Source organism: Argopecten irradians, chromosome 9 (genome assembly GCF_041381155.1).
Source record: "Argopecten irradians isolate NY chromosome 9, Ai_NY, whole genome shotgun sequence".
In the NCBI taxonomy this organism is placed as follows: domain Eukaryota; kingdom Metazoa; phylum Mollusca; class Bivalvia; order Pectinida; family Pectinidae; genus Argopecten; species Argopecten irradians.
In genome coordinates this window covers 15,899,756-16,176,275 of record NC_091142.1, presented here as the reverse complement: position 1 = coordinate 16,176,275, position 276,520 = coordinate 15,899,756, and the positions used below count along the sequence as shown (strand labels likewise).

Here is a 276,520-nt window from a genome sequence, read left to right as displayed (position 1 = left end):
TTGTGTGTTGCTAACCGAATAAATCGAGATACATTTATTACAATACCGTAAAACGTTTCAACATGTGGTAGAAAGAATTTACTTTCGATATTATAAAAGATCTAAATATTGAGATATTAAGCAAAACAAACTATTTTTTCAGACCGTGCGGTCGCTTTCAATTTTTAATCGATATACTAGTAGATACACCGACATTATAGATATATAATTAGCCATGCCTTTGGTTTGATGGTTATGTAATACCTTGACCAGGATGTTATTTACCTGTACACAACGCCATTCATCGAACTCACCTGTAATTACCTGGCCGCGGGCAATTTGCTATTCGGTGGACTATATCGGGTATTTGCTATTGTCTTACTGTCAATCAGGTTAGGACATCCGTTAATTGGATTGTGATTTGAATTATGGAAACCCCGTACATCTATGCTCTAGGTTTTTTTATTGTCACCTCCATTTTTAGAATGAAGATGTAAAAGCAAATGGAAATAAAATATACCTGATCATACCTAGGAATACATATTACATACACATATATATATATATGTCGTACGCAGGTAAAACAAAAATGGAAGGTGACTTATTCAGAAACAAAAATGGTTCTAAGAACTAGTTCAACTAAAGGTTTAACCTTAAAAATTATTCCAGTCTAGACTGTAATTACGGAATCGTGGCATATAGCAATCTCCAGTAATTTCTAAGGTATTAGTAAAAATTCTAAGCATGTATTTTCACCGTTTCGAATCTTAATGTACATGTATAGTCATACAAGAAGGGTTACAACATTATCACACTAAATATACTTATTTAAATATCACTTAGTATATTTTTAAAAAGGTACAAGATATTATATCTATTTTTAATGCCTGTATACGAATAATTTCAATTTTCATTTGAACACTGTATGTGGTTACTTTTTGGATTATACGATAAATGTTCATATATCATACTATTAAATCTCGGTATGATATACAAAACGGTCGACAATGAATATACTATTAAGGATTTAGTATAATTTTGAAATAATGAATTTAAATCTACACTTAAACTGTAATATAGGAACATATATCAGAAATACCATTGATGTATTTCTGCTTTTTAGTAAACGTTATGGATAAAGTATAAGTTCGGTACTGTAACTCCAATATCACATAACTGATAACCGTCCACATTTTATTTTTACTCAAAAACGGTGCCGTGTTTGCATCATATCGTTATAGCAGAAGTTTGAATGAAATAAAAACACGGATTCTAGATATATTCATGCTAAATTTTGGGATTTTACTCGTAAAAAGATAGTGTTACATTATACTTTTTTTTTATTACACTGAAATTTACATCATATGCTATCTAAATCTCAGTCCAGACTGATCCGAACATCATTTTGATATCGCTATCAAATTGGACTGATTATCTAATCTAAAGTTAAATATATGCTTGTTTGAATTTTTGAAGTGGTGTAAATGGAATGTTTTGAAACTGAAAATATCTACATCATAAAGCTAGAATAACCATTTACTCGAAAAACTCAAATTGTAGATCTAACGTATACGTATATATGCTGTATACATGTATAGTACTAGGCTTACCTTGCGTCACGGCTCGGCGCGCCCGCTCGATGTAAGCGACGAAATGTGTTAATATAAACGCAGAAACATTGAATATAAACGGAGAAACATTGAATATAAACGCAGAAATAAATAAATACTGGAATCACATGCAACAAAGTACATCAAATATTACCAGAATATGATATCAGTCGTTTTATGTATATCAAATCAATTCAGCAAACCTGAAAAGCAGATCATTATGTATAACACTTAATCAGCATTTTACAATTAAAGGCAACAGCAAAATATCTTTCAAAACGTCTGTAAATAACAAATATTTATTTATTTTATGGAAAACGATCTTATTTTAATATCGTCAACAATTCAAATTTGTGAGAAGAATATACATACATGTAATTGCACATAATCAAACACATAATTTGTTTGTCATAGTTAATCCCCGTGTATATACACATATTTTACACATAACCTAGACAGTTATTCAGTTACCGCTCGTATCGGAACTCTTCCGAAAAAAAGGTGCAAAATGCATAGCTCAAATGACGAGACGCGGGAAAGAAAACAACAAAAGATAGGAGAATAGGATAATGAGGATATATGTATTTTTAAAGGGGAAAAGAGAATTGTAAACATAATTATTTTACAGGTACAATCGGCTGGCGGCTGTACGTACTGTAAGTCTCGTTTCACAAGGTAAAGTTTACCTGTGTAAGCCGTGTGCTCGGCCGTCACGGCTCGGCGCGCCCGCTCGATGTAAGCGACGAAATGTGTTAATATTAGCGCAGAAACATTGAATATAAACGCAGAAACACTGAATATAAACGCAGAAACTCTTAATTCTATCGCCGAATCTGTTAATTTCACCGTCGCATCGGAAAAGTTTGGCGATTCCCAACCTCCGACAATGTAGCAATAAATAGCCGTGCACGTAACGAAGTTGGGTAATTGTGACTGATACCCTCTGTTATTCGGCCGTCAGCCGTCACGACCCACGGCGGACAGAAAAATACTTAATTTTACGGCAGAAATACTTAATTTTATTAATCGAATTGGAATTCTGAGGAAAAGTCTTAATATAAAGGGTTAATACTGAATAAAAAAGCACATATGCTAATCCTGCCGAAACTTGTTAAAAATTAAGTATTCTGCCGTTATTCTAACAAGTTTCGGCAAGATTAACACATTTTGGGTTACTAGTGTAGCGATTTATAGGATTTACCTCTATTTCCCCTATTGGGCCCCATCCCTCTTGCCCCCAGAGGATCAGAGCCAAAATATATACAATTTTCTGTTCCCCTTCCCCCAAGGATGTTTCTGGTCAAATTTGGTTACAATCCATGCAGAACTCTAGGATAAGTAGCGATTTATAAGATTACCTCTATTTCCCCTATTGGGCCCCGCCCCTCCTGCCCCCGGGGGAGTCAGAGCCAAAATTTATACAAGTTCTGTTCCCCTTCCCCCAAGGATGTTTGTGGCCAAATTTGGTTACAATCCATGCAGAACTCTAGGACAAGTAGCGATTTATAGGATTTACCTCTATTTCCCCTATTGGGCCCCGCCCCTCCTGCCCCCAGGGGGTCAGAGCCAAAATTTATACCAGTTCTGTTCCCCTTCCCCCAAGGATGTTTGTGGCCAAATTTGGTTACAATCCATGCAGAACTCTAGGACAAGTTGCGATTTATAGGATTTACCTCTATTTCCCCTATTGGGGCCCCGCCCCTCCTGCCCCCAGGGGGTCAGAGCAAAAATTTATATACAAGTTCTGTTCCCCTTCCCCCAAGGATGTTTGTGGCCAAATTTGGTTAAAATCCCTGCAGAACTCTAGGTCAAGTAGCGATTCATAGGATTTACCTCTATTTCCCCTATTGGGCCCCGCCCCTCCTGCCCCCAGGGGGTCAGAACCAAAATTTATACAAGTTCTGTTCCCCTTCCCCTAAGGATGTTTGTGGCCATATTTGGTTACAATCCATGCAGAACTGTAGGACAAGTAGCGATTCATAGGATTTACCTCTATTTCCCCTATTGGGCCCCGCCCCTCTTGCCCCCAGGGGGTCAGAGCCTAAATTTACACAAGTTCTGTTCCCCTTCCGCCAAGGATGTTTGTGGCCAAATATGGTTACAATCCATGCAGAACTCAAGGACAAGTAGCGATTTATAGGATTTACCTCTATTTCCCCTATTGGGCCCCGCCCCTCCTGCCCCCGGGGGGTCAGAGCCAAAATTTATACAAGTTCTGTTCCCCTTCCCCCAAGGATGTTTGAGGCCAAATGTGGTTACAATTCATGCAGAACTCTAGGACAAGTAGCGTTTTATAGGATTTACCTTTATTTTCCCTATTGGGCCCCGCCCCTCCTGCCCCCCCCCGGGGAGTCAGAGCCAAAATTTATACAAGTTCTGTTCCCCTTCCCCCAAGGATGTTTGTGGCAAAATTTGGTTACAATCTATGCAGAACTCTATGACTAGTAGCGATTTAAAGGAAATGTTGACGGACGGACGGACGGACGGATGACGGACGCTGCGCCACGACATAAGCTCACCGGCCCTTCGGGCCAGGTGAGCTAAAAACGAAAATAAAGCAGTTCACCAGCTGATCACAGAATGCAACAATTCACATAAAAAGAAAAATGTAAAGGCCAACTACCTTTCCGAAACAAAAATTAAAAGTTTCTTTAAAGCAAAAATAGCATAAGAAAGTGTATATCGAGGGTCAAAATGAGGTACAGTAACAACATCAAAGAAATACAAGATTCCCTGCCTAATCTATATTACATGTACAATGAAGATTTTATTTCGCTGTTTTGCCGTCTGGCGCAGTGATAGGCAACTAACGTGCGGTAATTAGGACGACGGCGGAAAATAAATATTTTATGTATTCTAGTTAAATTGTTCAAAAGGTGAGGATAAGTATTGTATTAACGGTAAGTTATAACTCTTGTGACTCTACAAAATTATCAATCTCGTTTAAATTCTCATTTAAAAAAATAAAATCCGTTTCGGAAAGATAGATGGCCTTTAATAATCCTCCATTCTGATTGTGTGTACAGTAACAATATATTACAGGGTATACCAACTGTAGTAAAGCGTACAAATGTTGGCAACATTGAATAAAAATATATCTCTCAGCATTAAAAAAAGAAGTGATGTCACCAGGTACACAGACAAACCTGCAGGAAAATATATCACCGTAATACAAAAACATAAATTTACTTTGAAAACTTCATGTAAACCTTTTTTCTGCTAAAAATCTTGCTGAAGATTATTAACCTTACTAAATAGCATTAAAATACTAAACTTATGAGTGTACATCAAATTCATTTTTATTTTTAAAATTGTAATGTACTGTACAGATTAATACTGTACAACACGAATTATTTCTGGGTAGTTTGTTTCCTGGTTTACAGTTTTCAAATCATTTCATAGACACAAATACTCGTGGTTAGCCGATGGAACAACGATAATAACGATGTACATAATATTCGTTGTCTTGATATAACCATGGTTCTGTTGCAACCACGACACCAACGGAAATCTACGACAACAACGTTGCGAAAATTCAGCAAATGTCGCCATTTTGTTATACATTTAACGTTTACTGACATCGAGTCATAAGGCATCCACTGAAAATCACACCATTTTTCCATATTACATTAGTACTAGTTATATTAACTATACAAAAACAAGAAATTCACTGGATCATGTTTGATAAGTATAGGTGCCCAATTGAAGCTAAATGTGAAATAATTTTAAGTCTCCAAATTCATAAATCGACCTTTAAAAATATATGTACACACGTAAGAGCATAAGACACTTGCTAATGTTATATAAACCAATGTCCAGTTCCTACATAAGTCGGAAAAGGTTTCATTACTAGTGAATGTTGTATGTCTTACTATAGAATTTCAACAATACAAAATAAATCTGTAACAAAAATAAACAAGTCTCATAGTATATACATGTAGTATAGCAATATTGATGCCCAGGTAATCCAATGTTGGTGTATGTAATATGTATTATGAGATAATTAATATGAAATGATAAATGCAGAAAAACACACGCACTTTCCCCCTTTGATCAGGGCTTAAGACTGTTGTTAGGAAAATGAAATATCAAGTAATCTGGAATGGTATTAAGCATTTAGTTATGACTGTACTTTTTGATAACTCTTTTCATGTTTTACATAGAAGCTTGATAAGTGTGTTTCATTCTAAATGTGATAATCGAAGCAGTATCAAGGATGTACATGTACATGTAGTCCTCATCTACGATCCTTGCATATAAAGCAAACCTCACTATCACAAACTCTCACACAAGTAGGCTAAACCGAATCTGATTAAAAATTCAGATCCTTATCAATCCCATTAAAGGGGTCACATTCTGGTGACCTTTAGAAATGGTCCATCAAAGTGTTGCTTCCAGAATCCAAGAAGTGAATTCCAGGGGACGAAATAGTACGAAAGATCTGTCAGAATTATGTTCGTATATTGAAGCTTGTTACCGCTACTTCTCTGAAAGTACTGAAGAGATTTGTCTCAAATTTCATGGACAGGTTCAATTCCCTATTACATGTATGTAGTCATCTCTCCCAAAAAGCACCGCAAAGCTTAATGTATTATGTAGATGTATGGTGGGGCGAAATGAGGTTTTCAATTGATGTACATGTAGCTAGGTGTAGAAAATTCATGTAATATAAAGGTGACCACAACGTGAGGACTACATACACAATGTATATTGATATTGGTATTTGTTTTTTGAATACTCTAATGTAGCCTAAATTTTCTTAAATACAAACCCGTTAAACTGTCCATATTTAATATTTGTACCGTTTAGTCCTTTTTCGTTTGGGATGAACGTGATGGTCATACCCTCGTGCTGTTTTTGGATCACCCCTCCATCTCCATAGTAACTAACAGGGCCTTCCATCACCATTAAAACAGTAAAGCAGGTTTCTCTCTCCATTTGTAATGGCGGTTCAATCTCGATCGGATATGTCTTGGTGAAGCCATCTGTTTCAAGTTCAATGTTTTTCTCATACACTGGGTGTTCACCATCTTTCAAAATCTTAATCTTGATTCTATAGGAGGCGTTATATTGGCAGCTCCCATACACCAGCACTGCATGCATCATGACATTTTTCGATAACATGAAAGAAATGGCGTCAGCATTTCCGCGGTGATAACCTTTCCCACTCTTCACCCCAGAAAAATCTTTGAAAGACAACCCTCCTATCCCTTGGTGGGTCTGGATGGTCTGCTTTGCTTGTGGTTAAGAATTTAAAATGCTCCACTAGTTCTGATTCTGTCAAAATACCCATGTGAGAGACTTTTTCTGAGAAATAGGATAATTCCATTCTTGCAAATCGAATATATGGCAACACATTACCAATGAAATCCCGAATGGAAGTAGTTGGTAGCAATGCAGTTCTGCATCTGTGCCTACCCCACTTCACCACAGCTTCAAATATGTCTTTTTCCTCCATATTGACACGGTCGTGTTTCACGACTTCGATCAAGGTAGGCAAATTTAAATCTAGGAATCCTTTTGTCCCAAACACGGCAGAACTATGGAGGATGATATACTGAAGGCAGAGTTGTTTGATTTCCTCCTGCATCCACGTACAAGCGTGCATCAGCACCCAGCATACTTTGCTAGTCGATATCGCGGTCTTAATTCGCTGGGTACACTTTTCAGCAAGGCCTTTCAAGTTGTATTTCTGAGCTGCATACAGGACAGGAAAACTGTCGGAAATATCTACTCTGTCATCATCACAGTAAATATACCTGTAAAGAAGGAAAATCATAGTGAATACAACTAAGTATCCATAATTGGAACTAAATATTAGACTTCAACTTAGGAGACAATCAATTCTAAGCATCAGTTGAAAATGTCGTTTATACCAGAAATTAACTGGGCAGCATGATATGTCCACTCTGGTCAGTTTGTGCCACGCTTACATTAGCTTACACTGCATCCCCTTTAAACATCCAATCCACACCAGTCAATCGCAAGTACTTTTAGGATTTTTCTCGCACCTCGGACAGGGAAATCTCACATGATACCCAGTGCTAGATTTTTCTATCTCGTCCGATCTGTCTGGTACCTTTACGCGATTTTTGGCGCAATTTTACGCCATTCATGAAACAGTCCACACATATGACGTTATACTCTCGAATCGATGACGTTACCCGCTTCAGACATTCAGCATTTACCATGCATTGTTTGGTTGTTGTTTTTAATTAATAAAACAGTATGTACCGATTGATCAGTGTTTTTCTTTGATATAACCGAACTAGAGTTTTACGCAGGGATGACTAAATTCGAAGCGCAGATGAAATGGTCAATCGGCTATGAACCAAGAGGCCAAGGCGGGATACTTTAACTCTGAACGCGTTTATAGATGGTTTTATTATATCTTAGAGGCGCGAGAAAAAAATCTATTACCTGTAAGTGATCGAGATCGGGTTATCTCAGTCTCGGGCTAAGATTTTGTAACATATCAGCCTCGGCTAACGCCTCGGTTGGGATTAGGTTAGAATATTTTAACCCTCGACTGAGATAACCCGATCTCGATCACTTACAGGTAACATTATTAGTTTAGAACTACATGCATGGTCCTGTCTGAGGCCTTACAAAGTTCTGTAAACAATAAATAATAATTAACTCCTAAATGGCTATTTGATGCATTGGTGGACTTTAATGTCAGTTATTCCAAATAATTTGAAAACCTTAATCAATTAATAGTTGTTGTCTAAAACCAACTGATAATCACTTTAAATAATCACATCAGAATTCCTCTTTATTATTTCTGCTTTACATAGATCATTATGGTCAATTGTCAGTATAACGTGCTTCTTGTGAACATGCAATTAGCTATGTCTTCTATGGTAAGAAATGTATTGTATGAGTTTTGTGGAAAGTACGCTGAAGAGATTGGATCCGAAGGTACAACAATAAAAGAAGCATAAAAATAATTAGTATTATAGCCCCAAACCCGCAACAAAGTTAGGATGGGTTATAAACTGCAGTCAACTTGTTTGACTAGGAGACACTAGGATCCTTGAAACGAAATTTACAGATAAACTCACAACATATAAAAGAACATGCTCACAAATTCATAACCAGAACCAAACTGGAGTACCTCTTCTCCGTATGGGACCCTCACCAGGCAAATCAAATCATGCAAATCGGAAAAAAATACAACGCAGAGCAGCACGCTACACAACAAGCAGATACCAATACACAAGTTCAGTACAAGACATGATGGAAAACCTCAACTGGACCACTACAAACACGCAGAACAAGAACACGTTTAATATTATTTTACAAAATCACACACCATCATGTGGCAATAGACTATAGTCAAATTCTTTATCTGACAGACTACAGGACCAGACAATCACACCCATTCACATATAGACATATAGTGGCACCAAGGACATATTCAAATGTTCATTTTTCCACACACAATTAAACAATAGAACATCTACCCGTGGCTACAGTACAAAGCACTACACGAGAGGTCTTCAAGTAACATATCCTAAAAACAGAACTTGAAGACCCCACTCCCTAAAATTCTATCATATTTTTATCTTATAACTATACACTAAAAAAAGAAAGAAAAAGAAATAACCTGCCCCTTCACAATCACTGTAAATAACTTCAATCTTTTTTTTTCACAATCACATCCCTGCCAGTCCACACAATGTAATCATCGACATCGATGGAATTGTGTCTACTATAAGAAGACTGTTCTTCCGTCTGTTCGTCTATAGTAAAATGTTTGGAAGCAATGTTTTTGTTTTCCTCTAATTTATTGTTGAGAAAGTCACCATGAAGTTCGCTACACAGATTTTTGAAGACAAATGTCCTCAACTACTGGATCAATTTCAACTTGGATTTTGATAATTGAAGTTTGTTGGCAGCAACATTTGGTACCATGTAATTGTCATGGAAACCACATTAAGAATATTTGTAATAGATTGCTGAGATTGGCTTGAATCACAAATCATTGATCACAAATCGATCATCTGCTTTAATATGAGTATATTATTTACTTGGTAGTGTATACATGTACTTAATCATACAACCATTAGATTAGAAATGTCAATATAACCAATCTAAATAGTCCTACATTCCAAGGATTTATTATATTTTATTTATTATATGGGATGTGAGCAATAGTTTTATATATTTTGCTTTGTAGCTATGTAGTCAAATCAGCTCACCTACTGAATTGAATTACAATATATAGTTATGGTTTAACTTGAATAGATTTTTTTATGTTATGGAGATATACATGTAACACCAAAAATCTGAGTGTACTCTAAATAAACCGCTTTTATGATGAGTTCAATATTCAATATTCATTTTGGGACTCTTTAGTCTATGAAATCATTACAACGTCATCTCAGCCAATCAGAAGCAACGTTACAAACGGCGACGCCATTTTTTCCTTTATGGACTGATAAAGTATCATATTCCGACCTATCAGACTCATTGTTATACTTCCGTCATTTCACTCAGAAATTTAATCACGGGGAAATAACTCTAATAGATCAGAATGATTTATCACTACTATCAAGTCTACCCTACTATATATTGTCACAGTAAATAAATCTAATAAGGGCGCAGCCCTTCCTGCCCGAAGTGCAAGAAGTGCGAAGAACTTCTAAGGTAACAGATACACAAAAATTAAAGAAAAAAAACACAATCTTCAAAATTCAATCCTACACACTGACAGCTTCAGTTTGTGGCCTCCATTTTTTCATACATATGGGGAGGTTGTGCATTGCTCCGGTACTGCTCTCCACAGTAAATAGATATTTAACTAATGCAAATGTATAACAGGAGTAATTAAACATTTTTCATTATTTTGAAATAATAATAACACTTTGAAAATTAAAAGCTATAGAATGCAGTCAAAATATCCACCAAGGCAAAGATGTGCACATTCAGTCATATTATATGGAAGTATCATGGTATATAATATTATTTAAAAGGTTTTTATTACTTATAAGAGGGAAATGATACATAAGTTACCCTCACACAGGAGGGGGTCCATTCAACTAGCAACTTTCATACTTTCATATTTCAATTTAAAAGGCACGTTGTAAATTGCAAGGTACAAGCAGAAGAAAAATAACTAAATACAAGAAAACTTGAAACTTCATAAATCTGCATTTGTAATCCCAGACCTATTTTTAAATTGAGGCATTTTAAGCTGTAAAGTTTCAGATGGTCTGAGATAAAATTCAGTGTAAACAAATGTTAACTTTTGGAGTATTATGGAACTGACTATCATTCAAAAAGGTTTGTATAAATATAAAATGTCCTTAAAGTGAATAGTCCGGCAAAGAATACCAGTCTAAATGCGTTCATTGGCCTTCCAAAAGTTCTCATATATTAATACGACGGTCAAGTTCTGCTTACGTTTCCCAGTTCTGACCATTAAAAGAAAGAAAAGTTGAAAGCATTGAAAGCGAGGCTGCGTGGAAATGTAACCACGGACATAGTCAGGCCGGGAGGACGTTTTAGGATTCCTATACTTTAAATTAATTTCTTCGTACGCTGATAGATTCTGACGAGAGATTTTATTTTTCTATTTCATAAGAAATTATACTGGATACATTCACACCATTTTTACCGACTTTAGCCATCCTTGCCCCGTCTGACTGTTCACTTTAATTTAATTGGCTTTTCTTGACTGCTTGAACCCAGTTGTTTTAAGAACCATATGAATACTGGTATGTTTGTTTGTACAGTACAGTTGTGTAGAATATTAATATGACAAATACATGGACACACAATTTTACCTCTCAACCACAGTTAGATTCCAGACAATGTATATATCGGCTGACGAGAGTGCCTCACCTAACCTATTGCTTTCCACTTCCTGTAGTGAGAGGTAATTATATATAATTTATAAAACAAAATCATCATTTCTTACTCCTTTAATTACATTTCTTTGGGTGAATATTAGAGTATAGAGAGATAAGAGAGAGAGAAAAAAAGAAGGTGAGATTGAGGGGTAAGTCTAGGAGGAGTAGGAAGGAGGAAAGAGGATGGTACTATCAATATTAATATATAATTTAATGATATATGAATAAAACTTCTGCTTATTCATAAAAGATGGATCAGCAACAGTGTGGTAGCATTGGAGAGTGGTTTTAGGAAAGACGAATATCTACTATAGTTTAGAAAATTTTCCCCATGTTTCCCATTCTTTTTCAATTTTTTCCTTTTCCAAATCACCTTTACCATTTGCAATATATTTTTGCAAATCGTAAAAATTGTTTCAAAACACAAATCAGCCCATTTATGGTAAGTGACTTGTGAAAACACCGCATCTTATAGATATAATCTTTTATAATGAGGAGAATTTCATTTTCAGCTTTACACCTGAATATTGTTGAATTTCCAAATGCCTTTACCTGTTTTAAACTCTGTTAGTTGAAGTGAAATGGAGGGGAATGAATGGTCTGATCTGTATCCTGCCTCTATACTTGATGGAACTATTATAGTAAATTTTCTGACACAAGGAAACCAGAGTCCCAGAAAGCCTGTATCGCTCATCTGGTCTGTAATGACAAGTAATGTTCTGAATACAGGTTCATTGTTTCTTTTCTGAAGGAATTTGAATATTTATCACTAATTCCCCTATTGGGCCTCACCCCTCCTACTCCCAGGGGGTCAGAGCCAAGATCTAGACAAGTTCTGTTCCCCTTCCCCCAAGGATATTTGTGGCCAAATTTGGTCACAATCCATGCAGAAAATCTAGGACAAGTAGCGATTTATAGGATTTTTTACATCTATTTCCCCTATTGGGCCCCGCCCCTCCTGCCCCCGTAGGATCAGAGCCAAAATTGATACAAGTTCTGTTCCCCCCTTCCCCAAGGATGTTTTTGGCCAAATTTGGTTACAATCCATGTAGAACTCAAGGATAAGTAGCGATTTATAGGATTTACCTCTAATTCCCCTATTGGGCCCCGCCCCTCTTGCCCCGGGGAGGGGGGGGGGGTGTCAAATTTATACAAGTTCTGTTCCCCTTCCTCCAAGGATGTTTGTGGCCAAATATGGTTACAATCCATGTAGAACTCAAGGATAAGTAGCGATTTATAGGATTTATCCTCTAATTCCCCTATTATGTCCCGCCCCTCTTGCCCCGGGGAGGGGGGGTGGTGTCATATTTATACAAGTTCTGTTCCCCCTTCCCCCAGGATGTTTGTGGCCAAATTTGGTTACAATCCACCATGCTGAAACTCTAGGACAAGAAGCGATTTATAGGACTAAATCACAGGATACACACACATGCACGTACATACACATTATATTTGAGATTTCCAACAGTCATTCATAAAAAAACTCTATGAGTTAGTGAAGTACTGATAGAAAGTTTTCTCTTTTTCCGTTCACTCATATGGCATATACAATGTAGTTTCCCATCAATGCTAAAAGAGTTTTTAACACAGGGGTACAGTGTATATAATAATTATTGAATCAAGTAGAGATGCGAAAAGAAAGACATGAAAGTTTTAATGAAAGAATGGAAATTAGGCTTTAAATAAAATACTGATTGTTAGCTTACACTCAACTGACCCAGTTGAAAACCCCTGACTTTAAATTATTTAACAGAATTTTTATTCTTTGTTTTTCATTTATTGGCATATTTTTAAATTTCATAAACAATTCTAGATCTCCAATTTCATTGATGTCAGATTCTCATGTTTTGCTAGTATTTCATTGGTACAATAATCCTGATCTTTATACTTTGGTTTTATTAGCTTATATTATGTCCTATTATCAGCCAGGGTCATGGAAGGTTTATTTGATGGAGGAAAGCAGGAGTACTCAGAGAAAAAATACTGATCCCCAACATCCAAGAGGTAGAGGGCTTCTGGTAATGCGCTGCCCCACTGTCTTAGTACTTGTCCTTGACATTAATTGATTGACAAAATAATAGGCTGTCACATGTTCATGCTTTATATCATTTATTAAATACTAAATGTCAAATATAGGTTTACCTATATATACAAAAAAATATATAATAAATTCTAAAAGCTTCAAATTTGTATCTCACATATAAAACATTGAAAATTTATTATTATAGTTATGTATGCTGTAGCCAGTTATTTTCACAGGTTAAATGTTTACTAATATTTACTTCAAACTGTTAAATTTGAATTTTTTCAAAATTTTTAATTTCGTAATTTATGTCAGTGATACAAGTAGATATACTATGTCCTATTGTTTTATGGATCTAATTTACTATTAATTAGGAGATCTCCTCAAATTTCAAAAATGTCCTCACGAAAATAAAATGCTTATATGTGGTAACAACAAAACAACTGACTTAAAATACTTACAACAACATCAACTTAAACGACAATGGATCAATGTCAGGGATGGTTATCACACTGCCCAGCTCAGCCATAGTTCCCTCGAACATAGCAAAGAAAACATTACTTCTAGTCATTAATATTGTTTTATGAGCTCCAATGCGTCTTCGGTTTTCTGCCTGACCAAGGATAAAGTGAACATCACAGGCAACTTCCTGTTCGAGGATGTAGCGGTTACACTGGACCAGAGTTTTACCCTCCCTCCAGTCCTCAGGCACAGCCCCTCCAGCGGCCATCCTTGGTGAGGGTCTTGTAATAGAAAAAACAAACAATATTTAATTAAAGCATTGATGGTACATGTACATGTTATCTTTATATTATATGAATAATATCTATACAACAGAAGAATATGAAGGTAATTAACACCTGATGTAAATAAAATAGAAGAGGCCTATTCAGGTTTTAATGTATGCCAGTGGTATGTGATTATAGAAATAATCTAAATGAGTGTTCATTTCATATGACATTTTATGAAACGAGAAGTTTCGGGATGAGTTTGATAAAATGTCATACATGTATGAAATAAACACAAATTAAAGATACTTTTTATCACAATTAACTACAAAAGCCTACATAACAAAGAATTTCACATCAAAAAGTATCCAAACAAGAGGCCCATAGGCCTTAACGGTCATCTGACTATTGGCACAATACAACGTAGTCATTAAAAGATTTGGCATTTTGGTTCTTGAGAAGAAATCGTTTAAAGATTTTTGCCAATTTGACCTCTAGATCTGTGTTTGTTTGTTTGATTAATTAACGTCCTATTAACAGCTATGGTCATGTAAGGACGGCCTCGAGCTCCCATGTATGCGGTGTAACCTTAAATGAAAATCAAGGTCATTCATTTGAACAAACTTGGTAGCCCTTCATTCCAGCATGTCACAGGCCCAATATCAGGTCTCTAGGCCTCCTAGTTATTCTCAAGAAGTCGTTGAAAGATTTTAGCCTATTTGACTCCTGTGACCTTGAATGAAGGTCAAGGTCATTCATTTGAACAAACTTGGTAGCCCTTCATCCCAGCATGCTGCAAGTCCAATATGAGTATCCTGCGCCTTTTGGTTCTTGAGAAGAAGTCATTTAAAGATTTAAGCCTACATTTATTTGACCCCTGTGACCTTGAATGAAGATCAAGGTCATTCATTTGAACAAACTTGATAGCCCTTCATCCAAGCATATCACAGGCCCAATATCAGGTCTCTAGGCCTCTTAGATATTCACAAGAAGTTGTTTAAAGGATTTTTAGCCTATTTGACTCCTGTGACCTTGAATGAAAGTCAAGGTTATTCATTTGAACAAACTTACTAGCCCTTCATCCCAGCATGCTGCAAGTCCAATATGAGTATCTTGCGCCTTTCGATTCTTGAGAGGAAGTCGTTTAAAGATTTTAGCCTATTTGACCCCTGTGAACTTCAATGAAGATCAAGGTCATTTATTTGAACAAACTTGGTAGCTCTTCATCCCAGCATACTACATGCCCAATATCAGTACCCTGGGCCTTCTGGTTCTTGAGAAGAAGTTGTTTAAAGAGTTTAGCCTTTTTGACCCCTGTGACCTTGAATGAAGATCAAGGTCATTCATTTGAACAAACTTGAAAGCCCTTCATCCTAGCATGTTACGGGTCCAATATCAGGTCTCTAGGCCTTAGTTATTCACAAGAAGTTGTTTAAAGGATTTTTAGCCTATTTGACCCATGTGACCTTAAAATGAAGGTCAAGTCATTCCCTTGAACAAACTTACTAGCCCTTCATCCCAGCATGCTACAGGCCAAAAGTATAAAGTACTCTCAGTACCCTGGGCCTTCTGGGTCTTGAGAAGAAGTCGTTCAAAGATTTAAGCCTTTTTGACCACTGTGACCTTGAATGAAGGTCAAGGTCATTCATTTGAAAAAAAACTTGGTAGCCCTTCATCTCAGCATGATACAGGTCAGTACTCTGGGCCTTTCGGTTATTGAGAAGAAGTCCTTTGAATGAAAAGTTTACGCACGGCGCACAACGGACGGACGGTGCATGATGACAATAGGTCGGGTCAGATGACCTAAAAGTCCAGGGGAGGCCATCACTTTTTCCTGGCATCATTTTTATTATTTCTAAATGACGTTACAATGAATTTTTAATCAATGAAAGTAGATCCAAGTCATGATACACTAGTGACATATATGCAAAAATATTACACTGGCAAAATAACTTGATATCAGGTGGATTATGTGGCAAATATGAACATTTCCAAAATTAGGTGTAGTATATCCTAGAAAACAAATTAATATACTATTTCTCATTATAGCTCTTGTTTGTAACAGTGCAGGTTAATTTACCCTCAGATGTAATATTTCCCTTGTGCAAGTCTTCGGGAAATATCAACCTTCAGATAAATAAACCTTCATATCACACTGCCACCAGGAGGGCTATGAATGTATTATATGAATTTCTGAACTCAGTTGTCAATTTTCACTGTTTAATGACATTCTTGTTTAAATACAGGTCAGATATCGACTAAATGTGTTATTTCTCAATATCATATCTTGAAAAGGTGGCCTTAGAGGTCTCCAGCTCATATCGAAGATGCCCAGTTTTATATTTAGATGACTTTTTTTATGACCTGGTGGCAATGTAATATGAAGGTTTATTTACCCGAAGGTGTACAAGCCTTCAAGAAATATTGCATATGAAGATAAATAAATCTTCATATCACAAAAAAAAAAAAACACAATTTGCTTCTCTAGGGCTATATTACTTAAATTTGTGATGAGTGAAAATTGTTGTTTTACGCTTTTTGTTCATCATCGTTATACAATACATTGCCTTGATTGAGCTCCTTGAAATTCTCAAAATACAGTATTTTCTTTCTTAAAATGATTGTTTGTGATTCATAACCATTACAACATTTATTATCCTATATCAATACAGAAACCAATGATAGTTGTGACAGATAACAGTATTTGAATGCTTGCAACATAACCTCGTCATTTTGACTCATTGCACCACATAGAATTTTCAAAATACAGCATTTTCTTCCTTAAAATGATTGTTCATATACTTCATCACAGCACTTATAATCTGATAAAATGTAGAAGTCATTGTCAGTTGTGACAGATAATTATAAACATTAACACCAAAATCTAAACCTGGTCATTTCCAAAACTGACACTGACGCCACTGTGATACCATGAGTCCCCTCTCTTCAATAGGTGAGCTAAAAAGCATGTCACAGTGACCTACTGACCTCATTTTCAAAATTCATGGTTGACTTGCATTACTTACATGTATCTTCATGTAGATCTATGTTGGGAATATATGTAGGTCAGAGAAATCACATTTAATTTAACTCAAAAACTTATTCACTATATATATTCGATCCCATAGGCCTAGTAGTTAACTGTAAAGGAGACATGCTTCAGAAAATTTGACAGCTACATACAGTCAGTATATACACAAGGGATTTTTTTTACTTTGTATTCTTAGTAATTTTACATTTATATAAAAAGTTCTCTACAGAAATCAATTGTAAAAATAACAAGAGGCCCATAGGCCTGAACAGTCACTTGAGTTCGGATACAGAATGCAACAAAGACATATAAACACTATATATTGGCCCATTTAAGGCCCTTGAAGTCAGTCAGTGATTTTATAAATTTTACTTTTTAATCTATTATTTGGTTCCATCAAATCTGTGAATTCAGAAGATTTTTGAAATTTTAGCCATTTTGACCTATTTTGGCCCTGCCCCTCTGGCTCCTAAAGGTCAGCTAGGACCAATATTGATAAGATGTTAAAATGCTATCTCAGGGTAATAATGCTAACCCAGTTTGACTAATTTCCTATGAAAACTAAGCAAATAAAGTTCATAAATGTGTTTTTCCTATATAAATCATAGTAAACTTAACGCCCTCTCCGGGGAGAAACTTGAGACCTCATGGTCATATAATTCACATTTTTTGGACCTGGCTTAAAGGGACAATTCAGTCAAAGAGAACATTAAAATTTCTATATATATCGGAAAAATACCAGTTCTAATTGAAATTAGAACAGTCGGTTTTACTGTGATATGCCAGAAAAGCCCATGATGGTGAAATGCGTGTGAAATGTTCAATCTTGCTCGCTGGCCGCCATTACACATTGTGGTCTAACATCTTGTATGCCGAACCCTGTCCCTTGCTCGTAGAGTAATGCTACTTTTGTCTGGAACTGCTCAAATCGCTCTGACAGTAGTGTGTTTACCATATTACAAATTGTACTTGCTTAATCGTATTGATCAACGATTTGTAATAACAACAGTATCAATTAAAATATTAAACAATGACGTGGAATTTGTTGATATTTTATGTCATATATTCCATAAGAAATGTAGAACATTACATTTATGCCTTATTTTGCATCTTGGTTATGTAAAAGAATTAGCCTGAGCTAATTGTCCCTTTAAGACTTTTCCATCTGTGAAGAGTATTTGATTCTATCAGTTCCAGGTTTCAGAAGAAGAATTTTAAAGTTTTAGCCTATTTGACCCCTTTTGGTCCCGCCCCTAAGGCCCCTGGGGGTTAGTCATCGAAAATTTGTTGATAGGATTCAATGGCCATTTCATACAGATAATTCTGATAACATTTGACTTATAATTTCCTATTACAAATGACCAAATAATGCTTAAAAATGTTTTTTCCTATATTAACTAATATAGTAAGTGTAGCCCCTTCCCTAGGAGGAAACCTGAGACCCCAGGGCCATTAAAATCACAATTCTTGTAAAGAGCCTTTATTTAAGTTAAAACCTTTTAATCTACATTGGCAAACAGGGTTGATGACTTAGTATCTGGTTCCATCAAATCTGTGAAGTCAGAAGGCGATTAGATTAGGTCAGCATGAGACTTTGTCCTTGCGCTTGTTTTTAAATAATGAAAATGCTCTTCGGAGTTAATAAAAACATAGAAATAAGTATCATATCAAGCAATGTTATAGGACCGTTCAAAACAGCTACACAAGCATGACAAAGTGTTTTTATCATATAAGTGGCCCGTTCAGCATTTCATACACATAGCAACATCACAAATATTGTCTTTGGGGAATAAAAAACGGCAAACACTATACAAAGTCTTTTTAATAGTATTGGTGTCAAACAGTTTATATCAGACATGGTTTCGCAAACTGTATTTTTGTAGGTGTTATACCTTAGACTATAGCGTTTAATGCAATAACCACACTATTCTTCTGAATCTTACTTTTTCGAAGTAACTGCAAAATGATGCTATTGTGTTATTTTGATAAAAAAACATACTCATTTTTTATTCATATCTGTTAGAGATATAATTGAGAAAACGAGGTTTAGGTATTTAATCAATATTTGCACAATCGTATGCCTTTATAAAAATATAAAAGGTTGGTAGTATTTCCTTACTTTTGCCTTCAGCGTAAAACCTCAGAAATCCTTCCCATGATCCATGGAAATCAGTCTTTGTTAACTTCTGTAGGAATAAGAACAAAGAAACGGCTACATCCTTAGGATTCCTGGAAACAACAAACGCCTTTCCTTTCCCTTCCCTGACCTGGCGAGGAAGTCTGTCAAAGGTCATGTGAGAGGCAAAAAGTCTGGGAGATGGTAGCTTGTCTAACATATCAATGTCGTTGTATTCCAAGAAATGTGGCGATCCAATGTAGGTAGATTTTCCAGAACGTAACATACTGGCAATCGTGAACACCCAATGTGTTCCTGTAAATAACAGGATACATTGTTGGCAGATAATTAGGTCAATAAACATTTCTATTACATATTTTCAGTTTACACTGACATGGACTCAATAACCATGCTATCTAGTATTATCATTATCAGTGCATAATGTTAGCACAACACGCGCGGCGATTCTATTGCTACGTGAATAGTCGATGGCGTAGAAAGGTAGGGTCATTGCCCTACTTTTGGCGGGAACATATGAATGACTCGAGGTTCAGTCGAATTCGTTGACGATGACGGGAGAGAAAAAACTATGGGTATTTTAATAAAACATATGCAACTGCCGCGGGAAAAAACAATATTCATTTACTTGAAAAACTGTAAATATAAGGAATATATGTTTATTTTATTGAGGTTATGATGGTATAATGATAATGGAGCCCATGTAAATTTCATGTAACCCGGCGAATTTACACGTGCTTCATTATCATTATACCCTCATAACCTCAACAAAATAAACATCTATTTCTTAAATAATTCACTATATCAGCCCAAGGAAAAATGGCGTCGCCGTTTGTGACTTTGCTTCTAATTGGCTGAAATGACGGCGTAATGATTTCATAAACAAAAGAGTCCCAAAATGAATTTGGAGTATTGAAGAGATTATCTTTAGTAAATTGAATTATAAGGATTAATTTGAATATTTTTTATGTTATGGAGATATAACACAAAAATCTGAGTGCACTCTCATCATAAATCGCGAAACAAACCGCGAATGAATAATTTTTTATGTTATGGAGATATAACACAAAAATCTGAGTGTACTCTCATTATTAAGAGAATACTCATATTTTTGTGCTATATCTCTATAACATAAAAAATTATACAAATTAATCCTTAAAGATCCTAAAATATTTCACATTTTCAAATAAATTTCTGTTTCTTTTATAATTACAATGTACATGTATATGATATAAATAGGATGATCGGATCAACCACAAAACCACCCTAAAATCTTGATACAAATATAGAGTATCCATACCTGACTTTGGGTAGGACATTATAAAGGTGTCATCGTCCCGGACCTCCATGGCTTCCACCTTTTCCAAGTGATCCTTGATATTTCCAGGGATGAGACTAACATAAAGTTTGCCTTCATATTTCTTTGTTTTCAGATGTGTACCGTCCGGATCTGTTTCTTCTACCCACTCACACATCGTAAAGGTTTTGATATATCTCGTATGTATTGCTACTGAATGTCTTCTAAATAGTGACTACATCAACATATAACTGTGTGACCTCTTATCTAATCTATAAAGTGTCAGAGTTTGAGGGTACATGACCTCACATGTCGTACGGTAAAAAATGTATATGTGTATCATCAGGTCATTGTCGGAGGACAAATTGGGTCATCAACACCTAAAGGCAATACTATGTCGTTGTAGATAACCTGGCCGCAATGTATATACAGACTATAATCCAACTCACTGACTGAACGCGATATGCTGAAATCACTCTTTGTAGTTTGTCTCTATGTAATTTCCTTACCTGGAACTGAAGTTGGAGAGTAACAAACGACATTTTTTTATCATTTAAGTTATGTTCAAGTACTTGTAACTTAAGATGTGAAACATACGATGGCCGATAGCAGCTTGACACAAAATGTATAGTAAAGGTAAATGTGTCACGCTTGTTGAACAGCAATTTAGATGACACAATATAATCTCAAGTTAAGGTAATGTGTTACCGATAATTTGTACAGTAAACCAAGCATGACACAAAATATCTCTAGTAAAGTTTTATGTGTGACGATAATTTGTTTACAGTAAACAGCATTGACGACAAAAATCTCTAGTTAAATGTAAATGGTATTGTACCGGTCTTAACTTGTACAGTAAACCAGTCAATGACATAAAAATTGCTCTAGTAAAGTAATTGTGTACCGATAATTTGTACAGTAAACAGCAAATCTGGCGACACAAAAATCTCTCAGTAAACTGTCCCTTATGTGTACCGATAATTTGTACAGTAAACAGGCATTGACACAAAAACTCTCTAGTTAAAGTAAATGTCGTACCGTTAACTTGTACAGTATTACAGCATGACACAAAAAATCTCTAGTAAAGTTCAATGTGTACCGATAACTTGTACAGTATAAACAGCATGACATACAAAAAAAATCTCTAGTAAAAGTAAATGGTGGTCACGATAATTCTGTACAGTAAACAGCAATGACACATAATTCTATAGTAAAAGCTAAATGTGTACTGTACGATTTATTTGTTCAGTAAACAGCCATGTTACAACAAATCTCTTAGTAAGTAAAATGTGCTGTACCGATAATTTTGCCCACAGTAAACAGCAAGACACAAAATCTCTAGTAAAGTAAAATGTGTTATGTACCGGATAAATTGTACAGTAAACAGCAAGACACAAAACTCTCTCTAAGTGGGGGAGTAAATGTGTACCGATAATTTGATACAGTAAACACATGACACAAAAATCTCTAGTAAAGTAAATGTGTACCGATAATTTGTACCATAAACAGCATGACACAAAAATCTCTAGTAAAGTAAATGTGTACCGATAATTTGTACAGTAAACAGCATGACACAAAAATCTCTAGTAAAGTAAATGTGTACCGATAAATTGTACAGTAAACAGCAAAACACAAAAATCTCTAGTAAAGTAAATGTGTACAGATAATTTGTACAGTAAACAGCATGACACAAAAATCTCTAGTAAAGTAAATGCGTACCGATAAATTTGTACAGTAAAAGCAAAACACAAAAATCTCTAGTAAAGTAAATGTGTACCGATAAATGGATACAGTAAACAGCAAAACACAAAAATCTCTAGTAAAGTAAATTGTGTACCGATAATTTGTACAGTAAACAGCATGACACAAAAATCTCTAGTAAAGTAAATGTGTACCGATAAATTGTACAGTAAACAGCAAGACACAAAAATCTCTAGTAAATTGAATATGTACCGGATAATTTGCCACAGTAAAAACAGCATGACACATAAAAATCTCTAGTAAAGTTAATGTGTACCGATTAATTTGTACAGTAAACACAAGCATGACACAAAAATCTCTAGTAAAGTAAATGTGTACCGATAAATTGTACAGTAAAAAATCAGCAGCAAAACACAAAAATCTCTAGTAAAGTAAATGAATATTGTACCGATAATTTGTTACAGTAAACAGCATGACACAAAAATCTCTAGTAATGTAAATGTGTACCGATAATTGTACAGTAAACAGCATGACACAAAAATCTCTAGTAAAGTAAAGTGTGTACCGATATATTTGTACAGTAAACAGCATGACACAAAAATCAGTAAAGTAAATGTGTCACGACATAACATAATGACACAAAAAAGTAAATGTGTACTCTAAACAGTAAAGTAAATGTGTACCGATGTGTACCGATAATTTTAGTACAGTAAACAGTTCATGCATGACACAAAAATCTCTAGTAAAGTGTAAAATGTGTACCGATAACATTGTACAGTAAACAGCAAAATTGTACAAAAGCAATCTCTAGTAAAGTAAATGTGTACAGATAATTTGTACAGTAAACAGCATGACACAAAAATCTCTAGTAAAGTAAATGCGTACCGATAATTTGTACAGTAAAACAGCAAAACACAAAAATCTCTAGTAAAGTAAATGTGTACGATAAATTGTACAGTAAACAGCAAAACACAAAAATCTCTAGTAAAGTAAAAATGTGTACCGATAATTTGTACAGTAAACAGCATGACACAAAAATCTCTAGTAAAGTAAATGTGTACCGATAAATTGTACAGTAAACAGCAAGACACAAAAATCTCTAGTAAATTGAATATGTACCGATAATTTGTACAGTAAACAGCATGACACAAAAATCTCTAGTAAAGTAAATGTGTACCGATAATTTGTACAGTAAACAGCATGACACAAAAATCTCTAGTAAAGTAAATGTGTACCGATAAATTGTACAGTAAACAGCAAAACACAAAAATCTCTAGTAAATTGAATATGTACCGATAATTTGTACAGTAAACAGCATGACACAAAAATCTCTAGTAAAGTAAATGTGTACCGATAATTGTACAGTAAACAGCATGACACAAAAATCTCTAGTAAAGTAAATGTGTACACGATATTTTGTACAGTAAACAGCATGACACAAAAATCTCTAGTAAAGTAAATGTGTCACGATATTTTGTACATAAACATAATGACACAAAAATCTCTAGTAAAGTAAATGTGTACCGATAATTGTACAGTAAACAGCATGACACAAAAATCTCTAGTAAAGTAAATGTGTCACGATATTTTGTACAGTAAACAGCATGACACAAAAATCTCTAGTAAAGTAAATGTGTCACGATATTTTGTACATAACATAATGACACAAAAAATCTCTCCAAATGAAAATATGTCACGCTGTTCTCTCGTGTAATAGGAGATAGGTAATCAAGAATGTCATTTTGGGGAAAAGTGTCTGGTAGATCTGGTATTCCAGAATGGCAGACAAATAATGGGATGTTCTGCTGACTGAAGCTACAACACAACGATAGCAGTTTTTGTGTTCTAATAAAGCTGAAGGGATTCTACATACTTTTTGATAGGTCATTATAAATGCACACTTTCAAAATAGTTAAAAACAGCATTCCTAACTTTCACATCCTATCCTATCTATTATGATATTGAACATTAAGATATATGCTATAACATGTTTGATTAAAACAATCACGCATTGACAGATTTGATTACATAATTTATTTATGAATATGCTCAAGCTTAATACATTATGGTATTTCCTGACAATTTGTGGACAGTTTATATGGATCCATAAAAATCAGACATAACTTTTTTTCCAGACAAGTTAATATGCAAGTAATATTGCGTTTTAGTAGAAAATACCAAGTAAATTTAATAACTACTTATTTTTTCTAATGGCGTTAAACAGAAGAACCTGACATTAAAAATGCTCTTTTCTATATGGAATTCATTCACCGTCAAAAATAGCAGGATGATTTACACTGTATTTGGTCTATTTCATTTATCTCTTTTATGTTTCGATGTTTTTTGATACAATACATTCGCTATTGGTATAAGACTCAAACAATCATTGGAAGTCGGTCCAAAATAGGGCCACTTCCGTCAGTACCAATAGCATATTTCATTGTCACGTCAATATGTATACCTGTTAATTGAAAAATCATTTAATGTATGGTCCCTTCAGCTTATGATAGAACACAAAAACGTCCTATCGTCGTGGTGTTGCGTCAGTACAGCTGTAGTATCCAAATATTTTTCGACCAGTCAGGAATACCTGACCTAATTCCGATGAAAAGACACTTCGTCCCAAAATGACATGTTTGATTACCTACACATTCCGGTCTCCTATTACATGAGAGATTTTTGTGTCATGCGCTGTAGCGTAAAATAAATTTGTATCAGGCAAGGATCGGGCGAGGCGAAGCCGAGCCTGATACATAAATATTTTAGACCCAATATTTTTTCCATATTCCATATAGATAAATAACAAACTGTGTAACGAATTTCAATGAAGTAACTGCAAAATGCATTATGTACTGAGTATGGAGACCAAAACGACTCAAAACGTATAACAATTTTCACCTCATTGACGACTCGAATGCGTTGACATGATCCATTTCTGTTAAATAATCCTAAATAAGTGTTGCCGATTTCGGTTTGCTTTGAAAGTGGTCTTCAGTGCTATCATTCAAACATTTTGTCTCCATCTCTTTTGAGTGCCGTCGTCGCGAAGCGAAACTTGACCCGCCCATCTTGTTGTGCTAATGAAGTTATGGTGCAAAGAACGATAACTCTATCGTCCAAACCCAATACGAGTTCTACTAGACCTGATACGAACTCTATATATTGGATATCACGTGACGTCATTTTAACCAATAGGAATACCAAGATTCATGTCTGAGGCAGGATAAAAACTAAGATATCTCACGGCATACACTTATACAGATTCCCTAACATATCCTTCGTATATATGCAGATATTCTATGTCATACGTAACAATGTATATGGCAGATAAATGAGTAAATGACCATTAAGTTAATTTGTTAGGTCTACAAATTCCATTTCCTTATATTTTGAACAATGTCGAATTTTCGAATTTTACCCTATTTTTTATATAGACCCCTAAATGAATATACATACATGTTAATGGATAAACTAAATGTTATACCAACCGTATACTAATGGGTGTATCTCTGAACGCCAACATTTTGGATTTACCTGTAGGGCAGTTTGTTGTGACAGTGGTTATAGTCTTTTTCCTAAAAGCAGACCCAATGCCAACAGGTAAATTTACCTGTAAAAGTTACCAGTGTTGATATCTAAATGTATATTGATTAATTTTTATTTCAACAAGTGTTCATATTTAATATCAGATACATATATACATAATATATGTTTCTGTTAATAGCTATGAAAATATAAAAAGTAGAATCTATGAATGAAATTAAATTAAATTCACAATGATTTTATTTCAAGAATTTTAAAGATTTCCTTGATATATCTAAAATCTCTGGTATAAATCTTGTTAGATTTTCAATAGATTGATACTTAAATCAAGCAAAATTCTTTGAAACTTATTTCACATGGAAGTAACTTTCCCATTCAGTAATATCAAAGAAAAAAATCCAATAAAGAATTATCCTATTTCAACTTAGTGTATCACTAATTTGGTTAAAAGTTTGAAATAATACAAGCCTTTTGCCTGTTGAAACGTGATATATTTCAACAAGGTCTTCCATATATGTCTGTTAAGTGACCTTATATACATATATAGTACATTTACATGTAACATCTGCGTTAATTACCTACAAAAGAGTAAGTGAATTTATGTCAAAAATGATTTCCAAATTTTAAAAATGTATTACTTGTACTTGACTGACCTTTTGAAGTTAACAGAACATACAATATATTTTGAAAGTTGCATTAGGATGCATCATTTATCATAACTATATAATTTTCCTGCTTTCTTATCCTAAGATGATATTTCTAGATCAGCGTGATGTTACATTATAATGTAAATGTATATCATTATAGCAAAAGAGCACCCATAATTAAACTGTTGTCCGTTAACAGCGCAGTAAAATGATATATTTTTGTGCATGTTAGAAATAACATATAAATTTCTTTCCTATGGTTGATTTTCGGCAAACATTATTACTACATTGTAGATACAAATTGGTATACATGTATGTACTATAATAGTAATCTTTAAACAGAAAAAATTAGAAAACTGTTAATTTGGTATTCTGAGCACTAAAAGTTTGCAACATTTTGAGAATTACAAGACCTACAACATTTCGACTTGAAATAATTTTGCCAGTATTGCAACATTAACATCTATAATATGTATTAAAATGAATATGGTTAAGACCCTAAGTAACAGTCTCCAATCTCATTTCATTTAGTATTTTTATATTATTAAGTGACTTCTAAAAATATTTTGTATCTAAAAAACATATAGAGCATTAAAAACCAATGATATATTATTACCAATGTTTATATAAACATCATATATGTGTGTTTGTGTCGGCTTCAATAGATTACCAACTTAAACTATAATCAACAGGTCAAAATTTCCGACAATATTAATTTAAACTTTTATGATATTGTTTTTCTCCACTCCACTTTCTAACCAAATACTTCAAGGTGTACGTCTATGCGATAAAAGAAATCATGCGCAACTATGCACGGTCACAAGAAATGAAAGTTGGCTAAGAATGTAGCCCTACGAGAACTCCTATGTCAATACAGAATACTGTTACAGAATATACACTGATCAAGAAACCTGTTTTTCTGATAAAATTGAGATATGATTTGTAAAAACATATTTCACCTGGAACTCAAAATGCATCGTTCTTAATAATCCACATGTAGCTCCATATTAATTCTTAGCATTTGCAATATTTATGATTTTATGTATATTAAAGGACAGATTATCTTTAATTAATAATTTACATTGTAATTGTATGGAATACATTGAAGGAATTATTTTCCAAAACCCACCAATGTTACCTATGATACTGATTGAAATACAGGTAAATCTGTGGTGACTTTACAGGTGAAATTAAAGACAGCTTATATGAAACAGTATATAATTGCCTTCCTATTGTTTCCTAAACAACACCTACCTATTGTTGATAAATATGTTGGCGTTCAGAGAACACCCCATACTAATGACTATACCAAACCGGAGTGTTGTGCGTACCAAACACGTACACTATAGTCATTACATGCTCACCAAACACCATCGATTATGGCTCAAAGGATGTATTTACGATAAATTTGAAGTGGTAGATCATTTTTGTTTTATCCTAATTCTTTATTCAACATCTTATCTTAATGACATACATCCGATATCTTGAGATATGTTCACACATATTTCTCAGTTTTGTACGGAAATAAAATCCAGGTTACATGTTTGGATCCAAAAACGGGAGACTTTATTCTCATTTCCACATACTATTGTGGGACAAATAAAATTTTTTCGCTTTCACTGTTCTTATTATTGATAATTTCGATAAACAAATGAAATGATATTGAGTTTTTGAAGCGGTTTACCATGTACCCCTATCATTTTTTGGGTACGATTTACCAAACAACCTATGCCGGATCCCGTTACAATACAGTTGTTTGATTGAAAGCAGGCGATCCGTCAGATAAAAAATATCTGTTATCCACACATATACTTTATATGCATGTAAGGTCAAACCATTAAATTAATAAACGAAATAAAAGAGAAAACAGAAAATAAAAGCCTTCGCATGTATCAATCAAAACTGGTCAGAGAGTAGTTTAAAAGCTGACCAACCAGTTTTCTCCGCATGAATGAATAGGCCAAGGGTCATTTAACTTGCAATTGGATGACAACTACATAATATATGTATTTCATTCATCGCCTACCGCACATATTTTCAACAACAGGAGGTCAAGCGAGCAGACAGCCTACATATCGGGGACAACTCTACTGTGTTATTATACGTTACTGTAAACACATATTCTAGATTATAGTAAATGTCACTTATAATATAACGCTGTGCCCAGACAACGCTGAGACCAGACAAACGTTAGCATTGATTTCACGAGGAAAGCCAGGACAGGAACTTCGACATGTGCGAGTGGGTTGAAGAATCGGATCCGGACGGTAGTACACTGAAAACTAAGAAGTATGACGGTAAACTGTACACCAGTATCATCCCAGGTAACATCAAGGACCATCTGGAAAGGCTGGACACCATGGAGGTCCGGGACGATGACATTTTTATAATGTCCTACCCGAAGTCAGGTACGTTAACTTGAACTATACCTCTGTACGTGTATGTTCGTTGTCAGGATGAAACTGGACCATGTATGCCAAAAACGCTGTTGGAAACTCATAATGGTATATTTATGAAGAAAAGATGTAATTATTAATTAACTAACATTTCATCACAGTGAATAGGAACACGTTTATATGGTCATTGAAATAAAATAAATATCATTAGATTATACTGCACGGTGCATTGTACATGTATGTCTCACAATATTATATACACATGTATAAGGCCAAAACATTTCTGTTTAGTACGATGGCCCATTCGAGCTCGAGCCTGTCAAATTACACTTATCCGATTAGATAAGTTGTACATTTATAAATTGACAAAGTGTACATGACCATTTACTCTGAAGTAGTTGTACATTTATAAATTGACAAAGTGTGCATGACCATTTACTTAGTAGTTGAATGACCATTTACGGTATTTAACCTATTGAGAAGTTTTTTGAAGATTTTTACTTAATTATATGACTGACGTTACCTTAAAGGTATGTCAGCTATATATATATTCAGATTCATCCTAGAAAGCAACAGGCCCGATATGAGGTATCTTGACTTAATTATTGACTATTACATGTATTAAAAAGTCGTTGTATATAGATAATTTAACCTATTTGACCTCTGTGACCTGAATGAAGGTCAAGGTCATACAACAGGTGACAACAACATGCAACATGCCCAATATCAGGTCTACGTCTATTGTCTAGATGTATTTTAATAATGTTAACCTATTTAACCCCAATGACTTTGAATGAAGGTCAAGGTCATTCATTTAAACAGGCTGGGTAATTAAACCTTCCTCTCAGCATGCGTGCTATAGACTCAATAGCAGACTTTAAGCGTCTTATTTATTGCTAAGAAGTCGTTTAAATTATTGAGCCTATTTTACCTCCTTGACATTGAATGAAGGTCAAAGTATTTATTGAATAAATGTGGTATCCTTTTATCACAACATGGTACAGGCGCAATATTAGCTCTCCAAGTCTCATTGTTACTGACAGCTTTTAACCTATTTGATTTATGTCACGTGCCTTTTCCGACTGTGAGATACAGGTAACAGCATGATCCGAGCTGTTACTGTAACAGTTACAAAATAACCCAAACATCCGAAATTGTTCCTGAATTGTTGCTTGGTAATTGAAAGAAAATCTTCATAAAAACACCGTAAAATAACATTGAAATACTGCGAGCACCTTATACAATGTATTGTGATTATGTAACGGTATCAAAAAAGCACGTGTTGCATTATTGTTTTCCAGGAACACATTGGGTGTTCACGATTGCCAGTATGTTACGTTCTGGAAAATCCACCTACATTGGATCTCCACATTTCTTGGACTACAACGACGTAGATGTCCTAGACAAATTACCATCACCAAGACTTTTTGCCTCTCACATGACCTTTGACCGACTTCCTCGCCAGGCCCGGGAAGGGAAGGGAAAAGTGTTTGTTGTCTCCAGGAATCCTAAGGATGTAGCTGTTTCCCTCTACATATTTTTCACGAAAATTAAATGCGCCAGATTTCACGGGAACGTGGGAAGGCTTTCTCAGGTTTTATACAAAGGGCACGAGTAAGTAGTGTTTGCTTGAATCAGACTAATCAGTAGATGCTATTTTGTGTTTCGACCAAGTGTTCCTGCATTTACAGTGCAATAAGTTTTTTTGTGGGTCGAAACATTCGCGATTTGGGCCATCGTCGGACACCCACGAGTCTAAGAATAACCGACGATGGATTCAGCGGTTATTGACATTCCGTGTTCAAGTTCAAGTGTTCATTTATAGCGAATATGTTTACACTATATCAATGTACAGCCACAATCGCAAAAATATCGTCCCCACGAAAATAACCGACATAACGGTATATCGCAATCAGTTAATTGTTTGTATTGATAAAACAGTTGAAAATAGCATTATATTAACAATATAATTGTTTTCTTTACAGTGTTGTACGGCTCCTGGTTCGATACCTTGTTTGACTGGGAAAAGATTAAGGCTTCCAACAGTCAAGATAATATCATGTACTTGGTTTACGAGGATATGAAAGAGGTAATATTTTACTTCACTGACTATGAACGTATTTATTTTAACGCAATAAAATTTATGGAAACTTTTGAATAAGTTAACGCAGTGATGAATTCGTAATAATAGCAATGATAACGTATGTAGAATATTTAAGTGTAGAATGTCAAGCACGAAAAGTGCTAAAATATGACTACCGCTTTTATATACCGCTAAATTTACAATATGTTAACAATTCAACACTCTAGTGTTTACAATATGTTAACAATTCAACACTATAGTGTTTACAATATGTTAACAATTCAACACTATAGTGTTTACAATATGTTAACAATTATACGCTCTAGTGTTTACAATATGTTAACAATTCAACGCTCTAGTGTTTACAATATGTTAACAATTCAACGCTCTAGTGTTTACAATATGTTAACAATTCCACGCTCTAGACTAAGTGTTTACAATATGTTAACAATTCCACGCTCTAGTGTTTACAATATGTTAACATTTCAACGCTCTAGTGTTTACAATATGTTAACAATTCCACGCTCTAGTGTTTACAATATGTTAACAAGTCCACGCTCTAGTGTTTACAATATGTTAACAATTCCACGCTCTAGTGTTTACAATATGTTAACAATTCAACGCTCTAGTGTTTACAATATGTTAACAATACAACGCTCTAGTGTTTACAATATGTTAACAATTCACGCTCTAGTGTTTACAATATGTTAACAATTAAACGCTCTAGTGTTTACAATATGTTAACAATTCAAACGCTCTAGTGTTTACAATATGTTAACAATTCAACGCTCTAGTGTTTACAATATGTTAACAATACAACGCTGTAGTGTTGACAATATGTTAACAAATTCAACACTCTAGTGTTTACAATATGTTAACAATTCAACGCTCTAGTGTTTACAATATGTTAACAATTAAACGCTCTAGTGTTTACAATATGTTAACAAATCAACGCTCTAGTTTTTGACTGTTGTATTACATATGTTTACATAGTTATTTGTCATTGATTAAATGAGCTCATATTTTATATGTGATTTGCGTAAATTGATATCTAAAGAATTCTTTTAACTTGATCGTACATTTACTTTGCTGATATACCACTATTTGACATTTATTTTTGTTTTTGTACTATTGGACTATCTATATTCAATTCTCACGTAACTAATCCAAATACAAAATGTAATAAGCTACATGTTAGCCACAGCGAATTACATGCAGTCGAATCCATAACGCACAATATATATACATGTATATATATACTGACTATGTAATTTCTCAAAACATGTACAGCAACATTGTAACAGTAAAAGTATTCTGTAGGGCAGTATAGATGAAAATAAATGATTTGTAAGAAACCTAATCAAATCAACACGCAACTGCATTTTTTTTGTGATTGCATAACTATTTGGTCCTATGGTCGCCATCTACTACCTGTTGGTACAAATGTACATCTGTATGACATTATGGACAACATTGACATCACAAAGCATTGATTTACCCATTTCTTAGGTAATCTGATATATATGTGAAATATTTTCTAGGACCTTCTTTCAAATGTCACAAAGATGGCGTCTTTCCTTGAAGTTTCGTATGATAAAGCCTTCCTGGAAGAAGTCACAGACAAGGTTGTACCTTCAAAATAATGGTGAAAACAATAATGGATGAAATAAAACCACAAGACCAGGAATATATACACAAAATGTCTGACGAAAAGAAATTGCCAATCTACAGGAAAGGTATGTGAAAAAATAATGAACTGTACCAAGACAGAACTGCATCACATGGGCTAAGTCCAACAAACATTAAAACAAAATCTTGTTTGCGATTGGACTGCACGAAGTTGGCATTTCTGTATATATTATTTTAATTTGTTCATAAATAACTTTACTTTGTGTACAGTTTAGATGATAAATATATTTCATTAATTGCACTATTATGTGAACTTACAAAAAGTTGAAATTACAACGTCTCTCTAGTAGACTTAAACATCCTTGCATGTATATAGAACCTTTAATTAGTGCTTTTGATGACATTCTCAAGTTAAACGGTTTGACAGCATTTGTATCTGCTTCGAAATAAAAAGGAATAGCAGTCCATACTCGCAGTGTATCAATATGAATGCTAGATCCGCTTGATCATAATTTTAATGCAATTCTTAACCCATCAGATTACCGATTGGCATCAACCCCAAACATGGAATGTACCTTGTTATTCAACCTTTTTAAATATAGAAATTAATCCATGATTGCTTTTCCTCTGTTTTTAATTGGACTGAGAAAATTTGTCTAGAATTGCTTTCGTACACTCAAACGCAAAATGTTCCCAATTAATTAAAATAGGTTTAATGTTATTGGGCTATTAGACGTTTTTCTGAATTGCCGTTTTCATTTCAGGTGAAGTTGGAGATTGGAAGAACCATTTTACTGTAGCACAAAGTGAAGACTTTCGACAAGATATACCGAGGAACAAATTGAGAAAACGCAAAATGTAAATTCAGATTCGTGTAGCATGTCTAATATGTCAGTCAAAATGTTGGAAATATATTAATTGGAATGCGATTATTTCGTCTCGTGTCCTTTTATCAGAGAAGATGCCTAATTAAAAACATATCTTACAAAGTAAAGTGGGGTCTTACAGCGGTTATTTTGTTTTTATAAGCGGATTAAAATCTAAATGTAAAACACGGTTATAAAAAACCAACAGGAATACTTTGTTTGTCTTTGTTACAAAAAGAGTACATCATACAGATATTGCGTTTCTAAATAGGAACATTGATGGAGGGTTAAAGCTACTAAGTCATAAAAAAACTTCAAAAAAAAACTTTTAAAAAAAATCCCATATCATCATGCATTACTGAGCATATTCGACCCAATACGCGCCCATGGCGCTTACAAAATTGATAAAATGTGGGAGCTTATACATTGTACATATGTTGAACCAAGGGTATTATTGTTGTAGAAAGTATGTCACAAATCAATCTGCAAAAGAAATCAAATTAAAGCAACGATTGGGTTTCATATTAATCAGTCTGCACTTAATTCTACATCGGTAAAAATGAGGAATACGGTTGTACAATTACACACATCGACAAATATGTTTATGAAGATAAGCCGAAAAACTGTATAATATGTTGGAGAAAGAACTGTATCGAGGCCCGTCAGAGCCGAGATCTGTTTCTCTCTCCTACATATTGTACAGTTTGAGGCTTATCTCTAACTTAAAACATCGTTGTGATGTCATCTATTGTTGTTTTTGTGCTTTAACTCCACGATTATGGGACCATTACCTGTAACTGTCCTATATGTTACCTTTTACTGTCTTGTATGTGACTCTAATGTAAGACAGTCACTTATAAGATAGTAAAAGGTAGCATATGGGATAGTTACACAATGAGGGTGAGTATATATGTCTCCGGTCGTAATCCCATAATTATGTTAACACACAACACACAAAACTGCCGGAATATTCCATATCTTTTAAATCCAAAGTACGAATAAAATCCCAAACAATGAATATGAAGAGAATTTAATCCTCTATTAATGCAGAATTAAAACTACACATCCACAGAATTTCTGTATATATCCCACATCAAGTTTTTCTCCCTTATTATGAATTCACCGTTTAAAAGCACTTATCTACAGCATTAACTCCAATATCCGCTTTCTGAAAACCTGTTTTTGTACACCACTTTTGATTTTAAATTTCCAAAACATCTACACTGTAGTTTTACACTTATTTTGATTTTGTTTTCAACAATATTTCAGAATTTCACCTAAATCCCATTGGCTTGTTGAATGAAATTGCACATGGTATAAATAAATCCAAAATTGTCCCTAGAAAGGTCGAAATTTTAAATCCTCTGAATTCAATGTAAGTTCTGGGGGCACCGACTGTTTTGAACTAGCCTGGAAAATCACTATTATATGCGATCATTTTAGCAAGACGCTTTCAAACAAACGCCTAAATTGCAAGGTCTAGTTTCATATGTCATTTCTTGACCCCATCAGACATTGGACAGAAATGTCCTTTTAGCAATAAAAGTCACTAAAGTCACCTTATTATATCGCTTAAATTAATGTAAGAAAGTAATATCCCTCGATCACTGTCGGTGGACATGGTTAAAGTGAATTTACAGATAGTTGTCCAACCCAAAAGCATGCTTCATGCATTCCATTCATGAATGCTATTCATCAACGTTATCTATATGTATGTAATAATGAAACTGTTGTAGCATAACGAGAAATTTATATACCGAGATATTACTTTACTAATCACAATTCTCGCAAAATGAAAGGAATGTTTACTATATATAATACAGCTCTATTAAGTAAAGTAAGTAGTTTTATTCAGAGAGTAATTAAGCTTCTTTAAACTACATGTATATAAGGAAATATATAGAATTTTTAGTTTCAATGTATCTAAATTTGTCTATTGATGACTGCGTCCATCTATGATTTCATTCAGGATGGAAATCCCTATTGTTTTTGTTCTGTTTTTTTCTTATTATTATTAGGGATTTCCATTCAGGATTATTGTGTAAGCCCAGTTTTATTTTGTGTGTAGGGATGTTGTGTATGTAGTTGTATGAATGTGATGAGATTACATTATGGGGCCAAAGGGGAGATCATTTTAACTCTAATTGCACGAATTATTTCCTTTGTCTTCATATAAGAAAAAGAGAATGAACGTGGACTTGGAACCAAATAGATGTGTGTTTTTAGTATTGTTATGATTAAAGAAATGTAGACTGAGTTCCCCTACCCAACCTCACGTCCATGACGCAGCTGTAGTTTCGTAAAAGATTCGGAATACATTTGAGGCGGAGGCAAAGAGTCAAATTAAAATTCAGATTTATATGTAAAAAATCTTCTCAAGATCCAGATAGAGCCAGAAACGTATATACATTTACTGAAACATTTACCTCACTATGAAATCTTATGCCCTAAAAAGGAGATTTCCACAATCTATTTTTTGGTTTTACTCTGTGTGATCTTTTTATCGTCCACAAGTACATGTGTATAGAAGTAAATTCCAAGGTTTGAAATATTGGAATATGACAATATGAAAATATCAATTACACATTTCCAAAACTTTTCAATTCAAATCCCATTAAAATTGGGAATTTGTTTTTCTCACCAGACTCCCGCTGATTGACTCATTCAATTGAACAGCACTGTTCGTTCGTCCTTGTGTGCAAATTGAAATCGTATATCGTGCGTGTCTGCCTGTCCATCCCTCCATTCATCATTCAGTCCGTCTGTCTGTCCATTCGTTTGTTCGTGTGTTTGTTTTGTTTGTCTATCTATCTGACTTAATGAAATATATCTCAAAGTATGTGCGTGCTGTACGCAGTTTGTGTCCTGTCATTTCGTACGAGCAGACAGATTATATATATAGACTGTCTATTGAGACGAAACAAAATGCCAACCACTTAGATCATACACGACATGTTGTCAAGCATTCAAATTAAACACGGCGGCGGTACCGCAACCGCATGTACATGTAGCTCACAACAGGCCTACACATTAAAAATAAAACCGGAAGCGATGGTGATTTGCTGCCGTTTACTCAACTAAATGTGTAGTCGGCGGCCATTACAAATGTGTGAAATAGAAGGGTCTCAGAAGTATTTCATTGTGCAGAGTTGTTTAATTTCACAAATGAGATATACCATGGGGGCAGCGGGGTATGGACGATGTATTAGAAATATGCCGCTGACGTAGCGTAGGCCAAATCTTTCCTACGATTTCACGTTTTAAGAGGTATCGCGAGCTAACTATTAGGCAAATACACATTTTAAAAGCCTTAATTAATAATATAGGCAGGTTTAGCGAACTGACACGCGCAGTGTTGCGTGTTAGTAATAACATAAAAATGGTTGTTAAAATGTGGCGGCTTCATTTCACATACATCACACAAAATGAGATTTCATTTAAAAATATAGTATATATTTTTAATATCCCATCATAGGCAGTGATCCGTTCAATAACACATGTATGTTTCATACGACAGGCAGCGATCCATTCAGTTGATTTTATTGTATCAGTCCCATAAAATTGTAATTTGAAACAAAATTTCAAAACTTAAAACCTTTTTAAGTGATAACATCAACTAAACCACAACTAGGTGCACTGTCTAGACAGTTTATGCGTCGAAGTCTAGATGAAGAGCTTTTTCAGGTAGTCCCTTCGACTACTTGAGATTTTACTGTGTATCTTTACAGCAGGCAAAAATACATTTCATGTATGTGTTATTTATGTGTATATTTATTTCATCGTAATGCGTTCAAACTTTCAACTTCTTCAGCGCTGTTTGTTCGTCCATGTGTGCAAATTGTGATCACCGTATCGTGTGTGTCCTTCCATCTGTCTGTCCATTAATTCATGTGTTCGTGTGTTTGTTTGTCTGAGTTAATAAAATCCTATCTGGAAGTATGTTCGTAGCATATGCAGTGTGTCCTGTCTGTAACCGGACGTGTGCACAGTCCGATAAAAAGACGGATGGAATGAAGGACTTTGATCACCGTGTTCAACCAGATACATTGTGTATGTAATCATTATATTCGTTCTTTCTCTCTTTTTTGTTCGTTTTTTATTTTCGTTCGATAGTTATTGTTTTCTTTCTTTCACTTCGGGCGTGCGTTTGTTCGTTCTTTCGACCGTTTATTGTTCGCTCATTAACAGATAAGTTTGATTTTATGCAAAGAGAAAATTATCATAAACGATCATCTGATCGATAACATGAATTATTTGCTGGATGGAAATCCCGTGTTTTGAATTATAGAATTATAGAATCTGTTTCATTTCTCTATTTTTTTCCCCGTAATTTGTGAGTTCGTAGGCTTTTATCATTTAATGTAGGTGTTGATTATAGATTATATGATTTGTGAATATAGACATTTGTCATATTAACTGTACAGGGTTTTAAATATTCAAATGTCGTCAATTTGAAAATGGCGAAAATATAGCCCTCCAAATATGGTCATTTCGTTCAATTTTTATCGTAAATTTTTACCGTTTGTATGAGATTTCCAATAAAATCTTTAGAAGATTGGATGTGAAAGACTAATTTCAAGGTCATACGATTCAAAATGGCGGAGATATAAACACTTCAATTGTCCTTTCGGCGATTTTATTTTGTACGTTTGGATGTTTTGTGTATGATGTAGTTGCACGAATGTGATGAGATTACATTATGTGCCAAAGGGAGATAACCGTCACTCTAATTGTACGAGTTTTTTCCCCACTGGTCGAATAGATCTTCATAAGAAAGGAGAATGAACGTGGAGTTGAAATCAAACACATCCCGTGTTTATGTCTTGTTGTAGAAGAATCAAGACATGTAGAGCGAGTTCCCCAACCCAACCTCACGTCCATGACACAACTGTAGTTTGGTAAAAGGCTTCAAGTACTACAAGTTTATTCAGAATATCTTTGTAAAGAAAATCAAAAGGTGCCTTAGAGGCGGGCCGTAGAGTCAAATTAAAATTCAGATTAAAAAAATATTAAAAAGATCTTATCATTACTTATTTCAATACATAGGTGGAAATCCCGTGTTCTGATCGCGATCAAAATCTAGTTATTATTCTTTTTGTTCCGTTTGACCTCTTGTTGCATAAGTACATATGTCATGAGTGAATAAAAAAATCTTGAAATCATATAACACAGGCAAAGGTAATTATATGTTGCCATTGTCTATATTGGATTTGTAATGGTTGATAAGAAATAAAAGTGTACTTTATTTACACAAAGACTTGCTATGTTTTAATCTCAGTTATCTGGTTTTGATTCAGAAAAGAAAGCAAGAGGCCCAGTGGGCCTGTATCGCTCATCTGGTTTGTAATGCCAAGTAATGTTCTGAATACAGGTTCATTGTTTCTATTCTGAAGGAATTTGAATATTTACCTCTAATTCCCCTATTGGACCCGCCCCTCCTGCCCCCAAGAGGTCAGAGCCAACGATTTATACAAGGTTCTGTCCCCTTCCCCCAAAGGATGTTTGTTGCCAAATTTGGTCAGATTCTAAGCAGAACTCTAGGTCACGTAGCGATTTAGAAGGATTTACCTCTATTTTCCCTATTGGGGCCCCGCCTCTTCCTGCCCCCTCAGGGTCAGAGCCAAAATTTATACAAGTTCTGTTCAACTTTCGCCAAGGATGTTTTGTGGCCAAATTTGGTTACAATCCATAGAGAACTCTAGGACAAGTAGCGATTTTATAGGATATGCCCTCTATTTCACATATTGGGCCCCCGCCCCTCCAGCCCCCGAGGGACCAGAGCCCAAAATTTATTCCAAGTCAGTCTGTTCCCGTTCCCCCAAGGATGTGTTGTGGCCAAATTTGGTTACAATTCCATGCAGAACACTAAGACCAGTACATGTAGCGATTGATAAGATTTACCTCTATTTTCCCCTATTGGGCCCGCACTCTCCTCCTCCCCCTGGGGGTCAGATCCAAACATATTACCAAGTTCTGTTTTCTCCCGTATACCCCTTCCTACACGCCTTCTGGTGGGTGTGGTGGGTGGGGTGGTTAGAGCCAAAATTTATACAACACTATCTCTTCCCCAAGGACAATTTCGTGGTAGCAATTTTACAATAGAATCTCTTACGAAAACTAATTCCTAACGACTATAGCGATTTAAAGCCCCTTTCCTGTCTCCCCCCTGTAGGACCAGCAACCTGCTTACTCGCCTACGTCAGAGCCAAAGTTATACAAACTCAGTTCTTATTCTCCCAAGGATATTTCTTCTCTCTGATCTTGGCCAAATTTGTTCTACATTGCCATGCAGAACTCTTTATTATCCTAGATAGCGAATTAATAAGGATTTATCCTCTATTATCTCCGCTATTGGATGCCTCGCACTCTCCTGCCAGCCCCCCGGGGTATCTCGAGTTCCTCAAAAGTTTATTCAAGATCTATCTGTTTCTTCCCTCTTCACCCACTATACTCGTTGTTTTCTTTTGAGGCCAAATTTGGTTACATTCCATGATCATATATTTTAACAACGCTAGTCTAGCGTTTTAAATGGTATACATCTCTACATTTCCCCTATTCGGGCTCCCCCGAGCCTCTCTCTCATGCCCCCTAGGGTGTATCAGAGCCAAAATTTATACAAGTTCTATTTCTCCTCTATTCTCCCCCAACAGATCATGTTATGGTCCTAAATTTGGTTACATTCCATGTAGATAACTCTATGACACTAGTCAGCGATTTAAAAGGAGTTTTACCTCTATTTACCCATATTTGGCTGGGGGCCCCGCCCCACATCCTGCCCCCTAGAGGGGGGTCATAGCTCAAAAATTATACAAGTTCTGAGTTCCACCTTCCCCCAAGGAATGATTTGTTGGCAAAATTTTAGTTACAATCCATTTCTAGAACTCTATGACTTACGGTAGTCGATTTATAAGGATTTACCTCTATTTCCCTATTTGGCCTCCACGCCCTTCCTAGCCCCCGGGGGGTCAGAGCCCTCAAAATTTATTAATACAAACTCTATTCCCCTTCTCCCAAGGAATGTTTCTGGCCAAAATTTGGTTACATTCCATGCAGAACGTCTATGACTAGTAGCAATTTAAAAGGATTTACCTCTATTTCCCCTATTTGGCCCCGCCCTTCCTAAAACCCCCGGCGGTCAGAGCCAAAATTTATCTAGGACTAGTAGCAATTTAAAGGATTTATCTCTATTTCCCCTATTGGGCCCTAACCTCCTGCCCCGGTGATGAGAGCCAAAATTCATACAAACTCTATTCCCAAGGATGTTTCTGGCCAAATTTGGTTACATTCCATGCAGAACTCTATGACTAGTAGCCATTTAAAGGAAATGTTGACTGACAGACAGACGGACGGACGACGGGCGACGCGCCATGACACAAACTAACTGGCCCTTCGGGCCAGGTGAGCTTAAAATCTAAAAATTCTACTGTCGATAAATATGCATATAAACGTTCCTGGGGAAGCAAAATACTTCTTCTCGTACATTTATTCCGATTTCATTATGTGTTCACACAATAAAGCACAGTCAATTACTTCGCAGCATGTGAATTACATGTACATGTAATTCCTAGGCATACATAATTCACGCTTAACAAAAAGGACTGCTATGATGCACAATGATACTTTGAAAGATAAGGAAGACCGTCGTTGTCTACGAATTCACTCCAAACTTTGTGGACATGCGTCTTGTATATCTACTCTTACTAGTTCTAGTGTACATGTATGTCATTGTAAAAGCGGTTTTGATTAATTATACTTCAAATCTATGCCCTACAAATTTAACTACACAATTTTGTTCCTGTATCTATCACAATAAACTATTTATAAACCCTGGTGCTACATTGCCGACAAATGATAATTTTTAGCTTTTAAAATCAGGAGCAGACGAATTAGTATATTTCCCCTCAGTAGCAAAAGTTACTTAATTTACACTTTAACCATTATTGAAAAATTTGAGCTTATTGAAGTATTTAAAATAATTAATTGCATCCTGAAAACAATCATGGCATTATGCCCTATATGGAATTATGAACCGATTGTACAGACAACAAAAGCAAAACAAATTATCTTACACATTGTGTGTATTGTTTAGACATATATACATAATATGATGTGTGTACAATAAGGCATCAATTATAGTCCAAATGATTAAATATTGTTTATAATACGTCGGCGGCGAGGCATAAATCTTTAAAAATTTTAGATATTAATACAAAATATATATTTTGATCATTATAAGTCATTTCTCAAGACTGAATTTATAGCACACAATTATTAAATAATATCAATATTAAAATATGAATATCACTCATTTGAAATCTTAAACCCAAATTCACTGGTCATCAAAAGTCTAATTAGACAACTACACAAACATGTATTACTAACTAGTATCGCACATGCCATACTCCTTAAACAAGAGGCCCAGAGGGCCTGTCATCGCTCACCTGGTTTGTAATGCCTAGGGAATGTTCTGATTACAAGTTCATTGTTTCTTTTCTGAAAGGATTTGAATATTTACCTCTAATTCCCCTATTGGGCCCCACTCTTTACTGCCTCAGGGTGTCAAAGCAAAATTTATACAAATTCTGTTAACCCCAAGGATATTTTCTGGCCAAATTTGGTTACAATCCAAGCAGAACTTTATGGCTATAGCGATTTATCGGATTTACCCTCTTATTTCTCCCTATTGGGCCCACGCCCTCCTGCCCCCAGGGGGTCAGAGCCAATAATTTATACAAACTGTATGTCCCTGTGTATCCCCCAGAATCGCGAATGTTTGTGGACCTCAAATTTGTGTCTAGCGATTACATGCAGACAAGATCGCTCATATGACCCAAGTACAGCGATTTAAAGGATTTCCTTCTGAAGTTTCCCTTGGTTGGAACTCGGGGCCTACACCATCCTAGTACGGGAAGGGAGTCAGAAGCCCAAAATTTTTAACCAAGTTCTATTCCCCTTTGTCCCCAAGGATGATTTCTGGTGCCAAACTTTTGGTTACATTCTCATGCAGAACGCTCTTACGGACTAAGTAGCGAATTAAAAGGATTTACCTTTATTTCCCCCTATTTTGGCCACGCCACACGTCCCTGCCCCCGGGGGTACGGTTCAGAGCCATGTAAAGTTATGACAAGTTCTGTTCCCCTTCCCCCAAGGATGTTTCTATCGCGCGCGCTGGCCAAATCTTGGTTACATTCCATGCAGAACTCTTTATGACTAGTAGCGTTTAAAAGGATTTAACCTCTATTTTCCCCTATTGGGCCCCGCACTTCCTGCCCCCGGGGATCGAGAGCCCAAAAAGTTATTCAAACTATATTCCACTCTGCTACAAGTGATGTTTCTGGGCCCCAGTAAATTATGGTCACATTTCCACTGTGAGAGATAGCTCTGATGTGACTAACGTCAGCTATTTGAAAAAGGATTCATCTGTATTTCACCTATAGAGTGCTGCGCTCGCACCCCATCTCTGACTGCGAATGATGTTTAGTGACCAAAAAATTATATAACAACTCTATTCCCCTTCCACAAGGATGTTTCTGGCACATAGTTTGGGTTACATTTGCCATGCATAAATGACTCGATGGTATCTGTGAAGCGTGTGTTTTAAAGGGACTTCAGTCCTGTTTTAATTTCCCTTAGATAAGGCTACCGCACCTCCTGACCCGGGAAGTTGATTGCCAGAAATTGATTATAAAAACTCTATTCCCATTCCTATCCAAGATGTATTCTGGCCAAATCTGTGAGGTTACCATTCTCGGTTAGAACGTCTAATGGACTGAGAGTACATGTGGTGTTATCTTAAAGGATTTAAATCACTTATTTCCCCTAGCGAGGCCACCGATACCTTCCTACACCGGCTGAACAGGTTTATGAGAGCCAAAAATTATAATATCTGAACGTCATGGTTCCGCGCACTGTCCTACCCAAGGGATGTTTTCTGGCGCCAGATGAAATTTCGGTTAGACAGTTACCATGCAGAAACTCTATGATAGATATCGCCGATTAAAAATGTTCATATCTCAGATAGAGTATCCCTAAGATTGAGGCTACCGCACTTCCTAACCATCCGAATGGGGTCAGAGGCCCGTGAAAATATTAATATACCGAAACTCTATTTTTCCTTTCCCCAAGGATAGTTTGGTGGGCCTAAGTTTGATTACATGCCATGCAGAAAAACTCTATCGAAACGCGTATCTATTTGAACGGTGTTAGTGCCTGTAGATGTATACCCCTATTAGGGTCACTACTACCTCTGAGACCGCAAAGGGTATTGTTGTAAGAGACACATGTTTATGTTCTAGTGAGTGCTTCTCTTCGAGTTCCCACAGGAGGATGAGAGTTGTGTGTGGTCAAAAAAAAGTTTGGTTACATTCATAATTAGTGCAGAACTCTATGACTAGTAGCAAATTTAAAAAGGGTAATTATCTCTATTTAACCACAATAATTTGGGGGATCCAGAAACCTCCTGATCACAATACCGGGTGAATGAGAGCAAAAATGCATTATCAAAAACTCTATAGTGACCCTATGCACCCAGAGGATGTTGTCTGGCCAAATTAGGTATACGAATCTCACATGACAGAAGACTCAGAATGACTAAGGTAGATCCGAAAGAGTTAAAGGAAATGTTTGACTGAAGACAGACAGATATGGGAGGACCCAGAACGACGGGCGACGGCGCCAAACGGATGACAAAACTTCCTAAGGCCCTTCGGAGCCAGGAGTGAGCTTAAAATTTAAAAAATTCATACTGTGAATATTAAACTAAGGATAAATAATAAACGAGTACATGGGAAGCAAAATACTTCTTCCTCGTTACATATTATTACGATGTCATATATGGAGTTCACACAATAAACAAATCAAATTAAATTATATTAGCAGCAATATGTGATTTACTTGATGAACATGGTAAAATTCCTAGGGCATAAATAATTTGCGTAGAACAATATAGGACTGACTATGATGACACAATGAGAAGAATTTAAACAGATAAGAAAGATTCGATCGTTAGATGTCGTACGGAAATTCACTCCAGAAACTTAAGTGGGACTATGCGTTCTTATGTATATCTTACTCTTACTAGTTCTTAGTGTACATGTTTGTCATTGTTAAAGATGCAGGGGTTTGATACAAAAGAGATTTAATAGATTAAAATCATAATGGCCGCTTCAATGATTTAACTACACAAAGTTTTTGATCCTTGATATCATATTCTACAATAAAAGACTATTTATAAAGCCTGGGTGGCTAAATTGCCGACAAAAATGAGTAATTTTTAAGCTTATTAAAAAATATACAGGAGCCAGGACGAATTGATATTGAATGATCCCCTCTGATAGAGCACAGTTACTTAATTTACACTTTAAACCATTATTTAAAAATTTGAGCTTATTGAAGTATTTTAAAATAGAGTTAATTGCATCCTGAAAACAACATCATGGCAACTTATGCCTTATATGGAAGAATTATGAACCGATTGTAATAAGATACAGACAAATATCAAAAGCAAAAAGAATTATCTACTCCACATTGTGTGTATTGTTTAGAACATATATACATAATTATGATGTGATGTACAATAAGGCCATCAAATTATAGTTCCAAATGATTAAATATTGTTTTATAATACGTCGGCGGCGAGGCATAAATCTTTAAAATTTTTAGATATTAATACAAAATATATATTTTGTATCATTATAAGTCAATTTCTCAAGACTGAAGATTTATAGCACACAAATTATTAAATAATATTCAAATATTAAAATATGAATATCACTCATTTGAAATCTTAAACCCAAATTCACTGGTCATCATCAGAAAGTCTAGATTATTAGACATCTACACAAACAATGTATTACTAACTAGTATCGCCATGCCATACTCCTTAAACTGAAGAAGGCCCAGTGGGGCCTGTATCGCTCACTCTGGTTTGTAATTCCTAGGAATGTTACTTGAATACAAGATATCAGTTGTTTCTTTTCTGGAAGAAATCTTGGAATATTTTACCTCTAATACTCCCCTATTGGGCCCGGCCTCTCGTCTTTGTGCTTCTCAAGGGTGTCAAAGCCAAGAATTTATAAGATAAAATTCTCTGATTTACCCCAAGGATGTTTCTGGGAACAATTTTGTTATACAAAATCCAAGCAGAAATATAATGGGCTAGTAGCGATTTAGCGGATTTAACCTGACTACTTCCACTAATGGGCCTCGCCATCCTCCTGCACCTCAGGGGTCCAGAGCCAAAAAAATTTAAACAATTTTTTGTTTTCCTTGTCCCAAGGATGATAAATTTCTGAAGCAGAATTTTGGTTACAAATCTCTTGCAAGAAAACTCTAGGACATAGTAGCGATTTTATAGGGATTTTATCCACTATTTCCCCTATTGCGGGCACCATCCATCTTGCCCCCAGAGAATCAGAGCCAAAATTTATATACAAATTTCTGTTCCCCTTCCCCAAGATGTCACTGGTCAAATTTGGATACAATTCCTGCAGAACTCTAGATAAGAAGCGATTTACATGATCTTACTTCTATTGCCCCTATTGAACCCCGCCCCTCCTGCCTCTTCCGGGGGAGTCCAGAGCCAAATTTATACGAGTGCTATTCCTCCTTCCCCCAAGGATATTTGTGGCTATATTTGGTTACAATCCATGCTAACTGTATAGGCCCAGTAGCGATTTTATAGATTTACCTCTATTTCCCCTATTGGGCCCCGCCCCTCCTGCCCCAGTGTGAAAGAATATAATATAGACACAGAGTTGCATGAATTCCCTTCCCTCGAAAGGATGAGTATTAGTGGCCAAGAAATTGTTATGGTTTACAAATCCCATGCACAGAGAAACTCTAGGTACAAAGTAGAGCGAATTATATGAGAATTTTACCTCTATTAGTTCCCCTAATTGGTCCCCGCCCCTGACCTGCCCCAGAGGGGGGTCAGCAGCAAAAATGTATATTAGACAAGAATCTGTTCACCCTTCCCCCAAGGATGTGATAGGCGCCAGAAATTGGTTAAAAAGAGTACCTGACAGAAATAGCTAATGTCAAGTTAGCGAATTCATATAAGAGAAAGATATACATCATCTATTCTTTCCCAAGAATATTGGGAGCCTCTAGCACTCTACCTGGCACCACCAGGGGTTCAGAAAGAAAAGACAAAAACAACCAAAATTTACAAACAAGTTAATCTGTTCCCTTTCCACTTAAGGATAGTTTTGTTGGTCAAAAATTTTGGTTACAATCCATGCAGAAATGTGGGGGACAAGTAGACGAATTCATAGGGATTTACCTCTATTTCCGCCTATTGGGAGACTACCGCCCCTCTTGCCCCCAGGAGGTCAGAGGCCTAAAATTACTATACAAGAAGATTCTGTTCCTGCCTATCTGCCAAGGTTGTTTGTGGCCAAACTTTGGATACAATCCATTCAAGAACTCATAGGGACAATAGTAGCGATTATATAGGATTTACCTCTATTTTTCCCCCCTATTGGGCCCCCGCCCCGCCCCTCCCTGGCCCCCCGGGGGTCAGAGCCAAAAATTTTATACTAAGTTCTTGTTCGCCCTTCCGCCCCCAAGGAATTGTTTTTTTTGGGTTGGCCAATTTTTTTATTTGAGGTTAACAATCCATGGCCAGAAAACTCCAAAGTAGCGGATTTGCAGTCACTCAGAGCCAAGTAGGCGATTTATAGGATATACCTCTATTTCCCCAATTGGGCCCAGCCCTCTCCTGCCACTCCCGGGGGTTCCAGAGGCCAATTTATAGCAAGTTTCTTTCAGCCCCCTTCCCCAAGGATGTTTTAGGCCAATGTGATAGTTTACAATTCATGCAGAACTTCCCCCCTAGGACATAGTAGCTGATTTAATAGGAGATTTACCTTTATTATCCTATTGGGCCCCGCCACTCTCCTGATACCTCGGGGAGTACAAGAGCCAATACTTCTTATAACAGAGGTGTCGGGTTTTACCCCTCTCCCACCATGAGATGAATGATGACTAAGAAGAGTGGTATTACTAATGATCTATGCCAGAAACTCTATGACTAGTAGCGTTTTACACAGGAAATGTTGACGGACGGACTACGGCAAACGTGTCGATCGGAAGCCGACGCCAATGACTCATAAGCTTCACACGGCGCCTTCGGGCCAGTCTGAGCTTAAAAAACGAAAATAAAGCAGTTCACCAGCTGATCACAGAATGCAACAATTCACATAAAAAGAAAAATGTAAAGGCTCACTACCTTTCCGAAACAAAAATTAAAAGTTTCTTTAAAGCAAAAATAGCATAAGAAAGTGTATATCGAGGGTCAAAATGAGGTACAGTAACAACATCAAAGAAATACAAGATTCCCTGCCTAATCTATATTACATGTACAATGAAGATTTTATTTCGCTGTTTTGCCGTCTGGCGCAGTGATAGGCAACTAACGTGCGGTAATTAGGACGACGGCGGAAAATAAATATTTTATGTATTCTAGTTAAATTGTTCAAAAGGTGAGGATAAGTATTGTATTAACGGTAAGTTATAACTCTTGTGACTCTACAAAATTATCAATCTCGTTTAAATTCTCATTTAAAAAAAATAAAATCCGTTTCGGAAAGATAGATGGCCTTTAATAATCCTCCATTCTGATTGTGTGTACAGTAACAATATATTACAGGGTATACCAACTGTAGTAAAGCGTACAAATGTTGACATGACATTGTATGAAAATATATTTCTCATCATTAAAAAGTAAGTGATGTCATCAGGTACACGGACATACCTGCAGGAAAATATATCACCATAATACAAAAACGTAAATTTACTTTGAAAACTTCATATAAACCTTTTTTTTCTGCTAAAAATCTTGCTGAAGATTATTAACCTTACTAAATAGCATTAAAATACTAAATTTATGTGTACATCAAATTCATTTTTATTTTTAAAATTGTAACATGTACTGTACTGATTAATACTGTACAACACGAATTATTTCTGGGTAGTTTGTTTCCAGGTTTACAGTTTTCAAATCATTTCATAGACACAAATACTCGTGGTTAGCCGATGGAACAACGATAATAACGATGTACATAATATTCGTTGTCTTGATATAACCATGGTTCTGTTGCAACCACGACACCAACGGAAATCTACGACAACAACGTTGCAAAAATCCAGCAAATGTCGCCATTTTGTTACACATTTAACGTTTACTGACATCGAGTCATAAGGCATCCACTGAAAATCACACCATTTTTCCATATTACATTAGTACTAGTTATATTAACGTATACAAAAATAAGAAATTCACTGGATCATGTGATAAGTATAGGTGCCCAATTGAAGCTAAATGTGAAATAATTTTATGTCTCAAAATTCATTAATCGCCCTTTAAAAATATATGTACACACGTAAGAGCGTAAGACACTTGCTAATGTTATATAAACCAATGTCCAGTTCCTACATAAGTCGGAAAAAGTTTCATTACTAGTGAATGTTGTATGTCTTACTATAGAATTTCAACAATACAAAATAAATCTGTAACAAAAATAAACAAGTCTCATAGTATATAGTATAGCAATATTGATGCCCAGGTAATCCAATGTTGGAGTATGTAATATGTATTATGAGATAATTAATATGAAATGATAAATGCAGAAAAACACACGCACTTTCCCCCTTTGATCAGGGCTTAAGACTGTTGTTTAAGGAAAATGAAATATCAAGTAATCTGGAATGGTATTAAGCATTTAGTTATGACTGTACTTTTTGATAACTCTTTTCGTGTTTCACATAGAAGCTTGATAAGTGTGTTTCATTCTAAATGTGATAATCGAAGCAGTATCAAGGATGTACATGTACATGTAGTCCTCATCTACGATCCTTGCATATAAAGCAAACCTCACTATCACAAACTCTCACACAAGTAGGCTAAACCGAATCTGATTAAAAATTCAGATCCTTATCAATCCCATTAAAGGGGTCACATTCTGGTGACCTTTAGAAATGGTCCATCAAAGTTTTGCTTCCAGAATCCAGGAAGTGAATTCACATAGCTTACTTTAGCTTTCGCACTTGATCTAGCCTGTCTCTCATTTCTCTATAACTCACTCCCTTTACCGGATATACTCACTCCCTTTACCGGATATACTCACTCCCTTTACCGGATATTCTATTTTTCTCTAAGCTTTCTCGCTCATCTACATTAGTTCTACTTGCCACGCGCCCACGACTGTCTCGCCTGCCTCCACATCCTCTCTATTCTCAAACTCCCCCTTCCTGTCTTTTCCCCCTGCTTTTTTTTCTGCTCACTCTCGCTGTCTTTTTTCTCTTTCCCTCTCTCGTTCTGTTTTTTTTTCCTCCCCTTCCCCTATCGCTTTATGTATTTTCTCTCTCTCACCTTCTCTCTGTATTTCTCTCTATCTTTCTGTATTTTCTCTCCACGTTGCTCCTTACTCTCACTACCCTCCTCTCTATCTCGATTCTCCTCTCTTTCTCTCTATCTCCGTCAGAAACAATTACTGTTAGAAACAATGAGACTTGTTATTGTGAAAGATAAGAAAAAAAAATATATATATATATACATATGCTATATACCATTGTCGCATTGGGACCATATATGCATAGAGAATGACCTTATAGTCCTGAGTGCTAAAAAAAAAAAAAAAAAAAAAAGGAAGTGAATTCCAGGGGACAAAATAGTACGAAAGATCTGTCATAATTATGTTCGTATATTGAAGCTTGTTACCGCTACTTCTCTGAAAGCACTGAAGAGATTTGTCTCAAATTTCATGGACAGGTTCCCTATTACATGTACGTAGTCATCTCTCCAAAAAAAGCAACCGCAAAGCTTAATGTATATGTAGATGTATGGTGGGGCGAAATGAGGTTATTCAATTGATGTACATGTAGCTAGGTGTAGAAAATTCATGTAATATAAAGGTGACCACAACGTGAGGACTACATACACAATGTATATTGATATTGGTATTTGTTTTTTGAATACTCTAATGTAGCCTAAATTTTCTTAAATACAAACCCGTTAAACTGTCCATATTTAATATTTGTACCGTTTAGTCCTTTTTCGTTTGGGATGAACGTGATGGTCATACCCTCGTGCTGTTTTTGGATCACCCCTCCATCTCCATAGTAACTAACAGGGCCTTCCATCACCATTAAAACAGTAAAGCAGGTTTCTCTCTCCATTTGTAATGGCGGTTCAATCTCGATCGGATATGTCTTGGTGAAGCCATCTGTTTCAAGTTCAATGTTTTTCTCATACACTGGGTGTTCACCATCTTTCAAAATCTTAATCTTGATTCTATAGGAGGCGTTATATTGGCAGCTCCCATACACCAGCACTGCATGCATCATGACATTTTTCGATAACATGAAAGAAATGGCGTCAGCATTTCCGCGGTGATAACCTTTCCCACTCTTCACCCCAGAAAATCTTTGGAAGACAACCCTCCTATCCCTAGGTGGGTCTGGATGGTCTGCTTTGCTTGTGGTTAAGAATTTAAAATGCTCCACTAGTTCTGATTCTGTCAAAATACCCATGTGAGAGACTTTTTCTGAGAAATAGGATAATTCCATTCTTGCAAATCGAATATATGGCAACACATTAACCAATAAAATCCCGAATGGAAGTAGTTGGTAGCAATGCAGTTCTGCATCTGTGCCTACCCCACTTCACCACAGCTTCAAATATGTCTTTTTCCTCCATATTGACACGGTCGTGTTTCACGACTTCGATCAAGGTAGGCAAATTTAAATCTAGGAATCCTTTTGTCCCAAACACGGCAAAACTATGGAGGATGATATACTGAAGGCAGAGTTGTTTGATTTCCTCCTGCATCCACGTACAAGCGTGCATCAGCACCCAGCATACTTTGCTAGTCGATATCGCGGTCTTAATTCGCTGGGTACACTTTTCAGCAAGGCCTTTCAAGTTGTATTTCTGAGCTGCATACAGGACAGGAAAACTGTCGGAAATATCTACTCTGTCATCATCACAGTAAATATACCTGTAAAGAAGGAAAATCATAGTGAATACAACTTAGTATCCATAATTGGAACTAAATATTAGACTTCAACTTGGAGACAATCACTTCTAAGCATCAGTTGAAAATGTCCGTTTATACCAGAAATTAACTGGTCAGCATGATATGTCCACTCTGGTCAGTTTGTGCCACGCTTACATTAGCTTACACTGCATCCCCTTTAAACATCCAATCCACACCAGTCAATCGCAAGTACTTTTAGGATTTTTCTCGCACCTCGGACAGGGAAATCTCACATGATACCCATGCAGTGCTAGATTTTTCTATCTCGTCCGATCTGTCTGGTACCTTTACGCGATTTTTGGCGCCATTTTACGCCATTCATGAAACAGTCCACACATATGACGTTATACTCTCGAATCGATGACGTTACCCGCTTCAGACATTCAGCATTTACCATGCATTGTTTGGTTGTTGTTTTTAATTAATAAAACAGTATGTACCGATTGATCAGTGTTTTTCTTTGATATAACCGAACTAGAGTTTTACGCAGGATGACTAAATTCGAAGCGCAGATGAAATGGTCAATCGGCTATGAACCAAGAGGCCAAGGCGGGATACTTTAACTCTGACCGCGTTTATAGATGGTTTTATTATATCTTAGAGGCGCGAGAAAAAAATCTATTACCTGTAAGTGATCGAGATCGGGTTATCTCAGTCTTGGGCTAAGATTTTGTAACATATCAGCCTCGGCTAACGCCTCGGTTGGGATTAGGTTAGAATATTTTAACCCTCGACTGAGATAACCCGATCTCGATCACTTACAGGTAACAGATTTTATTAGTTTAGAACTACATGCATGGTCCTGTCTGAGGCCTTACAAAGTTCTGTAAACAATAAATAATAATTAACTCCTAAATGGCTATTTGATGCATTGGTGGACTTAAATGTCAGTTATTCCAAATAATTTGAAAACTTAAATTAATTAATAGTTGTTGTCTAAAACCAACTGATAATCAATTTACATCATCACATCAGAATCCCTCTTTATTATTTCTGCTTTACATAGATCATTATAGTCAATTGTCAGTATAACGTGCTTCTTGTGAACATGCAATTAGCTATGTCTTCCATGGTAAGAAGTGTATTGTATGAGTTTTGTGGAAAGTACGCTGACCGAAGTTACAACAATAAAAGAAGCATAAAAATAATTAGTATTATAGCCCAAAACCCACAACAAAGTTAGGATGGGTTATAAACTGCAGTCAACTTGTTTGACTAGGAGACACTAGGATCCTTGAAACGAAATTTACAGATAAACTCACAACATATAAAAGAACATGCTCACAAATTCATAGCCAGAACCAAACTGGAGTACCTCTTCTCTGTATGGGACCCTCACCAGGCAAATCAAATCATGCAAATCGGAAAAAATACAACGCAGAGCAGCACGCTACACAACAAGCAGATACCAATACACAAGTTCAGTACAAGACATGATGGAAAACCTCAACTGGACCACTACAAACACGCAGAACAAGAACACGATTAATATTATTTTACAAAATCACACACCATCATGTGGCAATAGACTATAGTCAAATTCTTCATCTGACAGACTACAGGACCAGACAATCACACCCATTCACATATAGACAAATAGTGGCACCAAGGACATATTCAAACGTTTTTCCACACACAATTAAACAATGGAACATCGTACCCGTGGCTACAGTACAAAGCACTACACGAGAGGTCTTCAAGTAACATATCCTAAAAACAGAACTTGAAGACCCCACTCCCTAAAATTCTATCATATTTTTATCTTATAACTAAAAAAGAAAGAAAAAGAAATAACCTGCCCCTTCACAATCACTGTAAATAACTTCAATCTTTTTTTTTCACAATCACATCCCTGCCAGTCCACATAATGTAATCATCGACATCGATGGAATTGTGTCTACTAAAAGAAGAAGACTGTTCTTCCGTCTGTTCGTCTATAGTAAAATGTTTGGAGGCAGTGTTTTTGTTTTCCTCTAATTTATTGTTGAGAAAGTAACAATGAAGTTCGCTACACAGATTTTTGAAGACAAATGTCCTCAACTACTGGATCAATTTCAACTTGGATTTTGATAACTGAAGTTTGTTGGCAGCAACATTTGGTACCATGTAATTGTCATGGAAACCACATCATGATATTTGTAATAGATTGCTGAGATTGGCTTGAATCACAAATCATTGATCACAAATCGATCATCTGCTTTAATATGAGTATATTATTTACTTGGTAGTGTTATCATGTACTTAATCAGTGATAAATACTACGTACGCATACTCACAGAATTTTAAAAGGACCATGAAATTTCTGGAATGGGTATCATGTACCCATTGTTTATACAAAAACCATTGAAAAGGACCCACAAAAAATAATCGTATTGAACATTGGACTTAATCATTTAGATTAGAAATGTCAATATAACCAATCTAAATAGTCCTACATTCCAAGGATTTATTATATTTTATTTATTATATGGGATGTGAGCAATAGTTTTATATATTTTGCTTTGTAGCTATGTAGTCAAATCAGCTCACCTACTGAATTGAATTACAATATATAGTTATGGTTTAACTTGAATAGATTTTTTTTATGTTATGAAGATATACATGTAACACCAAAAATCTGAGTGTACTCTAAATAAACTGCTTTTATGATGAGTTCAATATTCAATATTCATTTTGGGACTCTTTAGTCTATGAAATCATAACAACCTCATCTCAGCCAATCAGAAGCAACGTTACAAACGGCGACGTCCCATTTTTTCCTTTATGGACTGATAAAGTATCATATTCCGACCTATCAGACTCATTGTTATACTTCCGTCATTTCACTCAGAATTTAATCACGGGGAAATAACTCTAATAGATCAGAATGATTTATCACTACTATCAAGTCTACCCTACTATATATTGTCACAGTAAATAAATCTAATAAGGGCGCAGCCCTTCCTGCCCGAAGTGCAAGAAGTGCGAAGAACTTCTAAGGTAACAGATACACCAAAATTAAAGAAAAAACACAATCTTCAAAATTCAATCCTACACACTGACAGCTTCAGTTTGTGGCCTCCATTTTTTTCATACATATGGGGAGGTTGTGCATTGCTCCGGTACTGCTCTCCACAGTAAATAGATATTTAACTAATGCAAATGCATAACAGGAGTAATTAAACTTTTTTCATTATTTTGAAAATAATAATAACACTTTGAAAATTAAAAGCTATAGAATGCAGTCAAAATATCCACCAAGGCAAAGATGTGCACATTCAGTCATATTATATGGAAGTATCATGGTATATAATATTTTTTTAAAGGTTTTTATTACTTATAAGAGGGAAATGATACATACCGTAAGTTACCCTCACACAGGAGGGGGTCCATTCAACTAGCAACTTTCATACTTTCATATTTTAATTTAAAAGGCACATTGTAAATTGCAGGGTTCAAGCAGAAGAAAAATAACTAAAATACAAGAAAACTTGAAACTTCATAAATCTGCATTTGTAATCCCAGACCTATTTTTAAATTGAGGCATTTTAAGCTGTAAAGTTTCAGATGGTCTGAGATAAAATTCAGTGTAAACAAATGTTAACTTTTGGAGTATTATGGAACTGACTATCATTCAAAAAGGTTTGTATAAATATAAAATGTCCTTAAAGTGAATAGTCGGGCAAAGAATACCAGTCTAAATGCGTTCATTGGCCTTCCAAAAGTTCTCATATATTAATACGACGGTCAAGTTCTGCTTACGTTTCCCAGTTCTGACCATTAAAAGAAAGAAAAAAGTTGAAAGCATTGAAAGCGAGGCTGCGTGGAAATGTAACCACCGGACATAGTCAGCCGGGAGGACGTTTTAGGATTCCTATACTTTAAATTAATTTCTTCGTACGCAGATAGATTCTGACGAGAGATTTTATTTTTTTTATCTATTTCATAAGAAATTATACTGGATACATTCACACCATTTTTACTGACTTTAGCCATCCTTGCCCAACTGTTCACTTTAATTTAATTGCCTTTTCTTGACTGCTTGAACCCTGTTTTAAGAACCACATGAATACTGGTATGTTTGTTTGTACAGTACAGTTGTGTAGAATATTAATATGGCAAATACATGGACACACAATTTTACCTCTCAACCACAGTTAGATTCCCAGACAATGTATATATTGGCTGACGAGAGTGCCTCACCTAACCTATTGCTTTCCACTTCCTGTAGTGAGAGGTAATTATATATAGTTTTATAAAATAAAATCATCATTTCTTACTCCTTTAATTACATTTCTTTGGGTGAATATTAGAGTATAGAGAGATAAGAGTGAGGGGTAAGTCTAGGAGGAGTAGGAAGGAGGAAAGAGGATGGTACTATCAATATTAATATATATAATTTAATTATATATATGAATAAAAACTTCTGCTTATTCATAAAAGATGGATCAGCAACAGTGTGGTAGCATTGGAGAGTGGTTTTAGGAAAGACGAATATCTACTATAGTTTAGAAAATTTTCCCCATGTTTCCCATTCTTTTTCAATTTTTTCCTTTTCTAAATCACCTTTACCATTTGCAATATATTTTTGCAAATCACAAAAATTGTTTCAAAACACAAATCAGCCCATTTATGGTAAGTGACTTGTGAAAACACCGCATCTTATAGATATAATCTTTTATAATGAGGAGAATTTCATTTTCAGCTTTACACCTGAATATTGTTGAATTTCCAAATGCCTTTACCTGTTTTAAACTCTGTTAGTTGAAGTGAAATGGAGGGGAATGAATGGTCTGATCTGTATCCTGCCTCTATATACTTGATGGAACTATTATAGTAAATTTTCTGACACAAGGAGTCCCAGAAAGCCTGTATCGCTCATCTGGTTTGTAATGACAAGTAATGTTCTGAATACAGGTTCATTGTTTCTTTTCTGAAGGAATTTGAATATTTATCACTAATTCCCCTATTGGGCCTCACCCCTCCTACTCCCAGGGGGTCAGAGCCAAGATCTAGACAAGTTCTGTTCCCCTTCCCCCAAGGATATTTGTGGCCAAATTTGGTCACAATCCATGCAGAAAACTAGGACAAGTAGCGATTTATAGGATTTTTACATCTATTTCCCCTATGGGCCCCGCCCCCCTCCTGCCCCCGTAGGATCAGAGCCAAAATTGATACAAGTTCTAGATCTGTTCCCCTTCCCCACGGATGTTATTGGCCAAATTTGGTTACAATCCATGTAGAACTCAAAGATAAATAGCGATTTATAGGATTTACCTCTAATTCCCCTATTGGGCCCCCGCCTCTCTTGCCCCGGGGAGGGGGTGTGTTGTCAAATTTATACAAGTTCTGTTCCCCTTCCCCCAAGGATGTTTGTGGCCAAATTTGATTACAATCTACCATGCTGAACTCTAGGACAAGAAGCGATTTATAGGACTAAATCACAGGATACACACATATGCACGTACATACACATTATATTTGAGATTTCCAACAGTCATTCATAAAAAAACTCTATGAGTTAGTGAAGTACTGATAGAAAGTTTTCTCTTTTTCCGTTCACTCATATGGCATATACAATGTAGTTTCCCATCAATGCTAAAAGAGTTTTTAACACAGGGGTACAGTGTATATAAATAATTATTGAATCAAGTAGAGATGCCAAAAGAAAGACATGAAAGATTTAATGAAAGAATGGAAATTAGGCTTTAAATAAAATACTGATTGTTAGCTTACACTCAACTGACCCAGTTGAAAACCCCTGACTTTAAATTATTTAACAGAATTTTCATTCTTTGTTTTTCATTTATTGGCATATTTTTAAATTTCATAAACAATTCTAGATCTCCAATTTCATTGATGTCAGATTCTCATGTTTTGCTAGTATTTCATTGGTACAATAATCCTGATCTTTATACTTTGGTTTTATTAGCTTATATTATGTCCTATTATCAGCCAGGGTCATGGAAGGTTTATTTGATGGAGGAAAGCAGGAGTACTCAGAGAAAAAACACTGATCCCCAACATCCAAGAGGTAGAGGGCTTCTGGTAATGCGCTGCCCCACTGTCTTAGTATCTTTTCCTTGACATTAATTGATTGACAAAATAATAGGCTGTCACATGTTCATGCTTTATATCATTTATTAAATACTAAATGTCAAATATAGGTTTACCTATATATACAAAAAAATATATAATAAATTCTAAAAGCTTCAAATTTGTATCTCACATATAAAACATTGAAAATTTACTATTATAGTTATGTATGCTGTAGCCAGTTATTTTCACAGGTTAAATGTTTACAAATATTTACTTCAAACTGTTTAAAATTGAATTTTTGCAAAAATTTTTAATTTTGTAATTTTATGTCAGTGATACAAGTAGATATACTATGTCCTATTGTTTTATGGATCTAATTTACTATTAATTAGGAGATCTCCTCATATTTCAAAAATGTCCTCACGAAAATAAAATGCTTGTATGTGGTTACAACAAAACAACTGACTTAAAATACTTACAACAACATCAACTTGAACGACAATGGATCAATGTCAGGGATGGTTATCACACTGCCCAGCTCAGCCATAGTTCCCTCGAACATAGCAAAGAAAACATTACTTCTAGTCATTAATATTGTTTTATGAGCTCCAATGCGTCTTCGGTTTTCTGCCTGACCAACGATAAAGTGAACATCACAGGCAACTTCCTCTTCGAGGATGTAGCGGTTACACTGGACCAGAGATTTACCCTCCCTCCAGTCCTCAGGCACAGCCCCTCCAGCGGCCATCCTTGGTGAGGGTCTTGTAACAGAAAAAACAAACAATATTTAATTAAAGAATTGATGGTACATGTACATGTTATCTTTATATTATATGAATAATATCTATACAACAGAAGAATATGAAGGTAATTAACAACTGATGTAAACAAAATAGAAGAGGCCTATACAGGTTTTAATGTATACCAGTGGTATGTGATTATAGAAATAATCTTACATGAGTGTTTTATTTCATATGAGAATTTATGAAACGAAAAGTTTCGAGACAAGTTTTCATAAAATGTCATATGGATTAAACACAAATTCAAGATGCTTTTTATCACATAACTACAAAAGCCCTACATTACAAAGAATTTCACATCGAAATGTATCCCAAAAATCCAGGGGAGGCCATCACTTTTCCTGGCATCATTTTATTATTTTCTAAATGACGTTACAATCAATTTTCAATCAATGAAAGTAGATCCAAGTCATGATACACCAGTGACATATATGCAAAAATATTACACTGGCAAAATAAACTTGACTATCAGTTGGGGTGGTTTAAGTGACACATTATGAACAATTTCCAAAATTAGGTGTAGTTTGTAATATACCTAGAAACAAATTAATATAATATATCGTCCATTATTATCTCATTTTTTTTAAAAGTGCAGGTTAATTTACCATCAGATGTAATATATTCCCCTTGTTCCAGTCTTCGGGAAGGAAACATCAACTCCTTCAGATAAATAAAATCCTTCATATCACGAACTGCCACCATGACTATGAAATGTTAATATAGTGGAATATTACTGAACTCATGTGTCACTTTTCACTGTTCCAATCGACATTCTTGATTATTATAATACCAGTGTCCAGATAATCTCTAAATGTGTTTATTCTCATAATCATGTCTTGAAAAGTTGGCCTTAGGTGAGATAGGGCCTTAGACCTTTTGGCCTCGTAGAGTTTTGCCTTGAGTGGCCGTAGAGGTCTCTCTCCAGGCTTCTTATCGAAGAAGAAGTGGCCAGTTTTATATACAGATGACTTTCTTTTTTTATAAAACTTTGGTCAGAGTGATTCTTATATACATTTATGACCCTGGTGGCAATGTAATATGAAGGTTTATTTACCCAAAGGTGTACAAGCCATCAAGAAATTTTACATATGAAGATAAGTAAATCTTCATATCACAAAACAAGAGATCCCAGAGGGATCTTGGCGCCCACCAAAGATTGATCTATGTCTGACAAATGAAAGAGGGATCTTTTCTCTGCTTTTCAAACTTACACTTCTTTTTTCTGCTTTTCAAACTTTAAACTATCAAAATCCAAGATGGTGGTCGCAAAATGCAATAGGCAGAACTAGGGTCCTAGGGGAACCTACATATGAAATTTGAGAACAATCCCTTCAATACTTTCTGAGAAATAGCGGTAACAAACTTTAACTATCAAAATCCAAGATGGCTGCTGGTCGGCCATCTTGTTGACCGATCAGTCCCAAAATGTAATATGCAGAACTAGGGTCATAGAGGAACCTACATATGAAATTTGAGAACAATCCCTTCAATACTTTCTGAGAAATAGCGGTAACAAACTTTATCTATCAAAATCCAAGATGGCCACCGGTCGGCCATCTTGTTGACCGATCAGTCCCAAAATGCAATATGCACAACTGGGGTCCTAGGGGAACCTACATATGAAATTTGAGAAAGATCCCTTCAGTGCTTTCTGAGAAATAGCGGTAACAAACTTTAACTATCAAAATGCAAGATGGCTACCTGGCGGCCATCTTGTTGACCGATCAGTCCCAAAATGCAATATGCACAACTGGGGGTCCTAGGGAACCTACATATGAAATTTGAGAAAGATCCCTTCAGTGCTTTTTGAGAAATAGCCGTAACAAACTTTAACTATCAAAATGCAAGATGGCGGCTGGTCGGCCATCTTGTTGACTGATCAGTCCCAAAATGCAATATGCACTACTAGGGTCCTAGGGGAACCTACATATGAAATTTGAGAACAATCCCTTCAGTAATTTCTGAGAATTAGCCGTAACAAACTTTAACTATCAAAATCCAAGATGGCGGCTGGTGGGCCATCTTAATGACCAATCAGTCCCAAAATGCAATATGCACAACTGGGGTCCTAGGGGAACCTACATATGAAATTTGAGAAAGATCCCTTCAATGCTTTCTGAGAATTAGCACCCCGGTAACAAGATACTTTTAACTATTTCATATATCCAAGATGGCGGGATGGCTCTTAGCGACCATCCTTGTGGTTGACCTGAGCAGTCCCGAAGATAATTTGCAAATGATGCCACTCACACTAAACTTGGGAGTCCTACGTATGCGAACCTACATATGATAAATGTGTAACTTAATTGTTCCCTTCAATATAATTATACTGAGAAATTAGCCCGGTCCTAACAAAACTTGTAACTTTCCAAATGTATCCAAGATGGGCTGCCTGGTCGGGCCTTCATGCCTATACAGGACACGAGTCCCACATACTACATGATGCGACAACATTAGGTCGCGTTCCCCATTGGGACGAAACCTTAGACTATGAAAACTCTGAAGAAATAGCATAACCGCATACAGGTGCAATCTGAGAAATAGCGGTAACAAACTTTAACTATCAAAATCCAAGATGGCTACCTGGCGACCATCTTGTTGACCGATCAGTCCCAAAATGCAATATGCACTACTAGGGTCCTAGGGGAACCTACATATGAAATTTGAGAACAATCCCTTCAGTACTTTCTGAGACTTAGCCGTAACAAACTTTAACTATCAAAATCCAAGATGGCGGCTGGTCGGCCATCTTGTTGACCGATCAGTCCCAAAATGCAATATGCACAACTAGGGTCCTAGGGGAACCTACATATGAAATTTGAGAAAGATCCCTTCAGTACTTTCTGAGAATTAGCCGTAACAAACTTTAACTATCAAAAATCCAAGATGGCGGCTGGTCGGCCATCTTGTTGACCAATCAGTCCCAAAATGCAATATGCACAACTAGGGTCCTAGGGGAACCTACATATGAAATTTGAGAAAGATCCCTTCAGTACTTTTAGAGAAATAGCGGTAACAAGAATTGTTAACGGACGGACGGAAGGACGGAACGACGGACCACGGACGAAAGGCGATTTGAATAGCCCACCATCTGATGATGGTGGGCTAAAAAACCACAATTTGCTTCTCTAGGGTTATATGACTTAAATTTGTGATGAGTGAAAATTGTTGTGTTATGATTTTTGTTCATCATCGTTATACAATACATTGCCTTGATTGAGCTCCTTGAAATTCTCAAAATACAGTATTTTCTTTTTTAAAATGATTGTTTGTGATTCATAACCATTACAACATTTATTATCCTATATCAATACAGAAACCAATGATAGTTGTGACAGATAACAGTATTTGAACGCTTGCAACATAACCTTAACCTCGTCATTTTGACTCATTGCACCACATAGAATTTTCAAAATACAGCATTTTCTTCCTTAAAATGATTGTTCATATACTTCATCACAGCACTTATAATCTGATAAAATGTAGAAGTCATTGTCAGTTGTGACAGATAATTATAAACATTAACACCAAAATCTAAACCTGGTCATTTCCAAAACTGACACTGACGCCACTGTGATTCCATGAGTCCCCTCTCTTCAATAGGTGAGCTAAAAAGCAGGTCACAGTGACATACTGACCTCATTTTCAAAATTCATGGTTGACTTGCATTACTTACATGTATCTTCATGTAGATCTATGTTGGGAATATATGTAGGTCAGAGAAATCACATTTAATTTAACTCAAAAACTTATTCACTATATATCGATCCCATAGGCCTAGTAGTTACCTGTAAAGGAGACATGCTTCGGAAAAATTTGACAGCTACATACAGTCAGTGGCCAAATACAGTATATACACAAGGGATTTTTTTACTTTGTATTCTTAGTAATTTTACATTTATAAAAAGTTCTCTACAGAAATCAATTGTAAAAATAACAAGAGGCCCATAGGCCTTAACAGTCACTTGAGTTCAGATACAGAATGCAACAAAGACATATAAACACTATATATTGGCCCATTAGGCCCTTGAAGTCAGTCAGTGATTTTATAAATTTGACTTTTTAATCTATTATTTGGTTCCATCAAATCTGTGAATTCAGAAGATTTTTGAAATTTTAGCCATTTTGACCTATTTTGGCCCTGCCCCTCTGGCTCCTAAAGGTCAGCTAGGACCAATATTGATAAGATGTTAAAATGCTATCTCAGGGTAATAATGCTAACCCAGTTTGACTAATTTCCTATGAAAACTAAGCAAATAAAGTTCATAAATGTGTTTTTCCTATATAAATCATAGTAAACTTAACACCCTCTCCGGGGAGAAACTTGAGACCTCATGGTCATATAATTCACATTTTTTGGACCTTAAAGGGACAATTCAGTCAAAGAGAACATTAAAATTTCTACATATATCGGAAAAATACCAGTTCTAATTGAAATTAGAACAGTCGGTTTTACTGTGATATGCCAGAAAAGCCCATGATGCTGAAATGCGTGTGAAATGTTCAATCTTGCTCGCTGGCCGCCATTACACATTGTGGTCTAACATCTTGTATGCCGAACCCTGTCCCTTGCTCGTAGAGTAATGCTACTTTTGTCTAGAACTGCTCAAATCGCTCTGACAGTAGTGTGTTTACCATATTACAAATTGTACTTGCTTAATCGTATTGATCAACGATTTGTAATAACAACAGTATCAATTAAAATATTAAACAATGACGTGGAATTTGTTGATATTTTATGTCATATAATCCATAAGAAATGTAGAACATTACATTTATGCCGTATTTTGCATCTTGGTTATGTAAAAGAATTAGCCTGAGCGAATTGTCCCTTTAAGACTTTTCCATCTGTGAAGAGTATTTGATTCTATCAGATCCAGGTTTCAGAAGAAGAATTTTAAAGTTTTAGCCTATTTGACCCCTTTTGGTCCCGCCCCTAAGGCCCCTGGGGGTTAGTCATCGAAAATTTGTTGATACATGTAGGATTCAATGGCCATTTCATACAGATAATTCTGATAACATTTGACTTATAATTTCCTATTACAAACGACCAAATAATGCTTAAAAATGTTTTTTCCCTATATTAACTAATATAGTAAGTGTAGCCCCTTCCCTAGGAGGAAACCTGAGACCCCAGGGCCATTAAAATCACAATTCTTGTAAAGAGCCTTTATTTAAGTTAAAACCTTTTAATCTACATTGATGACTTAGTATCTGGTTCCATCAAATCTGTGAAGTCAGAAGGCGATTAGATTAGATCAGCATGAGACTTTGTCCTTGCGCTTGTTTTTAAATAATGAAAATGCTCTTCGTTACAAGTCATTTCATGTAATGTAACTTATACAGAAAGATAAAACATGACTCAAAGAATATATGTACACAGAAAAAATGTTTTAATGCAGGCTGTCGTTAAAGAGAAAAACGAAAATAACCAAAGCTCGGCATGGGTAAGGCCTTCGGAGCGAGTCTCCTGCACGAGCGTGGCAAGGGATACAAGATTTAGCCACCATGTTCTTCTGTTGCAATATTTGTGAGTTGTGAACGATCATCACAACGTTTCATGAAGCCGCCGTTTTCTTCTTTGTCTAGAGTAAAATAACGTCATAAAAATTACATGTCTACAAACAAGATCAATCTTTTGATAAATATGACACGACAAATTTCTCAGATAATTTATACAAGATGCAAAATATATAGCAGTTCTTCCGTCAGTAATATAGAATTTTGTTATGATTGGATGCAAAATGAATTTAGGAATAACAGTTAGAATTATATACAATTACTAATAGATCTAATATATAGCAAAATGTTCACTTGTGCACTGTATTATGGCCGCTGACTGTACATGTAGCTGTAAGTGTGTAATTTGTTTTGTTTTTCTTTTTACATGTATACACGTGCACGTGGGGGATTTTTGTTTGTGAGGAGATTCCGAATCATTCGCTTTATTGAAAGCGGAATACAAATTAACGGAGATGCATGTTTTGGAAAGCTTGAAAACAAATGATATCAAATATGGAGACAAGCAAGCGGGATAATGACGGAAAATGTTGTGGAAGCTTGATGATTCTGTACTGCAGACAGGGACTTGTAACGTAGGTTGTGAGAAAGTTTGCTGTGTATACATGTGTACTATATACTATATAAAAGGACAAGGGAACCAACGGCTCGCTTGGAAGAGGTACACCTGCCTCTACAAAAGTAGCCCGAATTCCGTCAAACATTGATAAATATGTACATATTAATACCAATATATTCTTAAATAAATTTTTCGACATGGAAAACACAACTTCAAACACGAAATAATATATTAACATACCTTTATTTCACTATGAACGTGGAAAATGCAGTCAGATATCACCGATGTCGTTTTGCCTGTCCAGTAAAATCTAGGTCAAAAGCACTCATATTCCCTTGTAACAGATTTTGTATGCATTCATTTCACTTTCTGGTGATATTTTTCCATTGCAAATACAAATAGGCTATCTCTGATAACTCTTTCATTAATCCAATCCAACAGCTAAGCGAGGAATCACACTTTTTTTTTATCCAGCACTCGACTCTTGTTCGTATAATCCGCCATATTGTAATTGATGATGGGTACCTTTTTGGTGTACTCACCCTTACCCGATATTACACTGAAATTCTGTACTCAGACTCTGTATAAATTAAGTTTCATGGTTTAGGTTCTTAGAAGAACCTTTATTTGAGATACATATATCATTAATTGAAGAATCTAACTTAAATGGAGACTCTAATGTTGTACTTGACCGTTACCACATTGATATTGTAGCGTTTAGTGTACAGACACCGGGTATATAGTGTTTCCAGTCCGGGTCCGGGTATGGGGTACATAACATCCACACAAACGTGTTTAACCTAGATTTCAGTGGACAGGCAAAACGACATCGGTGATATCTGACTGCATTTTCCACGTTCATAGTGAAATAAAGGTATGTTAATATATTATTTCGTGTTTGAAGTTGTGTTTTCCATGTCGAAAATTTATTTAAGAATATATTGGTATTAAATATGTACATATTTATCAATGTTTGACGGAATTCGGGCTACTTTTGTAGAGGCAGGTGTACCTCTTCCCCAAGACGAGCGCGTTGGTGACCCTTGTCCTTATATATAGATAAGTCGTACACAAGTTATACACAGCAGACCTTTCTCATCAAACAACGTTTACCAGTACCCTGTGTACAGCATACGGTCTACATGAAGATCAACAGTCCTTTGCATATATTAATTACTGAATTAATTCGAGCGTTTGGTCATTGTAATTGATATCAAGCGTACCGTAGCGAATGATATAGAAAAAAAATGAAACCTGTCACCAAAAATAGTAGCATAACAAATAAAATAAAATAGGGCAACAGAAAAATGCTAAGCTGATACTTACCCCACGAACTATGCTGATACGAAAGTAGACCTCCGTCGTCGCTCTCTAAACGGAAGTACATTATATATTGGTAAATCAAAAAAAATGAACTTCGAAACAAAAGTATCTTCACGGAATGTTCGGCGTCAAAATATATACCGCCAAAATACCGTGCGTGTGATGTCGTGAGACGCGGATGTCGGCGAGTGTTACAAACGGACTTCCTCGGGCCTATTCCAAGCATCGGTCTTTCCAAGAAGTTTCCGATTAGTGGTTGGTGATTGGTACTGTCAGGTCACTGTAACCGGATATTGGTGTGTTAAACCTGTGACTTCCTTGTCACGAATTTCATAGACCAATGTGAAAATTACTCAAGCCAGAGAAACGGACTAATTAAGATTTCATATCGGGTTATATTAATATTGCCGCCTTGTTAAAAGGTGCTGTGTTGCTATTTGTAAAGCAGTTTGTTGATTGGGCTAAAAGAAGGAAAGGCCGAAGCTTTCTATCGGTTAATAATATAAAAAACAAGATACATGTATCTTGTGTTTTTCATTCTACTACCAACTGGTATTCATAATAGTCAGAATCGTGATTTTGACGACCGCTTTCATGCTATTATATAATGACTATAAATATGCAAGATACGGAACACTTAGTATTCGTATACGTTTTATTAAATTACCGTAATTAAGTAACCGATTATACTCAATTTCCAGAAAATGTACAACATTTAATTTAATTTGTGCGGGGATCTGTATTCATTTTTACGTCACGAATTACATGTGAAAATCGAATGTTTTACCGGTTTAGCCGGTGTGTATATTCTTAACTAAATACCCAGCAAGTTTAATATGTAGGTGTAAGACATGTCTAGATCTACAGACAGGGAAAAACCGATGTTATGAACGACTGCTAAATTGCACACGTTTGACACATATGTCGGTCAACAGGATATCACCATGAATTTCTATCAAAGAATTTCGCATTGTTTGCAATGAAACAATCGGCAATGAGTACATTTACATAATACATGATTCAACATCGATGTTATAAGCATAAGACAGTCGTAAAACATCGCCTAATCGATCTCTGCATAGACATACATTTGCTCAATACGATCCAACTACACAAAAAATGTAATTTTTTACATGTTTGACTGTATATTGCGTGTCTTTTTTGTTCGAAATAATGTGTTAATTGATTTGAAATATGTACACATTAGTCTTATCATTAGCCGTTACACATTTCGTATATACCAAGGACGTATGTACAGAATGTACTCTGCCGGTTTGATCAGAGGCTTTGGAGAAGTGGTATTAAATCTAAAAAAATAAAAGATTCATCGCGGAAACTTTTTAATAAAGTTTTTTATCAGTTCAGATTAAAAATTTTCGACTGTATGTAACATTTCATTACTTACACTATATTGTGTTTTCTCCCTTAAAATGACTGTCCAAAGACAACACAACACTTATTATCAGGGGCGTAAGAAGCGGGAGGGCCGGGGGGGGGGGCTTGCAAACACAGGGACCTGGCACGAAAGTTTTTTAACAAATAGTATACATATATGTACATATATATATATTAAATATCGATACTATAATATATATATGTATACTATTGCTTAAAAATGTTCGTGCCAGGTCCCTGTGGGTGCAAACATGTCTTTTTGCCCCCCCCCCCCCCCCCCCCCCCCCCCATTTTCCGCCGAGTGAAATTTTCCGCTGCGGGCGTTCCGGGTTCAAACACGGGATGTTCGAACCTTTATAATGAAAATTCAATACACATGAACTAGATTACTTGTTTATATGTCTTAGCAAGACAATTAATTCATTATTATTTTGAGTTACACAACAATATGCTGATGGTTTGAATCCGGTATGTTCAGATCGAGCAGGGTTGCATAATGGTATGACAACATTCATAAATATCATTTCTAAATGCAGGTATCTTAAAATCGAAAAATTGCCGTGTTATGAAAGCTTTAAAATCATTGTAAATACATCGTAAAACTTATCTCAGTCATTCTAAATCGTAATATTGTTTCCCGGGTAAGACTTCCGGACCCCAAACAACAAAAATCTTGCGCCTTCTGCGCTCGCAAATTCATCAAAATACATCGTAAAATTCATCTCAGCTATTCTAAATCGTAAAAGTTTTCCCCGGGGATACCCCCGCACCCCCAGATACAAAAATTCCGCGCCTTCGACGTTCGTAAATTCATAAATATACATGTACATAGTAAAACTCATTACAGCCATTCTAAATCGTAAAAAAAAATCCTGGGGGAGACCCCCGCTCCCCCCAAATACGAAAATATCGCGCCTTCTGCGCTCGTAAATTCTTCAAAATACATCGTAAAACTCGTCTCCCCCCATTCTAAATAGTAAAAAAAAATTCCCAGAGGAGACCCCCCCCCCCCCCCCCAACAACAAAATCTCGCGCCTTCGGCGATAGCATGTGTACAACACATCTCAGTCATTCTTAATAGTAACATTTTGGGTATTAAATAATTTACTCTGTAAGCGATGTCACTGTCTATAGATTTTACAAGGATTATATGTAATGATATATGAAAAAAAAATATATATAAAGTATACAAAGTATCTCCTGTGGATGGGGAGAGCGCAGGAGGGGGGGGTTGCTACAAAATATTAGGGACCTTTGCCCCCCATAACGTTTCATCTTCCTACATATGTACGCCACTCATTATCTTATATAGATATCGACGTCAGTTGTTATTGATAATAGCATTCCACAACATTCACCAAAACCTTAACAATTTGTCTTCTTGAAATTCTCAAATTCCAGCATTTCCTTCATTAAAGGGGCAATTCACTCAGGCTAATTCTTTTACATAACCACGAAACAAAATATGGCATAAATTTATTGTTCTACATTTCTTATGAAACATATAACATTAGATATTGACAAATTCCGTCATTGTTTATTATTTTTATTTATACCGTTGTAATTACAAATCGTTGATCAATACAATTAATTCAAGCAGGTACAATATGTACGCTGTACCCATACCCAAGCAAAAGACAAATGAACTATATAACCACTGATGAGGTCATAAAATGATTATTAGGCAAGACAATTCACATAATAAGGTTAACACACTACTGTCAGAGCGATTTGAGCAGTTCTAGACAAAAGTAGCATTACTCTACGAGCATGGGACAGGGTTCGGCATACACGTTGTTCGACCACAATGTGTTATGACGGACAGCGAGCGAGTTTGAACATTTCACACGCATTTCACCACCATGGGCTTTTCAGGCATATCACAGTAAAACCGACTAATCTAATTTCCATTAGAACTGGGTTTTTTCCTATATATGTACAAACTCTAATGTTCTCTTAGACTGAATTGTCCCTTTAAGATTATTGTTTAAACCCATCGAAACACTTATAATTCTATACGAATGCAGAAATCAAGGCCGATAACTGTATTTACGTTAATTGTGCGACGTATATAGCAACGGAACGACATGGTATCAATGTCATCACAATTTGGGCATGATTTGTTTCCACACATAACTGCATATATAATCTACTCATTATAACTGGGATGTTATTTTACTTGCGATGCCAATTTTTTAATGTAATTTCCAATACATGTGCGAATGTAAAACATACATGAATATGTTCATTTAGTTTATATTTGATTTAATTGCAATGAACAGTTATACAGTGGTATATTGTAAATGAACTCCGCAACAATATTCAATAAAATCTTTTCACATTATGACAGTCGAAAGAGTAATATAAAGGCATATAATTTGTATAAATCTCGTGTTTAGTTTCATCAGGTAAATGCGACTACATTTTCTCAAAGACTAGACTACTAAATTGTCCCTGTTTGACGTTTGTACCATTCAGTCCTTCTGGATTACTGATAAAAGTTATGGTAACCCCATCCTTAGTAATTGTAGACTGTCCTTGTTGTCCAAAGTAACTAGCTGGACCCTGCATTGTCATTGACAGTGTATAACAAACATCAGCTTTCACCAGTATCGGGGGTATAATGTCTAGAGGGTAGGTCTTAGAGGCACCATTAGTGCGTAAATCATAGCATTTCTCTGGCAGAACAGTATGGCCATCTTCTAAAGCGTTCAGTTTTATTCTGTACAAGGCTTCATTCTTACAGCTTCCGTAGACAAGGACCTGGTGTAGCTTAGCATCTTCTGACAGGATGAAGGAGATAGCGTCAGAGTTTCCACGCAGGTATCCTTTGCCACTCATGACGCTTTGAAATCTGTCAAACACAAGTCTCTGTTCCCTGTGTGGTTCTGGAAGATCAGCTTTGTTGGATGTCAAAAACCGAAAATGTGTCACCAGCTCCGAATCCGTCAGTATACCTTTATGTGAAACTTTATCTGTGAAATAATCTGGTTTCATTCTTGCAAAGCGAATGTGTGGCAAAATATTGTTGATGATTCTACGGCTGTTTATTGCATTATCTTCAAGATTCTGTCTCCTCAATTTTTCTTTTGTCCATTTTTCGACTGCCTCAAATATCTTCTCCTCCGAACAATTAACTTTGTGGTTTTGAAGTATTTCAATCAGACACTCTTCCGAGAGATCCAGAAATCCGTCGGTTAAGAAAACATTAGAACCATGAAGGTATATGTACTCAAGACAAAGCTGTTTAGTCTCCTGGGCATTAAACAGAACCATGTTCATTAGAACAAAACAGACATTTTCCACGGAGATCCCGGCTCTCATACGCTGGTCACAGCGTTTAACTAGACCCTGAAGGTTGTACTTCTGAGCTGCATACAAAAGGGAAAATGCTTCACTTAAATCCATCCCGGTATCATCACAGTATATGTATCTGTGGATTGAGATAAAGGTAATGTCAACATCATGATCAGAAAGGTATAGATTTACTATAAATTGTATACATGCAGATAGTCCTATTAGTGTTAGTGACATACTTCTAGTAATAGATATCATAATGTCCCGTTAACGTTATGGACAAATTTAGATGATTTATCAAGTTTTAATGATTCAAAAAAAACAAGTAAAATTAAGTAATATGGACGATCACAAACTTCTACATAATCTGTAAACTAGAAACACAAAAGCCCTCGTTATGGATTATGGAACAAAGTATTGTTCTCCCTTAAGGATTTTTTATCCAGCTGGTCCTAAGGACCGGCTGACCCTAAACAGTTATTGGTCTTGACTGAAAGTTACTGGTCCTAGACACCTAGCAAAAATATCTACGTATCTGTTTTAATATCGTGCGCTATCAACAAAGTTGACTAAAACTGAAAATTTGTTTTGTACAGTTTTATTTTTAACCTTTTAAGATTTCTACTGCCTTTTTTGTTTTGTATATCCTCTATCTGAACCAAAAAGTTGTCGTTCAAAGGACCAGCTTGAGTTACGTGACAAAAAATTGTCTGCCCTTCTTTAAAGTTGTCTGTCACCGGACAGGCGTTAATTTCGAACGCTGCAGGTAAGTATTGCTTGACTTTACCGAATATGCAAATACGTACAGCAACATTTTCTTGAAGGTCAATGGATCGACTTCGGGAACTGTTATCAAGCTACTTGATTCTGCCATAAGTCCTTCAAACATGGCGAAGAAAACATCGCTTCTAGCCATAAGTATGCTTTTGTGAGCCCCAATTCTGCGCTGGTTATCTGATGGCCCGACAATGAAGTGGATATCACAGGCAACTTCCTGTTCTAGAATGTAGCGGTTACATTGGACCAGAGTTTTACCATTCCTCCAATCAGCATGCTCGTTACTTCCGGTAGCCATTTTCTCTTATGTGTCTAAGAACTCTGTGAGAAAGACAATAATGTATACAGTTTTCCTGTTATCAGTTTTGACCCTTGTCATATAACGATGATATGGTTGTATTCTAGATCTGTTTGTATATAACAAACAATGATAAATAATCTACTTCATAGGAACGGGTAATAGGACATCCCCGATACCCCAGGGTTTACTACCACTGCTGTTATATCCGCCACTTTACTATTTCATAACATTATAACACTGAAGATAACAAAAGACACAGGTACAGTAGTTTGTTTATTTTGATGTTGATACACATCAAAGGAATCAAATAACAGTACATTGTAAAAAGTCTTCACTTTGCACATGCTTGTGACTGGTTATTTTCTTTTCTTATGAAATGCCTCCAGTTTCACTATGACATACTGTATTACAGGGATAGTTCTACAGTATAAGGACAGTAAAAGTAATCCCTGGAATACCAAAGATATTAATAAAGATACGTGTAGTAATATAACGAAGTGCCCACTATGAAGAAGACATATACATACTACTAAATAATCACCGTTTTAGTGTTGAAGTGATACAAATGTATGAGGCACACATATTAAATCTATAATGGTAAATTAAATACTGATTTTTTTTATAATTTCATCCGACGGATCAAGTGGATAGAATTTTATACCGTTGACTCGATAGTATCCAGTAATATTTTTTTTGGGAATGCAATAATAAATAAATGACTTAGGCCTAAAAAAGTTGTGTGATTATGATTACACCTCTTCTAAAAATTAGGGAAGGTACATATATATAATGTAGGTAGGAAAAAGTTGGGTTTTTTTTTAGGAAATTTTTTAAACGTTTTTTTTTTTTTTTTTTTTTTTTTAAGTTTGAAGATAACTGTTAGTATACGATATATGTAACAGTAAGGGGATAGTTCCATGGTATTCCTATTTATATTTAACGCAGACCTTGAACTCTTGAAGATTATTAATGATAAGATACATGTATTATGAAAAAAAATTATGGTCGGCGGCGAAAAAAAAAAAAAAAAAAAAAACAATTAAAAAAAATATGGTCGGTCGGGAAACCGAAAACACACAACTTTTTTCCTACATGTAGGCCTTACTGTTAGATAACAACTTGTTTTCCTTTAAAAATCGAATTAAGCCATTTTATTGTGTATTATATTTTGTTTCATTCAATGAATCGTGCTGCACTATTTCAACTCAAAACAATGTCCAGTATTAGAATACAATTGTAGCTGATGTTGCTCTTTAAATGAGTGTAACTTATTCGTCCTTGCATGTACAATAAACGATTCCTTAAAGATGCTCCACCGCTTTCGTTGATGTGGTTAAATAAGAAACATAGAAGCCTATACATGTATAATGTATGTGTATTTGTTTCTACTTAAAACAGGAGATTTGTCAATGAAACGATAACGTGACGGCACGTAAAACTCTTCAATTCAATTTGATGTCTCCTTACCATCAATGTATATACATGTACATGTATACATCAGTTGTTCAAACAGTATCGGATCATTTCCGATAAAAATGCTACACTCAATCAAACAAACAGGATAGTGGCAGATCTTGAGGTATAAGAAAAATAACTAATATGCAAAAGAGAAATCCGCTACTGACGGAGATCAGATACTATCTTTAGGAACGTTAACACCGTTATCATATACTGATCCAACAATGTTTGAGGTATAGCACGACGAGACACTTTTGATCATTACGTCGTAATGCACATCACAAGTTTCTCAATATCGAGATCTATTAACATTCATGTACATCGTATGAACTGTATGTACATGGAGATAGACAAGAATAAGCTCATTTTCCATTCGATATTAAGATAATATATAAAACTTCTTACCAACGGCTAGCATTCAGTCTTGGTGATACATCTATGTGAAAGAATGACTGCGTAGATAATCGGAAAACCAAATTTAACCAACGCAGCCGAACGAACAAACCGAAAGTAGCTTTCAAGCGCTACTCGATCTCTATACACGGTCACAAGAACGTTTTAATTCATATAAATTAATAATCTTAGAAAACGAGCGATGTAGTTCTTTTCCGGAATTCACCGAAGCTAATACCAAAGGTTGACACTGAAAATAAGTTTCAAAATTTAAAAAAAAATGGAAAACATTTTTTTTTGGGGGGAGGGGGAATGAGAAGGGGTGTAACCGGAACATAGCGAGTGCAAGTTCGATATGTCTCTTTGTTGATATACGTAGATATATTTATTTCCAGTGTGATTTTTCGGTGTTCGATTTAAGTGGATATTAGTGTAAAGTAAATACTTGGAATGCTGGATATATTGGAAACCCTTCCAAAATATTGTTTGTCGTGATAACAAAACGAATGTTTCTGATTGGCCGCAATTTATATACTGTCAGCTTTAAGTGTATATAGAGGTTATGAAGTATGAAACACTGTCACAGTAACAAAATGGGCGGTTATATGTATGATAGATTGGAACTTTGATAATACAAAATTTTGTCTAATTTAAGTGAGAATTGGTACATATGGGTTATGAGGTATGCCGAATCTATAAAGAGTAGTAAATGTTTTATTTTTTTTTTAAATAATCGCCAATGTACATGTGTTGTACACGCATGTAGAATAATAACTTTACCGATTTTTGGTCTAGACCCCTAAATCGTCTAAAAATGTTAATAGGCTGATGAGTTACAAAGAAACTGCCAGAAGAACACTTACAAAAACTCGTAAGAAAAAAAGATCACATCGAGATTCCCAGAAAGTCACCAATACTATACAGTCTGTCCACTTCATTTATCATAACACAAAATAGCCAGATTTTGAGTATCGCTTCGCCAAATTGCAAATCATGAAATTAACCTCCATTTTGAATAAGGATTTACACAGGGAGTCTTCCCAATTAAAGATATAATTATTATCTGTCTGTCGATTGTGAGTATTTCCATTGTCAAATCTGATACAATTTGATATAAACCATACTTTTTTTTCTGAAGTTCCGTAGTGCTATATATAAATTTCTGCCACTTTAGGCGGCGTTATTCGACTCTCAGGGTATCAAATAAACGATGTAGCTGTAAAATACTTTATAGGTGGTATAACCTCTGTCCGCATTCTGATTGGCTCTGACGAGGTGAACTTTGACAGAACTACAGTGCAACGTAATCTTTAGTCAACGTCATCAATAATCGAGTGACGTCATGATATGTTGTGATCGCCGCATGACGTCAAAACTGCTTTTGGAAATTAAAGCGTGCGGTATGTAAGGTGATCGTTGTGTAAAAAAGGCGGCGTTTTATTTGTGATTCAATTATTTGTGTAACTCGTTTTGACGCAAAATGATCTTAATAGTAGTGAGTTTGGTAGATTAAAATAGTTTGAAACGCACTTGAACTTGATAACGATGTCTTGATGATTATTTCGCGGGAACTAAACGGCACTACTCTGCAATGCGCATGCTTTTATATAGTCCGACAATGAGTGTTATATTGTTGAAGTAACATTGAAAAAAAATAATACGTTTAATTAGAAATATCTTATTCTAGAGTTGTTCCCAATTGGAAGACATTTATATAAATGGACTCTTTATCAAAATATAACTTTTGAATATTGATTATAATGACTATTTGCTTATGAAAATATCACCACGTTATATTTGCATATCTGGGCCAACACACATTACCTTATATCCTCGTCGTATTTCCATCGGCTAAAAACGAATATAACTTGTGAAAGAAACAGGCCACACGACTCGTGGTGGTTGGATATGGAATTTATTCCGCACTCGTAAGTTATTTCTAAAAAGTAAAAATAGACACTTGCTAAAGCTCTTGGCTTTAGTAACTTTTAAAAAATAGCTCACTCGTGTGGAATAAATTCCATATCCAACAACCACTCGTTGTGTAGCCTCTATATTACATACTTGTATATATGTAGGTATCCGAACTAAAGAGCCAAAGCCCTGTGATTGTTCTAAGGAACCTAGCCAGGTTGTTGGGATGAAGTTACTCTACTCTTATGAAAATTAGGACCTAGACAGATAACCGACCTGGGATTGGGAAGAAATCTAGAAGCCTTTCAAGATAGTTTATGAACGCCATATAAGTCCAAGTCCATTGCATAATATCTTGGTCCTTTTCAAGAGACAATTTAGTGTTAAGCATTTTTATTCTTGATACATTGCCTGGATGTTCGGACGATTCTTTTGAACAAAATATAGGCATAAAAGCTATAAATGATATGTTATTACAAGATCAAATTATGTCATTTCCTAACCTAGTTTCTGCCGATTAAGACTAGATAGAGGCCCTAGAGGACAAAATTCGCAATTGTATTTCCTTATCTGTTAGCTGTTAGTATATATACACACAGTGGTTTACGTACAAGAGTCCTGGTAGACTTTCTATAAGGCTAGTTAAGCTTCAAAATGACGCTACTCCTCCTCCTGGCACTCTCAGCACCATGTCTAAATTTGTCATTGGGATTTCTTCTTCATGACTCTGCAGGTACATAGTTATTCGAATCACTTTTCTAATATCTATGTCATAGAATGAATCTTTTTAGTGAACTTTTTAGTATTTCATTCTTTTCCTTCCAAATTGGTTAAAAAAGTGATTTATCCACCAATTTTGGTCAAAGTTGTTATTAAAATAGACTTGTTTACGTTATGTTTTCCAACGGAATGAGGATAATAGGTTTTTACGTGAAAATGACCGAAAGCAGTTCAAGCCTGTACTAAAAACACAATTTAAAAATATATATTCAAATGAACTGAGGTACAGACTGTACAGCGATAGCTTACAATATCTAAAGTTATTGGTTGTGGTACAAGAGCAATACATTGTTATTTATCTATAAACGAATGTCTTTGTATAAAATCTTTACAGTTCCGAATTAAAAGTGTTCACAAATCTACAAAGGAATATGAATGTTCTATGGAAGTTCCAGACAATCAAAATGTATATCCACACAATGTGTTGTAATGATCCACAGTTAATATGTCACTAACTATATCTCTCCAATTATATTCTAACATAACTATGTATATTTTCTTGATAATGCATAAACTAGTTCTGTTTAGCCCTCGTAAAACTGTTGTGCATGTATATAGCTTTATATCCCAACTTCAATGATGAAGACAACTTCTAGAATTATCCAAAATCATTAAAAAAAAAACCCGCATTCTATTCCAAAAATAGATCATTCTGTGTTCCTTCTAAGAGTCAACAAATAACCATGTTTGCAGATACACAGTAATATTCGGGAATGTCCGATAGAAAAACAGTTCAGTACCTTATTTACACATTCTGATCTAAAATAACAAAATAATCTGTCTCCGTCATTTACTTTGCTAAGTTAATAAACGTACACGTTTATTTATGAATTAAAGTATCTTTCTGGTGTTTCTATAGAATGATAAAGGTGAGTAGGTTATCAATATTTTGAATGGACCGCGAATGGAAACTTTATTGAAATATCAAGTAACATTTTTATATTCTTAATGAAGAATCAACCAGAATGTTGTCTTTACCTTTGGCGTGTTGATGTCAAGATTGTATCATTGCAAAGTTAGACTCCATCTGAGAATTTTGTATTTTGTTTTTCATTTTCCCCATGAATCAATGTCAAAGGTTGTGGTCGGTTAGAACCAATACAGGCACAATTATATATAGTGCAGAGATACACATCAAGTTGGTTCAAGGCCAACATTACTAAACATTCGTTCTCAATTGTGAAATAATTTCTCTAGTGTTCGCCAAACATTTTTCTAGAAATAGCTCATTGAATGGTCAGAACTTGTTTGATAGATGTCTTTTAAGTTCTCAAAGGTAAACTTACATTCATCTGACCAGACATCTGTTTTAAAAAGCAGTAAGTGGAGTTGCTATAACAGCGCTTTTATCTGTAGTATCCAGTCATACCAAGGAATCAGTACATGTTCCTCCTTCAGATGATTAACAGTTTGTGCATCATTCACATCCAAGTCGTGATAGATGACGTCGGTTTTCGTATGGTGTATCATGAAACAAATGCTGGAACTCAAGTACTAGATCTTTCACTTCGTGTCATTCCTTTTCTGATAGATGACACTATTTCACATTCTTTATACTATCCCTCCCATTTAATATGGTTCTGTACAATACTTCATTCTTTATATAAACTATTTCTAATTAGTCCTGTTAATGCTGGTGCATATACTGATATACATTGTAGTTAAATTCCAACTTCAATAATGCTATAGAAAAATTAATTCTAGAATTATCAAAATAAACTCCCAGATCATTCTTTGTTTTCCCAAACAAGTCAGCAAGTATATTTATTTTACCTGTTTGTTTATACATGGTAATATGGTAGAATGTTCTAAAGCCAAACAGAACATTACCTAATTACAAGTTTTGACCTTGTTGACTCTATTGATATCTCCTACATTATAAAGCTAATGCTAATGCTATATATAGTGTCATACCAATTATGATATCCTATATATCTGTACAGGTTTCAGCACATTTATGGTAGCTAGCTATAGGTATACTGTACAGAGACTGCGGTTAGTCTTGTTGTCTAATAATTGTGAAGTACGGCGACTTCTGATAATATGCTTCAGCAAAGATGAGATGAGATACAAAAAAGCACTGATGACGGGAATATGCAGCATACATGGTAGAATTATTACAATTTTATTCGGCAAATTAGCCCGAGATACTCTGGCACTGACACCAGACTTCGACATTATGACAGATAGATGTCTGCTTTAGGACATCTATCTGTCATAATGTCGAAGTCTGGTGTCAGGGCCAGAGTATCTCGGGCAAGCAGCAAATGTGCGACATTTGTCAACAACACAAAAGATATGTTCCATATTGTTTTTACTCCAGACCTTGATTTTGAGAATGGGACATTAATTGGAAATGTAGAAGACAGCAGAGTTATGAAGATTTCTGGATGTGCTGCCAGTCGCAAACATCCGGGCATTTTGTACATCCATAACGACCATCACCACGCAGGCCCAACTATATTTGCAATTGATTCGACTACAGCCCAGGTGATTGGGAGTTTTACGCTGACAAATGCCGTAAATGCTGATTGGGAAGACATCGCTGTTGGTCCATGTCCGTTCCGGTCCGGAAGCAGCTGTATCTTCATCGGTGACATTGGAACAGACAAAGGGCATCCGGCAGCAGATAATATATATCTAATTGAGGAGCCGGATTCGGTTAAAGGAAGCAAAAATATCACGTACGAAAAAATGCTCCAGTACAGGTATGTTAGAAATTAGAAATTTTCTACCTTTGTTTTCAATTCTAAATGTATTATACAACCACGAATATGGATTATTTATATAACTTTAATATTTTTATCAAGCAGTCGAACTCTCTTGCATTAGAGATATTTTATTAAGATAAGTTAAAATCCTTATTTTATTAAAATCAGATTCGATTTAATCATCTGGTAGGGCAGTTATGTAAATTGTTTAACATGGCATTTGAATATGGAATAGAAGCGATTTTGATATTGTAATTACATATAATATATAATATTTAGTGAGCCTTCAATGACTTACTGTGACTCATAGAGAGTAACTTTGGTTGGTTGGTTGACGACATTCAAGTCGTATGAAAACCTAATGTCATTCAAGGACACGCTTTGTGTTCTTTGTGGTCACATTATACTGACAATGGATGCAACAGAAGCATAAACCTCTTTATAGGAACCTTTCCTCACAAGGACAAATGCTTTATTCGATTCTTTCCAATGTCCAATGACGTTCTAAAGTGAAATTAGTAATTTGAATCATGACATGTCAAAGTCTTTCATACTCGTATAACAAATTAGACGGAATCGTAATTTGTATGATTTATTACAAAATTATCATTTCTTCTAAGCTCACTTGTTTATTTCTTCAGCTGCGACGAGCTAGGATCTGATAGTCTAATGGTCGACCCATCTGGGGAACTGTACATGATAGCAATACAACGAGGGGGTGATGGCGGATACTATCACATTCCTAAAAGCGCTTGGAATGCAAACAGCAGAGTTCATATAACCGCAATCGGTCAGATGAATCTGAATACAGATGATGAAAAGAATCCAGTGGCAGGTGACATTTCTCCCGATGGGACCGCCGTACTCGTAAAAACTAAGCACGAAATGTTGCTATGGAGGTTTGATGCTAACAATTTGAGAGACCTATTCCAGCGTCCGCCTATGCCAGTTCCGTACATATATGTTTGGCAAGATGAGGCAGTATGCTGGAACCATGATGGAACAGGGTATTATACTATACCAGAGGGTACTAAACCGCCACTTCATTTCTACCCAAGTCTTTAGTGAGGCATCATGATCTATAAGAGTTACTTCCCTTCGTTTACCCCTTACTGCATGATGGAGTGAAACGGAAATCACTCTGACACATCCGAATGTTAGTACGACTCAATATGAGTTGTTTATCGCAGATGTCATATATGATTTGTACATTTTTACTTGCATTAAATCTCTATTTAGACATCCAGTATATCGTCTGTCATTATCACTACGAAGACTTTTCGTAGGAGGTGTTGTATGGCCGCCATAGAGGGTTTCAAAGGTTTTGTGGCAAATAAATCAATCGGCACATAGAACGTGATTATTCTATAAATACATGTAGATTAATTCTGCGACTACAGTGCCACATTTTTCCTATCATTATCAAAATTAATTGTGTTGTTATATGAAACGATACAAGCTTTGAAGAAAGGACAGTGGAATGATTAATTAAACGAAAATAAGTCATGGAAATTTTCATCCTCGTATCCTCAGTAGGCATTTCTAGTACTTCCGTCATACTTCTTAACAGTATAATTTTCGGACAAACAGCTTCATTTAACATTTGTAAAATATCTTTCTTTCCTAATCCTACCATAATGTCGTCTGCTACTGGCCTAGGGTTCCATGAATTATCCGAGGATTAGTATGCCTCAAACACTGATATTCCATCACATATTTAACCGCTTAGGAGCACGACGAGTTCTGCACGGATGACGATGACTGGCATCACTAGTAGGCTGTGTCAATTTAGGTGTTCCACAACTGTTCCTAGAATCCACCATTTTGGCGTTAACTTGGCTCACGTGTTGGAGTTCCGTCCTTTCCGTTCGTTACGTCAGGCCTTACATTGTCTTCTAACGAGCTAAAGTCCACTCGCATCACCGTGTAGGTTTGTGTTTCGGTATTTAATTGTATAATCATACCCGGACAAGAATATCGCGTAGCGCTGAAGACGTGATGAGCTTGTAGTCGATATTCCCTTCTGGGGGCTAAATATAGAGACCAGAGGTTGGTGATCTGTCACCAGAGTGAATACACATTAAATCTCTTGATCGCCCAAATGATACCTAGTGCCTCTTTGTCAATTTGTGAATATTTTTTTCTCATCGTTGTTAAGGGATCGTGAAGCATATTTGAAGGGCCGTTCTGTTCCGTCTGGAAACTTGCGCCAAATCTATACGGAGATGCGTCACATGATAATGCAACTGGTAAGTTAGGGTCATAGTGCGCCAACACTGTCTGTTACCACCATGTTTTTCACCTTGTTGAATGCTTGCTGGCATTCCGTTGTCCATTTTCAGGGTACATTCTTCTCCAGTAGATGATGTGGTGGCCTTAACAACATCGATAGATTTTCCATGAACTTCCCATAATAATTCACTAACCCGAGGAAAGCACGCAGGTGAGTTACGTTTTCTGGCCGTACTGCGTTTACAACTGCTTCAATTTTGTCCTGGGTTTTGTGTAGTCCTTCCTGATCTATGATATGTCCACAACATTGTACTTTGTCCTGGAAAATGTTACACTTGTCTAAGTAGCCTTTCTGTAATCATGACAGTACTGCTTCCAAGTTTAGCAGATGCTCCTCTGTTGAACGACCAGTGATAATCATATCATCTAATATACACCGTGTTCCGTTAGTTCCCTGGAGTATCTGTTCCATGCCCCGTTGCCATATTGCCGGAGCCGAAGCAATACCGAAGACTAGTCGGTTGTATCTGAATAAACCACGGTGAGTATTTATGGTAAGATACTTCCTATGGTCCTCCTCGACTTTCATCTGTAGATATGCATGGCGTAAATCGAGCTTAGTGAAATGTTTTCCTCCAGATAAGTTCGCAAAAATATCATGCACTTTGGGTAGGGTGTACTTCTCAATCTGTAAAACAGGGTTAATGTTGTTTTACAGTCACCACACAGTCGGATGGTTCCGTCGCGCCTCGGTACAGCTACAATCGGAGTAGCCAATTCACTGTGCTCAACAGGTTCCAAAATTCATAAGTTCACAAATGGTCCAGTTCCTTTTCTACAGCAGGCCGTAAGGAGTTTGCAATGGGTCTAGCCTTCAGAAACTTAGGAGTACACCCATCCTTAAGGTGTAAACTAGCTTTGATGTCCTTAAGTGTCCCTAACGACTCGTCAAAGACATATGCGTACTCCTCCGCGATATTTTCCACCTCCTACGTCGGAATGGAGAGTTTGACCTTTGAACCTGATACAGCATGTATTTCCGCCAAGTCTAAACGGATAGAGCGTAGCCAACTGCGTCCAAATAGTGGAGGGCCTCCCTTCTCTACTACGTATAAAGGGAGATTACTTTTCTGCCATTGAGCTCAACTGTAGCATCCAGTTTTCCACATGGAGCTATAGGCTCACCTGAATAGTTTTTCAGTGTAACTATAGTAGGGTTAAGTTTCTCTTTTCCAAAACAACATAAACTTCTGAATTTTCATTTACCTGTGGAGTAATACAGAATGACTCGGATTTATTACTGCCAATAGAGTATAACTCTATTTCCGTGAAGTTGATTCCTAGTCCCTAGTTCCTTCTTTCATTACCTATTCGATTCCCTGAATACTTATTCGAATTCTAGCAACTAATTAACATAGGAAATAGTTCAAAATGAATTAATATGCATCACAATTACATATTTGATCTTTTAATTGCAAATTAAAGACCAATTACTTATTCGATTCCTTTTGTTTTGATGATTTATTCCATAGTTTACTGATTGCCACTTTACTTCCTGTCGCTTTGTTTACATCCTGTCGACATGACTTTTGAATATGACCTATCTTTCCACATTTCCCGCATTTTTCTGACTTGTAAAAACAGTCTTGCTGGTCATGTCCTGTCCGTAGACATTGATAGCATGGTTTGGGGTTAGACTTGACAGTTTTAGGTTTATTTAATTTCGTACTGTGGCTGGTTTTTGTACATCTAGAAGCCGTATCCATAGCTACTGCGATATCCACCGAAGGTTAGAGTTCTACCGATAGTAATTTCCGTTGAATAATCTCATTAGAGAGACCACAAACAAATCGGTCACGCAGCGCGTCGTCCAGTACCGTTCCGATTTCACAATGTTCCGAAAAAGTTTTCAGCTGTGCGATGTAGTCTCGTACACCCTCGCCTTCTTTCTGACCACGCTTATAAAATTTGAACCTCTCAGCAATCAACAGCGGTTTAGGAGACAAATATTTGGACAGGGTCTCGATAGGTTCATCATTATGACATATATGTACAATGACTATTTGGTCCCGCTTCATTATATGAAGCTACATGTAGAGTATATTGAACTCAAACTGTATTTAACGCTTGATAAGACCAATCTGATACTTTTAAGGTAAAACATTCCTTTACAAATGCGAATACCTTTCTCCAACTACTAATTCATTAGCAATGGATCCGGATTCTGAGACGCACGTACGTACTTCTGATAAATCAGAAATAATAACCAAAAATATTGTATAAATAACATCATTTAATTTTTCGTTGTTTTTATACTAAATCCGGCTTTGTGATTGGCTAATACTTTTTTTGCATACCAATATGAAAAAAAAATCCGAGAATGGCGTCAAATTCCGACATTATCGTGACGTCACAACAGAGAAATTGACGTTGAGTATTGGTTCGAATAAATAATCCCTTGAAAAAATCACTAGCATGGAACATTTAAACATATTTTATTTAATCAAATAGATTATAAAATTTATAACAAGTATTGCGTAGCGGATTCTCACAAAAGTTTGCAAACATTTTTGTTCTCATAACCCGATGAAATCAAACGATCGTGGCATCAATGCTTAAAATAATAAAAATACCGTATTTGTGAATATTAAAGATATACAGATAACATATAAAATATACAATATGAAATTACGTTAAGGACAGTAAAAGAATGTGTAAATTTATAAAATGATATAGATGAATTCATATGAATGACTATCAAAACGATATCCTCCCAGATGTCCCTATCTATACAAAAATGTACTAATAAAATAAAGTTATTATCAATGTATTATACACAATTTTATGACACTTAACATTTCCTCAGTCGATTCATCTTTACATGTTTTATACAAACGAATAATTTATATGGTCCTAAATAGGAAATTTTATATTCTCCTTTCTTGTGATATATGAATATTAACCACACCGTTATGTATTATGGATGTTGAGATCAGGTAGCAGATCTAGAATTTTCTATCTCTTGTTCGGACGTAGAATTCTTTATAGGGATTACATGTAAATAGTAAGATCTTGAAACATGTTTGGGGTTTTCGGTCCTTGTACTTATATCTAGGATTGGTAATGAATAAGTGAGAAAATGTGCCGTTTTAAAGGTCTATATTTACAAACGAACGGAGAATTAATGAATATAAGCGTTCATTTTTTTTCTTTCTTTTTTTTTCTTCTGTAGTACCAAAGATTACATATTTGATTTTTATTCAATCCTGTGACGACAATAATTAATGATGTGTATAGGATTACTTATAAAGTTATGATATAGTACAACTATTCACATACGCACGTACAGATAACTTGGCTTGTCTCCTCAACGAGCTGCTACACTCAGTGATACACCACTGATAAACAACACAACAGATAACGACATCGAGGTAAATATGTTACTTGTCTTATAAACAAATGTTGTCAATTATGGTACATACAATCAGAGTTAAAGCTCTGATACAATGTATATTGACGTATTTTACCATGGATATAATATATCATGAAATTTCTGATAGTTACACTATGTGAGTTGTGTGATTTGATGTCATCTACTTAAAATCAGATTCAGGACTACAGTTACCATAACAACCAATATTACAGTTACAAAAATAACTAGGAAATACAGTTAGTGGAACAATCAGGAATATAGTTAGTGAAACAACCATGACAATAGTTACTACACCAACCAGGACTACAGTTACTGTAACAGCCAGGACTACATGAACAGTTACTGTAACAGTCAGGACGACAGTTATTACACCAACTAGAACAACAGTTACTACACCAACCAGGACGACAGTTACTATAACAGGACTACAGTACTATAGCAACCAGGACAGTTATAACGCAACAGATTCACTTTGTACAACAGCGACTATAACTACTATACAGCAACACAGGACTAAACAAACTACAACTAGAACAGTAACAACAGGACGTACTGTACAATAGGACTAGTATAAACCAGGTTATTAACAGACAACAGTTACTAAACAACCAGGATTCAGTACATTGTACAACGACTGCCGGGACTAGTTACTATAACCAATATTACAGTTACTCTAACAACCAGGACTACTAGTTACTACATTGTAACTACGCAACAACCAGGATTTACAGCTACATTGTACAACGACTGCCGGGACTAGTAACTATAACCAATATTACAGTTACTCTAACAACCAGGACAACAGTTACTAAACCACTAGATCTACTATTCAGAATGATGAGACGGGACAGTGGTCCTAAGGGACCTGTGGACTTTACGAACGCTAATTCTCGTCCTATTCGCCTCTATCGCACCGCTTCCACTCCTTATAAGCGGAACAAAGGTGAGTTATAATAATTATAATGTAATAATTTTTAATCATAATATTATTATAATCTTTAATTAATCGTTCCGATCATTATCATCCGACATCTAAACACATTCTGCTCAACATCATCGAATAAATTAGATTAGAAATTGAACGTTGATGTACTTCATTGGTACAAGAATGCATGAACTGATAAAATCAATGTATAAATTCATATCAAATCGATATCTACCCAGATGTTACTATCCTACCTATGCTAATAAAATAATGTCGTTATTTATGTATCATACACAACGTTATGGACCGAAAACATTCTCGATCGCGTTAGTTTCACATTGTAACACACGTACATTTGTAAATTATCTCGTTTGAGATATAATCACATTTGCTGCTGTTTTATCTGTGTATTGTGCAATGAAGAAAAGTATTCGATGTGATGAAGTCATAGTTATATGTAATACATTTGCCGACAGTAATGGGATTAGTGCATGCATGCTTACTAACATTACTGTTTGTTATTGCTTCAGTATTTGATAAAACAACTATATTTGTGATTAATAGTCGGGCAAAGGAAGGCTAAAGTCGGTGAAATGGTGTTAATATATCCAATGTAATTTTTTTAAGAAATAAGAAAATAAATCTTCCTATCAAATTCGCTTTGCATGCGAAGAAATAAAACATATTTATTTTCTTTGGAAGGCCAAGGAACGCATTTAGACTGGTTACATTGCCTGACTATTAACTTTAAGGATGTACACCTCTGAGGTTTCAGTCCCACTAAGTCTCGTTTTGACATAAATCAAAGTAGCTATGATATTTTCAAACAAATTCCAGCAATATCTGTAGCAAGTTGTCAGTTGCAAATTTTGTCGAAAGTTACATTTCTATTCTCAGTACATTTTCATATGGATATTTTAATAAATGACTCATCTGGTGGCCATTTTGAAAATATATCTCTTTTCGCTGTGTGTACAGCCCAAGTAGTGTTACCATTTTTTTAAGCTGCATTGAGATAATTTTTCTGCAAATTTTTACTAGGTTCATGGTAATTAAACCTTTAAGCATTGTAAAATGTGTAAAATTTAACCCTTGTGATACTTTATTTTTACATTATAATGGTAAATTCAGCATTTTTATTTTTTCTCTTAAATATTGAAAAATCCCAAATATTTAATTGGGGCAAAACAGTAAGCACACCGACCACCTATTTTTTCTGTCTGATTAAAAAAAAACCATCCTTTTCCCTATTAATATGCAAAGTATCAAAAAAAAGTTTAATACCAGAATCTTTTCTATAAAAAAGTTAAACATGGCAAAAATGGCTAAAACCGGTGGATTTTGCAGCTCAAAACCAAGAGGTAGGGGTAGCATATGTTGTTATTCTGAGGAAACACTATGATTCTTTCTTATCATAACTGCTATTATAACACCCATATATACCAAACACATAATTAGGAAATTATGTTTTTAATCTCTCGTGTATATGGTCAAAACGTAAAAATTCTCATAAAAATCAAATATTTTGTTAAGTTGGTATCTTTGATTGACCACAGCTCAAACCCGAGCACTCTGAGATATGTTTTTTCATTCCATTTGCTTCTATGGTATGAACTCCAATTTCCAAAAAATTATATTAAGGAAAAAAAGTTTAATTCAAGAACATTTTGTCTTTTTTGAGGTGTACATAGCGTGCTTCGGGAGCAAGAAGAAAACACGAAAATCAGCCATAGAATAAAACTCTAACTCGCGAATATATATCTTCGCGAAAATAAGTTGGTTAGTAGTAACATTTCGTTGTAAATAGCAACTTACTATTATAATGTCAACCATACACTTGACATTTATTTTTTTTATTTTATTTTTATGGGAGGATTGACTTTTGGTATTACTTGCGTGTATATAGTGTACTAATATTGTATATACATATACCATATACAGCATCAAGTTTAAAACAACCTTCATTCTTCGTAAGATGGAGAAGTCTGAGGATGATATTTTATGACTAATTAGTGACTTATTCACTGTGGTGACTGCGCCACTTGTGACGTAATGTAGTTTAACCACGACACAGGATACAGTGCTTTACATAACGATCTTAACGTGAACAACATACGATTGCGTACATGAATGACATGTACTTGCATATGAAATAATATGAAACGGAATGTTGACGAAACAAAAAAAGGTTTCTTACATTTTAAATGTATTTTCATCAATAATGAAATAGGTGTTGAACAGTTTTAAATATCATTAAATTCAATTTTAGATGTCTATGTGTAAAGAGGAGATTAATTACATTCATATTTGGAAATGTATAGGTAGCTATGATAAACGTGTAAGTGCAGTATTAAGAGTCAACTGGTATATTTTTAGGGTTTTCAATTTATTGAATTACCAAACTTATTGTTACATTGACATTAAAATATTAAACATACCTTTTTATATACACGAACAGATTTACCTGAAGGAATCTATAAAAGCAGCAGGTTAACTTATGCGGAAAGTATTCCAAATGAAAAATATAACACTTACTTTTTTATGTGGTCAATATACGATAATTAGCTTTCGTCGTTGTAGGAGTCCCGATGTGCTTACGTCATGATCGTGATGGCGATCTTGTGGATTACTGAGGCCATTCCTATTCCTGTGACGTCACTACTTCCTGTCGTCTTGTTCCCAATGTTTGGTGTTGTTCCTGCCATAGATGTCTCTACAAAGTATATCAATGTACGTTTTCGTAACACATGTACATGTAAACTGACATTAACTAATTTGTCAGAAACAAACGAGAGATAAACTATAAAACATTTATTTAAATGAGTATTACAAACCCTGTAAATGAGTGATTTCCCTACTTCCTAAATACCAAATTTTAAATCGAAAACACTGACCTGAAATCGAAATACAAATAAATATCTACATATTTTAGCTGACGTGAATTATCCAATACATGTCAATTCATTAATTGCAAATCTCGCAAACATATATAGCAATGTCCAGAAAATATAATCCCTGCAAACGGTATCGATTTATACAATAACTGAAATAAAGGAATGCAGTAAGACATGTCTATAACGAACCTCTTGGGACCAACAGAGTCACTTCGTTATAAGCAAAGTTTGTATGCACATATGACAATATCATAATATTTATTGTCATTTTGGCGGATATTCCGCTCACCTTTGCATATTTACTTTTATGTAAAATTGGTCTTTTATGTCTGATGTAAGATTGTTAAATGATAATTTTGATGTATATGTTTTTAAAAGAAAATTTTAATAAATGCGGCCACTTTAATAAAGAAGTGAGCCAATGATCGCCACTCAATTCACTGTTTGTTGTTCTATGGTATACCAATCCGAGTATTCAATATGCAAACAGAGCTTCACAGCATGGAGAGTTTTTACGCTTGTAACCAGTTTAAACTGACAATATATATGTATTATAATATTTGTCACATTATACAGACATTTTGTAAGAGGGGTGGCACATGACGACTGGAAAAGCAATTTCTGTACATGTAATTTTGCAGGATGGCAAAAATAACATTTATGTTATTTAATTTGTTGTAAGCGTGTTCGTTTCGTTTCACTGTCGATCTTATTCTAAAACTATATTGCGATAACAGTCTTAACCATTGTTTTACAGGTGAAGTTTCTATTGCGACCTATGGTTGTGTAATATGTTCTATATTTTATAATGTGATATTATATCGTTACAAGGATACATCCATGTTGTTTATCGGCGGGTTGGTGATTGCTGTAGCGGTGGAGGAGGTCAATCTTCACAAGAGAATTGCGATGGGGATCATATTACTTCTGGGTACTCAGACAAACATGTGAGTATTCTTACTATTTATTCGAATCTAAAATCCTTGTGAATAATTTCAAGTCTGAATAGGGTTGTATCAACCTGACGACCTTATTCCAAATTAAAATGCTTGAAGAGTCCATCTTTACAAATGCTAGTACATGTATGTTGCATCTATTAAAACATTTTCGAAGTCAGACTGATAAAATGTATCATGTATGGAGGGATAGGCTCACTTACGCGACTGCATTACTTCCGAAATCTTTCGAAAAGTATTATCACCATTTCCAGCTCCACAAATACAAATGTACCTCCTGCGTAAATTACACTGGTGCATACTTTATACAATTTACATGTACATGTATGTATGTACATAATTAATCACCGACAACCAAACAGAACGTTATAACTATTTTATATTCTGGAAAAGTCAGATTATTTTTTTAAATAATGTGTCCGCATGGAATATAATCTAAGGCTTACTTTCAAGTGCGGCCTATTTTCGTTTCATGTTTATTATCTAGTTTTTAGGGCATCTGACATATATGCATGTATGCATTACGTATACGATTACCTATGAATTGCAAATGCATTAGTATATTTTAAAGGATAAAGACACATTACCACGAGCCCTTCACATTATGTAAGCCTTTTGCTCTTGGTACTCCGGCTTTCCTCACGTACTACTAGGTCGCGAAACAAAGTAAACTCTAAACCTATGTATGAATATTATCTGATGCAATCACCCTAAGCTTGTACTCGATCTTGTGGACAGGTTACTGCTTGGCTTGATGCTCCCCACCTGGTTTCTATCTATGTGGATAAGTAACACGGCTGCAACTTCAATGATGTTACCTATTATTGTGGCCGTTGTTGACCAGCTGCGAGAAATGGACGCCCCACACAAAAAAGGTAGATACGTCATTGAAATGCTTTTTCAAATCAACAATGATGTCATCAAAATGAGAAATACATTAAAACAGATAACGAAAAGAATATGGAATATTCTAATATATTTTGTCATTACTACTTTTTCAATGTAAAAGAATTTTCATTTCATGAAAGAAGGAAAATGGTGCAAGAAGTTGCCCTCACACAGGAGGGGATCCATTCAACATAAAACACGTTCATACTTTCATCAAAGAATCACATTGTATATATATGTGTACTTCATATCGCATTGAATTTAAAACTGTATGATTGCGTTGACAGACTGTTTTGATAAAGATGAATTTACCAAATACATGTATGTAAATAAGAAAAATGTTTAAAATATATTTTGTACAATTATTTATTTAGAAAAAATAATACTGTAAAAATAATTTAAAATCAGATAACTATTTATAAGAAGAGTTATTTTTAATTACTCTAATTCATTGATTATGTTTCAGCGGGGAAGGATAATTTAAGCTTTGAAGACGATCATGTGACACCTGAAAATAAATATGAAGATCAGATGACTCGAGATGAAGTGGTATTAACAGAAAATGAAAGGTACATTAATTTCAGTCAAACCTGTCTATAAAGACCACCTGGGGACGACGAAAAAGTGGTCTTTATACACAGACTAAATTGTGTTGAAATTGACCATTTGGGGCCCTGCGAAAGTGGTCTTATTCAGTAGGTGTTTTTTTTTTAAATAAGATGTATTTACAGTATATATGTGCATTTGTTTGTTTTCATGTTTTTAATTATTTATTTGCTCATTCACAGTAGTTATATTAAGGGCATACTAGAAATGTATACTATTAGCGTAAGTGATCTAACACAAAAACAAAAACGCTTACCATTGCCTAACACAGTGTATTACGACTTAGTCAACGAGGTTTTATTTTACAATAAAAAGTCATTAGAACACACATTCACGTTTAAGGCTCATGAATTGTAAATAATCATATCAGTCCATGTGATATATAAATGTATATATATATGTATAAATAAGAAGAGAGATACTGTTTCAATGACAAGGGTGTGTAATCATTCATTACTTACAGTCATACTGATGATAATACCATGAATGAGAAACAGCTAATAAGGATAGGGAAAGGACTTGCACTGGGTGTAGCGTACGGTGCCAATATCGGTGGAGTAGCAACCCTTACAGGGACAGCACCAAATCTCATTCTTCAAGGACAAGCAAACAGGTACACAACCTAAATACACGGGAAACAAAAAGGTCAGACAAATAGAGAAAAAAGTAAAATACTATTAAACATTCATGAGATGAGATGTTATTAAAAGATGTCTCAATGGGACGAGTTTCACGTGAGTTTCATGACTTATAACGGTAATCTGATATGGTAATTTACCATTTACGTTTAGAGACAACTTAAATAGAAGTCATATACCATGCAGGGATGTAAATCATACATACAACATAATGCTTATTATGACCTACTTATGTTTTGTTAGTGTTTATTAGTACCTTCTTTCAAATACAATTGCTAACAAATTTAGTTTGCGTCAGGTGCAAATGTTGTAATAGAATGCTTGGTAGTGAGAAATTAGTTATGTGACATATGAACTCAGCGCTGGTCATATCGTTAATGGTTTTTATTCCACTGCCTTACCTAGAGTTTCCCCAATCAAGGAAGAAAATGACAATACAAACTGCAGTTAATTGCGTTGTCTGCCGAACATGATACCCGTTTAAGACAACACAAATCATTGATCTTTCTGTAGTTTGTACCGGTCTAGAAAGGAGGGTGCTGACTCTGGTATCACTTTTGCTAACTGGATGGGATTTGGTGTTCCTCTGTCTGTCCTGATGTTGTTTCTGGCCTGGGTATGGCTACAGATATACTGCTTACGAGACAGGTACTTGGGTTGCTTTATCATTTCAATGTATTATAAATGACAACACAAACAAACACAGCAAAACCAAAGAAAAAAAAGCCAACAACTTTTTAAGAGTGATTCAGTGCTGAACATCATAACCTCTAAAAATTACGACTTGATGTAATATGTATACAGCAATTATCAATAAAACGCCACAGGTGTAAAAAAAAGCTATTTCACTTATGCATGTACGTTTGTAATTATTACACAATAAGACTTAAATATTTGAGTGCATACTAATTTGGATTTTTGGCGGTACAGGTGCTGTTCACGTATGACTGCTACTCAAAAGTCACGTGTTAAAATGGCGATGAGAAAAGAGTATGATAAACTAGGACCGTTAAGGTAAATACTATGTATATATCGGAAAAGTTATTAAAATTGTAACTAAATTGAAAAAGATGAATTGAAATATAGAGTTGAATGTAATATCACTAAATACGTTTTTTCGTTACCTTTAACGTAAATCATGAATACTTGTTTTTCTAAGATCTTTTCTGGGTTTTAATTCTTTTGATTATTTGCCAAATTTACATGATTACAGTATTGTCACCAAATGAATTTTTAACAGATTGCATTGATTAGTTTTCCCAATATTCACTATTTAAAGAAGCTTTATTCTACTCTGCATAAAATGTTTGGCTGTCGGAATAGGAATATATACCTATAACTACTGGTAACTCATAGTAGAATGTATTTGCATTCAAAGTTTATCTAAATGAATGTTGACTCATTTGCTCATCCGTTTCATACATGATCTGACAACATATTATTTTAGGCCACATTCTGACCAAATAGTTTGCAGACATATACGTGTATGTAGTCATCTCACCAAAACAGAGCACAGTATTACATGTATATAGACGAAACATCTGTCTGTAAGATGGCTAAAAACGCTTTTGAACTGAAGTATATGTACAGGAAGAATAAAATTCATCAGGAACTGACACCAAATTTGATGTTGTCAGATCGTCTATGATTTGAATAATATTGTGAACATTACTACTGAATACTAACATTACTTCGCGGTTAATATATTTCGTGATTCGTCAAAAGAAATTTGCGAAGATTGACTTTCACGAATTTAGAAATTAAATGGATTTTCACACTATCAGTAGAGTATGTATGCAGCGATGTTATGTACATCGATCAATCGCGCGACTAACGAAAGTAAATCGCACGCAAAGAAATGTCAGTTTATAGTTCTTGTGATGATATAAATATGGAGTGTACGAAAAATCCAGTCGCGTGATCTACATTGTATCAATAAGTTTCCAGGAAGTAGTTGTTATTGTCCTGTTTGGTATACTGGTCTTGCTGTGGCTGTTCCGGGACATTCCTGATGTCGGCGGCTGGCGTTTCCTGTTTTCGGATGACCCCACATCGTAAGTGTTATGCTGTATATTTATACCGTACAGGCGGCGCTGACAGGAATCGTCATTTTGTGACTTCGTGGTATATTGTTGTTGGGGTTCGCAAATTTTTATACACATAACAATTGCAAATTAAGGTTTTTTTCATTTTTATTAAAATAAACAAACAGCTGTATGATATCTAAGATTTCAATATATCTTAAATAATACCAAAGTTTTTTTTTATTCTGCATATCCGCCAATGAAATAATGTCAATTGTTGCGTAGTTCGTAGACCCGCCACTTTAATGTATCACTAATATAAGACATTCCTTACTCCACAGCGGACCATACGTTCGCGATTCCAGTGCCGCCATTTTAATTGCCGTCCTTCTATTCATTTTGCCGTCCAACATACCAAGAGTGTTTTGTTGTCGGCGATACAAAGGTGAGTAAACATATTAGCGAACATCTACGACCGAACAGAACGTATTTAGTATTTCCATCAAACAGGTTGATAAACTATTATCGTTATATTAAGGATTAGACAAAGAAACAATATTCTAGATGTCATTGAAGTGAATATATGTGAAAAACCTCAGCTCATAGAAAAAGGCGACTTTAATTTCTTCGTTTACAAATAAATGGTAAACGTTATTTCAGTTAATCGATTTTTGATAATACTATGTTTTCTTAAATAATCTGTCAATGTATATTTCGGACAGATAATGGTGACATTGATTATCCTGAGTATAAACCTATTCTGAACTGGCAAAGTACTGTACAGAAAATCCCTTGGGGTGTAATCATCCTCCTAGGCGGTGGATTCGCACTAGCTGACGGGAGCTCTGTAAGTTTGGTTTGCATAGGGATTGATCACGTTTTATTTTATTATCATTGCATGTATTCTATGACCATTTTTGCCGCTGGTCATTTGCCAAACGCAGTATGCGTAGAAACGTATCCTGAGGAAAATCACTGACCCGTGGTCGGTACTGGGCATGTTGGTTTTGAATTTGTTACTTATACAGGCCTAATATAAAAATGAATAAATTGACAATTGACTTACGGAAGCTCACAAAACTCTTCATTGCTCATGTAAATTTACAAAGGCAATGTTCTTCCGCTAGTGCTGTAACTTCATCTTGGATCTTGGACTATAGAATTGATAACGTTTTAATTATCATTAATAAATTTTCACTCGTGTTCCAGAATGGTACTTAACCTATCACATAATTCCGTCTTTGCATATTATAGGTTTAGCTCCCTTGCAGGCAGGTATCCAATGTGACGTCATTATTTTATAAGCGCAATTCACGTTCGTTTTCTCCGAAATGACGTTATGTTAGCAAACATATGACGTCACAATTGATACCTACCCGCAACGGCAGATTCATGTATGTCTATAATATTGAAATACATAATAGTTTATAGTAGTAATAAATATCACTGTTATTTATGTCATTGTAATATTTATCTTCCATATACATGTATACTCTTTTGAACAGGTTTCAGGACTGTCTCAGTGGGTCGGTTGTCAACTTCGCGTGTTTAGGCACCTTAAATCGTGGGCTATGAACTTAATTCTTTGTCTGATTGTGGCCGGGGCTACAGAGATTACTAGCAACACGGCTACAGCAACACTTCTCATGCCGATTATGGCCGAGCTGGTAAGTAATATGGTGATGATGCCCGAATTGGTTTACTATGCTTAATGTTGGCCATGTTGTCATGATGAGAAGTTTCAAATTTTATACAGAAATGGACGAGGAAGGAATAAAGGGGAAAATGAAACAATTATGTAAAATATGAATGCAAAATTTTAAGTTTGCCAATAAATACTTGCAGCAACAAGTGACATTAAAAAGGATTACATTAATGACACGTCTCTGCATATCAAGATAAAGAAGGATAGTATTTCGTTTTACTGACCATTACATGGTTTGTATTCGCCTTGGTCAGGATCAAAAACGTCAATAAGTTCTTAAGAAATACGCGTATAACTATATACATGTCAAGACGTCTTATTGTACAAAATATCAAGTGTTCTCGTATATCAAACAGTACCATGCAAGGTGAGTTCTCTTGCGAATGTATACAATATACGAGTATTTAGTGGAAATAAGTTTTGGTTTATAGTATGTATAATATTATTAATGAATTATCATTTGAAGTTGATCTATCTAAGTATATTTACATAGGCAATCAACATTGGAGAACATCCGTTATATCTGATGACGTCGGCCGCCATTTCGTGCTCCTTTGCTTTCATGTTACCCGTGGCAACTCCTCCAAATGCCATTGTCTTTTCAACTGGATACCTCAGGATATCAGACATGGTAAGACAAATGGAATGGCAAGAAGAAACGCATGGCTTATGGCACGTGAATTAATGCATAGTGCAATGGATCCGGAGATTTGGTTACAGATTGCAGATAATGTCTTATCGGCGTAATCATGAATATCGCAATCATGTGCTTGTTTTAAATAATAATACATCTCATCCTGATAAAGCAATGACAAAGAAAATGTGAAAGTTGTTATAGTTATGAAAGGTACATATATATTAGAACCAAGCACGAATGACAAAGAAAATGTGAAAATATTAACGACCTATTAGTGTTTCTTGTAATTAAAAAAAACCTGCCCTATGTAAGCATACTGGCATATCAAAAGAAACCGGAAGGATAATAAAACCTAAGCAAAGTAATAATGCACAATTAATTGAAAACAACTGATTATGGAACTTATAAATGATTTCATTCTTTATAGGCCTTGGCAGGACTAGTAATGAACCTGATGGCTGTGACATGCCTTACATTAGCTATAAATACGTGGGGCGTTCCACTCTTTGGGTTAGACACCATACCAGATATATTCAAAACTTCGGCAGCAAATTCAACGTCGTGTGATGGAGTAATGGACGCCATGACAGATTTACCAAGCTTCACATCAACTACATCCTCGACCACTTTATAACTTAGTAATTTATATAACATTGTAATTTATATAACATAGTAATATATAAAATAGCATAGTAAGTTGTATCACTAAGTGATTACTTAGTATTGTACTTACATCAGTAACTCGTTATAATAATAGAGCTGTATTATGAGTGTTATATTGTTATGATTTAAAAACAAGAGGCCCAGAGGACCTGTATCGCTCACCTGTTTTTTTTTTTTTTTTTTTTTTTTTTTTTTTTTTTTTTTTTTTTGAGTAATTCTTTAATTTAGTATTTAGTGATTCAAAAATCCTCACAATTTGTTTAATTTTGAATCCCAACCATATAATAATGCTATAGATATCATACGAATATGCTATCCAATACATAGTTTCAGAGAGGAAGTAATTTATATGATAAAAATAATATCATAATTAACCTTTTTTGGCCCCACGCCTAAGGCCCCAGGAGGTCAGCCCCATCATTTGTACAATTTTGAATCCCCGCCCTATAAGGATGCTACCATTGCATTATAGGTGCTATCTCATGCTTAGTTTCGGGAAAAATTCATTTATATGGGAATAGCCAAATTGACCTCTTTTGACCCTGCCCCTTAGGCCCCGGGGGTCAGCCCCATCATTTGTACAATTTTGAATCCCCATCCTATAAGAATGTTACCATTGTATTATGGGTGCTATCCCATGCTTGGTTTTAGAGAAGATGTTGTTTATATGGAAATAGCCAAATTGACCCCTTTTGGCCCCGCCCCTCAGACCCCTGGTTGGGGAGGGCGGTCAGCCCCATCATTTGTCCAATTTTGAATCCCTACCCTATAAGGATGCTAAAATTCCATTATCAGTGCTATTCCATGCTTAGTTACAGAAAAGAAGTCGTTTATATAGAAATAGCTAAATCGACCCCTTTTGGCCCCGCCCCTCAGGCCCCTGGGGGTCAGCCCCATCATTTGAACACTTTTCAGATACATTTAGTAACCCATAAGGATGCTATCACTCAAATTTTGTTGCATTCCGACCAGCGGTTATGGAGAAGTCGATTGTTGACTGACGGTATAGCATAAGCTCACATTGGTCCTTCGGACCAGGTGAGCTAACAAAACTGATGATTTATTGTGACAATATCTATACAATGTATATCTAAAGCCAACATTGTGTGATTGATTTACATGAAACTTGTATCAAATACTGTATTGAAGGCCAGCTACCTTTCCTAATTTGCTTTTAGTTTTTTGTTGTTTTTTTTTTAGTTGGGAATGTAAAACGAGATAGATAACTTTGTTGATTCGCAAATGTTTTCTGGTCAATTTGACTAGAATCAAACGTTAATATTCATAATGCGGGCCGTCTTGTTTCCAGCTATCGTTCAAAACACTGCGCGTTCGTTGACTTTCACTGCGCCAGAAGGCAAAGCAACGAATTTTCACTGTTAACATGTAGATTACGCAGGGATTATTGAATTTGTTTTGGTGTCTTAGGCTATCCATATAAACTTTTAATTTTTGTTTCGTTAATGTAGGAATTACCTATGTTAGTTTGAATAATTTAAACGCATTTATTGGTACAATGAGGTTAAGATCGGGGCCAGATTCTTTTTTTAAAGAATGCAACGGAACGTGACGCAACGTGTATTGTACGTGTGTATAACAGTGCTAGGAATGAAAATTAAACTGTATTGATTGGTATTGTGTGGTTTTATTGTATAAAGACTTACGTAATCAGGTGAAAGGGCTAATGGACGTACCGAAAAGCCGATTTTTTTCGCTAAATAAATTTGTGATTTACACTTAAAACGTGAAAATCAGCATTTGGCGAATCGTGATTTGGCATTTGGAAATAAGAGTAGATACTATCTACCCATACATCATTCTTACAATGACCAAATTTTCGTGCATATATGTCGGACACTCATGACAATGAGAGATTATTCCGTGGATATAAATGGCTAAAGGTATGACAGAAACCAAAACCAATCCTACATCTGCTTTTTTATACATTTCAGCTTTGTTTTTACCCAAATATACATGTTCACACTTTGAAAACAAGTCATTACAAACATATACCAATAGAGAATGCATTTATTAATCAAAACAGAATAGTTTTAACGTAAAAAATACTTACAGAGAGTGAATACAAAAATGCATATGTAAACTCATTCCATAGTTTGTCATGATGCAATAGTAAAATATGTGAACATATCAGGATAAACAAACTCTGCAAAGAATAAATAATTTCAGCTTGAAACACGATGTGGAATATAATATGATATATAAAATATTTATGAAATACACCAATAAAAACTTAACGGTAAATGCATTTTGGCCGTATGTAATAAAGTATGCATATTAATAACTAAATAATATGACTGGTGTTCTTAATGAGAAAAATCCATCAACAAAAGAAAACAAATATATATAGTTTTATCTACAGTTAAACAAACAAATACATCAACAGAGAACTTTTCTCTCAAAAAATCGACATATTGAAAACGAGGGGTGGTATTAAAATGGCTGCACTTTACTTTCTGAAGATATCGGAACAATGATTGTTATAAATCATTTAAAATATACCTGTAATGCATTCGAAAATAATTAGTGCAGTATAACTGGGATGGTGTTTTATTTGACTTGTGTTAAAATTGTTAAAAAGAGAAACATATTCAAAAGAGTAAATCAATACTTGATACCAAACAATATATAAAAAATCACAAATGGAAAATTCGTTATGTATTGCTGGGAACTGTTTCTCACCAATACGCTGGACATTTTTGAAATTGAATTAAACACCGGAGTACCTTACTAAGAGAATCCTAGAGACAGCATAGTGACAAGCCATGACAATGAGGTAAGGAATGATTTACATCCATATACATTTTAATTTATAACAACAAAACAATTTTCCAGTGGGAAAAATAAGATAAGAAAAATCAATACCACTTAATGCTAATGATTACAGTAACAAATAGTCTAAGAGCTGTTTTTCACAATTACCCATCCTTTTATCTAAACAAAATGTCTCTAGATAAAAATAGATCTGATAGAAATCGCAGAGATTTTTTCTCACAAAAATAAGTTTTACAATAATACTCGCAAAATGTCAGACATTAGATAATAGTTTATAGATACCATAAGGAATTATGAAAATATTTATAACGATAACAATGATTGTAGAAAAAAATGCAACAATGACTGAAAAAGAAACAAAGTCAGCTATGAAGAAACAAAAACTTAAAAACAACACCGTTGTTCCAAACGATAATAGGTATGATAAGCCTATGATAAATCCGTACAGGAAATTAAAAAGACAAAGAGACAGATCGACAGAGAAGTGGATGAATTCAATTTCCTTGGTCAACATGGAAAAGATTAATTTCTCAATGAAATTAAACAATCAAAACGCAACGAAATATCATTTAGGATATCGATGCACTTTTGATAAGTATACTTCCATATAATGAGATTAATTTTGACTGCAATTCCAAAATTGTAGTGTTAATATTAATATCAGTGGCAAATAACTTCATATATTATGAATTTACACAAAATTAATTAACATATTTTGGAATAACGTATCATTTTGTTATACATAATACGTAATTCTACTACATTGTAAGTCGCGACTGATATCATAATGCCAGCAATCTCATGAAACGATTGATAATTACTGTTTACAATTACATAGTTATTTTGTCATTCATTAAGAAAATCATGTATTGTATTTGAGATGGGTATTTGAAAAAAATGGATAAAACAAATCACTTACAATCTCAGAGCAGGATCATAAATCTTAATTTCATATTTTTAGTACAAATCACGATTGTTTTTAAGATCACTAATAGACTGTACAGTAAAAATCCATGAAAATAACGGCATTCTGGTATGGAATCTTTTTACTGATATAATGTCGTGTTGTACAAAGTATAAATATGATTACTCTTGCTTCACAGATGTATACATTTTGTGTAATTCGTAGTATATAGTATGTGCGTACATTCATAAACTATTATATATCAAATTTGATTTATGATTGAGATTCACAATAACCTTTATTATGCAAAATATTGTATAGATGTAAATAAACATTCCCACAAAAATAAAGGCAAATAAAAGACGTTGTTCAATGCATATCACACTATATAGTTACAACAAAATAATATCTAGATGGGCATGCGATACTGCAACCCAAAACATTTTTGCGTGCGATTCATTTTTGCGTATTTTGCGGGCGAATGGAATTCGCAAAAATCAATCGTCGCTAGATAAAGATAAGACTATAAATTCACAGGAGCATTTTGACTGCAAAGTACGAATTAAATATCCGTCGTTTGGCATGAAAACTAAAGGAAAATCCCTGCTCAAAAGACTGTACTAAATAATAGTACGTAGTGATTAAAATAAAATGGGTTAAACTTGAGCTATAATGAGAATAATAGTATTCCTATGATGCATGTCTGCTTTTTTAATTCTAAAGACCAACCACGAATATTCCTACCCTTGAACCAGTTCTACAGCCACACATCGCATAGAGTACACGAATGGTTCAAGATTTCTTCAACATTATACTATGTATAGCTATCTTTTCTGATAGTTTGTTCATCAATATCAAATCACTAATCTTAATATCATATTTTTTAGTCAAAATATCGATTTTTTTCACTCGCAGAAATTACTAGCTATATAATATGTTCATCAGCATATGTGCGTCGAAAAGATCACAGGTAGTTGTAAAATGTTTACATATCTTTATCATTAAAATCTTATGTAATTAAAAAGATTCAAACATATGCACCGTATAATTGGATATCAATTAACAAATGATGCTAAAATCAATGACACTTGTCCTTTTGGCAGGGGTTGGCAAGAACAAAATTTCATAAATTCATTTATTTCAAAAGTATTGAAGATGTCCATAATTTTATCTCCAGCTCTCATAGATAGTTTATTCAAAATATCATATACACAGCAAATTAGCAGGAATGTATATGGTATTATAATTAGATGAACTATAAACTAACCTTTTCTAATACAGCCAATATCTACTGCTTCGTGATATAATTATTCATAATACAGATAGTATATTTACATGTATACTAAGTGACTTCCTTCTACTATTTTGAGCAAATGTCTCTATCAATAAATCATTTGTAATGAGTTAAATAATTTAAATAGTTTGTTATAATAATAGTCTATACTCTATCTTTATGATATTTTGTTTATGTGGATGGGATATGCTTGGCTGGATTATAGATAAGCTGGCCTGAGGAAACTCGTCTCTTCAGTTCACCCCAGAGGAGATTTTTCTCCTTTTTAACCTTCTTGAGGATGCCTTTGTTCTCCATGGCTCGGCGAGAGAGGTAAGGCAGCACCTCCTCCACCGGGCCATACGGTACATACTTGTACACAGAATAGCCCGCCTGTCCTGTAATTACACACAGACAAATGTGCATTGTAGATTTTGGTCAAAGAAAAGTTTAATCACATTATGTAATAAGTCTTATGACTGTACAATTGCATGAAACATAATAACATATTCTAATTACTATTCACAAAGCCTTAATACGATTTTTATTTATTTCCATAAGATATTAGTTTCTCTATTATGATAAACAAAATATTGAAAATAGTACACTGTACATATTCACATAAATGCTTTATGGGTGACAACTATAATCAAATTATGTTTATGACAAATGAAAATATAATTCAAATTTTTCAAAGAATTTTTTATTTTTTAAAATGACATAAACCTTCACTCAATATAAGAATTACAATGATCAACCTCACCATCGCTTAGATGAGACAAACCATATTAAATCAAAGTATTTGAGATTAGACGTTTGAAAAACTACATATAAGTAGAACCATCTATTCCTGGATAGTGCATGACTTGTATACTACAGCACTACTTACCCAAGGGGAAACTGACTTGATCACACATGCCTAATAATTGTCCAAAACAGATAAGTCGATCAGCTGGCCGGATTTTATACTCCTTCATCCTACAAAGTAACAGAACAAGCATTTACTAATCAGCTACATTAGTCATCACGAAAATGTCAAGGCAGATTTGTAGTAGAAAATTTTCATTGTTAATTAGTATCTAATGTTCAACTGAGTGTTTTTTATAATCATTATTGCGAATAAAACTAAAATTTAATCTACATCAAAATTTTATTCTTAATGGTGTGGCATACGAGGGGTGTTCCAAAATTATTGTTACTTTGGTGATTTCTCTTTGATAGAAGTAATTCTGATCATTTTACTTTGCCCTGTCCCTCCGTTACAATGCGCGGCTTGTGTGCTGGCGCATTATCATGTAAGAGCCTGAGGTACTTCAAACCTGTCTGTGGGTAGACTTTCTTAAGTTTTTGAAGTACAACGTCTCTATAATACTTCGCTGTGACAGTTTTGCCTTTTGGAACAGGGATTTGAATGATTGGACCCTTGTTATAAAAAGAATATGACAAACAAAACCTTCCTCACGGTATGTATTCTTTTAGCAATGCTAGGGCGCCTGGCTTTTTTATTTGTTCAGACTCGATTAGAGCATTTTCTTTTGGGTTCGAAAAAATACACCCATGTTTCATCACCTGTGACCAAATTATCAAAAGCCTTTTTGCTGTATTTTGGGTATTTCTTCAATAAGGATTTGGCCTTGCCAACCCGGGACCTCTTTTGGTTGTCAGTTAGTAAATGGGGTATCCACCTGGCATTGATCTTGTCCAGACTAAGATGTTTCTTTAAAATGCAATGAATACGTGCTTAAGACAAGCCTGTCATTTTAGCTAACTGCCGGACAGTGTAACTTGCATCTTTTTCAAGGATTTGCCGAATTAGTTCAATGTTATGCTTTGTTGTTGTTGTTGCAGGGCGACCTCTGTGGGCAGCATCTTTAAGCTGCTGGTGTCCCGACTTAAATCGAGCAACCCACCTACAAATACAGTGTAGTCATATATGACATTTGACCCTTCCCATATATATCACACACCTCACGATGAATATCCACCGGCTTTAAGCCAAGTAGAGACCTACCTTTGATATAAGCCGTAATTTCAATTACGTTTTCAACTCTCTTGCCAACAATATTTGTATAGAGTGTAACGAGTGCGCTACAAAACAATGTACACAGCACCAAGGTCAGTGTAATTGTGAGTGAGATATTTACCTATATCACGCTTCAGATATTACGCTATCGCCACGAGGTAGTTTTAAGCCCATTTAGCACGATTTCCACGAGATATTGCGCAAGTAACATTAATTTCGGAACATCCCTCGTAAACTCGCCTTGGCTCTTCAGATATACAATGAAAGTATTTGGGACCATACTTCTATTTTTTTATTCTCAGTAACTATCTGTTTGCCTTACATTATTGTGTATAATATTACATTATATATAGTGTCATAATAAGTATATATTACAGCAGTATATAACATTAAATACATGTATATATTTAATTTCAATATTGTCTGGAAAATTACATATACATAGTTGTATTCGTAATTATATGGTTTTGAGATGTACATGTATGTATCCACAGGGAGACGGCTTATATATAGGCATAGCTTGCTGCCCAATCCCTATTAAATCAAATGATTTAATAAAATATTTTGAAATGAAAAAATATTACAGTAGTAAACCTACTTTTCCACAGTATATCGGACAGTGTTCTCGTTGTGACTGGCTACCATCACAGCTATCCTGCCTCGTTCTCTATGATTGATTTGCTTCATCACCTCCTCCAGTGTCTGGTGATACATGTTAGACGTCGCTTCATACGTAGGATTGATAGGATCCTCATACCCAATATCATTGGCTCGCTCTCGCTCCTTATATCAAACAAAACAAAATCAGATAAACATTTATTTTTTCCTGTATGGCAATTTGAAAAGATCAATTATCAAGCTGTTGTCAAAAAATAATCTGCACTGCTAAGAAATTCAGCCATTATTTTGTTGAGTTGATTAGTACATATCAAGACACAAGCTCAAAGAATAGAACACGATTTAAAATCACATAATCAAGACAAAACACAAATTGAAAAAAAAACCCATTAAACACTGTCATATGGCCATTATATATAAAATCAGTTAAAAAAATAGCAAATTTATAGAAATGAGTTTGATTTATTTCATTTGTTATGCTTTAATTTTAAATACTGAATATCTGAAGGAAAATATAATGGTCAAAAGTGTAGTATTTCTGTCTGCACTGAGTCTAATAGACTGGAATTAAATAAATTGTATTCATTCCTACCTGCTCCATGTATGCACCACGGACCAGTTTGGCCCCAAAGTAGAAATTTTCTCTACGTGCCAAATCCATGTCTAAACAGGCATTGTTGTATGCACTCTAGAAATCCCAACAATCAATAGATAAGAAGAGGAAATCATTAAATATGAGATTATTATTAATTTAATATTAAAATCATATCTAAATTGCTATATGTATGCCTGTAATGGCACAAATACTCATTTACAAAAATACATATTAAAAATTATCTTGCAATACATGTATCTTGGAGTTAGAATTAATCCTGTGTCTTGGGATAACAATTAAAAAGCATTTTGTTTTTTGAGGTTTAATCATTTATCAAACTCATAAGATAGATAAAAGTAAAAAAGAAATAAGACTTCAGGGATATAACAAAATCAAAATTAAAGAAGCCCAATATTGCTTTGTTATCCTCTTTGAGAGCCAAACACCTGCCTTGTACAGTACCTTTAAGTAACATTGGTAGGTATTAAAGATCACAGCCTGTTCCCTGTTGAACCTCCTCATCATTTCCATACATAAACGGCTAATGGCAGGCTGGAAATAGGTCTGCTCGGCATCAACCATCACCCGCACTCCTTTCTGTGTGGCATACTGTAAAACAATAAGGAAAAATAGGTCAAATCATACATATAGCCATTATAACAAGCTGTTGATTTAGAATATTTTTGAATTTAAATTTCACTTATAAATTGAAATTGCACAATCTGGCAATATGAAAATACATTGATTTAATTATTTTTTGTTATTTAAAATTTAGTGATTCAATAATGTCAAACAAATTTGTGAAAATATCATAATCTCAAAAATTACCGTTGACTTATGGAACATCCAACTACTTTTTTATAAATCTTGCTTCGGATAATTTATGGGAAGAAATTCCATTTTAAATAATTTATCAATGTAATCCCTTTACCTTAGCAATAGTGTTGAGGCGTCCTAACATGTTCTTCATCTGTTGTTCTTCCTCTGTAGACAAGGAGGCTACCAAAGGCTCCAGTTTTCCAGTCTGAGCAAAACAATACAAATGGATCCAACAACTCATGTAATATCTTAGTAAGTTGTTTTTAGCTACAATAACTGTGCTTTCGCTGCAGGATACATTTCAAGCAATCAGTCTCTAAACAATGGATCAGAAATAATACATTTTATAATCAGTATTCTGGACAACTCGATGAAAAGAAGGAGAATGTATTTTTTAATAATTTTGTATTTATTTACATGTACAGTCAAACCTCGATGTATCGAAGTTCAAGGGACCGTCAGAAAAACTTCGAAACATCATGAAGAAATTCGGGACCAGACAAAAAGTTCGATACAGCGAGAAATTTGATTCATCGGAGTTCGAATCATCGAGGTTTGACTGTACATAAATGTAGTGCTGTTACTCAACATTAAGCAAATAGCAAGTACTAAGTATTAAAACAACCTTTAATATCAAATGGTCTCCTTCTTTGGCATTTTTGTGATTAATATTCTGTAGTGATAATTGAAATTTTTTTTATTGGGTTGCGATTCATATCTCTCTTACTCCCTCATGAACAAGAACTAATCAATACTCATTTTTAATTAGTACATCAGAATACAAAGGATTACTGACCTCCTCATTTGGCACTACAAACACCTTTGATAAACTCATATTGACCTCCAAAAGGTTGTCCCAGTCCAACAAGTCCACCTCACTGCAGAAATATATATATTATTACAGTCACAATCCATCTTTACTTCTAAATCGCCTATATATAGGCTATTACTTACATATTCATATAGGTCTATCTATACTTCTAGGCTAGTACACATATCAGTTCTTTTCATGTGGTTTAAATAAATGCTGACTCTCCCATATTTATGCACAATTATCATTTTCAGTATTCCTATTTTATTTATTGATTAGTTTAATATTATAGTTAATTGTATCAGTTATGAGCTTGTTTTTATTTAATTTGTAACATCTATTTAAATGATATTTTGTCTATCCTGATAGATGCCTTACCCATCCTGAGAGATATCTAGACCATACATCCTATTTAAAATAAATGATGGCTTATCCGTTCCTGAGAGATATCTTATACATACATCCTATTTAGATGATTCATTACCCATCATGAGAGATATCCAGAACATACATCCTATTTAGATGACGCGTTACCCATCCTGAGAGATAACTAGATCATACATCCTATTTAAAATAAATGATGGCTTACTGATCTTGAGAGATATCTTGAACATACATCCTATTTAGATGATTCCTTACCCATCTTGAGAGATATCCAGAACACACATCCTATTTAGATGACGCCTTACCCATCCTGAGAGATAACTAGACTAACATACATCCTATTTAAAATAAATGATGGCTTACTCATCTTGAGAGATATCTTGAACATACATCCTATTTAAATAATAACTTACCCATCCTGAGAGATATCTTGAACATACATCCTATTGAGATGATGCCTTACCCATTTGAGATATCTAGAACTACTATCCTATTTAAAATAAATGATAGCTTACCCATCCTGAAAGATATCTTGAACATACATCCTATTTAGATGATTCCTTACCCATCTTGAGAGATATCTAGAACAGAGAACCAGCGTTTCCTATCATCTCGAGTAATCTGTACTCCCATAGCTTGCAGCTGCTTTTTAAAGTCCTCCTCACGAAACTTCCTCAAAAGGATGTCACCTTTATTACCAGCAAACTTCTCAAAGAAAGCTCGTGTAGACACCAAGACATCAGACATCTGTAGCTGTAAGCATATGAATAGACCACTGAATAGGCTACAATGCTGCCAGCAACCAACAGAATATTTCCATCTCTAACCCATTATAACTGTCCATGAGTGTAGTAATATATAATAGACACTTACCAAAAACTGTGGTCGTCCAAGAGCTGTCATCTTGATAGCAACAAATCCTGTGTTTGCCTCAGTAGCGCCTAGGTGAAAATGGAGAATCTTTAATTAATTTATAAGTGAAACCTGTCATAGGGACCATGCACCTCTTTATATGACCTGCCAAATTATACCAAATGACTATTTATAACGCAATTTCATCTGTTAAGATTTAGTGTGATTTATTTTTAATAATTCATTAAAAATATCTTTTAAGCCATTTTCTTCATAATTGTATTGTATTTTGTACAAAAGGTTGTGTTGAATCCACTAGATGTTGACCAAATTATTAATAAATCAATTATAAATTATTAAATAAATAACATGATTTTAATTTATGATTAAAACAGTATTTGATATCTTACAATATATATTGCGTGAATCTTGTGTCAAATCTAACACTTTATGTAATACTTTCATAATAGTATTTTGAAAGCTAGTTAAAAGGAAGTACTGCATTTTTCATTCTCTTGGATTTCACCTATGCACATAATCAGGTTGGATTCTAAATGTTGATATAATTACATGAAATAATTGTAATTATATTATATATGCTTGTAAATTGTAAATTGCAAATGTCACCTGGTCCTCAATTTCCATCATATTGTAATAAATCCTTGTGGGTGCTAATAGAACCAAATAAGAAAATATAATTTAATAAAATCCATATACATATGTTTGCCAGTCTCACCTGCCACAGCGTCTATACACTTCAGGAATGTCTCCATATTGGTATCACAGTTTGCCTCATCCTCATAGAAATAGGTCCTTGCTGATATAACCTTGTTACGACGGTCTCCAAACTTTTTGTGGGCCAAAAATTTCTGTTTGTCAGGATCTGGTTCAGATATAACAAATAATTACCTGCATTTATACTATCTATGATGTTATTTCATAAACATTATATTATACATTTGTAATCTACTTAGTAGTCTTTAGTTGTGCATATCCATTTCAATTTGAAACGAATCCTGACAAAGCTAGGCCATATTGAATTTGGAAACTGAAGTGTGTTGCTGCTATGCAGACTTAATGTATTTTTTTGTTTGTATCAGATTCTGTACACTCAATATTTCAAAAGAAGAAGGAAAAGCTGAGAAAATATCCTTCTTTGAATTGACTGACAAAGATCAGTAAATGATGGGCACCTGAGGATCCCTCTGAGATCTTACTTTGAATAACTAAAACACTATAATTAAGGTTCCAAGATGATCATTTGATTCCATTGTATAATAGATGTGAGAATTGATGTATATCAACTAAGCTATTAAATGGATAGATACAACATATATTTGACCTCTCTGACATTCAAGGTCAATGTCAAGCATTCATTAAAACAAAACCTTGATAGTCCTTCACCTCTACATGCTGCAAGTGAAATAATTAATACATGACTTCTGAGTCATGACAATTAAGTAAAATAATGCACTCTTACCATATTCCGAATTTGCATATTACAGATTTATCTGCACATGGGGGTAGGTATTGATTGTGACGTCATGTGTTTGCGAGCGTAACGACATATGTTTCAGAGAAAACGACGTGAATTGCGCTCACAAAATAATGACGTAACAATTGATACCTACCCGCAAGGGAGCTAACTCTGTAATATGCAAGGACGGAATATTTTATCAGAAGATTGTAAACATAGAAAGGATTGAAATATTTCAAACCTTTTTATCTTTGGGCCAAAAGAAATAATATGTTTGTTTAGGGTTACCCAACAATTTTTTACCCCGACCCTAATTTTTTATGAAAAAAAAATAAAAGTCAGGATTTTGATCTCAGGCTCCGGTTCTGGCCATTATTTTAGAGACCCTATTTTTTGCCAATGTAACCCTATACAGACATCAGTACATTTGACTTACAAGTGTTTCCATGCATGTCATTATTAACAAGTAGACAGTTAATTAGATAAGTTTGATAGTGAGTCAAGAGTTAATACATTTTAGTGGGGTTAAAGGCTACTAACTAAAGAAAAAAGATGTTAAGAAACGTTAACTTCAGATGGAGAGATCAGCCAAACCACCCTCCCAGCATGTTACACTACTTTTACTAATATAGCAAACGTTATTGGTGCAGAATATTGCTTTTTAGTAATAAATACAAGCAATGGTTGTACAATGTAATGTCCATTCACTAAAAGTCTTACTAGTTATTTATACCGTAATCAACCCAATAAGTATCCCGTCTCTATTAGTAGGTCTCTCCATATCTGGGGCCCCAATTTTATCTAAATTAACTTAAATACGGACTAAAACTAATGAAAACTGTGTAGTTTCTTTATTTTATCCCTTTTGTGAACTAATTAATAGCTCCCATTCATTGTGAAATCATTTTGTCAACCATTAGGCCAAATTCGATCCTATTAGCATCTCTTCATTTTTAAATTTTCAACCACCCTGGGTGCTTATTGGGTTGAGCTAATTAATTGTTAATGAACAGAACTTTTGCAATATTATAGATACAGATATATAATATATAAATGTATTAATCATATTTTATCGCTATTAAGGAATTTACAACGAACATACTATACAATGTATACATATACCATGTATTTTAAATATTGGTAACATGTAATTTTACGGTAATCAATATATGGAATATAATTAATTTCCACAGTTAAAGCTGGCAACAGCTGTGGAAAATAGCTACTGTAACATTTAACATTGTAACAGCTAAATTAATCAAACATTTCTCACTGAATACTATCTCATAGTTAAAGTCATTAAGATCCATTCCATGAAGTTATCTATATATAATTAATTTTCAAAAATTTACACAAAATACTCTCTTAAGGTTTGTATTTTTTTGTAAGTTTTGTTAAATAGATAATGAGTGTTAAAGAAATACCATATCAAACAAAAATTTAAAGTTTTATTAATAAGGAGATCTTGAGATCCCATGATGACGTGTGTAAATTACAATTTACCATTGATTAGTTCTAAAATACACTGATTATGACGTAAGTTTCATGACGCCATAATCATCTGAAGGTGGGACTATTCAACTGTAAATTGTACTCAAGTCATGTTGTTTTGGGATCTCAAAACCCTTGTTTTACATTAATGTATATGTGTATGTGTTAATACATTATTAGTCCCAGTGGAATACACACACTATTTACCTACGTCACTGTGTTCTGAAACTATTACACAATATATATACATTATTGTAATTCAATATACTACATCTTGTTGTAACATATCAAACATCTGGCATAACACGTGTATCAATAAATCTCAATGTAAATTCCTACAAGATAGAATCATGATCTCATCTCACAGATGTTCAATATGCACTTATGAATTAAATATCAAAAAGCAATAACACTTTGATTTTTAAAATTGATGAAAAGTTCATGTTGCTGTCAATATGACACATTCTGCCTTTTAATCCAAAATGCAAATACTATGGTGGACATATATCATATAGACAGATTTTAGAATTAACTGATGTCTATAAATAAAAGATTTATTTAAAAAAATATGCTGTTTTAGATTAAAAAGAAAAAAACAAACATATTGAGATGATATCCTACCTAACGATGTCTGGTCATCAGGGATAAAGTCCGAAGTACAGCTCCTGTAGACAAAGTAAAAAAAAAATTCAATCAGCACAAATTTAATTGCACAGAATAAAAGACACATCTACAGCAACTTAATTTTACCAATGGCAAATAGTATTTTGAAAATATTTTTATTCAATACTGTCCCTCTAAGACTCTTATCTATAGACAAATAATGTTTTACAGTCAACTACAACTATACAATGAAGGGGACGTCTACACATTCAAGTAGGTGGAACTGTTAGACACCAGTGGCTAGCTGTAGCTGTATAGGCTTTAACTGACACAGAAAGAAGAAAACTTTAGAAAGACCGTGAAATTTATAGACATGAGACCATGGACTACATGTATGTATATACATGCATAGGTGATATCTCAATATCATGTAACCATGACTGACAAGTGACGTCTAAAGCCAGGTGACCATGAAAGCCAGGTGACCTCTATAGACATGACCTCTATGGACAGGACAGGCAAGTGACCCCTATAGATAGACAGGCAAGTGACCCCTATAGATAGGTGACCATGACAGGCAAGTGACCTCTATAGATAGGTGACCATGACAGGCAAGTGACCCCTATAGATAGGTGACCATGACAGGCAAGTGACCCTATAGATAGGTGACCATGACAGGCAAGTGACCCCTATAGATAGGTGACCATGACAGGCAAGTGACCCCTATAGATAGGTGACCATGACAGGCAAGTGACCCCTATAGATAGGTGACCATGACAGGCAAGTGAAATCTATAGATAGGTGACAGGTGACCATGACAGGCAAGTGACCCCTATAGATAGGTGACCATGACAGGCAGGTGACCTCTATAGATAGGTGACCATGACAGGCAAGTGACCTCTATAGATAGGTGACCATGACAGGCAAGTGACCCTTAGATAGTGACTGCAAGTGACCCCTATAGATAGGTGACCATGACAGGCAAGTGACCTCTATAGATAGGTGACCATGACAGCAAGTGACCTCTATAGAAGGTGACCATGACAGGCAAGTGACCCTATAGATAGGTGACCATGACAGGCAAGTGACCTCTATAGATAGGTGACCATGACAGGCAAGTGACCCCTATAGATAGGTGACCATGACAGGCAAGTGACCTCTATAGATAGGTGACCATGACAGGCAAGTGACCCCTATAGATAGGTGACCATGACAGGCAAGTGACCCCTATAGATAGGTGACCATGACAGGCAAGTGACCTCTATAGATAGGTGACCATGACAGGCAAGTGACCTCTATAGATAGGTGACCATGACAGGCAAGTGACCTCTATAGATAGGTGACCATGACAGGCAAGTGACCTCTATAGATAGGTGACCATGACAGGCAAGTGACCTCTATAGATAGGTGACCATGACAGGCAAGTGACCCCTATAGATAGGTGACCATGACAGGCAAGTGACCTCTATAGATAGGTGACCATGACAGGCAAGTGACCTCTATAGATAGGTGACCATGACAGGCAAGTGAACTCTATAGATAGGTGACCATGACAGGCAGGTGAACTCTATAGATAGGTGACCATGACAGGCAAGTGACCTCTATAGATAGGTGACCATGACAGGCAAGTGACCTCTATAGATAGGTGACCATGACAGGCAAGTGACCTCTATAGATAGGTGACCATGACAGGCAAGTGACCTCTATAGATAGGTGACCATGACAGGCAAGTGACCTCTATAGATAGGTGACCATGACAGGCAAGTGACCTCTATAGATAGGTGACCATGACAGGCAAGTGGACCTCATAGACAGGAGCCATGACAGGCAGGTGACTACATGACAGTGAACCTCTATAGATAGGTGACCATGACAGGCAAGTGACCTCTATAGATAGGTGACCATGACAGGCAAGTGACCTCTATAGATAGGTGACCATGACAGGCAAGTGACCTCTATAGATAGGTGACCATGACAGGCAAGTGACCTCTATAGATAGGTGACCATGACAGGCAAGTGACCTCTATAGATAGGTGACCATGACAGGCAAGTGACCTCTATAGATAGGTGACCATGACAGGCAAGTGACCTCTATAGATAGGTGACCATGACAGGCAAGTGACCTCTATAGATAGGTGACCATGACAGGCAAGTGACCTCTATAGATAGGTGACCATGACAGGCAAGTGACCCCTATAGATAGGTGACCATGACAGGCAAGTGACCTCTATAGATAGGTGACCATGACAGGCAAGTGACCTCTATAGATAGGTGACCATGACAGGCAAGTGACCTCTATAGATAGGTGACCATGACAGGCAAGTGACCTCTATAGACAGGTGACCCATGACAGGCAGTGACCTATGACAAGGCAAGTGACTAGAAGGTGACCCTATGACAGGCAAGTGACCTCTATAGATAGGTGACCATGACAGGCAAGTGACCATGACAGGCAAGTATAGACAGGTGACCATGACAGGCAAGTGACCTCTATAGATAGGTGACCATGACAGGCAAGTGAACTCTATAGACAGGTGACCATGACAGGCAGGTGACTATGACAGGCAAGTGAACCTTTTTAGACAGCTAGGTGACTATTATAGGCCGGTGACCTCTATAGGCAGGTGACCCTATAGGCAGGTGACCATGACTAAGCAGGTGATCCTCTATAGACAGGTGACCTCAATGGCAGGTGACCATGATAGCCAGGTGAAACTCTATAGACAGGTGACCATGACAGGCAAGTGAACTCTATAGACAGGTGACCATGACAGGCAAGTGAACTCTATAGACAGGTGACCATGACAGGCAAGTGAACTCTATAGACAGGTGACCATGACAGGCAAGTGACCTCTATAGACAGGTGACCATGACAGGCAAGTGAACTCTATAGACAGGTGACCATGACAGGCAAGTGAACTCTATAGACAGGTGACCATGACAGGCAAGTGAACTCTATAGACAGCTAGGTGACCTTTATAGGCAGGTGACCCCTATAGGTAGGTGACCTCTATAGGCAGGTGACCATGGACAGGCAAGTGAACTCTATAGACAGGTGACCATGACAGGCAAGTGAACTCTATAGACCGGTGACCTTTATAGGCAGGTGACCTCTATAGGAAAATGAACTCTATAGACAGGTGACCATGACATTCAGGTGAACTCTATAGACAGGTGACCTTTATAGGCAGGTGACCTCTATAGGAAAATGAACTCTATAGACAGGTGACCATGACAGGCAGGTGAACTCTATAGACAGGTGACCATGACATGCACGTGACCTCTTTAGATAGGTGACCATGACAGATAGGTGTCCATTAGACAGGTGACCATGACAGGCAAGTGATCTTTGTAGACAGCTAGGTGACCTTCTTAGACAGGTGACCTCTATAGACAGGTGACCTTTATAGACAGGTGGCCTCTATAGACAGGTGACCATGGCAGACAGGTGACCTCTATAGACAGGTGACCTTTATAGACAGGTGGCCTCTATAGACAGCTTACCATGACAGACAGGTGACCTCTACATACATGTACATGTGACCTTTATAGACTGGTGACCTCTATATACAGGTGACCATGACAGGCAGGTGATCTCTAGATACAGGTGACTTTTATAGACAGATGCAACTGTACAGGGGACCTTTGTACATAGATGGTGCAGATACAGATATATGGCTTTTTTGACAGGTGGCTGTATAATGTATAGACAAACTTGTTTGGTCTTTACTTCTTTATTAGACAGGTGACCTTTATAGACAGGTGGCCAGGCAAGTGGCTGTTTATAGGTGCACAATTATGTAACTACATTTAGGTGATCTTTATTGATGGGTGTAGCTACATGCAGATACATTGAAGGTGATATTTATAGACAAGTGGTCGTACATACTAGGTACCATATGGTCATGATTAAGTAGGACACCCTTAAACTTTAAAGTGAGCCTTATGTTTAATCATTTATATAAATTTTTCATCCATTAAAAAAAATAGAGTTGAGCAGTTAATTTGAGTCATATAGTCAAAGTGCTTGCCATACTTCATCTCGGCCTCTTCAGCTTGTTCCGTTGACAAATCTTCCTCCACACTGTAGTCGAGGATTGACTTCACTCCAAACTGCTTATTCCTACTGACCAGCGGTCTAATGGCCACTTGATCCTCTCCGGCCACAAAATGTCCATAAAATGTTGCCTTCATCATTTTTCGGAATAAAGGCCCACCAAGGATACGACGGCTCCATTTCAGCAACTAAAAAGTAAACACAACTCTATATATGCATGTATCAGTCTAGATAAATATGTATATTCATTGTAGGTGTATGTATAATTACGAAAGTAAATATTCACTTTTATTCACCATTAGTGACTTTTGGTGTACATGCTCATCATCAAAATAAGCCAAAGAAACAATTTTAAATCTAACATATACATGTATATAACATCCAATATAGGGTTTCAAGATACCAACTTATCAAAACGGCAAAGTTTACATTGTACAAGATCTGATCCCAACCAATTTCATCAAGATATATCATCACAATGAACATTGCTTTGAAACAATTGTATCATAAATCTCCAGTATTGAAATATATAAGATTGATACAGATGTTGATATGTGTATGCATACAAATCTTTTAGCAATATTTTTTTAATATCAGATATATCATTAAAGTACATTTTGTGTTTGTATATTGATATAATATTTGATGATGCCTTTTTCATTTATGGGTACCAAAAAAGATATGTACATATTATCATTGTAAATTTATATAATGCATTCTTTTTCATTTTCATGTACATGATCATAAATGTATATACATTGTGCATGTAAAAGGCGGCGGTGACCTCTATAGACAGGTGCCCATGAAACAGATGACCTTTATAGACAGGTGACCATTATAGACAGTCAAAGGTGACATCTATAGACAGCTGACCAGGATAGACAAGTGATCTTTATAGACAGGTCACTGTTATAGACAGTCACAGTTGACTTCTATAGATATATGTAGCTGACCAGGATAGACATGTGATCTTTACAGACAGATGACCTATAGCTAGTAGTTCACTGTGCAGACAGGCGAGCATGTACATTTACATTAATTAATGTACATAATGTAGGGTATACATGTACAGGATATAATATGCTAATAATTAGTATGTTTACCATAACAAATCAAAGGCTTCATGTTCTGATAGCAAGCCCAGAACCTACATGTACGCGTGCCTGCATACATGTACAGCAGCGGTAACAATTTGTACAGATTAATAATTCAATTAAGTTAGGCTAGGCTATATACAACATGCTACATATACATGTATATATAGCATGCAGTACAGAAAGTGGTCCGTCATCCAGACAGCTTATAACGGTTTTTTTTTTCTAAAATCTACCTTATTGTTGTGAGTAACCAGTGCCGGTATAGAGCACATATTGAAGACGAAGAGAGCCCGAACAAGCTCTGCCGTGGTCTTACTACGATACGCTTCCTTTCCACAGCTGAAGGACAAATCAAGCACGGGATGGCCATCGTTGTCAAGTCTAGATTCTTCGTTTAAATTATCCTGAGATGATATCGACGTCGCCGATGAAGTCGAGTTGGAATTCGAAGCATGATACTGACTCGTCAGCACGGATATCGGATAAAATTGTCTATAAACAGGGAAAACATTCCTATTACACAAGCTTCTTAACACCGCCATATCCGTAAAGTAATGAATGAAAGAGCTTGGGATTATGTTTGACCCGTGACCCCGATGATACGAAGATTTCCATTGGTCAATATAGTCACACCTCCAAAATTTTACAAAACACGTGTTTTCAATTATTAGAAAATAGCACTTTAATCTAGATATGATTCATGAATAAATAGAAAATAATATCGAGCATAGTATCGTGAATATGTAACATACGCTCCCCAAAATGAATAAAATAGATAATATTTTATTAGATCCGGAAACAGTTGTTTAGCTTAACCTTTACTTAGAAACCCATAAACTTTTTCCGGTGTTTAATGTTCGTGAAACTTTTTTCAACAAAATAACACATATATAGGGATTAAATCTTAATTTCACGAAGATTCAGGAGAAATGCGCGTGGGCGTGGTAGGATTTGGACATTTAGGTAAGTAGTGATACCATTTTATCAGCTTGTCATGTGCTAGAATGCGCATCGTAAACGGTTACCTATATGGCTGCAGACAGACATGTCGTCGACAAGTGACATGTCCTGATGTCAGCTGGTCAGGGCAACTCCTAATTGCTATTCTAAGTCTAATATTCCATCAATTTATTTCGCAGGTAGTTCAGGATATCCCAATTGGTCCGGGCGAAGTCCTTATTTCTATGTCTTGGCAAGTCGTCACTCTGCAAGACTTGTGTACGAAGTGATCGGAGGTACTGGGTTCGAATTCCGCTCAGGATGGTCATTTTCTCTTCTCCTATCTATCTATATATCTATATATATATATGATATGATTCTCCTATTTCAAACTTAGCATGCACTAAATATACCCATAGTTGTAGTATAAGGCCTGGTCTTTTATACATGTCTTCGAAGTCGAAGACTTTGAAAAGAGAGGAAGATGTAATAAGTTAAATTCAGCTTCATTTTTAGTGTAGATCATTGGTATAGCTCAGTCAGTAGAGCAATCAGTTAGTATTCGGAGGTCCCTGGTTAAGCTCTCGGCTAGTATTCGGAGGTCCCAGGTTAAGCACTCGGCTATTATTCGGAGGTCCTGAGTTCAGCACTTGGCTAGAATTCAGAGATCCCGGTTTAGAATCACAATCTGGTTACTATCTTTCTGAAATCCCCTTCCTGAAAGTCCCCGTTCAATTTTCAAAATCGGAATGTTCAACATGATTGATGAAATTGTAGAGTCATAAAAAATATTAGCTTTATCATTAATACTACAGTTATCATCACCTTCAGAACAATTTGAATACATATATGAGATAAATAATAAGTTAATTTTCATATTAAAGATTGTATTATATACATTTTTCCCACCTTCATCCTACTTACAACGCAACATTTACATAACTACATGTATTTCACTGGGCCAGACAACAAAACAGCGAAATAGATCATCACTGTTAGCATAGACTATGCAGAGAATTTCCCATTTGTTTGGTGTTGTAACCTCATCCACAGGATCTTGACATTCTGTCAATAAAATACATGTATAGCATAAATAATACATAAAAAATACATTTACCCCTTTATACCGTACTATACCAGTATATAGTATAGTTGTGCAATAGGGGCTTCGGTGGCTGAGTGGTTAATACATGTATGTCTAGACATGCATATTACCACAAGCCCTCCACGTCTTATTCGTGAGTTCGAATCCTACGTTGGGCAGTTGACAGGTAATAATTAACTTACATTATATAATGATAATAAAAATACTGTAAGAGGTATTTCCATAATTCCAATTGTTCTGAAATCAGAACAATTTTTTTAAAAATCAACTTTTTGTGTCCCTATTTCCCTGATGCATATATTCACTGTTGCCATACTTGGAAGGTCTTAATCACTATGGTGTTTATTCCCGTTGAAAACAAGCGTTCTAACGCCCTTCGCGGGTTAAGTTCATTTTACGAATTTAAAGTCAGCAAAAGAAGCTTAACAATATCAAGAAACAATGCATTTTCAGCTCTAATATCGACATTGGTCGGGCACAGAACTCGATACCAGTTAATAAGAATTTCCAATTTAATAAGAACATTCCAGTGACGTCACTTTTAGTAGGAGTGAATGGAATGGCAATAAATTCCGGCAAACAGTGACGTCACAATTACCCGAATGACGTCACTTACATATTTCCCACGGTAGTAAAAAGGAGTATACACTCATTGGTTTAGTGGATACTCATTCGGTTTAGTGAATGCATCTTTTCTTGATCATCAAAGAAGCGTTTCGCTTTGAGCGAAATCATGTAAATAACAGGCAATTTGCTTTCGTTTTGAATACCATCTTCTGTATGTATAATGAAAAAGTTGCAGGATAAACAAAATACACAGTCACTATCTTACAATAAAAATTTTAATTTGGTGTCGTCAGGGAAAACCGAGATGACTTGGCAAAACATCCTCATCTCATCTCATCGCACAAACGATAGCAGCATCAATATTAATTATAGCAAAATAAAAATGTCCAACATTGGAAATATTGCAAGTACATTCATTATTTACATAAACCAGTAATTAGAATAATCATTTATTTTTTCTTGACTAAATAATTTGCAAATCCCATTCACCGCCTGCAAGGAGACGTCCTTGGCCTATCGCTGCCCACGATTCTCTCAATCGTGGTCTTATATTATGTAATTTTTCATGAACTTGTGTAAAACAAGCAGTCTCAACTGCTATTCCGAGACCGTAAAATGCAATCTTGGTCACCTCGGCCAAAACACAGGGGCACACAAATTATGACAGAAACGTTTACTAGTAATTTGATATGTATGCCATTTAAATGTATTGGAGACCTTTTGATATGCACGTGTTTATCATGACGTCAGCCCGTATTTTTTTTGGGAAAAATGAATCATACATATATGCCATAAAATTCAGTTAGCTTTTTTTTGTCATTATTTTGATACAATGTATGTGATATTTAAACGAGAACTCAAATGTAAGTATCGGTTAGCTTATAATATAATAATAATGATAAACACTTTATTTCACGAGTATTACATATTTAGTACATTATTAATCTTACATGGCCCTCATAACAATACAATATGCAGGTACTGACTGCTGGTTGGTGTTTTTTCTCCAGGTACTCTGGCTTTCCTCCACAAAAAAACCTGGCACATCCTTACATGGCCATGGGTGTTACATGTAATAGGACGTTAAACTAATAAAAAAGCAAAAAAGTCAGGTACATGTATAGTATATATAGGGGTATTTTCTTTTATATTTATATACATATTTACACTTACTATCTGTTATTGACAGAACATCTGCAGGCTCCTGTGCCTCATCTTAGGCCATCCATATCAATTTCATTAGGTTATTTGAAGGTAGTGGGCCCTTTAAAACAACAATAGCTGAATAAAGGTATACAGTAAAAACAGTAGAAAAGCTTTAGCAGAAAAGGTTTATGTGACAAAAAAGCAAGAATTATGGACTTTGAAATATAAAAATCTATACTCTTTATTTATTTTACATTGATTACATAACTAGTTATTTTAAAATATTTAAACTTAAATACAAATCACTTTTGGTCAGGATATAAGCATGAGAAAACCCATGTGAGCGGCCAGGTGACCCTGACATTTTCACATATATGTAAGGATTTAACCCTGTGTTAAATATTATATTGCAGACAGTTTCCATTTTTAAGATTATATCAATTATGTTGATGATATGTTATAATGTATGTTGGTTTTTTTTTCTTTTAAGGGCAATATTTAGTACAACAGATTGAGGAACATGCCTCTCTTGAGTTGGCTTTTGTTTGGAATAGGACTCCGTCAGCTTTAGATGGCATTCAGAAGGACTTAATTCTTGAAAATCTTTCAGATTTTGCAGACAGGTAGATACTTTTTGTTCAGAATTAAAGTATTTTTATAATCATGTGAAAGAACTCTAGCTGATACACATGTATTATTATCCCCCGCCCAACGAAGTTGGCGGGGGATATACAAATGGGTTCCGTCCGTCCGTCCGTCTGTCCGTCCGTCCGTACGAATGGTTTCTGGAGCCAGTTTCTAAAACCAGTAGAGATATTTCCACGAAACTTCATACACACATTGGTCTTATGGTCTAGTAGTGCCTTTTGCTATTTTTAGGTTTTAATTTTTTGCATTTTTTCCGTAACCATGGAAACACATTGCTGAAAATATCATATTTTTGTACCAGGTTTGTCCGAGCATAACTCTAAAACCAGAAGAGATATTTCCACGAAACTTCATAGACACATTGGTCTTATAGTCTAGTAGTGCCTTTTGCTATTTTAAGGTTTTCACTTTTTGTACTTTTTTCTGTAACCATGGAAACATTGCTGAAAATGGCAGATTTTTGTGTAAGAATCGTTTCCGGAGCACAACTCTAAAACCAGCAGAGATATTTCCATGAAACTTCATAGACATATTGTTCTTATGGTTTAGTAGTGCCTTTTACTATTTTTAGGTTTTCACTTTTTGTGCTTTTTTTCTGTAACCATAGAAACATTGCTGAAAATATCATATTTTTGTAGCAGGTTCATTTCCGGAGCATAACTCTAAAACCAGCACAGATATTTCCATGAAACTTCATAGACACATTCTTTTTATGGTCTAGTAGTACCTTTTGCTATTTTTTGGTTTTCATTTTTTGCACTTTTTCCGTTACCATGGAAACATTGCTGAAAATATCATGGTAAATGGTAAATGTTACTTTGCAAAACTCCACCCATCTTTGTGTATATAGTCTAATACAAATGTCAAGGCTGTATACCTGATTCAACAATTGCAGCCCCACTCTACTTGAGTTATACTCCATCTTTCTTTAGCTCAACTTCCTTTTTCCTGTTTTTTTTCATACACATGTCTCCACAATCAAACTTACTTCAGCTTTACTATCTCCATTGGCGGGGGATCTGAATGACTATGTCCTTGTTGACTCTAAATTTGACAGCGAGCAGCTGCTCAGTAGCACATGTACATGTGAGGGAGGGGTGTTTATAGGGATGTGGGAGCTTATTGGGTTGAATACAGTATGTATCAATATCACTACAAACGTGGTCTGCATTAAAACTAAATCAAAACTTCTATTTATTTAATGACATTAAATCTTTCTTCTGGCCAGCATGTAACATTATGAAGTAAGCTTCTGTTTAAAATAAGTTAATAAATAATCTGGTTTGTTAACTGTTAGATTAAATTATTTTACAGGTCTTATGCATGTGTCATGGAGTATCAAATTTGTGCAATAATACAAGTCTTTATAAAGGGAATGTATAAAAATAATTGTTCAGTGATTATTGTTTTGTTTTAGGAAGGCGGATTTGATTGTAGAAGTAGCTCACCCTAACATTACTAAGCAATGGGGAGCAACATTTCTGGGAGCTGCTGATTACATGGTAACACAAATCTTTATTTCTATAGTATCACATTTGTACATTATAAGCATGCAATCAGGGTGCTTCAAAAATTGAATGGATGATCACTTGAATGAAATTCAGACATTCATCATATTTCTGTGCAAAGGAATTAAGCCAAGTAACAAAATTTTAATGCTAAAGAAATTGTAAAATAAACATAAATAAATTATATGAAATGTGATGTAACCTGTTAGTTCTGGATTAGTTGTATGACATTTTCCTTCTTAATTATAATATTTTACACATCTAATCTGGAAACTTGTCTATAACAGGCTAGGTTATGGTCCTGATGGCAAGTTATGGTCCTGATGGCAAGTTATCGATATACTGTACATTGTATAGACCGTATATGATATATATTCTGCTGAATTGATTAATGAAATCTTAAACTGGTTTATTCTAAAAAACAGAATACTTGCTGTAGAACATAGAATCCTTTATGATATTTAATAAATTTAACCATTAGGAAATGTTTTATATCTTTCATTTCAGCATCACATCTTTTATCTGTACAATTTGATTTTATTTACAGGTGAGAGGAAAATATTGAAAATTGAATATACTTAACAGAAGTTGAATATACTTTCACAGAAGCAGCATGCACTGTATGTCATCAGCAATGCAATTGAGCTTAGTCGTGCAACATTAGCTGTTATATAGTTAACAGTGTTAATAATTCCAAGTACAGAGCATAAGATCTTCGGATGAGTAATTGGATATATCACTGTATTGGAGTACTGTAATAATAATAGATTTCATATTATAGATATAATACAGATTTCAATGTACATTAATTATGTACTTGTTGTTCATGACAGATTGGCTCGCCAACGGCACTAAGTGATGCAGCTTTGGAAACTGAACTGAGGAAGGCAGCAGTCAGTCATGGTCTTTACGTTCCCTCCGGAGCATTTTGGGGAGGAGAGGATATAAAGAAGATGGCTGACAGAGGAACATTACAGGTATCGATCATTTTAATTTTAAAGAATGTGGCCAACACAAAATATCATTTAAACACATTTAGGGCAAGATTACCCATTGGCATTTGACAAGCAAATAATGAGTAGCATTTCTGAATTTATAAAATGATATATTTTGGTAATACAGGCTAGTCTCAGCTAAATTCCATATTCCAATGTTAATAGTTATTTGGTCCCTTGAAGCACAGATAAATAGGGATATCTAAGCAGTTTTATTATTTTAGTGTTTTTTTTGTTTTTGATTTTTTTTCACCAGATATTTTGCGTTAAAATATGATTGTGTTAATTGTAGTAAATTTATTACACATGCATTAATTTGTAATTAAAAGTAAATGTTACACTAAAATTTAAAGAAAAGTATGATAATATATACATTTAAAAACATGGTTATAACAAACCTTGATCTGGGGACCATCAAAATCACATCTTTATAAGCATTAGAAGTTTTGTTATATACATATGTTAGATATCATATAGGAACCTTGACGTGGAATGAAAATTGCTACAAATGTACATTTATTTTATAACCATAAATTTGTTGTAAGCGTGTTCATTCAAAACATGTTTTACTGTATACAGCTTCAAGGATCTAAATGATTAAGTGAAGTGCAACAAAACAGTATTTTCAGGATAAGACTTAAAAGAAACAGCTTATGATTTCAGTCATATTCTTATATTTTCAGGCATTAAAAGTTTCTATGACAAAACACCCCACCTGTTTCAAACTTAATGGTGATTTGAAGACAAAGAATGATCAAGTGACCGACAAAAAAGTTGTCCTGTATGAAGGTATGTATTACTGTATATATATGATACCTGTGTTGGCTGCAGCTTAGACTGTGCTGCTTAATTTGGCTCAACATCCTATTTTTATCTACAACTTTGCATTTTCCACTTTATAATGACCGTTACAAAGTGCTATGCTTCCTCTGATAAGATTTTTAGCCATACATGGTTAAATCACTTTCCGTTGCCAAATAAATCTAGCATAACCCAGATTAATTAGTATAAGACTTAACAACTGAAAAGAAATGGGCATAAAGCAGACTAGTCTTCAGAATTAAACATTTCCTTTAGTTCTTCTACTGTTTTCTATAATCTTGTTCAAACAAATACCTGGATCAAAATAGTCTATTTAACCCTTTCACCACTGTAGTCTACAATGGACCCATCCAGATTAATGGATGGTAGAGTCTACTAAAGTTACATAGGGGTGAAAGAGTTATGTCTTTTCATGGATTGATGGCATGGAATGTAAGTTAGTAGTATGTTTATATAATACTGTTTGAACTTCTTGGTCTGGAACCTGCAGATATTTCTAGCCGATGTTCTTTACATCTGATGTATCTTTTATATTGGAAGAGAAATATCTGTTACATTCTCAACGAAAATAATACAAATTATATTTTCTAGGTAATGTTCGTGGGTTATGTCCCCTTGCTCCAAACAATGTCAACACGATGGCAGCAGCAGCAACAGCAGCGCACAACCTCGGGTTTGATAAAGTCACAGGCTGTCTGGTGTCTGATCCAAGGTACTCTATCAAGTATTGGGCGGTTTGTTAACAGAAATACATGTATATCCATGACATATTGTCATCGTGTTTTGTCCCATCAGTGGGTGCCGTCCGCCTTGCTTAGTGCATAAGCCTATTTCATAAAAAAACCCTGGGGAGAGGAGGCGGGGCTCTTGAGGGGGAACTTTGAAGAAATTTGGCTTTAAAATCCTACTTCTCCTTAATCCTTGAGTGGATTACAATCATTAAATGTTGTGAAATATCATTGGGCCTAGACAGTCATATTTGTCAGATATGTATCAGATAATTTTTGAAGGGATGGGTAATTGTACTTGCAGTTTTGAAAAGAGAGGTACAACTCTGGCTTTTGTAAAGACCCAAAACTTAACAAGATATATTTCAGAAAAAAAGATATGTAGTTATTGTATAAAGTAATCTATGACAAGCTAGCAATTATGCAAATATCTATCTGGAACAACAGCACAGTTGATGCAGACTCTTGAGCATGACTTGAATTCTTCTGATTTAAAATTTACAAATAATATTTATTTGATATTATTTCTGGTTGTAAGTGTCCTTAATAATAATTAAGATGTGTAATAGGAATATTTTTAGGGGTAATTGATACCTGTTCAAACTATTTTTAGGGGTAATTGTCAAATTTTAACAAGTGTTTTACTCCTGTACTTGTCTTAACCAGTAGTACTGGACTTGGCATTACAAACCCGGTGAGCAATACAGGCCCCCTTGGCCTCTTGTTCTTTGGGTACTTCGGCTTTCCTGTACCATTGAAATCCGGCACATCCTTAACTGACCCGGGCTGTGAATACGATTAGACATTATACTAATCGAAATCATATCATTGACAAATTCTACATAATATGCATTATGTTTTTGCAGTCTTACAGACTGGCACATAGTGGAGGTAGAGGTTTGGGGTCCTGGAAACATTGAGAACAACACAGCTTTCCATGTAAAAACTGTCCGACGGAATCCTGCCAACGTTGGTGCCGTAACAGGAAGTGCAACTTACGCTTCATTTCTCAGCAGCATGCTGGGTAAGACTTTTTTTCTCCATTGTTGTTTATTATAAACAATGTTTGATTTCTTTGCCTATATGTATATAAGTTAGGACAAACAGCTATGACAAAATATGGATGCTTGCACTTAATCTAAGATAGTATGAAGACAATTAGTTAACATGTACTAAATTTAGTTAAGACAAATTTATTTATGCTTTAATTCTAGTAATACGTTACTACATGTAGTACAGTTGATCAAGTAATTTAAAAAGAACTGAAAATAGGTTGCAAACATCTTTCAAAAGAAAAAGCAATTAACATCTATATCATTTTAATTTGAATAAATAAATTACTTTGTGAAGTTTTCTAAGATAAAACGTTACACCAATTATGCAAGCATTTAATATGTTTTAGTGTAAGATGAAAGATAAAAATTATGCAATATGTATCACTAATAAATAATGTTCATCATTTTTATCTCATCAACTTTGTAACCAATATACGGTATCTTCTATTAATAATTAATGATATTTATTTAGTTCTCACTGTAGACTCTTTTCACAATTTTTATTTTAATGTTATAACTATCAATACATCCTATATATACATGCCCATACACAATAATGAAGTCATGTACAAATGTATTGTTTAAATTGCATCTGAGCTTTTTATCATAGGCAATCTTTTGATGAAAATATGATATGGAACCTGTTGGTTGTATTGTAGGAGCCAAGGGTAAAGGACCAGGCGTACATCTGTGCTGATTTAAGTGAAAACCCTACGCGGATCTGACCAAGAAGTAAAATACACTGCATTGTTGAGAGTTTTATGTCAAAAAACCCTGCAGTTTATTCAATCAAGAGATCCAGTCAGGATTTACAGGAAATGTAAACTTTATCCCACGAATTGTTACTCAAACATTCCATTTTGATACATTAAGCAGCCCACATGTTGGCCATTTTGCAATACGTGTGGCCGTATGTTGCTATATATGTTGCCACATTTCAATTGCCACTTGTACTATGACATTTAACACAATGTAGATCTATTTCATGTATTTTGTAGGGAGCAAAGAAAAAGATAGGAATAGATAGAATCACTCCTTATAATACTGGCAAAATCTGTTGCTTTCCAATTAGTAGAATATATTTTATTGACAAAAAGATGTTTAATGTCAAAAGGCATCGCTTAACTTAATCCTCTATCTTTATAATGATATAGGGTATACACGGAATGGCTGTGTGTGAATATCTGAATATAATTATGGGACAGAAAAGACTGCTAGAATAAAATAATATTTGTTCTGTCCATATGAGGATTGACACTTGCTGATTTAAATGTACATATATGTGATGTGCTGTATCTAGAGGTATACATGAAATGGTTACTAGGGATATAATTATCATGGTAAATTTGTATTATGTATATTCATTTATGTTTTATATACATTTATACAATATTTGTATTATGTAGTCAGAACTAAATCAAAATAAGTACCGGGTATTATTTTTATTGGATGTATATTTACTCAAAATAGAAATTTGTATGTATACATTAAACATTCCAAATGTCATCCTCGATACTCCAGGGGTCCGATCACTTACGATCTCTACACCCCTGGACTATCTCATCGTAAAACTGGAGGCAACAGAACAGAACAAGTAATTTAGTCCTTTGATGTACTTCAAAAGAACCGTATAACGAACGGTACAATGTGGTTGACTATGTGGCTTTGAAGTTTGGCGTCGCTCTCTCTGTAGTCTTCAAAGGAAATTTTTGCTGGTCTGTGATTGGTCAAATATTTTCAGCTGAGCTGCCTTCAATTTCACTATGAGATAGTCCAGGGATGTAGAGATCGTAAGTGATCGGAACCCCTGGAGTATCGAGGATGTCCAAATGTGTGCAGGTTGTGAAATATATCAGTTTTGCCTTTTTTAGAATAGAGAACATGAACTGGGACTGTATGCATAATGGTAAGGTTGGAAGAGTAAACTTTATAGTTAATGAAATGAACACATGTATTTCAGTTTTATCCTACAACATTACATGCATGTTTATTGAATATTGCACATAAATGAATATTTCTTTCAGTTATAATTGATGGTACATTGATCATTTTGATACTCTTACTTTGATATTTTTAATACAATTACTATACTAGTCATGATCAAAAGCGCCATTTACTATATTTACTAGCATTTTATCCAATCTAATTAGAATTAGACTTGTAATTCCGCTCCCACTACGATACGTTACGTCAATACAAGATCTAACGATGCCCCGTTCGGGGTCACCTCAGCATGACCCCTGGTCTAGATTTGAATTCAAATGAAAAATGTTCGTTAGATCTTGTATTGAGCGTAACGTAGAGTATCGTAGTGGGAACGAAATAACAAGTCTAATTTTAATTAGATTGCATTTTATCAATACCAAACAATGAGATTTATAATAAATACATTTTAAAAATATGGCTATATAAAGCATTAGGGATTCTTCCAATTTTTTAGAAATTTGTTTAGGATTTGCATCAGTATTATAATTCATAATGCCTTATACTTTGTTGTCAATATTGGTGTATTGAATATTTATATATGTCTTTCATGAAGATAAATGAATGCATGTATTTTGTATTCTTCAATTAAAATTTCAATGTCGATGTTCCAATTGTTGATATATACCTATAATAAGGAAATTTTATATTTTTCATGCAACTTTATTTAATCAGAATATATTTCATCTCATTATTCTGTATTAAATATTGAATCAGACTAATCATTTGTGTTGTTAATTAGTATACACAGTGAAGGTAATTGAACTTTATCACGGTATAGCTGGATGTGTTTTCGCATATCACAATTTTAACAATTTGGACTAAAAAGCGAAAAATACTTTTTAGCGATTTGAAAATTTTTGTTTATGTTTCAGGATGGGCTATTGGGGTGCGTCATTATTTATTGATTTCTTTACTTTTCCTAGATCAAAAAGTTATGTGAACAATCAACTCTACGAAAATAACCGTCTTTATTATCTTAATTATCTTGGTACAATCAATACATAAACTAAACATGCTAAAGTGAAGTCTATCGGGAAATACATTCTAAAACGTGAACATTATGACGTCATCAATTTTGACATCAAGTAATAAATTATTATCACTGGCCAAATGTCTGTTCCATTTTATGGATAAATCATCGATGTTCTACTGTTTTCCCTGTTTAAAGGCCCACTACCTTACCGAAACGGCTTTTAATTTTTAAAATGGGAATGTAAAACAAGATCGATAATTTTGTAGAGTCTTAAAAATTATTTACTTACCGTTAATACAACATTTATCATCGCCTTCTGAACGATTTGATTACAATAAATAAAATGTTTATTTTCATAACGCGGGTCGTATTATGTTTCCCGCCGTCGTCCTAAATACCGCGCGGTACATGTAGTTGACTATCACTGCGCCAGACGGCAAATCAACGAATTGACTCTCCACTATTTTCATATATTACAGGAAATCTTGCATATGTTTGGTGTTGTAACCTTATTTTAGGTCATCGGTATGCATTTTCTGATGTTATTAATGTTTCTTAAGAAACCTTTATATTTTGCTCCGGAAAGGTAATGGGCCATTAACACAATATTTGCACTTATTATATTTTTTTTGAATACCATCAAGTTTAAGCAGGCATAACAGCGTATGAAACATTTCTGATTGTTAAAATAAAATATAAACTAATTAAGAACAACGTATGCAACTTACTGGAAGACCTTACCTTAACAAGGTTACATAGACATATCCATTGTCGAGTTCCATTGGTTACGATTTCTACACCCTAGAACTACAAGTATTGCAATTAGATGTTCAAAATGATTACACGCTTAAATATTGCATTAATATAAGCACATTTGATACCTTATTCTGCATTAATATAAACACATTTGATACCTTATTCTACAATTAATTTACAAAATTAATTATTTGGATTATGTTCGTCATTAATAAAATGATATAAAGATGCAACGTCATTATTCAACATATAAATTCAGAAAATACTACTAAAATGAATAAAACAATAACTAATTGATAATTGTATGTTAGCCACCCTTTACGTCTACTTTCAATTTAGCTAAATTTTCGGATCTATCCAAATTTGCGAAAATTAATACCTCGCGAAAAGTACAATTTAATCAAAATCATGGGTTTACATATTCCGAATTTTCATGTTACAGAGTTATCTGCACTTGCGGTAGATATTGATTGTGACGTCATGTGTTTGCGAGCGTAACGTCATACGTTTCGGAGAAAACGACGTGAATTGCGCTCACAAAATAATGACGCAACAATCGATACCTACCCGCAAGGGAGCTAATTCTGTAATATGCAAAGACGGAACTGTAGCCTGTAGTACATAGGAATAACGCTTTCAAAGGCTAGGATAATTCTCGAAAATAAAGGCCACGAAATAATAAATCGTAAACATGAACACCAACGAAATTTAACAACCACACGTATAGAGTGACCAACGAAAAATGCAACCGCCTCAATACTTATAGTTGAATATCTTTTATTGTGAACAATTGATTTTTTTTTCAAAAATGAACTGGCAGAAGAACTAGCTTCTGTGTAGCGTTTTTTCCTAAATTTTCCTTTACATGTAACTGCTTTGCTTACTAATAAATAATGCTGCATGGTTAATACCTGTTGATAATTTGTTAATTTCATATATGTAACATTTATGCACTATACTCTTTCGTCATCACGGACGGTAAATTAAAAAAAAAATGTAGGCTTTTTTCCATGTTTCGACAAAAAAGAAGATTTTGATGACAGAAACGCTATAAGAAGTGCTTATTTTTTTTCAAATCATTTACACGAGTTGTCTACCTTTGTATACCATTATCGTTTTAATATATACATCATCCACCATTGCAGATAGAACATCATAGATGTGCTAAAGTATATCATAGATAAGCAGATATACATTGTAGTAACATATTTCTGTGAATAATTCGTGGTTTGGTAATATGGACATTTTAGTACATAAAAAACGTGAAGTATTTCATAGAATATAATACGATATACATGTAGTATCAAACAGAAATATTTATGGAATAATTGATGATAGAGCATCTGACTAAATCTACCATAGTCTCTTTCTTAAATAATTCGGCATAATGATAACCGTAATAATGTCTGGAAAGATTGAAAATGACCTGTCATTAAACGATAAAGCAGTATCTAGCAAATGATATAGCTTATAACAAACTACTGAAACAATTCCTTGTCAAAGTAATGATTAAATTTTTCTTTGTTTTCATACTAAATTTGCAGATTTTTTTCCTTCATATTACACTATAATTAATTTTACTTGTTTTCATACAAAATCCGACTTTCTGATTGGCAGTCTCTTTTTTTCATACTACTTTGGAGAAAAAACCCGAGAATGGCGCGAAAATCCGACGTTATCAAGACGTCACCATAGAGACGTCGACGTTGCGTATTGATTTAGAAAAAAATAATCCATTGGAAATTCAATGGAATTGTTCGTTTAAACGTATCTAACGTTATCAAGTAGTCTGTAAAATTACTTATAAGTATTGATGTAACATTTTTTTTAACTTAATCGGGTTATGAAGTAAATTTTGTTTGCAAATTGTGTGCAGCGTATTCTCACAAAAGTTTGCAAACAAAATTTCTCTCATATCAATGCTTAAATGAAGACAAAATCCGAGAATGGCGCGAAAACTCAACGTTATTATGACGTCAAAATGGAGACGTCGACGTTGCGTATTAATTTATAAAACAAATAATCAATTGGAAAATCAATGGCATCGTACTCTGAAAAATCAATTATAAACTTTGTATTTGCAAAGTTTTGTGAGAATCCGCTTCGCGGATTCACACAGTTACAAACCATATGTCTTTCACACCCCGATGATGTTAAAAAAATAATGGGGACATCAATACTTAAATGAACAAAAAATTGCCAATAAAATAATTATTGGTAGACCTAGTCTGTTACATAATCATCCCGTAAAGGGAAAAATGACCTCGCCATTCGTATAGTTGAATGATATAATTGTGAAAGGATTTCATTCAAAATGAATTTGTAATTTTTTAAAAGAGATTGTTTATTTAAGCATTGAACGTCTTTCAGTTCGCAGTCATAGCCAATATGAATGCAAACTGGACTGAGGCAAATTCCATGAAACGCTAGCACTTCATGTTGAATTTGCATTCATTTTGGCAATGAATGCCAACTGAAAGACGTTCAATGCTGATATTTACATTTGGTTACAATTTTATGATGAAATCCCAATGCATTTTGCATCTATAATCAGAGTTATCTGCCCTTGCGGGTAGGTATTGATTGTGACGTCATGCGTTCGCTAGCGTAACGTCATACGTTTTAGAGAAATCGACGTGAATTGTGCTCACAGGGACCTGGCACGAAAATTTTTAACCAATAGTATACATACATATTCACAAAATAATAACGTTTCGATACCTATCCGCAAGGGGGGTAACTTTGTAATATGCAAAGACAGCCAACTGCGTTTGGTAAGGTTACATTATGCGACTGCAGTGAAAATGTAAATATAGTAGATTGAGTTATAAGAATTACTTGTCAGTTTTTCATGTTATTGATATATAACTGAAGTGTGACGAAATATTGAAAAATAAAAGGTTCAACTTTAAATTTGCTGACATACGAAGTGACCTTGAAAGGTGCATTCGATTATACAGACACGATTGATAACGGGATATAATGGTCTCATGTCTATGCCACGTCGGACATTTTATGATAGGTGATCAATAAGGTTTTATTTGTTCCATATGTACCTGGTTAATGACCAATCCTAGTCAGTCATTAGACCCCTCAAAAGTGACCGATAACACGTGTTATTAGTAACAAATTAATGACCATTGTCTCAACAACTTGATACATTGATCTATCAATATACATCCTTCGACATGAATCGTGTTGCTTTATCGAAGTACAGTATAAATCTTACGTTTGAAATCTTTTTTATTACATGTGGGACTCATACTCCACTGTATACATGAGCGCGTACAGTGATGAAATGAAAACTGGTTTTACAAGACTGCTTTTCCCTATTCTAACATTGCTAACTAGATGACTTTTATGGTTTGGTAAGGTTAGTTGAGTTTGTTTGGAGAGACTGTGGTATATCCATGTTATATCTGATGTATTGTAGAACTCTTGTCCTTTTTTATAGTTTTATATCACTGAAGCATGCCGCTGAACACACCAAGCAAACCATCCCATCCGGTCTCATTATACTGACAACAGGCGAACCAGTCGTCCCACTCCCGATATGCTGATCTCTAAGCTGGAATAGAAACTACCACTATAAAAATGATCGGCAACTCCCTACAAAACAATAACCAACACTCAGTGGGTATTTATAAACTAGAACATATTTAAAGTTTGTTTTTTTAACGTTTTTTAATCTCAACACAAATGCTTTAATTTGCTTTGTCAGAGTTAAGCAGTGTATAAAACACACATCCTTCTGCAATACGCGGCGAGATCGAATGTACTGACAATATAGGTCACACTTTTTTATATTTCCGAACATTTTGAAATTAAGATTCGAAGACGCTCGTACGACCCGAAAGTTTACGGAGGGCTCGAATGGTTTCTCGTGTGCGTTCAGGTATTCTTGCTCAAAGTCCTTGTCTTTACCGGACAGAATCCGCGGGTGTAAGGTTTCGCGGTTTACTATCTGGACTTATTCGCGAGCTTTATTAACACGAATCAACTTATAGCCTTCAAAAGTGTCTAGTACGTGACAGGATGTGCTATGAAGATCTACGACCTTTGGAAAATTCCGCGATGTATATATACTCAATATCCACAGTAGACAAATATGATACTGATGTTGGCCTGTTAGCTTTATTCACCTGATGTTTCCATTTCCAACTCGGTGTTACGGTGAAGCGTTGAGTGGTGAATCATCAGGAACGCGCGAGACTTACATGTCACTTCACGTGTGTGGCTTGTAATGGGTAGTGATTAGTTTTACCACTGGGTAAATGGAGATTGATATTCCTGTCATAATCTCGTCATGCCGTCTAATCCCATGTACAAGGGAAAAGTAACACTCAGACACAGCCTCCATCGTTATGACAGTCTAGAAGGGTCGTGTTTTTACCTCTTCATCTGTCTTGATAACACACTCAGTGTTTTAAAAAAATGGGGAAGATGTCGAATTATTATATAAAAAAGTATGAAATTCGTCCAGATTTTTCAGGATTACCGGATTCCATTTACTTATTCAATAATCAAATACTTTCTCTGATATTCCCATCCGATTAATTGTTATTAACGAAGGTAAAAAAACTTGAGAAAGTATTCTTCTTAACGTATTTCCTAGAGCTTCAGAACGAAAATTGTTGTATTATTTTACAGCTCATATTAGCGCTGTTAGAGACTTATTTACTCATATTTTTGTTGTTGTCTTTTGAAAAAGACTTTTTTTAAGTAACGATGCGCATTCGGCACTCTTTGCTCGTTACAATGATGTCATGTAGAGTTATTTTTCAAAGGTCATCCTAAACATTGAAGCTGTAACATTTCAAACAATTTAGCTTCTTTGACCTACTTGTTTTGGGCAATTGTTCTTTAAATTTATAGACTGAGTATTTATAATTAGAATTTGCCGCATGTAATGATGTTGGTTTTAAGGTTTCGCCTTTTTTAAAATCGTTTTATATAAATATACACAATTAGGATGGTCATAAGTATTAACGATAGTACTTTCACAAAAGGTTTATCAATGTTTTGTTAGTCAGTTTGTTTGGTTTTTTTTGGTATTTTTGGTATTATTATTATTTTTTTTTGTATGTTGGGGTGGGGTTGGTGTTGGATGGAGTATTTTTTTGTGTTATTTGCTATACATATATTTTACACCCTCTCGTCAAATGACTCACATTATCTCAAGTGAGTTCAAGGCCTATATCAATACACACACCTTCTATCCCATGACGTCAATTGGTACTACAGACTAAAGTAGCCAATGATTAAAGATTCCACCACTAAGACCTAAGTATAAAATCCATCCTTAGGTTATGCACTGTATACCTAGTGTATTGGGGGTATTTAAATCTATTCTACTAGACACAGTCGGTGGTGAAAGTAGGGGCGTATCTATGAATTTATTATTTAATGCGATTCTGAAGGATATTGCTAATATCATTACTACCATATGTGTAGATGGAGCTTAATGAGTACAATATGTGTCTAATAAATATGTCTTACAAACCGATAAATGTTAATATCACGTAACATGTAAATCCACGTCCTTTCAGTTATAGAGACATTAGCACCAGAAGGAACATTACTACATTAGTTTTACGAATAAATGTAAATTTATTACTATATTATAATGATGTGCCGAGTTTTTAATTGATATTTAATTAGTATAACCGTGGCATTGACATAATCACTGCAGTATCAATTTTATATCATTATTTTGCCTATCTAAAGCAGTAGTAAATGAAATCCATATAATATCAACGGATCGCGACTGGCAGAACGTCACTAACGTGCAGATGAAATCGCCAAATCATTATATTATTTCCTTACGATAATATTTTTCGATGAATGCAAAAGTCTTTTTCATAAAAGATCTTGTGCATAATGTGTATAGGACACACACTAAAAACATGTAATTGATGTTTTACTGTATATAGCCAGTCGTTTGAAATACATGTAGTGGGGATAAATTTACAATACAAACATATCTCAAAGACTTTATCATATTATTTATAATTGTATATAAATATATATCTACTTTATATACGTAGAACACTAACAACTATCTGGTGAAATTACGACTTATTTTCTCCCTGATACAAGACCTGTGTTGATAGATATCTACATTTAAAAATATAAGGCTCTTTATCATCTGAAGCAAGTGTTTTCACGATTCACATAATCACAGAAAATAATCATCATTTGTAAGCTATCAAATGGTTGAGGATGGAAATTTTAGCAACATGATGTTAATGTCTTAGGTCGCTGTGACCTAATTCTACAATATCTGAAAGGCTACTGATTGGTTAAATATTCCCAATTTACCTTACTCATAATGAGTGAAAATTGCGGGGTAATTGTTTTATATTTGGTATTTCAGCTGCCATCCATCGCTTAATTTATGTCATAAGATGCAACTATCTTTTCATTTAAAGTTTAACAATATACTCAAATAAACATAACAGATGTATTGCTCTATAAAATTATATTTTGTAATCAACAAAATATGAAAAATTTAGCTTCAAGCATCTTTGTAGTTTCTAAATGCTGTATATTATCTGAGTTTTAGGAAAATCAAATATGCATTTTCAATTCAATAATTTTATAAATTTACTGCGAGATTTTCCATTAGCATATTAACAACCTCATGCTCGTTAATGTATGATAACATATACTCTGTAAGTAAAAGTGCATAAGAACTATAAGTACCACGTGCTTTCTTTACACACACCTTTGTATCAGACTAAAATATGACGTTGCGCTTAAAAATATTAAATATATTAAACTTTATTTCAAGCAAAAAACATATTTAAACAGAAGATAAGTATAAACCATCCAAAACCAATTTCTCCCCAAGAAAATGCCAGTTTTTCTTCTGATGACGCGGAAGCAATGCGTCATTTTAAATGTATCATACAGTCTAAGAGATAATAGTACGTTGTGAAGGGGAATAGGTACAGTGACATAGGGGATTGATAGATCGCCAGGCCGTACGTACAGAAACCATGCCTAGTGTTTTGCACAAGCAAGTGCACCTTTTTTCATTGTCGGAGCAAATGTCGTACCGTACACAATGCAAAATGCGATGTCATGTGCGGTACCAGGGCTGAATGATTGACAGCTACAAATAGTCAAATGAATATAACTTCTATTTGTAAATACTATAATCAAATAAAGATTATTTATAAATACATGTAAAAGAGGATAGTTGATTTAGGCTTGTGCAATTTCAGAGAATTCATTGGGAAAAAAGATAAATGCAATGTCGACTTTTGGTACATAAAAAACTATCTTGCTATAATCTGAGATGACATTCTGCTATCACTATTTACAATATTTTTTTCTAATTTGTTTGTTGACTCTAAAACGCAATTTATTTTCCAAAGTATGTTAAACCTTTATTTCCGTGGTAACGTTCATATCGATTTACATATTGGTACTTTTATTCCGTGGAAGATCAACGTCACGGCGATCAAATGCTCATCGAATGATTAGATATTAAGGGCCTTAATTTTTTCAGGGAAAAAACACCTAACTTGGTTTAAGCCATGTACACGATGTGATCCACCTAATAAATTGATAAAATTTTGAAAATAAGAAATGAAATGATTTGGCCGCCATTGCATTCTGGATATGCGTAAATACACGATACACCGCTCCACTTTTTTTAGAGAAAACCCACTCAAAAAGTATGATTTTTTCACGGCTGCATCTATATTAGGACATGTATCAGATGAATGTGTAATGATAAATTTTCTCGGTGTTCTTTACCCGGAGAATTAATTTTGAGGCCTTATGAGTTCTTAACGCGGTGATATAATGTTCCTTGATTTATAGTTTTAAAAGTGTAATGTACCTGTAGATGAAATGTTTTTGTTTCGATTTTTTCTCACGAATTCTATTAGCTCCCCAGAAACGCGAAATCAAATTGCAGATAATTAGATTTAAAATATTTTACATTATATAGTTATTCCGTGTAGACCGGGTGACCTCTGATGACACTCTTTGAACTTTGACCTCCAATTAGGAAGAGTAATCGGCTATTCAAAACCAATTACCCATACCGATATGCTTTTAACACTATTACGTCTTGTTCTTTGAGGCGCTTTACATACAGAATCAAGTTTAATATCACTCAGTGCATGTTAAAGCGTTTAGCAGCTGTTGTCTTAAAGAACTCTCTAAAAGAGAGGCGCATAAAACATAATCATATAAGAGCATCGGAATGTTTAGAGTCATACTGTTCTGAGTCAACCCCGACCGAAATAAGCAACATATTGACGTCTTTAGGTATGAAATGTTTGATCAAACCCTAACAGGACTTGTATGCATAATTTTGAACAATCGAAATAATTGAATATCTAAAAATTATTAATTATTTAAAAGGTGTGCGAAAACGTACTTTTTAAATTTTAATATACACTTTACTTCTTCAGGTAACACTCGTGACAGATTTTGATAACCTTATAAGAATATATGTGATTGCATTAAGTTAGGATTGTATTTAACAAAAAATTGCAGAATCGTTTGGTTTACAAATATTTCATATTATATGTTGGATACCTAACGAAACATTTTCCTTGTTCAACATTAGCTGTCATAATATGAAATTATAATGATTCTTTTTATTCTGCACGAATACCGACATTCTTTTAATATTGTGGTTTTCCCGAATATATTGTTGTCATTATGATTTATTGTCTTGTGCATATCACTGATCAAAACATTTTACTCTATTTTCATACCCTTCTTTCCAATAAATTACAGTTTCATTCATATTTTCGTTTACCTATATGAATTAATGTTCAGCGTTGTTTTTTTTTTTTTTTTATAAAATTTAATTTTATTTTTCATAAAATTTCATTTTATTTTTCACGTAAATTCGCTGTCATCCATTGCTGTAAAATGTACATGTCACTTCGTTTAATTTTGTGTATACCAAGACTATAAAGCGTTCCCTTGATAATTCAGACAAATGCTGCCGCGTCCCTTAAAACAGTAATGTAAGGTATAGTGTGAATCTCTTTTACTTTATTGTATAATAATTAGACTCATTGTAATACATTGCCTATTAACGGATATTTATAACTATTTTAGTATATTGCATCATTTCAGCATCATTAATTACCAGGAGAAAGGCAATACAGGTAAACTTAATTAATTATATCGGCTATATAAAGATAGGTAAACTTATTGACCATGAGAAAGTGGACTACGAATTTTTTCCAACAGAGTTTTGATTGATCGACCAATATAGATTCGCAAGTGCAAATAACATCACAATAATTGACACGACATACACGAAACGGCACGGTATACATAATTGAACACCACTGCCTACAGGAATGCACACGGCATACAAGAATACATACATATGGCATACAGGAATCACGGCAGGAATGCACATGGCATATAGGAATACATATCGCAAACAGTAGTCATGACATACAGAAATGCACACGGCATACACAAAAGCACAATGCATAGAGGAATGCACTCGACATAGACGATTGCACAAGGCATACACGAATGCACATGACATTCAAGAATGCACACGGCATACAAGAACGTATAAGTCATAGAGGAATGCATAAGGCATTCACGAATGCATAAAACATACACGAATACACACGGCATACAAGAACGCACATCGCATACAAGATTACACAAGGCATACAAGAAAGCCCATTGTATACCAGAATAAGCACGGCATAAATCAATGAACAAGGCATACATGAATGCACACTATATTTGTCAATTTATACTTAAGCATCCTTTTAAATTCTTACATACCTTATTTAATGTGTTTATGTGTGTTTATCGAATCGAAAGCCTGACTTCGTCAACAAACACTATATCGCCAAAGCTGACTTGTTGAAATTTAGTGGATAGTCAGTGCTCATATAATAAACAATCAATCTTAGTCTAAATTACAACCACTCTTTGGACGTTCATGCCACATAAAAACCACATGAGTTGATACTTTTCATTTGCTCAGGCACGTTAATGCGGGGACATGAATAGTCTTCTCACACATTTGACTGCAAGATATATTAGGTGACTGTGATGTTTTGCTTGAATTTCCTTGAAAGCTAATTACACGGTTAGGAAATTGATAAATCACAAATTTGGTGTCTGAAAAGTATTAAATGTCATTCTTTGTTTGTTTGATTAAATTAACGTCCTACATAATGCATTAACAGCCAGGGTCATGTAAGGACGCGTACGGCCTCCCATATATGCGGTGTGTTGTGTGTATGAAGTGCGTGGTGCGTATTTTGGGAGGCTGTGGACAAAATGTATATTCGTGTGGTGTATCCTTGTATAGTGGAACCCTTGCCCTTTTTAACAGTTCTATTTCACTGAAGCATGCAGCAGAAGTTATCACACCTCATCCGGTAACATTATACTGACAACGGGCCAACTTTTATAGACTTTGGTGTGTGTCGACCATTTTTTCCCTTTAGAATCAATCTTTTCTCTTTGAGGCAACCAGCTTAGTCTATAAAAGACTTTATTTTATAAAAAGTAATGTCGTCTTGTCCTTGATAACACATGCTTTAATACTGCGCTACGTACGGTCTAAAAGTGTCTCAAACACATCGACACTAGTCACGTATGATACGACTAATACAATTATGACATACGTCTCGTACATTTCACGATATTAACACGTGTCTAGCTACTATACATGCATATTAACTTACGTCAGTATCAGCTTCACTAATAAATTATACGTAAATACATTAATTATCGCAACAAAAGTCAATCTTACATTTGAATTTTTATGATTCATTTTAGCACATTTCATGTCGGAATAATATTTTTGTGAGTCGGTAATAATTTAAAGCACCAATATAAAACACAACTGTAGCCAATCCGATTTTGAAGTATATTTAATATGCATAAACTAATTATCGCAACTAAAATCAATCTTATATTTGAATTTTTATGATTCATTTCATGTAAGGATAATTATTTGTTATGAGTGATATGAATTTAAATAGATATAAACAAACTTGTTGTCAATCCTAATTAGAACTAAATTAAGCATGAATAAATTTATATGCAGATCTAAAGTCAATCTTATATTTGAATTTTCGTAATTTCCTGCAAGGATAATTATTTTTATGAGTTGATGGTAAAGCAATTTCTTATATAAAACAACTGATGTCAATGTGTTCTTGAACTTAATGTAACCTAAATCAATTAATTGTCACCACCAAAGCCAATTTTATATTCTTATTGTTATAAATCTAAATTCGTTTTCGAAGAACTATTTATTGTCTCCAATATCTACCGCAAAAATGCTTACACTCGCTTACACTTAGTCAAGATTATTAAAAACATATTTGCCTCCAATTAATTTTTTTTAATTTTTTTTTTCGGCATTTCATACCTTTTCCGTAGTAACATTACTGACATCGATGTTTTTGGGGTTTTTTTTGTTTGTTTTTTTTTTTTGCGATTTCTCTCTATACCATTATAATGTTAATTTCCCTTTGTTGTTTCGCTATTGGCATTGACACAGGACACCTTGGCAGTGTTGCTGTATTGGAGTTGACATCAGATGATGACAAAGAGATTCTGGGTGGCCCAACATATGGAAGACGGTATTAACGTTCTCAGTAATTGGTTTTTAACTGCATCCATGCACTTTGTAAATGACAACAACACTTACGTTGTGTGACAAGGAAAATAGAACACTAGAACAATATAGCGAATAAACCATATGGTAATCAGTACCGTATACCATGTCATATGCTGAACATATTGTTTCAAGAGTATCATTGCGTTCCTTAATTGCCTATTTATTGGACAACACGTTGACAGAAAAGAAATAAAAATAGACCACGAAAAAATTAATGTCTCATTTAGCGACTGCTTTTCCTAGTTTCCATCAGTAGTTTCAATCTTATATCATTTTTTGTCCAAACATTTGCAAACTATGACGTCCACGCATCTATTTTGAGTCTATGGAGATATGTTCTATCATTGTTTCACCACTCAGCGAAAATAGGCAGCCAAATATGTATCTAAAGACAAGCAGACATACTAAGATTGTTAGCTATAGTATCGATATAACTGTGACAGATCTCCCGTTTGATAGAATGATCATGAATTACCGAATAATACAGTCTTATATGGGTATTGTTGGTAAGATGGCTGTGACGACACGACAGAAACAATAAAATGATGTATGAGAAATGCAATTTCGCAATACATTTGACGCGTTCTTCCACGAAAAGTAGGTTGTTGTAGTTCTGTGATAAAAACTATATTGTAATTTGTGTTCTTTTCATATGAGATTTTAAGAAACTCGTCTCGAAGTTTGAATGTTTGCTCACCAATACTCGCAAAAAAAAAAAATCAAAAAAAAAATCTGAAGGCTCGTTTCATAAAATCTCATATAAAATTGACACCCAATCCTGAATTTATAACATTTATAACAAAAAGATGTTTTACTATTCAAGTAGCTATTGGTGCCGAGGTATCCATTCAAAAAAATACAACATCATCGTGTAAACAAAGTAAACAAAGAATTATAAAGGTGCGTTGTGTGGAGTGCATTTCACTATTGATTAGCAGTGTCATGTCTCACGCGCACCGCACGCACTGTCCCCTACTACGTCCGTAATTAGAATGGGGGTCTAACAGTTCAACGGAGTGGGTTGAGGTGCTTACTGCAACCATGGGGTAATCAAACCCCTTAAAGCAAGCATTCCGATACAGTCTGTGTTCTTAAGTCGATGCAAAATATCACCATGATGTTTCCTTTCTTAGATACACCTAGCTGCTGAACAAAGTTTTGTTTGTTTGTTTGTTTTTATACTTGTTTGTTGTTTTATGTTTGTTATTTTCCCCCATGAACTCTTTTGTTACCTTAGATACTACATACTATCTTTTTATAATATAGGTTGAGGGTGATTCCGTTAAAATATAATTGAGCAAACGTCATATACAATGTTAAATGCCTTTAAAACTTATGAGGTTACACGTACCAAATATCTGTTGAGTCTTTTTATGATACGTCAAATTCAATAAGCAACATATTGAGTAAAAAGTGGACTATTTAAAATTGCAATAAAGATAGATACAATAAAATACTTAATAATGTAAAAATCAGATAAAAACCTATAACATAAATGCATCAGAATGATAATATTGCAAACAAAACACTACTTATCAACGATAAATGCTTTCCTTGATTCATTCTTTGAAGCTATGAGACCACAATACATTGGTTTCGTTAATTGAAATCTAAATATATATGACTACAAGACCAATGCGTACATTGTTGTATTCTGCTTCTTTTTTCCAGTAAGAACTGATATGTTAAAATGCCGAAAGACTCAAGCATAAACGAAAACAAGGTCTTGATAATTTTGTTTAATACTTTCAGAAAGAATGTAAACACTTTAAGATAATTTGATAACATTCTTTGAGAATGAACTTTGCCAAATTCCCTGTGAAGCTCAAGTCAGCACAACAAAATATTCAGAAAAGAACAATGATGATAGAAATACATGAACAGACCAGCCTAGAACACAGTATGAGAGAAAACGGATATACAATGAAAAAATTAAATTCATGATAGGATATACTCCAACTTGGATACGGAAAAACTTCGTTTATTTTATATTTTTGAGCAATAGTGTTTTTAATAATATTGATTGACCTTTTTATTCATTTCATTTTTCTTGTTATAATTAGAGTATGATGCATTTATATTTATTTCCCATGCGTTGGTACAGTGCACATCATTGACAACATATGGATTACTAAAAATGTGTTTCCCAAGGAAATATTCTCTCTTTGAGACAACAAAACCGCAATTATCTATAATAAAGAACATTGTATTAGCCAAAATGCTGAAGTATTGTAGTATTTTCACTGATGCTGTCCTTAGATACTTGAAACAATAAACATAAGAAAACAAACTTTAAGAACATATACACTTTACAAATAAACATAAGTACACGTATACCAGTTATTTAATTGCAAAAAAAATTTTCTTTAAATCATGTTTTTCTTCAAAATCAATGCTCCTTATACATTTTTCACCTATATTTGAATTATGCAAACTTAAAGAAAATATGTATACATATTAATAAAGTATCATAAATATCATATATGTTATTCTGTTGAGTATATGAAAAAAATCAATATTCCAAAACTAAGCACCTCATACATTTTGAGCTATGTTTGAAATATACAAAAGTACCTTATACAAACATGTAAATGCATGTTTTTAAGATGACTTTCCCAAAAACTGCTTCTGATATATTTTGAGCTATGTGCTATTTATCATGCAGGTAAAGGAAAAATTTTGGATGCTTGGATCCCGTGCAACAGACGACTGACATTCTCGTTGCATCTGCTGAGCATTAGACATGCTATATTCCCTAGTACATATGTATGACAGTGGAGTCGTGTAGCATAGTCACTCAACATGGCAGATAACAACTCACCTCCATGTCAAACTAACACCCTGTATACGTAACTGACGGAACTTGTTACATAAGCACACCGACTTTTATATCCACTACGTTATAAACACGACTCTGAGGCACAAACGTATCTCTGTACACTGAGATGCACATCACATATGTGTGTGCATCACATTAGATGCGTCCTTTGGTTTGAACTATCATCATATGACACTGAATGGTACAGAAAACAGTTCAATAAAAATAGTTTTATTATACATAATACTCGCGTAGGTGGGGATTTGGCAGAATCGAAAAACAAATTTCCCATCGCCTTTACCATACTTTCTAGCATTTGGTGTCATACTTCTTTCGGTAAGGATAAATGAGCTTCCCATCTTCTACTATGACTTGACATGACATGGGTTGTTTGTTGTCGCTGGTCTTGTCGATATTGCACACTGCTATGGTATCACACTGTATTTGAACCTTTGTTTACATAGGAACATTCTTCTAATGTTTCCTTTCGGTCGACAGCTCGTTATAGCTCGTGATTTATTAGGGCATAGAAATTACATGCAAGTTGACATGAAATACCATATAAAAGGAATGATGTTATAAGAGTATTCCTACTACAGTGAAAATCAAAACAGTTACAGATAAATGTTTAGTTGAACTGTATGGACATGACATGGAGTGAAACGTCTGTGTTCAAAACTTCCGAAATTTATGCAAATTATATAGTTGTATATGCGTTGCAACCACAACTATTACATTGTAAAAAAGCAATATGTTTATATGCTAAAACGCCCATATACAAATACACGAAGATTGTTTGAATGAAGAGTAAGATATTGTCCTGTAGATTAATGATGTACATATATAAAATGACAAATGCAACCAAACAGAAATGTCAACACCAAACGAAAAATCTAAATTAAAATGCTACCACGGCGTTACATGCACGTTTTCGTGTACATGTGTACATTCAGATGTTGTTAAAACAACATGTTTTAAAATGTAAGAAGCCACTAGAGTCAATCACAGATTGAGATTGATGGGGTCTTAGAAACAGATAAACGATTTTATCGTCAAATTAATTCCACAGACTCTGGTATTAACACCCGCAGAGAGAATATCACACGCCCCCATCTTATCAATTTATTACACCTATCTATCGTCGATCGCACCATCAAGGTTTTGTTTACATATATACCAATCTGATAAAATTGTATTATAATTGTGTGTATACAACTCTTAGACGTCTAATTTGTTTGATTTTATAATATTTTCATTTATTGATCATGTATTTTATTTATTTATTTATTAGTTGCAATATTGGTTTTTATGCAGCAAGAAATCCACTTCTTTATCTAGCATTTATTTCTAAAAATACCACATGTGATACAACTTGTACTATTTATGCATTTTTTTATCTTTTACGTTAGGTATATCCGATACCGTATTATTTTTGGGGGAATGTATTTTTGTGTTTTTCATTCCGGATTTCACCTGACGAAAATTAGCAACACACTTCTCTTTCCGGTAACAAGAGGCGCCATTCCAGGATATGCATAACTCGACAAATTGCTCCAATATTTTCTTATCGCTCATTAATAAAAAGAAAAATACAATCGTGTTGTTTAATTTGATAAGGATATCATTAAAGATTATACACCAATTTCTTTCAGTAATTAAAAACAATTATATAACGCAAACGACGTAGAATATGTAAAAAACGCCAGTCTTATAATGCAGCGCTTCTAATGTTATGAGAAACCTAGATGAGATGGTGTTAATTATGTGTAAGCACTCACCAAAAAAATCCGTTTGATGTGGGTATATAATAGCGGGGCAGCATTTACGGCGTCATATCTGGAATGTTAAATGACACTTGTGTAGCAAATGTTGTCAGAAACGGGGATGAAATTGTAGGCACCATTAGAGCGGTTTGTTTAACACACATATTCGATCCCGAAACATTTCAAAAATTGTTGTTCCATACAACATTTTTCCGGCTTTGCGTAATATTGCAGAGTAAGATTAAGGTTATATGCAATTCAATGGCACCAAAGACTGCCTACTTCTTTTATTGGTTTGCAGTTCTAAGATATAGTATATAAATTAAGAAAAATACACAGAGCTTTGAAAATCATATAACAAAATATCATTACTTCACAGTCGTTAATAAATGCTTAAAAGATCGATAATCATGAATAAAAGTATACTAAATGTTTGCTGAATTCCCTACATTACCCCCTGAAAGGATCAACTGGTTCACTTTGTGGTTACCACTCTTTAACCATTTCCCTGTTATAATATGACTAAGGTATGTGTGGTAGAATTCCTGAATGAGCAAAAGTCACCACGTACATCTGTTGGGAAAGCAGAAAGCACTCATTGTCGTTTTGGTATTTGCAAAAGCATGTTTAATGAATCAAACCTTTCAAGAGCGAGTTTGATTCCCAAGTTCTAAAACTTTTACGGAAAATAATTTAGTTATTTGTTTCCATGACCAATACCACAAGATGTTTAACAGATTGAGTATGTTAAGTAGTAGGGGATAGGAATACAAAAACTTTCTGTCAGAGAAGGAAGTTTTATTACTATCTTAATATAAATTGGAATTTAATTATAAGCGAAAACAAACATCCGGTGTTTATAATGCGCATTCTAATTTTCGGACCAATAACAGGATAAGGGAATCCGAATCTTGCGTATGTTGTTTTAAGGATGCAATTCCGGTTCCAAAAAATGACTTGTATTGAGTAACAATTGTATTCTTGGATAATCAGGTTAGCCATTTACGTTAAAACATATTTTATTAACTTAGGCTCATATAGACATTTTAATAATACATGTAAATGTATATATGTTGTATAAAACTTAATTATTTTGCATCATTTGTAATACATATCATGGATAGAGTTGTTAAGCTCAATAGTCCGAATGTTTATATAAATTGTAGTTTCAAAGCAAATGAAATTAAAAAATTCAATTTTCTTATATTTCCTTCTCACATTAGTGTTTAAATTGAGCGTTCATTTTTATGATTGCAGCATCTCAATTATCTCCTATCGCAAGTCGCCAAGTGCCATCAGATACACGTAAGTCATAGAAATATAGTTTCATTACATTTCCTACTTTACACATGTACAATAAAAACCTAATTTCATTAACGGCGACTTAGTTCCACATTCAGTTTAGTTTACTTTAAACATATTTTGTTGTCTAAACAAAAGACAAAGAGATCAGGCAAAAGATAACTGATTAAAGCCTTTTCCTAACATGCAATGACGAGACAGTAGACCTAGACAATATAAATAACATTAATTACAAATACATACGTACAACGTATTACGTTGAAGGGGAAAACGATAGGCACTCTCACACTTATGACCACATATATAATTTGGACTGCTGATGTCTTAACTTTGTATGTACAATAATAATATTGTTATTTCACATACTTATACCGAATCATATTCCACGTTTAATTGATTTTGCGTAATGAACCGATGTTCCTATGTTGGACTCATTTTTGCGGATATCATTTTTTTTTGCGATTTCTGTTCGTCCGCGAAATTATGTTTCATAATTATCTATATATAAAAGTTTTGTAGATAGTAAATTTGATAATCCATACAAACAATTTACCCTCTGTATTAAGACAATGTCATTAAGAGACAATTAATTCTAGCTTATGTATCTGATACGGACTGCTTATTCGTCTATTTATAGATCTATAAACAATTAACACGTACGTAAATGTATATAAATAGTTTCACCTGACGTATACACCGTATATGACGTCATAGACACGAGGTATATTGGTCAGAGTGCAATAAGAGCAAGAAAACTGGGACAGCAGTTTGACAAATTATGATACAAATGAGCAATGCTTAGAACTTGGCATCGATTTCACACTGTTAATTTCAGATATTATATTGAAACAGCCCGGGTCTGTTGGACATCCTATACCGGTTTAATCAATAATCGTTAATGAAATGTTTCCATCCATTTGTCATACTCTGTTATCCTGTCAATAATCTGTTTCCCTTAAACGCTTGTCAACATGCTGATGACTTAGGTCACTGCAAAACGCAGCTGTTCACGTGATTATTGCTAAGAGAACCACGTGGACAGAGTATTTTTCTCTTATATTTTCCTGTATTGCGATAAACCCGCGTATAACACAAATTAATTATCAAACATCTGAGGAGAAGGGTTAATTACGACATTTTACAAATATTGACTTTTTGTAGGTTAGATCGAGGAATTGTTAAACCTGAGAAAGGTGATATTCCCCGAGGCCGAAGGCCAAGGGAAATATCACCTTTCAAAGGTTTAACAATTCCTCGTATTTCCAACTAATGCCAAGTTTTGCTACTTGGAACAATTTTGAGGCTAGGACAGCTCAATATCCAATTTAAACAAATCCTCAGTAGGTACTTTTAATCCTTTCTGCTGTATTTCTTCACAATATAGCTTTCTAACATATCGATACATTTAAAATGTGTTAAAACATCTTTCCTAATCCTACCTCACTGCTGTTTGCCATGTTGGATTGAGCTATTGCCCGATGATCAGCGATACTCTATCTTAATTGGTCAAAAATGTGGAAAAGACAGGGAATTCCCTGTGTCTATTTATAGTCAGGTTACCGGATTTGCAATGTCAACCTCTGAACAGGTGTTCGTCGGTCTCAGGTTGACATTGCATTTTGTCAAGACCTGTCCGAGCGGTCTAGACCAATCAGATAGCACTAAAAAAGGGGCAACAGTTCCATTATACAACAATACACAACATGAACATACCGCAGTCTCCCAAAACACGCACTGTGCATTACATACATGCAACGACCGCACATATGAGAGGCCGTCCTTACATGACCCTGAATTTTAATAGGACGTTAATCAATAAAACAAACACATTAATTAATCAAACAAACAATCAATAACATTTTATCAAGATAAATATATAGCCAAAAATGATAATTGAAGAACTTATAATGCATAACTCTCAGATGTTATATAAATGATTTTAGAGTATAATGTCTAGCTAGTCCCGACGAGCGCGATTTTCTTGTTTCCTCAAGGAGGATTAATGAAACAAAACATAAGATGGCCTACTTGTATTATGGGTTCAGGAAAAAAACTAATGTACACTTTATATGCAAAGAAAATACAAAAAATAGAACCCCAAAAGAAATCATCTAATTACTAATATAAAAGATTCACAAACCTTATTATCGTAATACCAACAAAAAAGAGCGCGGTTCAATTTAGATCGCCTTGTTGAAGTCTGGTGTTAGTTACATATAAATCATATACATATGTAGTTAATTCCTTCATCGTGTAAGTCTATTATTCTCTACTTTCGAGAGTGAGTAAAAATGAAGGCGAGGCCAAGCTATATGAAAGTTTCAAAGCCTAGATTGATTTTCAATGAACAATGCTGATTTCAGCGTAAAAAAAAACAAGCAAAAAAACAAAAACAAAAACAAACAAACAAACAAATATTATATTTTCTAAGAAGTAATTCTAGATCCATAACAACAATTGCAATGTGTCGTAATCATTATTTAGATTAAAAGTACATTTTCGTGATAAGTATAAGATATAAATGGTGTTGGATCTTAAACCTTTTAAACTAATGAAACCTACCATGCACTGTCCATATAAAGATATTTACTGTAAACTTGGATACTTTTGCGAGTGTTTAATTTCACGGATAAACTTTCCGCTCTATTATTATTTGCGTGATAAATAGATCTGCTAACGTTTTGCGACATGTTTTCATACTTATACCACACATTGCGCGCGTGGGAAGTTTTCGCCCTAAAACGTCCTTCGCGTAATTTTAACGGACTTTGACTCAAATGATAAACTTATGATCCGTCTTCTACAGAAGAAGAAATGAAGGATGATGTATACGTATGACGTAAATATTAGGTAAAATGATGTTGGTAGAAAACAAGTTTTAAGAATAGAAATTACAATATATAAGAAGCATGTTGATATATTGTTTTACCCTCATGTCTGTATAAATTAACTATTACAGCTATCAATACATGTACGTTACTGACTCTAGTCATATGTTTAAAACTATTTAAGGTGACTAAATTGCCATAGACGTTTGTATACAATACGTTAACAGAAACACGCAAAAATAAACTTAAAGTTTAGCTCGTTGTAAAAACATTAAAACATTTAGTTTGGCATCATCAGATCAACAAGTCATAAACGCTTTATGGAACTATAAAATATTTCCTATGGCAGCTGAAGGAGCGTAGATTTGCCGTTAACATCATATCATCGAGTGTTTTCTGACAAATTACGGTAGCCGTACCTACATATGTATTTTCGAATCTGCCAACCATGTCTTTCATAACTGCTGTCAGTTGGAATAGATCACATCTACATTAAATTTGATCCCCTCGACATTTTCTTTTGGTCTACTTCCAATGTTGTGTGTCGCAATAAGCGTAATACATCACGGCTGTGGTCTATATGTATAGCTCTGTATATTTATCTGCCATAGTCAGACAGAAGGTCTACTATACAGTTATTACCTTTGACCGAGGTAGATTGACGCATTTATGAACCACTGAATATTGGATACTCTTGAAGACGGGTTTAAGACCTGAGAAATATTTGATGCTATTTAACAAACTGCACTTCGAGATTAAACTTTTTAGGGTGAATATACATTTATATGTATCTAATAAATTGTATTTCATGGTGAAATATTCAAGAACCGATGAAATCCGTCCATATCATTTGAAATTAAAGAAATTCACTATGAATCATTATTTTATTGGTTCATTATTACAGTTCCACATCGGCTTTTGATCACGGGTTAACCTCTGGTGACTTCGGCCAAGTGATACATGTGCATGTACGCCACAGCGACTGTTTTTGGATTATTGGACAACGTTTGCAAATCGTGACTATTTAAGTACATGTTTGAAAATACACACGACCTATCCATTCTGTGTATTCACACAATGTTTGGACGCGATGAATTTTAATCAAATGTGTCCAATGCGGTATGCGTATTCATTCGATCTAGCGAAATAATCCAAACCGTTTGGTTTAATTTTGAATGGTCAAAAAAATTATGTATTAACTAGCAGTCATTTTCAGGTATGTGATAAAACTTTAAACAATACCTAATAATTTACAAAAGAATTTATAAAGCATACGTTCGATGTGTCTGAAATACGTATTCACAAATAATTGTTGACCTTTGCACAATGTACATTGTATGACCTATGCATTCATTTTTTCCACTCTGACAAAAATTAGGTTCCCAAGCAGTTCAAGGGAGTATATAGCATTGACCTTTTTTTCAAACTATCGTGCGATAATATAAATAGTTTAAACTAGTTACGTTTAGAAAGGAATCAATAACAATAGTTTCTCTTTTTAAATTATTTGCTGGACAATTTATCATCCCTTTGCAAAGACAAAACCTCAAAGTATACATATGCAAAAATAATTCATTGCTAATTCATATTTTATTTAGATTAAAAGTCGTCAAAAGATTTTTGTATACATTTGAAGATTATAAAACAAGAAAACAAGAAAAAGTTCAATCACTCATGCTTATAAAGATGGATTTTGATCTTAATCAAGTTACCCGACAGGTGGTGCTTTGATCTCCATTCGCATTGATACCTGTGATCGTTGTTCCTTCACTTACTCTATACGTTTTTGAAGATAGTGACTCAATACGCTTCCGCTGCTTTCAAAATGTAAAATAAGTTTATTACCACGGGTCCTTTAGGTCAAGTTATGAACATGGTGTATTAATTAAAAAAAGGAACTAAAATCGGGTCGATATAGCACTCACGCGGCGCACGTGCTTATAACTATAAACCAATCATAACTTAGCATAACAGACACGATAACTTACTAAGCCATATGCATCGTTCGTTAATAGTATCATACTGTAATTAAGACGCATCTTTAATTGATATTTATTATGTATTAATTAATTAATATTTTGTTAATTAAGGTATAACTCGCAGACCCAAGGACCACGTGTATGTTTGTGACGTAAACAAAAACTTGTGTTTGTCCTCGACACTTTCTATCAGACTATGTTACACTAGCACTACAATCGGGATATAAAACCTTGGCGTTCATAGTCTGCTAGGCAATACACGCGCACGGAATTAACATCGACAGTCGTCTATTCTGACTCTACATGCTTGCACGGGCCGGTTGCTGCAGGAGAGAGAGAGAGTCGGTGTTATATTTACAGATGGTGCGGGTGGTATATCCATCGGGACAGAACTGTATCGCACGAGGCTACCTATTTCACTACAGTCGCGAGGAGGAGAAACCATGCTTCGGTACAACAGTTGTGAATACATAAAGATTAACATTTGTGTTGTGGACAGACTTTCCGAAGTTATTTATGGATCAAATTTGCAATAAATACAACTCAACAACGTCACGCATTTGTTTATAACGAGTCTAAAGTGTGATATATATTTTTGCGCGCAGTGAAACATTTTCAAGGATATTTTCATTCCGACACTGTTGAAACTGGATCTCTATGTGTTTCATGGACAAAACTTTACTTCGGAACATTGTTGCCTGGACATTTTAAGTAATGGTTTGCAATATTGTGTATGGTTTTGCTTCTGCGTGGCCTAGTGATTGATTTAAAGGATAGAACATCAGTTATCTAGATGTAGGCCATTCTGGCATAATGAAGAACGACGATGATGAAATCGAACAGGCAACAAAATCAAAACGTAGAAAAAGTTCAAAGAAAAAAGAAAAGAAAAAGAAAAATGATGGGAAAGATAGCGAATCCAAAGCAGGAAAGGAAAATGATACCGACGAAGTCTTTGTCGCTACAAACTGTGAAAATGATGAAAACGTGGTGACTGCTGGGCAGACGGCACGATTAGAGAACAGCAATGAAAATGGTGACGAAACAAGGCCTAAAGTTGAAGAAGTTAATACATTGCCAAGGGCAACGCGTTCCAGGAGTTCGTCAGAACGCCGGAGTTTTAAAAATTTATTCCGGAAATCAAAACTTCAAAAACAAAGATCTCTTAGTACTGGCGGAATACAGGACAACTCCGAAAATGACTGTCAGGTAGTGAAAGCAATTAGCGGAGACAATGTTTCTCCGGCAGATCAAAAGACAATTGGAGAATTCGGAATGTCCGATAATCTTAGTGGGTCAGCGGATTCAAGGGATAAGCTAAAACGTATGACGGTCGGGGAAGCAAAACGAGTTAAAAGTATCGTCAGAAAGACCCCGGTTAGTGCGTTATCGCCCATGGATAATTATACACTAAAACCAACACTAGAGGGTGTTGGGAAATCTGAATCCATGGAATCCCATTCGTCATCTCTGCCCGACCTCACACATATTGAAAGTTCGATTCCATTTTCAAAAACGGATGAGGACAAGAAATTGTATAAAAGGTCAATCAGTGCAGATATGAGTCGTCGGAAGAAAGGTAAAGAAGTGAATGACGCTGTTTCGTTACTGGATAAGGATGCTGATGAAAAAGGTGAAGGTGAAAAGGCGATCGGAAACGAAACTGGTCCATCTGAAACATCTCCGATAGTTCATAGTAATGATCCGATATTAAACCTCGTTAATAAAAGTGCACCTACTGATGTATTGGATGATGGAGTTAAAAGCCTGAAAGCAATGGAAACACCACACTCGCCTGTTTCAAAGGAGCAATCATCTGATACTGTCCAGGAAAACAGGAACCGCGACTCTATTCCAAGTACCGCTACTTATTCTGACCCCATTGATGCCAAACAACTTGAAAAGAATCGTAAAGAATCGTTCTCGAACTTCATAAACCTGAGTAAGACCCTACCTCACCTCACTGATTCATCGGGAGTTGGATTATTGGAACGGAATAGCACCGAGGAGAGTAGAAATGAGAGTGCTCCCATACCGGATACAGACGTTCATCCTAAAGGTAAGATTCCAGTGCTTTTTATTCCTGGGAAATCGAAAGATAAACAGGACGTTATTGCTGAAACTTTTCAAACACCAAAGGCGATAAATAATGACAAAATTAATGATGATGATAACAGAAAAGAGGAAAAAGTAACAGATCCTATTTCAAAGCAAAGTATAAAATCGTTACCTGTGTCAAAAGGTAGTGACAATGTAACAGCATGGCTGACAAGTTCTCAGGACACGACAAAAAGGGAGATAAGAGGATTAAATCAGATCAACAGTGTTGGTAATACAAGTGAACAGAAAGACACAGACGCTGAAAATAGTAATACTGTGTCTCGTGAGAGAGGGAGATATGTCCCTGAGCAAAAAGATACAACAAGGTTGTCAAGGAGCACATATAAATCTCCTCGTCGATTCAGTGGTCGAAGTTTGCCAAGGAGTAAGGCGAAGGAGGTCAAAGAAAAACTATCAAAAGACATGGAAAAACGAGGAGATATAACAGCGGGAAAGGAATACGATAAAGAGAGAAATGATTCCGAAGTAAAAGAACAGAAAACAAAAGAGGACGTACAAGAATCAGAGAAGGAGAATAAGAGAAAAGATGACATTGTTTCCACTCCAGACATTCCGAATAAAAGTGTTGTGCCTCTGACTAAATCATCACAAGGTGCAAACAATAGTGCTAGTTTATGGGGGAAAATTAACAAAGGCAATGTCGCTAAACCGTTAGTTTTTACAACGGGAACTCAATCCGAATTGAGTGACAATGAGAAACGAAAAGACAGTAAGCCAATATCTAGGAGTGTGCAAACGTCTTTAGAAAGTCTCAAAATGGATAAAAAGGAGGACCCAACAGTAAACAAAAGTGCAAAATTGAGTCTACGTGACACAGCTGAGGGTTTCATGAAGAAATCATACCTACATAATGTGGAATTTGCAAAGGAACATGGCGATAAAGATGACAAAGCTACGACATCAAAAGACAAAACAAAACGAAAGTCATCTCGAAATTCTAGTTCTGATAGTGATAATAATATGGCTATTGATATTTCTGAGATAGATGACTATTCGGTTTTCAAAACTCCGGAATCTACTCCAGCTTTGAAAAGGAAAAGACTACCACCGCTTAGTGAAATTCAGACTTCAGAAGCAGAGGTTCAAAAAGACAGTGATACCCCTGACAGTGCACCTAGGTTGTCGGGTATATTAAAGAATAATTCAGGCGAGTCTGTAATAAACCCAGACTATGAAAAAGAGGAGGATAAAGAGGATACCACAAAACCTCAGAAAAAACTTTCTCTTATGGACATAATTACTATGAAAAGACGTCTTTCAAAGCACCGCAAGCAGGCTGAATTATCAAAGAAACGCCCCAGTAAGCGATCAATTAAGTCTCGCGGAAAGGGAGATCCAAAAGATGATAAAGCGAAACCTGTAGACAAAAAATCCGAAAAATCGGATAAACCCGACGAACAGGAAGTCAAAGTCGATACTAAAGTTATAATAGAAAACGAGACCAATATCAGTCTTAGTAAACTGGCTCTGTTACAGGAAACCGACATTGTCGACGATGTTATTGATTTAAACGATGATTTACCTAAAAAGCACATTAAGTTTGAACCAGGAGATCAACCAGTGGCATCCGATGAACCACTGGATGAAGAACCAGCTTTGCCACCGACTCGCCGGCATTTAGCCACAAGACGTGAAAGCCGTATGCTAGAAAAACGGAGAAAAGTTATCACGTGTTGTAAACAGTTTATAGCGTTTTTGTTTTCACATATAGGACTGTGTTCTCTTGTTGTGGCTTATTCCATTCTTGGGGGCTTCATTTTCCAGGCTCTCGAAGCTCCATGGGAGAAAAAGACTAGAATCCACGTGAAGCAGGAAAGAGAGGGCGCTATAAATAAAATTATGCAACTAGCAGTCGAATTAGAAATGAACAAGCGTAGTCGGGATAACTTTACTGCAGAGGTGAACACACTTCTTGTTAATTTCCAAACTGAGGTGTATATAGCGACAGAAATGAACGGCTGGAACAACAAAGATGAACAAAGTGAATCTGAATTGCAATGGTCTTTTGCAAGTTCTCTACTCTTCGCCATCACTGTTATGACAACCATTGGTGAGTATATCAATATATATTTTTTCACCATAAGTATTTATTTCAGGTAAAATATTTTAATTCAAACTGAATAGCACATACACTACTGTGCTTTCACATAGGAGGAGGTATTTTCAATTTTTTACATTTATACCATAGAATTTTACTTTTTTTGGTCTTACATGTAACTATATATTTGTCTATATTCGTATATAGACTTATCAATACTGTATAAAACAATGAATATACAGTATACCTCTCAGTTACAGAGTCCAGACACTGCACTGACTTATGTAAAATGATTTATATGTATCATAAAATGAATTGTATTATGTGTATCGACCTACAAACCAGTATACTGTTTTACTGTACTATCGTTCAAATCATGATGTTTCGTCTGTGTCTGAAATTATTTCATTGTTGAACCTATTAATCTACACATATTGGTAATGCTCTATCATATTGGCCCATAAATCATGGTTAAACGTATAGACCATTAGCCCATAAATCATTGTCAATTTTATAGCCCATTGGCCCATAAATCATTGTTAATGGTATAGCCCATTGCATTGGCCTTCTGACATTCAAATCAACAGCGTACTACATTTTGTATATGGCATTAAGAAATATATAATATTACGTGTCATATTATATTGTGTACCTGTAATTTATTAATTATCGTCTTAAATCATATAAAGTATTGACATATAAATCATAATCACAATGATTGGTAGATCTATTGTCTGAGATATCATCTACATCACATGTTACTTGAACTAAACTAAGTCCCGAGATATACTTTACATGTGATTCTCATTGTTTTATCTTCTCCTTGGTAAAGATTGCTTAATGTTCAGAGTTTTCTAGTCTAAACATGCTTCAGATGAATCATGACATTGCTACCGGCAACATTGATCGTTATTATGTGCACACATTGAAGGAGTTTCTCGATATCTTTATACTTGGTTTTAGGAGATACAGATTAACATAAATCAAAGTCGCACACCGATGAAATAAGCTTCCTCGGTCAAGGTCATTTAATGTGGTGATACAGAATGTTGCTATGTGTGTTACCAGCATTGTCCTTCAATCTATCCCATAATAATCTTCTACCTATCCCTTGATAATCTTTATACTATCCAATAATAATATTTAACCTATCCTATAATAATCTGCAATCTATCCCATAATAACCCTCAACCTATCCCATAATAATAATCATTTTATCCTATGATAATCCTCAATATACCCATTTTAATTTTTAATGTATCCTATAATAATCTCCAACCCATCCCGTGATAATCTTCGACATATCCCTTAAAAATCTTCAACATAACCCATAAAAATCTTTAATCTATTCCATAATAATTTTCAATCTATCCCATAATAATCTTCAATATATCCCTTATATTAACCTATCCCATAATAATCTACACGTGTGTTCATATTTACATGTTACCAAACACAATTACAAATGTTAGTTTACAACATGGCTACTTCATTGATATAGAGATTCTAAGAATGTTTTTTGCAACAAAAACATCGCACAAACGAAGATGTAAAATAATATGTATAACTGAAACATCATAAACGTCATGTTCGTTTACATTATAAATCAAACAAATCTCGATAACATAATCCTCTTTAAAATATTTCTGTACTGAACATTATCTTTCTAGACATGTATGCCGATGGACAGCATGTTTACAGGTGAAATAAAAGGAAGGCAATATATGTTAACAACATCCCAGCTTCTTTTATGTAAAAATACGCTTCTTTGTCCAGAATTGACCTGAATAGAAAAATAGTACCAGCTATCATTAAGCTGTCTTTTGTTAGCTTAAAATGGTAAACAATAAATAACGTTGAGAAGCATTTTTTACCACCAGAATTGATAACTCTGCCGATAGAATATATTTTCTTCGTTTGGTAAATGTTAACAATTATTTTAAATTATGTATCTTGTAAAACATTTCTGACATTTTTTTCACTTTTTAATTATTATATTTTTTTCTTCAAACGCGCAGGTAATAACAAATATAATCAAATAGCAGTTTTTTTATAATATTATTTTTATTTCATGAATTAGCACACAAGTATATAATAAAAGTTACATGTCTTATAGTTATCGGCCCTTATGAAAAGTTTATAGTAGTTAAGCTCGTGATCCACTTATATACGAGGAGAATTATCTACTTTGATATAGAAGCCAATCGTCATATGAAAGACGGAAACTACTTCATAATTAACCTAATTCCCATTTTAGTGTTTTAAGAATAATTGAGTTATAATTTAGAAAGCTTTAAAAAGCTATTTACTCGTCACACGCATTAACAAGTCCTTAGAAATGTTTATTTTTTCTTCTGTTTAATAAGAAACATTCGCGCGAGAGCTAAAAATAGGAACAAGGCTAATGGCAAAGAGATATGCTATTCAATGACGCACTGAAGTATGTGAAAGTACCGACATGAAATCTATTTTTACGTCAGCGTAAGTTTTTATTTCGAGGAAGGAAATGTTTTTACATAATAGTTAGTTAACCTTTTGTTTCGGTATTATTCTTAGAGCTATGATTTCATTTTAGGATATAACTCGAGGAATATATATCCTACAACGACGTTAAATGTTAATTGCATTCTCTATAATCCAATTACATTGATTCCTAGAACATTGTAATGGTGATCTGATTTCATGCATTGTCGCCATGTGTTCAAATGGAGAGGAAAACACATTACCTGTACCTTTCAAAAGGAATCAACATATTTTCATTCAGATGAAAATCCATAAATTTTGGTACAGTAGTCACATGTGAATATACAAAACACAAATATTGACTGTAACAAATACAAACATAAACTTAATAGAGTTATATTTTTTGCGCAAAAATAATACTACGCTTCCTCTGTACTGGCAATATATTTACCATTTCCGATTAGCGCAATCTTACTTAATGGCGTTCATTCCTTGGCGCGAAAAGCGGTCAACTAAGAATACCGCTAAAATATGTTTATTTTGGCATACACGAATTCCCGGCTGTGGATCGATGTGTTTTCTCCAGATATTCCAATTGACTATCATATTTATAAAATGATAAATTTATTACGCCATTGCACATTGCAAATATCACAACCAAACCATTTTTACGTCTGGACTGCTTCGGATTTTGAGCTTTTAATGTGTAGTGTGTAGACTCTAAATAAGTATATCTACACGTATTTAGAACATATTGATGGGAAATGTTACTTAAATGTGAGACTAGGTAACATAGCTTTGAAGATGCGAAGTAATTGGCAGAACTTAGCGAAAATAGTACAGGGAATAATTGCAAAGTTGCTCAACCTTCTGATATGAAGTTTTGGTTAACCGAAGACTGTAGATATTAGAAAAAGATGCACATGCTTTTACATCTTCCGTGCATCATAAAAGTTTACAAAGCAAAAAAATGAAACTCAAAATAAACTTCAAAAATAAGGAATTGTAATCATAGTATTCTCTCTCGATATAATTTCATTAACGCAAAATCAAATGAACTTGTAACATTCTGAGTCTTGTCGATATGTGTTTCTCTTTTTATGCCCATCCACTAACAAAACCTAGCTATACCAAAGTTATAAAATTAACGAAGAGAATGCTAAATTTTCCTTTCTGCAGGAAATACATCAAAGATTAAATTTGCGTATACCAGTTTAATCACCACGAGTTTCGTTTGCGCAGCCTACAGGAAGGCCTCCGTCCTTATAACAACTTGCTGTGATAACGGCATTGTCTGCTTCTTTACCTAATTGAAATTCCTGCAGCTCCAATTGTCTAGTTTCTGCTTACTCCAATTGAGATTTTGCCAAAGGATTTGTTTATATATACTTCCTGCTACGCTTTCCCGATATTGTAATCACCCTTTTAGTTCCTGATTGTATAGCCTGACACTGTTGCTATGCTGCCACTCGTTTTAATAGTTTTCTATTATACAAACCTACCACTGAAGTTAATAAGCTTTTATCCAAATTTAAATAAGGTATCTAGGTATGACTGTCAGAATTATCAACAAAAATATTTTCCGTGACTAAAACAGTAATCGTCGACTAATGAACAACACAATGGCCCCCAAATTACCTTCAACGAGTGACCTTGAGTTAGAGGATTGATTATATCACTAATCAAACATCGATAATTGTTATGTCTTTTAAAGTTTTGAATATGCATTGCAGAGTTTTACGAAGATTAATCATAACTGTTTTCACAAGTATGCGGAAATGTTTGACAATTGCCTGGTTTATTGCAATTAATTTAAATTGCTTAATTTTGCTAGAAATTCTAATAAAATCGTTCAACTATTTGACACATACAAACGTTTACATCTATAATTGGAAATTGCATTACAATCAAGACGTGTTTTAAAAACCTTTTGTCTTTATTCAAAAGCACCACTATTATGAAAATAGTAAGAAAGTTTTGAAAATGATGAAAGTTGATAAAAATCACAAATAAAAAAATAAGACATAATGATTTCACTACAATTCCCATGTTTGCTATGAAATCAAGACTTGTCAGATGATTTCTGATAGGCAAGATTGTTAAAATGTCCTGAGTCATTGGACAATTATTTTTGCGAATAGTATAATTATTGTGGGAAAGAGTCTTTCGTTTTTACAAGCACATAATTCTTCTCTTATTTTCTTAATATCCATTATCCCCGTAATGTGCTTAATATATAAACACAGAGTATTTAATGTATAGTTTTGATTATTTTCGTTTTGTGGTCATATATCTGTATGCATTAGTTCTTCATATGATGAACAATGGTATACATTCTGCGAATATGCACATTTGCAGCGCATTTGTTCCTGGATTATTTCTTCTTTCTAACGACGGTGGCCAGTGAACACATCATACTTACTCGAAACTCCTCGAATGTAACTGTCGTACATTGACTTCGGATGTGATACGGGAGCATTAACTTCGAATCTAAGGAAGTACTTTCCTAACAACATGGATGCCACTGAAGGCAATACCTACCGAAAAGTGCCAGTTCGTTGAAATTGTGTTTTGTCCGTCTCGACGGAGAAAACGTCATATTCAATTTCTTAAAATAAGGCTAGTTTTTACGCACATAGAGCGTAATTAAGTTTGATTTGAGTTTAATGTTTGATTTTCTTACATATTCTTACATCTATCACATCTAAGGTCATGTTATAAATCCGATGAGTTCCGATTACATTATACTACTCATCATCATCGAAACGTCATCTCTGAATATTTACTGGTTGTGTAACAAATATTATTACTTTCCTGTATTTAAATATCGGGGATAGAGAAGTGTAAGGGGTTTCCTACACGGCAAATACAGTACAGCCGAGTAGGTACTTGAGTATCGCTTATGCTGTGTATTGTATATCTGTGAACACTCGTTGAACAATTTGGTAACATAAAAGAAATGTTGCTTTTTATGCGTCGATATATATTGACGTCATGTAGACAGTCTTTCAATCACACTTCTACAATAATCGGTTCCTCTTATTGGCTTAGCCAACTTAGAATATGAAGATATTCTCATTGCGTAATGTAGGTTCTCCTAGTAACGTATTGTTCTTTATCATCCCAGCTGTTTCTGATAAAGATGTAATCTAAAAAGAGGTTTTACTGGCAATCCATATTGTCCCCACACAGAGAAATCCCATGGAAGAACATGGTGGATGGCAGACTACTCTGTAGTACCTGATACGTCGCTTGAATCATTGTCAGTATTTGCAATGCCGCTTATATCCTGTATAATTACTCTTTGATGCGCAGCCCGAGTGATGTATAATCATCTACAGTCCTTGCACTGCCTTTTATCTGGTACGACACTCGTCAAGATAATACATTATGTACCTATGTCGCTGTTGTTCGATATCACTGTAATACGGCTAACATATTTAACATAAAAACGTGGATAAGATACAATGTATTAACGCACATATGTTTAATAGAAACCTACCATTTTAATCATAGAAGCCATGCTGCTATTCCATTGCAATGTACTTTCATGAACAAGTTTTACAGAAAATGAGAAATAAAAATGTCCTTAATCAAGCGACTAAGCTAGCAACCCTTTGAACACCCGGACCCTGTTATCTTTTTATCAGTATTAATACAAATAAGGGACATATACCATACTATTTGGTGCAAACGGTTATAAAGTATATTTTATTGACACCATTGGGGATGATGATGTGGGGGATTAGACGTATGATGTATTCATATGGACGTATAATTCAAAAATAGAACATTCAAAGTAAAATGTCCTTCTGAAAGTTAGTAATGTACTGTTTATCAGATCATCAGTCTGATATTCCATGTAATATGCTTACATATGTCATAAATGTAATAGCATGGAAGGCAATTAATTGGCTGGAAATTTGTGAGTCATGACGTGTCGTCAGGATTTGAGGATGCCGTAACGAAATGGCGGCATCATCTGGATGTTGAGATTCATTGAAATGTAGCTATTTGATTAATATTTATAATAAATACATGTAATTTATCTTAAGATACACATCTACATTCCTTTTATTTATTCTTTTTAACTATGAACAAAATAATATGAACACAGAGTTAAGATCATTGAATATTCTGTGTATTACTTATGCAAATTTCATCTTTCCAGACTTAAATTAATTCAAATCGGTAAAACGTTGTTTTCGTGTAAACCTGTACTGTTTTTCTCTTTTGAATTTTAAACGATTAAATAAAAAATAGGCTCCATCAAGACGCATTGTCTGTTACGGACAATTAAATGTTGAGAATGCTTTTAAATCATTATAGAATCACCCGCTATCATGTTTTAATGTTGTGTATTCTCGACGTCATCGTCTTGCAGTTTACTGCGAAATAATCTTCATGGTAGTCCCTATCTAAAGAATCAAAAGTTTAGCACTTAACACAATCTCTAGCTCAAGAGGACGGTTTAGAAATGATTTATAATCTAATAATATTAAGGATTGTAAAGATCATAAACCTTATAATGTTACTAAGATTTCATTGTGCTTGTAGCTATTTTTGATAAGTGATGAATTTTTACCGTAAGTGTTTCGAAGAAAAATTAAAAGTATATACGTAAGAATCATGTTTAAAATAACATGTGCTGATGATAAGCTAATTTAGTCAAATGTTTTTATCAAAGATAAGGTAATCAGAGAAACCATTCATATTTTTTTTCAATTAGTTTCCTTATTTCCTCATAAATTATATATTTACAACATAGTCATTGGCTATCACTCAATTATAAATCTAATTGTATTTTGGGAAAGTCATATATTTCATATCATATAGCTGTTTTAAAATGAAGAAAAAAAACCCACATATTTTAAGTATATCACTGATCTGTCCAACCGTGTAATAAATATCGTAAACACGTATTTGACGTAATACATACAATTACAATAGTATGATGTCATAATCAATAATCGAGATAAAGTGATTGCCTCGTTTGACAAAAATCATCATTTTTCGTTCAGTTAGCTTTGCGGGCATAATCTTTCTTTTCAATGAATATTTTGCTTGCTCGTTTTAACAAGCACCGAGTGCCGTGTGTAAGGGCAGCTGCTGGTGTCTCGACAGTCTGGTGTATTTCACGCAGTTATTTGACCTAGAGATAGTTTCTATATTATGTAATACGTAATACATATGGACCGAAGATTGATCGGATCAACATTGCCCACAAATATTTATTCACGGCAATTTAGATGATGTGCAAATATTTTTAAAATTACTTTTGGTTTTCATCTGATATTTGTTATTATAAATAAGTACTTTACGCAACGTTTATATTACACTAGAAAATAGAATTAAGATGGATAGACAAAAATCATATAAACTTGATTAACATCAGATGCGTTGAAATGAAATATGTTCGAGGAAAGGAATGCTTTAAATGCCTGTTTTGAAATGAATATTTAAAAAACTGAATGATGCCGACAAATGCAATTTTTAAACATCTTAATCATTTTAAGTACATGTGTGTAAATAATTTTAATTATGAAATATGTATGTGATGTTCCAAAGGGAGGAGAAATCTTATATCAATAGTTACATCCGTATTACTATTTTGTTGTATTATATCACTCTAATATGGATATAGTTCTCTTTTAAGGTAGGTCCATACTTTTGAAAATCGCGCCAATTTATATGACGCTATACCGGAAGTTGCGGAGGTTGCTTTGAATTCCAGAATGGTTTCCGATACGCCACGACATCACACTTGGATATTTTTTCAATGGGTGAAAATTGTCTACATATAATATTGAATGTTTAAAATCATTAAATAAATCAAATAAAAGCAGTGAAGTGAAAATTATATGCTATCTCTGTGGTTTTTGCGGTCCCTGTCGTAAATGGGAATGGATTTTTAAACACCGGAAATGGCGTTCGTCGCTATAAATCATAATAGGGGACCCGGCCGGACCGAAATTCCGGAATTCTAAAAAAATCGCATACGGATTTCCTTTAAACACACAATTTGGAGAAAATCATAAAAACAAACAGACATAAACCAGATATAATATCACAAAAACGTATGAACTGATGTGGAATGTTTTTTTGCGGCATGATTTTCAAAAAATAGTCAAATATAACCCATCTTAGCACTGGATGAAATGGGGGTAGGGTTGCGAGTTACAAACTTCAAGCTTACAAAATTGTGAAATTTTGATCGAGGACCCCGTGTTTTTATATGATATTTGAAAAACATATTACCTTGGGCATATCATATACAAATATTGTGAAATTGACATGGGTTTTCATTTCCTTTTTTGTCTATTCATTGATTTTTTTACGGGCGAAAATATGGCAAAACATGATAATTACGTATAGAAAGGGTCCTGGGAAATAACAAAAATTAGTTAGCATTTGTAAAAATAAAATAGTTTTGTATATTGTTCTATCGTAAGAAATTTAGGACAAAAAATCAACAGGATCGAGACTATATTCACCCTAATATCACAGAAAACATAATTTTACGAATTTTTCTATTTTCGGTCAGCAAATTTGCATGGATGGTATATTTCAAGCTCAAATATCTCAAAAAGTAGTTCGAGAACACCCATTTATCTTTACAGATTTGAAATCTACATGAAAAATGCAAGAAAATAAGACCTGTTAGAGAAAAATGACATGGGTTTTCCCAAAAGTATGGAGCTACCTTAATTATTGATACCATTGGTTCTTATTGCTACTGCCGGATCGTCAAAGAAAAATGGAATAACGGCATTTATTACGAAACCGGAAAACTGCTGTAATAGGAAGCAAAAATACTATTTGAATCATATTTTTTGTGTGAGATATACACGTGCAGAAGTAGTTATCTTATTATCGACCGATAAAAAGACACGATGGCGTTTTATGGCTCTAGAATGGCAAAGGAAGCTACGGTAAATACAAAGTATAGGTATATATATAGATATGTTATGTCTTTTATGTATATTAAAGAGCAACAATTCAGAGGAAAGCTAGAGTTGTGATTATGTCTGGATAATTTTTCTTCCCTTTTATATATTTAATTTTCATTATCATCAAAATTGACATGCTATTTTTATGCTGCTTATTCTGTTTTTAAATAAGATAAAAGAAATGTAAATCATTAAGAAGAAGGGGGGATTTTAGTGATTATTGTATTTAATTTCCGAATCATGTGCACCAGATAGTAGGCAATGCATGTGCAGCATTCATTTTAATGCAATGCTGCGATATTACTAAAATAACTTTACGAACAATTATATGAACTACTTAAACCCAGTATATATAAGAATAAATCAACTCGTAAATCAGACACTATTGCTATTATCCTAAAGATATTTTCTTCACTTAGAAAAGAAGTAGACTAAGAACATATTTTTTTCTTGATTTAAAACTGACTTACAGGAAAGAGTTTTTCAGCTGGAAGATACAAAAAAAATCGCAACATTACCAGCGATGAAACAGCCACTCAAATCCACTGCTGAAGATAATTCTACTAAATCCGATAATATTTACAAAGTATGGGGGTTGTCTGATGTGCAATTGCGGCCACGATTGAGATGCGTGTTGTAGAAGGTTATCTTAAGTCTAGACATCTTTGAAGAGCTTAACTTCATTTTAGCTTACCCTTAGATCGCTGATATGCATCAATCTAGTCGTTAGCTTACAATGTATCGGAGTTGCACATAATGCTCACTCCAGTAAAAGAGACAATCTTGATGCTATGTGTGGCCAATTTGCCAAGCAATCGGTAGTTTGGATGTATTTTTGTTTGGTTTAATACAGTATAACTTTCTAAACCGACACTTGTCTAATACGGATCCCGGCAGATTTCGACATAATTATAAGGCATTCTACTTCTTAATTTATAGAAATCATAACCTCTATAATCCGACAACCAGGCTAAATCGACCAAATATCGGCAACATCCTGATTAGACCGGATAAGTCAAGTAGTTAAAACCTCTATAATCAGGGAACCTGACTATATCGGCCAGATCCGGCGACATCCGGTTTAGACCGGATTAGTCCTGTTATTAGGCTGTTCGATGTTTTTGTAATTAAATGACTGACTCCATGATACCAGGACACAATGAAATTTCAGGATAATAATAGTTTACCCCAGGTCCAAGTGCCTGACCTATATCTTACTCTATATAGACTTACATAGATACATGTACCCGGTATCTCTCGGGAGGTAATACACTACACAGCCCAGTTCATCCAAATATAGAGTCAGAGTTATGTTACAAGTCCCTGTCATCGCTACAAAGGGCAACACCTTGCAGGAATTATAAATCGCAATTGGTTAATGACAAGAGATCTTTTCATGTACATACCATTATTTTTTCACGAGAAATATTCCGCCTCTAGCCTATGTACTGGCGAAATCCCTAATTACCTCACTGCTACACCCCCTTTGTTCTGTGACGATTGACACGCACGTCAATGAGACTCTACAAGATCCTATACCGAGTTCAGACTGACATTTCTATTATCCACTGTAGGATTATATACATTTTTGTCTTAATGGACTTTGGCAATGTTCGTTGAGGAGCAATCGTGGCCACACTTTAACCTATATTGTTCCGCGTCAGGACGTTCTGTCAAGTCAAAGATGCACATATTATTTTTCCTAGGTATGAAAACTTGATGGGAAACAAAAACAAAAAGGAATATTAGAAAATATTTATTGCCAACTAACAGGGAAAGATACTATGATTACTTAAACAGATGTCCGAGGGTTCACTGTACAGACGGATGAGGAAATGTACTTGATAGAGAACCTGTCAATGTAATGTACGTTTGAACAATCTTGAAATACTACACATATGTCCATGAACGTATTTATTGAGCATATGTATGATTAATTAATCGTGTTCATTAAATAATATATATATGAAGGATCTAACATCTAAATATATATTTTAATAGATTGATATTTAAGCGTTTCAATATGGAAGGAAATTTAAAATCATAGAACACAAACTGAGATAACCATATCTTGGTTTTCTTTCTTATATTGTAATAATGAGTAAGAAGTTAATTTTATGAAAAGGTGTAGGTTCAAATCAATATTTGTTTATTAAGCAACCAGCTATATTGTTATGCCTGAGTGTATAATTAGTCATTTGAAAAATACTATTATGTGTTTGAAATTCTTTCATCAGATCTTATAGTCCTCAGTTATATTAAGTTCTAAGTCTAAAGTTCAAAATCTGTCACTTACATTTGGTCGTCGATTTTAGGGATCTATGGATTCTCAGGTCACTAAATCATGATGTGCTAACATTAGCCGCCTCCAAACCAAAACACTCTTCTAAAAAGTGTTTGGGGATACTAGGTAAACATTTATGTAATAGTAGTCCTCGGGAGAGGTTGTCTATGTAAGTTGGCAAGAGTTGTATTGTTGATTCAATTTACAAAGCAATTTGTCAGGTTATAATTTCTGTTTATTAATTACCAGAAAATAAATATCAGGGAAATGATATGCTGTATATGAATCTTGATTTACAATTTTGGCAATGGACACATCACGGTAATCTAGTAATGCATAAACATTATATATCTTTTTCAAACAACATGATGTAACTGCTTTGTATGTTTTATGCACTAGACTAAATGATTTTGTCATTAACTTAACATTGCTTATCTAATATACGCATTTGTGTATGAAAAGTGTCAGGGTAAAAGTTGTTTATGAAGCAGCAATTAAACTTGAATTATTCTTTTTGGCATGTTTATGTACAACAATAACTGGTATGCAAGTCACTAGTCACTAGCTGTTAACCCATAAGATGTCGTTGCAAGAAATGTCTTAATGCAAGTTCTGGAATGTCCTCTCTACCCACAACTTGAGTGATATTGTGTCCAAATATGTTCATCGGTGTTTTTTGCTCCAAATAATTCAGATAATTTGACAGCACCTAAAATGTATAAATCTGGTATTTATACTTTATTATTTGATATAACTATGATTTAATATTTTATATAATTTTCTTTTTATTTTTTTCTCTGTTAAAAAGATACATGTATCTCAAGATATGAACTAATGATAATATAACGGACCTGCAATGACAGAATGAAAATATTCATATGAAATACTCGTGAACAAAATTTCGCATAGAGCCATGCATCTATCTAGTACTGTTGTTGAATTGGATATTCACAAGTAACTCAGTGCTACAACGTTTAAATGGTTAACACAGATGGGAGATCATGACCGGTTTATCTATATTACTCACAATCCACATTGCACTATTATATAGGTCAAGTATATAACATTAAGCTAATATACGATAATCTTCATGACTGGTATTCATAAGACAGTTGTCCTTTGTTATACCCCTGAAACATTATCAGTCACTAAAACAAATTTTATGAACCTTTCATTGATTTTCGTTTTTATGAAAAAGATTATCAGAAATGATCATCGCCTTAATGCGTACCATACATACAAATTATAACACAAGTATTTGTGATGGCGGTGCCAAATACTTGGTGTATGGTATCAGAGAGGGAATGTGGTGGAGGGCCTCGGGGTACAAGTGGGTTGGACAGTATTAGATTGGGATACAAACCAGAACATCACAACACTTGTTCCCCATCACTTTCTGTTGGTCGTCTGCTCGGAGATATGTAACTTAATATAAGTAGGGGCACTGCGGTAGATTAGCGATAAACCCTACTTTCTGTTTACATATATATATTATATGCGTGTAAGTAAATGTCCTGTCTGTAAAAGAGTTGTATAATATTGTATGTAAACAAAACAATAAATGAAGTTGGGTTTTGACTTTGTGCCATATCTCGAAAATATAATATCACAATGAGGGGAACAAAGTATAAGTTCATAAAAATGTGAAATAAATGAAATAGACATTTCTGTCAATAAACCACGTTACGTTATTTCCTTACCAGTTTGAATGTATCTATGTCATCAATAACTTTCAATAACAGTTTTAAAATGGCACCAATCCATATTCATAAAATTTTCAGAAAGATGGTACCTGTAGATTTGATCAACTTAACCAACCGCTAAGTACATTAATATTGTGATTTCTGTTATTGAAATGACTTGTTTGTACTTAATAACTAAATGTTAACATATGATAAAAACTATTTCATGGATGAAATTTCCGCGACTATGTTTAGGTTTTAATAGTTCATGGAAGTATTTTCACTGCAGATTCGTTTTTCTTCGTTTCATTGTCTTGGATTCAAACTAACATATTTCATATTTCTTAACTTATCGAGCATATGACGCAATTGTTCTCATTACAAATTTATTACATTTTAATTAACAACATTTTTGTAACGGAATTGATGTAACATTTAATTGTAAAGAGCAATACAAAGTATAAATATGCATGTTTGAAACTACGATTTCGCCTTCCCATTTAATACACAAGTAAATGAGAGCGTATGTGAAATTTCAGCGTAAGACGTTTACTATTCTCATTCAAAACTGTGGTAGTAATCCCCTGACGTTTTGTTGAATAACCCTGGCGGCGTTTCGGTTTAGAGATGAATAATTATTTGTTGACATTGTTCAAACATTCAAGAAATGTTTACAGTACGAAATAAAAGAATGGCTTTTGATCTATGGCGTGAACCGGTAATCAGTGGGTCTGATTGGCAAAGCACGTGCTCTCTCACCTTTAACGTAAATAGCAGACGCCTTAAAATAGCAGACGACACCCGCCCTTATACCTCAGCAACGGACTTAATACGTCATAATCCATAAAAACAATGGAGGATTTCCAATTGTAACAGCTCATATTGTCAGTTGTGTCTGAATGTGTTATATGTTTCTATCATTAAAGATAAGTTTTACTGTCTCGCGTTGCACGATCGGATCATTACCCTGACTTAATGAGTTATGTTTGAATGTTAATATTCTTAAAAGATGATATACAAATGATAATGTGTTTTAATCATAAACGAACCTTCATCACATACTGTATTGATATATTGTTTTTGTTTATTGTGACTCATTGTAACTCTATCGAAGACAAAGTTTTTCCTTAATAAATCTGTTTTCATCAATTTATATACTGTTAATGTGTCAATTATATCCCTGCTCGAAGCACACATATTCATAACGTCTACACGTATTGATAAAGTATTTTCATTATAACCGTACCCTTAGACTTTCAGGTACCCAAAGCCTACCAAGCACTGATAAAGTACTTCATTTATAACTCTAAGAGATAATGATAAAGGTATTCATTTTAACTCTTACTTTAAGCCTTTGAGCCATGATTTATAAAAAACCATACCCAAGATATACAAAGTTCGGAGAAAGTGTTTTTCGATTATAAATATTCCTCTATAAGATTAATTAAGGTTAATCATACATTATGCAACCCTATCTGAAGCCTTTCATGTTCCAACAATAAAATGCACCAAGTACTGACAAAATAGTTTTCAACGATAAATCCTAACCTATAAGATAGTGATAACATAGTTATTTATTACCCTAACTTAATCACGTAATGACAAAGCTCTATGTATCTTTATCAAAACAAGTACGGATCAAGGGGTTGAATTACCCCAATGAGTTAGTTACCGTTTTCAATTATATCCCTATAATACTCCAACCATGTACTGAAAAGTGTTTTATTTACTGACAATAATTTCTACTTTTACCACAAACTATGATCAATTATTTCTTGAATCATGTGGTCAGATATTGATTTTTTTACTTTTATGTAGATTAGTGACATCCTTTTTTATTTATTTTTTGCCCGCATGTTAATGGAAAGAATAACCGAAGTTGACAAAGTCTAAGTATGACTGGAAACGAGTAACGCAAATTGTAATGGCAAGTGGTCATCGGCCATAGTTTAAATATAGTGAATCTGGCATTGATAATTACAAGTCTCTTGTAATGTATCCAAAATACAAAAAAAAAGTTGTATTAGTAATACGTGTCATAGTGGGCTACATGTTCAGTACGACATGCTGTCTATTGTACGTGCTCTACTTTATCGGGGGATGTTTTATTTTAGACAATATGTCCGAGATGGCGTTACATCCAGTCATCTAATACTAATACAAATAAACTAGAGTACTAACTGCTATTCACTATATCACACTATTAACACAAATGTATTATGAGTGCCAAGGATAATGTAAAAAGTGCACAGCGGTAGACGTAAGCTGCCCTTGAGATGTAATGTATATAAAACATAAACTAATATTAGCATCCGATAAAAATATGCAAACAGCAATACGTGCCAAAAAAGATGCACAATGCAATTTATATCAGAGAATGAGTCACAAAGACTTTGTTTTGTGCTAAAAAATATCGTTTATTGAATCAATACGGTGAACTAGTCGTTACCTTACATTTAACCGTAAGCCCTCATCCTCTTGGTCGCGAGTTCGAATCCCATGTGGGGCAGTTGCACTGGTCACTGAATTTTTCCGGATACTGCATTTTTCACCCAAATTATTAACTTGACATGTCTTTAAATGTCCTTGTTAATAGGAAGTTAAACTAATCAAACGAAACAAAATTAAATGATAGAATAAATTAGATATGAGTAGATCGTAAGCCATAGGTAGTATTGTGCATACGAACATACCGCAGTCTCCTAAAACACGCACTTCACACATGCTACATATCGCATACAAGGGAGGCCGTCCTTACATTACCCTGGCTGTTAGTGGAACGTTGTTTAATCAAACAAACAAACAAACTTAAGGAAATGTTGTCGGTTACAATCCTTCAATGTTTAAAATTCAAAAGGCAGCGAAAGTTTCAGAAATTATTCAAAAGTAAAAAAGAATGTTTCATTTTCAAATTCATACTTTTTCGGGAAAAAAACATGAGAAAGCATTGCCAGGTTAAAGCTAATCTGATAATATCTTTTGTCTGTGTACAATTATAAATAATCGTTTGACAAATAGGCTGTCACGGTCACAGAGGCGTTTGTCAGACATGGGACAAATGCGTTAGTAAGACTTTTGTAGATAACAAATGAGTTATGATATACCACCGTAATTCTTTCAGAGTTGTGTGATACGTCATCTTATTTAGTGTCATACGTAATGAGATTTGCGTATGGGAACTTCTGCATGCTCAACATTTCTTATGCGTCTGTCGCCAATGAACATTTCTGCCATTTTTCGTTCATGTCTGAAATCTGTGCCAGATATGTGAAGTAGAAGACAAATTTTAATATTCCTTCATGTGACACATATTGTCAATTTCTGGATGATATTCCAAATATGTTGTACTACTAGAAAACATTGTCTGTTGCTATCAAACTGTAATGTAAATTAATGTAGAATGCGTATTTATATTAATTTATTAACACGTAATGAGTTGTGTAGCCTTATTAACCTAATGCTACTATTTTTAGAAACACCGAGTCTACATTTACGATTAAAGTGTACAATTTCCTTTTCTCAACCTTTACTGAAGTGTACATAATATATAAAAAATTATGAACATGATATGGTTAATCAAATGTAAGATCGACCTTGCGGATGATTGAAAATTAATTTTGAACTAGAACTATACTAAACAAAGTTAATGAATGAGGTTCATTATCAACAACACACAGATTTTGTATAGTCCATAGCACGATGTTTAGCATCCATGCAAACCAGTATGGTTAAATATTGAGCATGAAGATAAAAAAGACCATAAAAAAATCAAAACAAATTTGATACAGTGAACTTTGACATTATGTGCTTATTTCAATTTGTTGGCCAAGGAAAGAATTTGTTCTACTGGATAACATATGGCAGCATTGTTTATATTTTTACATATCAAAATCCAGCAGAGAGCATATTGACTCCCGCATGCCGTTAATTCTTATGTATAAGTATATACATAACGCTCTCCATGATGTCTTAAAGCGGAACATCTGTTGATGCTCCAGGGGGAATTCGTACGCAATTCTCCTATCAATCTCAAACCGATGTTACGGTTCTGCAGGTTACGTGTTTGTCAATCCGGTATTCTCCATGGTCATATGCCTTCATATCTACTACTCTGAGTGAGCCATGCAAGTGGTATTCTCGTGATGTGATGATGGAGACGTAAAAACAGTTCTCCGTCATGTCGACATGGGGTCTGCTTGATGACGACGTACCTATTTCTGTCCAAGATGTATGACGTAATCAATTGATGCATACTATTTTTACATGGCCTTTTAATTGGAAGTACACTCTTGTGATAATATTGCTATTTTTATTTCATATGAATCAATTGCTGTATAGTGCTAAGCGTAATTTAATAATGATTGTTAATTAAGACAGCGCTGATTAATATAAAACTTTGAAATCGATAAGCTATTAAATAATTATTCATAAGCAATACTGTTATTCTTCACGTTAAATCGTTTGGGTTTCCAAGGTCAGACGCCTTAATTCTCACCTCCTATCCCCAACTTTCCCCCGTAAAAATTAAATACAAATAAATGAATGAACATGATAAAAAAACATATGTTGTGGAATGCAAGGTTGCTTTTAACATTTCATTAATTTCAAACATGCCACCGAGTTAATTAAACTTATCCAATAAATTAAATTTTACCCATTATGAATATGTTGGTAATTTGCATGAAACCTCCATTAAATGCATTATCGGCGCGCGGATCTTTCAGCAAGTTGGGAGTTAATGTTTTGTGTCTTAATCGTTTTTCTTTCCGACGCGAATACAGAGTAATGTGTGTTATGAATGGACTACTAACCTACATATACGAAAACTTAAAACAAATATTGTAATAACTTCATTCTGTTTTTACAAGGTTATTGATGACTATGCAAGCGGGTGTAATTCTAGACCACTTTAAAATGTGATACTACCTTCCAAAAAAAACATTACAAAAACTTCACAGAATTTCATCCCTACATCTTCCCTCTTTTATAAAACGAGCCAAATTCTTCTTTTGTATCTTAAGATTACAGACTTCGCTTTCATTCTTAATTCTTAACAGTAAAATGTTTTAAATCAATGAGAACTCTTGTAATATACAAAATCATGCAGGTTATGTTTTTTGGTGGGATTTTTTTTTCGTATTTTTAAAACAATTCTGTTGGAGGGTGGTCTACTTCAATCTTTACTGTTTTTAATATAGCGCTACCTTCTACAAGCCTGAAGGATCACTTGCTGCATAATAAAATCTTAGAATCTAAAAATAACTTTTAGTAGATATTTTTTTATATTTGACAAATGTATCATTGAATGAATCATACATTTTATAGTAACCCGTATGAAAAGTATTGCTTGCAATCTGACAAGAACTATGCAAAACGTAGCGGAATTTCAGGTTACCTAAAACCCACGTGATGTTTATTACATATTCCAAATATTTAGTTGCCATCAAACTTTACATTTTAAAATACCTCTATTACTTTGGTATTGTGACGATGTTTTTGTTGAATAAAATAAATTTATTAGAAATTTGTACGTTCGATGTCTAACCCGATGCGTGGAACACTTAATAATTTATTCAGTTTTGTTAAAACAACATCGATATGAATATTGATCTTATCAATAATACCTTGTTTGATTCAGTTTTTAGCCAAAGTCTTACAGTAAAATACTAAACATACACATAAATCTTAACCATATTCCATTAAGGAGCACGATTTCGTCTGAATCAGCATACGGTAGATTTTTTACCCGTACATTTTTTTTCTTCAAGCAAGACTGGAACGCTAACCTTTTGCCTGTGTTGCATTCTTTCACAATACAAAGAATGCATTCAACAGGTTGTTAAACGGAGCCTTTCTCCGGTAGTAGTACACAGGCGAGGCACAAATCTAGGTCAACGTTCAAAATCCGGACGGTTGGATACAGACTCCGGTTTTTTTCTATTACAGTATAACTTATTGCTTCCTTTACGTAGCTGTAGCAACAGGTTAAATACATACATCTTTATCATTGAATTACTTGAGAAATCTTCTCCTCAATATTGTCTTCGGAAATATCTTTTATACTTTTTCTTAATTTAAATATTTGCATTTCATGTCTCTGTTTTGTGTTTAGTTACATAGCTATATAGTTTGGTAAAAGACGCGGGTATTGTTTACCTCTATAGCCATATCAAATATATTATGTTATTTTGTTTATCTCATATTCACTTCACTGACGTTGTGTTTCCTAACGCCTCCCTTGGTACCGCCTCACTTTTGGCCTTGAATTGAGCGTTCGCTCCTGAGAGGAAGGCTCTGGGTTCTGTCCCCTGGCGGAGACACAACGATGCTATAAAAGTGGTAGTTTCTACTCCTGCTTAGCGTTCAGCATACCGGGAGTGGGACGACTGGTTCGCCCATTGTCAGTATAATGTGACGTGGTGGGGGTGTATTGCTTGGTGTCTTTGGCGGCATGCTTAAGCGATATAGCACTATAAAAAGGGGAAAAGTTCCACTATTCAAGAAGACACAACACGAACATACCGCATTCTCCCAAAACACACACCTCGCACTTCACACACTCTGCACACTGCGTGCATGGGAGGCCGTCCTTACATGACCCTGGCTGTTAATAGGACGTTTAAATAATCAAACAAACAATCTCATATTCATATGATACTATTTAAGATAATGATAACTGGTTTGGTTTATGAAGGTTAAAACAAACATAAATTGTGTAGGTTTAAACCTGAGATTATTTTGGTTGATGTTATGACATTAATCAGTAGTACCTTAATTTAGATGACATGGATGGCGATGGGGGTAATTAAGAAATGGGGATATTATATAGGACCATTGACCAACGACTGGATAATGAGTATACGGGTGAAGAAATGCGAGAGGGAATGCACTGGTGCCTATCTTAAACATTGGAATTATTGGTTTCTAGGTCAATATGGTTTCACCGGCTACATTATTTGCATAGATTTGGAAAAGGTTTTAACTAAAAGTATAAATAAATTTTATGATATATAGTCAAACCTGTCTTAACTGACCACCCAAGTGACAAATAAAATCGTCTTTATAGACAAATATCGTTATAAACAAGTGGTTATTTATGGAGGGGAATTTTGTTGAAATCGATCATTTGGGACCCTAAGAAAGTGTTCTTATTAAGGAGATTGCCATTATACAGAGTTAGTCGGCCGCTAAAGCATGTTTCGCTGTAATCGTCAAGCTAGAATTAAGTTATCAATACTTTGAAACGTCTGATTTGTATAACTTTCTATGTGCGTCAGCAGTTCCTCGTGCAATTCACGTGCCGTAATACAACTTAAACATCTGTGATTTCACTACACTGAACGCAGCCCATTACCATTAAATCCTACAATTTCCATCGGATACTTTCGAACCGATTTAGTTAGATATTTTCTTAATCAACACACTTGAATCTGATCTTGCAAAATTTGAGAGACTTTATGTCTATTTCGAGATAAATTATATCCAATAAAAAATACAAAATATGGCTATCGGTTTTTTAATAGCTAGTGAATCGGTATTTATAACATTTTGTCAGCGTGGTTTTGGGATGATTAGAGAGGGAAAGTAGGGTTATAGTCAGAGTTTACGATTAGTTAACGTTTGGGTTGGTTTGTTTTATAAGGTTCGGGATGGTTTGAGTATGATAGAAGAGCTATAGTCAGAGGTTACGATTAGTTAACGTTTGGGTTGGTTTGTTTTATAAGGTTCGGGATGGTTTGAGTATGATAGAAGAGCTATAGTCAGAGTTTACGATTAGTTAACGTTTGTGTTGGTTTGTTTTATAAGGTTCGGGATGGTTTGAGTATGATAGAAGAGCTATAGTCAGAGTTTACGATTAGTTAACGTTTGTGTTGGTTTGTTTTATAAGGTTCGGGATGGTTTGAGTATGATAGAAGAGCTATAGTCAGAGTTTACGATTAGTTAACGTTTGGGTCGGTTTGTTTTATAAGGTTCGGGATGGTTTGAGTATGATAAAAGAGCTATTGTCAGAGGTTACGATTAGTTAACGTTTGTGTTAGTTTGTTTTATAAGGTTCAGGATGGTTTGAGTATGATGGAAAACCTATAGTCAGAGGTTACGATTAGTTAACGTTTGTGTTGGTTTGTTTTATAAGGTTCGGGATTGTTTGAGTATGATAGAAGAGCTATTGTCAGAGGTTACGATTAGTTAACGTTTGTTTTGGTTTGTTTTATAAAGTTCGGGATGGTTTGAGTATGATGGAAGAGCTATTGTCAGAGGTTACGATTAGTTAACGTTTGTGTTGGTTTGTTTTATAAGGTTCGGGATTGTTTGAGTATGATAGAAGAGCTATTGACAGAGGTTACGATTAGTTAACGTTTGTTTTGGTTTGTTTTATAAGGTTACGATTAGTTAACGTTTGGGTTGGTTTATTTTATAATGTTTAACATCGTATTAACAGCTACGGTAATTAACGAACGGCCTTCCTTGTGTGTAATGCGTTGTGTTACTTCTTTGCCGTTGTCAATATAATGTGACTGGTTAGGGTGTGTTGCTCGGTGTCTTTCGGAGTATGCTTCAGTGAGGTAGCACTATAAAAGGGGTAATATGTCCGCTATAGCAAAGACATAGAACGCGAATATAGCGCTGCAACCTAAAACATACAAATGATTCATTAAAGAAGTGAGTATTGATGAATTTTATGTCAAAATCTTTCTATCCTAATACCCAACACGCGACTGTTTTCGTTTTTTCTTTAACTGCCGTTCATGTTTACTGTTTATGAAATATCAATGGATCTCACCTGCTTTTTTTCTTTTTCAACTGTCCACAAACGGTCACGAAATCAATCTATTCAATGTAGATTTTATGCGAAATCAACATATAATATATTATACTTAGTAATTTAGAAGAAAATTAGATGTAATCGCATAATCTAGCACCCGCGACGCACTAAAATTGTGTCTTGAACCAAACCATTAAAAACATTCCGTAGCTGTTATAGTTCAGCCGATTTTAACACCACATATTTAAGGACGTTTGGGTTCGGGAAATGATAGAAACCAGGGTCCATGAAATAAAATGACAGACCTACTTCCAGCATTTGTCAACTGGCCCATGTACGTTTCAAACTCGTAATGTAGAGGTATGGGCTATTTTAAGATGTCGGGTCATCTTCGTTACCTGTTAAACATACAGCCTAGCCACCGACAATGACCGATGGTAGTGCAGTGTAAGTGCAAAAAATTCATTATTGGCCTTAGACGTCGAATCGTTAAATGGACATTTGCCAGTACCGTGTCTCTATAAGTTACACTGTATGTGATAATAACCAATCCAAAATCTCACCATATCATTCAGAATTTAATAGCGGTAGCATTTCTTTACTCTGTGAAGATGTAAAATGGGACCGTAAAATTTCAGCACAAATCGACCAATTTTGACTGATTATCATATAAAATGCACGATATAAGCGATAAAGTGTTATCAGTGAAATATCTCATCACCTGCATTACCCTTGGCTACCTTATGACGGTCTACGACGAATTTCGCTTCGTGTAATCTCTATGGCATTCCCTAACGAGCCATCAAATGAAAGTATTGTCTAATGCAAATCACATGTTGGTCATGACAGGGTCAAACGATTTCCATCATACTTTTGGGAAACACCCAAAGGGACGCACACGCATCATTCCCTAAAGTCGCCATAGAGTTCGTGCACGTGCTGAAAAATGTCATCCATCATAACCTGGTCAGAAATATGCCAAGCATTGACAGCAATAGGCAAGGAAAAGGGGCCCACCGAAGGGAAACTATTAACACCAACCAATAAAAATCTGATCTACTGGATTATTTTATTTAAAATATATCAAGACACATTTTACTGGAAAAATTAATATGTTATTAAAAACCAACAGTTCAATAAACAGTAAAACCCTCAACTATCCTTCAATACACCAGGAAGGTTTTATGTGAAACCCCATTTGTGCCTCTGTAGATGACACTTGTATGTCTTGCATGCGTTCCATTCGTCATCAGCTGGGCTAATCATCGTAAGGTCTTGAGGTCCTAATTAACTTTACGACCCTCTGTCTACGATACAGGTTGTAATTCGTCTAATATCGATAGTTTCATAACTTAGGTATCTTCCGCACGTGTAGACACCATGTGCCACATGACAGACTTATTTGACTGACCGATAAAACCAATAGGACTGACCGTTAACACCACTTTTGTTTTTGCCCTGATTTGAGCAACGTTTAAGCTTAATATAAGAAGCCCAAAAGGCGGACAATGTGAATCGAGTTCAAAATAGCAGGGCATAAGTATACCAATGTGATTGCATTCAGCCGCTATGTCGCAGTTTCCCACAGACCGTGGAATAACAAATGTTGCACTTATTATGAGTTTGATCTTTACAAATTGAAACGACTTTGAACATATTTTATTTTCTATATTTTCCGTTGCAAATGCAAACTTCCTTCACTACGCGTCTATGATGAGTTCCAAAAGTAGCGCTTTGGTATGATAGCTACAATGTTATAACTTGATGTATTCAATTGCTTGGATCAAACAGCCCTTGTATTTGGGTTGATGGGTCTATATCACGGTGACTAGACGTTAGTAAGTCAGCTGCTGTACCAGACAGAAGGGTGGGAGGGTGTGTCTAGGTTTGATTAATTAATGTATCAGCTCTCCATGAACATATTCTGTTACACGTGTAAGGTGATATATGTATCTTTGTAATATAGAGGGCGTTCGGTGGTGTGTATTCAAGATGTATATATACAGGTAGTCGAGCGTCATAATTCTGTCGAATACTTTTACATTTACTGATTAGGGTTTGTTTATTGAACTTTACGTCCTATTAACAACCATGGTAATGTCAGGACGTGACAGGTTTAGATGGTAGGAAAAGCCGGAGTATCCGGGCAAAATCACCAATCAGCTGTCAGTACCTGTGCCAAGTTTCATGAACATTCCTTAACTTTAAGGAACTCATAAATTTAAATTCCTTGTAGAAATGCATTACAAATGTTAAGGAAATAATCTAAAGTTATGTAGCGTTCCTTAAAATATGTATGTTTTTCTATGAGGAATGTTAATTTAAGGAATTCCTTAAAGGTGAAGAATGTTCGTGGAACTGGGCCGAGAAAACTGTCCCACATGCGATCTAGACGTGGGGAGGGGGCTTTTGGTATTATGTCGGGACATCTTGCCACTCTCCCTAATAATATCCAGGTTGTTAGACGTCACAATTCTGTGGAATACAACGCAAAATTAGCACAAGACTGATTTTTCAACATTTCACGAGATTTAAAGTAATCAAAGCAAAAAATAATGTGATCCAAATTTAAAAGGTTTAAACTTGTGTTACATGTATGTCACACCCAAACGTATGTATTGGCAAAGACGTCGTCGGGGAGGGACAACTCTTATGGGTTCTAGTTGTATTGCATTAATTACGTTATATTTAATGTCATGTACTTGCAATGCGAGTTTTTTTCGTTGATGTCGACCATCAAGTCAACTAATACGAGATTTCTGTCGTTAACAAATCATGTTGCCAACAACAAAGAAATTGAATTAAACGCATCGTTTGGAAAATAACCTATCAATAAGATCAATCGGAGGAAACGAATACCAACAAAAAAGGTTTGTCAACCAAAAGTAAAAATATCTTTGTAAAATCGCTATTAAACATGAAAAAAGTTGGTTTTCACTTGGGGTTTGCATTTCATTTAGCCGAACTTTGCTTCCTCAAGATTAAATGGCACAGTATTTGATTTCAGTGGAAATAAAAGTATAACATGGATACGTTTACAATGATAAGACTTTAAACACGTCTTGTGAAACCATCATCTTCCTACTTGTACATCTTTACCCAAATTCTGCATCCACGAGATTAAAAGGCTTACCTCGTCAAAGAGTTTACTCAACACACCTGTACACAATGGCTTACTCGTGCTGAAGTTAACAGAGAAATGAACGAGATTTGGCATCACAAGGTCACGGCCAGCAGTAAACATGTGTACGTACGCCATTGTCGGTATGGTGTTAGACATGAGTTTAATACAACTGTGTTGCACGTCCATGTGTTTTTAATGGAAGTTAATTAGAGGAATATCAGGAATCTGTAAAATGTCCGCAATACCAACGACTCACCGATATCTATAGACTTGTTTACGACCAAGAGAAATTGGGTTTGTCAACTCCTCGGTGTTGTTTTAGAAATCATGTACCGATAAACGCTGTAGGTTTTTTAAAATCAATTTCTTGTTTGTTACAGTATTTCATTATTCATTACTTTGAATTTATTTTACTAAAATCCTTTATTTTTTTTATAGTAACTCTTCTTTATACGTTGGCTTGGTAATGATTATTTTCGTTGCCATAATCTTGTCATTTATATTGTAGGACTCTATACCTGTACATTAATTAAACTATTGTTCGCTTAATTAGGTATCAATTCAAATAAAAACTGCCTAGATGTTTTATCAAAATCTTATGTACTCCAATTAAACGAATCGTGTATCTAAGACAAACATTTACTTACAATTATATATTCCGGTGAGAATAGGAAATACACATATTTTAACAATAATCACAACCAGGTGATATTTTACTCCAATGATATGCTTTCACATGTACGAACACTACGGTGGTCTTGTTATTCCTGCATTCCTTTTAGAATTTTTGCATTTGACATATAGTCAATGTTATATGAGATAAGCATCCATTTGAATGTTGACGTTTCCACTGTAGTCAAAACTCAATGGAAAAAACGAGCATCTACTTTTAGTCTTCGTACTGTATAACCCTTCACGTGAATTAACTCGATGTGTTTTGCCATACCTTGCATACAGGGAATCCATTATAAGGTTGAAATACTACAAACCAATTTTGTTTTGCATGTGAGTAAATTTCGCGGGATCTGGGAAACAGGAAAATAAAATTACCTCGACTGACCACCAGTTTCTAGAATATTGAAGAAAAAACTCTTAAAATTGGCGTGATTATTTTTGCCACTTCTACATGTCTGTTCATAAGTTTCAAACTGGAGAGAGGTAATTTAGTGATATTGATATCATCAACATAGGGTCTGGTAGTCAGCCACGAACATGCATCAAATAAAGGGAAAGTAGACTCCATAGAAATACTTCTGCTAGCCTTAAATATTCTTTATCAAGGTGCCGCGAAAATTAATGGATTAAAATTACAGTAAAGAAATCATGCATTCCTGGTTGATGTATGACCTTTATCGCTTGGCGAAACGAATTATGCAAGGCAAATTGAGCTGATGATGTAGTGTTTTTCAGGCCCGTCGAGAATGATGGTAGTATATACAAAGTTATTTCGGTCGATTAAATCATTATTTAAAGGTTGTGAAGCCTTTAACATTATAGTCTATCAATTTTCATCATATACATAATTTGTATTTATTATTATATATAGCACTTTATATTTGCGGGGTGCATATTATGTTTTGCGGTTCATAGAGGTTAAATTTTAAATTTTAATATTTGTCCGCTTGCAGAAGACAGTTTGATAGCGATCCTTTAGTACATTAACCCATGTATGTTTGTGAAAGGTACACTGGGACTGATGTTATTCACTTCGACTTTCAAGAATTTATTCAATGTTTATAAAATCGAAAATCTTTCTGAAATAATCCGATAAAAATGTTTTAGATTCCCAGTTCTGATTAAGTAAAAATATCTTGTTTATGGATCGATCTTTTAGGTAACGTAATAAAACATATCATAGTTGGTTCCATGTTAATATTTATTTTGGAATTTATTTAATGACATTTTATATTCGAGAACATTTCATTATTTAAAAAAAACATTTTGTGTAAAGCACATACAGGCAACAATGGGCTTTATGATAGTATGAATGCAACTTTGCTACAATTTCTATAGCATTTTATCCAAAGATCGTATAATATAATGAACCTCACCATTAAATACATAGAAATGGATATTTGATATTTTAGTTACGTAATATCTTTAGTATCTCATATTTCGTAAATATCGTTTATTTTTTCTAATTTTAAATGTGCCGGAATCAAAGCAATTTTCGGTATTAGATGACGTTAAAAAAGTCTATAGAATGATGTTATGTGCAAAGCAAAACAAAAACAAAATAACAAAAGATATTCTGATAAAAACTTAATAATTATTATTTCAGTTCCGTTTATTCATGATCAAAGAAACATGTAAATGTTGCCATCATATATAATCTATAGGTCCCTTGCCAGTGTTTATATTTGTAAATATCTAGTTTTCGGTAGCATGTGTGTTCCATTATGCTGCTCGAATTATTGCTTTTATCCTCCTACAAGTTGACCTTTCCGTGGTGACGTCACATTTTACTACAAGATAAAATACTGGTATCAGCCATACTGAAATATATATTACAGCTTGGATATGAAAAAATTGGCAGAGGTAGTGCAGGTAGCATGCAATATACATCATATATTGAATAAAATGTGGTGCTTTCTTTCATATTCTCGAATAACGACTATCTAGCATTCCCTGTATAGCTCTTTCTGCCAAGTTTATGATTGAATTTAAATTCATGAAAATGCTACGTAAATCGTGTATTTCGGTTACAAAATCTACTAAAGCTAAGTAAATATTTGATGCCACAGTAAACAATCGTTTGCAAGCTAAAACGGGAACAGTGAAATCTCCTAACTCGTCTTTGTAAGTCTAAGGCTTTGATATTTCTATGATTTTCCCTAAATAGCATTTTAATATAGATCTTTAACACATTTGAGATGTATAAGTATATATGTTGCACCATCATAATATTCTTTCGCGGGAATCTTATGTATAACGCCTTCACACCACACAGGAAGAAAGGGTCTTAAATGTACCTGCATATGTAACTGATTATATGAGGATATATATTGTCTTTGTTTCTTTTTATATACTTTTGTCATTGCAAAGAAGAGAAATTACTTGATTTAAACAATCTGTTCATCTTATCAATCTGCCATACTCTTTTTGGTCATACCGGATAAAATTACAAACATAAATAAGATTCAGAAGTAAAAACTATACTGCTGCACAAAAACACTCAACATAATTAACAATTTATGCGTTTGTATATATGTTTTAGCAGCTAGCAGTCTTTATAGAATTAGTTTATTTTCAGATATCGCCAACAGTAAATATTGAGCGTGTGTATACTTTAACAAATAATGAATAAATAATTGGTGAAGCATCTAGCAACGTCCCCAGGAATACGTCTGTGTTCTCCCAAGTTAGGCTTTTTCAGAAAATATTCAGCTAGTGTAGTAGTGTATATATACTATCACTAAATAATACTATGATTAAACAGCTAGCAAAATACTAGAATCCGCTACTGCTGTATTGTTAAACAATTTAGCAAGCAATAAACTAATATTTATTGAAGCATATCTAGCGAAGCCCCCAATATTCCGTCTCTCTTCTCTCAAATTAGTCTTTCAGCGAAAATGTAGAACTAGTGTATAAGTTAAACAGCTGTGCATGTTATGTCATCCAGTTTGACAGGCCTTAGTGTACATCATTATCTCTACAATACAGAGTAAATCGACGCACTACGACGTCAACCAAATGTCCATTGCTCGTTCTCAAGTGGCACTAATTCGGAAGACAGTCGCAGTATAACGACCTGTCACAAGTGCCACTTTTATCAAAGGAGACGAGTGACGTTTGGCCAGAGTATTGCCAGGCTTCGGAAGAGATTAATGGAGACAATAAGGCGACTCTTGAGAGATTTATAGAAGAACAATACATGTGTGTCCCCTCTTTATTACGCGTTCTTTAACAATGTGTTCATTTTTATAGAAAAGCGTCCAGGGTTTTACCGCATATTTCCTGGGAAAAACTTACATCTTTATGTTTCTGTTGTTATTTTGGCTGGCGTTTATGTGCATTTAGAATTGATTTATTGACAATGGTAAACATGTTCAGCGACAATACTGGCATAGGCATTGAATAAGAATGCGAAATGATACAAGAGTATCATTGCATTTAAAATACATCTGATTGCTTACAAGAAACCTTTATGACTACTGACACTGCTCAAACTTTTAAAATGACAGCATTCGTTAAGTACGCTTGCCAAGGACAAAATAGATTTTTCAAAAAAAAAATATATCAAAATGCTTTAAATACCTCTTTATATATATATATGTGTGTGTGTGTATTATTTGCACGTGTGTCAAGCATTTTTATTTCATTAGAATAATGTATCGTGACACTTTGGTCTTTTAATTTATAAACCTAAAGCCTGAATTGAAGTTTCATTTTGAAAATCTGTTAAATTAATAAAATCAAAAATGTTTGAATAATGATTAAGTACAGCCCATAACCTTGTATGTTGATTCAATGCAATGATTGATTATCCTAATCAATTCCATCTGTGATAATCACAAAACTTTTTTAGATTCAATTTCTTTCCGTTGTTTAATATATATGTTCTGGAAAAATTCTTCACAAACATGTTACACACATTGAATCGCATAAACCAGTCTGTATCTCTCATTTCTCCGAATGCATCTCGTTAATATCTCTTATCATGCTTATGGAACATGTTGGTTATCTCCCCTTCATCGTTTGTTTTCTTCCCTTCATTGTTTGTTATCTCCCTTTCGCTCTTGCCTTCTCTCCCTAACCGCCTTCCATTAGTAAATATAATTACACCAAGCGCTTCTTAAGCTGACAATACTAAACTATCTGGCTATGCTCTTTGAAGCGTTGCATGGGATCAACGTTAAGCCATGGCTTTCGATCATGTGCCAATTGATATATTAAATAGTTTGTACTGGTATATCCCAACAACTGTTTCCAACTAGCTTTGAAGTATTGCACATGTGCTGAGTTGTGCTGATTCTCTTTCCATTCGTAACATAGAAATAAACTGAAGATTTTGTAACACCTATTACATAAATACATTCCGTAGCAGGTGTGATTCTCGACTTTATCAATGCTGTATTATTCTGTTAGGTTTTAACAAGGTATGTAACACTTGGTGTAACATACAGTCCTTAAATAAATCACCTTGACTTTCTCTTTTCTGAATGATCATTTTGTTGTTTTTATCAATCATGATAATTTTAATGGCTGTTTATGTGTTGAACTGTCTTCAAATAGCCTACGATCTTTATTCTAAAGACTATATAGACTAGTAAGTCAGTTTCAATACACATATCTTTCCTCAAAGAGTCTTCAACGACATATAAAATTTTCAATGTCAACGTAAAAAAAATGCATTTCTAATCTTTCATGCATTGTTTTTAGTGCAGATACAACTCCTCGATTATGACCTGTTGTTTTGGTTTCATTTTGACCCTCAATTTCATGAGTTGGTGACATTGAGAGCGCATTATCGCTAACTCTTCTGAAACCCCCAATTATATCCACATTGTAGATTAAGAAGGTTAAATTTATTCGTTATATAAACATCTCTGTCATTCCATTATTTTACGATTCTTTTGATGAGTGTTGTTCCTTTACTTCTTTAAATATATACATATACCATAATTCCTTATGTTCAAAAATATGGTTGATCTATTTATTTCAGCAACGCAAACTGTTACAAAAATGCCACCTACTGCGCTTTAATGTACAACCTCGTATTTGCCATAGTTAATAATGGCTGCATAAACTTGATAGCATCTTGAATGACCTTGGTGAACGCAAAACATTCATAGTTCCTTCAACTCTTGTACTAAATATAAAAAAAAACTTGCATTCATAAAGGGAGTTGCAGCGGTACTCACCGTCAAAATATCAATTAAATAGACAGTTCAGATTTGTACAACTATGAAAATTTGTTGTGCAGATTTGAAAAATAATTTGATGATATTACGGTACATTTAAAAGATAAATACTTGATATAAATAAGAGGCTCGCTAAATGAGGTTAACATGATGTAATAACGTAATAACTACCAATGACGATATCTATGAAACGTGCACTGAAGGTCGTCTTGTAACATTCGCAGAAAAAATTATATGTTAAAGAATTACAGATTCAAGGTTGAATCAATCATGAAAGCCCTATAGTAGATGTATGAACTGAAGAAGAAAAACGCTTGTAAATAGATAAGTTTATCATCAAGATATTAACATTGTCCTGAAAATTCAATTTATCACACGTTAAATAAGTTATGTGATAATAATTTTGTTTGATAAATTTGAATTGTGATACCCTAAAACCAATTTATTTTTGCGTGCGATTTAATTTTGCGAATTTCCCAAGGGAATAGAATTCTCAAAAACAGAAAAGCTGCGAAAACATTTCAACTACAAGTATGTGATCAACTGTAAATCGAAAAAAAGTCCCAGCGAAAAACAAAAAAACTTAGATTACAGTAGGATCTTTACATTTTACTTTTATTTGAATTTCAGTAGAGTTCTTGACCATTTGTAAGATCACCGCCTTAATTACCAACCAGCACAGCCCAACCAAACATGTTATACTGACAATGGACCCCTTCATTAGCGAAACACAAGAACAAAACATAAAACATTTAGATATTCTCAAGGTTCGTTAAAGAAAAGAGAACCGTTAAATGAACAGAAATATAAATTAAGACAATAACATATAGGTTATAAATTCCGGTCGTAATACCACGCCAAAGCGTAAGCAATAGCACATTTTAATATAGGTCAAATAAATGTTATAAAATTAATAAAATTCAATAGCAGACATATACTAAATTAAACAAGCTTTCAAAGCATTGATTTATTTATGGTGGGTTAAATTATATAGACAATATACCATTATGTATTTCTTATCACAGTAAAATGTACAATAACAAAATAAAGCTACAAGGACACGACAGATACCTTCTCGCCAGCTGTTACCTACATATACATAAATTTGTCTTTTCTGAAAATATTGATTAAGGTCGTCTGCACAGAGCCTCTTCACTTAATACCCAGTGAAATGTAAATATAGAAATCAAAGCCAAACATTAATGCAATAAATGATTTAGGACACATGCCTAGTGCATCCGTCAGCAGTGGTATATGAAGTCAGTAATCGGTTTTAGTACTTTACCGGGTTCAAGGAAGACGTTACCTGATGGAATCAGTGTGTGCTGCGGGGGTGACTCCGTGCCACGTGTTTTCATTTTACGACTACTCCTGATGGTGAAGTAAAAACAGTCGGCGAGGGGGATGGAGAAAGGGTCACATGTCAATTAATATTTTGCTATAAATTAATTATTGCTTATAACGCGTATCACCATTAGCTTCCATAATGGAAAAAAAGTGACGTTTCAATTTTTAACGTCGTTTTTGATTGGCTAAAACAATGGAAAAATGATTCCATAGGATAGACAAGTCCTCTAAAGAATAAGATATTGTCTGTAGCAGATTTATTTATAAGTATATATACATATGAATATAAGTTAATGCTATGGAAGTATAACTCATTAACCAGTGTTTTATATATCCATGATATGAGAAATTATTCCTGTTAATCCTTAATCATTTTTTAACGTTTTAACATTAATACACAAATCTATCTGCAAATGACAAGCATACGGAGTAAAACCTGCCACTCCGACTATCTCTATAGTAAGACCAATTATTCATAAACAGGTTTGACTGTAATGCTGGCTACATGATAGAACATGATTAAATCAACAAACATTCTCCGAAATAATGATTATATGACCCGCCATAATCCGGACGATAATAGTCCAGAAGATGTTCCAGTAATAAAAGAAATCAAGCAACTTTGATTATTGACAAAGTAAACAAAACCCGTTAGTCCGAAAAATTCGCAATCCAGACGGGTTGGACTATTGATGGTAGTTTTCCAATTACCAAGTTCCCATTACATGTCCAATGTAATTGAAATAATGTGGAAACTGTATAATTATCATAAAGGTATTGTTGCTTGCATAGATTTGACCTATTGTTGAGAATCGTATTGCTATGAGTGAAATGTATAGCCAGACTCTTACCCCGAACTGAACAATTGACCCCGTTACCACTGCGTTTACTCATAGTCCCTGTTATGACCACTAACGAAAACAAGGTGTGGACCTCTTGTCAAATGTATATATGTATTGTACTGATGTTGTCAAAACACAATGTTGTTTACTAAGACAACGAAACACTACAGATACAGATCATGTAAATGCCGACCTGACGCTACATGACGAATGGCAAACATTTCTCAACATATGTTCAAGGAATCCGAGATGGTTCCACAAACATACATGGTCGGTACTCACCAGGCTTTGTAATCAGATCATGCTCAAATTTGTTAATATGTTGTATTTGTCTTTACGTGGTTTCAATGGGAGATCTCTGTCTCTGTCACCCTTCATTTCACTTAAAGTTATAGTGCCGTAACTGGCCGAAAATTTTGACATGTTATTTTTTCTTCAATTATCTGTTTTAAAACCATACGTTTTAATGAATAAATCTGTGAAAATCGTTCAAATGGACAGACAAACATATATGATGCCTTATAAACGTTAGTTAGAACACTTAGGTTATGCACTGTGAAATTCTTGTTGTTTAAGCCTTATACATGTTTTGATGAAAATATACCTTCTGAAATCACTTTACAATTACTAATAATACTGTACAAATGTGAAATGAAATTGTAGACAACAATATGGCTTCATGGTCTGACCTTATGTACTCATTTCACTACACTGAAAATGTTAATATAATGATTTTTGTCCAAAATTCATTTTCAGCTCTTATTTGTACATGTAAATTAAAACCTGTTGATTGAAAGTTTTGTCATTCTCAAAATGTGGGTAACTGTTGGTGTTGAATAACATATTAAAAGCTCGTCTTGATTCGTGAGTATGAAAAATACGGCACATATAACTTTAACACGGTAATAGTAATTGTTAAATTGAGTTAATTTAAGACGCTCCACCGCAAAGTATAATTGATATTTATCATTTGGACAAGAAATGGTGTTTAATCGTTTATATATGTATATGTCTATTTAACATACAAATACATGTAAAATGTTTTTGTTTTTTGTCCAACCAGTACCTCATTCCATATAGGCATAGTGCCATGGAATTGTTTTTGATGTAGTTGATTATTCTGTCCCTCTGAATTAAAATAAGAAACTCAAACTTTTCAATGATGGCAATAGTAGAAAAATAAGTAACTGTTACCGAAGAAAAATATTAATTCGTCTATTATTGCTTTAATAGAAGATATCATTCCTCGGCGAGGAAGCTCCTTTAAGAAACCGGTAAACTTCTTTGAATGAGAGAAAACCTGATATAATGGTTCTGATTACAAACTAAATCACTATTGTAAAGGGTGAGAACTAGCAATAAAGTGTAAACAACCGAAGCACCTTTTCACTGCAGCCCAAAAGTAAAGAATAGCGATATAATACATAATAATATAAATTGTAAACTTCGACTTTTTCTTTAAATTTATGATACACTATAAACCATACCGAAATATGATATTTACCTCATCATTGATAAGTGATTGGTTTTATTTTTGACATTATTTTTATGTTTATGAGAATAAGTAATATGTAAAAAAAAAGATAATAATGTTAATAAAAGGGTAAAGTGTCAAATTTCTGTATTATTGAAAAAGAAAACGTCAGAACTGTTAGAGCAGTTGGACTTATGGTCACATAATAATCGAGATCAATAGTAATTTATCATGAAAAGAGTTTCATAATATAATGGAAAAAAAACTGACAATGTTTTTCCGCAACAACCCCACACGCGATATAAAATCGACTGTAATATACCACTGCCCGTGAACCTATTTTTAGAACAGATATCGAGGTTTCCGTAAATACGAGGCTTTTGTGGAGCCTATTTCCAGAGGTCCTGATGGAAATACCATGCATGCTAACGGACATTGTGTGAGTGAGAGCGCACGTGTCAGCGCGTGCACTACACGTATCTAGTACGGCGCTACATGTATTACTACAGAGCTCACGCGCAATCACGCGCGTGCATTGCGCGGTGTCGATGACAGGGGTGCCTAGTGGCTTGGCGGTGTCGGTATCGCTGGGGTTGTATACATACACTAGTTACAAACTAATAGGTATACTACATAGGAAAGATGGGTGTCTTGTGTTGTGTCCAGATAAGATTTTACAGATCGTAATTATTTGTTAAACAATTTATTTCTTATAATATATCTTAGGGAAATACGTTTTGGTAAATTTTGATAAATTATTATGTTATATTTGTTTCACATTTCTTTCAGAGGAGACAGAGATATGGAATACATGATTTATAAGTTTTTATTATTCATTCTTTTATAAAAAAAAGTATGAGCTATTCAATCGTTTCCTGAAGATACTTTTAAGGCTCCTGTTAAGGTCAATTGATGTGATACCGTGAGATACACTTTGTACAAGACATATTGTACACCAAGACAATTTTTTTCACCGATGTATTTTGTACAAGATATTTTGTGCAAGGTTTTTATATACCAAGGCAGTGTGAACACTAAAATCCTAAAACATTTTTTGTCATTAATGTAAATATTTATATTGATGTTAAGGAAACGTTTTTGACGTCAATACATTTATCAATCACCTTTAGATTAGATGAACACTATCCGATATGAAAACTTACATAATGTCAGTATTCCAAGGACGAAAATAACGAGAATGTGAATATAATGGAAGATATAACGTACATGATGGACTAGATCTGATAGCACATTAATTCAGTCAGTGGCAGTTTGCACCTCCCCCCGCCCTTTGTCACCTAGCTACTGTCTTTGTAACCTCGCCAGCATATCTATTGATAGGAGCATATATTAAGAGATCGCACATGTCACCGAGTTCGCGTTATGCTAGGTTAGACGAGATCACAGAATAAGCATGTGCCCTAATGGGTCCTTTGCTGGAGTCAAGGGAGTCACCGTACAGTTTCGTAATATGCTAAAGGATATCCAAAGTCTTATCATATAGACCAGCTCTAGACATTCTGATAAACCATGTAATGTGTCTTACTTTGAAGACTATTTTTTCAGATATGTAGTGCTTCAGAAGGCAACTATGCGTACTGTTTCATTCCTGAAACCAACTTATTTTTTTGCAACGAATTAATTTCGCGTTTCCACTTCTTAGGACTTTTGATTGCCATTTGATTTCGATATTTAAGATTTATATGATTCTACTTGAAACATTTTGCGTGACCTTTTTGTGATTTTGTATCACAAAATATGCGAAATCTTATGGTATTTCTCAGTACGTTTACTGTGTAATGCCCTACAAATAAATACAGATATAATAATATATATATATATATACTTACCAGAATGCTATCGTGGATATCTACGGTAGTCAATATATTTCATACACTAAATTATCGTATATAGCTGTAGAGTAATAAATATAAATAATCCCCATGCTAGTAATTTAACATTATTGATGAAATCCAGAAAAAATGTTGAAATGAAAAATATAGAAAAAGTAATGGTGATGCAGTTTAAGAGCAGTGATGTGATCCAATGGTCAAATGGTGTAAAACCACGTTATAATAATGATGTATTCTAACATTATTATGATTGTCGTTGCTGTCCCTAAGATAATCGTACGCCTCCTGAACAACTGCTCCAAAACGGATAATATTTCCTAATACTTTGTAGTTTCTGCTCAGTCGATTTTTATATACATTTTCCTTGGCTTAAAAATCTTTGTTATCATCTCATAACGTATACAAATTGTTGTTGTCTTTTGTAACGCCGCTTCTGATTGGCTGAAACAACGACGCAATGCTGTCATATAATCAAGAAATTTAAAATCAGGTTTGGATTGAATAATTAGAATTATTCCTGAAAACAAAACATAAAGTATTCCTGTTCATTTCACGCTAACGACTCATGTTCATATATCTAACCCTATTATGAGTATATAATATGCGTGAATATAGGACAGTGCATCAAAACCAGACCTACAACATATTTCCAAAGTGCACCAATGTACTAAACTCCACCCAACAGACCATCAAAACCTACACCAAACCTTCTTAATACATACAGGTTTGCATTTGTCACCAATCATCAACGCAAGATATGTTTTTGCTTGACAGAATAGTCAGATACGCAGACATAAATCCATCAAGGCGGTATCCTTTATCTGTGTGTGCTCATTACCAACGGTGCAGGGATGATACAGTGGGCCTCCCTCCCTGTTATCAGTAGTATCCATACATCAACCCCCTTCTTTTCTCACTATATCTTTGTATATATCATAGGTTGATGCAGATTTTCCCGTAATGAACACGTGTTTCACTGTACATGTACCTAATTTTCTATGTGAATTAATGAGCTTTTCGAATTATTCCCGAGAATAAAACAAGGTGTAGTTTGCTTTTACCTGGACCTGGATTGAATTAGGTCCTATCTCGCGAGATTATGTTCAAAAGGATGCTTGTCTGGGGCAAGGCTATTAGAACATGCAGCAGACTATAGTACTAGTAGATGCTAGATTAGGGAAAAGACAATTTGTAGTTCTGCATATATAGCACAATGAATAAGTATTGTGTATAGATACAATATTATCAAATTACAATTTATGATCATTGCCATTACATTGTAGATTCCTAAGCATGATACAATTATTTCATCGAAATCTGTATTTATAGTACGATGACATACTTGTACTTGTTGTATTGATCACTACAGTTGACAAATTGTAAATATTTACCCATACACTGACAGAAATTATCACACACACACAAATTAATTATTACTTGTATTAGAGAGCAACCAACTAAATAATTTTACATATACCACAGTGTTAAACTTTGTTAAAGTTTTGTACTGTGTTATTAAAACAAAGGAATATTAGTTAGCTATTGTGTTCTATAATTAAAGTCTAGGTTCTCATATAACACTAGATAGAAAAAAAAAGTTTGGGTCCTTCTGCTCAAACTCCAACCAGGGTAGCTTTATTGAAATCAGGCGCATTTTGCACTAATAAATCCTGAAATTCTTTTTTTTTAATGTTTTTAACTATTCATTATCAAAATTGATATTTTGAACCTAAATCTCAATATGAATTTCCAAATTCATATCATGGTTATCTAGGAATAATTACCTGTCAGAAAACATTTTTACTTTTGAAATTCATAATTAGCCAGCCAATCAGCGGCCGGGTTAAAATTCTATCCTGGGCTCAATCTTGTATACACAGGGGCCATTTCGAAGGTCTTTTTTATTTAGTTGGTTGTTCCCTATTAAAGATTAGCCCCTACTAACAAATGGTATTTTTTCACTATCAAAAACAGGAGCAGACGATTTAGTATTTTTCTTCATTTACAAAAGTTATTTATTTACACCATTACCACCATTGGCAAGTTTGAGCTTCTAATTTTATTTAAAGTTAAAATTACAAAAAATAATTAATTGCATCCCGAAAAAAATACGTGGCACTCTATCCAATATGGAATGAAGTACTGAGTTACGCATGAACCAAAGGTAAAATCTTTAATTAAGGAGAAAATGATAATGGAGATTATTCACTTATGTTCTAGTAAAATTCGTTGTGTATGTATATGGCACTATGCTTTTCATTTTTGTTTTACTGTAAATCACATCCCTTCGCTCTTCAAGTGTTTAAAACAAGTTTTACAAACAGCAATGCGGTAACCGCATGTCCTTGATATTAACGTCAACTTGATCCCTATCAATACGCCGGTACCATAGAGTCATTTTGATTTTTGTAGTCATCAATTCATGATAGTAAAATGTTGATAAGAGCAGGCAACAAGTATAGAATCAGCAAGCATGTTTTTTCGTATCTAAGTGGAAAAGTGTATTTTATTAATCATATAATGAAAAAATAAATGATATCTTTCCAATAATATTTTTCCAATACACCTCAAATACAATTTGGAAAGGCATCATCTGATTTGATCAAATGGGTCGTAAATATAAATACAATCTTTAGGGCTAATATTCTTACATTTGTCTGTCAAGTGGACAGGGGTATCTTAACCCGAGTAAAAGATTTTGGCTAATCAAGCCGAGGCTTGCCGAGGGTTGGTGATCAAAATCTTTCACGAGGGTCGGGATATCCCTGTCCACCTGACTGACCCATGTAAGATAATTTTCTCCCATACTTTAGCGAGAAATGGTGAAAATTCAGTCGGTATGAACGTCACTGTGCGTAAAGATGGTCGCTGCCTGTATCGATGATGTCACTGTCTAGCGAGTGTGAGCTGTCTTTCCCCTACCCCAGTAAAAGACAGAGTTATTTTCCTTAGCAACTGTGGGATAACCTTGTCAAGTATGAGATAGATTATTAAGAATACCGAGTGCTGATACTGTCGGCGACGGTACACGCCTTGTTTGGTAAAGTCTGGGTCATGTGTAGTATTGCAACTGATAGGCCTTAAAGATCTATAATAAAAAAATTCAAAAACCACTAAGCTTAAAGATTACAGTATCAAATGATACTTTACTTAATTACAAAAAACTTTAACAGATTGATATACTTTATAGAGCTAGACAACAATAATATAATGTAATTTTATCAAACATAGCTTTGCGGCTACTTAGAGTACACTCCAACTTTGTTATTTTTCATAATTCTTTATGTAGCATATGATAAATGGCTATTTTCTTGACTATTTTCGACCGTAGAATGTTCTTAATAGCGCTGCATACAATTGTACATGCATATTGTTATTGTTTGAAATAATCAGAATTTAAAATATCATATATAATGTTAAATAAATGCACAATATAGAAAATCTATAAGTAGCATTTAACTACCGAAAGGTAATACTCAACTACCGTTATCCATTATACCCTACCTTCTAAACAAACATCTTGTTAAATAACACTTTTTATGTCTTAATGTAAATATCTTATTCAAGTGCTAGTATGTATTTAGTATGTACAAATCAAATAGCATTTAGTATTGTTGTTCAATGATACATGTGGTTAATGAAAAACATCTCCTCTCAATTACTTTGTCTGCCGGTGGGAATGTAAGCTAGGTGAACATGCCTGAACAATTAAAGGAAATATGTGTTGGTATCTTCAAACAAGCTTACTAACTGCCCATTGTAACGGTTAATTCCCTTTGAAGAAAAACCACAATGCTCGAATTCTTCTATCAGGTTGTAAGTACAGCTATAGTCATATTTTAAAATAACAAATATAGACCTTAGTACATGTACATGTAAATGTACTTTTATTGTTTTTACGGTTTTGAAAAAATGACAGGACATCAAAAGTGTATGAGATGATACATGTGAATACACACAAAAATATGTAAAAATGTCTTTGTCGTGAATTTGTTTTTTAATGAATTTCGCAATACCCATACAACTATACAGTCACCTGAGATAAATATGTTTGATTGTTTTTATCTAATAGATTATGAAATCAAATATTTGTTTTTAATAAACAAATAAACTTATACCTAGTGTATTTTGGTTTAATGAATAGTTTAACCTTTATTTATCAATATGTGCGTTTGTTTATATGTTTGTGTTGGTTGCTTTTTGTATCCCCTGCTTTCTCCGAAACGCGGAGTATTAATTTGGGTGTGTCCGTCTGTCTGTCCGTCTGTCTGTATCACTTCGTTTCCGTGCAATAACTGTAACAAATGTAAATCGATTTTCTTCAAACATGGTGACAAGGTTAAATACCTTAACGGCTCGGTCAAGTTCGATCGCGACTGTCGATGGACCTAATTTAGCGGAGTTATGACCCTTTGCTTAAATAAAAAAGCCAGTTTCTGCAACTTCCGTACAATAACTGTAATAAATATTAACCGATTTTCTTCAATCTTGGTAACAAGGTTGAATGCCTTAAGTGCCTGGCCAGGTTCGATCAACTCTTTCAGCAAATGTTATTTATCAGAGTTATGGCCCTTTGATTTACTACAAATTGCATTTTTCAGCAGTTTCTGTGTAAATAACTAAAAAATGTTAAAACTAATACTGTTAAAACTTGGTAACAAAGTTAAATGCCTTAAAGGCTTTGTCAAGTTCGATCGCCACTTTTGGCAGATCTTAATTAGCAGAGTTATGGCCCTTTGATTTAATAAAAAAGTCATTTTCTACCACTTCTGTACAATAACTGTAATAAATATTAACCGATTTTCTTCAATCTTGGTAACAAAGTCAAATGCCTTAAAGGCTTGGATAAGTTCGATTGCCACTATTGGCCGACATTATGTAGTGGAGTTATAGCCCTTTGATGTGTCTTACTTCCGAATAAAACTTCAGTTTATTTTTTCATGTTCCAACCAAGGTTAAACCTAACTTCAATAATGTTTACCTACAATATGTCCTGAAAACGGGAGATGGATTTCTACGAATTTGCTTTGATTTTTTTTTTTTTTTTTTTTTTTTTTTACATTTTTTAAAATATAATATTGTTGTATGTCATATTTTAAAATCTATTTTATTTATATTTTCCAGGGTATGGGCACGTGGCTCCGAAGACCAATTACGGTAGAATTGTTACTATTGGTTACGCTGTGCTCGGAATACCTTTGACCTTACTGTGTTTAACAAATATAGGTGACCTAATGGCCACCGGGTTCCGAATGTTATATGCCAAAGTTTGTTGTGGTGTGTGTTGTGTGCTATTTAGTCCCACAAAACGTCGTCTGCCTGATCCAGAAAAAGGCATCGAAGAGGAAATGGTTGTTCAAGGAGAGACTAAATCCCCAGGGGAGACAATTCATGTACCTACGTCCCTGTGTATATTAGTAATGACAGCGTATATATTACTAGGGACGCTACTTTTCTCGTTCTGGGAGGGATGGGATGTTATTACCGGAACCTATTTCTCCTTTATCACCCTCAGCACCATCGGATTCGGTGACGTAGTTCCGGGGACAGCGATGGACCAGTGGGCTAACGAACAAAAGCTTGTCCTCTGTGCTATGTACCTCGTGTTCGGACTCTCTCTTATTGCTATGTGCTTCAACTTAGTGCAGGAGGATGTTAAGGCGAAGTGTAGATGGCTTGGTGCGAAGATTGGTATCATTTAACGAGTGCTCCAACCCGTTATAGTGCTTAACAAAACAGGAATCATGATATAAAGTTTGTATTTTGCCTAAGTCATGGAGTATTATGTTGGCTTATGTAGTCATTGTTAAAAGTATCTACAAAACCCCTTATTATAAGATGTTCGAAGTGAAATGCTTCCTGTACTTAATGAATTAAAGAAGAAGTGTACAACAAAAATAGATGATTATGCAAGGAGAAAATTATGGAAGATAATCAAATTAATAAATCGCTTTCATTTACAAGAGTTGATATTCTTGCAATTCAAAGGCAATTATTCATTCTACATGTATTTCTCTATGTGGATATGTATCAAGATACCATACACTTAAAATTCTTTTTTGGCACGTGAAGTATAACTTTCACTCCAGGAAATCACTTTGACAAATCACCATATGATCCTGTGGATCTTTTCTATTTATAATTTAAAACGTTTTAAATCATAAATTAAAGCAAAATGTCAAAATTTACTTAAGAAAGGCAACTGTTTATCGAATTCTCCTTCATTACAAAAGAAACTTTAGATTTCACGATGAAAAAAACAGTTCATAATTTAAGATTTTATCCAAGTGATATCTATCATTTCTTACGACATATTCCTTTATTAAAAAAAAAAACTTTTTTATCATTTACTGTATATGTAAATGATTTAGCGATTTTCTTATTTTGTCGGTTTTCCAATCGGCAATACTGTGCTAAAATACGATGTCATATATTTTAAATAGTTGTTATGGTAGTTGCGCAAATTCAGATTGGCGCTATCCTATTGAATATCGCATTTGCACATCAATGTAATTGCGCTAAGATAAGCACGTTTACAGTAACCTATTTCATAATCATTGTTTATGTGCTTTCATCCAGTTCTCTATTCCAAAATCTTCCATTTGTATTATTTTAATAGATTATAATGAATTAATTAATATTATAATTAAGTATTGCATCTTTAATGCAACGTCCTGTTTCTACGTTTATTGTTTAGCAGGTTGGATTTTTTGTGTGCATAAATTACAATGTTGGAAATGATTTTGAAGTATATATTATATATCTGGCCTATGTGGTATGTCAATGCTGTGGATTCTGGTCGTCAATGTGTTATATCATCCATAAAACAATTAATAGAAGTCATTAGAACATCGATATAAGCTTGTCATTAACAAATTAATAATGTGTAATGGGAGATTACTTCATTATACTCAACGTTAAATAATGTGTTTACAATCACTCATCAGAAATTAAATAATGTTTCATGTTCCGTCGGGCCCGCCTTAATCATCAAATTAATTTGTGCCACGCTGTATATAACATCCATCATATTGTTATATTCCAATGATATTGAATAGGTCAAATTCATATTACCGTTTTCACCAAATTCATGTAGCAAAGAGTGAGAATACTAGTTATGTGTTGGAATCTGTTTTTATTCACTGAGGATTTGCTGGAAATTTACGTGATACGTAGCAAATTAATCATTTCACAGAGGCAATTAAGAAAGACGTAACTTAGCATAAATTAATATTGTTAGTTCCTTTATTTATTTGTATGTGTATCTAATGGGCTACAAAATATGAATTACAATTTAGTTTAGTAATCTGATTCAGTTGCTTCAAAACGCAATGGTCGAAAAGTTTAAAGAGTAATATAAAAGTTAAATTGCTGAATAGATAAATTTACGTCATGTAGTCATATTGTCACCTTTTCCAATCTGAAGCATTTCCAAGCATTAATATGGTCCAGGTTACAAGGGTAATGACATACTTGATATTTCATCAGTTACTACCACTGTCATAATATCCACCCATGTAATACCAAATCAAACCTGAAGGCTCTATGTGCAACAGATAGCTTGGTACTTTGACATACATTCAAAGATTGAAAAATAGCTGTACGCAATATGGCTTTGAAGTTGGACGTTGATCCTTGCAATCTTCAAAAGAAGGTTCTGTAGGCAAGTTATTTTTTTGTGTTCGCCTCACAAGCTTCCGTTTTACTATGACATAGCCCAGGTGTGAATATAGCGGCAGTGATAGTAATATCTGGGATATCAAGGATGGGGGTGTGGAAATATGTTATTTATTTTCATTACCATAAACATACACACCAGTATGAAATGCTGTCATATCGAAAGACACGTTTGGTTCTATTTAGTTGATTGGCGACACTTAAGGCAATTGAAAGTGAGTATATATGTTTTAAGTTAAATAGCGAAATATTTATATATCCATATGAATTTAGTGTTGAGTTTTGCTGAAAATATATTTCTTATTTCCTATTCAAATACCTACAATCATCAAAATATTTCACCAAAACTGTCAATGATTGTTTTCTATTGTAAATTGAAGCCGATTAATGGGATACCATTCATTTTATCACTGCTTAAAATGTTTTTATTTTTTTTTCTATGAAAAACATTAACTATGAAGTCAAATCCATATATTGTGTAAAGTACGAGTTGTTATTTTCTCCAAAATCATTCGAGGGTTTCGCGCGGAGGTAGTTTTAACATTCTATATATTATAAAGTATTGTTCACTCTCCTGGGCTGGCCAATAACATATCAGTTGTTTATTTTAAAATTTTGGGCGTATCAGAAAAAAATCGAATATATATAAACAATCTGAGAATACCACTCCAGCTATCAGTAGCTTATAAAACCAATAGATAGTAGAAACCAACCAAACACGTATAAAAAACGAAACAACTGTGGAAAGACAAGCAATTTTTGTTTAACAAGGATATCAGCGAAATGTTTCTGCTTAATTTCAAACAAAAATGATGTTAAACATTCACGAAGTATATCGGCTTTCCGTTAATGATTAACACACAATTTTCATTCTAGTTCTTCGAGATGTCGAGATTGATACCAGCAATATGAACTGTTTATATATCACTTACATTGCTTCATCATAAATGACATGTATGTCACTTTGCAAATATTTAAGGCCCACCACAATATCTTGACATAAATAAAAGTTTCCATTGTCAAACATGGTGACATCTTCGGAAATGAAGCACAGATGCACACTATCTTTATCATGTAGCGTGCGAAACTAGTCAGATTCATAGAAACATTAACTGCAGGAGGTATATTTGACTGTGTGATATGAACTCTTTTGGCAACAAACATATTCATTTAATTCTCTCTGTAGAATATGTTTGTGGCAACTGCATCCATGCTGTTGTAAACGCAAAAACAAATGAAGATCAATAATCCATAAATACAACATCTGAACGATATGTTGTATGAACAAATAACACTTTAGTAGTTTTATGTGAGCAATTGATTCACAATGTTATTTTTTTCATTTTATCATTTTCATGATCTGTATTATTGTCTAAGTGATATTTGGGCTGTCTTTTCTTTCCCATGTGCTATATTGTCAAAACGGGTTGTATAATGTTCCCAAATATCATTGCAGGTCCTCCATTGTTCAAAGCATATAATCATGTTTTTTTAAGAATGTGTGAATGTTTGATATATAGTTACATAATGTGACCATAAGTAACATTCATGCATGTGCTAATAATAAGTGAGTAATCGCACAGGGGTTTGAATAGTTTCGAATGTGTTTTTTTTTTTTTTGTTTTTTTTTTGTACTTTTTTTTTTATTTATTTATTTAATTAAAGCGAATAGTCGGGCAAAGGAAACCAGTCTTAATGCGTTCTTTGGCCTTCCAAAAGTCCTTGTATACCATAATGATAGTCAAGTTCTGCTTACGGTGTCCAGTTTTGACCATTGAAATTATGGGGAAGCCCCGTGTAAATTTAGCACAGTTATAAATATAAATTCGCCTAACTCTTTGAAAACGAGGCTGCGTGGATATGTCAACACGATATGTTAAGAGTGAACTGCACTGTTAGTACGTCGGGAAGACGTATTGGGATTCCTATAATATATATTAATTTCTTCGCATACAGAGAGATTTTGATGGGAGATTTTATTTTTCTATTTCATAAGAAATTACACTAGATATATTAACATCATTTTTACCGACTTAGCCTTTGTTTGTCCGACTATTCGCTTTAACCATATTATCTATTATTGGTGTTTCAATCATTTTAAAACAAAGTGCGGTTGAAAAAATGGAGATCGTGACTCCTCTCAAATCAAGCCCCTAAGGATCCCCAGTATACAAGTGTCTTTCAGCTTCCAATCGTTTGTCCGTGTATATATGAACATATAAAGATATATAAACCATATTAAAAGTGAGTGAATATGCTATTCAAGTGTGTGAGAGATTACATATATATGTAGCGATTGTTTGTGCAATGGTTCTCATGTTAATGTTACATTTTCAATACATAAAGTCATTTTTTGAAGTTGTGTTCTTGTTATTGCAGTTGTAATAATGCCTAATGGAAACTGTATCTAAACTTGTTTTAACCGTGTACAGCCACATGAAAATAAAACCACATCACTGTGATGGGTAACAGGAACATTCTGGTATAACCATCTATTTTTGCGGGGATGATATTTTGGCGGTTTCGTATGATCGCAAAAAATTAGCTGTGGTTTTTTTTTTGAGCGATTGTTAGATCATATACCTAGTATGAAAAGCCAAATTATAAAGATCTAACTTTCTCATTTTTATTCAAAATCGAGAATTTTTTTACCAGCGTAACTTACCAACCATACGGTATGCTATATAGCGATATATTTACTGGTTCTTAACGGCTTCCTCATTCCTATTTAACAATGCAGTAAAAGTAAAGATAAAGAGATTGAACAGTGTTTTGATTGCTTAAAGGTGGTAAGAACGCAATTGGATACAGACATGTAGCGGGTTACATTTGCACTTAGCTCAAATCAGCGTGCACGATTTACACAGTCTTATATATTTACGTCATGACGACGCAATGTCTCATTGAGGCTTGAATTAAAAGTAGTCCAGACTGCCACTGCGGGATGGCATTCAAACGACATTGCGATAACGCTTATCTAAATGCATCTCCCCACTCATTGATTATATATGTAAATATATGTTAGGAAACACGAAAGTAATGAAATGTATGATTGGTAATAAGGCTTTCACAATGATAATTTTGAAAAAAATAATGAGATTTAATTTGATATATTGAGTTTCGAATCAACAATTTTAATTTTATTATGCGAAGTTGTGGTAATCAACAAGTATAGTATTTAATTTCTAATGCGATACTTTGTCTTTTTATATTGATACTAAATATAGTAGGTAAGTAAAATTATAAAAATAGAAAAATTATAAGACTACTGTTTCAAACTTATTCAAACATCTGGTTAATATAATATTTACAAGAGCTTACTCTTAAAATCAAAATTATATGCGTCAGTGAAATTATTTCTATAAATAGAACACTAACTGTAAGTGTTATATTCCACATATAATCAGCAGAGGAATTGTGCGTACAAGACGCTTAATACAGTTGGCACAAATGTCTATATCCAGGACCAAATCTCTACCAGATGGACACAGTTGTACACAGGTATGGCGCAGGAAAATAATTTGTGCGATTACCAATTAGTACACATGCGAGATAATCGGTTAGTTCAGACTAATGGCGAGGCTTCACGATGGGTGTTGTCTGGGTTGAGCGAGGGGTCGTCTCAAAGCAAAATCGCTAGAATAACCCAAAAAGAAGATTACAAAAATAGAAACTATTCTGAAAAAGAGAGTAACAAAGTAACTGCTGTGCTGGAAATCAAACATTGGTTTGTCCCCTGCCCTATTTACCTATTGTATACCATATGAGAAGAGGGAAATCAAGACAAAATTCGAGTCATACAAAGTAACATTAGATAAAAAAAAAAGTATCACTTTCATCGTTCAGTGCAATATGTTTTAGGCATGCATAATATATTTCGAAAAAGAACATATTTTTTGCATATCAGCCTTATCTCTTTACTAACAGTTTCTTATATTATGCATATAGGCACCATGAATGTCACGTTCTAATTAGTAGATGCGAAAAAAAAAATATTTTAATTCTTCAAGAATTACTGCTGCAAAAACAAAATTATACAAAATATATACGGAATTTAAAAATTTGAATCAGCTTAAGCAACATTATCCAGTAGATTAAAAATGGAATGCTAACAATTAGTTGAAATAGGATATAAAATATAGATATTATATAAGGATTTGGAAATGTAAGTTGAACTTCAGAATGTACCAATAAACCCAATACAATCAATGGATGATGTTCTCAGTACTGAATTTTAATTCAGAAACAGAAAATATTTAAATAATTTACATTACAGAGACACAGACCTATAACTCTTCTGGTCAGGTAGTATGCCATATGTTATTGTTGTTATAGGACAGCTGTTATAGGACCCAGTAATATAAAAAAAGATATGTTGGGTTTTTTTTATTTTTCTTCGATTGAAAAAGAAGTTATATATAACTTGTACAGCTTATCGATGGCCAGGTTGTAAGAATATTTGGTTATAATTATGTTCAAGCATGTTTAAAAAATAATACGAACACTTGTTTAGTATAAGAAAACGATACAGTTTGCGAAAGAGAAGAAAAAACAGGAAATTTATCTGCTTTTGACATAAACCATTTGCTCGCATTGTTCTTATATATACAAATGCGCACGTGCACAGTGACATTTAGCCAATATTTAATTGACCACTTAAATGATGAAGTGACCTTCGTGACCTTTTGTATTCCATTTCTACGTACAAACCTATCACTTGTAAGTCTTACCACGTGACCGCACAATCTATGACGCACGTTCCGCCCAGATTGTTTGCGGGATTTAGAACATCAAAGATTCTCGCCGCATCAGACTTGTACACGCGTGATAATGGGTTCGTTACAGAATACAATATGTTACCACCTAGCTATCGAGATTCTATTGTAAATGTAGACAATACACGATACAGTGATTTCTTAAAATAACGGTTAAAAAGATGGTGATACAACTTAAAGCCAAATGTTTTATGTGATACATGTATATTCGAACTAATTTAATAAATCCTTTACATTATTATTACAGGAATCATGTCGATGAATTATCATTATCGAGAATAAATTCTCACACGCCTTGTGTTAAAAATGCAGTCCGTACATTATTAATTTCTAATATGCATGGTTCATCACATTTACAGGTATTAACAGACCATAAATGAAATCATGAAATGGAAGCTTCATAGTGAACAAGATAACGTTATTGGTTAAACATTTGGAATCGTATTTTGAAAACAAAAATAAAATATTGAAAATAAATATTCATTATTTAATAATGTTTTGTGAATTTAGTTTTAGTTTATTTACCGGCCTAGATAAAACACATCTAATACACCGTGCAAGCATGTTAATACATCGCTACCGTAATATCATGATCAACATAAAAAGCCTGCAAACAACAGTTTCTATTTCAAAAGCCCTTGATAATAGTTTCAAGTTAGTATCAATAACATCCATAATATAACAACGATACAATCATGATCTACGTACATATATTGTTAGAACTGTAGGACGGTTAAAGCAATTATGAAACACAACAAATTTCTGCAAAATACAAATTAAATGCAGCGTGCTCATGCAATTGCAACTGCAAATTAGAGATCAAAATGATATGTAATCCTAAATGGATTTCATAAGTAATATTAATTGTTTATAGCGTTTGTAAAACATTCTAATGAGGTAAATGTTGAAGATAGTGACAGGGGTGTAACGAATTGCGTAACACATAATTGTATCTTATTTTATTGTTGCGTTGCAAGTTTGATTGCATATTCAAAACAAAGATTTCTAACAATGAAGACGTCACTGATATCCGAACTCTTACCACGATCATTGAAGTAAAGATTTATTGAAAGATACACAACTACTTTCAAATACCCAATTACCGGTTGATAATAATTTTCTTAAGTAATCATATATTGCGTTATTCCGTTTTACAAAATAAAATAATCAAAATATAGTATTCGCTCTATGTTTAAAAGGATTTTTAAAAGCGCACCTGTTTAAAATTAGTCTGCGCCAATAATAAAAGTGTCTTGTTTACATATTCACGCAATTGAAATAACAATCACTACTTGAATTCAACTAGATTGCTTATAACCATTAACTTCATCATGAAAAAAGGTTTTTAAAGGTCCAGAAGTGCTGCACATAACAAACAATATATCTGTACTTGTTATGGTTGAATTTTACGGATCCCCTGTTTTGTTTGGGTTTTTTTAATTATTTTTTTTTCTTTTAACTGTAAAAACATTAGAATCCTTTAAATAATGTTGAAAAAAGCCGAAAACGCTATAAAAAGCGTAATCCATTGGCCAGAACCTAATACACGTAAATGATTCATGTCTACATTACATTAGCAATTCAAAGCTAGAACACTAGTGATCGAATGCTTGCTATCGTGGCATTCTTGACATTATGTTTAATGTATGGGTATTGTGAACAGATCGCTTTGTTCTAAGTCGACAAATCTTGGTAGAAAAAATATTTCCTGATTTTGAAGCTTTAAAATGACACTTGATGCAAAGTGAGTAATGTATCATAAGTTATCATTATTTTTTTGCAATCAAAGTTACATTTATGCATAAACTTGTCAAAATCGTTCGGGAAATAATAGAAATGCTCATGATATTTTGTCGCTGGAGCGATGACATTTTGTTTGGGTGTACATGTCTTTTGACCCGAATGAAGCATGTCTCCTTTTTTATCATTTCGTTAAGCACTGTTTGGCGTGAACAACAACCTTTACATCACCTTAGCTATATAACCACTTACATCTTAAACAACTATATCACGAGTTTCCACTCTGGATCAAGGAAACGCTTGTCAAACACCGCCCACAACAAACAGTTTGATGACCCAGTCGGTGTTCGGCACGCGAGATAAATTGCTCCCGCTGCTGCCACCAAAATTATTATGATGGTTCATAAACCCAAACGCTGCCACCTCGATATAATAATAGTTCGCATAGTGTCGAAACAATAAACTAAGGTATGATGCCTCATCCACCTCGGTTACTGATGATGGAGATTTTATTATTACCAAAGTGTTAACACATGGTTGGTATATACCAGAATATTACCCTTGTAATGACCAATATCGGGAATGCCGATCAGCCGTATATCCTCTCTTACACTGGTATTGTGTAACGACTGGGTCGGCACGGGTCGGTAAAATCCGGAACACATTCTCTCGTTTATTGCTCTCTTGGATACAGTGACTGGCAGCAATCATAATGGCTGACAGACGCCGGGGAGAATGAACGGTAAAATGATTTATCGGATTTAGAATTTAAAGCAAACGGAACAATTCGGGAAAAAACAGAGGTTTTCCCATCAGGTGCACAGGAAATGATTTCCCAAGAATACTGGGATAAATGGAGTTACATGTCTGCTAAAATGTGGAAAAATATCTGATGATGTATTGTATTAGATAAATAACTATCAGGTATCATTGTGAAGCAAACAGTATATATGTACCTGATGATGGAAGTTTCTTAATAAACGAACGTTAAGTTAAGCAGAAACTTCTGCAATAACTGATGTTTTTACTGAAAAATCTAGATCCGAAATCTACTTTTGAGGACATATGCCTAAAACCTTAAACATGTAAAGAAAACAAGCCTGAAATATATGTTCGGGTGAAACTTTACTTATTATCTTATTAAAAAGTCACAGTAAAAAGTAAGGTCCTGTGAGCTTCTGATAAGGTCTATAAAAACGACAACAGAACAGCAAAAACTGGACCACACATGTCAAGAGTGTTTATTGTTTATTGGGTGAGGAGTAATGTAAGGGAAGAAACGTTATGTACATGGACCAGACAAATTTATCTGAAAATCAGACGCCTGATGACAGATAGCGCGCATGCTCAGATAAACGAAACTTAAAAAGCATTGTCAGCTTCTGCTAAAAATTGCTGAAATTTAAAATGAGTTTTAATCTTAATTTATAAAAATACCCGTATATGAACTAAGTGAGTTCGGCAATTGAGCTGGAATTACACTACAGGTCTGCACAATGATAAAACATCGTCGATATTTTTCAAAAAAAATAAATCAATATTAACCTACATGTTATGAACATAGGGATGGGTATGCTTTCCGTCAAATTTGTTCCCGCAATGAAACGTATGCAACATGGAAAAAACTAAAAGATTAATTTCTGATAAACTGATGTTGTTTTTGGCGTGTGACAAAGGCAATTTATCACTTCTAAAGTAGTAAGATTATTTTATCAATGAGCCGATGAAAGAATACACATAAGTTTCTATTGGTTGATTAATTTCATGTCTAACACTACTAGAAACCAATTTATGCTTCTATGTTACATTCAGAACTATTTTTTGTATTTTGCTCTTGTTACAAATGCACCAACATCATAAACATGTTCTGTAAGGTTCTTCAGTTCAATTTACTAGAGTAGTTTTTGCATAGAACATTGGTATCATGGTTAACATTAAAATTTTAAATACTATGCAGTCTTGTAGATTAGACGATTATGCGTATATAGAATGATTAGTCATAAAATATTAAACAAATATGTAACAACCAAGCGCAGTATATGACGTAAGCTACAATCGCAATATTCTATATATTTGACTTTATCACTGATTTCGAAATGAAATAGAATGGTAATGTTTATACATACAACGATAACTAGGATATGACATGTAAATGACTTTATAAAGGCTTGTTTGTTTCCCTGATTAATTAACGTCTAATTAACATCAATGATTATGAAAGCATGGCCTCCCATGTATGCGCTGGGTAGTGTGTTTGTAGTGTGCGGTGCGTGTTTTGGGAGACTGCAGTATGTTCGTGTTGTGTCTCCTTGTGATAGTGTGTTTTGGGACACTGCGGTATGTCCGTGTTGTGTCTCCTTGTAATAGTGTGTTTTGGGACACTGCGGTATGTCCGTGTTGTGTCTCCTTGTAATATTGTGTTTTGGGACACTGCGGTATGTCCGTGTCGTGTCTCCTTGTTATAGTGTGTTTTGGGACACTGCGGTATGTCCGTGTTGTGTCTCCTTGTTATAGTGTATTTTGGTACACTGCGGTATGTCCGTGTTGTGTCTCCTTGTGATAGTGTGTTTTGGGAAACTGCGGTATGTCCGTGTTGTGTCTCCTTGTTATAGTGTATTTTGGTACACTGCGGTATGTCCGTGTTGTGTCTCCTTGTAATAGTGTATTTTGGTACACTGCGGTATGTCCGTGTTGTGTCTCCTTGTGATAGTGTATTTTGGGACACTGCGGTATGTCCGTGTTGTGTCTCCTTGTGATAGTGTGTTGTTGGGAGGCTGTGGTAAATTCGTGTTGTGTCTTTCTGTACAGTTGAGCATTTTCCCTTTTTTAAGTGCTATATCACTTAAATGTGCTGCCGAAGACACCAAGCAACAAACCCCACTCGGTCATATTACACCGGCTAAGGGCGAACCGGTCGTCTTATTTCCTGTATGCTGAAAGTTAAGAGGAGCAGAAATTTTCACTTTTATAGATTTAGTGTGTCTCGGACAGGGAAATATTTTTAAAGTTATCTGAAAAAAAAATTATCACAACTCACAATCCTCATCTCAATCTGTGATATTTGTGAAGGGAAATCGCTATTTTGATTGTCTTTTCAATTGAAACGTTTCGCAACATCCTCGAATGAGTTTGTAAGAAACAATTACAGATGGTAGATTGCCTATTAACTGGTGTTTATTGCGTCAACGATAGTTATTTTTTTTAATGTCTCCATTAAAACATTTTAAAGGCTAAATAAAGTAGTACGCAATAAATTTCACACATTACTTAAATGCATTAAGTTTTTTTCATGTGGCAGCATCAAAGAATCTTGGTAGTATAGCTAGCGTTTGCATTTTGCACCATAACTTTCAGGACTTAAAGGCTTTAGATAAGACAGCGCCACAAACTATCAGTTAGTAACAGGGATAGAAGAGGCGATCTTCTCAGCCTCTCCGTATCCAACAGCCTATTCTAGTTGAACACCAGATGGTCGAGGGGGATATTCGGCTATTTATAGACCACATATGCATGTTGCACTGATGTTTTGTTTTCACGACCATACGTAAACATTATTCAGAATATAAAATAAGCATCTCTACTCAGACTGATGTCCTTGTGTTTTTATAAAGGGGCTGTGAACATCCCTGCATCGGACCACTGTTAAAAGGTTACAGCTGAAGATGTGCACATATGCTATCATCGTTAACGGGTCTGATATATAGCATACAATGTTTGTAATATACAAATATCAGTCTGATAACAAAGTAACGATGGCTTAGGTGGCAAAATGATAATGGTGTCTGACATCCAACCTCTTGTGATCTATACCGAGATGATTAATTATAATAACATTTTAACAGCAGGCGATTTATTATCTCAAGGTACTCCGGATTTTTCGTAACACCCAAATCTGACCTATCCTTAAACTGTTGTCATTGCGTCCACGTGATTATTAGGAAACGCCACATATCGTAGATTCTTCCATTGTAATTACTGAAACAACAAAGGAAAGATAGTACGCGTGTTAAAAATCTGTTCTTTATTCTATTAGCATTTCTTCCCAATGTAGATGGTTAGTTGAATAGTGTTTATCTCCCCTTAGAAACGTATATATTGGCTTTGGTGACTGCAGAGGAAAATCCGATATATAGTCATTTTATCTTGATTAAGTAACGTTCACTTTACTACCGTTCTCGTTATTTTTTCAGCGCAAACCATGCTGTCTTTGAAATGTTCATTCATGTACAAAGCTAAATTTTGTTAAAGGGTATTATCGGTATTAAACCACCGAATTGCACTAATTCTTATACGCGAAAATAAACTATAATATATTTTTTTGTGTTTGCACTAAAATGAGTGTATACTTAAATAAAATTAAAAATACAGTATATCAACAGTATGTACAAATGTAAACGTGTATATTTATAACAATTAATTGGTCTTAAGTATTCTCAAATGCAAATTGACATTTGTACTTTTTGAAACTAAAATTATCCTAATCATCGCTGGTGCTTATTCTCAAGTTTATTAATATTTACATCTTACGGATTACTGCTCTCATTTTGTTAATAAATCAAGTGAAAGTAATTTCTACTAAGTAGGCCCTTTATATAACAGTATTATGTGGACGATACATCATAATGTATCTGTATATATTATCCTCATCCTTTTCATTACCTCGATACGACAGCAATTACACGTATACTATACCAGTATATAATAACCTCACATGTTATGAGAAACCATATCAAATGTCCTAATTAGCATTGAAGAATAATGTCTTAAGTGATGCATTGGCAGAGAAGATATGGTTAAAGCATTGGGCGCCATTTCTCATACTTACACTGTTTTATGGAAACGCCCCCATACGTTCATTCATGATTCAATTCAGGAAACAAGATAAAGGTTTCGGGTTTCCCAATCTTGGCACTTGAGGAACTTCGTTACCTCCGTTCAGTGAATATTAAGATACGAAACCTGAACCTTTGATAAAGAGTTTAGTTAAATATGAAATATGATTCGTAATTTATTTTGAGTTTTTGTTACAGGTTAGCATATTTTAATAGCGTCCACAGTCTTCGTAAATATTGTATTCCTTCATTTCGTCATACTCATATAACGGAGCTATTTCCCTTGAGGGAAGATACCGATTTTTACTTCATTATTATTTTTAAAAAATCCCTTTATTTTCTCTGAAAAATATGCATGACGTTATGCTCAAAATACACGACATAAAATCAAAACCAAACGTAAGGGTGGATAACTCGTGAGTATACCAATACAGAATACTCATATTTAGCTTGATTGATTGATCAGATCCTACTAACTGATGGCGTCATTTAAGGATGGTTTCCCATGTGTGCAATGCTCTGCGGTGTGTAAAATCTGTATGTTTCATCCGAAAATTTGACGTTACTCTCGCATATTACGTGACAATAAATACCTAGTGCAAGAAGGTCAAGGAATTATTTTACTATACAACGGCATTGGCATGACAATTGTTAAAAACAATTGCTTATGTTTATTTCGCATAGTCCACCGTACCATTTAACCAGATGTTCTATGCTCAAGCGACGAATGGCAATAATTCTTTGTAATTGGAATCAAAAGCAGTTCGCGACAGCTACATAATAGGTTGAACGGAATCTTGAGTCCAATTTCGTATAAAGTGTTTCTCTGAAAACATTTAATAAAAATGTCAATAATTGGTATTAAAGAAAAAGTTCCAGTGAAAAGAAAACATTGTGTTTACAACGCATATCTTCTCAGTCAAAACACTTTAATAACATCTTATCACTCTTTTACGGAAATTTAACGGTTTCAAGCTAACTTGGATGATTCGTAATATGAGCGTATATAAAACACTAGTTTAAAAAGATATACTTAATTACTTTAACATTATTGAGGGAAGCTCTAACATGTTTAAATTGACAAAAGCTGTTTTGAACGACCTAAAGCTATTACAAACCCGCGGTATTTATAACTAGTTTAAACACATACAGCATGATATATGTTATCGTATTTAATTAGTTCACTTATGCTCCTCATTCACACATCATGGCGTACATTACACAAATAAAATGCAAAAGTGCATCTCTGTAAAACATAAGTTCTCAGGATATCGCAATTACTGTGGTAAGCACCTGTTGTGTACCGTTTTCATTAAAGTGCATTCATATCAACAATATTTTTTGCCAGACAAATGTATCTTAATACTGCTACATATGTGCAACTGAGACATCATAGTTAAATCATTGTACTATATTACTGGTTAGGTTAATTTCAAATACGTTTTTCCAATTTTATTTTATTCTAATATAAAATGTTGTTTAGCCGTTCGTTACTTATCAACACTCTGTGCTTTGTCTACGAGAAAGCCCGCATTTATTTTTTTATCAGTCAACGCTTTGAAGTGAATAAGGGATTAATTAATTTAAAGTCAAAACAAGCCATTATCTTTCGTATTTTATATGTTACTCCCTTAAAATGCGCATATAGTTGATAGTTGAGAAAGTGAGACCATTCCAATAAACATGTATCACAATACCTTCCTTTTTTCAAATCGAGAACAATCCATAAGCTAACACTGTCGATTATCCGTATCGTCAACATATCATTGGGTTTATGATATTATGCAAATAGTGAAGGTCACTGTGTACAATATTTCAAAAGTCACTCAGTGACACCGTAGATTATTTTTATTATTATTCGTTTTCCTGTTTTCACGCCTACATTTGGTTTAACAGGTTTTTGATTTTCATGGATTACGTAAATATGCAATACATGTGCAATGCATTCCTCATTCATACTCCTACACACGAATTAATGACATAATTACTACGTAATTCAATGAAGTATTGCCGGATCGATCTTATTCCCGATTTTAAATTTATCATTTCTCTGAAATATCCGGTTAAACTATCAAGATAATTAAAATAGAAAAACTCTTGGTTTTGTGTAAGCGTTATCGTTGTGGTTTACCATACAGTTTAAATTTTTGTTATTTGATATAACGATTTACCTTTTATCGTAGGTGAAAAGTTTAACTCGTCCTTTGGTGATGTAATGAGGTACACCCACCATCTATATGACGTATAAGCGACGCATATCTTATATATACATTGTATATATCAAAGAAAAATATTTTAATTAGTTGTGTCACCTAATTGTACTTAATACGGCTCATTCCCCGAACACCAATACATCATATACAAAGGGAGGTGTTTCTGTATGGAGCCCTTTGAAGTTTAGTTATAGTCTGTTTCAAAATCTAACACCTATACGTACCTATTATAAGACATATTATAAGATATATTTACTGCGTAACAGTTTAAGCACTAGTTTTTAGTATATTCATAATTACTTTTTTTTCGAAATAATCATATGATATACTGTACAATATATATATATATATAGATATTGTTGCAAATATTTTTCAATAGTAATAAATATATAGCATAAGTTAAACAGAATGAGTAATTTTATCAAACTGACGCACGTATTTTAAAACAGTATTTTTTTCAAAATAACCAAGTGTAAATCGATATGAAATAATGCAGTTATATGTTGTATAGACAAGGCACGTCTTCATATATAAGATCAATATTTTTTAGTTAGCTGTGTCACGTCGTTGTACTTAATACAACAGAGTCAGTGATGCGGAACGTTGATAGCGGGATAAACACAAAGACTAGACGTATCGCTGCGTCACGGGTCATATTTGTAGCGAAATCAAAAGAGAGGTGAACGAACGAAGCCTAAAAAACGCGAAGATACAAACTTCTTTTTTTTTTTTTTTAATATTGATTGTATTTTTTCATGACTCGTATGTAATGACAATGAAACTAAACAAACAAAGAAGGTTTGCCTGAATATCATATAATGAAGATAGGTTTTTGTATGTCAATGACTGCACAATAAACGTCATTTTATCTCAGAGTAACATTATATAATCGCATGTTTTCATTTTCATCTTGATATTTAAACGCTGAATTGATTTTGATAGATTCGCGCAACGTAATATTTGCACACATTCGCAATTACATGCTTATTCTAACAACATACAGAAAAAATTGAAAATATGATAAAATTTAACTCAAAATGACTTGCGTAAAAAGTAATAAAATTCATGTACGTTAAAAATGCTTAAAATAAAAAATGCGTATGGCTGTTAAGATTCCTACTTTGTGTAAAATGATTGCAGAATACTCGGTCGTGCTTCCGTGTTTTGTTTTCTTTAACAATATCTTCTATATTTTGTTTCTGTCGAGATATTTATCGTGCTGTCATTATATCATTTATGTAATAATGAGAGTCTAAATAAGACCAAAAAAAAGTTGATTTGTTTCATTTACCAAAGTAATTAGATGTTTTAAAGACCAAAATCCATTTTTTCCATATGATATATTGTTACTTTTACCTATTCACTTTAATATCACAGGGACTTGATACGAATTTCTAACTAAAGGTCAATATAATATATTTGTCATTACAGTACTATGATACTATAACTCATATGCCTATTTTGACCGTTGGCTAGTTATCCATGCCAAGTCTCTGTATTTCATATCATCTCGACCTCGCACTGTATCGCTCTGTCAATTTTGATAAAGATGTATGGATATGAATTATGATAAATCAGAAACCCTACATTTCACTTTATACAAAGAGGTGACAAAATGGTTGATTTATGGTTCTTCAGTTAGCTGGACATTTATAAGGGTAATTAGATTCGTGTAGGTCAGGATTGATGAATGTAGGTTTGTGTGCTGTGTCATCTTGTAAGTTTTACAATATCATGATAATATATATTTTTAGTTAAAGATGCTTCACCGCTGAGAAATGATACTTTTTACCATCAAAAATAGGAGCATACGATTTAGAATTTTTCTTCAGATACAAAAGTGACTTACTTTATACCATTACCATCATTGAAATGTTCTAGCTTCTTTTTTTACTTCAAGATAAAAATATGAAAAATAATTAATTGCATCCCGAAAAAAATCCGTGGCAATATATCCTATATGGAATTAAGAACTGATCGTGCTTGTACCAAAGGCAAAATAATTATTTTATACTATTTTTTTGTGTTAATAAGACATATATATATATATACACGATTAAACACCAATAAGTGTTCAAATGATAACTATCATTAATGCTCTGTCGGCGGTGGAGCAGCTTTAATGATTTTAGTATAGGAACAACTTTTATTTGTTTCCAAGCCTATTATATACCTCAATTGTAAAAAAAGAATACAATATCGTTTAAAGATTCGACACCGCCGACGGGACATAAATTCACCATTTGCACAATAACCGAGGTATAATCGTGTTTATATGTGTCTAATTAAATATGTGTCTAATTAACACAAAAATGCATGTAAATAATTCATTATGCTTTTAGTGCTTGCACAATCAGTACTTAATTCAATGTACAGCATACTGCCATGAAATATTTCGGGATGTAATAAATAATTTTTGATAGTTTTATCTTGAATTTTAGTAAAGAGCTTAATATTTTCAATGGTGGTAATAATGTAGAGTAAGTAACTTTTGTCACTGAAGAAAAAAGTTTAATTGTCTGTTCCTGTTTTAATATAGAAAAAATACCATTCGTCGACAGTGAAACATCTTTAAATATATTTAGATATAGATTAATGTTTTAATACATTGTAAAGTTGTTCTTGCATAGGTCTGTTTAAATAATATATATGGTTAGCCAAAAGATAAAATACAAAATATACTCATAACTTTCCCAACTTCAAAAAATGTATACATGTTGAAAATGAAAAAAATCGAAACTATGTCAAATTTGTATATAATAGTTTTAATTTTTACTAAAACATTTTCATTTAAAACATTGTTACTTGTATCTATAAAAATTATGATGTTCTATTTCAACAGCAACACTAGCTAGCATTCCCCTCCCCTACCGATGACGTAGATGCCGTGTTCGTGTACAGTCTGCATCCCAAAATTGCACCATACCGCAGTCTCCCAAAACACGCATCTCGCACTTCACACACGCTACACCTTGCATACATGCGATGCCGTCCTTACATGGCCCTTACTGTTTATAGGACGTTAATTAATAAAACAAACAAACATTACATTTTGGGAGACTGCCTTTTGCTTGGTGTCTTCGATGGCATGCTTCAGTGATATAGCACTATACTATAAAAAGGGCAACAGTTCCACTTTACAAGAAGACACAACACGAACATACATCAGTCTCCCAAAACACACAGCTCGCACTACACACACGCTACACACTGCATACACGGGAGGTCGTCCTTACATAAACTGGCTGTTGGTAGGACGTTAAAATAATCAAACAAACAAACAAAAGGACAATTTAATCGTATAGCATAACATTTAAATTATATAAAATTTCAATACAGATGAAATTCAATTTTCCTTCAACCCTTGTTTACAAATATGAATCTGAAACGTAACAATCTATAAATATATTACATTTTTATATACACATATTTTTAAATATACATCGAAATGACAGTGAGGAAAAAAATACATTTATCAATAATGACCCCGTCTGTCTTATCTGTCTCCACTTAATTTTGTAGAGAAAAACTTCCCCGTCCACAAAGGAAAACCGATTGATACCTGTCACGAAAATGATAAATGAACATGTCATAATAACCAGGAATAGTTTATTGTGTTTAATTAATGTCTATTCCTTCTGGTGACAACATTCATATGGTGATCTTATGAAAAAACATTCCTGGAGAGAACTAAAATGAACAGGACGTTATTGTATTTATTGCAAACCCAATTATCTTATTTGAAAAAATTGACAAAAGTTTTCAAATAGAAATCAAAGAGCGCATTTGTTAACACATATATGTACTGTAAAATATATATTATAAAGATGTAGCATAATACCTCTATATATTCTCGTTAATATTAAGTTTGTTCAAGGATGCGTCCTATTGTTTCTTACATAAAAAACTATCAAACATAGATAAAAATGAAGACATAAATTCAACTTCGTTTTATGCATATTTTGGATGTTTATGGTGACAATAATAGCAAACTTCCATTATAATTGAATCAGAAATGTTTTTAAAAATATTTCAAAAACAACAATTGTTCTTCTTATCACATACCATCAAAATTAAGTTTAACAAATTCATGGATTTAGCGGCAAAAATGGTCCCAAACCATACATAGACATTTTTTATTGCCAAATAGGACATCATTCAGCAGATAAATGCTTATATTTGTAACTTTATAGAGCGCTCCATAGAAATATTCATTCTTTTAAACTCCTAATATTTTTGACAATTTAAATTCCCCACATAAAATCCGTCGTCTGTATTTGTATTAATCTTTGCAATGTTATCAGTCACCAAAAACGTATTCATTAATCTTCTCTCATTGATTTGGATATTTAGAATTCGTTCGGCGCAAAGATTCATATAAGGCAGTAGTGAAACGAATCTTTAAAGGCTATTTAATACAATACATTATAAAACAAATTACTGAAATAATGCATTAAATGCACTTTTATACGCCTTTTAACCATAATTTGTCACCATTTTACTTTACTAAAAGGTCAAATGGTAAATAATATATTAACAGGTTCTTTTCCAGCTAAGTACAATCTCTGCAATTAAATGATGTAAATACGCATGTTCAATAGCAATGTAAACTTTCACTCGTATGTATGTCACATAGATGCCCACTACCTTTCCGGTGCAAAACAATATGATTTCTTTAAAAACATTGGTAACACCAGAAAATATATATCGATAGCCTAAGATGATGTAACAACACCTAACATATGCAAGATTTTCTCCGTAATGTATGATTAACAGTGGAGAGTCATTTCGCAGTTTTGCCGTCTGGCGTAGTGATAGTCAACTACGTATACGTATACCGCGCGGTATTTAGGACGACCGCGAGACACATAAGACGACCCGCGTTATGAAAATTGATATCTTATTTATTATTAAATTGTTCAGAAGGTGAAGTATTAACGGTAAGTTACTAACTTTTGCGAATCTATTAAATTATCGATCTCGTTTTACATTTCCATTTTAAAAGTTAAAGTGAACAGTTGGACAAGGATGGCTAAAGACGGTAAAAATGGTGTAAATGTATCCAGTATAATTTCTAATGAAATAGAAAAATAAAATCTCTCGCCAAAATCTGTCTGCGTACGAAGAAATTAATTTTAAGTATAGGAATCCTAGAACGTCCTCCCGGCTGACTATGTCCGTGGTTACATTTCCACGCAACCTCGCTTTCAATGCTTTCAACTTTCCTTTACTTTAATGGTCAGAACTGGGAAACGTAAGCAGAACTTGGCCGTCGTATTAATATGTGAGAACTTTTGGAAGGCCAATGAACGCATTTAGACTGGTTTTCTTTGTCCGACTATTCACTTTAAAAGCTGTTTCGGAAAGGTAGTGGGTCTTTAAATGATGTAAATACGCATGGTCATTAGCAATGTAAACTTTCAGTTATTTATATCACATAGATACCCAAGACTAATTATTTTGTCATGCCATGTCAATATTGTAACCAACCCCCCAACCCCCGAATTCTGTCAGACTATTGAAGAATCAAGATGCGTGCAAAATAGCAAACTTCCAAGAGATCTTATGTATATAAGTTATTTATAGACTTGATATTTTAGTCAAATAATCAAAGATAGAAGAATGTGATTAAAGTAGAAACACGATAGAAAAAAATGTAATAAAGCGTCAACTTTTGTGACTTTCTTGTTGTACATGTAGTTTGGCTGTAGGTTTATTACGCGACGGTTTATGTCTGTTGATTCTTTTGACCTTTTACCTTATTTCATTATGAATAATACCTACGTATATGAAGTGGGATATTGCTTGTATCGTTATTATTACAGATAAAACAGTCTAGACTAGGCTTCAACCTAGACACCTAGAACCTTTTTTTATCTGTACCAGTTGGCTAAGACGACAGTCATTGGCCTGTGATCAAACATAGTCATGTCCGCCCATACCTTTGATAAGCTACATACGTAATTTCATAATTCGTAAAATGCATGTATGTCATAAACTCATTTTGATATGCAGTATTGAAATTGTGCGATTCAATATTTCTCTGTGATTTGAATATAAAATCTTGGGTGATTATTATTTTCCTGAAATGTTTCCCGGGGAAATGGTGTTAAATAAGTGTTTCGAGTAAAATTACGGGTTTAAGGGTAAGAGAAGTATAGAACTTATTAATGCATTAACTGCTCGCGTTTGTTTCTTTTTGACAACAACATTAATTTTCTCAAAAAATGTATCGCAGTAACATGCCATTTTATGACCATAGGATTTATCCAAAAATCTTGATCCATGACTAGGTCATTAAAATCTGTATTAATTTATGAAATGTTAAAATTATTTCCATTTTCCTTTGTTCAATTGTCATATATCAAATAAATACATTCACAGGATTGAATTCTTAGTTTGAAAAACTTTTTTCTGATTATTGAAAATGCTATCGTATTTTAAATTATATCCAATACCCGTCTATATTGAAAATATGTATTTTTGATTTTTTTCCCTTGTAATATTGGAACTTTTTGTAGCGTTTTCTCGCTAAAACATGACATCAAAGACACTAAAAAAGCACCCCTCACTCGTAGTATACAGAGGACGGACACACTTGTCGTACCACTATCTGTATGCTTAACGATAAGCAAGAGCATAAACTAACACTAGACATTGGTGATCTCGGCCAGAGGACAAACCAAAACTTACCTCACAGGGGCGAGCGCAGGACTGAAGGCAAAAAATGAAACAAAGTAAAAAAAATCCAAAATATGTTAAAATGTCAATAGGATTAGACATCAGGCATTGGCTATCTTAGTCTTCTACTGATAGAGGTGTTACAAACAAATAAAAACAAACCTCAAACATATATTTATGAATAAAGACATAATTCATGGTCTGTATAAAACGACAAACATTTATAAATGTATTGTAAACTTACTTATTTTAGCGGTACTTTTATTTTAGAGCTTTTCGTGCTGTCTTTGAAGCACATGTTCATAAAGAGCGCTAAAGTTTGTAAAAGGGTTTATCGGGAATTGAACTACTTTCAATTCATGCTAATACTGTAAATCATGTTTTTCTTTTTTTTTTTGTTTTTGCGTTAAAATAAATTCGTTTACAGTATATCAAAATAAGTTTCCAGGCGAATTCTTCAAGTAAAAGCAATTCTCCACATGTTCGTGGTATATACAAATAGCTACAGGTGTTTTTATGTATGTAATCAAAACAAACACAAAATGATAAATCGCAGATTTGATTAACTATACAGTATATGATAGGTAATTAACATAATGAGCCAGACATTTTTTATTGATTAGTTCAAACCTCTTGGCAAATGACAGCTGTTGATTAAGAAGATACGTTTGATATTTACCATATAAATTTCACATGTCAATATTAGACAAGTGGTAGGTACAGTGATACTTGATTATCTGAGGAAATAGGTCAACGTTTATTTGATGAGATGTGCTGGGAGAATAAAGTCATAATAGTATGACTTGCTAGTTTACTTTTTCTGATTCTGTACACTAACTTATTTCCGCGGTGACTTCATTTTGCGTTGTCATGAATAACTATTTTACACCGCGCATATATTTCGTGAATTTCTAAATCGTCGCAGATCAGGCGAATTCAATTATACAAGAAAAAAGGTTGAGCTACAATATATATATATTTTTTTAAACATTTCTCCATTTGTTTTATATTTATAAGTGGTTTTTAAATATGTTTTAAAATCAAAGATAATGAATATATTTTTAGACTTACTACTTTTAAATGTAATAATTAAAAATTACTTTTTATTGAATTTTATTTATTATATACAAAGATAACGACAACGATTTTTCACTTTTGAAGAATATACATATATTACTTTTTGTATTTTGCTGAATGCATACAGAAGTACTTGTAAATGTAACGTAAAAAATATATATTCTTTAAAACTAAACTGATTTACCCTTCCTAGTAAAGAAATATTAAAGTATGATAACAAAGATACTGAGTGTGCAATGTGTCTGATATGACTTCAGTTTGGTGACCATATAGGACAGCTGCGGGCATTCACCGTAGGTCTGTATACAAAAAAATGAATATGAAAGAATCGGAGCTTGACCTTCCATTACAAAGATGGAAAAGCAGCAAAGCAGATATAAAAAATAATAGAGGATCCATATGGAACCAAGAAGGATTCTAATTTTTTTTCGAATGCTGTGTGTAAAATATACCAGACCTGATACTGAATTACATGACATAGTTCTAAATTATATTTATATCTTCAATATCAAGCCGTCTCAAAGCAAGATGTAAAGAACTTTGTGAGGGTCTAAACATATCGGTATGGATGTAGGTAATTTTGAACATGCTACATGTATGACATGTATCGATATATATTTTCCATGTAAACAGGGCATGGAAACATGGTGTCCTAGTGTTAAATCGATTCTGAAATTGTTCTATCATTATAGTACTGAAAAAAGGTCGATGGCTTCTTCGGGTACTTCGACCTTTTTCCAACTCCTCAACCTGGCACGTACTTTATTGACCCTAATTGTTCTTTTACACATAAAACAACAAAAAAGACAATCTTGTCCATTATTCATAATCCAAAATATTTACATCAACATTAACATTTCAGATCACGTTGAGTAATTCTGGGTTTATATATTTTGTTTATGTCAGACTTAATGAGGTATTTATGGTGAATGATGTAGTTAGGCGTATTGTTTTCAGACATTTAATGTTTTACAATTCGTTATGTTGTTGTGTAGTTGTTTACTTATCATTCAACGTTACATGTAAGTTTACAGAATGTTCATCACATATTTCTTATAGCAAACTTTGACAAAATATCACTCAATTAATAAAAAAAACATATTTATATTTCTGTAACCATAACATAATCACCAAAATGCAATTAACGGCATTCATTTTTATGACAGATTCGTGAATGTCATATCATAAACATTTTGTTTGTTTGTTTGTTTGTTTGATTGATTAACGTCCTATTAACAGCTATGGTCATGTAAGGACAGCCTCCCATGTATGTGGTGTGTTGCGTGTATGTTGTGCGAGGTGCATGGTTTGGGAGACTGCGGTATATTCATGTTGTGTCTTCTTGTATAGTGGACCTGTTGCCCTTTTTATAGTGTTATATCACTGAAGCATGCCGTCGAAGACACCAAGCAACACACCCCACCCGGTCACTATACTGACAACGGGCGAACCAGTCGTCCCACTCCCTGTATGCTGAGCGCTAAGCCGGAGCAGAAACTACCACTTTTATAGACTTTGGTGTGTCTCGGCCAGGGGACAGAACCCAGAGCCTTCCTCACAGGGGCAAACGCTCAACTCAAGGCCAAAAGTGAGGCGGTGCCAAGGGCATAAACATGGTAACTGCGATCCGATCAGCTGATCGGGTTTATGTCCATCGACAAGACTAAAGATCTGTTTCGCTAAACAATTTTGTGTTGTTTATGGCAGTGAGAAATAAATAATGGTCTCTGAAATAACTTTATGGTGCTTGTCATACAAAATTATTTATAAAAATTATTATCCCTATTCATCTTGTAAACGTTTTTATTTGTTTGTGTAATTAAATTAATGTCTTATTAACAGATAGGATCATTTAAAGATGGTCCACCATCGACAGAGCTTAAACGATATTCATTATTTTAACAATAATTGGTGTTTAATCATGTAATCCGAATTTGCATATTACAGAGTTATCTGCACTTGCGGGTAGGTATTGATTGTGACGTCATGTGTTTAAGAGCGTAACGTCATATGTTTCGGAGAAACCAACATGAATTGCACTCACAAAATAATGACGTAACAATTGATACCTACCCGCAAGGGAGCTAACTCTGTAATATGCAAAGACGAGATATATATATATAGGTTACACAATGAGTGGTTGTTGAATATTGAGTTTATTCCACACGAGTGAGTTATTTTCTAAAAGTTACAAAAGACACGAGATTTAGGGGGATCCGGTCTCATATATTTTTATATTATGTGCGGAGATTTTGTCAATATTATTAAGAAATAATTCAGACATACGTGGTATTGTAGTTGATAACCATGAATTATTGCTCTCTCAATTTGCAGACGATACATGTGTAATTATTGATGGCTCAGAAAAATCTTTAAATACTACAGCTTAATTATTATGCCACAGTTTCTGGACTCAAAATGAACTCCACCCAGACCCAGGTCATTTGGATAGGTAGCAAAAAGTACAGTAATGATACATATAGAACAGCACACAATCCCTCATGGGGAAGCACAAAGTTTAATCTTTTAGGTATAGAATATGATGTTGATTTGCATAAAATAGTAAATTGAATTTCGACAAGAAACTTATTAAACTGAAATCTCTCATTAACTCGTGGAATCGAAGAAATCACACTCCAATATGGAAAATAGCTATTATAAAAACCTTACTCACTTCTTAATTCAATCATCTCTTTATAGCGCTTATATTCGTATATAAAAAAAAATCAGCAATATATTATATGAATTTCTTAGGTGTGGTAAAACAGACAAAATTAGACGTGATGTTATAATTAAGTTATATAAAGAAGGTGGGTTAAAAATGATAAATTTAAAATATCTTATAACAGGTCTCAAGGCAACATGGGTAAGGCGGATCTATAAAGATGATGCTAGTTGGGTGCATATTGCAGATAAATATGTGGATAAATTGTCATTAGCAAATTGTTGACTTCAAAAACTCAAAATTACTTTGAAAGAATGTAGAAACTTGTTTTGGAAAGATGTTCTTGAAGTATGGTATAAAACAATAGATGGGTCTATTACTTACAATAACAAAATTTGTGAAAATCCTTTGTTGAATAATTATAACATTAAACTAACCAACAAATCTGTTTTTGCATAGAATGGTTCAGGAAAGGAGTAATGTATATATATGGTATTGTCAAAAAAGATAGAACGTTTTATAGTTTTGAAGAATTGCAACAAAAATATGATATAAGATCCAACTTTTTAACATTTCATGGTATTGGTAGAGCAGTAAAACATTTTATAAATAGTAAACATGAAACTTTCTCTTCAGTAATCTATTTACCAAACATACCGTTAAATTTGAAAGTTATGTTAAGAAATACAAAAGGGACTCAGGACATCTACATAATCTTGTGTTATAATCACACAAAACCCGCATCACAAAGAAAATGGTCTTTAACTTTTAATATCCAGGAAAATCAATGGAAAGAAATTTATGTAAATGTCTTTAAAACCAATAATAGTACAAACCTAAGATGGCTTCAATACAGAATCAACCATAGAATTTTAACTACAGATACAATTTTACATAAAATGGAACTTAAACCTGACAATAGATGTACATTCTGTAGAAATTTTCCAGAAACAATTGAACATATGTTTTGATATTGTGACAAAGTTTCTAATCTTTTAAGTGTTTTAAAACAGTTACTTAATGCTAATGATATTTTTATTGATTTTATTAAACAGGAATTTACATTTGGAAAATTCAATTTTTGTGATGCAGACTTAATAGTAGATAACCTTATTTTACTATTGATTAAGCAATATTTGTTTGAAATGAAATGCTTAGAAAAAGATATCAATTTAATAAGTTTAAAAAATCATATACAATTTGAACTTAAAGCTCATAAGCAGATAATAGTTCAGCATAAGGCTTACCATAACGACATTGGGCTACAAAATAATCTTGAAAACTGGCTTAACATATGATCTTAATATCTCTATGATGTAGTTTTGTTTTACGAATTTGAATTGGCCAATGTTCAACTAAACTCTGTTATAATTAGCCTGTGTTGAAGTTTTCGCTTAACTTCATATTGAAGGGAATTTATTTTGAACTTTCAAATTGCAGTTCTCGTGATGCTGATTTGATAGTAGATAACCTTATTTTACTATTGATTAAACAGTACTTGTTTAAACCTACAACCATTATAACATTAATGACGAGTGAAACTTGTATCGAAATAAAAGTTTGGATATATTTACTTGCATCTATATTTCAGACATACAGTATATATATATTTACATACAGGTAATTACACGGAATTCTTATATAAGATGAAACCTTTTATGCTGCTAAATAAACTCCATGTTAAAACTGTTAACAATTTAACCATGTGAACAGTGAACCACCTAGTCTGAGTCTGCAAATTAATATAGCTCCCCCCTCCCCCATTGTATATGTGCTGTCTTTATATATGTGTGTGAGAGAGTAAGTAAAGGCATTTAATATAGCCAACCCTATACTAATGTTTAGTTGTCAAATTCTATACAAATGGATATGTTTGCATGCGCATAAGTTTGAAATGGTTGCATGCGCATAAGTTTGAATGTACATGTATTGTATATGCAATGTGTTGTTGATAAAATTGAAATTAAATAAAAAATTGTTATAACTTCACTATCATCTATTTTCCTTATCATAAACACTAGTAAATAATTGCAGAAAAATATAAAAAAAAAAAAAAAGAAAAAAAAAACGAAACTAGTAAATGTCTCTTTTTTCTTTTTTAAACAAAAAAAATAGCAATCTAATACACAACCTTAAAGACGACACTCGGTCTAAAGTCTACACCATTACAAATCGAATTTCATGATCTAGTAATGGTGACCCAGGAACATCAAAATGAGACTTCTTTAACCGTCTAGTAGTCATGATCGATGTAGCTGTTTACATTTATGTGCATTCATAACTTTGTTTACCTGACCATGAACACAATTCGCTAACTTATGGACAACTAGGCTACTGTTAAACCTTACTTTCGCGGTGACTCATTTTCGCGTTTTTGATTATACTGCTCCGCAAAATTAAACCGAACACGAAAAAATTTTGCTTTACAGTATTACCCTACGTCTTTTTGCAGTAATAAATATTCCGTCTTTGCATATTACATTGCAGTTAGCTCCCTCGCCGGTAGGTATTGAATGTTTAATACGTCATTATTTTGTGAGCTCATTTTATCCGAAAATTATGACGTTATGCTCGCAAACATATGTCGTCACAATCAATACCTATCCGCAATTGCAGATAGCTAATATGCTAATAGAGACTTAATTGAAAACAAAAATTACTGAAGAGTTTGTAAACTAAATATTTGAAAAATGTTATTGCAAACAACTTTGTTTTTCCCTGAGATACAAATTATCAATTAATTTCGCGAAATGTAACCTGAATATTCGTGATTCATGTATCTATTTTAGTTCCTCTATTTTTCATAATTGAACCATACATGTTTTTTCATTTTTTTATAACAAGAAAGTTTATAAACATGTTGAAATCCAAACAACTTCAAATTGCATTTCATGAACAGAGATAAACTTTTATAGATCTTATCGGCATTAATTGCATTTTAAAACATTTTATTGCCATATGTTAAATACAGTTTGAATTGGGCAACAGGCAACATGCTTTTATACACCCTCTCCGTAAATAAAAAAGTATATACAAATCATTACACTAAAATATATAAATATGAATTAACATCGATTGCTATTTAATTAAATGATACTGATTATCCTAAAAGATCAAGCTAATCATTGTTAAACATCATATCATGGAAAAAGTATCCTCTTTTATATCATTACATATAGACAAAAAAAAGATTTTACAAGATATTCAAAGAAATTAAACTTGAACTTTATCCAATATAGCTTTATTAGCATTAATATCATGTCTTTCAGAGCCATGTAAAATGTTTGTATTGTCAGTAGTATATCATTATCAAGTTCAAAAATATAATTAAAAAGTAGTCTTGTGTTGAACAATATAAAAAGTAGTGTTTACAATCCTCTATTTGATACGTTTATTGTTTGATAAAAATGAAAACACGTTAAAGTTTTTTTTCAGAATTTCAATCCGCGTTAGGATTATACACTTTTAACTGAATTCGGTCTCCGAATAAATGACGTCTTCAAGTGGGTGTGAACACTTTAACTTTATTTTATTTCCCTGATAGAATTGATGTAATAAACATGGATGATTACCTATCTTTTTTAGACTAATTTGTTTACTTCTTATTTAAATTGGAACTAATTTGACAGCAGATCTATCATGGATGCGTATAGGTTAGTATATATAGCCGTGGCCCGTACCGTCAGTTGTCATCCAACACCGTCACCAGACAAGGGCAGTCATACAAGGTAAGTATTACTGTTTATGACTTATAGAAAGGTATTACTTAATTTGGTGAAACTGATTTTTTATAAGTATCTGTAACCAACCTTCGCTGCTGCTAAAGTTTGTAATTTCCATTTCAAACAAGTTCCCGACGATAAATATTCACTGATTTAAAAATTGAATGGAAATACCAATCAGTATCAATGATATAACAGTTAATTCGCGAAGATAAACTTTCGCACATTCACTTGGATTTTTATTTTTTATATCCTTCAATTTAGTACACATACATTATCAAGAGAGTATATCTGAAAAAAGGTATAGGTGATATGTATAGCAGATAATTTTATGAATTTTGTGTAAAATGTTTTATACCATGTAAATGTAGCTTAGCATTATTTCAATTAAGGGAAATTATAATTTACATCTACAGTTTTGTTGAATTAGTACATACGGTCTGGCCATTAAGCCTAGCTAGTTGTGGTCTACAATTCTATCTCGCAAAGTCAGTGTTATTAGCAATAGCAAAGTTATTTATGCAGGTATATTTCAATCTGAAATACACAAGGCCACGAAAATCAAGAATTTCACATAAATTCTGTGTTGTAGTTGATGTTTATAAGTCACCATATATGTTCGTCTATCTATTAGGATGATTTTTACAGCTTAATTCATCAAATCTAGAAAAACTACCATCTTAAACCTAGTTAGGCCTATGGCAAATTTTATTTTAAATATATACTGTTGACTTGAAATTGCTGTGTTTGTAATTTTTTGGCAAAATATTCAAACAATTGTACATTTCAGTTGATTCAAAGAGTATTGTTATTTCAATTGCTAACCTAAACTTACTTAGAAAATGAAATGCATCCGTAGGATATGCATGTAAGACAATAAAACATTGCAAAATATCGAATCTTAACCTTTAGTACCGGAATGGCAAATCTGGCTTTAAAAGGGAGGTTACGGGGTACTGGTATATTACTATCGGCTCTTTTGACACGAAGGAATAAAATTTGAACTGTAAGATAATGACATTACAACGAACTGTCATGCACAAATAGATAAAAGAAGCGTATTAAATACAATCGATCAATATCATATATTGTTCGACACCTTACTGTGAGTCTTGATATGAAAAAAAAGTATTTCTATTCATAACAACAAATAACAACTTTCACTTGTAGCTACATTTATCGATCTGTTATGTAAATATTCCAAGGCTATTTTTTATAATTCGATATTCTATAAAACTAACTATGGCACAATATTACATATTAAGTTGTATTTTATTAATACCGCAGTCTCCCAAAACACGCACCTTGTACTTCAGAAACGCAATATATCATGTATTCACATACACGGGAGTGTTACATCCTATACATACAAACATATTATTTTATTTGAGTTTTATCATTTATCTTATCATTGCAGGTCCAGCGAAGCTTACGTAGGTCGCCATACAGGAGGTATCAATATGAATGTCTACATACTCCTACTGGCATGTGTTGTAATTGGTAGCAATGCCACAAAGGTGCATAACACCGCTGGTTATGTGTCAGGTGGTAACATGCAATATTCGTCACCCACACTGGTTGCAAGTCCGGCTGTCGTCCAGGGAATCGCATCTCCTGTGTACTCGGGCAGTTCCTATAATAGTGGAGTTATCGGAATAGCTAATCCTTCATACTCAGTTGGTTCCTACTCGTTTCCTTCTGGCAGTTTTAGTAGTCCATTAAGTGGGTCCTTGTACAATTCAGCTATAGGGTCGGATGATATTTTCAACAGCGCCGCCATTGGAAGTGGGCCCGTCCTCCAGGGCTACCAGGGCTACCAGACACCCATTAATACACAGGCATCGCTGGGATCATACATAAACCCAGTTGCTTACGCTGGACCATCGATGTCCGGGCTTTACAACACTGGTGTATCTACATATAATGTAGGCATTGGAAGGAACACTGGGGTTTATAACCGCAGGACAGGAGCCTCATACCTACTGAATGCACCTACAGGTGCCATTGGCCCTCACGCCAAAAAGGTATTAACTTAATTCAAATTCCGTGATTCTGACCTCAAGCATAGAATCAATCAGTATTACTTTTGTTTCTTTCCGAACATTAATGGTACGGATTCAGTAGAGCTCATTTTGATACGGAAAACGTATTTATTATTTTTTCATCTATGAATTGATTACAATAGAGAAATACTGCCTCACTTTCAAAAATGTTATCAATTTTAGTTTATAATCATATTTCAAATCACTCATATACGTTTAGTTTTATACATAGTGTTCAAACATTACAATTCATGATCAAGCAGAATTACTTCCCTTTGTTTAACTCCGTCAATGACATGAAAGGACAAATAACGGAGTAGAACAAAGAGAGATAACTCTGATAGATCAGATTAGACATTGCCAATTGTCTTACTATTGTGTTCTATGGCAATATCCGTAATATTGTTAGGCATCAGAACTTCACAGAAATTAATTATTCTCTTATATCTTTCAGGCGCATCCCGCGTACTAGACGATGTAATTGCAACAAACTGATCGGTCTTTTATGTAATTTGTTATATATAAAGCTTACAATTTAAATATGATTTGTTGAGTTTTTCCTATCGAAATAATGTAAAGCTGTTTGAAACGCTGTGTTGGATGGCTGGTTGATTCAACTGAACAACCGAATAACAGCTGGCCATGGTGTCATTAAGCACTACCTGACTTTATCCCAAATAAGCTTCATGTATGAATGTCTTTGTTTTGATGGTATTATACTGACCAACAGTCTCTAACAATATTTAAAACACTCCTAAATTTTTGTCTCTACTACCTTTAAATGTCAATCTAGGCGGGGGAGAGATAATCTATTATTATATTCTATTTTATATTATTATATTAGAGAAAAAATCTTATTAATTACTTAGGGTCTGGTGGACAGTCTATGGCAGAGAGGTAAAACACAGTTTCATAACATAATCCGCCTGATATCCAGAGATTTCGCCCGTGTAAAATTTGTGCATATGTCACTTATGTAATATGACCTGGAGCAGAAAACAGAAACAATAAAATGACGTCAGGAAAATGACATGACGTAAGGATTATGAGGATGGCGGGACAAAATGGCGGTCTCTGCTAGATTTTCGAAATACAGTTTGACGCAAAAATTTTTATTATGTAGGTATTTGTAGATATGTGATAAAAAGTATTTTAAATTTGTGTTCATTTCATATGAGATTCTATGAAATTCGGCTAGAGGTTCTAATTTTTGCTCGCCAAGGCTTCTTAGACTCGTTTCATAAAATCATGAAATGAACACTCATGCAAGATCATATACATAACGAGCTTCTGGGGACCCTTGAAATCACTTCGTTATAAGCATAGTTCGATATACACATTATTGGTACCTTGATGGGGAATGAAAAGTACATAACCCTGGTCTATACTAGCCGCAACTTACCGCTCGGCTAGGGATAGCTTCTCTTTAGCTCGATCGGTTGAGCATCAGACTAGTAATCCAGAGGTCCCGAGTTCGATCCCTGGCAGAGGCAGGTATTAAAGTTATTGTAAATCCTGCAACCTGTTACATAAACATCAAATCGTTGTCACAGTGTTCGTTATTGACGTTTTTTACTGTATATTCGTGTTGTTTTTATCCATGTAATAGCTGCACAAATATGAGACTATCGGTAAAGGTATGTTAATAGGACGTTAAACATAATAAAGTAAACAAATTAATTATTGTACCTTCATATTTAATGACGTCACGTTGTTCCACAACGCAATGGCACCGAGATAATGTAATATTTATATAATATCTAATATTATAAAAATTTGAATCTGTCCTTCTGAGGGAAAATCATGTGTGCATTTTCTGAAGAATTTTCGCGATTATGCGTAATCTAATACACATGTATCAGTGTTACAGAAAACGTATTCCATGTCTCTGAACACCGCGACTGGAAATTTTTATGACGTCATTAGGATTTAATCGCGGAATCTGATATTCCATTTTTCATTAGCTCTTAAAAATTGATATTTCAAATATTTGTTTATGAGAATTTAATCATTTATTATACAATTTGTGCCACATGAACTTTAAATGTCAAATATGGCGATACTAAAAAGAAAATGAAATGACAAATTAGCAAATGAGAACATATCCCATTAATCTTTTAGAATTGGTTTTTAAGTTTACAAAAATACTCTAAAACAGACAAAAATAAAAATAAAAAAATCTTCAATACTTAATGTCATTCTCAAAGATGACGATCTGCATAGACAAATGATATTGGGATCAAGTCTTTCATTATTAATCTCAGAAAACAACATTACGTCTTTGTAAGAGTGATCGACTTCCCTAGTGTAGGATGAACCCTTTAAACGATGTATTACCTTCCCTAAGTACTGGTGAATCGGAATGGGGCCCAAGCTCGACAGTGATGACGTCACCAGCACTCAGCACCAGACCTGACGTTTGTGTCACCATGGACGGGTAGTGGTCATCTGTTGTGAAGGAATCACCAACAAGAAGACCATTTAGTCCGAGTGATTCTGATTTAAAATTATTTTTACACTACCTTGACATGTTGAAAAAAAGTAAATTAATTCTTTGAGACTTCTCAAATTTCCCGGCTAGATCGTCCATATTGGTTGAAGTTATCACGTGAATAAAATCTCGCCGGAAGTCAAGGGAAGCCGTTTATTTTTAACCTTCATTTTCTGACGTCACTCAAATTCACGAGAGATTGGTTTTGGCAGCCATATACAAACAACGTGCCTAAAAATGACGAAGTCCGAAGAAATTTTTCTATCGAACTATGCAATTGTCAAAAAATCACATGAAACCTGAAAAGAGAAAACATTGAAAAACTAGCGACCCTGGTGAGGGTCGCTGGACTTTTGGCGTTTTGAAAGAGCACGGACTTCTGACTATCATCCGCCAAGTCAGTATATAAAAAGCGGATAGATAGTCAGAATCATTCGAACTAGAAGACCATTCTGCATCAGGTTCGAATAGACGAATCCAGTATTTTTCATCCCTACACTCCAAATGAAGACGTAGGTCCCAGACTTAGCACAAATAAATGCTCCACTGATAGAGTTGTATGCATTACCAATATTTGTCTGTACAATGTCGACTTTGAAAACATATTCATCTCCGGGATCCTTTATTCCATGGGACAGATAAGCTGAAAATGTCACGTCTGGTGACACTGAAAGAAGACAAAAGAATACAAGTTTTCTGTCTTAAAGGTATATACCTCGATCGAAAACGGTTTTTAAAACGAGAATGTAAAATGAGTGTGAAAATTGTGCAAATGTGATACGTGTACCGTTAATACTACACTTACCATCACATTTCGAATAATACAACTAAAATAGATCAAATGTTAGTTTTCATAGTGTGGGTCGTCTTATGTTGCCTGCTGTTGTTCTATTACCGTGCGTTCTATTATATACATTTTTATTGTAATTAGTTGACTATCACTGCGCCAGGCGGAAAACATCTTGCATGAAAGCTCATCTTAGGCCATCGATATAGATTTTCTTATGTATTCATTGTTTTTAATAAACTTTAAATTTTGTGTAACAAATGGAGGAGGCCTTTTAGCTCTTTTATTTGAGAATTTTTTATCTTTTCATTAGATTTTACAATTGCTCCTAAACTGTTTATTTACCATAGACATCTTAGCGACCAACATGATATCTAGTTCCATAGACTCTAATATACTTTTGAGAACGTACGCTAATGTATTTTTACCTTTAACAGGCAGAGAAGCTCCTGGTTGTGAGTGTTCAGATCGAATGCGCCTTAAGCGTCCTGACGACTGAACAATACGTCTGGCTGATCTTCCGTTTCCTTGTCCACTATGAACGTCCGTATTTATCCCATTGTTTTGTTCTGGTACCGATTCCGTATATGCCGTCGTGTCCAGAATATCAGAACCATCCAATTATAAGGAATCCTTGCCCTGACACGCTGTCGACCACCATCTACTAAGTTTGATAGTCACCGATGAGGTATGTTGATTGTCGTCATGTCTTGGGAGGCTCTCTAAGTGTTCAAACCTTGTATTCAATCTGGCGTTCTCTTCTGAAAATTATACACATTTTGATTCCAATGTCAATATCTTCTCGTGGTCGTCCAGTCGATCTTTTTTAAGTTACTCGATCTGTTATGTAAGGTCGGAAACAGCGAGAAGGACGGTCGGGGTGTCGGTAGTCACATGGTCTGTGACGTCAGTGTTTTCTCCAAATCCTCCATTACCAAGAAGGAGCAGGTTACATAAAACATAACCTGCATCCGGATATGAAGTTCTGTAATATATAATGTTAAATAAGCACGTGTTTAGTTTGTGTGTACATCTGGGTAGATTGTAACATCCTGTGTTTACTTCAAATCTAAAAATGACGTCATTTCCGCACACAAATCGATGACGTGACCACCAATTTCTACCTGCAAGTAGCTCTAAATATGTTAAGAATTAATGAGGTTAAACTGAGTACTGTAGGTTATTACGTATACAATATATCGCGTCATCGTTATCTATAACATTGACTCTTACTCACAATCGTTCATATAAATTTTGTCACATATTCCGACTGATATCCAGTGATTTCGCCCGTGCAATATTTTTGCTTGTGTCACTAGTGTAATATGACCTGGAGCGATTCTCATTGGCTGGAAATTCATTGTCACGTGAGACAGAAACAATGAACTGACGTCAGAAAAATGACATGACATCAATATAACGAGGACGGCGGAACAAAATGGCGGCATGTGCTAGATTTTCGGAGTACAATTTGACGTGAAATTCTTTGTTATATAGGCATTTGTAGTTATGTGATAAAAAGTCGTATCGAAGTTTTAATTTTTGCTTGCCAAGGCTCGCAGAAAAAAAAGCTTCTTAGACCCGTTTCATGAAATATCATATGAAATGAACAGTCATGCAAGATACTATATATATGTATATTTTTTAAAACAATTTTTGTGAAACATTTTAATTCACATGTCACCTCTCGTGAAATTCCGTGAAAATTTTCAGTTTACAGTCAAAAAATTTCAACAATGCATAAAGAAGATGATTACAGTAATAAGTACTTTCAAGTTCAGAGAGGACTACAGTGTATTACTTTTAAGAAGCTAACACATTAGGATGAGAAAAATAGATCGGTATGTGGTATGTGGTATGTGGGCCCATCCCCCCCCCCCCCCCCCCGGCAAAGTAATGGTAAATGACGCAATATGCATTATTTGAATGATGAAAGCAACATCTAACCTAGAAGAAAAACTTATACATGAAGAGAGGTAACTCTAAATAAATTCTGGACAATACCTGCATTATCTCATCTATCTTGAAAAGGTAACGAACAACAACATTTGGCTGGTTGGTTGATTATTCTGAACAACCTTTTCCGATATATTTCAAGGACGACTGTCGTGTTATGCAGCGTGTTACGTATGTGAATGTTCTGCTCCTAATTAGCGTTCAGTATAACAAGTAGGACGACAGGATCGTCTGTTCAGTGATGTAACAATATAAAACGGCAAGAGTTCCACTATACAAGAAGACACCACTCGAATAAACTAGTCTACCAAAACACATACTTCGACTCATACGCAAGTTTCTGCTCCAGCTTAGCGCCAAACATACCGGGAGTGGGGCGACTGGCTCGCCCGTTGTCAGTATAATGTGACCGGGTGGGGTGTGTTTCTTAGTGTCTTTGTCGCGATGCTTCAGTAGTTCCATTATACAAGAAGGCAAAATACGAACACACACTTCACATACGCAAGACACCACATACACTGGAGACCGTCCTTAAAAGACCCTGACTGTTTTTTGGCGTAACTATATTAAACCAAACCAAACCGCTATATAACGTGAACTCAATGCCAAATCTTCAGAACCACGTTGTACATTTGTAGAATCTTGTAGTTTGAAACCAGATTTACAGTTCGCATAATTATACCTATCCATTTTATATCAATATAATAGTATTGTCTTCATTTTTTTTTTAATTTTAAGCACTTAAATTCCATACAAGCAATAATGATTGATCCATGGTTATAAAAAAGATTGGTAAGTGGATACGAATTATCTACCTTGTCATACATTTTCAAAAAATGTATATTTTTATCCAAATAGATTACGAAGTAAAAACAAAATAACCACAAAGTTCATTTATTTTCCAACCATATACATACATTATATAGTCTACGTACAAAAATATACATATTGATATCTAACATTTTAAACCGTATTGTTTGTTCACGTATTACTAACAATACGTATTATATTTCTAGCAAACTAATGTTTATATAACATTATGATTTACATATATAACATACACAAGCGTGTCGCATGACACAAATATTCACTGCAAGCAAATTACCAAAATGTTTTATATGAATGTGAAAAGTAAAAAAAATGGATATTTGATTTAATTTTTTTTTCGAAAAACTAATTAACGTTACATTAAATTACACGGATTTCTTAGAATGTTTATACTAACATCGATTGAGGCCTTGACAAACCACAAAAGTAGCGCATTGTTGTCAAATACACATTACGAATATTATCTGTCCATTTTAGTATACGAAATAATTTACACGTGTCCACACTCCGATGAAATAACCTAACATGCTGTGAATATTTTCAAAGATATCTGAATATACTTTACAATAGTTTACGTAGGAAATCATTCTTTGAGACTATATTGGAACTACAAAAGTATAAACAAAGCACCATTGTAATCAGTGACTGTTGTGTATTATAATACAATCGATATCTGAAGTCTCTGATATCATACCAATACCAAACTTTATACTGTAAACCAACATAAATCCATGGTGACTCATTTTCAAGTTTTTATTACGTGTTCGTGTAGTTTCGCGATTTCAAGTCATTTCGCTTTACTCTATCTATGTTTGACTTTTTTTCCGTGGATCCGGTAAATTTTGTTGTGATTCATTCTTATCCGCGAACTTAATTCTCACACGACAATAATTTATTTTACAGTAATCAGTTGATCTGCAGAATTAACACCAGTCCTCAGGATCATGAAACAATCTTAAGTCCACAACTGTCTTAAGTTTAGAGTTAGCCAATCAACGACAACGTTACAAAAAATACGTCATTTATGATTGGGTAAGTCCAAACTTAGTCTGAGAGTGTTTCATGATCCTGGAGCCAGCCCTCGTGATCATAAAACAACTACAACTGTCTTAAGTGTAGACCTAGCCAAAAAAAAGATGACGTTACAAACCGTTCAAACTTAAGTCAATGATTTTTTTCATGATTCTGGAGCCAGTAGATTTCTATACTCGTGTGATGAAATAAGGACTAAGTCATTTTAAGCGGAGAAAAGGTATGATGGATCAGTAAAGGACAGATGTTATAATACAGTACAAAACGACATGGAATACACTCAATACTCAATTGGATAACTCACAGGAAATATGTCATCATTGCATTAATATTATATGTACACAAGCAATTCTACATATCGGAAATATTAACTTCCGTTCTTTGCCGTTACACTGTTAAAGTATGTATTCAGTCAATGGGTGATAAAAGTTCAGTATAGTTAGTCTGCCATTTTCACTTGATGACGTCATATGGTAACTACCATTCTGACGTCATAATGATAATATAACAAGAGTGATATACATCAAACATCTCAGTCTTGATGCAAGACGGGATTTGTGATAAAACAAAATTTTGCAGAAAACCTCATTTAAATTTCTTCAAATTCAAAAAGAAGTGAGCAATGTATTTGATATTTTGACAGAATCTTAGAAACCTAGGTATCAAAAGCGATATGATATTGAAATGAATTGTTAGAAATATTGGAATAAACAAATACATTTAGCACCAGACACTATTATGCACATACATTGAACCCCTGTTCAATGGAACTATATGTATGATATTTTAATTCACTAAATCATTACGACAATATCATGTCATATATATGTTTGAAAAGAGAAAGATAATAATGAACTTGAATACATGATATAAAGTTACAATAATGATACTTTTTAAAATACAAAATCTTATATTATTATGCAGATAAAAGAAAATAAGGATGCTGATTCTAATTACATAACTATGCATAGAATCCCCACATGAACACAGCGATTGTCATAAGTAGGACGGCGTTCACATTAAGTACAGTTTTCCACGTTTTCTTTTCGACAATTGATGTTTGTTTCTTCTCTATAGCTTGTCGTTCTGCGTCTGTCATCTGAGGTTGGTTGACCATTTTCTCGATTCCACACACCCATTGGAAGGCTCGCTTGTAGCATGGTATATCCACCTCAGGCTCTGTAGAAAACAGAACAAGAAAACGAAGTTAGATTCACCGCAAGCGTTTTAGTGGTCATTTTATTTCAGAGAATTTTCTGCCATACCTTTTGCATACGACTGCGCTGATTGCACGATTACGCATTATATATTTGGTTTTTGTGTTACGGTCCGTTAAGGTCATTTCGAGCAAAACTATTATCTTTAAAAGATCAGGAACAACATGATCAATATTAGAAATACCATATATCGGTCGATATTAAAGCGCGGTTAATACGTACGGACATCTTCCAGCTTGAGCGTGTTTTGATTATTGACTTCCTCTGCTTTCCTCTCCTCCTCATCTATATCAACACGCTCTGCAGTACTGAATCTGCTCCAGAACATCAAGCGGGGAAGCTAAGAAAAAATATTCACATTTACCTCTAAAACGAATAGTATGGTTAAGTACGACGAATTAACATAGTGATTTCTTTTCGACAAACATTGAAATAAGTCATAATGTACTATTTAATTTTTGTTTATACATTGGCATTTTTTTATGAATTCAAAATTAAATGTTTATAGCCAGGTTGTGACGCCACGTTATTTTATAATAAACATTAAAGAAAATTTTAAAATATCTGGGTTTCACATATAAAAGCTACATTTATGCACAATGGAAAATTATTCATTAAATCTTAGAATAAACAAACTTACATGCTTATCATCTATTGGTTTCGTCAGTAGACTGATGATGATGGTAGCGATGAAGACGATTCCAAAGAGGAGAATTCCAAAGTGAAGGTAGTGAACTTTAGAGATGATTGCAGGTCGGGTGTCGTTTGCTTCCTCGCCACACGGTGGTACAGTGTACACATACTCCCAAATAAATCGTATCATCCCGGTCAACAAACCAATCATCAACCCCCAAAACGCCCCCTATAAAGTAGATAAAAAGGCCAAATAAAATATAATATGTGATTCTGGGAACACGACTTCAAACAGAAGGTCGGTAGGCGTCGTTTTTCTGTTTTTAATTTATCAGTTTGTAGACTTCATCTTGCCTTATTTAGACCATTAATTAAGTTCCTAGACACAATAACAAATTTTAACTTGATAGTGAAATTGTACTGAAAACACAAACGTATTGCCGCAGTCATACTAACAATATTTGTAGAAAGTCCAACCAATCGTAGATAATAAAAAAAATGAACAGAATTAGAAAAAAAAATCTAAAAATCGAACGCTGCCTAACTTATAGTTCGAGCCTATTTGTAGAAAGAACAGCCAATTGGAAATATGAAAAGCAAACAGCCAACGAAAAAGAATTGAAGAAAAAAAGAACAAAACACAACCAAAAATTATTAATATATAGATGATCTCACCTGTTCATTTGTTCGCTTCCAGAACACTGCGAGGATGTAAATAGCACATACAGGTGGAGCAAGAAAACTTGTGATAGCTTGGATGTAATGGAACAATTCAGAGACGTTCTGTACGATGGGAATCCACACAACAGATATGACCACCAATATCAAAACACACATACTGTAACATAATCAACAGACATCGATTATAGCAACAAGGTAAGAATGTCATTCGAAATTATCAAAACACATGGATAAAGTCATAAACAGACATAAAAGGCCCACTACTTTTCCGAAACAGCTTTTATTTTTTTAAATTATAATGCAAATCGAGAAAATGATAATTTTGTTGAGTCGCGAAAGTTTTAGGTTACCGTTAAAACTACACCTATCCTCAGCCTCTGAGTAATTAAATTTAAATAAATTATATGTATATCTTCATAACGCGGGGCGTCTTATGTTTCCCGCCGTCGTCCTAATTACCGAGCGTTAGTTGATTATCACTGTGCCAGACGGCAAAACAGCGAAACGAATCTTCACTGTTAACATAGTTTATGCAGGAATCTTGCTTTTGTTTGGTACTGTAACCTCATCTTAGGCCATCGATACATAGTTCCTTATGTTACTAATGTTTTTTAAGAAACAGTATTTTTTTTTTTTTTTTTTTTTTTTTTTTGAAAAGTAGTGGAAATGGTATATAATCAGTATTGGTAAAAACTTCCGACAACGTACTATACACTGCAGATGTTCTTATTTCAGCGCAGTCTAATCTTAGCGCAAATCCAAAAATCTGTAAATTATGTTTTAATAATGTGGTCATACATGTATATAAGCGCCATTCTGTAGCTCAGTACCCCCCGAAAATACCGTACACAAAATTTAATGCTGTACTTGTTTTAGTTCTTCAAAGCGCTAAGTTTAAAACTACCGCTAAAATAAGTGAGTTTACAGTATATACAGGTCAATACCATTCAATTATCATAATTTGTTATGCAAATGTATTAAAGCACTTTCCTCCAAAACACATTTTTTAAACATATAAATACGTGTGGACTACGTCACTTACCGACCGACAATCATGAGCTCTACGTCACCGGCATTTTTGCGAATCCGTCGCCAGATGTCCATTGTGAAGATGGTACTACTACTGTTGAAGATAGAGGTCAAGGACGAAATGAGAGCAGACATCATCACGGCCAGCATTAAACCTCTGAGACCTACGGGCATGATCTTTAGGACGAGTCTAGGGAAGGCGATATTGGTACAGCCCGCCCGACTACCACAAACCTGCATACACACATCGGGATCGGCACAGCCTACCTCATCTGTGAAATTTGAAAATGACCTATTGGTGGATGTTTTTGTGTTGCAACAGTGATATTTTAGAATTGCTTGCATATATGGTGAACATCCCAGACTTAGGAAGATCCCGGTGTGTTTTATAGTCAATGATGTTTCAATGATGAGAAACCAAAACCAAAACATACATTATTATTTTTACGCCTGAATGAGTTGTGAAACTGCAAATGTTGCATAAAACTAAGGTAGTAATGTTTCAATGCAATCAAGAATATAAAAAATATAAATATTGGTTTGCTTAGCCAAAACATTATTGAGCAAATGTGAAATATAAAATCCGATATGGTTAAAATTGCAAAACGTATTTTTAGACCATTATGTTAACCGTTGACTAACCTTTTGTCAGTATTAACTAACTCGTACATTTTATATCTCGAATCTATGCATATCTGTCTGTCTGTATTTGGAGAGAGGCACAAAATCGTCTAACTAATTTATGATTTATTATGTATTTGATTCATTATTTTCTAAAGAGAAGAGACAGATTTTATTAAGGTACCATATTAAAGGCTTACTTGGAAACAAAATCCTGGCCACCATTCCTGGAAAGACAAGGAGCCAGAGAGGCAAAAACTTTAAGTATCCAGCAAGAATGGTGCCTGCCTTAGCATGTGACAAGTTCTTAGCAGCTAAAGCTCTCTGGACAATAACCTGGACAACAGATAAACATTAATGTTTCTCAGTACCATTAAATACATAATCAACATTTCAATAAATCAATTTCCATAAATAATTTAAACATTTAAGTGAAAAATAACCAACATCTAAATCATTGACATATATACACATACACTGTCATGTACATTATATATATTTATAGTTATCTAAAGTAAAATGTGGGTAAGTCGAAGCCGACGGGACCAGGAACACTTAACAACTCATTCGATGGTTTCGGTAGTAGTTTCTGCTTCTGCTTAGTGATCAGCATAAAAAGAGTAGGGACGACTGATATGCTAGTTGTCCGAATAATGTGCCGGTTGAGATTTGCTATTTGGTGTCTCTGGTGGTAGGCTTCAGTGAGATAGCACTATAAAATGTCTATAGTCGTAACTATCAGAAGCTGACACAACACGAACATACCACAGCCTCCAAAAATGCAGACACAAAATAGTGCCTACATGGAAGGTAGTCCTTAAATGATCTGATGATTTGATTGGAATTACAGGAGCAGAAGAGTACACAATAGAACCAGATATCGTTTCAGTCTTAAGTAATCTTCAATTTGCTACCGTGGAATGTACGGGCAGATCGTTTTAATAATAAGCAAAGATCGGATACAAAATTAAATCAATGAAATATACAATGTATTATATTTTTTTTACCTGATCTGAACACCAATACCAGATTGAGGAGATTGTCAGACCAAACATGATGCCAGGCCAGGGGAGACTACCGTCGTCAGCTGATCTCATCAGGTGCATGGCGTTATCAGGAGGGATTCCACATTTAGCGTAGCTATAGTTGTTATAAATGTTGGCGTAGTTCAAACGAGTCGTGTTGGGCCACGCATCAAAATACTTCTTTATCAGCTGTTCATATCCTCCGACTTCTATGAAGCCTGTTGGAGAAAATTAAAATTTGGAACATGCTATTGACAATGATATGATGTCAGCAAAATTGTACACATAAAAGAATATTTACATTCGTAATATGTAACTTTGATATGAAGATATGAAATGTCAACTAAACAAGTAACTAGTAACATTAAACAGTAAAGATGAACCAATAACTCATAAAGAAAATAAAACATTGAAGATGATAAAATCAAATATAAACAAAAGGTAGTGAACTTTCGTTGTTTTTTCGGTTATTTGTTAAAGTATAGCATCTAAACCTATTTTCTATTTTGCCATTTTCAGGATGGATTGATCGAGTATATGTTTTGAGAGCAGAATGTCCACCCTAAAATATAAGTGGTTGCGAGTGACAACTGAAAGATCCATATATATGATCTCATCTCCAAGTCATGTTTCCGGAACTAACGGAAATCGGCCGGCGAGTCAGGATATTAGTCTCAGACACGTGTGTGACACACCGGATAATGATGTAACCTTTCAAGGAAGTCTTTTGTAGGCCTGTAATTGGTCAGATTGCTTTATTTGTTTTACCTTCAGTCTAACTATGATATAGTCTAGGGGTGGATATAATGTCAGCGATAATAACCCATGGAGTATCAAGAATGGTATCTCCTATATTCAAAACAAGTCAGTCGTATTGTGACCGATAGGGGTGTGCTTATTCGGTATCTTCGGCAGCATGCTTCAGTGAGATAGTACTATAAAAACTGCAAGAGCTCCACTATTATAAGGAGACACAATACATACCGCAGCCTTCCAAAACATACAGACATACATACACCGCAACACATTCCATACATGGGATATTTCCTTTAATGACGTGAAAGTAGTAAAACAAATATGATAATTTACGATTTGTGCGGATAGTTTTAGACAAAGATTTGATAGATATCAAAATCATTGAACATAGATACTGTTTCTATTTGTTTGAAGGATTTCGTCTCCGAATACGACAATGGAACACTATAAAATGTTATGATTTACATGTTTTAGCATCATGCTATTAAACCGATCTAACGCTCTTTTGTCATCATGACGTAACAATTCATTAGTATTCGGCACTACTCAGCAAATTCCGCCGATGTGCGGAACACTCATTACTTCTTCTCTGTTATCTTTAAATGAAGTCTTTGTAGGAATGTCATTGGTCAGATTGTTTCTCTTGAACTGCCTTCAGTTTCACTATGATATAGTCCAGAGGTGGATAAAATGTCAGTAATAGTAACCCCTGGAGTAACGATGCTCAAAACAAGTCAGTCATATTGTGATCAGATGGGGTTTGCTTGTTCGGTGTCTTCGGCGGCATGCTTCAGTGATATAGCACTATAAAAAGGGAGAACGTTCCCCTATTACAAGGAGACACAATAAATACCATAACCTTTCAAAACATACAGACATACGAGTACATACACCGCAACACATTCCATACATGGGATACTGTTTCTATTTGTTTGCTGATATGATGATAACATTCGATAAGACACTAAACAATGCAGATGTTTTAAAATGAAAAGTTGAGATATCAATTGCCATGTAGATATACTTTTATGCATTAATTAAAGCCTAATTTACTTTCACAGTTCATTCAAAATAATTACGATCTGTGTTTGAACATATTTATACCATATGGTTGTTAATGCAATTGTATATGTGAAAACATATAACGTTTGACCAATGTTCATCGCTCTGGTAGGGTTTACCATCACTGTAATAAGGCGATAGATATTATACCTTTAGGGGTAAAATATACTCTGCTGACGTTGTCGCCAATTGATTTCTATAAATTTAAAAATGAACTTTAAATATACATGCAACACAATGTGTGATTTGGAATGATAGTACTGTAGATGAATAGGGAAAATACCATTCGTGTTAAGAATTCCGACTAGGTCTCAAGGGACATAAAAATAATGACTAATAACGATATGATATACTGACGGGAAATCACTTTGATTGGCTAGATTTGCATTACAACCGCTGTCTAATAGGCTAGATTTCCATTACAACCGTGTTAGTAGCAACAATCTCAGAAGGGTTATTGCCAAGCTCCGTCTTATACATACCACCACAAGCACTCAACAGAACTATGGAGAATAACGCTAACTACGCAGAGTGCAATGCTGAATTCATTGATGACTTTCTCAGAAGGATAGGGGCTACAAGCAGGTATGTTGACATCAATAACTTTAACAATATACCAACTTCAGCTGGTCTGTACATGTTCTTCGTCAAGCCCGACCCTAACAGCACAATTAAGTACCCCATCTACGTCGGCTACACCACGAGGTCATTTCAACAACGATTTAGAGAGCACGCCACAAATGGTGTTATTTATGAGTTTACTAATAGAGGATTTCCGCGGAATTGTCGTAACTTGAGCCTTCATGCATACTTTGTGCAACTTTACGGATGTACAGCTAAGTTCATTGAGTCTGTTCTACTGGAAGCCTTTGATTTCTGTCTGAACAGGGAGGAAAATCCCCCCGTAAGACTGATCCTGGACACCTCCGATCGATTTACCTACTACCAAACTAAAGACACCTTCAACTATTCATTTCAAACCAATTTCAACAAAGTTAAAGACATATATGATTTACATCGACAATTTTAGGTCGAAAGTAATTCTAAAACAATTAGTTATCTTCGGCAATTAGTAATATCTGACGTCATCACGGATATCAAGGAGTCTCTTCTGTTCACTTCATGTTTGGGTGCTTGGTTTAAAAACTGTAATAAGAAATAAACTACCTGTAAAAATGTTTTTGCGTCTGCTGAACGGAGAATATAGGGCAAGTGTTTGAACTTTGACCCCATTGACGCCCGTGTTACGACTATATGCTGTTTGGGTGCCATCTTGAGAGGACACTGCAACGGAGTATACGGAGGATTTCATTTCTGAATGGAGCAATATAGGAAGTTATGATTAATGTGGTAATAAACTGACTTTAACGCCATGTATCAACAACTGTCTTTAGTATATAACCACCACTATGTATTAATATGTTATAGTAAACTGTCTTTAATCTATAATGATATTATTCTATTATTTAATATCTTATTATTATCATCTTCGATTAGACAACACTATAGGAGAACAATTCCCTCTGGAAAGGACCATAATAGATTTAGTACGTCACATGACATTTATTATGACGTCATATATTTGGTCACGTGCTCATTCCCGGGGGAATATACTTTGGTATAGTTCCCATAGTCAGGTATTGTCTTCCGTAGTCAAGAAGGACAGGGAACTGTTGCAAAACAGACCATGACTGTTATCCAATCACATTTCGAGTAATTATCATCTGATGTACTAAATTATGATAAGCATTTCACCACCATACATATGTATGTTAATATGTTATATATTACCGATTTGTATTGATTGTACACGCTGTCTGATTTTCATACCGTTGGGTATGACACTTGACAGATTCATGATTAAAGTTTAATGATGGGATACAGGATAAATTAAGTGGGATAATGTTTGAAATTAATATACTCTTACGTAGGTCTGTCAAGTGAACAGATATTTCTCCCATACTTCACAGGGATATCCCGTTGTTGCTAGGGAAAAGATATCTGACACAGGGGGTGTAAGACAGCTCACACGCGCTAGACAATAACGTGACGTCATCAATACATGCGGCGCGCATTGTAGATGACGTCATCAATTTTGACGCATAACGACGTTCCTGCAATAATGGCGCGATGAAAAAGATGCAAACCAAGTGGAATTTCATCATTTTGTGAGAATCAAACAAGATTGGGTCTGTAAAGTGGACAGGGATATCTCAACCCTCGGCAAGCCTCGGGTTAACCGGCCAAAATCTTTCACTCGGGTTGAGATATCCCTGTCTACTTCACAGACCCATGTAAGATTCTATTATTCTCTTACCCCGGGTACGGATATCCGAAATTTTACCGGTGTGGGGATTATCTATCTCACTCTAGGAAAAAAGTCAAGCTACACGTGTTCCTGGTCCCGTCGGCTTCGACTTATCCACATGTTGGATCCCCCTGTCTCATCCCACAGGGGGTGAAAGATTCTATTAATCTCAACCCGAGTGAAATAGTTTGGCTGTTCTACCCAAGGCCTGTCGAGGGTTGGAAGCCAAAACCTTTCACGATATCCCTGTCCACTTCACAGACCAATGTGTTATTAATTTTCTCCCATACTTTTTAAGAAATTCAGTTAGTTAGAATTATTCCACGGAGACGTCACAATGTGTCTGGAAAAAAATAATGACCTTCTCGATAATAGTCTCTGCATGTATCGATAACGTCATTGTCAAGCGCGTGTGAGCTGTGTTTCCCTATCCAAGCAAAAGACAGAGTTTTCCCCCACTCTCACTAATTTGTCACCGGATTTAGCCATGGGAGTTTTCTCTGTCAACCCCTAGGGTATGACAGATTGCGTGCGCTTACCTTTTGAACCTGAAGACAATTACGTGACGTCATGACTTCATGTAGTGTGACCGTGGCGTACAGGGTCGATGACGTCATCAATATTGACATGCAGACGACGGAACCATGTTCATCTCGCCGTGAAAATGCTTCTTTCTAAGCTATTATCTCTTCTTTTTCTTTTGTAGATGGAAGAAAAAGAATCATTCCCTACCTATCACAACCCTCGGGGCAATTCCTCTGCAAGCCTCGCGTTGGATGTTCATGAATTACCCCTCGGGTTGTGATTTCGTTATCACACCCTCTAGGTAGGGAAATATTATATTAATCTTTTCAATTCCCTATCAACCGCGGGATAACCCGTTAAGTGTTCTTCCATCACGCAAAATGAAATATTATTGTATCAGTATTAAATATATCTACCATATTTGAAAATGAAAATCATTCATGGTATTTGAAAATATTTCATTTCTAGACTTATTGTTTATTAAAAAAAATTGGAAAATGACTGTAGTGTTTAACCTCATATCCAAATGCTATATCTTTAATTATTAAAAATGTGAATGATTATTATTATTTCTGCATTCACTTGAATTTATTTGTACAATTCATGTGGTACCTTACACGACTATGTTCGTGTACGAGTGAATGTCGCGGACGACCAGATATCCCGAAAAAAATCGCACCAAAACACAGCAAGAGACCCATGGGCCTTAACGGTCACCTGATATTTGAGTTATGCAATTTACTAACCAACTGATTTTATTCACAAAATAGGAACATAAATCTAATAGGTCTTCATACATATTTTCATTAAGCTTCGTGCATATTTACTCATATTACTGTGTTCACAAGCTTCAATAATTATTATTGCAAATGGCAATAACTCTGTAAATGATCGTCGAATCCAGCTGATTTTCAGACGCGTCCGATACCTTTCCAATGTTAGTCTACATACAAAGTTTCATTAAGCTCGGTGCATATTTACTCAAGTTATCATGTTCACAATATTGAAAAATTATAATTGCAAAGGGCAATAACTCCATAAGTTACGATCTAATCAGATAAATTTTCTAGATTGTCCGAGATCTTTCCAATTTTAGTCTAAAAATAACGTTTCATGAAGCTGAGTGCATATTCATTCAAGTTATCATATTCACAAGGTTCAATAATGATTATTAGTGCAAAGGACAATAACTACGTAAATGATCGTTGAATCAATTTGATTTTTCAAACTCGTCCGAGATCATTCCAATGTTTGTCTACATACAAAGTTTCATTACGATCGGTTTATATTTACTAAAATTATTGTGTTCATAGTGTCCAATAATAATTATTAGTGCAAAGGGCAATAACTCGGTAAATTACTATCAAATTTTCAAATCCTTCAAATCTTTCAAATGTTAGTCAACATACAAAGTTTCATTAAGCTCGGTTTATGTTTACTCAAGTTATCGCGTTCACAAGGAAATGTTTACAGACGACGTACGACGGCCGACGACGGACAAAAGACTATCGCAATAGGTCACCTGACCATAGGTCATTGAATGACAGTAAGCGTGGGTTTATGAACACAAGTGGTAAATATAGATAAAGTGTTATGGTCATAAGTCGTAATGTATTATAGTTACATTAGCAAATGATTGTAAATTAATTAAATATATAATTGAAGTAAAACGCAATTATAAATATAATAATAGTGAATCAATTAGGTGAATTTTACAAAATTAACGAGATGCCAATTTACTTTTAAATAACTTTTTAATTATTCAAGCAGAATGCTATTAGTTTTAAATGCTGCAAACAAACGCATTGTCACGACGATTTTACGGTCGATTTTCAAATACTGAAAAACGCAAAAATAAATCATACTTGAAAAAGTTTGGTTGAAAATGTGGTAAAAATCCCTAATAAGGAACTTTGTTTCGGTCAATAAGATGTTATAATGCTCTAGTGGTATATCAAATGACATCAGACAACGCCCTCGGTTATTATTCGATTTTGTCGCCTTTACACCATATGGCTCTTACTGACAAACATGCATTGACGATGCTTCGTCATTCGCGTTAAAATTCACTCCCTAATTAAAGCAAAAAAAAATTTGTGTCTCGCGAAAATAATATTGTTTACAGTACATACTAGACAAGTTACTACGCCACAAAGAAAAATATCACCCGTAACATATTAATGGAGTTGACGGAAAATGATATACAATGTCGTTGTGATGAAAATCAAATTAAACTTACTCATTATCATCAGAATGAACGCTCCGATAATCATGATGACAACCTGAGCGAAATCAGTCCAGATTACAGCCGTTAAACCTCCTACAATAGAAATAGATAACATGAGTCATAACATAAGTTATTCTAGTATAGAATTATACTTGAGTATATTCATTTCATGTCCCCAATCAAACAGTTACATTGTGTTCTCAGTATTGTAGTAAATAGTATAAAAGTATTTACTGAAATAGTAGCGACCCGGCAACGCTAAATACAAAGGTAAAGATATGCTGGTGAGTTCCCTTTAGGCATAAGAGGATATTTGTCTTTACTGGATACTAGGAAGGCCGAGATGTGTTATAGGAACTCGTGAAATATACTGGCGACTTCATTGTTACAATACGTTCAGGACATGTACATGTATAGATCCAGTGCAAAATGCATGACATTTGAATTTAAAGATTTTAGAAATTATCTTATAAGGAGTCCTGCATATCATAACCTAAACATATAATAGTGTGTATACAGTAAAAACAGTTATAATGAACATCTGGGGACCAACAAAATTGCTTCGTTATACATATATCACAGAAATTGTATATAGGGACTTCGACCCGGAATGAAAATCACTACATTATAACCAAGAATTCGTTGTAAGCATGCTCGTTATCAACGTATTTCCCTGTAAACTAGTTTTAACACCAAACAGTTTCATTTAAATCGAACAAGAATGCCGTATAACCAGTTATTCACATACAGGTTATACCCCTATGATTTTATCTTCCCTAATATTGACAAACAGGTAGTGAATGAAATATATCGGAATTGCATAAACGTTTGTTGATTTTGTTTTACAAGATTTTTTTTATCTTGATTTTAAAATTGTCTTTAAGCTATGATTGACCTGATCAGATTTCCAACACCTGGTTCCAGATGGTCATCTCTACTGGTTAGAACGAGGTTGTACTTACCTGTTATAGTAAACAGGGCAGCTATAGCCAGTAATATGATGACCGCCAAGTAAAGGTTGAAACCCTTAAAAGTCTGTGTGATGAAGAGTGCTCCGGAGAACAAATCTGCCTACAGACAAAAAGAAAACATTATCATAATAGCTTTTGTACCATAGAATTTTTTTTTATTGTAACAAAGCATTTCATCGTTAAACCTAAAACATTATAAGACTCTACGTATCCACGTATGAAAGAGTACTTTTCTCTCATACTTCTACGTTTTAATGCATTTTAAGTGCTATTTTTCTCCGTCATTTTGAAATTTATTAAAAAACAAACGCAACAGCAAGTCAATTTTCCATATATGAAAATTGCATGATATTTTCAACGCGAGTTCTAGTTTTAAAAAAAATGTTAAAATTGTACCTAGAAAATAATTTTGTTGACGATGTGACGTCACAAGGCTTTATTGCAGCGGTAGTCATGCAATACAGTCTCAGGCGACATGAGTATATATATTGCCCTAGACCAGCCAGTATTACACGTATAGGTAGTTTATAGGAGAGAACACATTTCAGTAATTGTTACAGCACATTAACAAGGACAAAATTAAAAAAAAAAATTCAAGCACCATTCTCTCAAATAGACGACCATAAACTGATGATGCAGTTAACTTTGTTCATTTGTTTGCTTAATTAACGTCCTATTAACAGCTACGGTCATGCAGTTAGATAATGGTTGTTACACGACTCCCGACTTTAAACATGACTCGATGCATTTCTGAAAATTTCATATTTCTCCCCAAAATGGGTATAGCTTTTCTTCACTTCATCAACAACAAATATCATTCAAATCTAGATCACAACAGACCTTATGATTTTTTGGTTTGCTAAGTTCAACGTCCCACCTATAGCCAGGGTATTTAGGGACGGCTTACCATGAGAGCAATATGTTATGGGAGGCGGTGGAATATTCATAGTGTGTCTCCTTGTAATAGTACAACTCTGGTCCCTTTTAAAGTGCTTTTAAAATTATTACTGACACATGCCGCCGAAACAAGCATATCTGGTCACATTTTACTGACAACAAGTAAACTTAATGAACTTACTGATATTTTTGTGAACACGTAGAGGATCAAGGCAAGAACAGACAGGTAAATCCGGATTCTTTGGCCTCCAAATCGTTTCTGTAGGTACTCCGGCATGGTGAACACCTACAGAAAATTGTTTTACATGTATTTTAAAACAACTTAAGGGACATTACTCGTGTACATCATAATGAACATCCATTAACAGCCTACATTTATATTTATATACACAAATATTTTTTCCCATTTTCTCTATATCAACAGTGAATTATAATAACATTAATGGAGTTATTATATAGGAATGTGCCAAAAGACGCAAAACATAATTCATCAAGGAAGTATTAATCACAAATTAACCATTGCACTTTTGCTATGTACAAAACAATTAAGTATGATTTTTATTATTTTTAAAGGAATATCCTTTTTAATCCAACTTGTACTTACACCAGAGGCGACATAGACGGGGACAAACAGCCACCCTAACATCATCAGGATAAATATAGCCTGAAAAGTAGTGAAAGGAAGATTTGAAACTACAACAAGAAGAACAAATAGTAAATATTTAATGGGAAAATGTTTCTTCTATATGTCATAAAAAATGTTAAAACGGATGATTTTCAATATGAAAACCGACAATGTAAATGGACAGCAAGCTCCTTCTTAACCTAATCTTTCAAACACCAACGTAGTCTTGAAACATTACGACCCACACAGCAAATAAGTGATACGAAGAAAGACAACTCGATTACATTTAGGATACACGTTTTTAAACGCGATTATAACAAGAGGATATGGTTCTGTCTATTTGATAATATTTAGCGTAAAACCATCCCATAGATATCCATTTCTATAATTTATTGAGCTATTTTGTTGTAAATGAGAGAAAATATTTCATTAGTTTGGTTTGACTCCGTTTTGTTTATTACATATTAGTTCGGCTGATATGGGAAATGATTTTCAATATGGACACACTAGATTTTGTAAGCTTAAGGAACCCATAATGTCTGTAGCAACACCACATAATTAAACCAGTCCTAAAACTTACATTCAGTTCAAATACAGCTATACCAATACCGCCAGCGGCACCAGATCCTGCCAACCCGACAAAATGACCACTTCCGATGTTACTAGCGAAGAGCGAGGCTCCAACCTAGATAGTATGTAAAGAAAATAATAAATCAAAAATCATCTTCACGAACCTTCCTTAATTTTAATTCCATCAACGAAAAGCATAATACTTTAGGTAAGGTACCTAACTTTAAAGTCTACTTTACTCTTCATATGAAAAATTTTGAGTTAAGACATTTCATTAAACAATAAAGTTAAACTTGCATTAAATATGAAACAAAACCTAAGTGTCCACAGGAAATTAAAACCTTAAACACAAGGATTAGGTAAGTTTCAAATATTATCAGAAATAGTAGTCTTCACCCAGTAACATTGCTTGACTAGATTTTGTTTTAGTCCAAAACGCATTTCGCCCTAGGAACTGGGAACAAGGGGCATCATAAGTTATTTTGAATTTGATATTAAAATATAAAGCAGCTTTCTCAAAATTACACCATGAAAATTTAAAGAGATAAACAAACGTTAAAGATGCTCCACCGCCGCCGACAGAGCATAAATTATATTAATCACTTGAACAATAATTGGTGTTTAATCGTGTATATACATGTCTAATTAACACAAAAAAATATTATAAAATACTTTATTTTGCCTTTGGTGCATGCGCAATCAGTACTTAATTCCATATAGGATATAGTGCCACGAATTTTTTTCGGGATGCAATTAATTATTTTTTGTAACTTTAACTTGAAGTGAAATTAGAAGCTCAAACTTTTCAATGTTGGTAATGGTGTAAAGTAAGTAACTTTTGTAACTGAAGAGAATCGTCTACTCGTGTTTTTGATAGTGAAAAAATGTCATTTGTCAGCAGTGGAGCATCTTTAACATATTTTGTATTAATTTTGGGCTATAAATCTTTGTCGTTGAGAACATAATTACCGAATCATCTATTACGAAGTTAGAATCATTATACTATACCGGGATCCAGTTCATGGTCCTGCCTGCCAGAAAGTAACCGCTCACACTTCCTCTGTTTCGGCATGACGACTACAACAAGAGAGCGATCCATTAAGATATAGATTTATCTAATATATGTTATATTAACTTTTGTTGTTAATACTCCTGGGACTAGTCACATGTGCCCGTAACTACTGTTAATATTATAATATATATTTTCAGTCACTGGGTACCTTATATCCCACGTACCCAGTGACTGAAAATATAATATTAACAGTAGTTACGGTGAGTATAATATTAACAGTAGTTACGGTGAGTAGCTTAAACACTTAAATAAGCAGTTTTATTCAATTTCATTTGCTGCAAGACCTTTATTATATCTTCTCTAAAATGGACATTTAGGTAAGGTATATAATACTTTAGAATTCAAAAAGAGCTGTCGAGTTTATTTTACGCGAAATCATTTCACTTCAATATTGACCTTGTTCTTAAACGGTGATTTATCATCTTTTGAACCGAATGTTTGTATGTGTGCATGTTTATATCAGAGAGAAATATAGTAAGATTTCGTCTTACAGAAATGGCCTTTCCATTGATATATCTTGTTTTGTTGAACATTCACAATCATTTTAGTATTTAAGCCCTTTGTCCCAGGCTAATTGCGTAAGGTGTGTATTGATTAGCAATAAACATTATTACAAGTACAAAATGAATTCAGTTACTAGCTATAGGTACATTGTAGTGGCAGTCGCTTATATCATATATAGAGTATAGACTGACACGTAAATAGAAACGAGACTGTTTATATACAAAGTTTAAGACATTTTGGAGAGGACGTGACTGATATTTCCACAGACAACGCGTTTTTCTTTGAAATAGTTCATATATATATACACCCCGTACCTGTGTGAGCTCGACAACGACACAGGTAAGAGAGTACTGTATTCTTGTTTCTCTGAAACATTTTGTTCTGCCTTTGGGTACAAACTGTCAGACATGTAACCCGACTCGGGTAGTCTTATAACTGTAGTCTTATAACTTTGATATACCCATTGGTGGCTCTCTGGGTCCAATACGGTTAAAAGTAACATGACACGTTTGGGTCGCTTCAGTCCCTCTCATCTAGATCACCTGATTTTGAGAATTGTAACTTCATTTAAATTCAAACTTCTAAATTGTATATTCGTGTGGTCATATTTCAATGGTCAAGGTCAAATGTTCGTTCACATAACCCGTATTTTAGATACATGTGTTGTTGCGCATACACATAATTTGCTACATTATGTGAGAGGAAAGGCAATGCAATACCTGGTAGTAAATTGATCAAAATAAATTACAATTTTGTTCAATTGTTTGTTTGATTAATCAACGTCCTATTAACAGCCATAGTCGTGTAAGGACGGTCTCCAATGGATGCTGTTGATGCGTGCATTTGTGCAAGGTGCGTGTTTTGGGAGACTTCGGTATATTCGTGTTGTGTCTTCAAACAAGGCATGTGCTAGTATATTCAACAATAATATCTGCCGTTACCAAGTTCTCAAAACAGATCACCACTGACTACGTAAATGACATGTTTATTGAGGTCTTTCCGTGTGGTGCATTGAAGTTATAAAATGTCAGTTTGTGTAAGTTAGTTTCAGCAATCGCCTTTGACACGAACGACAGCTATGGCATTGCAATTAAAGGTATGGGAAGTTTTGATAATCATTTGTTTGTTTGTTTGACTATACTATGTCCAGCCAGGATCATGTAAGGACGGTCTCCCATATATGCGATATGTTGAGTGTATGTAGTGTGTGGTGCGTGTTTCGGGATCCCGCGGTGTATAAGTGTTGTGTCTTCTTGTATAGTGAACTGTTACCCTTTTTGTAGTGCTATATCAATGAAGTATGCTATCGAAGACACCAAGAATCATACCCATCCGGTTACCAAGGAGTTCATTTGGTTGAATCTAATTTGGAGCCACATCATGTATCAAGTAAACAAATCAGGGTAAAATTACAAAAATCAATATGGTTAAAGTTCCAGAAGTCAACGTTAAAGTCTCAATATTAAACTCGACATCGGTACATAAAATCAATGTTGATGGTTATACAGACATAACAATCTCCATGCTTGTTGAAAGATACTAAAATAACTTTAATGTCTTACCAAGTATACAGATAGTGTGTAATTATTGAGGTGGATTTCAGATCAAAAGTTCAGCTGTCGCATTCAGTGCGGACATTTCTTTCATTCCGGCCGATTTTTATAGAGGGGGACATTGAGCGGCCATGAATGTGTTTATCATCTCATTCATGGCCTATAAAAGGTAATGGAGGTCATCCACGTATTGTGTTTTGATTCGAAGTACCCCCTCGGAGTATGCATTCAACTGTGACGCCCAGTTTTGACCTCATTATGTTCATGGTGTTGATTTTAAGGGTAGTCACTTTGACTGTGTCTGCCAGTAAGAACCTGCTAGCCATTTTAACCCTGTGCCAATATGAGAAAGCATATACGTTGTCTTTGAGTCTATCCAGAACAAAGTGGCAAACACTATCTTAATAAATAGATGGAAGTAAACTTGCTAATAATTCTAAAATTACTTCCTGCAGAACATATAATACGAAATGAATACTCAACCAGATAATATATTAATAATAACATGTTATTATTTATAAAAAATTAAAATGTATTCGAGCAAGTGAAATAAGGTCTATATGAAATAATTTATTACATTTTTCTCAGAGAAATATAGGGTTTTACGATGAACATAAAAGCGATGTGCTTCACCCAAGTGAATTCACTCATTTTTGACCAATCGGAATGTAGCATCGACAGAGAAACCATCATTCTGATTGTTACGTCATTACTTTTCGCGCGAACATGACGTTACATTTTTGTGTAGAAATATGACGTTATGCTCACAAATATACGACGTAATAATTGGTATAAGTGTTGTGTGTCTCCGTGAAAAAGTGGACGAAATAAAACCGAATGAACCTAACATACATCAATGCTTTATCCTCGCATGTTTCTTTCTAGGTTTAAATGACCTCGTTTCATCATGGTGTGATGTTGACCACCACAAGTTTTACATCTATAAGGTATCTGAAGAATGAAGTGACCGAGTTCGTAATGATCCTTATCAGGTGTCGATATATCATTAACTGTTGATAAATGTCCTCGGAGGATTCGAATGGCCTCCATTGTATTCTCGGTATGGTCATTTTCTGTCGGGGCCTTTTGTAAATTTCAGTTGTCTTCCAGGCAATAGTGTACGCAGTGACCTCTCAAGTAGACGGACTAGGTGAACATAAACCGTGTGAAGCGTGAAATGTTACCATCAATAAAATTCTTTCTTTGATATTAAAAGCAAGTGTTAGTACATTCTTTTTTTGGTTGTAGTTGGTTATAATTTCTCTACTTGAGATGATATTTGAAATGCACCACTAGAATGCACCATATAACGTATTTCTAGTTGTAGTAAGACCAACGAAATCGGTCGATTGTTTTAATAGTCCATCAAGAATATTCACAATTTCAGTATATTCAATCAAACATTTGCTTGTGGTGAGTTTGGTGTCATTGTATTTGGAATAAGTGAACAATAAACTGCCAAGACAATCGTTATTACATCTTTGATATACCACTCATATTTCCATAATATTTATTCTTACGCTATATTGTAAAACAAGCATTGTGCTATATCCTAACGTTATGTTGTAAAAAAAAACACATTGTGCGACGTCCTAACGTTATATTGTAGTAAAACACACGTTGTGCGATATTCTAACGTTATATAGTTACAGTAAAACACACAAAACACATTGTGCGACGTTCTAACGTTATATTGTAGTAAAAACACACGTTGTGCGATATTCTAACGTTATATAGTTACAGTAAAACACACAAAACACATTGTGCGACATTCTAACGTTATATTGTAGTAAAAACACACGTTGTGCGATATTCTAACGTTATATAGTAGCAGTAAAACACACATTTTGTGATATCCTAACATTATTCAATTACAGTAAAACACACATTTTGTAAAACACACATTGTGCCATATAATAATGTTATATTGTAAACACACATTGTGTGATATCCTACGGTTATATTGTTAAGCACATATTGTGCGATATCCTAACGATATATTGTAAAACACACATTGTGGGATATTCTACGCTACATCGTAAAACACACATTGTGGGATATTCTAACGCTACATCGTAAAACACACGTTGTGCAAATGTTTTTGATTGAATGAATTCAACATACATATTGAACAATTGCGGGTAGAAAATCTACAAAAAAATTACCTGTGTTTTTCAGAACAAAAATTAGTAAATTAAAGCTTGCATAGATGCTAAAAACAGTTATAATATTGATATTCTTTCATTAAATGGTAAACATCTCAAGTAAGCTCTTAACATGTTTTAGGGTATTTGTATCTCGTTTAAGGTCACCTTGATAATGTTTACAATGCGATAACGAAATAACAAATACCCGGCGTATGTATAACATGTAACATTGCGTAAGAGAAGTCATCAGGTGTCCAAATATGTTAAGATTTTATGTACTTTTCTATATAATCTCCATATCTGACCTTCTGACTGTGTGGACGACTATTAAAACATTAATATAAGATAAGACCACTCCTAGAATCGTTGCCAGCATGATAATTAATAACTGTCCTTCCTAAGGCTTTGCCACATTTATGAACCAAGCGGGAACGTGATAAAAACGAAAAATACATTTGTACATAGTAATCAAAAATATTTTCACCAAAGTAAGGTACCTGTAGATTAAAAGGAAGAAATATGTATTATTTCATTCAAGTCTCGCTAACATAATTATGAAAACTTAAATATTCTGAAATCGAAATAGAAAATAACTATTGTTATATAGTATAATTTATCTACAAAGTGTAATTTTAATGTTAATATATATCCTAGTTTGTATTTAAAACTACAATGTATACTATTTATATGTTGTTTTAAAGAGTAACGAATGTGCACATTGAAAACGTTCTATTAATAAATGATAGCTTTCTCAACAGTAGCTTAATCCATACAGTTTGTTATCATCCACTTGACTTTCTCATTTTTTTTCGGAAAAGTTTTACCAGCAACACATTTACTCCGTTAATTAATTCACCAAGGGACTGTGCTCAGAATGCTAAACGTCACATTTTGTACGGAAACCACTGAAATGTGAAAACTTGTTAAACCTGTTTTGAAGGACATGAATTGACTACCACCGAAGATGCACAGCTATTAAGTGTCTCCGTTCTGGGTTCTCATTTTAACGTTAAACTTAGCTTACCTGTATGCCATTTCGACATATATTTTAATCTACTACTTCTTGACACAAATTCTGCTTAAAATTCCTATGGTAATATGTATTTGCAAGTAAATGGAACATATATGTATTTCAGAAAAAAAGGAAGTGTATATTTTTTCGTTTTATCACACTAAGGAGACAACTTGAAGTTTAAAAATAAAACGGTGATGCACCCTTCCTGTATTGATTATTTTGTTGAGTTTTTTAAGTTTCTAAATAAAGTGTGCCTATATATACCCTTCCGATAAGGACGTCTTTATACGTGTTCACTGACCTGGAACGCAGGGCTACCTTAATGTCAAGGTCACGAATACATGTACTCGGCAGCTGATTTCTAAATAAACACGCTCAGTGAACATATGCATGTCACAAGTATTGTTAGTTTCTTGTGAGCATGAGAAAAATATCATCCTAATTTCATTTTCATAGCATTTGACATATTTGACAATTATGTAATTGATTTTTTATATCAACATCAAAACGCCTAATACTTATATAATTTGTCCTTATATCAGTATCGTAATGCAATAGTGTGTAAATATAGTATCATGGGATATGCTGTAACTTTGCATTATAGAATAACATTTTTTACCTTTAAAAATATAAATAGTGCAAGACATTCAGTTTAAGAACCAGGGAAGTCGGTAGATTACATTCAATGACAAGTGTGTAACATGATAGTAACACACAATGTGGAATGTTTGGGTCCGTCGATCTAGAATATATTGAGTGTGCAATGGGGTAACAAAAAGTAGGTTATGTTCCGTTTACAACGTGTTAATATAGATCGAAAAAAAGAGAAGAGAAAAATGGTGTAAGAAATCAGAACAAAAATTAAAAATTATTACTTCACTGCTGACTGCCGATTAATTCTCGATGATGAATCGACGCATAATACATAATGCTATAAAACTGTAGGTTTATTCTTAACCAAGAGACGGAACGTAACTCAAAGTGAAAGACTGTGGGAGTGCACGTATTGATGTACTGCGGTAAACAAGTAGACATTTGTGTATCATAAACAGTGTCGACTATAACATGCTCGCAAATATATTACTATACCTATTTTTTTTACCTATTACAGTGAAGTGTATTATGTTAAATTTTAACACTTATTATGAAAAAGTCTGATAAACAGGAATGTTTATTAAGGAGGATTTACCTGTAGGTGGAGAAAGGCTCGAGACTACGCTACCTTTGTCATGTTATAATACCTGATTATGTAGGTGCACGATTAAAAACTACTCATCCAACATAAATTTCGCTTGGTTTAGTAGGTTTAACGAATTTTAGCCACCAGCAATTGTTAACAAAATTGTATACCTAGCCTTTTGAAGATTTATTTTTATATAACTACATTTATTAAAAGGTTTTAATGTCAATATTGATTACAAATTTAATCAACGTTAGAAATCATCCATCTTTGGATTACATATCAACAAAAAAGTAATATATGTTATCATGATGTTATGATACTTGAAAGATAATACATCACACCTACAACTTTAATGAAATATCCATTGCCATGTATCTAGAGAGAAAGTTGTATTTGTGAGTAACAGTTGAACAATTTGTGTAATTATATAAAACTTGGAATGACCTTAAAGGGTGTGCTGAATACTTCATATACCACAAAACTTATACATGATGATATTGTTATCTGTAACATGACGTCATAACGATTTGTCATATCCGTGTTAAAGCAAGTCAACACAATAGAATGTACATGTTCGTTTTTGATGCAGATATGGATTTTAGTACAAATATGAAACGTAAAAGGACAATTAAAGATATGATTATAGAATTTAAGATATGAATATAAATCACAATCTAGAAATCATAGAGCACATCATCCTTCATAGAAGATTTTAGGGTTATCTGACCCGGTCAGGATATGATGATCTATAGTCATCATCGTTTGTCCGTCGTCGTCCGTCGTGTGTAAACTTTTCACATTTTAAACTTTTCCAGTTTTACTAGTGCATATCATAAAAAAATAAATTGACATATTGATATAGAGTGACACATCGACATGTTCCAAAAACAATTGATTTAGGGCTTTTTTCAATTAAATATTTTACATTTTATTACTTAATCAAATTGTGTAGGGATATGTAATGTATAATTAGTATATTGTTAACTTTTAAACACTGGTAAATGACAAAAATAAAAATATGATTTCTTAAGGTGCAGAAATGCTGTTTTTGTGTTTAGAAGTGTAAACATGTTTTGAAATGGCCTTGTACATTTGTAGCTAAAAACAGGCGATGACGTTACACTTAAGGTATTTGGTTTCATTCTGAATAACAGCTTTTTGTTAAGCAAGTTTTGCCCTTATTCGAAAACCTGACACTTGTCACTTGAGTAAATATCTCTTCAAAGCTTATACAGATTGAATGCTAGCTGCATGTACCTAGTCTACACGGGTTACGTAAGAAAATCCCATTCAATTGTGGTATTCTAACGGTGTTGAAAAAAACTATTTTGAGACAACACATAATAAAGTTAATTTCGTAACTGACGTAAGAAACAAGTTCCGTAGTTCAGTGTGCCGTGCATATAACAACTTTGTAAAGAATACATGAGTATGTTAGTGTAGGCCAAAGACTATATTCAATCTATTTCCTAAATAGCATACATAATTGCCGGATAAAACTGTACATTTTTTTTAAATGAAGAAAGAAACAGCGCTCAGTGATAAGAGTCATACAAAATAAAAACAAAATCAGGTGAAAGATAATCCCCTTGTATGTCGTGTAGAAGTGCACGTGTCTTGATTTAGTACCTGCATCTATTGATCTGCCTTGAACAAATGTTTACTTCTACTACGAAGACCGCTATTACTGACTTGACAAGTTTCCCGGTTACAAACAAGTAGTTAAAAATACTCAAATGGTATTATCTACCGGACTATAATCGATTTGTCTGCATGGTTATAATGCATCAAAGGAATATATGTCTCATGATTATTGGTGATAAATCTTATCTTCTGGGATTAAAACATAATTTAAAGTTGATAAGTACGTTTCAAACTACACCGGAAAGTTGTACTACTATAAACGTGGATATTTGCGGGAGTGCTTATTTTCACGATTCTTTCAGATTTGCATGTATAAAATGTTCACGATGTTGTTACATTTGTATTTTCGCGAAAGATACACTTTCAGACTTTTAACAGCAAAGTTCATTTATGTACAAAATATTACGCGTGGGGTGAATTTTCGCGATCAACCGACTTTCGGGTAATGAGAGTAGCGTAAATCATGTAATTATATAATCGAAAGATTTTAATAAGCCAAGAGACGTATTTCTGAGTTAAATTCTCGTATGCAAGCTTCACAATTGATACATGTATCTAGGTAAGACATTTCAAATATAATATATAAACTCATGATTATATTTCCATTACACCTAATCAATCAAATTTTGATGCAAAAGAATATATCAGATATATTCACTCCGTTTACGCTGTCAGTCGAAATCAAATGCAAGGTTTGATAAAAAATTCCATTAAAATTTACATATAGATGTAGTTGAAGTACGTGACAAGAAAATCGTCGCTAAATTTGATGTGAGGTGAGATAGTCAGAAATGAGATTGCGTTGGTCTGATATTGTGCTAGGTGTATAATAGGTTATGTCACGTAGTTAACAGCGTAAACGGTTCTAATCAAATGGGATCAATTTTTTATCAAAAAAATACCGACTGTTTTACTAAACACTATCAAAGATAAACTCGTACATACGAAATTGTACTGTGCGAGACCCAAAATTTAAGTACCATGCAGTCGATCAAACTAAAGTCGTCCCTTATTGTTAATGAAGTTTATTGAAACAAGTCGGAATGAAAATTGGCTTTGAAGGTACATCATCGTTTCTACCTATTTTGCTGTATCAATATCCTCTTTTCTTTGTACTGTTGTACTAGGAACGGCATAAACATCTTTGCAAATCAATTTGAATAGAAATGGATAATGTTGTTTGGAGTTGTGAATTTCTTTTGAATAAAGAATGTTGTGATGCAAGGATATCCACTGAATCCCCTGCTTTTCTAGAATTCTTGTTTTGCAGGTTACATCACACCTTGTATTTTCGTTTTCCCATTTGACTAAAATCATCCCATCATTTCACAACAGAAAGCTTTTGCGTTCTATCATAAATATTTTATAGCACACAGGTGAGCGTCATCGACGTAAATATTACGGTCGTTCCAGTCTGATGAGCTTATGACTTTGTACGTGACAAACACGCACTATTCACACATATGCATGTACCTACATATGTATATATATGTTAAAGCTAATGTATAAGTATCTGAGAGAATCAGCTGACCTCGTACTCGTCATTATTCACCTGTGTGTCAATATATTCAAGCCGGTCAGTGATCTTGTGAAATTTTGAGTGTCTATAGGATAAATGAAAACCGGCCTGCGCGTCGTAAATACACTCAACTGTATCTATAAATTGCTTGGATTCTATGTGGTAATTAACGATATTCATCATGTGTTAATGACACACATATATACATAAGTATTGAAATGTAATCAATTCACCCCGTCAATAAATAATCCTCCGTGCAATACAACCTATGTACCTTTTTGATATTTCAATATGCTGCAAATTCTGTAAACACCTCTGCAGAATTTGTGCTTTAGGGCAACATTTACAAACATGGATATTTGGGACTTACCGCTATTCCCACACCAATGACAGCAACGAAATATCCCACGACGACTAAAATGTCTCCCCATTCGAGGGCTGTTGTAGTTTCATCCATGTTTAGACACCCGCACACACACACTGGGCCGTTATAGCATTAATGACTAGAGTGAACGCCTTCTACAGGTAAGCTTTAAATTTGCACAATAGGAGTGGGGGCTCCGAATGAAGCCATAAAATACAGTGTGGCGTGTAGGTTCTGAAAAGGAAGTGCCGAATAGAATGTTTACCTGTCGGAGATCACTCACCACTCATCTATGTGGATAGAGTTAAAGAAATTAAATTTAGTTGCTAATGTGTAATAGTCCGAACACTATGCCTACATTTTTATTTGTTGATTTGATAACTATCAATTTATCTTTAATCATATTCACTTATATGCATCTATTATGACATTGCAAAAAAGCATGCATACGTAATTACTCAAACATATACATACAAATGTATGCCTATATATAGTTTGAATGAATGCCGATTTTCTATTTATAATTGCAGTTTGTGAAATATTCATGCTCACAAATCAGAAGACTATCTACGTCCCTAAGTCTAAGATTAATTTTACTACAAATTTTTCCATTCAGACACTGTATATAGACCAGTGTCAATACATGTAAGCTTTAAGCATTAAAACTTCTATTCTAGAGGCATGAACGATATTTATTATCATGGCAATAATTGACAAATAATTGTGTATAAACCGCCGACCCTGTTTGTCTAATCAACACAAAAAAATTATATATATATGAAATGATTTGTTTTGTTTTTGATGACTATAACATATCGTACATCATTTGATGTAGGGCTAATTGCTATAAATTATTTTCATGACGCAATCAATTATTTTAAATACTTTTTATTCCGAAGTAATTAAAGGATGATAACAGTGTAAAGTAGCTCCTTATTTCGTTGATATAAGAATTTACATAACGAAACGTTGGTCCCCAAATCTTTAAACTCAATCAAAAAGGGGTGTTGCCTGCACCTTGGCAAACGCCCCTATATAATCATTATTTATAGTTGAAATCAATTTAAATGCCAATCCGTCAATTTGATTAAAATACAAATCCTTATCACTGCTTAGGATAAGAGGATCTGACAACATCCCATTAGGGGTCATGTCTAGGAGACCTTTTGAAATGGTCATGTGACTTAAAGCGGACGAAATTGTTTGAAAAAAAATGTCAGAATTATTTTCGTTTACGACGTCATCTCGTCCATATAGCACAAAAAAGCTAAGATTTATATGTCTACTGGGACGAAATGTCGTTTTCAATAGGTGTAGAAATGTGTAGAAAAATAATTTGGTCCGAATACACGTAGTACAAAAGGTCATCCGAACATGACTCCTTATGGGATGTTGTCAGATCTGCTATTGAACGGAGTGGTTAGAAGACTCTGTATTCTCATTTTGTTTCATAGAGGATCTGATAACATCCCAGTAGGGATAAAGTTCTAGTGACTTTTATACTATGTACTTAATGTCATGCATTTTCACCATCTAACTGGATATATAAAACGGACTTTTCGTCACAGTTTACATATGCATATAGCTTTATTGGGTTCTATGGGCGAATTAACTACATACACGAAAATAATTGACGTTTCTACAAATTTATCGTTCAAAGTTAATTACTCTCATTGCTTGAGCGCTTATCTGAAGGAAACTTCATTGCTTAATTTTTCTTAGATAAAACTATTGTAATAAAGTCGGTCTGAAATACAAAAAAATCAAAAGTCAAATCCGTCATTTATTGTAATGTAATAAAAGAGCATAATACTATTTTAATACGGGATCTATTATATCAGTACAAGGAAATACATGTAGTAATGGCTTACCATTTGGTAAACAATCTTAACTATTAAGATTACTCTGGTTACAATTTTGCCGGAGTATATATCTGGTAAATCAAAATCAAAAGTGTGCAAACGAGATACGCCCTTGTCCCAAACATCAGGTCTCCTTTGAGCGCCTACACTATTTTCACGTAAAAAAAAAAATTTCATGGTCATATATATTGTCGGTAGGATTTTAAGTTTTTTGTATGTCCACTGCCAATGTCCGGAAGCACTGCATACTGGTTTAAACTTCCCAGTAATTTATAGTTGTAAATATTTTTCGGTTTTTAACTTTTTTTCTGTATATAGTGAACGTTCTATATTTGGAACGCACATCTTTCCAGCAAGACGCGTCAAGAAAAAAAGAAAGTTTTTTCGAAGGTTTAAGTTTATAGTGAAATATGCGTACAGACATATTTTAGATGTGACGATTGGTTCATAAATTATTCATCAGTGCTATACATTATTGATTATGTGGAATTTAATTTGCTTTACATGACACATAACTTATTGTATCAAATTTACTGATGAATGTTTGTAAAGCTACAGTGAATGGATGCTAATCGTAGCTCTGACAACCATAATCTGTCAGTAATATTCCGTCCGTCATACAATACAAAACACCTGAAAGCAATGTGTGCCCCCCGGGCCGTGGGCTGCACTCATATACACTCACAATGGTGATAAAGATAAGAGAAGGCAATTTGATTGAAATACAATGTACAGATCCTTGTAACCACTCCGTTCAATAGAGGACCTGACAACATCCCATATGGGGTCATGTTCGGATGACCTTTGTACCACGTGTACTTCAGACCAAATGATTTTTCTAAACATTGCTACCTATCAATTGAAAACTCCATTTCGTCCCAGTATACATATACAATTAGTTGTTGTGCCGTTTTGACGAGATGACCTTGTACATGAAAATAATTCTTACTGGGGTTTTTTCCCAAATAATTTCGTCACCTTAAAGATGCTCCACCGCTGACAAATGGTATTTTTTCACTATCAAAAACAGGAGCAGACGATTTAGTATTTTTCTTCAGCTACAAAAGTTACTTACTTTACACCATTACCACCATTGAAAAGTTTGAGCTTGTAATTTTACTTCAAGTTAAAAATATGAAAAATAATTAATTGCATCCCGAAAAAAATCCGTGTCACTATATCCTATATGGAATGAACTACTGATTGCGCATGCACCAAATGCGAAACAAATTATTTATTATTATTTTTTGTGTTAATTAGTCATACATATACACGATTAAACACCAATTATTGTTCAAATGAAGAATATCATTTATGCTCTGTTGGCGGTGGAGCATCTTTAAAGATTCTGGCAGCAGCCATTTGATTGACCATTTCCAAAGGTTACTTGGACATGAACCCTAATGGAATGTTTTCATATCCTCTTATTCAACGCAGTGATAATAAGGATCTGTATTTTAATCAGATTGAAAAGAAGGAAACGTTCTGCTACAATATGCATATTTAGTCGCCTATAACAACCATGCGTTTGTAATAGCCAATCTAATTAAAAATACGGATGCTTAAAACAACAAACGTAGTGATAATAATGATCTGTATTTTAATCAGATTGTTGATCAGATAATCACCTAGTCCGCTGAGATGCTAAAAAGACGAAAACAAAACTAAAAATATAGGTTGGTTCAGTAGATGTATATTCATCGTACATGCAAATTCTTATTCATTTCAACGTTTTATCGTATTCTTTAAACCGCAGGGAACCATTATTCCATGTTTGTTAAAGGGTAACAAACAGTAAGTAGATTGCATTTTTCCTGCATTATCAATGTATAGCTATAATTAATTTAATAGTTATGAAAATGAAGACATTATTTATTATTGAATTTCAAAAAACCTAATATTGACATTTTGTTTCACTTGGATGCAAACATCGTTTCTTGTCCTGATCAAAAATTAGTCCGAAGGGACAGCGCTGTACATAGGGCATGCCCTCATAACAGTTCAGAAACCGGCGACACTCCCCTGGGTAGGGGAAAAGACCTGTGGGCTGGGGACAGATCAGCTGGGAATAACACGTGACTGAGTTTCTATGGTTACATGTTTGTGTTGATCCGTCAAATACGTCACCAGCATAGCAACGCATCCTTTCTGGAACCACTCCGTTGCAGCGATAGAAATAGGCGCAGTTGTCATCGTCTGCTTTCAGTTCGTTGATGTATATTTCGTCACAAGTAATGTTCTGGTGTGGTGTCGGCGGCTTGTAATAGATCGCTAGAATATAAAAACAATCATGAAATGAATTCGTTACATTTATAACCTCCAAAGGGAGACAACTCGCACTTGTCGTTTTAATACACATATTGGAATCACTATAATGTATTACTTTCAATTGACTGTAGGACCCACCCACTCATTGAACATCATCAATGGTTGATCACATATCTTATTTCGCTATACTAGGGGACATAATTTAAATTTGCAAATTATATAAACCTTATTAGGTTCAATAATAATGATGAACTTGTGAATGGATTTATTTTCAATCATTTCCATCTGAAAAATATGTACGGTATGTTGTATAGACGTGGATAGGTTCATCCACACATTGACCTATCTAATTATATAAATGCTACCAAAAATGTACAATAACCCAATCCCCATCGGAAAATATCACAATCAGAAAACGTATAAAAGTCCATCCAACTATAATGATTTGTTACGTGTGTGGTTGCTATCTCAGTACCTACCTTTGTTACATTTACCCGTTTTGTCTGGTACAGTTCCATTTAACATGTCGTTACCAGTGACTGGAAAACCAAAATTAACAACAAATTTAAGAATGGTTAAAATCAAAACAAAACTATCTAAAGGTTAAGTGAAATCTACGGTTTCAGCAGACACGATGTGCATTACAACGTAATTATGTTATTAAATCAATATGCTATTTTGTAAAAAATATTAATAAATTCAAGTAAAATAATGTTTTAAATAAGATCAGTTGGTGTGAATTAAACAAATAGGTTTATCGGAATACTAAACCTTACAGAGTAACTGTAGTTGCTTTCTTAATGAATATACAAAATAACAAACTACAAATGAAAATACGTATACACCACGCATATCTGTGTTTGCGTATCGTAATATCACATTGACTGCACATTATTTACATAATAACACATTTCAAACAGGACGGAGCGCCCTTAAAGGACACTGGCTGTTCATAAAACGTACATAAATTTCAAACCAACATAGTTTTGTCAGTAAATATTACCTCCGCAGATACCGTTGCCCAAAAAAGGTATTACGCGGTCGAGGTCTGCGCCAAGGTTGTCCACGTAATAAATCTTGCATATGTCTCTGGAAACTGTTAAAGCGAATTCTGTCCCGGATGTTCCTTCCATAACAACATACAGTGTTATTCCCTTCCGTTTCATTTCCGCTGCCATGTTTACAACTTTGGTGTCATTGATTAAAGAATGGTTTCTTAATATCAAGACACCAGTCTTTTTGACGGTGTACCTCGGGTCAAAGTTTGGCCGCTGAAGTTTCTGCGTAAACATCTCTGTCATTGTATTAAGAGCATTTGTAACGTTTGCATCACCTGTCAGCTCCTTTTTGAATCGTTCAGTATTTGACATGAGTGAAACTGCCGTGTTTAACAATTTCCTGTTCCGGAATGGTCGAAGATGTGACATTACAACGTTCATTCTGCCATACATGAGAAGGCCGACATTGTATGCAGACTCTCGGATATCTAAATAGTTCATGGTTTTAATGACAAACTCTTCAAGGGGAGAGTACTCCTCGAAATCAGCGGCTGTACCATTGTTAGCAGCTCTCGGAATTATGAAAATGACGTCACCTTTTGCATTACAGCGGTCTTTGGAACTTATTGCTGAAATTAAAACAATGATATGAACAAAATATGACCACATTCAAGAAGACTTGCTTGCAGAAACCTAAAAATTTAGATGACAAATGTTTTCTCTTTTTTATTATTTCGAAGTAAGAACACATTTTGTGTAATTCTAATCAAAACAAAACAGATGATAAGCACAACAATTCCTCGTGCTTCTCTTTATCTTGACATTTTAATTAATTTTTAATTGTTTCAATTGACACTTGTTTGGAATAATCGAGTTATTTTTTAAATGAATTATTATTAGAGAAATTAATAATATTGTCATTTAGCTCTTAATGAAACACTCGCATTATATTATATTAAAGATGCTCCACCGCCGACAGAGCATAAACGATGTTCATCAGTTTAACAATAATTTGAGTTCAATCGTGTGTATATATGTCTAAATCTTTCAATTTTCACTTAGGTTGGACTCAATGAAACTACTAAAAAAATCCGGTTTCATTTGCTCATGAACTTTGGTATGAACTTGGGTATCTTAACATCGGTTTTCGCGCAAGAAAATATTTTGTCTAGACCTACGTTTGCCTAAGAAGGCATAGGCCTACATGTAGCTTCCTACTAGGCCTAGGCATATATCTAAAAAGCGGGATTTTTAAGTGCAAATATTACAGACAGATTTCTACATTTTTAAAAGTATTTTATGAACTTTCGTTTACTGTCTTTTGTGTATCGTTCGAGTCAGCAACATTGCCTTCCGAAGAAAAGTAAAAGTTGCCATGTCCCTGTGTGACGTGTGTCGAAACTACGTTAGAACGTCTCAGTTACAAACAAATGATGGAAGCCTAAACGGCGATAAGCAATACTATATAAAAGTCAATGAGTGTTGATTTACCTTTAATACGTTGTTTAAAGATGCTGCACCGCCGACAGAGCATAAATGATACTCATCATTTGAACAATAATTGGTGTTTAATCGTGTATATATATGCCTAATTAACACAAAAAATGACATACAGTAATTTATTTCGCCTTTGGTGCATACGCAATCATTACTTCATTCAATATAGGATATAGTGCCACGGAATTTTTTCGGGATGCAATTAATCATTTTTCATATTTTTAACTTGAAGTAAAATTAGAAGCTTAAACTTTTCAATGGTGGTAATGGTGTAAAGTAAGTAACTTTTGTAACCGAAGAAAAATACTAAATCGTCTGCTCCTGTTTTTGATAGTTAAAAAATACCATTTGTCAGCGGTGGAGCATCTTTAACTGTATCAAGGCTAAAGTCTACATAAACCACTAGAACCTTTCCGTTGCCATTACGTTACAGTGACTCCATTTTGAATCGAAGCGGGAAACAACCGTATCACGAGTCTAGAAATTATTCTTCCGCATCTTCGGTGGACCATTTTTGCACTCACTTCTAAATCTATTGGAAATATTTTATGTTTCATCTGGATTGCATTGATAATAAACTTGTTTCTCATTAAATGTATGACAAATTGTAATATTTTCCATATTTATTCATAATTAGCTGTATTCTAATGACGCACAATTTTCTTACGACTCTCGTAGTATACATAGACTTGCACAAGCCCAGAAACTCGCAATTGAAAACAATCTATAGACTAATACGATTGAATTGAAAAATAAGGATTGAATCTTAATTTGGTCGAAGCAGTTCATATTGAATTTGTTTCAAGAGCAACTCAATTCATCACCCCATGAAATCGTCCAAACAAAGATTCAATCTTTATTAACACAAAAAATAATATGAAATAATTTATTTTGCTTTTGGTTCAAGCGCAATCTATACTTCATTCCATATAGGACATAGTGCCACGGAATTTTTTCGGGATGCAAGTAATTATTTTTTTATATTTCTATCTTGAAATAAAATTAGAAGCTCTATCTTTTCAATGGTGGTAATGGTGTAAGGTAAGAATTTCTTGTAACTATAGAAAATTAGTAAATCGGCTGCTTATGTTTTTGATAGAGAAAAAAATACCATTTGTCAGCGGTGGAGCATCTTTAATATTGGACAACAACCAATTAGATTGTGATCCTACAGAGATCATCAATATTATTTAAATATGGCTTTTATAGAATAAGAAATTGTAGATCTGACAGTGGTACAGTTATATCTATAATATAATAATAAATACGGCACTTACCTCTTCCATTGGTACGGTCGAAAAGGACCAATACTAGTATAATACAAATCACTCCACGTGTCATATCGAATTAATGACACGATACGTTAAATGAATTAGAAGTTTGCACTGTTATAGTTTTGTTGCTTTAAATTTCAAATATACTCAACGCATAAATCCCAATGATCAAACCATGCCAGTATATCATCGAAACTGCCGTCGTTGTAAGCATGCAAGTGTCGTTCAGATGTGTGGTCCGTTTAATTTCCCTGTTGACTACGTAGATCGGGAGGCCTAAATACACGTACAATTGTAAACGTGTCTTATTTATTTCACTGGTCATTTTGTTCTTAGTATAGACGTTAGAGACACGCGGGCACGTGATTTTATTCCGTTGCACTTTTTCACATAAATGACTAATCAACACACGCGTTTATATACGATTTATGCACCTTGCGTCAAAACGGTGCCCAAGGCAATCGTAAATGTCCAAACTAACTGGCTTATCTTGACCAACGCTTTCGTCAATGGCTAATACACAACAGTGGTCAGCTATAGCGCGTCATATATCATGTCTAAACAACGAAAGTGGCCATTAGGTATCGCTTAATTGATAAATCAGTTGATTTATGTTACATTTTTATAAACTTGTATCATGTATATCTGACAATACGAACCAACGAAGGCATCATTGGTCATTCGAGGCAAGTTGTGTCTCAATATGTACTAGGAAATTGAAATTATCTTAAGCATGTTGGCTAAAAGTAGAGAGAGTGATGTAAGTTTATCTAAAATAAAACATGGGAAATGTGAGAGCCTTTTTGTGACAGGAAATTATATTATTATTTACACGTTTTATTGATTTTTTTGGTAAAGCTAAAACAATTACCATATCACATGTTTTCAGTATCCATTCTTAAAGTGAATAGTCGGGCAATGAAAACCAGTCTAAATGCGTTCATTGGCCTTCCAAAAGTTCTCACATATTAATACGACGGTCAAGTTCTGCTTGGTTTCCCAGTTCTGACCATTAAAGTAAAGGAAAGTTGAAAGCATTGAAAGTGAGGCTGCGTGTAAATGTAACCACGGACATAGTCAGCCGGGAGGACGTTTTAGGATTCCTATACTTTAAATTAATATCTTCGTACGCAGACAGATTTTGGCGAGAGATTTTATTTTTCTATTTCATAAGAAATTATACTGGATACATTCACACCATTTTTACCGACTTTAGCCATCCTTGCCCGACTGTTCACTTTAATATTACTAGTAATTATTACAAACTAGGAGAATAAGTCTTTGATTCCATTCCTTACTCCAACTTCTTCCAAGATCCGCACAGAAAAACTAAAGAAGATGATTATGAGCTCTTTGCCAAACAACGTTTAATATACGTACAATAAATGTTTTATTTGCATTGAACCATTAACATTATTTAAAGACATTTTTTTAAAACATAATCATATTACCGTGTATTTCATATGCTCTGGTTTTCCGGCATTCTCATTAGCTAATACATGGTCACGTAAAGTTTTATCAATTATGGACCTCTTTTGAGGTATATGATACATAGCCGTCATTTTTCAAAATTTTACCAGGGCGGTATACGCGATATGGATCTCATTGATACCTATTATATTTCTGCTGATCCACTGTCTCGCACTCTTTATATTGGTATCGTCATATTTCTTATCTGCTTCAAAACATTTACAGGTTGTTTTTTTATTAACCTCTAGTCCCTATCGTTTTCTGTGCCTTTTTAGGTCATCTGACCGAAGGTCAGGATGACCTATTGTCATCATGTTTTGTCCGTCGTCGTGCGCCGTCCGCCGTGCGTCGTGCGTAAGACTATTTATACAAAAGCCTACTCCTCCTTCATCCTTAGATGGATTTCATCCATATTTGGTTTGAAACATTATTGGGGAAGGACAATCATATTTTATATAAATGAGCCTGGTCCGACCCCTAGGGGCTGAGGGGTGGGGCCCCAAAAGGACTAATGTTCTTAATTTTAGCTGGCCCACGTCCTGTTTTCAGGTTTCGGTCTCCGATCTCAATGAAAATTGGTCTATAGGGGTTTTAATTGATGCCGAACAACATGCAAACATTTTCATAAAGATTTTGGTATGCCAAGATGGCCGCTGGCACACTTCCTGTTTTAAGGTTTCAGTCTCCAATCTCAATGAAAATTGGTCTATAGGGGTTTTAATTGAAGCCGAACAACATGCAAACATTTTCGTAAAGAATTTGGTATTCCAAGATGGCCGCTGGCCCACTTCCTGTTTTCGGGTTCAGTCTCCGATCTCAATAAAAATTGGTCTATAGGGGTTTTAATTGATTCAGAAGGGGAACTTTAGGTGAGGACTGAGCTGAGGACTCGGGAAGAATATCCTATCTTTCATACCCACATATGAAAGAGTCTTATAATGTTTACCGTAGGTTTGAAATTCAAGTCCCTATGGTGTATGAAAATGTTGTGAAGTATGCATAATTGTATTGGATACAACATCAATAGCATCTTCATGGGCAAGTCAGATCAACCCTATGAGCAGGATTGTAGAAGTCCAATAGTAGGGAGAGGTCGCAGTAGGCCTACAGCTAGGAGGTCTAGAGGTAGAGGCTAAGGTGGCAGGGGCAGAGGACGTGGAGTTCAAGAGGCAAGGGGTGAATTTATGGGACATATTGCAGGCAGAGGCCGAGGAAGGGTGGAGGTATTTGTGACATCACTGCGGTGAATGCCCTTCAATAATGGAGGCAGTTGCTAACGGTTTGTATTTATTTACCATAATACAATACGCAGTTTATTTTTACGCTGTCCTCATACTCTTTTTAAGCTTAATAAATTGAAAGGACACCCACTATTTGCTAAAAGACTGTTCAAATTATACAGAAGGTCCCCATTTTATGTGAAAAGACCCCAACTAGAGAACATCAGTTTATACAGACCCTCTGGTCTAATTCAACAAGATAAAGAAAGAAATCTTCAAACTAAACTAAATATTGTTGAGAATTTTTTTCATAGGTATTAATTAAATTGTCAAAAGAAAACACGATTGAAACATAATCAAATACAACCAATTTGTACAGTCAGACAGCTTTTAGTCTTAACACAAGTATTACAAATGTGAAAAACATTTACGACTTGCCATGGTTTGATTTTGAAAAAAAATCCAATTTGACATCCATGTGCAGGAAGCAGTGAAACTATACTTCGACAAAAATAGATGGCTAGTGTGATAGGACCAATTATTCACTATTGAATATTTAAAGTACTGTAGAGAAGAGTAAATGAAATGGAGGAAGAACATGTCCGGTCATTGCTACATCAGGTGGTTGAGAGACATCCTTCAATGGTTTGACCTGGTGGAGGATATTGAAGGGGCCGGAAGTGGAGGATACCACCCACCTCCTGGGACACATTCACCTCCCTGGTGCTCTTGCGGTAACTGCCGATCGCGAGAATGCCAACACAAATAGAGCGGTTGTATTGTAGGTATGTTTATTTGATTATTTAAACGTCCTATTAACAGTAGGGTCATGTAAGGACGGCCTCCAATGTATGCAGTGTGTGGAGTGCGAGGTGCGTGCTTTGGGAGACTGCGGTATGTTCATGTTGTGTCTTCTGACATAGTGGAACTGTTGCCCTTTTCATAGTGCTATATCACTGAAGCATGCCGCCCACGCCACCCAGGAACACACTACATCCGGTCTCATCACAGTGACAACGGGCGAGCCAGACGTCCCACTCCCTTTATGCTGAGCGCTAGGCAGAAGCAGAAATTACCACTTGTATATGGTCTATGGACTTCCGGTCGTGAGAAATGTTGGTTGTGTCCGAGGAATGAGCTGACGTACCTTTTGGCAGATATATGTGCCCTTAAACTACATACCAGCCACTAACTATGCACACTTGATGTGGTAATAATTGTACTTATTATCCGCCGCCCAACGAAGTTGACGGGGGACACAGGGATCCGGCACGACGTTTTTTAAACTAACAGTATACATGTATATATATTATAGTTTTTTTGTTTGTTTGATTTATTAACGTCCTATTAACAGCTATGGTCATGTAAGGACGGCCTCCCATGTATGTGGTGTGTTGCGTGTATGTTGTGCGAGGTGAGTGTACTGGGAGACTGCGGTATGTTCGTGTTGTGTCTTCTTGTATAGTGGAACTGTTGCCTTTTTTATAGTGCTATATCACTGAAGCATGCCGCCGAAGACACCAAGCAACACACCCCACCCGGTATCAAGGGTATGAACTCGGCGGTCGAGAAAAACGAACCTATTTTTTTCAAACCGTGATTATTTTAATAAATGGGTTCTATACAACATTGACGGATAACTTACCTTAAAGAGAAATAATTTATCTTTCCATTGAGTGCTTGATGAACAAAATTGGCCAAGTATTGACGAAGTTATGGCTTGATGAATCGGGAAATTTACGAAAAATATGCTAGGTAGACATTTCCCTGTCCGGTCGAAATGTCGTCTCGGCTCTAATGGGTACCTCAAAAACCAAGCCAAAATCACAAAATCTACGCTTGTGGCGCTAAACACTACCCATAACTGTGTTCATCCACAATTTCCTTTGGAGGTGTCATGACCCGTACTCTGTAGAAACTCCATTTCAACATCGTGTAGCTCACTTACTTTAACCGTCACCGCCATGTTCATTTTTCTCTCGGAACGCTTCTCGACTTTACATATCGTGACTACATTATGCAAATTATGTTATGTTGTGCTTGTAGGTAAATGCTTGTTCATTAAGGAACAAAACTGATCTAATTGATGCTGAATATGGCGAATTTGACATTGTTTGCGTTAGTGAATCCTATTTGAACCCAGACATCAATGGTGAAGATATTTTGACTGAGCATTTTCCAGTTTTATTTAGAAAGGACAGACAGAATAGACAAGGGGGAGGTGTTTTGATATATATCAAAAACCCTATAATTGTAAAACAGAGAAATGATCTTGAAATGACTCATGAGAGTCTGGAGATGGTCTAGATAGAAGTTAAATTACAAAATGAAAATGTACTTATTTGGTGTTTATATAGCCCCCAGACTCTCTAGTTGATTATTGGAATAAATTTGATGAAGCCATCGAGAAAGTGTCAAGAAGGTAAAGCAATAAGAAGTAACCCATCTAATTATAGGCCTATTTCTGTTACACCATTATTTAGCAAAATGTTTGAGAAATAATTTTTAAATATCTCTTTAATTATCTGTCGTCTAATAACATAATTTCAAAAATCAGTCAAAATTTTTTCCAGAAGACTCCACTGTAAATCAACTCTTATCTGTTTATGATGCAATACTTAAGCAACTTGATAAGGGGAAAAAGGCAAGGTTAGTTTTCTGTGATATTAGTAAGGCATTTGATAG

At 34.4% G+C, this 276,520-nt stretch overlaps 10 protein-coding genes and 3 pseudogenes across 14 annotated transcripts; 6 read left to right on the top strand and 7 right to left on the bottom strand.

Annotated features, from left to right (window-relative positions):
- Nucleotides 1–3,333: 3,333 nt before the first annotated feature.
- On the bottom strand, nucleotides 3,334–14,348 carry LOC138331615 (BTB/POZ domain-containing protein 6-like; annotated as a pseudogene).
- Nucleotides 14,349–18,727: 4,379 nt separating this feature from the next.
- Nucleotides 18,728–21,148, bottom strand: LOC138330561 (amine sulfotransferase-like). Its single transcript, XM_069278124.1, has 3 exons — nucleotides 20,663–21,148; nucleotides 19,348–19,659; nucleotides 18,728–18,780 (listed from the first exon to the last, which is right to left on the bottom strand). Exons 1-3 carry the CDS (start codon nucleotides 20,835–20,837, stop codon nucleotides 18,728–18,730), a joined length of 540 nt encoding a protein of 179 aa, XP_069134225.1. The 5' UTR covers nucleotides 20,838–21,148.
- Nucleotides 21,149–28,509: 7,361 nt separating this feature from the next.
- LOC138330847 (amine sulfotransferase-like) lies at nucleotides 28,510–33,579 on the top strand (annotated as a pseudogene).
- A 14,096-nt stretch (nucleotides 33,580–47,675) lies between these two features.
- LOC138331614 (BTB/POZ domain-containing protein 6-like) lies at nucleotides 47,676–58,336 on the bottom strand (annotated as a pseudogene).
- Nucleotides 58,337–68,700: 10,364 nt separating this feature from the next.
- On the bottom strand, nucleotides 68,701–74,437 carry LOC138331613 (BTB/POZ domain-containing protein 3-like). Of its 2 annotated transcripts, none has more exons than XM_069279329.1 (3): nucleotides 74,267–74,437; nucleotides 71,281–71,572; nucleotides 68,701–70,610 (listed from the first exon to the last, which is right to left on the bottom strand). In XM_069279329.1, the coding sequence occupies exons 2-3, from the start codon at nucleotides 71,547–71,549 to the stop codon at nucleotides 69,596–69,598; spliced, it is 1,284 nt and encodes a 427-aa protein (XP_069135430.1). In that variant the 5' UTR covers nucleotides 71,550–71,572; nucleotides 74,267–74,437; the 3' UTR covers nucleotides 68,701–69,595. The 2 variants fall into 2 exon arrangements, with proteins under 2 accessions (XP_069135430.1, XP_069135429.1); XM_069279328.1 differs by lacking the exon at nucleotides 74,267–74,437 and adding an exon at nucleotides 73,416–73,550.
- A 1,478-nt stretch (nucleotides 74,438–75,915) lies between these two features.
- Nucleotides 75,916–80,054, top strand: LOC138330846 (uncharacterized). The gene is made up of 3 exons (XM_069278351.1): nucleotides 75,916–76,050; nucleotides 78,421–78,805; nucleotides 79,450–80,054. The coding sequence occupies exons 1-3, from the start codon at nucleotides 75,972–75,974 to the stop codon at nucleotides 79,871–79,873; spliced, it is 888 nt and encodes a 295-aa protein (XP_069134452.1). The 5' UTR covers nucleotides 75,916–75,971; the 3' UTR covers nucleotides 79,874–80,054.
- Nucleotides 80,055–85,204: 5,150 nt separating this feature from the next.
- LOC138331610 (solute carrier family 13 member 2-like) lies at nucleotides 85,205–98,044 on the top strand. Of its 3 annotated transcripts, XM_069279324.1 has the most exons (14): nucleotides 85,205–85,416; nucleotides 87,979–88,128; nucleotides 89,124–89,239; nucleotides 89,987–90,123; nucleotides 90,603–90,705; nucleotides 91,206–91,355; nucleotides 91,894–92,028; nucleotides 92,311–92,394; nucleotides 93,321–93,434; nucleotides 93,746–93,849; nucleotides 94,127–94,251; nucleotides 94,910–95,071; nucleotides 95,603–95,740; nucleotides 96,174–98,044. In XM_069279324.1, the coding sequence occupies exons 2-14, from the start codon at nucleotides 88,000–88,002 to the stop codon at nucleotides 96,378–96,380; spliced, it is 1,704 nt and encodes a 567-aa protein (XP_069135425.1). In that variant the 5' UTR covers nucleotides 85,205–85,416; nucleotides 87,979–87,999; the 3' UTR covers nucleotides 96,381–98,044. The 3 variants fall into 3 exon arrangements, with proteins under 3 accessions (XP_069135425.1, XP_069135427.1, XP_069135426.1); XM_069279326.1 differs by lacking the exon at nucleotides 87,979–88,128; XM_069279325.1 differs by lacking the exon at nucleotides 93,321–93,434.
- Nucleotides 98,045–98,419: 375 nt separating this feature from the next.
- Nucleotides 98,420–116,771, bottom strand: LOC138331609 (proline dehydrogenase 1, mitochondrial-like). Of its 2 annotated transcripts, XM_069279322.1 has the most exons (14): nucleotides 116,440–116,771; nucleotides 115,089–115,297; nucleotides 111,071–111,114; nucleotides 110,657–110,677; nucleotides 108,218–108,364; nucleotides 107,503–107,570; nucleotides 107,195–107,382; nucleotides 106,231–106,312; nucleotides 105,547–105,639; nucleotides 105,078–105,224; nucleotides 104,613–104,708; nucleotides 104,001–104,185; nucleotides 102,269–102,357; nucleotides 98,420–101,777 (listed from the first exon to the last, which is right to left on the bottom strand). In XM_069279322.1, exons 1-14 carry the CDS (start codon nucleotides 116,746–116,748, stop codon nucleotides 101,572–101,574), a joined length of 1,884 nt encoding a protein of 627 aa, XP_069135423.1. In that variant the 5' UTR covers nucleotides 116,749–116,771; the 3' UTR covers nucleotides 98,420–101,571. The 2 variants fall into 2 exon arrangements, with proteins under 2 accessions (XP_069135423.1, XP_069135424.1); XM_069279323.1 differs by lacking the exon at nucleotides 110,657–110,677.
- A 243-nt stretch (nucleotides 116,772–117,014) lies between these two features.
- LOC138331611 (aspartate dehydrogenase domain-containing protein-like) lies at nucleotides 117,015–128,308 on the top strand. Its single transcript, XM_069279327.1, has 8 exons — nucleotides 117,015–117,169; nucleotides 120,454–120,586; nucleotides 122,029–122,113; nucleotides 122,953–123,096; nucleotides 123,798–123,903; nucleotides 124,528–124,648; nucleotides 125,531–125,688; nucleotides 126,379–128,308. The coding sequence occupies exons 1-8, from the start codon at nucleotides 117,136–117,138 to the stop codon at nucleotides 126,414–126,416; spliced, it is 819 nt and encodes a 272-aa protein (XP_069135428.1). The 5' UTR covers nucleotides 117,015–117,135; the 3' UTR covers nucleotides 126,417–128,308.
- Nucleotides 128,309–152,048: 23,740 nt separating this feature from the next.
- Nucleotides 152,049–202,615, top strand: LOC138331608 (dentin sialophosphoprotein-like). Its single transcript, XM_069279321.1, has 2 exons — nucleotides 152,049–155,942; nucleotides 197,705–202,615. Exons 1-2 carry the CDS (start codon nucleotides 152,585–152,587, stop codon nucleotides 198,280–198,282), a joined length of 3,936 nt encoding a protein of 1,311 aa, XP_069135422.1. The 5' UTR covers nucleotides 152,049–152,584; the 3' UTR covers nucleotides 198,283–202,615.
- Nucleotides 202,616–227,879: 25,264 nt separating this feature from the next.
- LOC138330560 (uncharacterized) lies at nucleotides 227,880–230,544 on the top strand. The gene is made up of 3 exons (XM_069278123.1): nucleotides 227,880–227,968; nucleotides 229,380–229,986; nucleotides 230,459–230,544. The coding sequence occupies exons 1-3, from the start codon at nucleotides 227,880–227,882 to the stop codon at nucleotides 230,474–230,476; spliced, it is 714 nt and encodes a 237-aa protein (XP_069134224.1). The 3' UTR covers nucleotides 230,477–230,544.
- A 5,572-nt stretch (nucleotides 230,545–236,116) lies between these two features.
- On the bottom strand, nucleotides 236,117–263,419 carry LOC138331607 (sodium/glucose cotransporter 4-like). Its single transcript, XM_069279320.1, has 14 exons — nucleotides 263,253–263,419; nucleotides 253,254–253,322; nucleotides 252,256–252,360; nucleotides 251,655–251,714; nucleotides 251,232–251,336; nucleotides 250,145–250,253; nucleotides 249,195–249,275; nucleotides 242,287–242,522; nucleotides 241,480–241,615; nucleotides 240,672–240,930; nucleotides 239,624–239,786; nucleotides 238,956–239,177; nucleotides 238,538–238,655; nucleotides 236,117–238,277 (listed from the first exon to the last, which is right to left on the bottom strand). The coding sequence occupies exons 1-14, from the start codon at nucleotides 263,337–263,339 to the stop codon at nucleotides 238,060–238,062; spliced, it is 1,968 nt and encodes a 655-aa protein (XP_069135421.1). The 5' UTR covers nucleotides 263,340–263,419; the 3' UTR covers nucleotides 236,117–238,059.
- Nucleotides 263,420–265,820: 2,401 nt separating this feature from the next.
- Nucleotides 265,821–271,458, bottom strand: LOC138331606 (uncharacterized). The gene is made up of 4 exons (XM_069279318.1): nucleotides 271,149–271,458; nucleotides 268,380–269,003; nucleotides 267,856–267,915; nucleotides 265,821–267,379 (listed from the first exon to the last, which is right to left on the bottom strand). Exons 1-4 carry the CDS (start codon nucleotides 271,210–271,212, stop codon nucleotides 267,003–267,005), a joined length of 1,125 nt encoding a protein of 374 aa, XP_069135419.1. The 5' UTR covers nucleotides 271,213–271,458; the 3' UTR covers nucleotides 265,821–267,002.
- Between the last annotated feature and the right edge of the window lie 5,062 nt (nucleotides 271,459–276,520).

Coding starts and splice junctions, on each gene's coding strand:
- LOC138331609 (XM_069279322.1), bottom strand. CDS start 116,748: ATGGCGGTGTTAAGAAGCTTGTGTAATAGGAATGTTTTCCCTGTTTAT. Junction 106,313..107,194: donor CTAGATATCTCTCAAGATGG/GTAAGGAATCAT, acceptor ATATTTCTGCAG/TGAGGTGGACTTGTTGGACT. Junction 101,778..102,268: donor TCAAGTCAGTTTCCCCTTGG/GTAAGTAGTGCT, acceptor GTGTAATTACAG/GACAGGCGGGCTATTCTGTG.
- LOC138331613 (XM_069279329.1), bottom strand. CDS start 71,549: ATGGCTACCGGAAGTAACGAGCATGCTGATTGGAGGAATGGTAAAACT. Junction 70,611..71,280: donor ACCTTCAAGAAAATGTTGCT/GTACGTATTTGC, acceptor CTCAATCCACAG/ATACATATACTGTGATGATA.
- LOC138331607 (XM_069279320.1), bottom strand. CDS start 263,339: ATGGATGAAACTACAACAGCCCTCGAATGGGGAGACATTTTAGTCGTC. Junction 241,616..242,286: donor GGTATTGGTGTTCAGATCAG/GTAAAAAAAATA, acceptor TCTGTTGTCCAG/GTTATTGTCCAGAGAGCTTT. Junction 239,178..239,623: donor GGAAGCGAACAAATGAACAG/GTGAGATCATCT, acceptor TCTACTTTATAG/GGGGCGTTTTGGGGGTTGAT.
- LOC138331606 (XM_069279318.1), bottom strand. CDS start 271,212: ATGACACGTGGAGTGATTTGTATTATACTAGTATTGGTCCTTTTCGAC. Junction 269,004..271,148: donor CGACCGTACCAATGGAAGAG/GTAAGTGCCGTA, acceptor TTTTAATTTCAG/CAATAAGTTCCAAAGACCGC. Junction 267,380..267,855: donor AACGGGTAAATGTAACAAAG/GTAGGTACTGAG, acceptor TTTATATTCTAG/CGATCTATTACAAGCCGCCG.
- LOC138331611 (XM_069279327.1), top strand. CDS start 117,136: ATGCGCGTGGGCGTGGTAGGATTTGGACATTTAG. Junction 117,170..120,453: donor GGTAGGATTTGGACATTTAG/GTAAGTAGTGAT, acceptor TTTTCTTTTAAG/GGCAATATTTAGTACAACAG. Junction 124,649..125,530: donor TGTCTGGTGTCTGATCCAAG/GTACTCTATCAA, acceptor ATGTTTTTGCAG/TCTTACAGACTGGCACATAG.
- LOC138331608 (XM_069279321.1), top strand. CDS start 152,585: ATGAAGAACGACGATGATGAAATCGAACAGGCAACAAAATCAAAACGT. Junction 155,943..197,704: donor CACTGTTATGACAACCATTG/GTGAGTATATCA, acceptor TATATTTTCCAG/GGTATGGGCACGTGGCTCCG.
- LOC138331610 (XM_069279324.1), top strand. CDS start 88,000: ATGATCGTGATGGCGATCTTGTGGATTACTGAGGCCATTCCTATTCCT. Junction 90,124..90,602: donor GGACGCCCCACACAAAAAAG/GTAGATACGTCA, acceptor ATTATGTTTCAG/CGGGGAAGGATAATTTAAGC. Junction 94,252..94,909: donor CACTAGCTGACGGGAGCTCT/GTAAGTTTGGTT, acceptor TCTTTTGAACAG/GTTTCAGGACTGTCTCAGTG.
- LOC138330561 (XM_069278124.1), bottom strand. CDS start 20,837: ATGTGTGAGTGGGTAGAAGAAACAGATCCGGACGGTACACATCTGAAA. Junction 19,660..20,662: donor AATGTCCTACCCAAAGTCAG/GTATGGATACTC, acceptor TGTTATTTACAG/GAACACATTGGGTGTTCACG. Junction 18,781..19,347: donor GTTTTACGCTGAAGGCAAAA/GTAAGGAAATAC, acceptor CTGACTTCACAG/ATTTGATGGAACCAGATACT.
- LOC138330846 (XM_069278351.1), top strand. CDS start 75,972: ATGACGCTACTCCTCCTCCTGGCACTCTCAGCACCATGTCTAAATTTG. Junction 76,051..78,420: donor TCTTCTTCATGACTCTGCAG/GTACATAGTTAT, acceptor TTTTTACTCCAG/ACCTTGATTTTGAGAATGGG. Junction 78,806..79,449: donor GAAAAAATGCTCCAGTACAG/GTATGTTAGAAA, acceptor TTATTTCTTCAG/CTGCGACGAGCTAGGATCTG.
- LOC138330560 (XM_069278123.1), top strand. CDS start 227,880: ATGGATGCGTATAGGTTAGTATATATAGCCGTGGCCCGTACCGTCAGT. Junction 227,969..229,379: donor GACAAGGGCAGTCATACAAG/GTAAGTATTACT, acceptor TTATCATTGCAG/GTCCAGCGAAGCTTACGTAG.